Source organism: Sciurus carolinensis (assembly GCF_902686445.1).
Source record: "Sciurus carolinensis chromosome 19 unlocalized genomic scaffold, mSciCar1.2 SUPER_34, whole genome shotgun sequence".
Taxonomy (NCBI): Eukaryota; Metazoa; Chordata; class Mammalia; order Rodentia; family Sciuridae; genus Sciurus; species Sciurus carolinensis.
The window spans coordinates 604,611-887,069 of NW_025920112.1; the positions used below are offsets into that span (position 1 = coordinate 604,611).

General features: G+C 42.0%; 4 protein-coding genes, 1 long non-coding RNA gene and 4 pseudogenes across 5 annotated transcripts; 2 read left to right on the forward strand and 7 right to left on the reverse strand.

Moving 5' to 3' along the window:
• The first annotated feature begins 1,959 nt into the window (after positions 1-1,959).
• On the forward strand, positions 1,960-9,244 carry LOC124973453 (SWI/SNF-related matrix-associated actin-dependent regulator of chromatin subfamily B member 1-like; annotated as a pseudogene).
• Positions 9,245-24,356: 15,112 nt separating this feature from the next.
• LOC124973554 (uncharacterized) lies at positions 24,357-35,873 on the reverse strand. The gene is made up of 4 exons (XR_007106682.1): positions 35,748-35,873; positions 35,169-35,334; positions 33,243-33,381; positions 24,357-25,575 (listed from the first exon to the last, which is right to left on the reverse strand). It is a non-coding gene; the product is annotated as an uncharacterized LOC124973554 (long non-coding RNA).
• Positions 35,874-41,158: 5,285 nt separating this feature from the next.
• LOC124973424 (protein FAM91A1-like) lies at positions 41,159-43,680 on the forward strand. The gene is given in 4 exon segments (XM_047537365.1): positions 41,159-41,847; positions 41,850-41,962; positions 41,964-43,083; positions 43,086-43,680. Coding segments are annotated over 4 exon segments (2,286 nt in total). The 5' UTR covers positions 41,159-41,231; the 3' UTR covers positions 43,523-43,680.
• Positions 43,681-54,707: 11,027 nt separating this feature from the next.
• LOC124973409 (zinc finger protein 709-like) lies at positions 54,708-142,341 on the reverse strand. Its single transcript, XM_047537348.1, has 5 exons — positions 142,309-142,341; positions 64,849-64,975; positions 64,520-64,580; positions 61,807-63,887; positions 54,708-58,364 (listed from the first exon to the last, which is right to left on the reverse strand). The coding sequence occupies exons 1-5, from the start codon at positions 142,336-142,338 to the stop codon at positions 58,297-58,299; spliced, it is 2,367 nt and encodes a 788-aa protein (XP_047393304.1). The 5' UTR covers positions 142,339-142,341; the 3' UTR covers positions 54,708-58,296.
• LOC124973415 (peptidyl-prolyl cis-trans isomerase A-like) lies at positions 100,540-101,140 on the reverse strand (annotated as a pseudogene).
• Positions 122,272-142,447, reverse strand: LOC124973410 (zinc finger protein 14-like; annotated as a pseudogene).
• Positions 142,448-148,255: 5,808 nt separating this feature from the next.
• On the reverse strand, positions 148,256-233,121 carry LOC124973413 (zinc finger protein 878-like). Its single transcript, XM_047537355.1, has 5 exons — positions 233,046-233,121; positions 175,509-175,647; positions 154,810-154,936; positions 154,484-154,544; positions 148,256-153,925 (listed from the first exon to the last, which is right to left on the reverse strand). The coding sequence occupies exons 2-5, from the start codon at positions 175,536-175,538 to the stop codon at positions 152,443-152,445; spliced, it is 1,701 nt and encodes a 566-aa protein (XP_047393311.1). The 5' UTR covers positions 175,539-175,647; positions 233,046-233,121; the 3' UTR covers positions 148,256-152,442.
• LOC124973407 (zinc finger protein 14-like) lies at positions 219,348-233,184 on the reverse strand. The gene is made up of 5 exons (XM_047537346.1): positions 233,046-233,184; positions 230,466-230,600; positions 222,967-223,093; positions 222,646-222,706; positions 219,348-222,105 (listed from the first exon to the last, which is right to left on the reverse strand). The coding sequence occupies exons 2-5, from the start codon at positions 230,493-230,495 to the stop codon at positions 219,423-219,425; spliced, it is 2,901 nt and encodes a 966-aa protein (XP_047393302.1). The 5' UTR covers positions 230,496-230,600; positions 233,046-233,184; the 3' UTR covers positions 219,348-219,422.
• A 29,391-nt stretch (positions 233,185-262,575) lies between these two features.
• LOC124973416 (peptidyl-prolyl cis-trans isomerase A-like) lies at positions 262,576-263,179 on the reverse strand (annotated as a pseudogene).
• Between the last annotated feature and the right edge of the window lie 19,280 nt (positions 263,180-282,459).

A 282,459-nucleotide genomic window follows, 5' to 3' on the forward strand; every position in this document is an offset into this window, starting at 1 on the left:
TACCAATGGGGTGGAAGGAATTGGAAAATATTCTAATCAGGGATCATAAAGGAACCAGTGGAAACCAATGGGGGAGGAGAAGGCCCCACCGCTCAGGACATAAGTCCCTAATTCCTTATTTTTGTAGGTCATCTGGTTTTAAATGAGATAAAAACTCATAGTGCTGGTTCTATAAGAAGAAAATGGCTCCCCTTTGAGAAAACCATTCACTATCCTTAGACATGTTTTGTATCATATCATATCAAGACCACAAGGCATCCATCTTTGGGGCATGAGGTAAGGAAACAACCATGAAAAAATCTTCTACTAAAATCCACCTAACTTTGGACTGGGGTGTAGCTCAGTGGCAGAGCACTTGTCTGGCATGTGTGAGGTACTGGGTTTGTTCCTTGGCACCACATAAAAATAAAACAATTAAATAAAAATATTGTGTCCATCTACAATTAACAATAAAGGAAAAAAAAAATCTACCTAACTGTGTTCTGTCCAGACGTGCCTCCAAATCCTTTTAAACTTACACCAGGTTGTTGTGTTCTTCACTACTTTAGAAAATCATAAGTTGTCAATGCACCTCAATTTTTGGTATCTCAGGGATATTCTTTTATAAGGAAGCTAACTTCTTGAATACCCTGAGAACATATTAGAATGTATCCCTTTAGGGGCTCACCAAGCACCCTGAAATGTCCTCATCAGGGACCAGGGTGCTCATACCACTGATAACTTGTGGAGGGTAGGAAGAAGCCAGTTTTAGTGCTGCCGTCTGTATTGCAGGGGTGCCTGGCCACCTGTCGATGGACAGTGTGGGACAGAATAGAGTCTGATCCTGGTGGGGACTCATAGGACACCCCATGATCCGTATGGAACAGACCTAAAGTTCAGTCCCAGGGAGGACTCAGAACACACCGAGGCTCACTGGAAGGGTACTGCAGGCCTGAAACCCAAGTGGTGCAGGAGGCCCAGGCAGGAGGATTTTAGGTTTGAGGTGACCTGGGCAACTTTGTGCGACCTGTCTCAAAATGAAGAGTAGACAGAGCTGGGGGAAAGCTTCACACACACACCCACTCGGTTCAGGAAGGCCTGCTCTTCGTTCTTGTTTTCACGGTGACTCAAGAAATCCCTCAAAGCACACGAGTTACAAGACTATGGGTAATATCATGTCTAGTCAAGATTTAAAGGTGGAAGACTTAAAGAAATAAAAAGAAATTGGTTTTTATTCTGTTGTAGCACAACTTGGTCTCCGTATAAATTAGGGAATGAGGAAATGTGGCCAAGAAATGGGACCCTAAATATTTCAGTTTATCTTATTGTAGAAGGGGTGGGAAAATGGACAGACACCTGTCTGATATTTTCTTTATGTGGTCTTACAAGTTTCTCGAGAGCTGTGATCTGAAGGAGTTGTCCACGGCCAACCCTACCCTCCAGTGCTCTTTCCTGTCTGCTGCTCACTACTTCACCTGACAGCCACCTCACCTTAATGGGCATCTGCAGCCCTCCTGCCCTGTTCTCCGGAGGCTGACACCTGGCAGGCCAGCGCTGCACCTCAGTGTCCTCTGTCTGTGGTGCCCGTGCCCATGCCCACACATGTGCTCTGCGTCTGCCCATGCGCGCACGTGTGCTCTGCGTCTGCCCATGCGCGCATGGTGTGCTCTGCGTCTGCCCATGCGCCCACGTGTGCTCTGCGTCTGCCCATGCGTGCACGTGTGCTCTGCATCTGCAGGAGCACTGTCTGCACTGCACCAAGGGGGCTTGAGGATGAGAGTTCTCCTACATTAAAAAAAGAAATAAGACTGGGGCTGTAGCTCAGATGGTGGGATTCTTTCATGAACAAGACCCTGGGTTCAATGCCCAGCACCACAAAAGAAAAAAAAGAAAAGGAAAAAAGGAAACATAATCCCAGCCCCACACCAGCCTATCTGATCCTTAACATCCTGGTTCTGGCTATGTGCCTCCAGCACTCCAATGGGGCTGATGGTACTGAGCAAAACATCAGGCAAAAGTCCGTCAAGTTCCAGCTGGAGGATGACCACAAATTCTACATGATCAGCTACAGTTCTCTGTACAAGAGATACCCTTCACTCTGAAGGCAACTAGCCACTGTGGAAGAGAGGAAGAAAACAGCCAGGCATGGTGGTGCTCCCCTGTAATCCCAGCAGCTCAGAAGGCTGAGGCAGGAGTATTGTCTGTTCAAAACCAGCCTCAGCAACAGGGAGGCTCTAAGCAACTCAATGAAACCCTGTCTCTGAATAAAATACAAAATAGGACTGTGGATGTGGCTCAGTGGTCAAGTGCTCCTGAGTTCAATCCCTGGTATCCCTAAAAAAAAAGAGGAAGAAAATCATTGCATCTCACATGATCATGGATATACCATTCTGTCCACCAGTGAGACTTAAAAGCCTCAGATGTGGAGAAGATCCTGGATGGTGATGATGAGAAGTACAAGGCTGTGTCAATCAGCACAGAGCCCCACCAACCTCCGGGAACAGAAGGCCAAGAGGAACAGCCACTGGGTACACACCCTGCCCAACATCCCCCTTCATCTGGAGGCTGTGCCACTTTCCACCAACATCAAAAGGCCCCACATGGGTTGGGAGAAGAAGAGAACTTTTCTCCTTTGCTTTGATGATCATGACCTAGCTGCAATCTGTCACAATGTATCTGAGGTAATGCTGCCTGTAAGCACAAAAGGACAGAAAGCAGACCTCAACGAACTCAGAGAAGCCTTTATTCCCATCAAGGACTTGGGTGCCCTCAGGTTCACTTTCTGGATGGGAAAATGGCCCTCAGCTACAGAGGGGATGTTGGTTTTATAGGGTACAATGACATAATCATTGAAGGCAGATATGTGCAGCTTTGACCATCAGGCGCTAGTTGAACAGGTTAAAACTTTAACTTAGGAGAGTAGTTGTAAAAAGGTTGAAACTCATTGTTGTCTGGGAAGATAAGAGTCCAGACCCTGAGGGATGAGTACTCAAATCTTGCCCCTTGTTATTTAGGACTAATTTGCCATGGGGGAAGGTCAAGGTTTAGGGCCCAGCATTCAGTATTAACCTCTTTCCCCCAGGGTCCATTGTTACCAGACAGAAATGCTCTAGGAGAGGTTTAATGTTTGATCAACTTCCTCTCCCCCTTCCGAGTCATACCATCCTTCCATTTTTCTTGGGAAGCCATCTTATAGGAACAGTATTTTCAATGATCCTTCAGTTCCCATCCGCTGGACATGGAGATAGATGGGCATGAGGTATGGGATGCTTTTCCTTGCAACATGAATGAGAAACTTATGGCCCCTAATATGTTTTCAGAAATCCTTTGTGATGACCTGGATTTGAACCCACTAGCATTTGTACAGACCATCAGAGAGCAGATCAAGTCCTACCTCACGCACTGCATATAATATAATATAAAGCTGCTCCCTTGCCCTTTACACTAGTCATTTTTCCGCCTCCCAACTTCTAGTCAATCTGAGCATCCTAAATAGCTAATGGTTCATCAGCCAACTTGCAAGTATCCTTCTCTGTTATTGGTCCCCTGTTAACCTGCAGAATTCAACTGCTTAAAAATGTCTCCCCTGCCACTCTCTCTCTCTCCTCCTCGCTTTCATGCACTGTCCTCTATTTCATTCTTTTGTGCTCTCTCTCTCTCTCTTCCTCTAGTTTTTCTCTTTTACCCTGCAGGGAGACACTCTGTTTGCTTAATAAACCCTCTTATGTGAGTTCCCGTGTCCAGAGTGGTTTCTGGGTTCTTACATTGCTGCTGTGACTCAGATGGGCTCTTCCACTGTCTCTTAAGCAAGTGGAACCCCATCTGAAGCCCCACTGCCCCCCAGACACGGCCTCACCTTCCATTAGCCCAGATGCTCTGCTCTGCATTCATCAGCAAACTTCAGATTGGTGAGTTCCCTAGGCAGCTTCCCCTAGGCCAACTTAAACTCTCCTCTGCCGACCTGAGAAGTGATCATTGAGTGTCCAGGGCCCTCCAGGCAGCTGAGGGGTGGGGGTACCCATAGCCATGACTTTTATAGTTATGGCTGGCACCCTTAGTCTTATCTGCTGGATGGGTTCCTGATTTTATGGTGGAGATTCTCTCTCAGGTTTGAGGCTCCTCTTCTCTCTCTCTCTCTTTCTCTCTGTCTCAAAAATCCTGATGTCAGGTCCTCAACTCTCTTGGCTTTTGCCTGGCACACAGACTGATGCTTGTGTGATGACCCCTTCTCTGTGCTGCCTTCTCATTTCCAGGCGACTACTCTGCCCTCGGGACCACTGGCCACTAACTTGGGTGTATCAGTCTCCACCATGGGATCTGGGTTCTCCATTCCAGCAGATTCACCCCTGGGATGTCTATTAGACAACTTTAGAACCCTTCACCTGACCCCTGGCTTAAAGCCATCAAAATTTAATGATATTTGGCTACAGTACCTTTTCAATAATCAATCCAAAATGGCCACATAATGGCACACAGCTTCTGTGAGCAACAGGTAGATGGAAAGGGAATCCTTATCTTCAACTCTCTTCTCTCTTGCACTTCTTTACTCTTCCTGCAAACTCAAAACACCTCCTTTTGGCTTCTTCTTCCCCTCTTAATCCCTCCTCCTCCTCCAACATCAACTCAGGTAACAAACCACCCCAATACCAGTCCACTGTGAAAGAGGCCCCTCCAGCCCCTTCTTCTCCATCTCCTTTACCCCATTCTGTTTATGCTTCCATTCCCCTGCCCAGCCTACCTAGTCCTCCTGCCATGAGGTCCCGCATACATATTCTAGTCCCCCCTATGGGAAGTGGCCAGTGTGGAGGGAGTAACCAGCCCAACAGTCAGTGGCATGTCCCAGTAAGGAGTGTGATACAGCAGCCCCATTCCTCAGAAGTAGTGGAAGATAATATTTCACAATTTTCTGCATCCAAACCTGAATTGATTACTAACCAGGAAAAAGGGTTAAATGCACTAGGCATCAAGTTTCTGCTAGAACCCCTTATCTCAGCTCCTTTCAGATCTCAGTCAAGGCTTACATTGAAATGTGAATGGAGAAAGCCAGAAGGTACAGTGGGAGACCAGTCTCAAACCCAAGAAAAAAAAAGTGTCCATTTTAAATTTCTCCTGGGCTGCAACACAGAACACTCTATCTCTCCCTCTCACCCCTTATCTCTGCCCTTCTTCTTCTCACTCTCTCATGATATAATTAATGGCCATAATCATTTTTCTTGTAGGACTTTTGTTTTTCTTAAATGCTATGCTTTGTGAACTCATAATTTTGATCCTACATACCTAGGTTAATAATTTTGATCATTTCTTTTTATCCAACTCGAGTTATTTTTGAACATCTGCTACATTGCAATGGAGATAAACATTACAAGGCCTTTGCTTTTGTGTTATGTGTTGTCTGTCTATGTGCAACTAAATATAAACATGCATAAAATTAAAATTTAAAAACATGGATCCAAATATTTTTAATTCACATAATTTAAAAAGATTCAATTTATGGGGCTGGGTTGTAGTTCAGTGGTAGAGTGCCTGCCTAGGTGAGAAGCACTGGGTTCAATCCTCAGCACCACATAAAAATAAAATAAAGGTAAAAATATTCAATTTAAATTGGGTAAACTAATAGAAGTAAAATGTCTTTAAAATTATCTCACAAGTCTCCAGGTCGTCAAACTAATAGAATATTGATGTTATAAAACATCTAACATCAATTTTTCTAGAACTTTTCTTCAACAGGAAAGACAGCAAATACTGTTGGTACACTTGTCTGATATCTTGGTATTTTTTTACAATAAGATTAGTGAATTAGAGTTGACATGTATTGGATTACTCAAATGTGTTTGTTAGAGACATTTGATTAATTTACAAATTTAAAATGCTAATTATCAAATAACATTGAGTATTCTCAAGTCCTTAAATTCCATGGAGTAACATACTTAAATATTACTGGTGTTTTCACAGGTTTGTAAAATATACTCTTAATATGTCTGTTAAGTTCTATTCTTCAGAACAACTAGTCTTAAAAATTGGGGTTTATACAATTATGGTTAAACAACAACTCTTAAAGTATTGTACTATGTTACAGAGTCTAAATTTTTCTTTAAAAACTAAATTTGGTAATAATTGTGGAATGTTCATTCTTTGTATATTAAATGTGTTCATATTTTCCAGGTATTCAAGCCTTTAAAGCAGAAAATGTATCAAACTGCTATTCTCCAAATTAAACTTGTCTGTAATGGTAATTTTAAACTGATAAGAAGAGAAAATGTTATTGGGGATTTAATTCTATCATTTAATGTCCTATTATAAGACCTGTCATCAATAGGGTATATGTAAAATTTGTTATTTTTTACACTGAGATAAAAAAAAATTTAAATGTAAATGTATTTCTAAAAGTTAGTGAGAGCCTGATTTATTTAAAGATTAACATCATGAAACGTGAAAGCATTTTGCCACTTTGCCACACAAAAGGAAAGTTAAAAGCTCTCTCAGCCTTTCTTTCATTCATGTTTTAGATACAATGTTAAATTGTGTTAACTAATGTTCACATAGACTCAGGAATCAATATATGTAAATTTCATAAAATGATATTTAAAAAGGAGTGAAGATCAACATCAGAATTAGAACACTTCACTTAAGATTTGTAAAGAGCCACGCCTTACCTGAGAAAAGGCTCTGCCTCCCCTCCCACCTTACTGCATGTTAGAGTGGCTCCAAAATAAGCCAGACTCTACCTTCTTTAAAGTTATATTCAAAAGATTAGTTCTTGTTGTAAAACTACTGTGATCTCAAATGGGATATAATGTAGAGCTCAGCGAAAAATTCAAGACAGCTATTATACAAGCTGAATATATTTTTACCCTTGCTAATTTCATTTTGTAAAAATGTTACCTGTTTTGCAGAGGTACTGCTTCAAGAACACAGAACCTAAGTAACTTGTGATAATAAACCATCATCTACAGAACAGATAGTATATAATGGTAACTTCCAGTCCTAATAAATACTCCAGTTAAATAAAAGAGTAAATAACTGTAAAGTTGTAGACATTGAAGTTAAAGCCCAGCACTCTTACTTTATAATTGGTGAGACTGGCCTACTGGATGGTTAAGATCAAACTTAGAGATTGAAATTAAATACAGAGGCCAAGAAAAACCAGTATCTTTCCCTCGAAGTCAGCCTGAACCAGGGAACAAGAGGACTTCCCTAAGGAGCTTTGCAACTCTGGGTCACACGACCTCCTGATCAGGGAGGTTGATGAGACCACTAGAGGATAAAAAGCCAATCAGTGCACCTGCTGCAGAGGAGGGTCATTGGAAAAGGGAGACATCCCTGGTGCTTCCAGGGGAAGCCACCTCATTGAGGAGACCCTGCCTAACAGATGGCACTAATGGAGCTAAGAAGATGCTCTCAAGTTCCCCATGAGTGATCCCTGTAGAAACTCAGTTGACTTTTTAATGAAGCAGGAATAGGTAAATTTGAACAGCTTGATCCTAGACACCTAGAAAAACAGTAAAACCAAAATATAATCATTCTTGGGCATTTAAAAAAAACAATAGTTAAATGTAACTTAAAATATACACTTGTGTTAGCCCCCTAGAATAAAGACTGGAAGCTACAAAAGAGAGATTCTTAGGCAAATGTGCATGAAAACTATCAAGAGAAGCTGCCAGAGTCAGAAGTTTTTAGTCAGTTTAAGGCCTACAGACACAAGTAGGCTTAATCTATGTTTGCTAGTAACAGAAATATAGAGATCTCTACTAAATGTTGTGTTTACATTCCTGATAACCTGGACAATATTAAAATTCCCAAATAAAGGCCTTGTCCTCTACAGCCTTTGTTAGGCCTTGTTATGGGAACAACTTCTCAGTTCTTCCATTCTCTGGTGAGAGATTATTGACTTCTGTCATCTTCATGATATTCATTGACATGTTCCAGATTCTGCAACATTTATATTATATCATCTCATTTCAGTACTCATGTCTTTTGTTCTTCTCTCATAGAAGCACCCATCCCCAGATGCCTTTACAACCTGCTCTTCCCCAACCAGACTTCTACCATGGACCCTTCGATCGATCTGATTTCTAAAAAGTGAACTCCAAACTGTTTGCCCCACACTGCCCCCTTCCAGCTTGAAGAAGCCAGAGCGGTCGTCACTCCCTTTCCCTACAGCACTAAGGAGTTCCTAAAACTAGAGGAGGTATGAAGCCAGAATTGGGGACAGGCAGTTAGTGTAGAAATAGGGGAATCAGTCAAATTGAAGAAATGAAGTCCATGAAAGCCATCTGCCTCTGGAAGTCTGGAAGTTGGAGACTGCCCCTGGGAGAATGGACTTTTTACATCTCACTTGCAAAACCAGGACTAGTCACGTTGGCAGGAAGGAGAGATAAGGGGGAAAGCACTGGAGAACGTAAGATCTTACAAAAACAGAAATGGGGGAATATAATATAATAAAAAGTTGCTCCCCCACCCTTTACACTGCAGTCATGCAGTCATTTTCCCAACTTCTTGTCAATCTGTCACCCTAGCTAACTATTGGTTCATCAGTCAGCTTGCAAGTATCCTTTGTTACTGGTCCCCTGTTAACCTGTGGAATTCAACCGTTTAAGGATAGCTCCCCCACCATTTTTTTTTTAATGATCTCTCTCTCCTCCTTGCTTTCATGCTCTCTCCTCCTGGCTTTTCATTCTCTATCTTATGCTCTCTCTCTCTCTCTCTCTCTCTCTCCCTCTCTCTCTCTCTCTCTCTGTCTCTCTTCCTCTCATTTTCTCTCTTACCCTGCAGGGAAACACTCTGTTTGCTTAATAAACTCTCTTATGTGAGTTCCTGTGTCTGGAGTGCTTTCTGGGTTCTTACATTACCTCTTGGAGGACCAATGGGACCACTGTGTCATCATCAAGCTGAATGTACATGTGGGAAAATCTCCTTGGTGAACATGTCACAGCAGGAAAACTCACCCAAGAAGTTTGCACATCATCACATGCATCATAAGGGGACAACTGAGCTGGCATCAGAAGACTATGCCTCCAGTGAGAACCCGTGACCCACAGAAGAGATTGCTATCCAGAATACGGGTGATGAAGACCAGTGGTGCCTGCTGCTGGAGACCCTGACTGATGCTGAGAAGGAAGAGATCTGAGACCAGGTCAGGAACACTGGGCAGATGAGATGTCTTGCCAATTCTGCCCAAGCTCGTAACCAGCCAATTGACGCTTGGCTACCACAGGCATCTCAGATGACTGGACTGCCTCTTCTTCCTCTCCTGGCAAGGAGATAATACAGTGCCATCTCGAGAGATGGGGGAGGGGTAAACTGCAGAGGTGGGGTCTCCAGGTTACCCTCCCCCAGCACATGGTCCATTTGCCTAGCCCTAGTCCTGTTCCCCAACACCCTCCCACAGTGTCTGGGGTCAGGAGGAAACTTCTTTCTGAGTTGTTTTGTTTTCACATATGAGTCCCAGGCAGGGCTAGAAGCATTTTTTAAATAAAAGGCAATAGGTTAAAAAAAGAAAGAAGGAAAGAAGGAAAAGCACCATAGGACCAACGTCTTTTAGTTCATTTAAATAAATCTTTAACAAATAAGTTAATTTAAATTTGTTGACTAACTAACATAGAGGCTTAAAAATTATCTTGTTATTGCCCAAGTTGTTAACCCTTTGGGATTGTACTTTTCTCTCTCATTTGTTGAAAATACAATGCCCATTGCTTTTAGAGTTTTTATTTAACAAAAATAATAAAATATTAATATGATTGATAACTTCTTTGCCAGTGGTGATCTAAAAAGTTATTAAAATTGATAAATTGGGCAATCATAAAAGGAATAAACATTTATTAATATGGTAAAACATGCAAGTTGCTTATAAGTTAAAACACTAAAACATCAATTGCTAATAATAAAATCAAGTACCTTTGACCTCTTAAGTCTGTAAGAAGACAATATACAAGGATCTATAAAATATTATCATGAATAACAATTTTAAGGTTTTTTTCTTCCTGGACCTTCAATAACTATGAATTACTGAATCAACAAACATATATAATTTTATAAACAAGGAAAGCATAAAGTTCCAAACTCTGTTTTGATAAAGAACTACAAAGACCATAAATATTGCATTAAGAAATAATTTATCTAAATACAAAATTTTACAAGGAATATTTCAAAATATGAATGTTAAAATTTTAAGACAAAAAGAAACCCAAGAAAGAAAAGGAGATTTTTTAAAAGTTATACATATCAGGAAGTACATAGGTAAGGAAAGTTATGAAGAAAAAGATCATACTTTTAGATGAGAAGGAACATTATATGGAAAGATTTTGGTATGAAAATAAAGTAACTGGTGTATTCTAATAAAGGAAAAGGACAAAATGAGAAGATTTAAGTAATTGACAGAGGATATAAGTCACAGAAGATGTGTGATTCAGGTGGCTATAACTAAAAATGATTATTTAAAGGGTATTCTAAAGCAAAATTCAGTACAGTGGAATAAAACCACAATGCAATTCTCTATACATAAAACATGAGATTTCCTGCTCTTAGTGACATTTACAGAAAACTGGCTTAAGGAAAAAAAGATTTTGTGTTTTACCTAGGTGATCTTTGTCGGGATTACTTTTAAAAGACTGAGGACTAGCAAATATCAGATTAGCTCAAGAGCCTGTTTTACCTCATTTGAATGACTACTTCATGACTCTTGTTAATCTGGACAGTCATTATTTTGGGTTGCTGGAAAGTATTTATCATCTTTGGAGTCACAGGAGAGGGAGGGAGGGCTCTGGCTCCAGCTCTGACTCCAGTGCTCTCCTTGGAGGAACCCTTCTCTGCTGCTGGCACTGGCTCTAGAGCTGCCCCTGGGGCTACTGTACATATTGGGGTGTGGCTTGGGCTGCAGCTGACCCTGAGATTGCAACTGGTTATAGAGCCAAATTTGGGAATGCTTCTTGCTCTGAGTGGGAGCCAGAAGGGAGATATGAAAGGTTCACCAACACTGGTCTCTCTCCTGTCCTTTCCAGGCACAGAAAATATCCACAACAGCACCCCAGACTGTCTGAGACTGCAGTGCACCTTGTCATTCATGTCTGCCTCTGTGGTCTGGTTGTTCAGCTGATCAGGAAGCACACATGAATCTCCAGTTCTGCACTAGGAAAGTTGACATGCAGGCAGTTGAATGACAAAGCAGAGGGGATGATAGAACTCTGCAGTGCATCTGTAATGCCAGGGGCCACAGATGGAAGAGATGGGACAGGGGACAGCCAATTCCACAGGAGACTTGGATTTCTGGCCTCTTCTACATCTTCACAGGACACTATTGTGGTCTGGGTTCCTTTGCCTGCCATGTCCTGTCCAGGCAGCAGACCAGAGTTCATCCAGTCCCTGTGTAGCACATCTCTTTCTGGGCAGACTACTCATCAAAACCCCAGTTCTGGGACCTGAGGTGCTGTGGGTGGGACGGGTTGATGTGGAATGGAGGAGAAGGAGAAGAGGTGAGAACTGAATATGCTGAGGATAGGACCCTCAATTACCATCTTTGCTGCAGCCTCCCCACTCCTGTGAAGGGGATCAGGTACCTCATCCATAATATTTGACCTGTTTCCTATGACAGGTGTGATCCCTTGACTTTATCCCTCTATAGGAATTTTAAGATCACCAGATTCAGGATTCTGTGAATCTCTGCCCAGTCACATTCCACATAAAACTCCCATGCTTTGTGAGGACACAAGAACCTCCCTCTGGACCTAAAGTCCACCCACTTCTTAGCTGGTCCTAGTTTGTTACCCGGATCAATATTTGGGAGAAAGCATCTGTAGTTACTGGAGGCCATGAGGGCATCACACCTAATTTTCTATAGACATGATATATTGTGAGGTCCAGTCCAAATTGGTGGTTCTTCAACTTGAAGTTGGTGTTTTACTCATTGAATGGTGTCAATTACTAGATTTCATAAAGCAAGTGTTTAATATGTGTGTTGAATGATGAACCAGAAAAAGAAGATGAACTAGTGCCTCAGAGAGTTGGGACACAGCAAGAGAACATTTTGTCCTGTTGGGTGTCCCCTTCAAAGTCAGTTGGAAAAGGGACAGTCTCTAGAATATGCATGTCTGGTAACCAGAGTTGATTCCTTCAAAACACCATTACCTGGGCTGCTTGCATCAACACAGCCTACCTGACAAGTCCTTTGGTCTTAGGACTTCTAATCTTTCTGCCCCATGTCATATCCTTCATAAAAATTATACAAATATAAACTTTTCAGAACCGTGAGATTCTTGAATGTTGCCAGGAACCCTAATTTGAGAAAAGATGGTCCAGAATTTTTGTACCTTTTCTGTGACCCTAACCAAACCATGGTAACCTTAATTTTTTTTAAAGTTGTAAATGAATGAACTACTTTTATTTATTTTTTTAATGTGTGGCTGAGAATTGAATCCAATGCCTTACACATGTTAGGCAAGAGCTCTACCACTCATGTTTACATTTTATAAAAAACATACATTTCTCAGTTATTGATCCTAAGAGTTCTGGAATCTCATGTTTCACCAGAGCCTCATGTGTTATGAAAGACCTGGTAGAAGATACCTTATTTTCAGGGAATCAGAATAGAGTGAGTTTGCAATGGAGAAATAAGACCATCATTTAGTGATCATGTGACACCATTGAACTAATCCATTCAAGTATTCAAATTTATTCAGAATGAAACTAAATTATGTATTGTAGCCCATCTTTATCACGGTGAGTGGGCTAATTTTAGATTCAGGTACCCACACAGCTGGACAGCAGGACTCCAGTCCCATGCTCTCCAGGGTGTTTGGGGAGGTTCCTAACTCAAACAAAATCCTGAATCTTTGTAGATCCTTCTGCATCTGCTACAGTCCCTAGGGAATTTAGCTAGAATAATGGGTGAACTTCCCCTTCATAAGGTTTCTGTCTCTTCTTGTTATTTACCTTCTTCGCCTCTCTGATCCCATCTTTATTGTCCCCATCTAGAAATCAGTATATGTGTGTGTGCTTTCCCATGCAGATGTGTAGAAGAAAATGGCCCCATGTGGCTAGGGGATGGGCAGGGCCCCAATATGTTAGGGACTACCATTTCAAAGTCAAGCCTGATGAGGTGTGTGGCACACTACATAGTACTCTGGACTCTGTCCACCTCCTATCATCTGGACCAGTCTCTTTCTATACCTGGGCCTCAATTTCTCAATTGTGAAATGAGCAGCTGGATGTGAATCAGCCTAAGCCAGTGGGTGTTCAGTGAGAATAAGGACCTGATCCCTGTTGATATGGGTGTGGGCCAGGATTTCATGTGCATGGTTTTAGGGGGTTTCCACGACTAATGCAAGCAATATGATCCATGGGCAATCTGGTCTTTTTCTGGAACAGACATTATTGAACAATGGACCTTCTAGCAACCCCATCTAAATCTTCCTCCTATTAACAAGAAAGGAAAAATAATAAGAAAAATATAAGAATTCCCAGGGAGAAAAGGACAAAATTTAGACAAACACTTCATGAAAAGATAATCAGTGGCCAAAGATTACATATTTAAAGGCATCAGTAAAATAAAAATTCAAATGAGGATTGGATGCCACTGTACAATGTTTAAAATCCACTGAAAACTTTAAATGCTGTGAGGATACAGAGCAAGGAGAACTCACATGCACACCTGTGTGCATACTACCACAACCATCTTCACAACTCCTTGGCAGTGAGTCCTAGAGATGGACATCTACACCATGCACCAATGGTTCCACTCAGCTGTATAACCAACAGAAATAGCTCCACATGTTCCTCATGCAAAAGAAATCTCACAACAACATTATTGGCACTTCTCCAAACAGGAAACAACTAAAGCATGCATAAATAGAAAAGGGTAAATAAAATGGATGTCTTTATTTTTTTATTCATTGTACACAAATGGGATACAACTTTTCATTTCTCTGGTTGTATAAAGTGGGTGTCTTTAAATGGGATACTATACTGAAATGACAGAAACAATAAAAAATAACCTTTTAAAAAATAAATCACTTTAAAACTATTTTGCATGATTCCATTCAAATTGTTTAACAAAGCTCAAAAAAGAATTAGAGAATGTGTTACCTTTGGGAAACACAGGGCAGAAACTTGTGATGGGAAAAGCAGCAGGACTCCTGGGGGTTTAATGAGGTTCTTCTTTTTGTGGGTACTTATTACTGGGTGTCTTTCCTTTTATTAGTGATCTACACATGGTGACCATACTTTCAGGTATGTAAGCTCTGGTCTAACACAAATTCAATAGCTTGGGTCCAGAGGATTTTTGCTGTTGCTCTTGTTATTACTAAGGCTATTAGGCAAGGAAATTTGTCCAAGTCTGGAATTTCATGGTCTACATTCATATTCATATGGTTTTCCCCACATTCTCCCAGAGATAATGGTCACTTTCCTAACTCTGAACCTCAGTTTCTCCATTATTACAACAGGTTAGTCCTTCCTTTGTTCTCATACATATCACAGAGATAAAACCTTCTCAAATATCATCCCTCTGGTAGGTCTCTGGTAGAAGACAGAAAATGACAAGAGGCACAGAACAACAAGGTTTTTTCAAGATGAAGGGTAAGAGACCACCAGAGATGATGCTGATGTGCAAGAATGTACAAACGCCTTCCATTTATGACCTTGTGCCTCTTACCATCTGTAAACATGTTAATCTCTTGCTGGTTAGTTATCCAGTCATGGCCTTGTCCACTTGGGAGGACAATACAAATAACATCCAGAAGTCAAACACAAAGTTTTTCATGTTGCTATTCACCTGTACATCTGTTCAGATTCCTAGAATGAAGACACACTGGCTGAGGTTGGAGGTGTAGTTGTTTTTTTCAATATGACCACTGGATATTCCTTCACCCACTTTATCAGGAAGGTGGAAAACATACCCATGAGGTAGGCAGGACTACTCTCTATGTGCAGGCATCCTGCTGAGTGTGAGTGACCTCTGTCAAAATTCATGTCCTTGTACCTGAGCAGGGCTGGGATCTGGCAGGTTGCTCTCATAGAGCTACTATGTACATTAAAAGTTCACATGATTTAGTGATCATGTGACACCATTGAACTAATCCAATCATATGTTTCATATACATACTTAGATTCTCAGATCACACAAGAAACACATGACTTTCATAGAAAAACTGGAAAACAAATGGGACACTTGTTTGTGATATAAACTATCAATATAAAATATAAAAATGGGAGTTTCCATAGATACCAATTTTATTCAAGTGTAGATTATAATTGCAAATGGAACAATTTATATAGAAAATTATGATCACATTTAAGGAGAGCTTTGCAAAACCAAAACCAGAAAGATAACTTAAGTTGCTTAGAAGTGGTAATCTTGATTACGAACATAAATAACAATGGTGGTATCTATCCAGGGTTTTGCAGGCAAATGATGGGTAATCCCCCCCACATGTCGTCTTTTATGTAATTGAAATGGCCTACCTGAAGACAAAATGTTCCCCCAAAATTCATGTGCTAAAGACTTGGTACCCAATGTTGAAGATGTGGAAAGTAATGGAGACTTTAGAAGGTGCCAGATTGCAGGAGGTGGGCCACTAGGGATGTGAGCTGGAAGGATACATCTGGTAACGGGCCCATTCCTCTTTCTACCTCTGCTTTCCAGCTGCCATGAGATAGCCAGCTATGCTGAACTCTTCCACCATGATATTCTGTCACCTTAGGTCCAAAGCAATGGAGCCAACCAATAAAGAACTGAAACTTCTAAAATTGTGAACCAAAATAAATTGTTCCTCCCTTAAGATGATTTTCTCATGTATTTTGTCAAAGGAATAAAAATCTTGTTACCATACAAAGAGAAGTGGAACATCTGATGTCTTTACCAGAGTTTTTACACTTGTCTTTTTGAACACTCAAAGACTTTGTTTTTCTGTAGTATTCTTCCTTTCTTGTCATTGAAGGTAATTGGGAATAAAGAATGATCTGTCACTTTAAAAAAAATTCAAATGTAACAAATAAAAGATTTACCAATTTTAAATTGTGAGCCTTCTCTCCAGTATGCATTCTTCATTGTTTAGGACTAAATGGACTACTGAAGGCTTTACCACACTATTTTCATTCTACTGGCTTCTCTCCAATATCAATTTGTTCGTATGTCTAATGTAACTGGAACAAGGCTTTCCTGCATTGTTTATATTCATAGGGCTTCTCTCCAGTATGAGTTCCTTCATGTGTGTGAAGGTGTATGGAACTCAAGAATTTACCAGTGTTTACATTCATGGAACTTCTCTCCAGTGAGTTTGTTCACATCTGTGAAGATGAGTGCCCCTTTACTACAGTCATTACATTCATAGGGATTCTCTGCAGAATGAGTTCATGAACACATTTCAAGATAAGTGGAACAAATAAAGGCCTTACCACATTGCTTAGTCGTACAACTTCAGTTCATCAAGTCCATTGATGTGGTGTAGGTGATAGGTGAAAGAAGTTCACGGAGCCACAGTCCAAAACAAATCACGGGAGAAGTTCCGCTTTATTCTGAAAATACATGCTCTTTTATAGAGCTGGGGAAGAGCTAATAGTTCAGGGAGAGAGGCAGGGTGGCAGTTGATTGGATGGGGCCCTATTGCTGAGGTCCTGGGACGGGGTGGCAAGGACTGGTTTGCTGCAGGGAAGAAGTTATGAGGGTAAAATCAGGAAGAGAAGCTCAGCCAACACCATGTTGGCACCTGGGGGGGTGACCTTATATTCCTCCCTTTCTTGTTTTATATTGGAAGGTGGTGTTTAGTCTGGCTACTTTCTGCTGGATGGGGGTGGAGTCAGGGACAGGGTGGGGGAATCGGGAGGAACATGGTCAAGACCCATAACAAGGCCAAAAAAGGGAAGATCTGTTGGTGACTAAAGTCACAAAATGTTCCTTGTAGCCAGAGGTCCTGCATCGCTTTATTCCATTCCTCCAGGTGGTGGATGGGTGGAATTAGACAGGCGTCCTGATGGAGGGCCACTAGGAAGGAGGCCCATAGGTTGGTTACAGCTCCCTCAACAGGTAATGAGGTGTTCCCAAGAGGAGGCGCTGAGCTCATCTGTTGCCAGTAGCTGATAATTCCTGAGAAGAAGCTGGTTAAAACCCTGGTTAGAGATTTTACCCACTTGGTTCTGGAGGAACTTAATGATACACGGTAGAAAGAGACAGGCGAGAAAAACTATGGATAATGGTCCTAGAATGGGCCATACCCATGTTAGAAGGGGAGACTGGAACCACAAGGAGAATGGGGAATGGGCGGGGGGTCTTTGTAGGTCTGCTGCCAAATTATGTAATTTGACGATATTTTGTTCCACCAGGCCAGATTCATTAATATAATAGCAACATTGTTCTTGAAGAAATACACAGGTTCCCCCCTTTTTCAGCCATAAGGAGGTCCAGAACTCGGTGATTCTGGAGAGTCATCTGGGCCAAGGAGGTTACCTGCTTTTTCAGGGAGGCAAGGCAGGAGGCAGTAGAGGAGAGAGTTCTTTCCAGCTGGGTGTTGATATCCTCAACGGCCCATAAGGAGTGGGCAAGAGCACCTCCTGATAGACCCATCCCAGCAAGGGGAGTGGTCAATGAAACACCAACCAGTATGGGTAGGAAAGCCACACGCTTAGCACGTGAGGGTGGGGACATAAGGAACTGAAGTTCTGAGCTGCTGTAAAGGGTTAACTGTGGAACAATTGTAACAAGGACACAAATTTCTTAAAGAGGACATTTTGTGAGGCTTCCGTTACACCAAAAGAAATGTCCAGGTTGGGCATAAGTAGTATTGTTAAGAGTGATGTTAATGGCACAGGCCATGGAAGGAGCAGCTTGGGTTTGGGTTCCGTAGATGCAGGTTCGGGGAGGTGAGTGGGAGGTGATGTCCTCAGGTTCCCACAAGGGGATGTGAGAAAAATGTTTTATGGAAGACTCCTGAGAAGGAAATGTGTAGCTTGTAGCTTTTAGGGGAACCGCAGCTAGCAGAGGTCAGTTTAGAGAAGTGCAAAGAAAACAATTGGCAGGGCTAATAGTTGGAAAGATGCAATTGAGGAGGCAGGCCAGTGGTGTCTGTTAGTATCTGAAGCCAGGAGTAAAATGAGCCAGAGGAGGAGGAGGAATTTTGTTAGGCCTGCATGATGATTTTTTCTGAATGCTTGATGTCAGAGGATACCTGAGACACCTGGGTGCCTATGGAGACATATTCCCAAGATATGTGGAGGGATCCACAGGGAGTGCGAGAATATCCATTACAGTAAATGGAAGCAGTTACTCCCGAAGCCCACCGAGGATCCCATGAGTCCTTGAAGTTGAGACTGTAGGTGTGGGCATTGCTAACATAGGAAAAGATGCCTATGTTCAGATGCCTGAAAAGGCATCATGAACCCTGCAAGACCAATATGGGCAGCCTCCATAGGTATCAGGTCACTATCTGCTTTAATCTCGGGCTTGATCATATAAAAAGCAAAGATAGGGGTGGGTAGCCTGTTGAAATAGCTTGGTGGTCAGGGGAAATGAGATATGAATAATGCCAGAGCAACCCATCAGGGGACAGTCGGCTGTTGCTGCCAGAGGTGGTCTTGGTGTTCTTTTCTGTGTATGTTTGCCTCATCTTAAATCTCCACATGAAAGGTGTGGAGGTTATTAAGGGGGCATAAGGAGAAGGGGTAGGAAGATAGGGGTTAGGGCTGGACTAACATAGATTATGTTCAGGAATTGGCTCAAGAAGGGAGACATGGGAAAAATGAAGCTTTAAGGGGTTATGAGGAGAGGTAGAACAAGAGTATTTTGTTTGAGGTCCACAGGAAGGTGTTGCCGAAGACTCCAGGTGAGTTTCTTCAGGGCCCGGGGAACTGGAGACTGGCTTTAGCTTGGAAATATGAATCCATGGAGTAAGCCGATTGTTAGGGAGGGCCAGCTTGGCAGCTGTCGGAGTACACAAGATCACCAAAGTTGGGCCCTCCCATTTTGGTTTGAGGGGGGTCTTTCCCTCCCGGGGGACAATAGTACACAAACTAACCAGGTGTTAGAGGGAGGGAGTTCTGGGAGAGGTCAGGGTCAGGGAGAAGCCAGTCTTGGTGCTTCCATAATTCAGTTCGGAGGTGGAAGAGAAGTTGTAGGGCATAGTTCTTGGGATGGGGCCGGGCTTTTGGTGAGATGCCAGGGGGAAGAAGAGGGTGGCCATACATAATCTCAAAGGGAGAAAGGAGTGAGGGTTTCTTTGGCAGAGCTTGCAGGCGGAGAAGGGCCAGAGGAAGTAGCTTCACCCAATCCATACTTAATTCCATGGTGAGCTTTGTAAGGATATCTTTGAGAGTTTGGTTTGTTCTTTCAACTTTCCCTGATGCTTGTGGGCAATAAGGACAATGGAAATGCCAAGTAAAGGACAGAATCTGAGTGAGAGACTGGGTGATCTGTGAGGTGAACTCTGGGCCATTGTTGGACTGGATCAAGATAAGCATTCCAAATCGAGGAATGATTTGAGTCATCAGAATGGAGGCTACTGTAGAGGCTCTTTTGTTGGATGTGAGAAAGGCCTCGACCCAGCCAGAGAAGGTGTCTACTAGGACCAGCAGATATTTTATATGTTTAACCCTGGGCATGTTGGTAAAGTCAATTTGCCAGTCTGCCACATGGGTGTGCCCGTGGGCTTGGTGAGAGGGAAAAGGTTTGGGCTGCAAGGGTGTGTTGGTGTTGGTTCACTGGCAGATGCGACATGTCAAGGATTTGTTGTTGCAAGAGGGCTTTGTTGTCCACAGAGAGGGAGAAGAAAGATTGGAGGAAGGTTGCCAGGCTTTGGGGGCTAGAGTGGAACAGAGAATGAAGGAACTGAAAAAGGTGCTTATAGTCTTCCTTGTGCATATCGCCGGAGGGGGTGAGCATGAGCACAGTGGAGGGGTCCATGGTTTTGAGGGCAGCTGCCCGAGCTGCTTGGTCAGCCCTAGAGTTTCCGACTGTGATGGGAGAAGAGTCAGATTGATGTGCCTTGCAATGAGTGACTCCAAGCCTGGAGGGCAACTGTGCAGCCCTGAGTAGGTGAGAAATAAGTTTGGAATTGGTAACAGAAGTGCCCTTGGATGTTAGTAGTCCTCTTTCCTTCCATATGGCAGCACAGGACAGCAAAGTGTGAAGAACATATTTAGAATCTGTGTAGAGGGATGGAGCTTTCCCTGCTACCAATTTGCAGGCTTGAATAGCTGCCAGAAGTTTGGCCTGTTGGTTAGTAGTGTTTGGTGGGAGAGAGTTGGCTTCTATTGTTGAATGGGAGACGACAGCGTATCCCACTCTCCGTGTACCATCGTGCATGAATGAAATACCATCCGTAAACCAAATAAGGTTGGGATGTGGCAAAGGGCCTTTGGAGATTGAAGTGGGACAGGGTAAAAAGGTTTCTAAGGTTTCTGTACAACTGTGTATGGGGAAATCAGCCAGGGGAGGGGAGGTCGGGAGCAGAGAGGCAAGGTTTAATGGAGGGCAAGGTTTAAAGAATACTGCCAGATTCTGGAGAAAAGATGCAAGTAAGGAAAGCACCCTAGAGGGGGGAAGTAGGTTAGCAGATCCTTCAGGTGATGTGGCGAAAGAATGGTAAAAGGGGATCCAAAGGTAAGCTTATGATCTTCCTTCTGGAAGACCTGGCTGGCAGCTAGGGCTTGCAGGCAAGGTGCCCACCCTCTAATGGTGGGATCTATCTGTTTAGAAAGATAGGATACTGGAGCAAAAGTGGGGCCATACTCTTGTCCTAAGACCCCCAAACCTTGGCCTCCCTTTTCATGAACATACAAGAGAAATGGTTTGGATAAATTAGGCAAGTGAAGGGCCGGAGCTCGAAGGAGCACTTGTTTGAGCATCTGAAAAGGCCGTCCAGCGGTTGAAAGTAGTGACTTGTTCTGGGGGCCCTTTGCCATATCATACAATGGTCTAGCTAGGAGGGAAAATTTTGGAATCCATGCCCTGAAGTATCTTGCCAGTCCTAAAAAAGATAAAATTTCGGTCTTGGGTTTTGGGATGGAAAGAGAGTTAATGAGGTATTTCCTGTCAGTGGTAATAGTCTTTTTTCTGTGCGAAATGAGGAACCCAAGGTAGGTGATGTGGGTGTAGAGATTTGCACCTTTTGGGGAGAGGCCTGATACCTCTTTTGGGCTAGGTGATTGAGTAAGTTGATGGTGTCAATGTTGGAGATTTCAGCTGAAGAGCTACAAAGGAGGAGATCATCTACATATTGAAGGAGGGTGGAGTTGGGGCAGGCTGAGTGGAAGCCTTCCAGGTCCACTGCCAAAACCCGCCCAAAGTTATGGGGACTGTCCCTAAAACCCTGAGGACAGTCCATGTGAGAATGTTGAGAATGCCTGGTTTTGGGGTCAGTACAGGTGAATGCAAAAATGTCTTGGGATTTGGGTGCAAGGGGAATAGAGAAAAAGGCATCTTTTAAATTGATAACAGAGAAATGGGTAGAGGTGGCCAGGATCTGGGAAAGAAGAATGTATGGGTTAGGGACCAGGGGGTGGGTAGGAATAACAGAGAAATTAATGAGGCGAAGGTCTTGTACCAACGGGTAGATAGGTTTCTTAACCACTAATATGGGGGTGTTATGGGGAGAATGGGTAGACCGAAGGTATTTTTTAGTTATAAGATCATGTATGATAGGCTGGAGGCCAAGTAGGGCAGCAGTGGACAAGGGATACTGGGATTGACTAGGAAACTGGTTGGGATCTTTAAGGCGAATGCGGATGGGAGGGCAATCGACCGTGGAGGGGCTTTGGGTGTCCCATATGATAGGATTGACGAGGTGAGTTGGGACAGAAAAGTGGTTGTGCAGATGGCCCTCTAGTGGCCCAGCACAGTCAGAGCAAAAGGGAATTGTGGGATCGCCTGTCGGGAGGGTCATTAGGCAGTGTGGAGTGGGGAAGACGGTGGCTATATTGAGATGGTGGTTTTGAGGATTGAGAGGATATCCCTACCAAGAAGTGGCACTGGGCACTGGAGCATGACAAGGAAGGAATGTGAGAATGGGAAATTTTCTATGGTGCATGTAAGGGGAGGGGTCTTTAGTGGAAGTATAGATTTTCCTCCTACTCCGACAATAGAAGAGGATGATGGCATTGTGTGTCCCCAAAACTCCCTCAAGACTGAAAATGTGGCTACAGTATCTAAGAGGAAATTAATACGGCACCCATTCACATGAATTTCCACCCTGGGTTCCTGCCTGTCAACAGTGATGGCCGGGGAGGAGGACCCAAGGCCCCGTCAGTCATTGTGTGCCAGGCCCAGGAGGTCAGCATTAGGGTTCCTGGCTGCAGCTCCCCTTCGGGAGGTGGGACAGTCTGATCCCCAGTGACCCATTTGTTGGTATTTTGGGCAAGGGGTAATAGGGGTCCTTGGGGTGGGACATGCTTTCGCCCAGTGGCCTTCTTTCCACATTTGAAGCAGGCACCTGGAGGATTTTTACTTTGTGGATGATGTTGGCACCGTGTTTGGGGGGTCCCTTGAAGGACCTGAGCAAGAATCTGAAACTTACTATGCTCTGCCTTTTCATATCTCTGGTATTTGTGGCATTCAGCTTCCTCATCACGGTTATGGAAGACCTTGAAAGCCATAGCCAGAATTTTGGTCTGAGGTGTTGCAGACCCTTGTTCAAGTTTTTTTTTAATTTTGCCTTAATGTCAGGGTAAATTTGAAAATAAGTCATAAGGATGTGTCTACCATCAGGGGTCTTGGGATCTAAGTTGGTATATTGTTGGAGAGCCTTAGTGAGACGATCTAAAAATTCAGAAGGGGTTTCATCTTTTTTCCACATTATTTCCTGGATTTTTTGGAAATTAACTGCCTTACTGGCGGCCTTCTTAAGGCCAGCAACTATGCAGGCAGCAAACTGATTTCTCAGCTGCACTCCAGCTGTGGTGTTATAGTCCCAGTCTGGGTCCTGTTCAGGAACCGCATGGGGGCCAGTGGGATGTTTAGGGTTAACATGATGGGTGTCATCTGTATGGGCTTGGGCTAATTCCCATACCCACCTACATTCTTCAGGAAGAAGGGTATTGGCTAGAAGCATGTAGATGTCATGGTGGGTGAGATTGTAAGCCTGGAGGACCCACTGGAATTCCTGAACATATGTAGTGGGATTAGTCATGAAAGAGCCCAATCTCTTCTCAAGCTGGGTGAGATCAGTCATGGAAAATGGAAATGAACCCGAATAACCCCTTCAAGTCCAGCGACCTCTCGAAGGGATGCCAGGACATGGGAATGGGTGGTTTGGGAGTGTGACCTAGTGGCTGGAGGGCTGAAGAAGTTAGGAGCAAGGGAGGGTGATGGTGAAGAGGACTCAGGAGAGGATGGTGAAGGAGAGGAAGGGACAGGGGGAGGTGGGCAGTAGGGGGTGGTTCGCCTGCAGGATTGAAAGAGGAGGTGGCAGGCTGGGCAGTAGGGGAGGGTTTGCAGGTGAGGAGAACCTGATGAGGTCTGCAGGAAGAATAGAGATTGGGGTGAGAATGGAGGAGGGTAAAGTCTTCAACATAGGGTATCTCCTTCCACTTTTTCGAGCGCTGGCAGTAATTGAAAAGATCCTGGAGAATTTGGGGGTCAAGGGAGCCTTCGGGAGGCCACTGACTAAGATTGTCTAACAGGTACGAAGGGCAATCTTGGGTGCAAAATTTAATGAGGGTTTTAGGTTTAATATCTGGAGCGAGTGAGAGATGAGCCAAGTTAGAGAGTAGGCATTTTAAGGGAGAGTCATTTAGGAGGGAAGAAGAGGCCCCCATTGCTTACAGCAGAGAGGAAGTGAGGGAGATGAGAGGCAGAGGAGGGGAAGGAGAGAGAGATCAATCTCCGGACCAGCGGAAGTGAGTGGATAACTCATTCAGGCATCCCCAATGAGCAAAACCATTCACGGGACTCGATAGAGTCGGTGGCAAGGGAAAAGTCAGGTCGTCACCCAAGATTTTCCCTGCTGGGGTGAAATGCCGGAGGTCACAGAGTACCTAGCGCTAGGCTTTTGCCAGTCGGTGTGGAAGAGGAGAGGAGAGAAAGATGGAGAGAAGAGGAAGGGGTCTGTTGTTCCCTCCTGCCTGACTGAGGGAGGAAAAAGGCACCTAGGAGTCCACCATGGTCACGAAGGCCGAGGTGGGGTGCAATCTCCCCCCTATAACCAGACGTTGGGGTTTGCCTGACTATCACAAAGTCCTGTGGTAGTCTGATTAAGGGTGGTTGCCTCTCAAAGGGTAACTCACCTAACAGTTGGCCGGTGATGGTTGCAGGGTAGCCAGCACTTGAGAAGGCGGACGAGGGCAAGAAACTTTGGCTGGGAGGATGGAGGGGGTCCTCAATTGATGAGGGATCCCCCTCCTGGGTTTTAGCACCAATGAAAGAAGGCACGGAGCCACAGTCCAAAGCAAATCACGGGAGAAGTTCCACTTTACTCTGAAAATACATGCTCTTTTATAGGGCTGGGGAAGAGCTAATAGTTCAGGGAGAGAGGCAGGGTAGCAGTTGATTGGACAGGGCCCTATTTCCGAGGTACTGGGATGAGGTGGCAAGGACTGATTTGCTGCAGGGAAGAAGTTATGAGGGTAAAATCAGGAAGAGAAGCTCAGCCAGCGCCATGTTGGCACCTGGGGGAGGGGGTGACCTTATAATAGGACCTCATGAGGATACTACCAAGCTGTTTATACTCATTGGTCCTCTCCCTAGTTTGAGTTCATTTATGTAGTCCGAAGAAAGTGGACCAAGTTAAGGTTTTAACACGTTGTTCATATCCTTAGGGTTCTTCTCCATTATGTTCTCCTTCATGTCTGTGAAGGAGACCAGAACTAGTTAAGACTTTCCCACATTGTTTACCCTGATAGGGTTTCTCACCAGTATGAGTTAACCCATGTTATCTAGTGGAACTGAAAACACCAAAGCCTTTCCCATATTGTTTATATTCATAGTACTCATAGCAGTATGACTTTGTTCATGTTGTCAAATGATTTGAATTGAAGGGTATCCCACATTATTTACCTTCATAGCACTTCACTCTAGTATGACTTTAATCATGTATATGAAGATAAGAAGAACTAGTGAGGGCTTTACCACATTGTATACATTCATAGGATCTCTCCTATGAGCTTTTTAAAAATGTATTTGAAGGTAATTAAACCTAGTGAAGGCTTTAGCACATGGGTTACATTCATAGGTTTTCTCTTCACCATGAGGTTATGAAAGTATAAAGCACCAATAAAAAAAAGATGAAAGAGATCCAAGATGGTGGACTAGAGGGAGGCTGCATTCCTTGTACTCTGTAACTTTGTAACTCGGGTTCCAAGCAGTGGAAAATCTGTCTGTGAGGCAGTCTTTGCTCCTCATGGATCCCCTGCTGTTTACCCCATTTGTCCACCTTAATCACCTGCAGTCTGCCAGCATATTGACTACTTTATAAGTGCAGATGACTCATTGACTGCTGTCTATCATCCACCATTTGCCTGTTTGCCTGCCTCTTGCCTGTCCATCACCTGCCTTTCACCTACCCATCACTCACCACCTGAGGTCCACCTGCCAATTGTTTTCCAGTAGACTGCAGACTGCCCGAAGACCACCAGCAGATCACCAGCTGCCTTCTTTTGCCTGAAAATCCACAGTCACAGTACCTGCAGGTTTGGTTACATGTTGTTGCTAACATTTTGGGACAACAGCCCGCACCTGCAGGAACCCTGGCCCAAATAACTGCACCCTGCCTCCGGTACCCTCCAGCATGACTGACTGTACCCCACATGGACTCAGTTCCCATGCCCCGCACTGCAGCTCCCCATTTGCCAACATGTTTGGAAGTCAGTGCAGCCATCTTGGATTATGCTGGAATAGCTAATGGAGTGGGATATCCCAACTGCAAGCAAAGTCAACAATCTGCAGTCAAGGGAGAACTGAACCGATTAAGCAAGGCATAAGTGGCTTCAAGAATATCGTAAGTGGCAGGGTCTATCTCAGAAGGTCTGTGTCTAGGTAATGCTAGTGGGTGATATAAGAGACTAGGACGCAGTTCCTCCTACATCCGTTGAATTTTCTCATGGACTTGTTTGGCTCTATTAGAATCTTGGGGGCCTCCTCCGTCAGATACATGTAGGGGGGCTGTAGTAGACCAGCAAACTGTTTGCCCTAATAAGTCTGCAGGACATGAGGCAACACTTAATTTTTTGTATGTTGATTTTTATACTTGATAATCTAATTGAGCTTACTGTCTGTAGTAGCTGTTAATAAAATATCTTGAATCTTCAAAAGGAAAAAAAAAAGTAATTATAGTTGTACATGAGTCAGCTACCAGAATATTTAGTGCAGCATATTTATAGAATAATAAATTGGAAACCCAAATGGACCAATAGGTAACTGGCCAAATAGTATTCTAATACCACTACAAAGCAGTTTACTATGGAATCATTAAAATTATATAGTATAAGAATATTTAATATAAAACATGATTGTTGAAAGGGAAAAGCAAGTTACAAAATACTGTAAGTTTGAACCTATATATGTAAAAGAGAAAAAACTGCATGTGTGCATTTGTATGCATTTGTGTGTGTAACTTGTAAATTGAATAAAGATGACACATTCAACAAAAAGATGAAAAAAGAAAAAAAAACTAATTCTGGTGTCATAGTGCAATGACATTAGGGCCAATTTATTCCTAAAATACTCCTTTTCCATATTTTGAATTCATGTAAAGAAAAAAAGCTCCTAGGTGCATTGTCTTTGATTATGAATGAAACATTAACCTTACCAATAGAAGTCAGGTTTTAAGGACTTGGTGAAGCTCACAGCCACATCCTCAAAGACCAGTGAATTCTAAAAAATCCCACAAAAATGTATTGCATGCCAGAAGAGGACTAAAAACACAAGGACAGTATTCTCAACATGTGAGATATTCTCATGTTTCTATGATCTCCAAATATTTAGTCCATGATTTGGTCATCAAAATCTGTACTCTCTGTCTGCACCCAGTTCTTCAAACAGAGTCATTCCAATAAAAGAAATGAACTATCTAGAAAAGCATCAGCATAGTAAAAACACCCTTCTCATTGTTGAGTCCAGGGATTAAGGTATGCTCCTACAACACTCCTAAGGTCTCTGTAGGGTACTTATCTAACACAGGTTAATAATGAAGTACTACTACCTCATGTGCAGATGATAGCTAATATTAGTCCTCCTGACAGTACCTATCCTTAGAAATGCCTGATGACAAAGTCATATTTTAGCTGGTAGGAAAGCTAAGGATTGGGAGGAATCACACCAAACTATTTACACTGAGTCATAGTGCTTAAAGGTGTAGGTAAACATGGTACTCACTGAATGCTTACTCTTTTTCAGAAATCTTAGTATTTTGTCCTACTCTAATATTAGAACTTCAAGGATTAAAGTCCCCACCCCTCAATAAAAAAGAACTCTCTGTGCAAATTCTAAGCATTTCCGTAGTACACATTTCATTCATGTGATCACAATGTGGTAAATGGGGACTGAGCTCATCCTGTGTGACTAAACCAAGACAACAAGTAGAATTTGTAGGTGCTTCAGTCCAGATCAAATTTAACCAACTAATAATCAAGAACAATTATCAATAAATAATTTGATAACATCTTCCAATTAATATCAACATACAATGGGAAAAGTGTCAAATACCTTTTCTGATATTACACAAACAGAGTTCGTGGTCATCAACAGAAAGTACCTGTCCCAGCTCAATAAGAAGAAATGTGTAACACCTATCCATATGTTCTAGACAGCAGCAGACTGCTGGCTTACATAATATATAGTCGTGTGCCACATAGCAATGTTTTGGTCAAAGACATTTTTGGTTAATAATGGGCTACATACACATAGTTATCAGAAGTAAAGGAAATACTATTGTGTTTGTAGAGATGGCTGTACAAACCAACTGAATGCATGACCACCTTTGGTATCTTGTAAATAAAATGCTGGGCAGGGCTGTAGCCTAAGAAGCACCAATACCACAGAGCCTACGCATGTAATAGGCTATTCCTTCCAGGACTGTGTAAATACACTATGGGGTTTGTGTAATAGTAAAGCAGTCTAAAAATACATTTTGAGAATGCTTAAGTGACACCTGACTTCAAATAAAGAACCCTAAAATTATATTATAAGCATAGTATAGTCAGGGAGATAAAGAGATACACCAAGAGAAAAGAAAAATTTCAGAAGCTTAAAATTTATATGGAAAGTTGAATAATGACATAAAAGGTATTATAGAGAAGTAGAAACATTCACATGCAGTTTAAGAGATGTGTCAAGACAAATTGGCATCTAATTAAAAAATGCATAATGTCCCTCAATTCCAGAGACAAATATTAATTCACTATAGAGTCTGATGTGAAATATAAAACTAAAACAGTTTCATAAGTTTGCAGAGAATTTTTTTTCTAGAGGAATAGAAAAGCATTTTTACATAAGAACAGTAAACAATAGTGAAGACTAAGAAATTCAAATATACTAAAATTAGGGGAATTAAAAAATAAAAATGAGTGGAGGAGAAGCCTGCAATACACAGGACATCAGAGAGCCAGGGCACTCTGATGAATAAATGCACAACTGAAATGGAAAATACCCTGGATGTGTAACAGAAGGGGAAAACCATGTAAAAAATATTTAGAAATTATCCATGAGGTCTTACAAAACAAAACTAGGAAATACTTTTAAAGGCAGACCCTGACCTCACAATACATGCTTTCATGAAATCCCTGAGGACCAAAGTCCTGAAGGAAGAATAAAACTCAACAATTTGTACAAGAAAATACAGACCACAAGTCCAATATCAGACTTGATCATGACACCAGAGGGAACAGGGAAAGATCTACCTGTGAATTACTGCACTTCACAGTCAATTCAGCACTACCAGAAAATCTGTAAAAAGTCTCTCACTACTTTGCCTAAGTCAGAAGACAACTGGTGTAGAAAACAGTAGGAAATGCTTAAATATATTCTAAGAAAACAAAACACTGTATCTGCCTAGGTGTTTAGACAAAAAAAAAAAAAAAATTCACAATGTGAAGTGTGAGAAAAAAGGTACAATAAAAATTACTCTCAGAAATGGGAATATTTGGGCTGAGCATGGTGGTGCACAGCTCTACTCTCAGTGATGTGGGAAGCTGATATACAAGAATCACAAGTTCAAAGCCAGCCTTAGAATTTAATGATGCCCTAAGCAACATAGCAAGTACCTGTCCCTAAAAAGTAAAACAGCTTGGGATGTGGCTTACTGATTAAGCACTGCCAGGATCAATTCCTTTAATTAAAAAAAAAAAAAAAAAAAAAATTAGAGAATTCAGTTGGGCACAGTGGCACATGGCTCAAATAGTAAGGATTTAGAAGGCTGATGTGAGAGGACTGCATGTTGGAGTCTACCTTGGGCCACATAGCAAGAACCTGGCTCATAATAGAAAACTGAAAAAAAAATAATAATAAAAAGCCCTGGGATATACCTCAGTCATGAGCACCCCTGGATTCAATCCCTACTAGACATAAAAGGAGAAATGAGTATTCATGAGCACCCAGGTGTACCAGAGAACTGAGAAACCCCAGGAAAACCAGGAGAAAGCCCTTTGGAGAGGACCAACAGTTGCATGCTCAGCACTGGCTGCTCTCCAGGCTCAGTTCTGCAGAGAATAGGATGAAGCAAAGTTTCAAACAACACGACCATGTGTTAAAGCAGCAGCCCCAGCACAACTACCCCCAAAATCTAGAGGAGCTGAGCTCTCACTGTTGCTTCTGTTCTTTCCAGATATTTCCTCAAAGAACAAAGTAAAAACTCTAGCTCAACACAGCTAAGAGAGACCCACTGAGTACACTGAACACCTAAACTACTCTCTCCAAAATTATTTAAGGAGAACCTACACCTGACACTGCCATAGAATTAAAGACATCAATGAAACTGTGATCAGAAAATCAATAGAGAATAAAAATCAAAAGCAGGTTCTTCATGGGGCTGGGGATATAGCTCAGTTGGTAGAGTGCTTGCCTCACAATCATAAGGCCCTGGGTCAATTCCCAGCATGCAAAACAAAACAAAACAAAAAAAACCCAAAACAGGTTCTTCATGGACATGCTTGTAACAGATACACCACAGCTCAGTTAAGAAAAAAGGCACAAAACTTAATACAAAGGAAAGACACCATTATTGATGGAACCCTACAGGAATGTTATGATAATGTCTGACCACAATTTGAGAACCCAGATGAACTGGACCAACTCCTTGAGACATACAATCGAGCACAACTCATACACAAGGAGGAACACACAACGTGAACAGGCTCATGAAGTGATAATAACCATTAACAAAGGACAGGCATGGCCCAGTGGTGTCCTGGTGGATTCTGCACCACACTAGGAGGAAAAGAAAACTCTCCTTAATCTCCTCTAAAGAGAAGTAGGTATCACATCCAATTCATTCCTCCAGGCGTAGCCTGTGTGACATGCTGTGATGTCAACAGTTTCTGGCAGCCAAGCCAGGGAACCTGACTGGACCACAGAAGGCTGGATTCAGCACCCTGACTAAATGGGAAATAATCAGCAATGAAAAGAGGAGAAATGAATTGCATGCAGTTTGATCAAATTAGGGGGAAGCATCTTGATTGTTCCTCTGCTTCATTTCTTAAATTCTGTTAAATTCAAGACCAGGACTGTTTGGATAAGGAACTTCAGAAAACTTCTAAGAGTGGAAATAGTAGACAAATATCTAACAGTAGGCAAAATGTCCAGGAGTCTCCAAAAGCTTGTTAGAGAACACTGTCAGGTAATATTTCAGACTGAAGGTCTACATAAACCTCAAAATTCACAAGGTATAAAGTGAACTCCCAGTGAGATGGCATTAGGAGGGAGAATCATGGAGGGAACTGGAATAAGAAGAGATACTGAAAGATGCTCATGAATTATTAATAATCTGATGAAAACCTCTTCTGTTCAGATGAGTTGTCATCTAATAACAATTCCCATGATACTAAATCAATTGAGAAACAACTGACCATATTTTGAAATTTGTAGCAAATGCCATGTTTGTCCCATAAAATTTAATGTTAATCTTCCATGTTCAAGAAATGGGAAGCAAAACAGAGTTATCCACTGTTCTTTATTATACAAAAGAAACAATATTCTTATCAATCCTTGGAGTTCAAACTTACCTATCATACCTGTTGTGGGTACATAATCATCTTCTGTCATGATGATTTGGCTAATTCTTTTCACGAGGAGCATTCTGGAACTTAGCACATGGTGTGATGGGTTGACATATTTGACTCCACGGAAACATTAGAGGCTAGTCTGTATGAGAAATGACTACACAGACTCTATTTTATCCTGAGACTCCGTGTCATGTGGGAAATGCTTTTACCATGTGAATGCCCCACCTCTGTACCCATCAAGAGTTGCTTAGCATACCATGTATGGCAACAAAATGGCAATCTTATGTCATGTAAAATTCTTCTTTTTGATTCCTATTTTTCTTAGACACTGTACCATGGTCAATAGCAATTGTCCAGATGTTAATAACCATTCTTTAACTTGTACCCGACCAAGGTTGTTTTGACCCACTTCCCCTGTTGCTTATGATTTTAGATCCCATGAGGTTAGTTTGTAATTTTGAATCACAGCAACAGACACTTATGATTGATGAACTGACTTATGGTATAAAAATCCCTGCAGCCCTATGGTCAGGGTTGTTCTCCCAATACCATTTTGGGGCATTGTGTGAGACAGTCATTCAGCTGGCTAATAAAGACTCTGGAGATTGGGACTTCTCAGTGGTGACTGATCTGTTCTTAAAATTGTGCCACACAACAATGTAACTCCATTTGAAATCAAATTTTACAAATGGGAGGTCTCAGAAACTTTCTACTCAACTTCAGAGGAATCAAAAAGGTAATAAGAATTGTTATCAAATGGAAAAAAAAAAATACTAGGTATTTTTTTTTGAATTGTTTCTTTTTACCTCTTTGGAATATTTTGCCTTGCTAAGCTCTGAATAAACACATTTCACATTTCAGGAAATCTGGGTCTCAAAGAAGTGAGCAGATCATTTCAGAGTGAGAAAAACAGAAAGGATTGGTGCTGAGGGAGGACAGACATGTCTGGTTCCAGGGTCAGGGAAGGTCCCTGCCAGCTGGGCCTCCTCCCACCTGGTCCTGCTCACTGAAATACTCCCTGGCCGCCCTCCCAGGAGACCTGCACCAGGACTCCATCTGTGAGGCTTTTCAGGTTTGCACAGCACTGCACTGGGTGGGTGGTTCCCATGCTCTGGAGAGTTCTTGCTCCTTGACAACTGTGAGAGATGCAAGGGCCACGAATCACTGCTGACCTGGCCCTCAGCACCAGCATCCACAGGCTGGCTACCATCTGTCTCCGTGGAATGGACACAGGGCATGGGGAAGACCATGTCCCAAGGAGGCTGCTGTCTAGATGAGGCCTGTTCTAGGAGATTCCTCAGCCCCACAAACTCCAGCTGCTCCTCTAAGCGGGTGCACCCCAAACCTCAGGCTCTCTGCTTGGAGGAACCGACCCAGGGCCTGAAATTGCTTGCTCTTTTAAGGACATAGGGCTATCTGTGGTCACCATGTGGCAGCACAAAGAAAGGACAGTGGCTGAGAACATAGAACCCTGTAAAATGTCCAAACTTATTCTGATGAGGCATCTATGCCTGGGAAATTAACGGAAGAGAAGAACAAATAGTTTTAACACTGGCATTCCAGGCAACTGCTCTCTATTTTCACCACAAGGCAAATTCACAAACAAAAAAACAAATCTTTGATGCTGTGCCCACGTAATGCAGTGTGAGGAGCAAAGAGTTGAAATGCTGTAAAGTGAAGGGGGAATCAAAGTCTGAAAATGTCAATAAAGAATTGGAATTTTACGGATTACTGACAGCACTAGCAGGGGCTAGGCTAGGAAAGCTAGGTGGCTCCTGGAGAGGAGGAGGGACAGGGACCCCTCAACCAGCATGCTCCACACAGGAGCCCACACCTCAGTCAGGAGACCCTGAGGCCCTTTGCTTTCACTGCACACTCAGAGCCTCGGGCAGGGGTCCAGCTGTGCACAGAGGGCTCTGCCAAAGTGGCTGCAGAACAGGCAGCAAACTCGGAACCACCCTGGACCAGTCCACACCAAGGCCTGAAGGCATCAGGGCTGAGGTGGAGCAGCATCTGACTCAGCTCTGGGTGGGCCCACTCTGGAGCTGACAGAGGGAGGCCAGAGTCCAGCCACCCCTGCTCCCACCAGTTCTAACCAGCCCACCTCCCCCAGGAGTCCTGGCCCCACCACTCACCATTTCCTGCATTCTGGGGAGTCCAGACATCCTTCCTGGGGATCTCACAGCACCTGCAGCTCACAGGGAGACAGTCTCAGCCAGAGCCACGGGGGCCTCACACAGCAGAGGAGACACAGTCCTGGAGATGGATTCTGAGCTGACAGGGTGAGAGATCAAGGCCTGTGACTGTGGAAGGCCACCCCCTCCCACCAGCTGCCTGCTGACTGGCCAGGGCTGCACAAGACCCCTCTCTCACCCCAGCCCACACATGCACACTGTGGGGTCTGAGTGACAGGGGATGAATCAGACTCCTGGATAAGTGAGGGCAGAAGGACAGGTTCTTGGCAAAGGCCCTTTCATCAGAATTTCCTACCTTTGGGACCTGCCCCATCAAGGGACATTTCTACTAAGGCACTTAAGCCATTTCTCAAGTAGGACCTGTTTTCTTCCTCCTCTCAGGAGGCTCTTTCTGCATCTTTGGCCTGAACAAAGTCACAAGGATGTGTGAGGAATTACAAACTCAGTGTCCAGGGCAGCCAACCCTGATCTCAGAGAAGGTGGGGGCCAGGTCAGGCCAGATTAGAAGGGAGGAAAATAAGCATCCATCACTTAGAACGAGGTCAGGGTTACATGACCAAGGCCAGCTCACACTTTAAATGTGTCAACTCATTTTGAGCCAAGAATATAAAAAGACAACAAAGAAATACAAAAATTAAATGCATGAAAAATGAATTATATAGAAATAGATGATATTTAGGAAGAAAGAAAAGCAAACACTTGAACCATCTCAGGCAAGGAGCCCACTTTACCCACAGTTCAGAAAGAAAACCCACTTACAGAGGGTTAAACATTCCCAAGTTGGGAGCCAGACCTTGACTTTTGAAAAGCAGCCACAGGAGGGCTGAGTCCCCAGTGGCCAGGAGGGGACACCTAAGGATTTACCTCTGGGAGCCCAACATGTCCCCTGTTCTATAGATTTTCTTATATAAGATGACAAAGAAACCCCAAAGGAAGAGACTGGTAAACCCTTGTCTACTCCATCAAATTGCAACAGGGTATCAAGAAGCCTGCCCTACTCAGGGGAAATGTCTGTAGTCTCACAAAGGAAAATGAATTCACATGCAGGTATGTTGAAAGAAAAAGAAATAACCTGACAAATGAATTAAATATGAGAAAATGAACACTTTTTTGATCAACAGAGAACTGTACAGTAAACTGCTCATGCAGATGGTATTCAGTGAAAAGCAACATGTAGCCACATGGAAGTAAAGAGAACAGAAGTGTGTAGGGGATGAACACACATGGATGCACAGGCAGAGCTCATGCATATATGACAATGGAATTTACTAGTAACTTGAAATAATCCACACACTATAACCTTATACCAATTTTCCAATGTGTACAGAACTTCTGAAGTATGTGCACTTGGAGACCAAACTGAAAAAGAGAATGAATTGTCAAGAACATAAACATTAAACTGGAAACCACCAGTTCCTGAAGCAGAAAGAGGGGAGGGAACTGGGAGAACCACAGTCTCAGACAGCAAACCCAGTCTAAGGTACTGAGGCAGAGGAACCACCACACGCGTCACAGCACCAACAGTGACAGAGGACTAATGCAGCACTAAGTTAGTGAAAACTCAGTAAGACAGAAGCAAGGAACATTCTGCCTCCTCACAGATGGTGAAAGACAAGGAATGAGAAAAAGAAGTGGCACCGCGCTCACCTGCAGGCACAGGTAGGGCAGAGCAGGGAGAGAGGGCGGCCTGCCCAGGGCCCATTCCCCTCTATTTGGACGGGACGTGCACAGGTGTTGATTCTCACTAAACTGAGCACTGGAACTATTTCAGGAACTCCCTCTCCTTTACATCTCACTACTCTGTCCACGTAAATGTCAACCAAGAACACAAAAATCTTACATTCAGTCAAGGAATGAAATACTTACGTGCTTGGGGACAAACTGGAACTGAATGGCAGCAGATCTGATGGAGGACACAGGACCCAGCTCAGAGAAGCAGCCTGTCACCGCAGTTCACCAGGAACCCCCGCTTGGTGGCGGAGCACACTCCCAAACTGGGGACCACTCTTAGTGCACGCAGCCCAGGTGGCTCCTGCTAGGCAAGGAGAGGACCTCAGCAACTGGGTGTTGGTTCTGGAAGGTCACTTGCTCTCCTCTCCCCATAGTGGAGGGTTCCCTCCTGCAGGACCTCAGTTCTCACTAGCACCCAGCACCCGCCAGCAGGCACAGGAAGGTCCTCGCCTGTGAGGCCACGCTGTGCAGCCGAGGTCGGGGACCCCGCTCAGCCCACCCCCGGGACCAAGGAACAGGGCCCAGGGCCACCCTCCAGCGGGGACTCCGCCGCCCTAGGCAGCCGCTCTCGGGGACCCCGTCCAGCCCACCCCCGGGACCAGGGGACAGGCCCCAGGGCCACCGCAGCCGGACTCGGCCACGCTCTGCAGCTCACACGCCGAGTCTCCACGGCAGATGCTGACCGGGTTCCCCCAGCACAGGCCGCACACGCACCTTGCTTCCTCCGGGGTGACCCGCCGTCCTCCCGAGGGACCTCCGGGGCTCGCGGGGCGCACAGGCTGCGCAGAGTCAGCGGAGATGCCCGAGCACAGGACGCCCGGCCCGGAGGAAGGAGCTGAGCGCTGAGCAAGAACAGCGCGCGAGACCGCGAAAGCCCGCCCCGCTCCTCCGTCCGCGCGCCTGATTGGACAGCTCCGCCCCAGCGCCCTGACCGACGCCTCCAGGCACCGCCCCAGCCCCGAGTGACAGCTAATGCCACCCAATCCCTGGCTGAAGTCGGCAGAGTGACAGGCGCTTGCCCCGCCCTCTGCAGCAGGACTCCCTGCCCGGGGGGACCTGACCCTGGCGGGAAGGGTTTGTATTTCTCCTGGTGTAGAAGGCGGTGTCTGAATGGGAGCCACAGACGCCAGCGCCGCGTGGAAACGAACGTGTGGTCAGATCGAAAGCAATATGAGAATATATTAAAATTTCAGATTGCATGACCTGCTGACCTGTGTTCTTTTGAGTGGAGGACCTGAGTTTTGAAAAGGCCATGTAAAGTCGCAATAAAATATGCATGTTTTAAGTAGCTTTAAATTTCCTGAAAGTCAAATAAAAGCATTTAAATAACAGGTAAAATACCTCAGGTATAGTTCAGTGGTAGAGTGATATCTACTAAAAGCAAGGCCCTGCGTTTCATCCCCAGAAAAAAACAAAACAAAACAAAACGAAAAACATGATTCAAACTAGAAAGAAACAGGTGAAATTAGATGTGATTCCCTTAATGCAATGTATGTAAAACACCATTGTTTTACTATGCAATCAGCCCAATGAGGTATTACTATTAATTAAGTACTCGTCCTTTGGTACTACTTCTTCAAAATTTTACTGTATTACAATATTTAGACAGAGCAGTGCTGACCATCCACACTCCATGTCCTCAGGAGCCCAACCTACTTTTTGTGGTTGTCACAGGACAGGTGCATGTCTGGGGTTTGTGAACACCCTGATATCTGTCAGCAGAAAAGGACTGAAACACCCACCCGTTTCATGCTCCAATAAAGGCGTATCCTTTCTGAAGAATATGGAGAATAAGTCTAAGTACATTTCCCCGAATCCTCAGTCCCCACCTCCACTCATCTGACTGAAAATAAAGTTATTTTCATTTAAAGGCCCAGATTCGGTCAGAGTGAAGGAACACAAAAGAAACTGGCACCTGACCCCCCCCACCATAATGGTCAGCTGACCCAATATAGTAAACTCCTGGGAAATTACCTATTCACATTGCTAAGACACTCTTATGGATCTAAGGGACCCCAAAATAATACGTTCCAGAAATTACCCTCTTGTACCCACCCTAAAAGATGTCTATATAACCGAGACCCTGCGTTTTCATTCCCCAAAAATTAACCACACCAGAGTCAAACTATTTTGTATTTTATTCAGAGACAGGGTCTCACTGTCTTCCCTCTTGCCTCGCTTTTCCTGAGGCTGGCTGTGAATTGGAGACCCTCCTGTGTCAGACTCCAAAGCCACTGGGATTACAGCCGCAGCCGCTCCACCAGACTTTAAAATCTTTTGTATTTGATCATTTTATTCATGAGACATATTTTAGAATGTTAAGAAAAATGCTTCTAATAGACTACGTTGTCTCTTTCATTTCTTTTGTTTACATATTTGGTAACAAAACGAGGACATTGCTTAAGCTTTTATTTTCTCAAATTGTATGTTTTAAAATTAATTTTGTTTTATTTTCGTTCCATTTTCATTAGTACATTGTGATTATACATAATATCAGGGTTCATTTTATTCTTTTATCTGTTTGCTAACAGAGTTTGAGTCTATGCACATTACCACTGAGCCTTACACACACCCCTTTTTATTTTTTATTTTGAGACGGTCTCACTAAGTTGTTCAGGACCTTGCTATGTTGCTGAGGCTTCTCTCAAACTTGCGTCCTCCTGCATCAGCCTCCCAGGTTGCTAGGATTACAGGTGCACCCCCGTCCCTGGCAAACATTGGGGTTTATTTCTTACATAACATGCCAGCGTGAGGGTAATTTGCTCCACTTCAGTCCCAGTAACTCCCCTTTCTCCTACTCTCTTCCTGTGTCCTTTACTCTGCTGGGCTTTTTTATTCAGTTATCTTTTTTTCAATCGATGCTTTATCGATAAACGCAGTGAATTGTGGAAGTCACGGTGATGCACTGTGCGTGCCCGTCGCATGGTTTGTTCACTTTGATTCCACTGTTCCCTCTTCCCGTTCCTCCTCCCTTCCCCTCAGTCTCCTTTCTGTGCTGCACTGATCTCTCTTCCCTTTTCGTGGGATCCCTCCTACACCAGTTTCTTTTCTTCTTCTTCTTCATCTTTTAAGGTAAAATAATATAGAATTTAATGTCAAATTCTTAAGAGCACATGAAAAATATGACAAAACCATGTAAAACCATGTACATGGTCAAGAGGGAGGGTGAGAGGCAGAAAAAGACAAATTGAATGGCACTATGAGGAACACTGAAAATATCTGAATAAATCCTGTGTGTATAAACCCTTGATTATGAGCTTTTCCATCTCTTTCATTCTGGTCCATCTGACATGAACAATACCTCATTGTTGTTTTTTCCGGGATTATATTTTCTGTTGAACATCTTTAAAAATATTCGTTATTCTTATTTCTCATTTTGTGAATGACTTTTCCATAACCTTTGTCCAAAATTGTTTTTTAATCTTTATTTTAAAACTTTCACTTATGAATTTAATGTATTGGTTTTCCTTGAAGGGCTCTTTTCTTTATTAATTTTTTTTATTTTTACAGACTGCATTTTGATTCATTTTACACAAATGGAGTACAACTTCTCACTTCTATGATTATACACAATGTAGATTCACATCATTCATGTAATCATACATATACATAGGGTAACACTGTTTCATTCGACTATCTTTCTGTCCCCCACCCCATTTCCTTTACACCATCCAAAGTTCCTTTATTCGTTCTTCCCCTCAATTACCCCCGCTCTTTATATATCATCATCCACTTAACAGAGAAAACATTTGACCTTTGGTTTTTTGGACTTCACCTATTTCACTTAGCATGATGTTTTCCAAATTCATCCATTTACCAGCAAATGCCATGATTTTATTTTTCTTTATAGCTGAGTAATAATTCATTCTGTATATATACCACAGTTTCTTTATCCATTCGTCAATTGAAGGGCATCTAGGTTGGTTCCACAATCTAGCTATTGTGAATTGAGCTGCTATAACATTGATGTGGCTGTATCTCTGTAGTATGCTGATTTTAAGTCCTTTGGGTGTAAACCAAGGAGTGGGATAACTGGGTCAAATGGTGGGTCCATTCCAAGTTTTCTGAGGAATCTCCACACTGCTTTCCAGAGTGGCTGCACTAATTTGCAACCCCACCAGCAATGTATGAGTGTACCTTTTTCCCCACATCCTCTCCAACACCTATTGTTGCTTGTATTCTTGATAATCGCCATTCTAATTGGGGTGAGATGGAATCTCAGTGTAGTTTTGATTTGCATTTCTCTTATTACTAAAGATGTTGAACATTTTTTCATATTTTTGTTGATCACCTATTTATCTTCTGTGAAGTGTCTGCCTAGTTTCTAAACCCATTTATTGATTGGGTTCTTTGTATTTTGGGTGTAAAATTTTTAAATTGTCTATAAACTTTGGAGATGAGTACACTCTCTGAAGTGTGTGTGGAAAAGATTTTCTTCCACTCTGTAGGCTCTCTTTTCACATTATTAATTGTTTCCTTTGCTGAGAAAAACTTTTTGATTTGAATCTGTCCCACTTATTGATTCTTGCATTTATTTCTTGTGCTATGGGGGTAGTATTAAAGAAGTCTGATCATAAACCACTGTGATGGAGATTGGGGCCTATTTTTTCTCCTATTTGGTGAAGGGTCTCAGGTCTAATTCCTAGATCCTTGATCCATTTTGAGTTGAGTTTTGTACAGGGCAAGAGATAGGGGTTTAATTTCACTTTACTGCATATGGATTTCCAGTTTTGCCAGCACCATTTGTTGAAGAGGCTATCTTTTCTCCATTGTAAGTTTTTGGCACCTTTGTATTAGATAAATGTACTTATGTGGGTTTGTCTCCATGTCTTCTATCCTGCACCATTGGTCTACCTGTCTATTTTGGTGCCAATACCATGCCGTTTTGTTACTGTTGCTCTATAGTAGAGTTTGAATTCTGGTACTGTGGTACCTCCTGCATCACTTTTTCTCCCCAGGATTTCTTTGGCTTTTCTGGGTCTCTTGTTCTTCCAGATGAATTTCATGATTCCTTTTTCTATTTCTATGAGAAATGTCATTGGGATTTTAATTGGAATTGTGTTAAATCTGTGTAGTACCTTTGGAAGTATGGCCATTTTGGTAATATTAATTCTGCCTATCCAAGAACATGGGAGATCTTTCCATCTTCTAAGGTCTTCTTCAATTTTGTTCTTCAATGTTCTGTAGGTTTCATTGTAGAGATCTTTCACCTCTTTTTGGTTAGATTGATTTTCCAAGTTTTTTTTTTTTTGAGGTTATTGTGAACGGAATTGTTTTCCTCATTTCTGTTTCAGATGTCCCATTGCTGGTGAATAAAAATGCTTTACATTTATGCATGTTCATTTTATATCCTGCTACTTTGCTGAATTTATTTATGAGGTCTAGAAATGTTCTGGTGGAGGTTTTGGATCCTCTAAGTATAGAATCATGTCATCAGCAAAGACTGACAGTTTGAGTTCCTCTTTTACTGTTTGCATTCCTTTAATTTCATTAGTCTAATTCCTCTGGCTAGTATTTCAAGAATGATGTTGAACAGAAGTGGTGAAAGAGGGCGTCCCTGTCCAGTTCCTTTTTTTTTTTTTTTTTTTTTTTTTTTTTTTTTTGCGGTGCTGGGGATTTGAACCCAGGGCCTTGTGCTTATGAGGCAAGCACTCTACCAACTGAGCTATATCCCCAGCCCCCAGTTCCATTTTTTAAAGGGAATGCTTTCGGTTTTTCTCCACTAAGAATGATGTTGGGGTAGCAGCGAGGCGCTCCAGCTACCAATCGCTGCCGCCGCTGTTGTGCCCCGTGGCCGGGCCGCGCTGAGCTGTCGGGAGGCCTGACCATGGGGCAGCCCGGGCCTTCCGCAGTGTGAGGCGCGGAGCCTCCCGCGGGCTCCCCTGACAGGCCCGGGACCCGCAGGCGGGAGGCGTCGTTTCAGCCGCGGCCGCGGCCACCGCCGCCGGCTCGGGCTCGGCTCCTGCTCGGGCATCACGAACATAGACGTGGAGTTCCACATCCAGCACAACTACCCCTGGACCAAGTTGCCAGCCAACGTGAGACAGAGTCTTGGAAATTCAGAGAGAATATGAAAAGCAGGTTGTCCTGTACAGTATTCGCAATCAGCTACCATACAGAAATAACTTAGTTAAACGTGTCAAAAAAGATGAACGCAAGTACTATGAGGAGCTGCTGAAGTACAGTAGAGATCATCTCATGCTGTATCCTTACCATTTATCAGATATTATGGTGAAGGGTCTACAGATAACACCATTTTCATACTACACTGGAATTATGGAGGACATTATAAACAGTGAGAAAAGTTATGATTCATTGCCCAATTTTACTGCTGCCGACTGTCTGAGGCTTCTTGGCATAGGAAGAAACCAGTATATTGATCTTATGAATCAGTGTAGATCATCAAAAAAAATTTTTCAGAAGGAAAACGGCCCGGGATCTTCTGCCCATAAAGCCAGTAGAAATCACCATAGAGGCATGGTGGGTGGTACAGTCTGGATATATCACAGAAGAAGACTCAAGATATGCACTTTGCCTGAGAAATGCGCTATTGATAAGATCATCGATTCAGGCCCTCAACTCTCTGGATCACTAGATTACAATGTAGTACATAGTTTATATAACAAAGGATTTATTTATCTGGATGTACCAATATCTGATGACAGTTGTATAGCAGTTCCTCCTCTTGAAGGTTTTGTAATGAATCGAGTGCAGGGTGATTATTTTGAAACTCTACTGTATAAAATATTTGTTTCAATAGATGAGCACACTAATGTTGCAGAGCTTGCCAATGTCCTTGAGATAGACTTATCTCTGGTAAGAATGCTGTTTCAATGTATTGCCGATTGGGCTTTGCCTATAAGAAGGGACAAGTAATAAATTTGGATCAACTTCATTCATCATGGAAGAATGTTCCATCCGTAAACAGATTTAAAGAGTACTTTAGATCCACAGAAGATGCTTTTATCATGGGATGGTGGGGAAAGTCGGAGTCCTGTTCAAGAAGCTTCTTCAGCTACTGACACTGATACAAATAGCCAAGAAGATCCAGCTGATACAGGTAGTATAAGCAGTTTGAGTCTGTCTACGGGATATACAAAGCGTATTGCCTTCCTTTTTGATTCAATTCTTACTGCCTTTTTAATGATGGGAAATCTTTCACCAAACTTGAAAAGTCATGCAGTCACGATGTTTGAAGTAGGCAAACTCTCAGATGAGTCTCTGGACAGCTTTCTTATAGAACTAGAAAAGGTTCAGAGCACTGGTGAAGGAGAAGCACAGAGATATTTTGATCATGCACTTACTCTGAGAAACACAATACTGTTTCTGCGACATAATAAAGATCTAGTTGCACATACTGCTCAGCCAGACCAACCCAATTATGGTTTTCCCTTGGATCTCTTATGCTGTGAAAGCCTCCTTGGTTTGGACCCTGCCACTTACAGCAGAGTTTTAAACAAAAATTATACCCTGCTTGTTTCCATGGCTCCTCTCACCAATGAAATCCGGCCCATCAGCAGCTGTACCCCTCAGCATATTGGACCAGCTATCCCAGAGGTCAGTTCTATCTGGTTTAAACTGTACATTTACTTTGTCACTGGACAAGGACCACCATCTCTATTACTGTCCAAAGGTACAAGACTTCGAAAACTGCCAGATATATTCCAGGGTTATGATCAATTACTTATAACGTCTTGGGGTCACGATCCTGGGGTAGTTCCTACATCAAATGTACTCACCATGTTGAATGATGCTTTAACACATTCTGTGGTTTTAATTCAGGGACATGGTTTGCATGGGATAGGAGAAACTGTCCATATACCATTTCCATTTGATGAAACAGAACTGCAAGGAGAATTTACTTGTGTCAATATGGGCGTTCATAAAGCATTACAAATATTAAGGAACAAAATGGACTTGCAGCATTTCTGTGGATATATCACCATGTTGAATTCTTTTAGCCAACTTGCAAGTAGAAAACTCAGTGATGCTTCTGATGAGAGAGGAGAACCTGATTTGGCTTCTGGCTCAGATGTAAATGGGAGTACAGAGTCTTTGAAATGGTTATTGAGGAAGCAACTATGGATTCAGCAGTGAAACAAAACTCTGGTGCCACAACAGAAGCAGATTGGGTTCCTCTTGAGTTGTGCTTTGGAATTCCACTGTTCAGTTCTGAATTAAACCGCAAAGTTTGTAGGAAGATTGCCACACATGGTCTCTGTAGAAAAGAAAGCCTTCAAAATCTTTTGCATTCCAGTAGAAAACTCTCTCTACAAGTACTTAACTTTGTTCACTCATTCCAGGAAGGTGCTTCAACACTGGATATCCACACAGAGCCCAGTTTTTCAAGTCTGCTTTCACAGTCATCCTATGTGGATATGGGAGTTCCACTGCCTGCAAAAAACTTAATATTTAAAGATGGCATCTTATCAGAATGGAGTGGACGGTCACCTTCCTCACTTCTTATTGCTAATCTTCATTTGCAGTAATTTGATTACACTATTTGTTGCTCACACTTCCTGCCTTTTTTCTTTCTTACTGTTAGCTTTATAGTGTCAGCCACTAAAAAGCATCCTGCTGCTACAGTGCAATTCTTGCTTAACTGATATTAAAACTGGGGAACATGTTCATGTTTTCTGACATGTTGTTCATTATGCACATCTTATTGTAACAAAGTGCTTTTTAGCAGCCGGCACTGTATTTTTTACCTTGAGACAATCTGCAATTCTTTTATAATACTAATAATATACTTTATAGGCTTTATAATGACTGTTATGTTTATAAGCAATCACTATGAATATTGCAATGGTAATTTTATATGTTAGTTTATCAGACATAAATCTTGTTTAATTTTATATTTTGTTACCTATACTTTAGGGGATTAAGGGAAGAGACAGAACTTTTCCTCTAAAAAGGCTTCTTGGTACTTAAAGTAGTGAAACTGTAAAACAGTAAACATCTGGTATTGAGAGGTGATATGATGGGGCATTTAGAATTCCTGTGGATGTCTGTAAATTATGTATATCAATTGGACATTGTTGAAGGTATGTAAGCAGAAGCTATGTATAACTTAACCTTGATTCATAAGGTCTTAGGCTATGACTCTTCATTGACATCTCATGAGAAGCTTTGGAAAACATTCTATTTTTAAACAGTGTTTATATATGGACTTCTGTTGTCATTCACCTTGGGCTTTATATTTTCATAGAGTCTTTCTGGAAAAATAGAATTTATTTTCCACTCATAGCTGAGACTGCTACATGTTTTCACCCTGATTTGTTTGTTTTGTTTTGTAGCTTTACCAATGAATTTTTTTAGAAATTGAATTTGATGTTTTCAAACCAAGGATTGTGAGTTTAGATTAGAAGTACACACGAGAAGCTTTAAGACTATGTCTTTGGATCAAAACACTTCAGTGATAAACCTATTGTGAAGGCATATTCTTAAGCAATTTGGATTTTTAAATTTCTGTTAATAGTTTTGGAGGAAATGATAAGGAAAATTGAATAATTTCAAAGTGTTTCTTGAGTCATTGATTCTTTAGCATCTCAAATGTTAATTAGAATAATTGGAATCACTTTTTAAAGACTTTTCAAGTTACCTTCCTTGGGAAGTTTGTGCAGTGTTAGAGTTTAGCTTAGGCTTCTCTTATAGGATAATGCTTTGCTAGTTTAAAACTGTAACCAAACTAACTGGTTAAGCAGCATATATCTAAAACACTTACAAAGTTAGAAAATTTGGGAATGTCATAACCAAACATTTTTGCTGGTGATTTTTGTTATTTATAGAACTGATACTTGTGTATTTAACATACTTCTGGAAATATATGCCTTTCTTAAAATTGTTAACCATGCATTTAATACCATGGCCTATCTATAGAGTTGAATATTTTGGACCAGATTACCTATCGCATAGTCCTGCTGTGTTTGGGGTAAATACGGTAATGTTTAATTTTCTACTTTGTTTTCTAGAAGGTGGGAACCACGTCTGTGTTTTGTGCGTCTATAAAAGGAAAACTACATACTAATATTAAAATAATTTCTTTTGACTGTGAATCACTCATTTATTTTTCCAGTAATTGATATTGTACATTCCTAGTGCTGTTAGTTATATATGTATGTATGTATGTATGTATGTAACTTTTACAGTTTCAACTGAAAGTTGTATTTCTTTTGATCAGGGCTCTTTAATCTCATTTTAATGTGCTTTGTTTGAATTAACTATAGTTATTTTATTTATTTTTGTGTTAACCATCTAAGCCAACTGTAATGACATGCACACTAATAAAGAATTGAACATTTGTAAAAAAAAAAAAAAAAGAATGATGTTGGTCATGGGCTTAACATAAATAGCCTGTACAATGTTGAGGTATGTTCCTACAATCCCTATTTTTTATAGTGTTTTGATCATGAAGGGGTGTTGTATTTTGTCAAACGCATGTTCTGCATCAATTGAAATAACCATATGATTCTTATCCATAAGTCTATTGATATGATGGATTACATTTATTGATTTATGTATGTTGAAGCAACCTTGCATTCCTGGGATGAACTCCACTTAATCGTGCTGCACTATCTTTATAATATGTTTTTGGATGTGGTTTGCCAGGATTTTGTTAAGGATTTTTGTACGTATATTCATCAAGGATATTGGTCTAAAATTTTCTTTTCTTGATATGTCTTTGTCTGGTTTGGGTATGAGGGTGATATTAACTTTATAGAATGAGTTTGGTAGGGTTCCCTCCTTTTCTATTTCCTGGAATACTTTGAGAAGTATTGAAATGTGTACTTCTTTGAAGGTCTTGTAGAACTTGGCTGAGAATACATCTGGTCATGGACATTTCTTGGTAGACTTTTGATGGCTTCTTCTATTTCATTGCTTGATATTGATGTATTTAAATTGTGTATGTCCTTCTGGTTCAGTTTGAGAGGATCATGTCTCTAGAAATTTGTCAATGTCTTTGGTATTTTCTATTTTGTTGGAATATAGATTTTCAAAGTAGCTTCTCATTATGTTAAGTATCTCAGTGGTGTCTGTTGTGATACTTCCTTTTTCATCATGAATTTTAATAATTTGAGTTTTCTCTCTCCTTCTCCTGTTAGTTTGGCTAAGAGCTGGTCTATTTTGTTTACTTTTTCAAATAACCAACTTTTTATTTTGTCAATTTTTTTAATTGTTTCTTTTGTTTCAATTTCATTGAGTTCAGCTCTGGTTTTAATTATTTCCTGTCTTCTACTACTTTGTGTGTTGTTCTGTTCTTTTTCTAGGACTTTGAGCTGTAATATTAGGTCATTTAGTTGTTGACTTTTTATTCTTTTCTTGACTGTGCTCCATGCAATGAATTTTCCATTTAGTACTGCTTTCATAGTGTTCCAGAGATTTTGATATGTTGTATCATCATTCTCATTTACATCTAAGAATATATTTATCTCTTTCCTGATGTTTTCTGTTACCCATGCTTCATTCGATATCATATTATTTAGTCTCCAGGTGTTGGAGTAATTTCTTTTTATTTTGTCATTGATTTCTATTTTCATTCCATTATGATCTGATAGAACACAAGATAGTATCTCTATTATTTTTGCATTAACTCAGGGCTGCTTTGTGGCTTATCATATAGTCTATTTTAGAGAGTTCCTTGTGCTGCTGAGAAGAAAGTGTATTCACTCTTTGATGGATGCAATATTCTATATATGTCTGTTAAGTCTAAGCTATTGATTGTGTTATTGAGTTTTATGGTTTCTTTGTTTAGTTTCTGTTTGGAAGATCTATCCACTGATGACAGCAGTGTGTTAAAGTCACGCACAATTACTGTGCTGTGGTCTATTTGATTCCTGGAATAGAGAAGGATTTGTTTGATGTACATGGATGCACTCTTGTTTGGGGCATGAATATTTGCAATCATTATATCTTTCTGATTTATGGTTCCCTTAAGCAGTATGAAATGTCCTTCTTTATCCGTTCTGACTAACTTTGACTTGAAGTCCACTTTATCTGAAATAAGGATGGAAACCCCTGCTTTTTTACTGAGTCCATGTGCATTGGAGGTTTTTCCCATCTTTTCCCCTTTGGTCTGTGGATATCATTATCTATGAGATGAGTCTCTTTAAGGCAGCATATTGTTGGGTCTTTCTTTTAATCCAATCTGCCAGTCTATATCTTCTGATTGATGAGTTTAAGCCATTAACATTCAGGGCTATTATTCCTTTGCTGACCTACATTGTTGTTTTTCATTTCCTCCTCTTGGAATATTTTGTTGAGAACATTCTGTAGTGCAGGCTTTCTATTTGTAAATTCTTTGAACTTTTGTTTATCATGGAAGGATTTTATTTTGTCTTCAAATCTGAAGGTTAGCTTTGCTGGGTATAGGATTCTTGGTTGTCCACCATGTTCTTTCAGGGCTTGAAATTTGTTGCTCCAGGTCCTTCCTTCTAGTTTTCAGAGTCTGGGCTGACATATATGCTGATATTCATATTTGTTTCCCCCTATATGTAATATGATGCTTTTCTCTCACGGCCTTCAAAATCCTATTTTTATTGTGTATGTTAGACATTTTTATTATAATAAAAATGCCTTGGTGTGGATCTGTTGTGATTTTGTGCATTTGGTGTTCTGTAAGCATCTAGTATTTCATTTTCCATTTCATTCTTCAAGCTTGGGAAATTTTCTGATATTATTTCATTGTATAGGTTGTTCATTCCTCTGTGCCTTCCTGAATCCGGATAATTCCTAAATTTGGTCTTTTCATGATGTCCCATAGTTTGTGGAGTATCTGTCCATGATTTCTTACCATCTTATCTGTTTGGGGAACTTTATTTTCAAGATTAAATATTTTGTTTTCATTGTCATTGGTGATGCTTTCCATTGAGTTTTTTTTTTATTTGGTTTATTGTTTCAATCATTTCAAGGATTTTTTTGTTTGTTTGTTTGTTTTGGAGAAGCTCTTTTTGTTGAAAAGATCTTTTACTTCCTGCCATTGCTTTTTCAACTATTCATTGGAGTAATCATTCAACGCCTGCATTTGCTCTGTTACCTCATCCTCTGCTTCAAAAATCATTTAAATTATGTATATTCTGAACTCCTTTTCTGACATTTCTTCTAGCATGTTGTCACTCAATTCTATTAATACAGAATCTAGGTTTGTTTGGATAATTTTCTTTCCTTGTTTTTTCATGTTGTTTATGTATCTTCCCCTCTATCAGTGCAGATCTGAGGTATTTCATTTTCCCCCATATAGGCTTATAGTGACCCTATGTTTCTAAATAATTTTCTTTAATGGGGAGATCAATATTAGCAGTTCCCAGTACAGACAATATGCAACCCTAAGCCAAATAACCTCTATGAGGATGTTAACAATATTGTCATAATAAACAGAATGAGTTTAATTATTATCTACAGTATAATAAATAGATTTGCAATAAGATCTGCACTTTCTAATGTAGGACAATGAGGAAAGGAAGGGGTGTATGCTGTAGCTGTTAATGGGATAAGGAAAAAATATACAGAAGTTCTAGATTGTAGAAAGAGTGAAAGTATAATCAAAAGATGTTGGCTGTTAGTCTGCAAAGAGGGAGAGACTCTAAGGGAACAGGTAAACACAAGGAAAACAGAGCCAGAAAAGTAAAGAAATTAAACTTAACCTTTTTAATCAATCAGAAAAAAAAAAATTCCAACAGTGATATAGTATTCAAACTTCCCAGGCTTCAGCAGCCTGATGTATGTGAGGTACATGATAATGAACTTCCAGTCTCCAGTAGGTGTCTCAGGATGATATTTGCTCCACCTAAAGATGGGAGATACAGCTTCCAGGATCATCAAAGATGGCCGCTCTGGCTTCCAAATGTGTTGGCAAATGGGGAGCTGCAGCTTGGGGTGTTGGAATGGTTGACTGGAGGTCCTGGAGGCAGAGTTCAGTTGGTAGGGCAGGGGTCCTGGAGGTGGGGTGTGGTTGGTCAGGTTGTGGGATTATGGAGTCAGGAAGCAGTCAGTCTGGGGGCCCTGAACAGTGAGCGGACAGTCAGGCTGAGGGGTCTTGGAGACCCGGCTCAGTCAGCCTGGCCAGAAGCCCTACAGGTCCTGGATGTTGTCTCAAAATAGTGGCCGCCACATGTAACCAAGTATGCAGGTACTGTGACAGTGAACTTCCAGGCAACAGCAAGCAGCTGTCGTTCTGCTGTGGTCTGCGGTCAGTCTTCTGGGTACCAGTGTATGATTGGCAGGTGGACCTCAGGCAGTGGGTGATGAGTAGGCAAAAGGCAGGTGATGGGCAGGCAAGAAGCAGGCAAATGGTGGATGACAAGCACCAGTCAGTGAGCAATGTATGCTCAAAAGTAGTGGATATGCTGGCAGACTGCAGGTGATTGAGGTAGACCAAATGGGAGTACACAGCAAGGGATCGATAAGTAGCAAACACTGCCTCACCAAGAAAGAGATATTCTCTGCTTGAAACCCGAGTTATAGAGTGACAACAAATGCAGCTTCCCTCTAGTCTGCCATCTTGGATCTCTACAGTTTTCCTTTTTTTGCCAGCAGTCATAACTCAAACTGCCTTCTGCTCATTCACAATCCATCATTATACTTTGAGATTTTTATTCTACCACACAACATCCTTGTAACAACACTGTCATGGTCAATTTCAATTGTCCTTACCACACACACTCAGCTTGAAATTCCTTTACACCTCTCCTACTTACTGCTTCCTTGTTGCTTTGATTTTTACATCCACACTATGAACAATCCTGAATGTGCTACTTTTTTCTAACAAGTGATACTTTCATGCTTTTAACAATAGTTTCTCATCAAAAACATGACTTTATTATTCAATTTATATTGAAACTCATATATACCAATTAGGTAAGTCAGCACACTTATTTGTAGTGAAATCAAAGAAATTGGCAAAAGTTAAAGGGGTTGCCTTAAAACAAAAATGTAAAAAGTCTTCTTCCATAAATTCTAGAACCATATGCTCCACTTTTTAACATGGAAGAGGACACATGTAATAATATATAAGAATATATGCTCAAATTTAAATAGCCAGAATGGGTAAATTCCAACCTTATAATAGTTAAATGTTCAGTATTTAACTCAGACATAGCTGCACTGAGTTTCCATTACTTTTTGTAACAATTTTCAGACCACAGATCACACTCATTATCTACCTTATTGTTACCTGTTGTATTTAGATGACACAAAAACAGTGAGATTAAACAAAAACAGCGTTTGCTCCCTGTTTCTCTCCCTTTTTATTCTCTTGCTGCTGCCACGATGTTGGCTTCCCCACTGTTTATCCACCATGATGTTGTAAGTGACCTCAGACCACACAACAGAGCCACCCAATTATGAACAGAACCCTGTGATCATCTTTCCTCCCCTAAGTTGATTTCTCACATGTTCTGCATCAGCAATGGAAGTCTGAGTAACATGGAGAATTGGAACACTGGAATCCTGTATACTATTTATCTTGCATAGGGTTTTTTGTTTTTTTTTTAACCCTTGTGAACCTTTTTTGTGTCTTTCAAAGGAGTTGGAAAACTAAAAGCTTTCCCACTTTCCTCACATTCACAAGTCACTTCTACAATATGAGTTCATTCATGCACAGAAAGGACAATGAAGGGGGTTTGTTTTCCCCACTGAGTGAAATTCTTTGAAGGCAACAGAGTACACTCAATGATTTCATATACGTACATATATATATGTATTTTTTTCTTTCATCAATTCAACTTTTCAACAAGTCCTTTCATGTATTTGAAGGTGACACAATATTAGATGATTTGTCATTTTTTTGCATTCAATGGGTTTTTCTCCAGTAGAACTACTTTCATATTTCAAAGGGAACTGCAGTAATGGATGACATTTGCATTTTTTTTTATTAACAGGGCTTCACTGAAGTTAAGACTTTTTTGATGTTTCAGAATGTAACTGCAACAAGTGAAGGCTTTCCCACATTGTTTACACTCACAGGGCTTCTTTCCACTATGCATTCTTTCATGTCAGTGAGGTAAGCAGACCTAGTGAAGACTTTACCACGTTTCTTACATTCAAAGGTTTTCTCTTCAGTGTGATGTATGTATTGCAGGGTTTTCAGGCCAGTCAATGTACAGAGGAGTGATGTACTCAAGTGGAGCAAACTCCTTAATACAGTAAGGTCTTCTGTTTGAATGTCTTAGAAATGCTCTGCAAATCCTACATACTTGAGGCCTGGAGACATTATCTTGTTATAATAAAATTTGGTACTAGTGGACTCTGACAAGCAAGCAGGTTATATGATCTACACATGCACAAAGCTAAATGCACTAAGTAACCTAATGTAACTTGATATGACCCTGGAATGGATAATAAAGTAAACTGTGTTTCCTAAAGGAGCCGCTTCTTGCTGTTCGTCATCCTGTGTGCTTGCCTCTTTATTGGTGTCCCCTTACCTTTTTCAGCTGGACCCCAATTAACCTTTACAGCTGATGCCTGAACAGGGACACTTCTGGATGTGTTGACAAAATGGGATATCTTACAGCCTGGATCAGGCTTTGACATGTGTCTCTCCTTGACTGGTACCTGTCGCGTTCCCTCTGCCCGCAGAGAGAGACACAACACACCGGTTGTTCATCAGAGCTCTTTATTGTTCTTCTTCTGCCCCTGCTGCTTTTTCCTATGTCTCCTTTACAAGAAAGTTACAGTCATATTTATATGAATCATGAGCCAATCAGGTTACAGAGCATGTGGGGAGAGCAAGATAACTATATAATACAATCAGAGCAACTGGCTCAGTGCTGGGGCAGAGAGCAAGATAACTATATAATACAATAGGGGAATCAAGAGAGCACGCAGCGAGCATGAGTCACCTCGTCCAATCAGAGCAACCCATTTTGGCACTGGCTCAGTGCCGGGGCAACTTCCTTAAGCAGCGTCAGCCGTTTGTTGCAAACACAGCTGACACTGCCCAAGGAAGCCGCCCCGGCTCAGCACCACATTGAAGTCCTTGATGTTGCAAGCCAGGTTGCCCCGGCTCAGTGCCAGGCTGAAGTCCTTGATGTTGCAAACCAGGTTGCCCCAGCTCAGTGCCAGGGCTGCTTTGTAGAAGTCCTTGAAAGCCAGGCTAGGATGGGGTCTGCAGTACCCCGACAGTACCGATCACACTGATAAGCTATTGGGAATTTCCTGTCTGACGCTCAATGTTGTCATTGTACTGATGCTTCATATGACTAAACATACTGTAACTAATGCTGATCTTGCTGCTTTGCTGTCTAAAATAAATTCTTGCTGTCCATGGTATCTGGAGGGTGGGTCCTTAACACCCAAAGATTGGGAAGGTATAGGTAAAAAATTGCATGAGGAGCTGAGGGCTCCTACCTGTGTTACATGCTTGGTAATTGTGTCAAGATGCTATCTCAAAAATAGACTTGACAGAGTCACAAACTTCTCTGGTAGTCGCTAAGACTGAAGCTTTTCCTCAGCCCTCTCCTTACATTCCTACTCCTCCCCCTCTTCCTTTTTCTCCCACAGTCCAGGCTCATTTATCTAAATGTCTCAGGCAGGCAGCTACAGAGCGAGAGCCTCATAACTTGGCTGTCTGCCCCATTAGATTAAACAATGCTAATCAGCCAAAATATGAACAATTGACTCTTGCTGTGTATGAAGAATTGAGAAGGACAGTGTTGGAGAGAGGAATTAATAGTAATTTCACTCTTCATATGATAGAGGGGCTGGGAATGTCTTATGCCTTGTTTCTCAGTGATTGGAAAGCATTGGTGAAAATGGCTACTTCTGCTCAACATACAGTATTTTTACAAGAATACTCTGATTTAGCCCATGTTCACACTGAGAATAATGCTCAGGGAAATGTTAATATTGATTATGACAGTTTATTTGGCATGGGTTGAAGAAGGACATTACAACAAGTTCATTTGAGCACAGACACCATTGTACATATATAGAACCTAACTCTGTAAAGCATGGAGAAGGATCCCTGACACTTGGGATTCCTCCAAATCCTTTGCTGTATTTAGACAAGCCTCAGGGGAGCCTTTCATTAATTTTGTTAACCAACCTACTAAAGCTATTGAAAGACAAGTAGACAGTTTGGAAGCTACCAATAATCTGACCAAACAACTAGAAGTAATGAAATCTATTTACTATAAAGTGGATTCTACACTTTCTGATTTAATAAAGGCATGTCAGAAGGTTGGAATGGAAACTCATAAAGTGGCTTTATTGACTGCTGCTTTAAAGCTCCCTGAGAAACTTCATTACAATTATAAAAACACCTGGCCATCTTCAAAAGGATTGTAAAATGAGAAAAAAGGGCCACACATATGGCCTAATCAGACCTGTCCAATCTGTCATAAAAGATTTCATTGGGCTAATCAATGCAGAGCTAAAACAGACATGTCAGGAAACTCAATTAATGGTCACCTCTCCATCCAGGGTCAAAGGAGGAACTCTTTTTACCTACACACACAGATATCTCCTTCACAAATGTTTCCAATTCCAACAAAAGCTCCTCCCACAAATCCTATGATGCCACTAGAGGGAGCATGAAGATGTCTCCCTGGGGAAGTTTGTAAAATTGTTACCCAAATTCAAGGGCCTCTACGCAAAGGTACCTTTGGTTTAATTTTGCCCCACTTCCACAGTGGTAGAAAAGAAAATTTGTAATTCCTGGAGTATTGATTCTGATTATACTAGTAAAATATACATTCAAGTGTGGTCTCGTATACCCTTAAATCTCCCCAAAGGATTCTCCATAGTTCAATTAATTGTCATTCCTTATATTACTGCCCAACAACCCCTAAATGAAAGAGGGAATGCAGGGCTTGTTTCCATTATTATTCCAGCATATTTATCTATTACTGAATATAAACCAAAGTTATCCCTTTGTTTAAATGAACTGTCAATCACAGGGTTATTGGACACCAGTGCTCATGTTACAGTTACACCCCTCTTGATGTGGTCTTGTGCATAGCCCTTACAAAGGGTCACACTGGTTTGGGACATAGGAAATAATAATAAACATGTGTCTAAGAGCTCTTTTTGGTTGCAATACTCCACCCCTTCTAACCCATGGCAAGTTATTACTCGTATTCAATCAGACATTATGGCAGTTACCTTTCCTATATGGGGCAGAGACAGCTTGCACAAGTTTCAAATGTCTATGGAGTTGCCTTTTTTTATAGGGGCCTCTGAGGATTTGGCCACCTAGCCATTAAAATGGAAGCTCACCAGTCCTATCTGGTTAGAACATGGTCATTTTCTTAGAAAAATGTGGCAGCTGCAGAGACACTCATTCCAGAAGAGTTACAACTGGGACACATTGAACCTTCTACCAGTCCATGGAATATGCCCCTTTTTATCATAAAGAAATCAGGAAAATGGAGATTGTACAAGATTTAAGGGAAATAAACAAATACAACCCTATGGGTCCACTTCAATGTAGATTGCCTGCTGCATCTATTTCCTACCACTCTGACACTTGACACGGTTTGTTGGAATAAAGAATCCAACACTTGACATGGTTCTGTTGAAAGTTCATCCTCCTTCTTGGGGGCCATAGGCATGGCATGTCTCCATGTGCAGTTGCTTTTAATACTTATAATTAATATATCCATAGATTCAGATTATAGAGAATACTGGGGAGATTTCATGGTGCTGGGACAGAAAATAGCAAAGTTTAATATTAATACTTAGATGAAATTACAAATAAGCAATTATGATTTGCTCAAATTTGTAAGGAGCCTGTGATTTCTTTTAGTATAAAAATTCTCTAAAAGTTATATACAAGTATATGAGAGTGAATTCCTCTGAGATTTGATGTGGTGTTTGGTCTTCATTACTTCTTAGTGTTTATGATTAAGTTTAAGGTAATTTTCCCCATTTAATAAAAAAATAGGCTAATCCTAAGTACAATTCGCATTCTTCCCATGTCTAGTTCTATAAAGATCAAAATAGAGTTTAAGTCCGCCACTGAGTCCATGAAATAGAATATTAACTATAAGCTGATTCATCTATTCTCTCTTAGTAATAACAAAAACTTTCCACTATTAATAACTAACATTAGAGTTCTTGGAAAGGGTATCTTCTATAAAAACTTAATGATGTATTCTTTCAGGGAAATTAAAACTAAATGGAGCATGGTGCCCTCTACCTTGCTGGGAGAAAAATTTGCCTTCACAGATCCTGTTTTCAATCATCATTAGCCTGCTGATAGATATCAATGGAAAGTTCTTCCTCAAAGTATGTTAAATAACTCCAGATTATGTCAACATTTTGTAGATAATGCTCTTCAGCCTTTCTGACAATTATTCCCACATATTCTTGTTTATCATTATATGGACGATATTTTAATTGCTGGGCCAAACTTATAGAAGATACTTTAACTAAATTGCAACACATTCTATTACAATCTAGCCTCCATGTGACCATAAAAAAATTCAATGACAACTCCCTATTAACTATTTAGGATGTAAGATACTACGACGTTATTCCATTCCTCATATTCCAAAATTGACTCTTCCTTCCAAATTTTCCTTAAACACAGCAATTTTTAGGACATTTAAATTGGGCCTGACCTTATATTTCTTTAACTACTGATACGCTGTCACTTTTTGCAGCTGTTGAAAAACCAACATAATCCCACCAGTTTTTTGCAAGTTAACTTCCACACTGCCAGCAGCTCTTCAGCATGTTAACGAAACATTACCTACAGTTCTAAGAATCCCAACACTTCATGTTCTTTTATCTCTAATAATCTTTACTGGAAAGCCTTATGCCTCTGCTGCAATTGTTGCCATTTGTAATCAAGACTTGTATACAACAGAGTGCATATATTCTCCTCAATTTTCAGGAAGAAATATTCTCTCTTATGCTCAATTAATCTCAGATAGTTGCAATCATATTTTATCTCTTACTGGACAGATATTCATGTACTTTATCTTACTTATGGAAAGATTGTACATTAACAGTAGTTACAATTTTCTTCATATTATCAAGCTGTTTTAACTTTTACCTCCTAATGCTTTCCATGCACCTCTGGATGAACACTTCCCCTTATTGTGTCAAGTCTCTCATGCTCCATCTTCTAAAATCTACTACATTCTACTTTCCAATGGGATTACTGTGTATACTGATGGAGGAAAACAATGGGTTATGGTATCTATATTCACTGATATAAAACTGGACTGATTATTACACATTGCCTCAAGCTTCTCCTCAGCAAGCTGAATTAGCTGCAATTATTTTGGCTCTCTGTAAGTTTCCCACTGCCTTAAACATCATTACAGATTCTCCATGTATAGCCGAACTGATGCATCATATATTTCCTCTGCAATTGTCACCTCATTTGTCCTCTAATTTGTTATCCCTGTTCATCACTCTTCAATTTCTTTACAGGATTGTACAGTTCCAATATTTCTTGCTCATATCTATAGCCACACAGATTCCTGGACCACTTCACTCAGGGAAATACTTGTGCTGATGCTGCTATAAAAATCACTTTTTTCTCTCAGTCACACATTTTCTTTCATCAAAATGCTCACTCTTTAATAAAAACCTTTTCTATTTCCTTTCAACAGACCCATTTCATCATTAATAATTGTTCTCATTGTCCTCCCTTTTGTTCCCCTACTTGGGAAAATATAAACCCTTGAAGTGTACATTCTAATGCACTCTTGCAGAAGAATGTAACTCATTTTCCTCATTCCACCTCTATTCTTTTTTATGTTACCATACATACATCCTTGAGCCTTATATGGCCAGTGCACATTGTTTGTTCACAATAAATACTCAATGTACAATATGAAGTACACATCACTGGTTCTCTGCCTTGGACAGACACATTACACCTAAGGAACCACTAACAAAGATTTATGTAAAATACTGAGTTCCACAAAATTCAATATGGTGGGACCCTGTACCTTTGATTACATGGGGGAAAGGATATTCTGCTGTTCTTACTCCTACAGGTCCTGTCTGGATTCCTGCCCAGAGTCTGAGACCCATTAATCAACATTAGTTCCCATCAAGGACTTCACAATCAATTCCAAAATTCCATTTGATACTGGATGAAGAGGACCTTGATTCAGAGAAGGACTCTCCAACAAGAACAAGAGGCCCAAGGAAACCCTGGAGTTCTAATACTCTGGTGACTTCAGGGAATAGTTTCACAACATCTGCTCAACAATTACTAGTTAGTGTAGATGAATTTAAAATGCACCCTGGAAAATTTGGTTACAGCTTTGTTTACCAAACTTACCCAAAATTCCACAATGATTTTGGCTACTAAGGTTATTCCTCTATTGGTAGTGTTGGAAATTAATTCTACTGAAATTTGTATCTGTCATACCATGCTTGATATTAGAGCTCTTGATTATCTGCTGCAATTACATCATAAGGGATGCCAGGAATTTCATATGTGGTTGTTTCAATTTAACTGATAGTAGTAACCCCATTCAAAAAGAATTGGATCTTAAAGACATCAGAAAAAAGGTGCAAGAAGATGACAGAGGTTGGGATTTATTAGATTGGTTAACCTCATGGCTACTATATTTTACATGGATCAAACAGCTTTACAGTGGAGGATGTTTCTTGATACTTGCCTTATTATGCTCTGCATGTTTTTGCCAATGTCTCCCTTGCTTTCTCCCTCCACCTTCCTTACACAGAAGTTATGTTCATTCAAAAGACATACAAAACAAAAAGAAGAGAGGTAGGGAGTTCAGGCCAGTCAATGTACAGAGGAGTGATGCTCTCAAGCTGAGAAAACTCCAAACAATAGACCCCATGTTTCAATGGCTCTGCAACTCCTCTGGTCTTCAGGCCTGGAGATGTTGTAAGACCATTTGGTACTAGTGGACTCTGAGAATCACATTATGTGATATGCAAATGCTCAAAGCTAACTACACTATGTAACCTAACGTAACTTGATATGATCCTGAAATAGATAATAAAAGAACAAGGAAGTCATCCTATGTGCCTGCCTCTTTATTGCTCTCCCCTTCATCTTTATAACTGGACCCCAATTAACATTCACAATGCATCTGAAGGCAATCTGAACTACTGAAGGCCATCTCACATTTATATCTGTGAGGTTTGTCTCTAGTATGACAGAGTTCACTTATATGAAGGCAAGTAGAAATAGTTACTGAAGACTTTAGCATATTCTTCACATTCAGTTTCTCCAGTACAAGCAATTGTGTGCATATTAAGTTGAGCAAAATTAGTGAATGCTGTTCCACATTTCTTACAGTCAAAGCCCTTCTCTCCAGTTTGAGTTTCTTCATGTGTGTGAAGGCTTTGCAACATTGCTTACACTCATAAGGCTTCTCACCAGTAGACTATTCATGCCTGTGAAGATAATCAGAAATAGTGAAGGATTTACCACATCGTTAACAACCATCATTTCTCCCCAGTATAAATTTGTCCATGTAAGTCAAGGTAACTGGACTGAGTGCAGGCTTTGCCACATTGCTTACATTTATAAGGCTTCTCTCCAATATGAATTGATTTATGTCTGTCAAGGCAAGAAGGAAAAATGGAGGCTTTCCAACGTCGTTGACATCGTAAAGCTTCTCATCAGTATGAATTCGTACATGTATTTGAAGATGACTGGAACAAGGCTTTTTCAATTGTTTACATTCACAGGGCTTGTTTTTATCAGCTATTTTGCTGCTATGAGTAAATGACCCAACTAGCAAAATTGTAGAGGTAGAAAAAGATGACTTAAGGGCTCATGACTTCAAAGGTCTTAATCCATAGACAGCAGGCTCTATTTCTCAGGGCTTGAGGGGATGCAGAACATATGGCAGAAGAGTGTGCCAGAGAGAAGCAGCTCACACCAGGATCAAAAAGCAGAGAGAGGTCTCCACTGGTTAAACACAAATATATACCCAAAGCCACATCCTACAAATTCAGTTAAAGTGGAGAGTGGTGACAGAGGACAGGATGACAGAGGGTGGGAGAGCAGTGGCCAAGATGATGGGTCTCTGATGACCTCATGGCTGTGGATGCTCAGTGCCTGGGAATGTTTCTGCGCCACGGCACAGGATGCTTAGCTGATGTGGCAACGCCCTGCATGAGGAGGTGTTGTGCAAGACTCCTATCAACTCTGACATTGATTGCAGGCACATAGCTCCTGAAAATAGAGAAATTCTTATGCTGGACAGCTACAGTGTTCCAAGAGTTCTGCTTCTGTTTCTACCCACGTAACACTAACTTTAAACAATGAACTTCCTTGAAAGCTACACAAAGCTTCCAACATTGCACTTTACAACAGTGGAAAAGCTATATAGATGTACAAGTTGATGCAACTTCCCTGAATACAAATAAGGCTTGTACACTCTTTAATCTGCTTTTGAGACATATATAAAGATTTCTGGCATAACTCTTTAGAGCTGCTTCTCCATCAAAAGTAGCATGCCACCTGCTTTAAAATCTACATTTGTGAGTCTTTTTTTTTTTTTTTTTTTTTTCTAATCCCCCATTGCCCCTCACCTGACCCACAGGTTTTGTGGTGCTGGACCCCAGAAGTTGCCATTTATTTAATCACTATCAGGGGATTAATTCACTTGTTGGGTTAAGATTCTCACAACAAAATCATTTCTCCTCTGAACCTTCTGGCTTTGCTCACATATGAAGATTTGGTGGACACCTCACATGCAACCTGTAACATTGCAACACTGGCCCCCAAAAAGCCCACAACCATCTCCAATGAAAGTACATTTTTGTCCATTTTCAAGACTGCCCACAAGTTCAACTCCAAAGTCTCCTCAGACTCAGTTCAAACTCACATTATAAGCTCCTGTAAAAATCAAAAGCTATTTACAACTAATTTATAAAAATACACAACAAACATTTTAATTTACAAAAATAGGAGCATAGAAAGAAGGGATAGGACCATAGGTAAACCAAAATTCAGCTGGGCAAACAGGTCCTGAAGCTCAATGTCCGGCACCAGGGGTACGTGGCATTGCGATGTGCTCTTCAAAGGGCTCATGGAGCTTCACCATTGTGCCTTGTTGGTTTCAGCTAAATGGTCTTTCTGTTGAGTTGTCTATGCTCAGTTCCTGCAGCTTTCCTAGGACGACGTCCCACAATTACAGGTACTTTTTTTTTAATCTCCAGGGTCTCCACTGCATCATCAGCTTCCTCATCAAATATGCACACCTTGCCTTGTCAGGGAGTGCCCAAAGGGACTCTAACCCTGCTGCACCTTGCCTTGCCTACCCAGTCTTCCCTTGAAATCATCATGGAAACTTCCATGGCGCCCTAACTCTAGCATTCTGCATTCCGGCAGAGAAAGCAGCACATGGTTGACACCAAGGTCTGTCACCATCTCAAGCATCCCCAGCATCTCAAGCATCCCCAGCTTCCAGGGATCCTGGCTGCAACAGCCTTTGAGTGTCTGACTGACCAAGTTGAAAAAACTTCCGAGGCTCCCTTGTGTAAGAAGGGTGCCCCACCAGTCTCTTCTCTAGAGAATTTTCACTGTTACCCCCTTGAAATTTATGAGAATGGTGTGGTTTTGCCAGCGCCTGAGAGGCCCTCAGGCCATCTTTCTTTTTGTCTCTGGTCAAAGTATTTAGCATTTCTTTAGTGGCAGTAAAGTCTTTAACAACTGCAACTTCCTTCCCTCCAGTTTTACTCTTTAAGTTCATGTTTTCCAAATCTTTCTGCTATGTTCTGCTTTCTGCTCCTGATTAGGACAATAAATATGGCTAAAAGTTGCCAGCAAAAATCCATGCCAGTGCCTGAATGCTATACTGCCTAGAAATTTCTTGTGCCAGATAAAGAAGTCCATCACTTTTAAAATGTTCAGAAGATACAAGGACACAGGTAAAATGCACACAATTTCTTCACAGAACATAACAGGAATGGTCTCTAGTCCAATTACCAATGGTGTCCTCCTTTTCCTCTAAACCCTCTCAATTCCTGTCTTCACTGTCCACAGTCCTATATGCATTCTGGTCTTCTGAGCTCTCACCAGTATCGGCCATGAAGCTCCCCAGACAAACTAAACGATTTCCAGCTTGTACTGCTAAACATCTCAAAATTCCTCCAATTCCAAAATGTGCCAAATGCTTAAGAACCACACGTTCACATTAGTTACACCAAGGACCCTACTCTCAAGACCAATGTGTATTTTACTGAACTTTCTCACTCTTGTGTCTAAAAGAGTCATCAAGTACAATTGTAGAAGAGGGAGAGTTTATTTAAGATCTCCATCCATAGAAAGCAGGCTCCATTCTTTGGGCATGTGAGGTGAGGTACAATATCATGGTGGAAGAATGTGACAAAGGAAAACAGCTCACATCATGGACAGGAAGCAGAGTGAGAGGTCTCCAATGGTGAAACAGATATATGCCAAAGTCATGTCCCTAATTTCAACCATCTCCAGTACTCCCTAACACTTCAGTTACCAGTTAATTCCTATAAGGAGATTATTTCACTGATTTGGTTTTAAGACTCTCAAGACCCAATTGTTCCTCATTTGATCCTTTTTGCATTATTTTACAATTAAGCTTTTGGAGGATACCTGAAATACAAACCGTACCAGAGCTCTCTAGCTCACTTAAGTATTTCAAGGTAAGAGGAAGTATTGAAAGTGTTCCACACTGCTTACATTCATACGGTTTCTCCCCAGTATGAGTCCACTTATGTATCTGAAGGTAAGAGGAAATAGTAAAGACTTTCCCAAATTGTTTCCATTCTCAGGGCTTCTCTCTTGTACAAGTTTGCTTATGTAAGTGAAAGAGTCTGGACAGAGTGAAGATTTAACCACACTGCTTACCTTCACAGATTTTCTCTCCAGTATGAGTTTGTTTATGTATTTTAAGGTAAGAGGAAGCAGTGAAGGCTTTTCCACATTGTTTACATTCATAGGGCTTCTTTCCAGTATGAGTACATACATGTGAGAGAAGTTGAATGGATTGAGTGAATGCTTTGCCACACTGCTTACATTCATAGGGCTTCTCTCCAGTGTGAGTTCGATTATGTATTTGAAGGCTGGATGAAGTAGTGAAGGCTTTTCCACATTGTTTGCATTCATAGGGCTTCTCTCCTGTATGAGTTCGTTTATGTATTTTAAGGTAAGAGGACATAGTGAAGGCTTTCCCACATTGTTTACATTCATAGGGCTTCTTTCTTGTATGAGTTCTTTCATGTGAATGAAGGTGACTGGATGAAGTAAAGGATTTCCCACAGTCCTTACATTCATAGGGCTTCTCTCCTGTATGAGTTCGCTTATGTATTTGAAGGTAAGAGGAAGTAGTGAAGGCTTTCCCACATTGTTTACATTCATAGGGTTTCTTTCCTGTATGGGTTTGCTCATGTGAGTGAAGCTGAATGGACTGAGTGAAGGCTTTTCCACACTGCTTACATTCATAGGGCTTTTCTCCTGTATGAGTTCGATTATGTATTTGAAGGTTAGATGAAGTAGTGAAGGCTTTTCCACATTTTTCACATTCATAGGGCTTCTCTCCAGTATGAATTCGTTTATGTATTTGAAGGTAAGAGGACCTAGTGAAGGCTTTCCCACATTGTTTACATTCATAGGGCTTCTTTCCTGTATGAGTTCTTTCGTGTGAATGAAGATCACTGGTTGAAGCAAAGGCTTTCCCACATTGTTCACATTCATAGGGCTTCTCTCCAGTATGACTTCGTTTGTGTACTTGAAGGTAAAAGGAAGCAGTAAAGGCTTTTCCACATTGCTTACATTTATAGGGCTTCTCTCCAGTATGTGATCGTTCATGTATTTGAAGATAAGAGGAACTACAGAAGGCTTTTCCACATTGCTTACATTCATAGGGCTTCTTTCCAGTATGAGTATGTTCATGTGAGAGAAGTTGAATAGACTGAGTGAAAGCTTTGCCACACTGCTTACATTCATATGGTTTCTCTCCAGTGTGAGTTCGATTATGTATTTGAAGGCTGGATGAAGTAGTGAAAACTTTTCCACATTGTTTACATTCATAGGGTTTCTCTCCTGTATGAGTTCGTTTATGTATTTTAAGGTAGGAGGACCTAGTGAAGGCTTTCCCACATTGTTTACATTCATAGGGCTTCTTTCCTGTATGGGTTCTTTCATGTGAGTGAAGGTGACTGGATGAAGTAAAGGATTTCCCACAGTCCTTACATTCATAGGGCTTCTCTCCTGTATGAGTTCGCTTATGTATTTGAAGGTAAGAAGAAGTAGTGAAGGCTTTTCCACACTGTTTACATTCATAGGGTTTCTTTCCTGTATGAGTTTGTTCATGTGAGTTAAGCTGAATGGACTGAGTGAAGGTTTTTCCACACTGCTTACATTCATAGGGCTTCTCTCCAGTGTGAGTTCGATTATGTATTTGAAGGTTAGATGAAGTAGTGAAGGCTTTTCCACATTGTTTACATTCATAGGGCTTCTCTCCAGTATGAGTTCGTTTATGTATTTGAAGGTAAGAGGAAGTAGTGAAGGCTTTTCCACATTGTTCACATTGATAGAGCTTCTTTCTTGTATGAGTTTGTTCATGTAATTGAAGGTTAGCAGAACTAATGAAGGGTTTCCTACGTTGTTTCCTTCTATTAGAGGTCTCTCCGGTATGAGTTTGTACATGTTTTTGAAAGTAATTTGAACCAGAGAAGCCTTTCCCAAGTTCCTTACATTCACAAGGATTCTCCCCAGTATGAGATGCTCCATATTCTTGAAAACACCTGGAACTCAACTCTCTTCCCCATGTCAAACATTCATAAGGTCCATTTACAGTGTGCTCTGATGCTTGTCTTTGAACACTTATGAGAGGAATGATGGATTTGCTGTTCTGTTTAAGTTCATATGGCTTCCCTTCACTCTCCTTAATCTCATATGCTGTGTTTGCAGAGTGAGATATTATGTGCCTGTTAAAAAAAAAAAATTGATAAATGAAGATCTACCCACACACACTGCTTTCACATGGACTTTCTAGCAGGAATGCCCTTTACAACTGGATATGGACTCTCACTGAACATTTTTCCAGAGTACCTTTTTAAAATTTTACAGAGTCTATCATATGACTTCTGTAAAAAAAAAAAAAAAAATTACAAGCACAATTTATGGTTGGCTAATTGTATTTTTGCATTTATTAAAAGGCATCTGAATTACACTATAACCACGGTCAAGGAAACTACTGGTTTTCTGTCATGTCTAAACTGTTTGAAAGACAATATCATGATCACTTTGCAACAATGCTTCTCCATAGCTAGTACAAAAACAGTGCTATCATAAATGCACATTATTACTACTGTCAAAAATCAAGAATTTTAAATATATGAAACATGTATCTTACGCTATCATAAATGCACGTTATTACTACTGTCAAAAATCAATAATTTTAAATATATGAAACGTATCTTACATTAAAGTTTATATCTGGTGAATAAAGAATAAACATAATTCACATGATGTTTGTTTTCTTTGCTTATTTGTAAAATTATAAAATAGGCTAGAATTACCTCAAGGCACTCTGTTTACTCTTACAATTACAAATTACCTTACATCTCTTCCAGGATTTGTGTTCTGATCTTCCACGTTATGGACCTCCCATCTGGTTCCTAAAATGTAGACCCAGGACAGTAATTATGAATCATCATGATTTCAGAAAGAATTATGGGATTTATAATTTGGAAAACTAAAATGCAACAATAAAAAAGATGAAAAAAGGAGGGAAAAAATGAATTCTGGTATTTATGTAGCACATTGCAATGACATTAGGCCCAGTTCATTCCACAAAATACTGCCTTTTCACATTCCAAATTCATGAGGGAAAAAAATACTTCCTGGTTCTCTGTATTTGATTACGGAATGAAACATCATCCTTACCTATAGAAGCCAGATTTCTAAGGACTTCCTGCATCACATCTCTGTAGAGATTCTTCTGGGAAGGATCCAGCAAAGCCCACTCTTCCTTAGTGAAGTTCACAGTCACATCCTCAAAGGCCACTGAGTTCTAAAATGTCCCACAAAAAGGAAGAGCATGCCAGGAGAGACTGACAACATGAGGGCTGCATTCTCAACATGTGAGATGTTCTCATGTTTCTGTGATTTCCAAATATTTAGTCCATGATTTGATCATCAAAACTTGTACTCTTAGGGATGGGGATATATCTCAGCAGATAGGGCATTTGCCTTGTAAGCACAAGGCTGTGGGTTCAATTCCTACAACCACACACACACACACACACACACACAAAAAAAAAAAAAAAAAAAAAAAAAAAACTTCTACTCTGAATTAGTCAGACAGGAGAAAGAAATTAAAGGGATATGAAAAGGAAAAGAAGAACTCAAATTATCAATATTCACTGATGCCATGAGTCTACGTTTAGAAGATCAAAATATTTCACCAGAAAATTTCTAGAACTCACAAATCAATTCAGCAAAGCAGAAGGATATAAAAAATATACAAAAATCAACTGCATTTCTATATGTAAGTGATGAACCCACTGCAAGAGATTAGGTGAAAAACCACATTCACGGCCTCTACAATAAGATACTTGGGAATCGATCCGACAAAAGAGGTGAAAGTCCTGTACAATGAAAACTACAGAATATTAAAGAAAGAAATTGAAGAAGACCTTGGAAGAAAAGAAGTTCTTCAATGCTCTTAGACAAATTAATGTTGTCAAATTGGCCATACTACCAAGAGCATTATACAGATTCAATGCAATTCCTACTAAAATCCCAATGACATTTTTCATAGAAAAAGAAAAACCAATCATGAAATTCATGTGGAAAAATAAGACCCAAAATACTCAATCATTAGAAGAATGAAGCAGAACACATCACAACATTACACATTATACTGCAGAGCAATAGTGAAAGAACTGGCATGATACTGGAACAAAAATAGACATGTAGACCAAAGGTACAAAATAGAAGGCAAAGAGAAACAACAAAATAACCATGGTTATCTCACACTAAGCAAAGGTGCCAAAAATACACCTTGGAAAAAACATAGCTTATTCTAAAAATGGTGCTGTGAAAACTGGAAATCTATATGTAAAAAAATGACATTAAATCTCTGTCTCTCACAGTGCCTGAAACCCAACTCAAAAGTGGATCAAAGAATAAGGCACTAAAACAGAGACCTTGCGCCTAAAAAATGAAAAGGCAGGCCCAAATCTTCATCATGTTGGCTTAGGACCTGACTTCCCTAACAAGACCTCTAGAGTGGAAGAAGCAAAATTAAGAATCAATAAATGGGATGAAATCAAACTAAGAAGCTTCTTCTCAGCAAAGAAAACAATCAATGACAAGGGAGAGGCTACAAGTGGGAGAAAATCTTGATCACATGACCTTCAGATAGAGCACACATCTCCAGGATATATAAAGAACTCAAAATATTTAACAAAAAAGCAAATAATCCAATCAATAAAAAGGTCAAACAACTGAGCAGACACTTCACAGAAGATATATATTTGAACAACAAATATATGAAAAAATGTTCATCAACTCCTGCAATAAGAGAAATGCAAATCAATACTACTGTAAAATTTCATCTCACTCCAGTCAGAATGGCAATTATCAAGAGTACAAGCAACAAAAAGTGTTGGTGAGTATGTGGGGGAAAAGGTGCACTCATATATTGTTGTTGAAACTGCAGATTGGTGCAACCACTTTGCAAAGCTGTATGGAGATCCTTTGGAAAACTTGGAATGGAGCCACCATTTGACCCAGCTATGTCACTCCTTGGTTTATACCCAAAGGACTGACAATCAGCATACTACAGTGATGCAGCCACATGAATGTTTACACCAGCTCAATTCACAATAGCTAAACTATGGAACCAACATAGATGCCCTTCAACAGATGAATGAATAAAGAAAATATGGTACATACACACAATGGAATATTACTCAGTCTTAGAAAAGAATGAAGTTATGGCATTTGAAGGTAAAATAGAGAATATCTTGCTAAGTCAATTAAGCCAATCCCAAAAAACTAAAGGTCAAATGTTTTCTCTGATAAGAGGATGCTGATCCATAGTAGGGCATAGGTAGGAGAGAATAAAGGAAATGTGGATTATGCAGAGAAAAGTGAAGGGAAAAGTGGGGTGCTGGGGATGGGAAGGATGGAATGAGACATACACATGTATGAAAAATTAAAAAAAAAAAAAAAAGATTTCCTGGTTTAAAGTTGCTATAGATACTATGATGTATCTCTTGGGGAAACGTGAATGAATAGTACGTGAGATTTTCCTATACTATTTGTACAACATTGTATAAATCTGTAATTATTTCAAAATAAAATTAAAAAAAAAAAGAAAGAGAAAAAAACTTGTTTTCTTTGGTGCACTCACTTCCTAAAACAGAAGCATGAGACTGGAACTATGGAGAAAAGCATCAGAAGAGTAAAAACACCCTTTCACTGTTGAGTCCAGGAAGTACGGAGTGCTCCTAGGTTACCCTTAATGTCTTTGTAGGCTGCATATCTAATACATGGAATCATAAAGCCATACTACCTAATGTGCAGAAGAGAGCTAATATTAGTTATTCTGACAGTATATATACTTAGAAATCCCTGAAGACAAAGTTGAACATGCCAATAGGGGGAGCTAAGTATTTGAGAGGGATCCCACAAAATTAAGCATTTTCACTGACTCATAGTGATTGAGGGTATATGGAAATAAAATGGTATTTACTGAACATTTGTTTTACTTTGGAAATTCTATTCTTTTATTCCACTCTTAATGTTAGAACCCAAAGGATCAAAAGTACCCCAATGTCTAAGAAAAAATTTTAAAAAAAGAAAGAAAAAAGAAAAAGAAAAAGAACCCTCTGAGTAAAGAGTCTAAGAGCTTGTATAAACAACAATTCGTTGATGTGGTCATGACATGGTAACTGGGGATTGAGTTCATCCTGTGTGACTACACCAAGAAAACAAGTAGAATGGGTAAGTGCTTCACTTTGGATCAAATTTAACCAACTAGTAAGCAAGAACAATCATCTAGAAACAATTTCATGATATCTTCCAATTACTATCAACATACAATGTGATACATGTCAAATACCCAATTAATAAACAGAATTACAATCATCGACAAAAAGTACATGTCCAAGTCCAATAAGAATTAAGAAATGTGTAACACCTATCATATTCTAGACAGCAGACTGTTGGATTATCCAATGTACAGTCATGTACCATAGAACAATGTTTTTCTCAAAGACACTTCTGATTAACAATGGGCTACACATACATGGTTATTCACAGTAAAGGAATTATTAATGTGTAGGTAGGGATGGCTGTACACACAAACCTAACACATGACCACTTTGGTATCTTGCAAAGTAAATGCTGTGCACGGTTATAGTCTAGGAAGCACTGGTGCCAGAGAGCCAAGCTATATAATACGCTATTCATTCTAGGATTGGCTAAATACACTATGGAGTTTGTGTAATGGGGAGCAAGCCTAAAAGTGCATGATCAGAGGGCTTAAGTGACTGAGACTATAAATAAAGAACTTTTATATTATCCTACTGGATACAGCATAGTATTACCAAGGAGATGAACAAAGATACAACAAGAAAAATTTTAGTGGCTTGAAATTCATATGGAAAATTGAATAATGACATAAAAGGTATTGTAGGAAAGTAGGAACATTCATATGCAATATAAAAGATGAGTCATGACAAACAGGTATCTAATTGAAAAAAAGGCATCATTTCCCTCAATTCCAGGGACAAATATTAATTCATTATAGATTTGTGAAATACAAAACTAAAACAGTTTCAGAAGTTTGCAGAGAAATTTTTTCTAAGGGAATAGAAAAGCACTTTTACATAAGAGCAGTAAGCAATACTGAAGAATAACAAATTCAAATATATTAAAATTAGGGAAAGTAAAAGATGAAAACAAGTTGGAGGAGAAGCCTGCAATACATAGGACATCACAGGGCCAGGGTAGAGAGTGAGATGAATAAATGCATAACTGAAATGGAAAATAGCCAGGACATGAAACAGAGGGTGAAAGTGGCATTAACTTGTTTAGAAACTATCTGTCAAGTCTTCAACAACAAAATTACAAAATACTTCTGAAAGAAATGATATATGTAAAGATAGTTGGTATTTGTGAGGATAAGGAATTATCCAAATTAACCATGGTCAGTTCAATCACTTTCCAATTGTGAAAGTGGGGAGGGTCCCAGGGACTGAACTCAGGGGCACTCAGCCACTGAGTCACATCCCTAGCCCTATTTTGTATTTTATTTAGAGACAGGGTCTCACTGAGTGGCTTGGAGCCTCGCTTTTGCCAATGTTGCCTTTGAACTCTGGATCCTCAGCCTCAGCATCCTGAGACACTGGGATTATAGGTATGTGCCACCATGCTCACAACCAATGACATTTCTCCACAAAAATAAAAAGTATCATTCTAATGTTCACATGGAATCACAAGGACACAAAAATGGAAGAAAAAAACAATGTGAAAAGCATCATATTTCCTGATTTCAAAACCTGCTCAACATACAGTAACAGAGACAGTGTAGCTCTGGTTAAAGGCAGACACGTACAGCAGTGGAGGAAAATGGGGGCCCAGGACAAGGCTGACCCAGAGAAGGAAAGGATGTGCCACAAGGGGCCAGAGTCACTCCAGGGGAACCAGTCCTCTGGGGAATGAATGGCTGGCAAACTTGCTGTTCATATCAACACCTGAAGTCAGAGCCTCACCTCACAGCACACGTGCACAGGAAATCCATGGGGACCAAAGTCCTGAAGTAAGATGTAAACCTCACTGTTAGGGTGACTGGATGGGGGCAGGGCATCAAGCAGCCTGCACATGCCCGAGGGAGCAACCAATCAGAAGCTGACAAATGACCACAGCCAATCCCAGGAGGACAAGGAGTCCTTGAGCATCTCCTCCCCCAACCTGGGTTAGAAAAACCCAGCCTCATTGGGGCCATGTGCACCTTCTCAGGTCCAGCACCCTGGTGGACTGGCGAGCCCAAGAGCAGTCTTGAAATAAAGTTTCTTTTTGATGCACATCTGCCCTGTCTGTTCTCCAGTTACCATCAACTGATCAGGTTACCCTAGTCTGCTCCTACACTCACCGATTCTTAGGACAAAATGCAGACAGAAGTCTCACAAGATGGATTTGGGAATGGTTTCCGAAATATGATACCATCTTCAAGATTAAGGAGAAAAAACAAACATGATTTGACCAAAAACTGTTTTCAGTCCTGTTCTGCAGCAATGAGTCTGGAACTGAAGGACACCAGCTAAGTGAAATAAGCCAGGCACAGAGACACGCCATGTGCTCTCACTCACATGGGAGCTGCAAGCTGACTTCACAGTAAGTACAGAGTAGTTACCAGAGGTGAGGAAGACAGGGGAGGGAGGAGAAGATGGGACCAGGGAAGGAGGCTGGGCATCAGGGACCAGAATGCACTCAGCAGGAGCCAGCAGGACTGCCCTCCAGCACAGCAGGGGGACCACAGTGCACTGCATGTCACTGTACTATTCATAATGAAGCTGGGGGAGCAGTCCACAGACACCAGGAAAGGACAAATGTTAGGAGACGGAAGTGTGGGTGGCCTGATCTGATCAAAAAGCACTGGGACGGGTGTGCAGCTAGCTCACTGCACCTCATATGCATGCAAAATTTAACAGTGAATCCACATGAAAAAGTGAAAACTTTGTCCTTTGTGGGACACCATCAGCAGAATGAATGGAACCCCAGAGAACTGTAGAAAATACCTGGCTATCAGGTTTCTGGAGAGGTGGTGATACCTGGAAAAAAGATCTTCATATTCCAAAGCAACCTACACTATCATGAATTCTTAGACTCCAAATTTACCTACCTGTATTTTGTGGAAATGTAGCACTTCTGTGCACCAACAATGACAGATTTATTTTTCTCTTTTCACTTCGAGCATTCTTGAACTTAGCACACAAAAATTCGTTTGAAATCTGTTTTCTTTAAAAAGGTAAGGTTTCGGAAATGTTCAACACATGCTCACGAGTCAGAAAGAAGACAACTCGAACAAAATGGAAAAAAAAGACGAACTAGGTACTTTTTTGAAATACACTTCTTTTCACTCTTTTAGAATGTTTACTTTGTTCATCTCTGAATAAATAAACTTCACTTTTGTGGAACCCTGGGTCTCAAATAAATGAGTAGCTCATTTCAGGTGAGAAACACAGAAAGCTGGTGCTGAGGGAGCACAGACAATTCAGGATTAAGGGCCAGGGAAGGCCCCTGCCAGCTGGGCCTCCTCCCACCTGGTCCTGCTCACTGAAATACTCCCTGGCCGCCCTCCCAGGAGACCTGCACCAGGACTCCAGTCTGTGAGGCTTTTCAGGTTTGCACAGCACTGCACTGGGCTGGGTGGTTCTCATGCTCTGGAGAGTTCTTGCTCCCTGACAACTGTGAGAGATGCAAGGGGCAGGAATCACTGCTGACCTGGCCCTCAGCACCAGCATCCACAGGTTGCTGCCCACCTTTCTCCATGAAGGGGAACAGGGCTTGGGGGAGACCATGTCCCAAGGAGGTCGCTGTCTAGATGAGGCTTGTTCCAGGAGATTCTCAGCCCTGGGGCCTCCAGCTGCTCCCCTGGCAGGCTGCACCCCACACCTCAGGCTGTCCTCTAGAAGGAGCTGACCCAGGGCCTGAAATTCCCTGCAACCTGCAAAACAAAGAGCAGCCTTGGGCAGCTTGTGGCAGCCCCAGGGAAGGACAGTGACTGAAGACACAGGACCCTGTGGGGTGTGCAATGGACACCTGTGCACAAGTTGTTCTGATGAGGTGTCTACCTGGGGAAGGTAAAGGAAGAGAAGCACAAAGAGCAGTAACAGTAGAGTTCCAGGTGACTGCTCTCTGCTTTCCCATCGTGGCAAATTCATGAACAGGCAATCAATCTTTGATGCTCTGCCCACTTGAATTCAGTATGAGGCTAAGGGGTTGGTAATGCTGGAAACTGAAGGGGAAATCAGAGTCTGGAAATGTGAACAGCTGGAATTTTGAGGATCAACTGAGAGCCTGGCAGCGGTTAGGTGGGGAAAGTAAGGTGGTATCCCGGAGAAGGAAGGAAAGGGACCCCTCAGTCAGCATCCTCCACCCAGGAGCCCACACCTCAGTCAGGAGCCCCTGAGGCCCTCTGCCTTCACTGCACACTCAGAGCCTCGGGCAGGGGTCCAGCGGTGCACAGAGGGCTCTGCCAAAGTGGCTGCAGACCAGGCACCACACTGGGAACCACCCTGGACCAGCCCACACCAAGGCCTGAAGGCAGCAGGGCTGAGCTGGAGCAGCATCTGACTCAGCTCTGGGTGGGCCAACTCCGGAGCTGACAGAGGGAGGCCAGAGTCCAGCCACCCCTGCTCCCACCAGTCCTAACCAGCCCACCTCCCCCAGGAGTCCTGGCCCCACCACTCACCATTTCCTGCCTTCTGGGAAGTTCAGACATCCTTCCTGGGGATCTCACAGCACCTGCAGCTCACAGGGAGACAGTCTCAGCCAGAGCCACTGGGGCCTCACACAGCAGAGGAGACACAGTCCTGGAGATGGATTCTGAGCTGCACAGGTTGAGAGATCAAGGCCTGTGACTGTGGAAGGCCACCCTCTCCCACCAGCTGCCTGCTGACTGCCCAGGGCTCCACAAGACCCCTCTCTCACCCCAGCCCATACATGCACACTGTGGGGCCATGAGTGACAGGGGATGGATCAGACTCCTGGATAAGTGAGGGCAGATGGACAAGTTGTTGGCAAAAGCCCACATCAGGCAGGGTTTCTTCCCTGCAAGGGGACCTGCCCCACCATGGGGATGTTTCCACTCAGGTAGATTTAAGCCCTTTCCCAAGTAGTTCCTGTCGTCCTCCTGCTCTGGGGAGACTCTTCCTGCATCTTTTGCTTAGACACAGAGTCACAAGCAAGTGTGAAGAATTACACACTCAGTGTCCAAGGCTGTTGATCCCGACCTCAAAGATGGCTGGGGCCAGGTCAGGCCAGACTGGAGAGGAGGGAGACAGGCAGCTTTCACTTAGGAAGAGTTGGGGCTGCATGGCCAAGGCCTCCTCACACTGTAACTCTCTCAACTCACTTCCAGCCAAGAAAATTAAGAGATAACAAGGAAACACAATTATTAAATGCACGAAAAACTAACTATATGGCACTAAAAGAGATTTTAAAAGAATGCAAAGCAAACAATTGAAGTAACTCAGGAAAGAAGATTGCTTCACCCCCAGTTCATAGGAAAACACAATCCCAAGTTGGAAGCCAGATTCTGACTAATGAAATGCAGCCCCAGGAGGGCTGAGTCTACAGTGGCCAAGAGGGGACACACAAGGATTTACATCTGAGAGTCCAACATGTCCTACATAAGAGGATAAAGAAAGTCCAAAGAAAAGACGGATAAACACAAGTTTACTCCATCAAACTGCAACAGGGTGCAAGAAGGCTGCCCTACCTCGGGGGAAATGTCTGCAGTCCCACAAAGGAAATAAATTCACCTGCAGGTATGTTGAAAGAAAAAGAAATAACTTCACAAATGAATTAAACAAGAGAAAATGCCTGACCTCCGTTTCAAAAAACAGAACTGCACAGAAGACTGCTCATGCAAATGGTATTCAGAGAAAAGCAACATGTAGCCACTTGAAAGTAAAGAGGATAGACGTGTGCAGGGCATGAACACACATGGATGAACAGGAAGAACTCATCCACACACTACACTGGAATTTAGCAGTAATCTGAATTCATCCATAATCTATAACCTGACAAAGATCCGCCAATGTGAAAACACTGCACATGTGGGGACCAATTAAAAAAAAAAAAAAAAAAAGAATGAAATTGTCAAGAACATAAATGAGAAAGCTATCAAGTTCCTGAGGCAGGAACAGGTGGGGGAACTTGGAGACCCACAGCCTCAACAGCAAACCCAGTCTAAGGTACTGAGGCAGAGGAACCACCTTACACGTCACAGCACCACAGTGACAGAGGACTAATGCAGCACTAAGTTAGTGAAAACTCAGTAAGACAGAAGCAAGGAACATTCTGCCTCCTCACACTTGGTGAAAGACAAGGAATGAGAGAAAGAAGTGGCACTGCGCTCACCTGCAGGCACAGGTAGGGCAGAGCAGGGAGAGAGGGCGGCCTGCCCAGGGCCCATTCCCCTCTATTTGGACGGGAGGTGCCCAGGTGTTCAGATACTCACTAAAGTGAGCACTGAAACTATTTCAGGAACTCTCTCCTCTTCACATCTCACTACCCTGTCCACGTAAACGTCAACCAAGAACACAGAAATCTTACATTCAGTCAAGGAATGAAATACTTACGTGCTTGGGGACAAACTGGAACTGAATGGCAGCAGATCTGATGGAGGACACAGGACCCAGCTCAGGGAAGCAGCCTGTCACCGCAGTTCACCAGGAACCCCCGCTTGGTGGCGGAGCACACTCCCAACCTGCACGCAGCCCAGGTGGCTCCTGCTAGGCAAGGAGGGGACCTCAGCAGCTGGGCGTTGGTTCTGGAAGGTCACTTGCTCTCCTCTCTCCAGAGTGGAGGGTTCCTTCCTGCAGGACCTCAGTTCTCACTAGCACCCAGCACCCGCCAGCAGGCACAGGAAGGTCCTTGCCTGTGAGGCCACGCTGAGCACCGAAGCCGGGGACCCGCGCCCAGCCCACCCCGCGGGACCAGGGGACAGGCCCCAGGGCCACCCTCCAGCGGGGACTCCGCCGCCCTAGGCAGCCGCCCTCGGGGACCCCGCCCAGCCCACCCCCGGGACCTGGGGACAGGCCCCAGGGACACCCTCCAGCTGGGACTCCGCCGCCCTAGGTAGCCGTCCTCGGGGACCCCGTCCAGCCCACCCCCGGGACCAGGGGACAGGCCCCAGGGCCACCGCAGCCGGACTCGGCCACGCTCCGCAGCTCACACGCCGGGTCCGCACGGCAGGTGCTGACCGGGTCCCCCCAGCCCAGGCCGCACACGCACCTTGCTTCCTCCGGGGTGACCCGCCGTCCTCCCGAGGGACCTCCGGGGCGCGTGGGGCGCACAGGTTGCGCAGACGCAGCGGAGATGCCCGAGCACAGGACGCCCGGCCCGGAGGAAGGAGCTGAGCGCTGAGCAAGGAAAGAGCGCGAGACCGCGGAAGCCCGCCCCGCCCCTCCGTCCGCGCCTGATTGGACAGCTCCGCCCCAGCGCCCTGACGGACGCATCCAGGCACCGCCCCAGCCCCGAGCGACAGCTAATGCCACCCAATCCCTGGCTGAAGTCAGCAGAGTGACAGGCGCTTGACCCCGCCCTCTGCAGCAGGACTCCCTGCCCGCGGGGACCTGACCCTGGCGGGAAAGGTTCTTATTTCTCCTGGTGTAGAAGGCGGTGCCTGAATGGGAGCCACAGACGCCAGCGCCGCGTGGAAACGAACGTGCTGTTCAGATCGGAAGCAATATGAGAATACATTAAAATTTCAATTTGCATAAACTCCTCACCTGTGTTCTTTTGAGTGGAGGACCTCAGTTTTGAAAAGGCCATGTTCAATTGCAATAAAATATGCATGCTTTAATAGCTTTAAATTTCCTGAAAACCACATAAAAGCATTTAAAGAATTGGTACAATACCTCGGGTATAGCTCAGTGGTAGAGTATTATCTGCCAAAAGCAAGGCCCTGCGTTCCATCCCCAGCAAAAACCAATGATTCAAAAAACCAGAAAGGAACTCACAGGTGAAATTGGTTGTGATTTCCTTAATGCAATGTATTTAAAATACCATTGTTTTACTACGAAATCAGCACAATGAGGTATTATTATTAATTAAGTACTCCTCCTTACGGTACTACTTCTTCAAAATTTTACTGTATTACAATCTTTAGGTAGAGCAGTGCTGACCATCCACACTCCATGTCCTCAGGAGTAGGAACCTACTTTTTGTTGGGTTTGAATTCCTTAGAAGTTTTTACATATGCTTCCCATACAATCTCATTAGTTTCTCTTTGTTGTTCCTTCTGCAAACATCCACTTAGATACTGAATACAAATAGTAAACTCAGACACTCTGGTCTTATCATTCCCTGAGATATAAAGCACCCAGGTTTTACCTTCCATCATGCTGTCATCTGAAGTTTTCCATAGATGCCTTTCAGCATGTCTTAGAAGCCCTCCTGTAATTCAGGGGTGCTAAAGGTTTTATCATGGATGAGCATTGGATTTAGCTAAACTTAATCTTGTCAAATTCGCTTTCATATTTTATTACCTTATGATAATGTGTTATATTGCTTTTGTTCTCTAAATCACATTTGTGCTCATGAGACAATTTTGCTTGGTTTCCAGTAATTGTTATATCTTGCTACATTCAACCTGTCTTTGTTTTTGAAGCTATGTGTCTACACTTATAAGAGGTACAGGCTGATGGTTTTCTTTAAGAGAGGTTATTGTCTGTTCCCTGGTAACAGTTTATGCATATGATACATAGGTAAGTTTTCTCTTCCATTTACAAGATATCCTTTATTGAATGTCACATTGTTTTGGGGATTTACAATATCATGAAATACAATGCCATCACCTTATAATATCGCTAACTCAATCTTAATAACCATGCATTACTTCACATGCCTATTTCTGTGGTGAGAACACTGAAGTCTACTCTCTGGGTGCTTTTCAATAAAAATTGCATCCTTATCACCTGTCATCACCACATTTTACAAAGGATCTTTTGCATTTCCCCCAACTAAATGAAGTTTTGTGCACTTTGAACAACATCTCCCTAAACTCCACCGTAGAACCTGATAATCACTAATTTACCATCTGCTGTGTTTTGGAGTTCACCTTGAAGCACTTGTACTAATTTTGTTCCAACTATGGTAAAATTCACTGGGGGCTGGGCATTTATGAGAACATTTTAAATGAATGTCTTTGTGACAGTTCCTTGCACACGGTCTGTTTCTTTGCATATAGACTTGTTAATATATTCTACATTCCCTTGTGTCTACTTTCATCCCTTGCCTATCTGGTGATGTATTTATGAGCTGTATTCCACTTTTCTAGACCTCTGTGGCAGTTGAGAAAGGACAATGTGGTTGAAAGAGAGTTTGGGTAGTCCATGCCTGATGTCTCAGGGTCTTCTGTGGTGGGATCATCTCCTGTACTTGATACTCATTTTTATTGTGTGAGTTAAATGAGGTGTAGAATACAAATTAGGGTTTTGAGTTTCAATTCCTGGTGATCAGGAATGCTGAGCACCTGTTAGTCATTTTATGTCTTCTTTTAAAATATCTGTACAGGTTCTGATCCATGTCAAATCAGATTAATAGATTTTTTCTTTTTTCTATTGACTTGCATGAGTTCCATGTACACATAGAAACAGTACTGTAATGAGACATGTGGTTAATAAACATTTTTTTTCACCAGCTTATTCCTTTGTTGTTCAGAATGATTTAATGTATTCACTCTTTTGTTTTGTTTTTATTCCCTTTGTTCTTGGTGTCCTATCCAAACACATAATGGTTAAGACCCACACCAAAAGCTATTCTACTATATTTTTTCCTATTTTCATGTTAAATCACAGGGAATAGTACCTTACACCTCTTAAGATGTTCATCACAAAAAAGTGTTATCAAAATTTGGCCAGAATATGGAGAAAAGGGAATTGTGGTGGAGATGACATTTGGTACAGACATCATTGAGAAGACTGTGCAGGTTCCTCAGAGGAAAGAAAGATAGAGGTAATTATGACTGCACAACCTGTCCTCCAGCTGTGCACACACAGGACATGAGATCAGCACTTGTGGGCACATCTGCATTCCAATATTCATTTCCGCTTCACTACCAGTAGCAAATATGAAGAAACAAGCTAAATATACAGTGAAGGAAGACTGAATTAAAGAAAGGTAGGAGGTGTGTCTGTGTGAGTTTTGAAAAGAAGATGCTTTGTCATTGTGTGCATTGAACTAAAAAACTGATACTAAACGAAAAAGGAAGACAAAAAGGAAAATAATCACATAAACTCTGTTACATACTGAGTCTAATTCACAAGACAAATATGAAGAGAAAAAGGGAAACTGTCATCAGTAAAGCTTGTTTTAGGCTGGGTAGACTGAGAGGTACTGAGCAGCTGTGGGAGGGAGTGCCAGGGGAGTAGGTCAGCTACGGCCCTCTCACGTCTGTATAAAAGCATCCTATTGTGCCAGGAATAAACATAATTTTATTTGTTGGTGGAATAAAGAAACAAAAATATAAAACAACTTCTCATTTTTAAAGATATTTGAACTACATTTAAGAAACAACGTAATGTCCTGGGGACTGAAATATTTGCATGTGCCAAAATTTGTTTTCAATAGTCATTAATTTGACCAGTTTCAACTTCAGAATTCCTTGTGCTTTAATTAATTAAGACTGATGGTAGCCCATCAAGAGAATGTGCAAGTCAGGCAAGGTGGCGGACACCTCCAACCCCAGCAGCTGGAGATGAAAAGGCAGGAGGATTGCAAGTCCAAACCAGCCTCAGCAACTTAGTGAGGCCCTAGACAGCCATGTAATACACTAAATAAAATATTTCAAAAGGGCTGGGTATGTGGCTCTGTGGTTAAGCACCCCTGGAGTCAATCCCCAGTGCCCCCCCCCAAAAAAAAAAGCAAAAGAGAGAGAGAGAATGTGCAAGAACTGTAAAGAACTGTGGAGATGATCAAAGCACCAATGTGGAATCTCCCCACTGCTGTGGTTTGGATAGGTTTGGGTGCTGAATAAGCCTTCAGCTACTGAAATTTAATTTCCATGGTGAAGTATTAAAAGGGTAGAAATTCCTTATGGCTCTGGGGCTTAGGGGTGGAAACGTAGGAAATAATTAGGGCAGCCATGATTGTTTCATGGTGGCCTGTATGAATAGGCAGAGAGAGACAACACACACACACACACATACACACACACACTCACACACACACTCACTCACACTCCCCGTTTGTGGTCATATTTGTGTGCTGTGAGCAAGAAGGGCATCACCAGGTGCAAGTTCTCAAATCTCTGCAACTCAGAGCTACATGAGCCTTTTTCTTTGTGAAGTCAACTTGCTTCAGATACGTTGTTTCAGTGATGAGAAGCGGACTAATTAGGAACTTGGCAATGACAGTGAGATCATTACTATTGATACTCTGAAAATGTTTACGCATCTTTGGAACTTGTGACTGGGCAGGAAGGAAAAGCTAGAACAACCACAGAATGCTGAAAATAGCCATTATGGGTTGTTCTGCTCAATAGGAGGAGACGGCAGGACTGGAAAAGAGCCAAACTGCATCAGAGTGACTGGGTTGTGCCAAATCAAAAGCCCAGGGGTGTATTTTCAGAATACAGTATTTAGCTTTAAATGTAAAATGATGGGATGTGGGTAAGGCAGCTGGAGGGAGAGCAGGGTGGAAAGTTACAGGTAAGTTATGGCAGTGTGAAAATTTGCAGCTCGTTGGCAAACAGGAGGTGAGAAGGAAGCCACCTACCACCACCTGACCAAGAGGTAACTGTGTACATGCCAAAAGGCACTCAATCCAGGGGACTTTCCCACCACAAGAGCACAAAGGGATGTGGGGACTACTAAAGATACATTTTTTTAAATAACCCAATAGGAGACAGTAAAAGCTAGGAGGCCTTTCAGTAAGACTGTGCTCCCCGTAGCACTTGGCCAATGAGGAACTGGGTGAGGGATCTTGCAATGCAGGAGATAAAACACTGGTTGTACCCGATCTGGAGTTCCCTGACCACCAGGCACCCAGTCTTGCAAGACCGTCATCAAAATAATGTCTTTTTTGCTGTCTCTTGTGTCTTTTAACCCATTCTTTAGACTTGGACAGGTGAGTGTTTCTCACAATTAGCTATGAATCCACTACTGTCCCTCACATTGCCATTGTGGATTCAGAAATCTAGCAACAAAACATTTGATAAGAATTTTCTGTGGTTATATTCTCTTATAATTGCAAGACACCAGTTTTGCCTTATTCCTCTCATAAAATCATTTTCTTTCCAGTGCCAGATAAGTTGGGCCACTGGTTGAATTCTAAGCAGAAAGCAGTCACTCCTGAGGGTTCTCCATCTGCAGCAAAATGGTCTCCCCTGCTGGCTTCTCCAAATCTCAGCCTGATAAGTGGTCCTCACAGATTTTTCAGGCTGGCAGGCTTTCAGGACATCTCGAGAGGAAAGCAGGAACAGTTTCAGATTGTGTGAGCTGGCCGGTGAGCTCTGCTTCATATAGAGATGTGGGTGTGTCCCTGACATCCCCAAAGGGCCTCTGGGAACACAGCACCCACCTCCTGACAACAGCAGGCAGGCTCAGGAGTGCTCCAGGCAGACAGTGCTCTCCAGAGCACAGGTGAAGGACCCGTCAACCTGCCAGGGTGGACATGGGGTCAAACCATTAGAAACACTTCACCTGTGCAGGTGTGTGGTGGTCATGAATCAGGTACTACGAAAACTGAGAGCGCAGTCCTCCCCTGTGGGTTCACTGTGGCTTCTGTGTGTGCCCCAGAGACCAAGTCCTGTATTCGAAGGAGCCCAGTGACTAGCCTGTGCCCTGAGCCTGCTAATCTGAGATGACATCCACCATTCCCTCTCTGAATGGCAGGATTTTATATTTGCCATGTTCAGTGTGAGAGAAAGTGCCGAGCCTCACTTGCAGACATGTTTTTGAGATCGCTGAACATGTGCATGGTGTTTTACATGGAAAGAACTCAGAAAAACTCTCAGCTTTCTTTCTTAGACCATTAGAAACAATGACGGGTGGAGAGCTGAGTCCCTGAGCTTCTTTTCTCAAAGGAATTAGAAAGCTGAGCTTCTGCTGCCTGTGTGGTGCCTGCTCCCATCCCAGGCTTTGCTTGCTGGCCACAGGTCCTCCTGTGTCATTCCCAGCACCAAGAATCACACCGTCTCTCTTACAACACAGTTGCATATGTGCAGAATGTTATGCACACACTGATTTCTGGATGGGAATAACAGAAATGAAAATTATCACAAGTTTAATAACAAGAAGAGGAGAGAAGTGACTGGGGCCAACCAAGCAAGAGGAACTCAATGAATTGTTCCAGTTACATTCCCTAGGACTGTAGCTGTTGCAGGAGGACCCACAACATTCACAACATTCAGCTTGGATTAGGACCCTGTCCACAACACCCTGGAGAGGGCAGTACTGGGGTCCTGATTTCTACCTCTGTGGTAGCTTGAAACTAAGATAGCCCCTGTTGTAAACAGGGTCTAGAGAGGACAACATTCAGCTTCCTACTGTATAAATCAGGGTGCTTGGTGTGGGTCACTCATGGGTTTCATATGATAACCAAGTGGTGGCCTTCTTTCTACACTGAGCACCTACTGGGCTCCCCTTACCCTTAAAAACACATCTTACACTCTAGACACCCTTTAGAACAAATGAGACTCTGATAAGACATGAGATTACCAAAACTCTTCCAGCATCAAAAGCTCTGAGAAATAAATGTCTATTTTTTTAATAAAACATGTAATCAGTGGTACTTTGTTATAAAGCCAACGTGAACCTGAGACAAAGTGATATCTCAGCATTTTATTTTGCTGTTGAGAAGTGAGTCACTAACCATGTAGGGTCATGAACCATCGTAGAAGCTGCCTACCACACAGGTTTCAATGAGACACATGGTTCCAATTCCAAATCTAGGGGATTTGCTGGAAATACTATTGCCAGAGTATGACAGTGACTAAATTTTTTTCAGTTTCAACCTTTATCTTACCTGATGCAGAATGGAAAGTAAAGCACAACAGAGAATTAAATTTTCCATGTTTACATGATTGGAACCTGGGTAAATAGTATCCCATGCTGCCTTCTACTGCATCTTGAAATTCTTTGTCCCTAACTCTGTAAATTGTCCACCAGTGGCAATACACTATGAGTTTTATTACTTGTATCCCATACACACTTGAGGTCTCTAGGAAGTCAGTGACAGTGTTATCCACTTTGTACACACTGGAAGAAGTTGAAAGACATGTTTCATCTAAATTTACAGAAATTTAAGAGAGTTGGGGGGGAAATAAATTCTGAACACCCCATGATCAGTTAAATCAAGGACACTTGCGACGTTCAGGACAGCCCAGAGTGCTGAAAGGAAGTCTGCATTTGCATAATATTTTAAAGGATGTATCAGGAGAACAGGATGAGAAGTCATAATCAAAAGAGCTGTGTGGAGTAGGTCATGTTGATGGAAGTGACACAGGAAATGGATTTTTGAGGAACTCAACTCACGTATTTGGTGAGTGACTCCAAGAGGACTTAGATCACTGATAGCCAAGCATTCACATCCTAGAAATGGTCCCTATTCCAGCTCACTTGAAAGGGAACACCCAGGAGACTAAAATGTTTTCTTGCTGTATGTCAACTTTCAGAAGCTCTAGTAGAAAACAGGCCCAGCGTTACATGCATTAACTCGGACCTCATATTAGATGTTCTCAACCACATATCAGGAGGCCTTCACGGGTAACACAGGGCAGGCCCATGCAAGGTCAGTCCTAAATCTGTTCCCATGTGGGCAGTCCACACCTATAAGTGGGGAAATGAGATGGGACCGCCTGGACAGGAGCCCTGGTGAGTTTGTCTCATTGGCATGGCTGGCAGGATGGGAAGGAGAGTGTTGAGGACCAGCTTGGTTTACTCAGGTGTCAATCCTGGGACTTCATTCTGTCATCTGGTGTCCTACATGGCTGGACTCCATGCAGTTGCTCGTCTGTGCCTGTTTTGGGATAATAATTTTAATGAGGGCTTCCTCTGGGGGACCAGGCAGGCAGGGCACTGGAGCCTGTTGGATGAGCATCCTCTGCAGAGTTCCTTGAAGGTTAGTGAAGAGCCATTTGAAGATTTGCCTGCTTGAACAAAAATTAAGAGCACTACACCACCAATATGACCAGTGCTGATCTGGGATGAGATTGGCACAGATGGTCTCCACAGGAAGTGTAATATAATATAAAGCTGCTCCCCTGCCCTTTACACTGCAGTCATTTCCCTGCCTTCCAACTTCTTGTCAGTCTGTGAACATCCTAGCTAGCTATTGTTTCATCAGTTTGCAAGTATCCTTCTCCATTATTGGTGAATTGACTGCTTAAGGATACTTCTCTGCCATTTTCTCTCTCTTCTCCTCATATTCATGCTCTCTCTCTCCTACTCACTTCCTTTTACTCCCCTCCTAGCTTTTCTCACTCTCTCTTGCATATGCTATCTCTCTCTCTTTTCCTCTCATTTTCTCTCTTACCCTGTAGAGAGACACTCTGTTTGCTTAGTAAACCCTCTTATGTCAATTCCAGTGTCCAGAGTGTTTTTTGGGTTCTTACATTGGTGCTGTGACTCAGATGGGCTCTTCCACTGTCTCTTAAGCAAGTAGAACCCCATCTGATGCCCCAGTGCCCCCGGACACAGCCTCACATTCCATTAACCTGGACGCTCTGCTCTGCATTCATCACCAGACTTCAGATTGGTGAATTCTCTAGTCGGGTTCCCCTAGGCCGACTTAAATACTGCTCTGTCAACCTGAGAGGTGACCATTGAGTATCTGGGGCCCTCCAGGAGGCTGAGGATGGGGGGTACCCCCAGTCATGACTTTATAGTTACGGCTGGCCCCCTTAATTGGTCTCATCTGCCGGGTGGGTTCCTGATTTTATGGTGGAGATTCTTTCAGGGTTGAGGTGCCTCTTCACACTCACACTCACTCTCATAAACCCTGATGTCAGGTCCTCAACCCTCATGGCTTTTGCTCGGCCCACACTGATGTTTGGGTGATGACCCCATCATTGTGCTGCCTTCTCATCTCCAGTCTGTTAATCGGTGGCCTTGGGATGCTGGCGCACAGACTCAGCTGTATCAGTCTCCACCATGGGATCTGGGTCCTCCATTCTGGCAGATTCACCCCTGGGATTAGACAACTTTAGAACCCTTTGCCTGACCCCTGGCTTAAAACCATCAAATAATCAATCCAAAATGGCCACGTAATGGCACACAGCTTCTGTGAGCAAGCGGGCAGATGGAAAGGGATTCCTTATCTTCAAGTCTTTTTTTTTCTTACGCTTCTTTGTTCTTCTTGCAAACTTGAACGCTTCCTTTTGGCTTCTTCTTCCCCTCTTAATCCCTCCTCCTCTCCAACTTTGACTCAGCTAACAAACCACCCCGATACCAGTCCACTGTGACAGAGGCCCCTCCGGTCCCTGCTTCTCCATCTCCTTTACCCCATTCTGTCTCTGCTTCCATTCCCCTGCCCAGCCTACCTAGTCCTCCTGCCACGAGGTCCCGCATACGTATTCTAGTCCCCACTATGGGAAGTGGCCGGTGTGGAGGGAGTAACCAGCCCAACAGTCAGTGGCATGTCCCAGTAAGGAGTGTGATACAGCAGCCCCATTCCTCACAAGTAGTGGGAGATAATGTTTCACAATTTTCTGCATCCAAACCTGAATTGATTACTAACCAGGAAAAAGGGTTAAAATGTCCTAGGCATCAAGTTTCTGCTAGAACCTGTTATCTCAGCTCCTTTCAGATCTCAGTCAAGGCTTACATTGAAATGTAAATGGCAGAAGCCAGAAGGCACAGTGGGAGACCAGACTCAAAGCCAAGGAAAAAAAGTGTCCATTTAAAATTTCTCCTGGACTGCAATCCAGAACATTCTCTCCCTCTCACCCTTCTCTCTGCCCTTCTCTTTCTCATTCTCTCATGCTATAATTAATGGCCATTACCATTTTTCTTCTAGGACTCTTGATTTTCTTAAATGCTGTATTTTTGAGCTCACAATTTTGATCCTACATACCTAGGTTAATGATTTTTGATCAGTTATTTATCCAACTCTAGAGTTATTTTTGAAATCTATTACATTGTAATGGAGATAAACATTACAAGGTTTTTGCTTTTGTGTTAAGTATAAGCATGCATAAAATTAAAATTTCAAAAAATGGATCCAAATACTTTTAATTCACATGATTTAAAAGACTTCAATTTAAATTGGGTAAACTAATAGAAGTAAAATGTCTTTAAAATTAACCCACAAATCTCTAGGTGGCCAAACTAATAAAATGTTGATGTTATAAAATGTCTAACATCAATTTTTCTAGGACTTTTCTTCAACAGGGAAGAGATAGCAAATACTGTTGGTACACTTGTCTGATATCTTGTTCTTTTTTTTTTTTTGCAGTGCCGGGGATTGAACCCAGGGCTTTGTGCTTGCAAGGCAAGCACTCTACCAACTGAGCTATCTCCCCAGCCCCTTGTTCTTTTTTTTTTTTACAATAAGATGAGTGAATTTAAGTTGACGTGTATTACTCAAATGTGTTTGTTAGAGACAACTGATTAATTTACAAAGTTTTTAAATAACATCGAGTACTCTCAACTCCTTAAATTCCATGGAGTAACATACTTAAACATTATTGGTGCTTTCATAGGTTTGTAAAATTTACTCTTAATATGTCTGTTAAGCTCTTTTCTTTAGAACAACTAGTCTTAAAAATTGGGGTTTATACAATCATGGTTAAACAACAACTCTTACAGTATTGTACTATGTTACAGAGTCTAAATTTTTCTTTAAAAACTAAATTTGGTAATAATGGTGGAATGGTCATTCTTTGTATATTAAATGTGTTCATATTTTCCAGGTATACAAGCCTTTAAAGTGGAAAATGTATCAAGCTGCTATTCTCCAAATTAAACTTGTCTGTAATGGTAATTTCAAACTTATAAGAGTAATGTTATTGGGGATTTATTTCTATCATTTAATGTTCTATTATAAGACCTGTCATCAATAGGGTATATGTAAAATTTGTTACTTTTTACACTGAGATAAAAAATTTAAATGTAAATGTATTTCTAAAAGTTAGTGAGAGCCCGATTTGTTTAAAGGTTATTATTGTGAAACATGAAAGCATTTTGCCACTTTGCCACACAAAAGGAAAGTTAAAAGCTCTTTCAGCCTTTCTTTATTTCATGTTTTAGATAAAATGATGTTAACTAATGTTCATACAGACTCAGGAATTAATATATGTAAACTTCTTAAAATGACATTTAAGAAAGGAGTACAGATCAACAACAGAATTAGAACACTTCACTTAAGATTTGTAAAGAGCCATGCCTTACCCGAGATAAGGCTCCGCCTCCCCTCCCACCTTACTGCATGTTAGAATGGCTCCAAAATAAGCCAGATTTTAACTCATTTAAAGTTGTGTTCAAAAGTTTGATGTTTGTTGTAAAGATTACTGTGATCTCAAACACAGGATATAATAAATAACTGAGCCAAAATTTAAGATAGCTATTGCACAAACTAAATGTTTTGCTGTTGGTGATTCCATTTTGTATTTTCCTTGTAAACTGTTGCCTGATTAATATTTTGCAGAAGTACTGCTTCAAGAGCAAACACCATAAATTAACTTGAAACTCTAAGCCATCACCTATTGGACAGATAATGTAGACCCCAATTAGATAAAAGGGGGTTAAAAAAAAACTGCAAAGTCAGAGACCTTGAAATTAAAGTCCAGTACTCTTACTTTATGACTGATGAGACTGGCTTACTGGATGGTTAATATCAAACTTAGAGATTGAGATTAAATACAGAGGCCAAGAAAAACCAGTATCTTGCCCTCAAAATCAGCCTGAACCCAGAGAACAAGAGGACTTCTCTAAGGATCTTTGAAACTCTGGGTCACACGACCTCCCGATTAGGGAGGTTAATGAGACCACTAGAGAATAAAAAGCCAATCAGTGCACCTGCTGCAGAGGAGGGTCACTGGAAAAGGGAGACATCCCTGATGCTTTAAAGGGAAGCCACCTCATTGAGGAGACCCTGCCTAACAAATGGCACTAAGGAGTTAAGAAGTTGCTCTCAAGTTCCCCATGAGTGACCCCTGTGGGAACTCAGCAGACTCTTTAACAAGACAGGAACAGGTCAATTTGACCAGCTTGATCTTAGACACCTAGCAAAACAGTTAAAACCAAAATATAAAGACTGGAAGCTACAAAAGAGAGAGTCTTAGGCAAACGTACCTGATAACTATCAAGAGAAACTGCCAGAGTCAGAAGTTTTTAGTCAGTTTAAGGCATACAGACACAAGTAGGCTTAATCTGTGTTTGCTATTATTTCTACTAAATGTTGTATTCACATTCCTGATAACCTAGACAATGTTAAATTTCCCAAATAAGGTCTTGTCCTCTCCGCCTTTGCTAGGCCTTGTTATGGGAATATCTCACTTATTTCACCCCCTGGTGAGGGATTATTGACTTCTGTCATCTTCATGATATGCATTGGCATGTTCCAGATTCTGCAACATTTATCTTGTACTCATTTCAGTACTCATGTCTTTTGTTTTTCTCTCATAGAAGCACCCATCCTCAGATGTCTTTACAACCTGCTCTTCCCAACCAGTCTTCTACCATGACCCCCTCAATTTACCTGATTTCTAAAAAGGGAACTTCAAACTGCTTGCCCCATGCTGCCCCCTTTCAGCTCGAAGAAGTCAGAGTGGTCATCTACCCCCTTTTCCTACAGCAGAAAGGAGTTCCTAAAACTAGAGGGAGGAATTGTAAGGAAAAATGCAGCTCAGCTTGGGACTCCCGGCGATTCCAGCCCCTCCCGCAGAACTGCCGCTGCGCACCACTGTCTCAGTTGCGGCTCGACAATAGCTCCCAGAAAAATCCACGATGGACACAAGGCCTCATGCAAGAGACTTCATTATGTGAAGGACTAGCACGTCCGCTCCAGGGCAAAAAGAAAGAAAAAGAGAAAGATGGCGTGAACGCTTCTCCCAGATATTGGAATCTCCCAGGCTCGAAGGAATCAATAGTGGAGGAGAATACTTGCAAGCTGACTGGTGAACCAAGAGCTAGCTAGCATGTTAGGACATAACATGGGAAGCAGGAAATGGCTGTAGCATAGGCCGGAAATTTCTGTAACGTAAGAGGCAGGTGGAACACAGATTGATAAGTGGTTGGGAGGTGGTGTATCAGCTTTCTATTACATTCCTCCATATTTGATTTTATAAAAAAATCTTTTTGGGTACATGGACGAAGGTCAGTCTTCTGTAATTGCTTCCTGCTGAGTGTGGACATAGAGCTGATTCAGGGGAGAGATATTGTCATGGCAGGAAGGAGTTGGGGACTCCATAGTTCCTCTGGGGGCACACCTCTAGCCAGGCTCTGATTTCTGTAAGATCCTGATATTCCTGTAATACAAGCTTATTAGTTGACATGGAAGTAGCACTCCTCCTATATAAAAAGACAGAGGGCTCCCCTTTTTCAGCTGGCATTCTATTGGAAAAAATTTAGTGGTTAGGAAAATTACAAACAGGACTCCAGTCTTCATGGCTGGGCATGGTTGTCTGGTGTTTCATGATCTTCAATCTGAGCCAAAGGGTCCCACAGGAGTGGCTGAGTATTGGTTGGAATAAGTCTGTGGATTAAGAGCTGGAGAGGGGTTAGCGTTTGACCAGAGATGAGAGCTGTCTCGGAAAACCTGTGGGAGAACTGTCCAGGTCATCTAAGAAGAAACTCAAGTGAAAGGGTCAGTCCAAGTAAAAGCAAAGAGATCCTGTGAATCAGGGTGAAGTGGGAAAGTAAAAAATGCATCCTTTAAATCTAGCACTGAAAAGTATGTGGTGGAAGAAGGGATAGAGGAAAGCAGGGTGTAAGGATTGGATACAATGGGAAAGATGGGGACCACTGCTGAGTTAATGATGTGGAGGTCTTGTACTAAACGGTAAGATCCATTAGGCTTCCTAATAGCTAGGATGGGAGTGTTATAAGGTGAGTTGGCAGGGCGCAGGAAGCCTTTCTGCCTTAAATCCTGGATGATTGGTTGAAGTCCTACAAGGCTCCTTTGGGGAAGGGGATATTGGGCCTCTGAGCTGTAAGGAGAGGAATAGCAGAGGAGTCTTGGCTGAGGCGCATGGTGGGTGAGAAGGAAATAGAGGCAACCAATTTGGTTAGGATGTCCCTTTCCAGAAGGGGATTGGGACATGAAGGAATTATCAAAAAGGAATGAGTAAAACCAATTTGTTCTATATGGCAGCTTATTGGAGAGGTTTGTAAGGGATTATATGGTTTTCCCTCTACCTCAACGATAGAGGATTGGGCAGGGGAAGTGGGTCCCCAAAACTCATGCAGCACTGAGAAGGTGGCTCCAGTGTCTATAAGGAAAGGGATCTGCCTGCCTGCCACCGTAAGGGTCACCTGGGGCTCCTGAGCAGTGATGGTCACTGGATGCAGAAGTCCCGGGCCCCTTCAGTCATCCATTGCCAATCCCAGCAAGTTGCTGGAGGGAGGGGGCGAGGATGACCTGGGACTTCTCTGAGCCCCAGGGCAATCCATTGCCCAATGTCCCAGTTGGTGGCATTTTGGACAAGGACTTGGGGGCTGCTGGGGGTTGGGGCAGGCTCGTGCCCAGTGGCCCTCTTGCCTGCACTTGAGGCATAGGCTTGGAGGTCTTCTGGGACCTTGGGCGCCCCTAGCGGTGGACAGTTGGGCAGGTCTAGCTGGTTGAAGGGCTTTGGCCAGCATTTGGTAGTTTTTTTTTTTTTTTTTTCTTCCCTTCTGTTATAAACCTTGAATGCCACTGCTAGGACCTCTGGCTGTGGAGTAAGGGGCCCCCTATCCAACTGCCTCAATTTAACCTTTATGTTAGGGTAACTTTGGGAAAAGTAATAAGTCATAAGTAGCTGCCATTCCTCCAGAGTCTCAGAATCCTGGTTAGTATACCTGAGCATGGCCTCTGTGAGGCGACTTAGAAATGCTGATGGATTTTCAGTTCTGTCCTGTATTACTTACTGAAGTTTGTCATAGTTAATGGGTTTAATGGCGGCTTTTTTTTTTTTTCTTTTTATTGTAAACAAATGGGATACATGTTGTTTCTCTATTTGTACATGGCGTAAAGGCATACCATTTGTGTAATCATAAATTTACATAGGGTAATGTTGTTTGATTCATTCTGCCATTTTTTCCCTTCCCCCCTCCCCTCCCACCCTTCCCCTCCATCTATACAGTCCTTCCTTCCTCCATTCCTGCCCCCCTCCCTAAACCCAACTCCAACCCCAACACTAACCCTTCCCACTCCCATTATGTGTCATCATCCACTTATTAGCGATATCATTCTTCCTTTGGTTTTTTGAGATTGGCTTATCTCACTTAGCATGATATTCTCCAGTTTCATCCATTTGCCTGCAAATGCCATAATTTTATCATTCTTTATGGCTGAGTAATATTCCATTGTATATATATACCACATTTTCTTTATCCATTCATCAATTGAAGGACATCTAGGTTGGTTCCACAATCTGGCTATTGTGAACTGAGCAGCTATGAACATTGATGTGGCTGTATCTCTGTAATATGCTGATTTTAAGTCCTTTGGGTATAGGCCAAGGAGTGGGATAGCTGGGTCAAATGGTGTTTCCATTCCAAGTTTTCTAAGGAATCTCCACACTGCTTTCCAGAGTGGCTGCACTAATTTGCAGCCCCACCAGCAATGTAAGAGTGTACCTTTCTCCCCACATCCTCGCCAACACCTGTTGTTGGTTGTATTCTTGATAATTGCCATTCTAATTGGGGTGAGATGGAATCTTAGGGTGGTTTTGATTTGCATTTCTCTTATTACTAGAGATATTGAACATTTTTCCATATGTTTGTTGATTGCTTGTACATCTTCTTCTGTGAAGTGTCTATTCATTTCCTTAGCCCATTTGTCAATTGGATTATTTACATTCTTGGTGTAGAGTTTTTTGAGTTCTTTATAGATTCTGGAGATTAGCGCTCTATCTGAAATATGATTGGCAAAGATTTTCTCCCACTCTGTAGGCTCTTTCTTTGCATTGCTGATAGTTTCCTTTGCTGAGAGAAAGCTTTTTAGTTTGAATCTATCCCAGTTATTAATTCTTGCTTTTATTTCTTGTGCTATGGGTGTCCTGTTGAGGAAGTCTGGTCCTAAGCCGACATGTTGAAGCTCTGGACCTACTTTTTCTTCTATAAGATGCAAGGTCTCTGGTCTGATTCCGAGATCCTTAATCCATTTTGAGTTTAGTTTTGTGCACGGTGAGAGATATGGGTTTAGTTTCATTCTGTTGCATATGGATTTCCAATTCTCCCAGCACCATTTGTTGAAGAGGCTATCTTTTCTCCATTGCATATTTTTGGCCTCTTTGTCTAGTATGAGAAAATTGTATTTATTTGGGTTTGTGTCCGTGTCCTCTATTCTGTACCATTGATCCACCTTTCTATTTTGGTACCAATACCATGCCGTTTTTGTTACTATTGCTTTGTAGTAGAGTTGAAGATCTGGTATTGCGATACCCCCTGCTTCACTCTTTCTGCCAAGGATTGCTTTAGCTATTCTGGGTTTTTTATTCTTCCAGATGAATTTCATAATTTCTTGCTCTATTTCTGTAAGGTACATCATTGGGATTTTAATTGGAATTGCATTGAATCTGTATAGCACTTTTGGTAGTATGGCCATTTTGACAATATTAATTCTTCCTATCCAAGAACATGGGAGATCTTTCCATCTTCTAAGGTTTTCTTGAATTTCTTTCTTTAGTGTTCTGTAGTTCTCATTGTAGAGGTCTTTCAACTCTTTTGTGAGATTGATTCCCAAATACTTTATTTTTTTCGAAGCTATTGTGAATGGGGTAGTTTTCCTAATTTCTCTTTCTGAAGATTCATCGCTTATATATAAAAATGCCTTCGATTTATGTGCATTGATCTTATATCCCGCTACTTTACTGAATTCACTTATGAGATTAATGGCGGCTTTTTGTAGACCTGCAAGGATGCAGGTTTGAAATGCATCCTGCCGCAGACACCCAGCCTCGGTGTTATAGTTCCATAGGGTTCCCTATCTGGTACTGCTTCAGCCCAAATGGGGTGGGCTGGGGTTGATTGATGAGTCTCATCTGCATAATTGCATGTCTGTTCCCAAACTCTCCTGCATTCCTCAGGGGTTAGGGTGTTGGACATGATCATGTAAATGTCATGTCAGGTAAGGTTATAAGACTGGGTAAGGTACTGAAATTCCTTAATGAAGTTTGCAGGGTTGGAGGTGAAGGAGCCTAGCTGCTTCTCTATTTGGGACAGATCAGACAGTAAAAAAGGAACATGGCTCTGATTACTCCCTCCATGCCAGCCACCTCCTGTAAAGGAGCTAGAACATGTGCACAAGACCGCGTGGTGGGAGCACTTGGTGGGCTGAATGGAGGAGCAGAAGGAGAAATGGAATGAGGTGAAGGAGAGGAATGAACAGGGGGTTTCTGCAGCAGGAGGCCTGTAAGGGAATGATTCATCAGCTGGATCAAACTCAGAAGAGAAGGAAGGGTTAAAAGGGGGAGGAGAAGCCAGGGGAACGTGTTCAGGTTTTTGAGGAAAGCAAAGATTAGGTTTAGCATGAAAGAAAGGAAAAACACGAAGGGGAAAAGTCTCTTTCCATTCACCAGGTTGCCCACATTTGTATTTAATTATACCTCGTATAATTATACATATAATTATACCTGGTATAATGCTAGAATTTAAGGTGTCATAAATAGACCATTCTGATTTACTACTTAAAGGACAGGTTGACTCTAATTCAGGGAACAGGTGAAGGTGTTTGAGATTGTTTAATAAACATCTCAAGGGCGAGTTTGCTGTGGTGGAAGTCCTAGATCCCATGTTGAAGACTGAGAAACACCTAAGTTAGTGATTGAGGCATCCCACGACCACGTGTTAGGTAAATATGAGAAGGTAGTGCAAAGATGCGGTCGTCACACACACCCATGCCTACCAGGCAATAGAGCTGAGAGTGTTTGAGGACCTGATCAGGATTTCAAGCCCAAAGAGCCAAGAAACAAATGAGCCTCAAACCCTGAGAGAGAATCTCCACCGTAAAATCAGGAATCCACCCGGCAAATAAGACCAACTATGGGGACCAAACGTAACTTTGAAAGTTGTGACTGGGGGTACCCCCACACCTCAGCAGCCTCGAGAGCCCCGGATATTCAATGGCTGCTTCTCAGGTCAGCAGAGGTGTGTTTAAGTGGTCTAGGGGACTGGCCTAAGGGGAACTCACCAATTAAGAGTCTGGTGTTGCATGCAGAAAACTGGGCATCTGGGTAAATGGAAGGTGAGGTGAGCCTGTGTCCGCGGGCACTGGGGCATTGAATGGGGTTCCGCTTGCTTAGTCAGCAGAAGGACCCATCCCGAGTCCACAGCACCAAATGTAAGGAAAAATGCAGCTCATCTCGGGACTCCCGGCGGTTCCAGCCCCTCCCGCAGAACTGTCGCTGTGCACGACCGTCTCAGTTGAGGCTCGACAATAGCTGCCAGAAAGATCCACGGTGGACACAAGGCCTCACGCAAGAGACTTTATTATGCAGACGACTAGCACATCCGCTCAGGGGCAAAAAGAAAGGGAAAGAGAAAGATGGCGTGAACACTTCTCCCAGATATTGGAACCCCCCCCCGGCTGGAAGGAACCAATAGCGGAAGAGAATACTTGCAAGCTGACTGGTGGACCAATAGCTAGCTAGCATGTTAGGACGTAATGTGGGAAGCAGGAAATGGCTGTAACATAGACCGGAAATTCCTGTAACGTCAGAGGCGGGTGGAGCACAGATAGACAAGTGGTTGGGAGATGGGGTATCAGCTTTGTATTACAGGAATGAAACCAGAATTGGGGAGAGGCAGTTAGTGTAGAAATAGGGGATCAGTCAAATAAAGGAAATGAAGTCCATGAAAGCCATCTGCCTCTTTAAGTTGGACACTGCCCCTGGACAGAGAATGGACTTTTTACATCTCACCTGCAAAACCAGGCCTAGTCACGGAGGCAGGAAGGAGAGATAAGGGGGGAAAGAACTGGAAAACAAAAGATCTTCTTATAAAAACAGAAATGGGGGAATGAAATATAATAAAAAGCTGCTCCCCACCCTTTATGCTGCAGTTATTTCCCCGCCTCCCAAATTCTTGTCAGTCTGTGAACAACCTAGCTAGCTATTGGTTCATCAGTCAGCTTGCAAGTATCCTTCTCCATTATTGGTCCCATTAGCCCAGGGAATTTGACTGCTTAAGGATACCCCTGTACCATTTTCTCTCTCTTCTTCTCTTCACATTCATGCTCTCTCTCCTACTCACTTTCTTTTTGTCTCCTCCTTGCTTTTTACACTGTCTCTTGTGTGTGCGCTCTCTCTTTTCCTCTCATTTTCTCTCTCACCCTGCAGGGATACACTCTGTTTGCTCAATAAACCCTCTTATATCAGTTCCCATGTCTGGAGTGGTTTCTGGGTTTTTGCAAGAAGGAGCTGGAGACACCAGGGTGGGCCCAGGATGCAATTCACATTTGAGCAGTGCCCACGCTCTGTCTCGGGCTTCACTTCTAGAGATGCGAAGTTTGCTCCCACAGATTACCCCACAGTGGAGTCAGGTGTGTAGCTCCACATCACGAGCTTACACTGATAGCAGAGCATTTCTGCGCCATTTCTCTTTCTCTAGGCCCGGAGTACCACGCATTTTGCCTCCACGTTTATTGTTTTAGATTTCCGCCCACACTCCTCCTTAGCAGTCCTCGCCACTGCCTTCCAGAGCAGTCTACAAAATGTACAAGCCACCGGTCTCACCTCAGATGTTTTTACACAAAGGGGAGTTGGGGCAATAAAACAGACAGACACAAACAAGCAATCAGCGACGAACCACTGCACACGGTTTTTGGCTGGCACTACATTAGCTGTCACTCAATCCCCAGGCGGTGCCTGGGGCCTGTCCATCAGCGGTGTTGGGGTGGAACTGTCCAATCAGGAGCTCAGACGGAGGAGCAGGGCGGCCTCCTGCCACGTCCATGGGCTTTCCTTTCACACCCTCCACTCCTTCCTTTCCTAGCTCCACATCCAATGCTCTGGAGACTCTGATGGATCTGCACAGCCTACTTACCCCGAGAGCTTGGGTGCCAGAAGGTCCCATGGGAGGTCGGAGGATCACTTCTGAGGCCAAAAACGGTGAGCATGTGGCCAGCTTCTGCCATGGGGGCCCGGTGTGCGGGTGAGCTGCGGAGCAAGGCCCTGTGTGTCCCCACTGGCCGGTGACACTGGGCTGCTGATACCTGGTCCCGAGGGTGGGCTGGGTGGTGGGTCCCGCGGTCAGTTAGGAGTGTGTGGACCAGCTCCCAGGGCAGGTGGCCCTGGTGCCTATCACCTTGGCCCACGTGGTGGACTGGGCTGCGACACCTGGCATCAGGTGCCTGCCTGCTGCTGACCTCCCTGGGTCATCTCTGGGCAGCTCCTGCTTCCTGAGGCTCTCAGTCTGTGTGAGTCAGGAGGGCGTCAGGGAATCTGGACTCCGGGTGGTATCCGAGTGTGACAGTTGGCCCAATCGCCCCGTCTGTCCCTCCTTCCTTCCAGAAGCCACCTGCGCACCCCACAGCCAGCTTCCCATTCTGCAGGAAGCGGGGTTTGGGATCCATTTTCCATTTGGAAGGCTTGCTCCTTGTCGGCTGGCAGCAGACCCCTAAAATTCCAGCTCCCTCTGCCTTCCCCCATGCCAGCTGCAGCCTCGCACTATCAACTGTCCCTTGCGCAGGCTGCACTCAAGTGGCAGAGTTTTCACTGTCGTGTTTCACTGAGTAGTGCCCAACCCCACTTTTAAATTCTGGGTGAACGTTTCCCAGGTGTGGAAAGCAGAGAGGAATGACCTGGAACCTGCTTTTGAGAAGTACTCATGGGGTCAGGGGTTGTGGCTCAGTGGTAGAGCACTTACCTGGCACATGTGTGAAGCCCTGGGTTGGAGTCCCAGCACTGCGTATAAATAAATTAAATAAAGGTCCATTAACAACTATGTATATATATGTATATAAAGGAGTACTTATGCCTCTCTTTGCTTCCCTAAGCACAAATTCCTAATGAATGTCTTTGGGCACATGTGTCCTTTGGCCACTTTACAGGATCCTCTGTCCCCTGCCACTGTCCTGTCCTTTCTGGGACTGTCACAGTTGTCTCCAGTTGCCCTCTGCCTTGTAGGGTGCAGGGAATTTCAGGCCCTAGGTCAGCCTCTCCTTGAGGACAGCCTGAGATGTGGGTGCAGCCTCTCAAGGAGGCAGCTGGAGGCTGGCTCTGAGGAATCTCCTGGCACAGGCCTCATCAAGACAGCTCCCTCCTTGGGACATGGTCTCCCCCAAGCCCTGTTCCTATTCCTTGAAGACATGTTGGTCAGGAAGTGGGATGCTGGTATTGAGGGGCCAGATCCAAAATGATTCCTGCCCTCTGGATTCCCTCAGAATTGTGAAAGGTAAAAAGGTATCCCCAGGGGCAGGGAAAACTGACCCCAGCATGGTGGTGCCAAAACCTTACCGCTGTTTGGCCAGCCCAAGGAGGATAAAATGCCCTGAGCTTGAGGCTGACATAGCTGTGTCCAGTCAGGGATGCCCTTCCCTGGGCTTGCTGCCTTGGAAAGACTGGTTCATTTATTTTAGCTTCAGTTTTTCACCAACTATAACATGTCCTTTATTAATAGATCTTAAAGTTTAGAAAATATTTCTAAAAGGCAAGATAGAAATATAAATCAGGTTGTCACAGGAGAAGGAGAAGCTGAAACTCCAAACCTTGGTACTTTTGTTCTGTTGAAAGAAAATTTAATATACAGAGGTTTTCAAGATGGCGGACTAGAGGGCGGCTGCATTTCATGTTGCTCCAGGACGCAGGATTCAAAAGAGGAGATAGTGAGAGACTTGGGACAACTCAAAGCCGCCAGGTGAGTCTCTCCCATTGGGGAGGTGTCCTACATGGGGCGGTAGCCCTGGAACACAGGGACCTTTGTGAAGTAGAGTTGCTCGGCGAGATGCCTCTCTCCCCACTGGAGTGGTAAACACGGACAACTGGGATCATCGTAGAGGAGGCAGCTCAGCACAGCGCTTGGAGTCGGAGCAACAACTGGAGCTCCAGGCAGCTGCCTGAGGAGGAGCTGTGTGGTGAGCTATTTGGACTCAGAGTGATCGCTTCTGAACACCGGGGAGGGGGTTGCCCGGAGGAAGAGGAGAAGCGTGGCGGGTCGCTTGGTCTAGGAGTGTCTGCATCAGAGCCACAGGCGGTTGCCAGAGGAGGAGGCGAGTGGTGAGTTGTTTGGACTCAAAGCGACTGCTCCTGAACACCGGTGGCCTGCCTGGAGGAGGAGCGTGGTGGGTCGCTTGGTCTCTGAGCAACCACTCCTGAACACCTGGGGGGTACCCCCCGAGGAGGAGGAGGAACAGGGCAGGTCACGTGGACTCGGAGTGACTGCCTAGGGCTACGGGCGGTTGGCGGGAGGAGGAGACTCGAAGTGAGTTGCTTGGACTCCTAGTGACTGTGTCGGAACACTGGGCGGCTGTCCGGAGGAAGAGGTGTGTGGCGGGTCTCTGGGTCTCAGGGCTATTGTACGGGGCTCCAGGTGGTGGCTCAGAGGAGGGGCTGCATAGCCAGGTGATTAGGTGCAGAGCAGGGTCCCAGGACCGGCTTCTTGGTGGAAGAGTCGCACAGAGACAAGCCTAGGGGCGGAGCGAAGTTTCGAGGACTGCGGGCAGATTTTCTGAGGAGAGGAAGCCTAAGGGGTCTCGTCTGTGAAGGGTGGGGCTCCCAGGCCCAGGAGGTAGGTCCGGACCCCTGGGAACGTTGCAGAGGAAAACAGCCCAGCCCAGGTGGTAGTTGTAGATTGAGGGGAACCTCTAGGAGGGGAACTGACCAGCGAGACCTTCCCACTGGGTGAGTCTTCCCTACCGGGTGAGGTTTTCCCAGAAGGACAGTAAAACCAGAGACACAGGCTGAAACAGGCCTTGCCTCAGCCCGCAGCCTAGTTCCCCTTTGGATGACCATTGGTCAACAAGTGGAGGCAGCTCTGCCCACTATCAGGGAATATACCCCACCTGAGGGTCACCAACCCTAGAGAGGCAGCTTCCTTGTGGAGCACCGCATTATCAACTTCCTCCAAGACTGCAGGCTACTGTAGGATAAAAAGGGATATACTAGCAATCTTCAGGGACATTATAAGTCAATAGAGGAAGTCTGCAATATCTTAATGACCCACTGATTCCTGAATAATATGAGAAAACAAGAGAACAATATGTCCCAAACAAATCTACATGTTACATCAATAAAATCCAATGACAGCATAGCAGAAGAAATGACAGAAAGGGAGTTCAGAATGTACATGATTAAAATGATCAGAGAAGCAAATGATGAGATGGAAGAGCAAATGCAGGCACTGAATGATGAGATGAAAGAGCAAATGCAGGCATTGAATGATAGCACCAATCAACAGTTAAAAGAGCAAATACGGGAAGCAAAAGATCACTTCAATAAAGAGTTAGAGATATTGAAAAAAACAAACAGAAATCCTTGAAATGAAGGAAACAATAAACCAAATTAAGAACTCCATAGAAAGCATAACCAATAGGATAGAACAGCTGGAAGACAGAACCTCAGATATCGAAGACAAAATATTTAACCTTGAAAACAAAGTTGAACAAACAGAGAATATGGTAAGAAATCATGAACAGAATCTCCAAGAACTGTGGGATATCATGAAAAGCCCAAATTTGAGAATTATTGGGATTGAGAAAGGCTTAGAGAAACAAACCAAAGGAATGAACAATCTATTCAATGAAATAATATCAGAAAATTTCCCAAATCTGAAGAATGAAATGGAAAATCAAGATCAAGAGGCTTATAGGACTCCAAATACACAAAATTACAACAGACCCACACCAAGGCACATTATAATGAAAATACCTAACATACAACCGTTCACTCAACCGTTCTCCTGCCTATGGGACTTGAGATCTTCCATCTTTATGTTCTGCTGTCATTGACAGTTCCATTCTTGTTTTGTCCACGATGGCTGAGGGTTCACAGATTGTGTACAGGTAGGAAAAGCACTGTCTGGTTGTAGCTTGTGAAAGTATTAAGATGACCAGGAGATGACCGACTGTGAGAACACAGGTTATAGGTTAAAGGATTGTCCAAATGTGACAGATATTTTTCACACTTTGCTTGTTTCCTTGCTCGCTCTGGAAGTTGGATTGTGTTTCCTTTCTGTGGAACAAGACATAACCACATGACTCTCTCTGACCAATGAAACGAGAATGGCATATGTCACATTTAGATGAATGGCATATGGCACATTAAGATTAATGGTATATGGCACATTTAGATGAATGGTTAGAGACAGTACAGAAGTATGTGCTCTGCCCCCATTTTAAAAAAAAATTTAGTTGTAGATGGACACAATATCTTTATTGTTTTTATTTTTATATGGTGCTGAGGATCAAACCCAGTGCCTCACATGTGCAAAGCAAGCATTATTCCACTGAGCCACAGCCACAGCCCTCTTTTTTTTTATTTGTTCTTTTGAGTTACACATAACAGTAGAATATATTTTCACCTATTATACATACATGGATACAGCTTCCCATTCTTCTGGTTGTACATGATGGGGAATTACATTGGTTGTGTACTCACATATGAACATGGAGAGTAATGTCCAATTCATTCTCCTATCTTTGCTATTCCAATTTCTCCTCCCTCCCTTCATTCCCCTTTGTCTAATCAGAAGTACTTCTATTCTTCCCTACCTCCCCCAACTCCTTCATCATGTGTCAGCATCCACTGTGTGAAGACATAATTTTAATTAATTCCAATTTTTCAGTTTTCTCATTCATGGATCATGGTTTTGCTGTTTCATATGAAACTTCATTGCCAAACCCATGTTTCTTTAGAATTTTTTCTGCTACTTTTGAGAAGTTATAAATTTTTAAATTACTTTCAATATGGAGGCCTTTTGGTTTTGTGTCTTTGGTGTTGGGGATTAACCCGGTCTTCAATATACTAAGCATGCGCTCTGCCAGAGCTCCAACTAAAGGTGTGCCTTTTCCTTCCAGATGTGTGAATCATAGTTGACTTAATGTTGTGAAACTTGTAATGTCAGTGTGTAATTCAGTTCTTTGCCTGTTAATACCAGGGTATTACAGAACACTTATTGGAAAGGCCAGAATTTTTGCATTGAATTTCCTTTCCTGCTTCATCAAAGATCAGTTGACTATATTTGTGTGAGTTTATTTCTGTGTTTTCTTTTCCGTCTTGTAGGTCTTTTCATCTATTCCTTGTCACTGATCACACTATCCTGTAGCTTTATAGTAAGTCTTGAATTCTTATTATGTCCATTCTGTGAATGTAGCTTTCATTTGTGTGAACTGGTTTTTTTTGCCTTGGCTTATCGGTTTTAGAACCACTTTTCATTACCAGCCACATGACTTACTAAAAACTTTATTGAAATTTTATTCAGCCTGTAATTGAAATTTGAGAGAACTGACTTCTTGGCAAGAGTGACATACTCCACCCATGAACATGAAGTATGGCTCCACTGATCATATTGTCTATGATTCTGTCATTAGGACTTTTTAAATTTTGTCATGGAAAGTTAGTCAGGTTTGTAAAAGAGTATTTCTTTTTTCTCTTTTTAAAAATTTTTATAGTTTGCCTTAGTAATGGTGTTTCTTTTTAATTTAATTAATTTTTTGTCATTTACCTTCTATTCATAATCATAAACTTAACTCTGCCATCCAGCTAGACTTGGGAGGGAAATAAGGAAAATATGGAATCCAAAGGACTGCAATGAGAGCACAAAGATTATGGGATACTGGGAGCAGATGGGTGCCAGGGAGCTCTTCTGAGCTGCAGAAGGAATGGTCTGGTGGCTAAGATAGACACAAGTCAGACGTACGAGAGTCGTCCACACTCAGCAATGGTGGTCTTCTTGCTGGTGTTACCTTCCTGGACCAGAGCGCTGCAGGGCTTCCGCGATGTTCATCCCCTTCTTCACCTTCCCAGAGACCACGTGCTTGCCACCAACCACTCAGTCTCAGCAGCACTTTTCATCTGAAAAGCAGGGAACCATCTGTGTTTGGCCCAGCACTTGCCATAGGCAAGATGCCAGGACCTGTGTGCCTCAGGATGAAGTTCTCATCATCAAACTTCTCTCCACAGATGGACTTGCCACTAGTGCCATTATGGCGAGTGAAGTCACCACCCTGACACATAAACCTGGAATAATTCTGTGAAAGCAGGAACCCTTATAACCAAATCCTTTCTCTCCAGGACTCAGAGCAAGAAAATTTTCTGCTGCCTTTGGAATTTTGTCTGCAAACAATGTGAAGGAGATGCCACCCAAGGGCTCTTCTCACAGGTGAAGTTGAAGAACGTGGTGGGGTTGACCATGGTTGACAGAGAATGACCACAGGGGAGAGTGGTGTCTTGAAAGCCTCATGTTTTTTTTTTTTTGTTGTTGTTGTTGTTCTTGTTGTTCTTTAATTCATTGTACCCAAATGGGGTACAACTTTCATTTATCTGCTTGTACATGAAGGAGAGACACACCGTTTGTGTAATCATACATGTACATAGGGTAATGATGTTTGCCTCAATCCGTTATCTTCCTCCAGTCCCTCGTTTCCTTCCTTACAACCCATCCATTCTTCCTCCATTCCTCCCTTCTCCTTTCCCCCCATTATATATCATCATCCACTTATCAGACAAATCACGTTTTTAATTTTAAATTAAATTCTTCATTGCTGTTACACAGGAAAATAATTAACTTGTACATTTTATGTTTATTCATCAACATTATTATAATCTCATTTGTTTCTTGATTCTTTGGAATTCTTTACTTAATCATGTTGTCTTGAATAAACACATTTTATTATGAAATTTCAGTTCCATTTAAAATTTTCTTGACATATGCTTTTTCTATATTAGCCATTTTATTTTTATTTCTTTATTTATTTGAAGGAGGACTAAGCACAGAAGTGCCTTAGAAGAGAACCACATCACCAGCACTTTTTATTGTTTCTTTTTAGACAGGGTCTAAGTAAGTTTGTGAGGCTGGCATTGAACCTGCAACGCTCCTGCCTCAGACTCCTGAGCCCCTGGGATTATAGGCATGTGGAATAAACTGTTTTATCTATATTGGTATGATCGTATGATTTCTGCTTTTTATTAAAATGTTTCTCATTTTTAAAGACTGCATTTTGATTCATTGTACATAAATGAGGTACAACTTTTTATTTCTATGGTTGTACACAATGTAGATTCACGCCATTCATGTAATCATACATACACATAGAGTAATACTGTCTATTTTATTCTACTATCTTTCTGTCCTCCGCCCCCTTCCACCCCATTTTCCTCTACACCATCTGAAGTTTCTTCATTCTGCTCTTCCCTCTGCCACCCCACCTCGTTATATATTGTCATGCACTTATCAGAGAAAACATTGACCTTTGTTTTTATGGGCTTGGCCTATTTCGCTTAGCATGATAGTTCCAACTTCATGCATTTACCAGCAAATGCCATAGTTTTATTTTTCTATATGACTGAGTAATATTCCATTGTGTATATATACTGCAGTCTCTTTATCCATTCATCAATTGAAGGGCATCTATGTTGGTTCCACAATCTAGCCATTGTGAATTGAACTGCTATGAATACTGATATTCTACAGCATCACTGTAGTATGCTGATTTTAAGTCCTTTGGGTATAAACCCAGGAGTGGGTTAGCAGGGTCAAATGGTGGGTCCATTCCAAGTTTTCTGAGGAATCTCCATACTGCTTTCCAGAGTGGCTGTATCAATTTGCACCTCCACCAGCAATGTATGAGTGTTTCTTTTTTCCCACAACCACACCAACACTTATTATTGCTTGTGTTCTTGATAATAGCCTTTCTAATTGGAATTAGATGAAATCTTAGCCTGGTTTTAGTTTGCATTTCTCTAATTACTAGGGTTGATGAGCACTTTTTCATGTATTTGTTGATTACTTGTACATCATTTTCTGTGAAGTGTCTGCCCATTTCCTTAGCCCATTTATTGTTTGGGTGCTTTGTATTTTGGGTGTAAATGTTTTCAAGATCTTTATAAACTTTGGAGATGAATGCTCTGTCTGAAGTATGTGTGGAAAAGATTTTCTCCCATTCTGTAGGCTCTCTTTTCACATTATTGATTGTTTCTTGTGCTGAGAAAAAAAACATTTTAGTTTGATTCTATCCCATTTATTGATTCTTACTTTTATTTCTTATGGTATGCGGGTCTCGTTAAGGAGGTCTGGTCCTAAGACAACATGATGAAGATTTGGGTCTTCTATTTCTTCTATTTGGTGAAGGGTCTCAGGTCTAAATCCTAGATCCTTGATCCATTGTGAGTTGTGTTTTGTGCAGGGTAAGATATAGCGTTTTAATTTTATTTTACTGCATATGGATTTCCAGCACCATTTGTTGAAGAGGCTATCTTTTCTCCATTGTAAGTTTTTGACACCTTTGTCTAGTATGACATAAATATACTTATGTGGGTATGTCTTTGTGTCATCTATCTTGTACCATTGGTATACCTATTTGGTGCCAATAGCATGCCGTTTTTGTTACTCTTGCTCTATAGTAGAGTTTTAGGTCTAGTACTGTGATACCTCCTGCATCCACTTTTCCTGCCCAGGATTGCTTTTGCTATTCTGGGTCTTTTATTCTTCCAGATGAATTTCATGATTCCTTTTTCTGTTTCTATGAGACATGTTATTGAGATTTTAATTGGAATTTCATTAAATCTGTATAGCACCTTGGGAAGTATGGCCATTTTGATAATATTAATTCTGCTTGTCCAAGAACATGGAAGATATTTCCATCTTCTAAGGTCTTCTTTAAAGTTTTCTTTAATATTTTGTAGTTTTCATTGTAGAGATCTTTCACCTCTTTGGTTATATTGATTACCAAGAATTTTTTTTTTTGAGGCTATTGCAAATGGAGTTGTTTTCCTCATTTCCCTTTCAGAAGGTTCATTACTTATATAAAAAATGCTTTAGATTTATACATGTTGATTTTACATCCTGGTTTTTTTTTTTTTTTTTTTTTTTTTTTTTTTTTTTTTTGTGGTGCTGGGGATCGAACCCAGGGCCTTGTGCATGCAAAGAAAGCACTCTACCAACTGAGCTATCTCCCCAGCCCACATCCTGTTATTTTTCTGAATTCATTTATTAGGTCTAGAAGTTTTCTGGATGAGTTTTCTGAATGCCCTAAATAAAAATCATGTCATCTGCAAAGAGTGGTAGCTTGAGTTCCTCTTTTCCTATTCGTATTCCTTTAATTTCTTTAGTCTGTCTAATTGCTCTGGCTAGTATTCCAAGGAAGATTTTGAATAGAAGTGGTGAAAGAGGGCATCCCTGTCTTGTTCCAGTTTTTAAAGGGAATGCTTTCAGTTTTTCTCCATTAAAAATGATGTAGGCCTTGGGCTTAGCATAAAAAAGTTTTTACAATGTTGAGGTATGTACCGCCTTTCCCTACTTTCTCTAGTGTTTTGAAGCATGAAGGGATGTTGTATTTTTGTCGAACAATTTCTCTGCATCAATTGAAATAACCATATGATTCTTATCCTTAAGGCTATTGATAACAAAGATTACATTTATTGATTTACAGATGTTGAACCAACCTTGCATTCCTGAGATGAACCCCACTTGATTGTGGTGCACTATCTTTTTTTTTTTTTAATTATTGTACACAAATGGGATACATGTTGTTTCTCTATTTGTACATGGCGTAAAGGCATACCATTTGTGTAATCATAAATTTACATAGGGTAATGTTGTTTGATTCATTCTGCTATTTTTTCCCTTCCCCCCCACCCCTCCAACCCCTCTTTTCCCTCTATACAGCCCTTCCTTCCTCCATTCCTGCCCCCCTCCCTAACCCTAACTCTAACCCTAACACTAACCCCTCCCACCTCCCATTATGTGTCTTCATCCACTTATTAGCGATATCATTCATCCTTTGGTTTTTTGAGATTGGCTTATCTCACTTAGCATGATATTCTCCAGTTTCATCCATTTGCCTGCAAATGCCATAATTTTATCATTCTTTATGGCTGAGTAATATTCCATTGTATATATATATATACCACAGTATCTTTATCCATTCATCAATTGAAGGACATCTAGGTTGGTTCCACAATCTGGCTATTGTGAACTGAGCAGCTATGAACATTGATGTGGCTGTATCTGCACTATCTTTTTAATGTGTTTTTGAATACGGTTTCCCAGGATTTTGTTAAGGATTTTTGTGTCTATATTCATCCAAGATATTGGTCTCAATTTTTCTTTTCTTGATGTGTCTTTGTCTGGTTTGGAAATGAAGGTGATATTAGCTTCATAGAATCAGTTTAGTAGGGTTCCCTCCTTTCTATTTCCTGGAATACTTTGAGGAGTTTTGGAGTGAGTTCTTCTTTGGAGGTCTTTTAGAACTCGGCTAAGAATCTGTCTGGCCCTGTGCTTTTCTTGATTTGTAGGCTTTTGATGGCTTCTTCTATTTCATTGCTTGATATTGATCTGTTTAAATTGTGTATGTTCTTCTGGTTCAGTTTGGGAGGATCATATGTCTCTAGAAATTTGTCACTATCTTTGGTATTTTCTATTTTGTTGGAATATAGATTTTCAAAGTAGCTTTCATTATGTTATGTATTTCAGTGGTGTCTGTTATGATATTTCCTTTTTCATCATGAATTTTAATAATTTGAGTTTTCCCTCTCCTGTTTGTTAGTGTGGCTAAGTGTTGGTCTATTTGTTTACTTTCTCAAAGAATAAATTTTTTGTTTTGTCAATTTTTTGAATTGTTTCTTTTGTTTCAATTTCATTGATTTCTCTCTGATTTTAATTATTTTCTATCTTCTACTACTTCAGCTGTTATTCTGTTCTTCTTTTTCCAGGACTTTGAGGTGTAATGTTAGGTCATTTAGTGGTTGACTTTTATTCTTTTCTTGAATGTGCTCCATGCAATGAATTTTCCTCTTAGTACTGTTTTCATAGTGTCTCAGATTTTGATATGTTGTATCGTCATTCTCATTTACATCTAAGAATATTTTTATCTCTTCCTGATGTTTTCTGTTATCCATGCTTCATTCAAAAGCATATTATTTAGTCTCCAGGTGTTGAAGTTATTTCTGTTTTTTTGTCATTGATTTCTAATTTCATTGCATTATGATCTGATAGAAAGCAAGGTAGTTATTATCTCTATTTTTTTGCACTTATTAAGGACTCCTTTGTGGTGTAACATATGGTCTATTTTTGAGAAGGTTCCATGTGCTGCTGAGAAGAAAGTAAATTTGCTAGTTAATGGATGGAATATTTTATATATGTCTGTTAAGTCTAAGTTATTGCTTGTGTTATTGAGTTCTATGCTTTCTTTGTTTAGTTTCTGTTTGGAGGGTCCATCCAGTGGTGACAGCGGGGTGTTAAAGTCACCCAGAATTATTATGCTGTGCTCTGTTTGATTCCTGGCATTGAGCAAGATGTGTTTGATGTACGTGGATGCACTGGTGTTTGATGCATATTTATGATTGTTATGTTTTTGTGATATATGGTTCCTTTAATCAGTATGAAATGTCCTTCTTTATCCCTTCTGACTAACTTTGGCTTGAAGTTCACTTTATCTAAGATGAGGATGGAAACACCCATTGTTTTTACTGAATCTGTGTGCATGGTAGGTTTTTTTTCCCATCCTTTCACCTTTAGTCTGTGGATGTCCTTATCTATGAGATGAGTCTATTGAAAGCAGCATATTGTTGGATCTTTCTTTTGAAGCCGATCTGCCAGTCTATGTCTTCTTATTGATGAATTTAGGCTATTAATGTTCAGAATTATTATGGAGATAAGATTTGTATTCTGTTGGGGGCTATGCCGTATGGACTAGGCCAAAATGGCACCTGGCAGTTAGCCAGAAGTTGTTTTGGTCACATTATCAGTGAGGATGTTGATTAACATAAGCACACCCAGGTGATTTGTCATTGGCCATATTCAATAAAGTCCATGCACACAATGCGTGCGTAGGTGTTCCTGAGTGCTCCTAATTGTGCCTGCTTGGACATCTGGCTCTGCGCCTAATCTTCGCACAATTGGCGTCAGCCCTACCCTTCGCCCCCTGGAGGGGATGGTTCCCTGAATCTACAATAAACTGTTCTGAATTCAGAAGCTTCTCTATTCATTTGTCTCCAGCGCCAAATTGACTCCGCTGGACGGCGTCAAGTAGTGGCCTGCACAGGGAACTACAGGGACCTCTGCATCTGGGAACCTCTGCATCCGGGAAACTACGGAGATCTCTACATTCGTACGGGGAATTCTGAGTTCATCTAACTTAAACGGTGAGTAGCGAAGTAAGCTGCAGCCCCTGTCTCTAAGGCAGCTAGATGCTCAAGATAGCTGGCCAGGTAGTGAAGTGCAAAAGTGCGTGTATTTTGTGTTGTTCATGTGTTTGTCAAATTGAAGAGTCTTGCTCTAAGTAGCAAGGTAAGCTGAGACCCTGTCTCTGGGGCAGTTAACCCCTGTCCCTGGGGCAGTTAGGTACTCAGGTAAGCTGAGACCCTGTCTCTGGGGCAGTTAACCCCTGTCCCTAGGGCAGTTAGGTACTCAGGTAAGCTGAGGCCCTCTCTTTTAAGTCAGTTAGGCACTCAGGATAGCTGGCCAGTTGATGAAATATAAAGGAGCTCTGGAGTGTGTGTATTTAGTGTTGTTTGTGTGTTTGTACTATTGTTAGTGTGGTCTTTGTCCTGTATGAAATTTATTTATTAGTAAGGGATGGGTTCGGAAATATCATGAAATCAGTCTGAAGGGATAATTCAAAAAGGAGCCATGGGAAGTGTACTACAGGAAGGAGAACAAGTGCTAGAAGAGATTGAGGAGGAAGGAGATACTGAGGAGGAACTAGAAGATAGGCGAGTTAATGTTGCAGAACGGCTAGAAGGCAGGAAAGACCATGAGATAACTACCCCCTCAGCTCCCCCTTCTGATAAAAGGTGGGAGGACCCGACATTTTGTGGGCACTCTTGTCGGCCTTGTTGTGGTGGAGTCCCAAGTGATACTGGGGATTGCTGGGACCCTGAGGAAGGCCCATTAAGACTGTCCTGCCCAGTCTTGGCAGACAGTCAGGGGCAGCGATTTCATCAGGCCCTAGAATTTAAAACTGTAAAAAATCTTAAAGAGGCAGTCACTACTTATGGGCCCTAGGCTCCATTTACTGTGAGTATGGTGGAATCCATCGCAACACTTAATCTGACTCCTAGTGATTGGGCGAGTATGTGTCGAGCAGTTTTGCATGGTGGCCAATATTTAATGTGGAAAGTAACCAATCAGGAGTTCTGTGCAGAGATGGCTCGTAGAAATGCAGCTGCAGGTTTCCATCAACGAAACCTGGATATGTTGCTGGGACAAGGACCATACACTGAACAGCAGCAGATGACGTATGATCCAGCGGTCTATCTTCAGATAGCTGCTGCCGCTGTTAGAGTGTGGAAAACATTACAAGGTCATGGGGACTTGCAAGGGCAATTATCCAAGGTTATATAGGGCTCAAATGAACCATATGCAGACTTTGTAGACCATCTGTTACAAACAGCAGGCAGAGTGGGGATTCAGAACAAGCAATGTCTTTAATAAAAAAGTTAGCATATGAACAAGCTAATAAATGGTGCAGGGAAGCAATTAGGCCATGGAAAAATAAGGATCTCAATACCTATTTAAAAATATGCAGAGATATTAATGAGTCAGCTATACAGGGTCAAGTACTAGCAGCTGCTGTCACCCAAGGAGTAGCACAAGCTATGAGGGCCAAACCCAAAAGCTGTTTTTCATGTGGACAGCCAGGACATTTTAAAAGGGACTGTCCAAACCCAAGGCATAGTACATACAAAAAAATACCCAGAGTATGTCCAAAATGTAAAAGAGAAAAACATTGGGCAAGTGAATGTAAATTTGCAATTGACATTGGAGGAAAACCACTCCCAAAAAATGAGATGAGGGGCCCTCGAACTCGGGCCCCACAAATATTTGGAGCCCTGAAGGAAGGACAACCAGCGGTGGATCCCATCAGAATGATCCCTCAAACCCATTACCCAGTAATTCCCTCATCAGACATACAACAGGAAGCGCATGATTGGATCTCTGTGCTGCCGCCAGGGCAGTACTAACTCCAGAAATGGGGGTTCAATTAATGCCTACGGGTATATATGGAGCTCTTAAATCAGGGACAGTAGGTTTACTATTAGGGCGCAGTTCTGCTGCCCTAAGAGGACTACATATAACACCAGGAATAATTGATCCAGATTATGAGGGAGAGATAAAAATAATGGTCAGTTCCCCAAAAGGTTTTTCTGTTATAAATCAGGGGGATAAAATAGCACAAATGCTGGTGATACCCAGTGAACATGACAAATATTTAGCAAAAAAGAATAAAAGAAATAAATCGGGGTTTGGATCCACGGGGGAATCTATGACCATGCTTGCTTTAGATCTAAACACTTGCCCCATGTATACTATAAGAATAAATGACAAGAAAATTAATGGGTTATTAGACACTGGAGCTGATCTTAGTATCATAACATTGACCCAATGGCCAAGAGACTGGCTTCTTCGAAAGGCTGACCAGACCTTACGAGGTTTGGGAGTTGCCTCAAACCCACCCCGGAGTGCACATTTGTTGAAATGGACAGATACAGAAGGAAATTATGGTACTTTCCAACCCTATGTCTTGAGAGATTTACCCATTAATTTATGGGGGAGAGAAATATTAAGACAATTACAGATCAAATTGACTAATGAACATATGCATATTAACCCGATAGCTTGTAATATCATGGTGAACCAGGGATTCATACCTGGAAGGGGACTGGGAGCACATTCACAGGGAATAACTGAACCCATCCAAGTTATGAGAAGAAGTAATAAAGAGGGACTGGGCTTTCAGAGGGGGCCACTGAGCCAATAAAAATTACATGGAAATCACAAAAGGCTGTTTGGATACCTCAGGGCCCCTCAAAACTCAAAAGTTACAAGCAGCCCGGGAGTTAGTAAGACAACAACTGGCCTTAGGCCATCTACAACCTTCTACGTCTCCTTTCAATACACCTATCTTAATAATTAAAAAGAAATCAGGAAAGTGGAGACTCCTCCAAGATCTTAGAGCAATTAATAGTCAAATGGTAATAATGGGAACAGCTCAATCCAGCGTCCCTCAATTGTCTGCTCTTCCGAAGGATTGGAGAATTATAGTTTTAGACATAAAAGATTGCTTCTTTTCTATACCACTTCATAAGGAGGATACCTGCAGATTTGCTTTTACTGTACCAGCTACTAACCACGAAGGACCTGATCAAAGATATGAATGGACAGTATTGCCGCAAGGCATGCTCAATAGCCCCACTATGTGTCAGATCTATGTAGACAAAGCTTTACAGCCTATTAGAAAATCTGATAAAGACCTAAAGACCTATCATTATATGAAGAATGTCTTATTAGCTCATCCTGATCAAGACAAACTTTTCAGAGTATATGATGCGCTGGTCATAAATCTTCTTCCATTTGGATTGGAGATAGCAAAGGATAAATTGCAGAGTTCTTGCCCCAATACCTACCTTGGTGCCATTATTGACAAAACCTCAATACGACCTCAAAAGGTTACCTTTAGGATGGATAGATTAAAAACATTAAACGATTTCCAGAAACTTTTGGGAGATATAAACTGAATAAGACCATATTTAAAATTAACAACCGAAGACCTTGGACCACTATTTGATACTCTTAAGGGAAGTGGTGATCCCGCCTCACCCCGGGAAATTACCACAGAAGCTAGAAAAGCACTGTGTAAGGTAGAAGATGCCATTACTAAGGCACATTTAGATCGGGTTGATATAACTAAGCCTATATTACTGATAATCATAGCCACCATAGGAAGTCCTACAGGAGTGTTCTGGCAACAAGGACCTACTTATTGGGTCCATCTTCACTATAGCCAAAAGATAACTCTAGTGAGTTATCCAAAATTAGTGGGAAAGTTAATAAAAAAAGGCAATAACTAATGCTAAAGGAATTTTTGGCATTGTTCCAAAAAACATTATCACTCCTTATAAACCAGAAGCTATAATTGAGCTCACACAAGAATCAGAAGTATGGGCTACCATTATATGTAATTATAATCCAAATTTTAATAGCCACTACCCCGGGGAACCAATGATCCAAATGTTCGTCAGACACCCATTCATATTTCCTAAGGTCACTAGAAAAGATCCCATACCAAATGTTATAACTTGCTTTTCTGATGGGTCCAGTAATGGAACAGCTGCTACAGTCACGCCAACACAGACATTTACTTTTCTTTATCCTTCACAGTCTGCCCAGAAGATAGAGCTTCTAGCCATTTGTCAAATTTTCCAAATGTTCCCAAATCAGCCATTTGATCTGTTCTCTGACAGCAAATATATAGTCAATGCACTAAATATTATAGAAATTGTACCAAAAATATCCTCGGCATCTACCATTTGTTCCTCATTATCTACAATTCAAAAGTTAATTTGGGACCATAAGGAACCATTTTTTGTTGGACATATAAGGGCTCATACCGGGTTACCAGGACCTCTCAGTATGGGTAACGCTTTAGCAGACTTAGCTACTAGAGAGGTACATATTTTTTCCAGGTTCTTAGAAGCAGAAAGTTTTCATAAAAGATTCCATGTTAACACTAACACTCTTCAAAAACGTTTTAGATGAACTAAGGAACAAGCTAGAACTATTGTCAAAAATTGTCAACATTGTGTCACTTATCTCCCAGTACCTCAAAATGGTGTTAACCCCAGAGGATTACAAACCAACCATATATGGCAAATGGATGTTACTCATATCCCAGAATTTGGAAAGATTAGATACATGCATGTGTCCATAGATACTTATTCAGGATTTATTATGGCCTCCTTGCACTCAGGTGAAGAAACAAAAGATATTATAAATCACTGCTTATAAACCTTTTCTATTCTGGGCATTCCAAAAACAATAAAAACAGACAATGGTCCAGGCTATACATCCTTAACCTTTAAACAGTTTTGTTCTACATTTGGTATATATCATGTCACAGGTATTCCTTATAACCCCCAGGGACAAAGAATTATAGAAAGAGCTCATCTAACCATTAAGACCTTATTAATAAAACAAAAAGGGGGAATAGGGGAGTCATATCCACCTAAGAACAGATTATCTATAGCCCTTTTTACCTTAAATTTTTTGAATCTGGATGGATCAGGAAAATCAGCAGCGGATCGACATGCTGCAGTTGACACTGACATAAAGCCACAAGCTTTATGGAAAGATGTTGTAACAGGAGAATGGAAAGGACCTTCCCCGGTCTTGATTTGGGGAAGAGGGCATGTGTGTGTATTTCCACAGGAAGAGAAAACGCCAATTTGGATTCCAGAAAGGCTACTCCGAGCAGTTAAGATGGTTCATCAAGATGCAGCCGAACCCTCTGGGTATCCTGCTGCTGCTGCTGATGGTGGTAAGTTTCGTCCAGGGTGAATAGTTGTGGACAATAGTCAGGGTATTGCCTTGACTGGATCTAGTCTCTCAAAGTGGTGCAGTCTTTCCTCAGTTCTTTTCCACTAATGAACCTATTGGTCAAGGTACCCTTAGGTACACACCACCATTGGACTCCAAGTTTACCCTGAATTTATCACTAGAGAATGCATTATGCCTTGCCTTTGGCAGTGGTACACCTTGTGTGCAGTTGATTGATCATACTTTGGCAGATATTACCTTAAATAAAAAAAAACAACTCCAATACAAATGTCACCGGTTACATGCTCAAAGCTATTAATAATATCCATTTGGTCCTTATGCGGGCCTAAGGCATGTATGGATGTAAGCCCCCTGGCTTTTGTAAAGGGAGGGTCTATGGGTAGGGGAGAGAGCACTAATCGAAGGGTTAATGGAGTTAATACTGAAATATATAGAGAGAGTGAAGCAATTACTTTTTCATATACTCCATGTGCCTAGCTGTCCCTTTCCTTTTGTGACTTTTAATGAGAACTTCTCTAGGCAGTTATTTTCGCAGATCGCACAACAATGGACGGATGGATTTGACCAGCTGGTGACAGGGCTTCAATGGCAGATCCTTGCCATGAATGCCACTAAGGTGTAAGTCAAACTGAGAGGGTTTATCACGGGAACTTTAGATAGACTAATACAATTTGGCACCAAATTTGGGGGACTCTTAAGTCCCACACTAATAAGCTTGGGTATGCTTGTGGATTCTGTTCTACATTTACAAACGCCTCAAAGCCAGTCAACAGATTCATAATGTGATCATAAAATAGGCCATGGCCGCCCTTGAAGCAGGATAATCTCCCAGTATATGGCTTAGTATGCTGGATCGGTAGTCAAAGACGGGTAAGATTCATGGGGAGTTCATACCAACCTAAGACAGGAAATGAGAGCTAGAGCCTCATTGTCCAATGACAGGTACTCTAGCAGTGCAGATCTGAGGTATTGCACTTTCCCCCCTATGGGCTTATAGTGATACTATGTTTCCAAATCCTTTTATTTAAGGGGAAGATCAATATTAGCCGTGTCTGGTACATACAATATGCAATCCTAAACCAAATAGCCTCTATGAGGATGTTAATATATTGTCATAACAGAATGAGTTTATTATCTCCAGTATAACAAATAGATTTGCAATAAGATCTGCAGCTTCTAATGTAGGACAATGAGGAAGGGAATGGGGTGTATGATGTAGGTGTTAATGGGATAAGGAAAAGATATATAGACGTTCTAAATTGTAGACAGAGTGAAAGTATAATCAAAAGATGTTGGCTGTTAGCCTATGGAAATGGAGAAAGACTCTAACGGAACAGGTAAACACAAGGAAAACAGAGCCAGAAAAGTAAAGAAATAAAAACTTAATTTTGTTAATAAGAAAAAAAATTCCAACAGTCATATAGTATTCAAACCTTTCAGTGTTCAGCAGCCTGATGTAGGAGAGGTACCTGACAATGAACTTCCAGTCTCCAGTAGGTGTCTCAGGATGATATTTGCTCCACCTAAAGATGGGAGATACAGCTTCCAGGATCATCAAAGATGGCCACTCTGGCTTCCAAATGTGTTGGCAAATGGGGAGCTGCAGCTTGGGGTGTTAGAATGGTTGACTGGAGGTCCTGGAGGCAGAGTTTAGTTGGTTGGGCAGGGGTCCTGGAGGTGGGGTGTGGTTGGTCAGGTTGTGGAATTATGGAGTCAGGAAGCAGTCAGTCTGGGGGCTCTGGAGGCAGTGAGTGAACAGTCGGACTGAGGGGTCTTGGAGACTGGGATCAGTCAGTCCTGCCAGAGGCCCTACAGGTCCTGGATGTTGTCTCAAAATAGTGGCTGCCACATGTAATCAAGTATGCAGGTACTGTGACAGTGAACTTCCAGGCAACAGCAAGCAGCTCTCGTTCTGCTGTGGTCTGCGGTCAGTCTTCTGAGTACCAGTGTATGATTGGCAGGTGGACCTCGGGCAGTGGGTGATGAGTAGGCGAAAGGCAGGTGATGGGCAGGCAAGAAGCAGGCAAATGGTAGATGACAAGCACCAGTCAGTGAGCAATGTATGCTCAAAAGTAGTGGATATGCTGGCAGACTGCAGGTGATTGAAGTAGACCAAATGGGGGTACACAGCAAGGGATCGATAAGTAGCAAACACTGCCTCACCGAGAAAGAGATATCCTCTGCTTGAAACCCGAGTTATGGAGCGACAACAAATGCAGCTTCCCTCTAGTCTGCCATCTTGGATCTCTACAGTTTTCCTTTTTTGCCAGCAGTCATGATTCAAACTGCCTTCTGCTCATTCACAATTCATCATTACACTTTGAGATTTTTATTCTACCACACAACATCCTTGTAACAACACTGTCATGGTCAATTTCAAATGTCCTTACTACACACACTCAGCTTGAAATTCCTTTACACCTCTCCTACTTACTGCTTCCCTGTTGCTTTGATTTTTACATCCACACTATGAACAATCCTGAATGTGTTACTTTTTTCTAACAAGTGATACTTTCATGCTTTTAACAATAGTTTCTCATCAAAAGCATGACTTTATTATACAATTTATATTGAAATCATATATACCAATTAGGAAAGTCAGCACACTTATTTGTAGTGAAATCAAAGAAATTGGCAAAAGTTAAAGGGTTTTCCTTAAAACAAAAATGTAAAAAGTCTTCTTCCATAAATTCTAGAACCATATGCTCCACTTTTTAACATGGAAGAGGACACATGTAATAATATATAAGAATATATGTTCAAATTTAAATAGCCAGAATGGGTAAATTCCAACCTTATAATAGTTAAACGTTCAGTATTTAACTCAGACATAGCTGCATTGAGTTTCCATTACTTTTTGTAACAATTTTCAGACCACAGATCACACTCATATCTACCTAACTTATTGTTACCTATTGTACTTAGGTGACACAAAAACAGTGAGATTAAACAAAAACAGCCATAGGTGTCTGTTTGCTGGCCTATTTCTTTTCCTTTTTATCCTCTTGCTGCTGCCATGATGTGGGCTGCCCTGCTGTTTATCCACCATGATGTTGTAAGTGACCTCAGAGCACACAACAGAGCCACCCAATTATGAACAGAACCCTGTGAGCAACTTTCCTCCACTAAGTTGATTTCTCACATTTTCTGCATCAGCAATGGAAGTCTGAGTAACATGGAGAACTGGAACACTGGAATCCAGTATACTATTTATCTTGCATAGGTTTTTTTTTTTTTTTAACCCTTGTGAACCTTTTTTGTATCTTTCAAAGGAGTTGGAAAACTAAAAGCTTTCCCACATTCCTCAAATTCACAAGTCGCTTCTCCAATATGAGTTCATTCATGCACAGAAAGGACAATGAAACCACACATTCAGGGGTTTGTTTTCCCCACTGAGTGAAATTCTTTGAAGGCAACAGAGTACACTCAATGATTTCATATACATAAATATATATATGTATTTTTTTCTTTCATCAATTCAACTTTTCAACAAGTCCTTTCATGTATTTGAAGGTGACACAATATTAGATGATTTGTCATTTTTTTTTGCATTCAATGGGTTTTTCTCCAGTAGAACTACTTTCATATTTCAAAGGGAACTGCAGTAATGGATGACATTTGCATTATTTTTTATTAACAGGGCTTCACTGAAGTTAAGACTTTTTTGATGTTTCAGAATGTAACTGTAAGAAGTGAAGGCTTTCCCACATTGTTTACACTCACAGGGCTTCTCTCCACTATGCATTCTTTCATGTCAGTGAGGTAAGCAGACCTAGTGAAGACTTTACCACGTTTCTTACATTCAAAGGTTTTCTCTTCAGTGTGATGTATGTATTGCAGGGATTTCAGGCCAGTCAATATACAGAGGAGTGATGTACTCAAGTGGAGCAAACTCCTTAATACAATAAGGTCTTCTGTTTGAATGTCTTAGAAATGCTCTGCAAATCCTACATACTTGAGGCCTGGAGACATTATCTTGTTATAATAACATTTGGTACTAGTGGACTCTGACAAGCAAGCAGGTTATATGATCTACACATGCACAAAGCTAAATGCACTAAGTAACCTAATGTAACTTGATATGACCCTGGAATGGATAATAAACTAAACTGTCTTTCCTAAGGGAGCCGCTTCTTGCTGTTCGTCATCCTGTGTGCTTGCCTCTTTATTGGTGTCCCCTTAACCTTTTTCAGCTGGACCCCAATTAACCTTTACAGCTGATGCCTGAACAGGGACACTTCTGGATGTGTTGACAAAATGGGATATCTTACAGCCTGGATCAGGCTTTGACATGTGTCTCTCCTTGACTGGTACCGATCCCACTGATAAGTTATGGGGAATTTCCTGTCTGACACTCAATGTTGCCATTGGACTGATGCTTCTTAAGGCTAAACATAATGTAACTAATGCCGATCTTGCTGCTTTGCCTAAAATAAATTCTTGCTGTCCATGGTATCTGGTGGGTGGGTTCTTAAGACCCCAAAATTGGGAAGGTGTAGGTAAAAAATTGCATGAGGAGCTGAGGGCTCCTACCTGTGTTACATGCTTGGTAATTGTGTCAAGATGCTATCTCAAAAATAGACTTGACAGAGTCACAAACTTCTCTGGTAGTCTCTAAGACTGAAGCTTTTCCTCAGCCCTCTCCTTACATTCCTACTCCTCCCCCTCTTCCTTTTTCTCCCACAGTCCAGGCTCATTTATCTAAATGTCTCAGGCAGGCAGCTACAGAGCGAGAGCCTCATAACTTGGTTGTCTGCCCCATTAGATTAAACAATGCTAATCAGCCAAAATATGAACAATTGACTTTTGCTGTGTATGAAGAATTGAGAAGGACAGTGATGGAGAGTGGAATTAATAGTAATTTCACTCTTCATATGATAGAGGGGCTGAGACTGTCTTATGTCTTGTTTCTCAGTGATTGGAAAGCATTGGTGAAAATGGTTACTTCTTTTTACATACAGTATTTTTACATACAGTAAATATATACATACAGTACATACAGTGTTTTTACAAGAATGCTCTGATTTAGCCCATGTTCACACTGAGAATAATGCTCAGGGAAATGTTAATATTGATTATGACAGTTTATTTGGTGCGGGTTGAAGAGGGATATTACAACTACAAGCTCATTTGCACACAGCAACTGCTGTACATATATAGAACCTAAGTCTGTAAAGCATGGAGAAGCATTCCAGACACTTGGGATCCCTCCAAATCCTTTGTTGTAAATAGACAAGCCTCGGGGGAGCCTTTCATTGATTTTGTTAACCAATTGACTAAAGCTATTGAAAGACAAGTGGACAATTTGGAGGCTACCAATAATCTGACCAAACAACTGGAAGTAATGAAATCTATTTACCATAAAGTGGGTACTACACTTTCTGATTTAATAAAGGCATGTCAGAAGGTTGGAACTGAAACTCATAAAATGGCTTTACTGAAAGCTGCTTTAAAGTTCCCTGAAAAACTTTGTTACAATTGTAACAAACCTGGCCATCTTCAAAAGGACTGTAAGATTAAAAAAAAAAAAAAGGGGGGGGGGTCACGAAAATGGCCCACTCAGACACGTCCAATCTGTCATAAAGGATTTCATTGGGCTAATCAGTGCAGGTCTAAAACAGACATGTCAGGAAACTCAATTAATGGTCACCTCTCCACCCAGGGCCAAAGGAGGAGGAACTCTTTACCTACAGAAATACATGTCTTTTTCACAAATGTCTCCAACTCCAACAAAAGCTCCTCCCACAAATCCTATGCTACCACTAGAGGGAGCACAGAAATAGATTTATGACTTCTGAAGATGCTCAAAGATGTCTCCCTGGGGAAGTTTGTAAAATTGTTACCCAAATTCAAGGACCTCTACCCAAAAGTATCTTTGGTTTAATTTTGCCCCGCTTCCACAGTAGAAAAGGAAAATTTGTAATTCCTGGAGTATTGATTCTGATTATACTGGTATGATATACTTTCAAATATGGTTTCATATACCCTTAAATCTCTCCAGAGGATTCTCCATAGTTCAATTAATTGTCATTCCTTATATTACTGCCGAACAAACCCTAAATGAAAGAGGGAATGCAAGGTTTGGTTCCACTATTATTCAAGCATATTTATCTATTACTGAAAATACACCAAAGTTAACCCTTTGTTTAAATGAGCAGTCAATCACAGGGTTGCTGGACACCAGTGCTCATGTTACAGTCACACCCCTCTCGATGTGGCCTCGTCCATGGCCCTTACAAAGGGCCAGAATGGTTTGGGACATGAGAGACAATAATAAACATGTGTTTAAGAGCTCTTTTTGGTGTGATAATCCACCCCTTCCAACAAATGGCAAGCTATTATTCGTATTCAATCAGATATTATGGCAGTTACCTTTCCTATATGGGGCAGAGACAGCTTGCACAAGTCTCAAATGTCTATGGAGTTGCCTTTTTTTCATAAGGGCCTGTGAGGATTTGGCCACCTTGCCATTAAAATGGAAGGTCACCAGTCCCGTCTGGGTAGAGCAATGGCCAATTTCTTAGGAAAATGTGGCATCTGCAGAGGTCCTCATTCAAGAACAGTTACAACTGGGACAAACTGAACCTTCAACCACTCCATGGAATATGCTCAATTTTATCATAAAGAAATCAGGAAAATGGAAACTGTTACAAGATTTAAGAGAAACATACATCCCTGTGGGTCCACATCAATGTAGATTGCCTAACAATAATCTAATTCCTCAGGATTTTTCCTTATATGTAATAGACATGACTTCTTTTTTTTCTATTCCTCTCTTTCTTGCTGATAGAGAAGAATTTGCCTTCACATTTCCTCTTTTCAGTCATCAGAAGCTAACTGATAGATATCCATGGAAAGTTCTTCCTCAAGGTACTTCAAATAACTCCACATTCTTTGAATATTTTGTAGATAAGGTCTTCAGTCTTCTTGACAACTATTGCCAAGTTTTCTTGTTTATCATTATATGGATGTTATTTTGATTGCTGGGCCAAAACTTGTAGAAGATACTTTAGCTAAGTTGCAACACATTGTATTACAATCTGGCGTCCATGTGACCACGGAAAAATTCAATGACAACACCCTATTAACTATTTAGGACATAAGATACTCCAACATTATTCCATTCCTCATATTCCAAAATTGCCTCTTCCTTCCAAATTTTCTTATACACAGAAATTTTTAGGACATTTAAATTGGGCCGACCTTATAGTTTTTAACTACTGATATGCTGTCACTTTTTGCATCTGTTGAAAAAGCCAACATAATCCCACCACTTTTTTCCAGTTAACTCCTGCACTGACTGCAGCTCTTCAGAGTGTTAATGAAACATTATCTACAGTTCTTAGACTCCGAAAACTCGATGTTCTTTTATCTCTAATAATCTTTACTGGAAAGCCTTTTGGCTGTGCTGCAATTGTTGCCACTTGTAATCAAGACTTGTATACAATAGAGTGCATATATTCTCAATTTTCAGGAAGAAATGTTCTCCCTTATGCTCAATTAATCTCAGATGGTTGCAATCATATTTTATCTCTTACTGGACAGATATTCATGTACTTTATCTTACTTATGGAAACACTTTACATTTACAGTATTTACAATTTTCTTCATATTATCAAGCTGTCTTAATTTTTACCTACTAATGCTTTCCATGCACCACCGGATTAACACCTTTCCTTATTGTGTCAAGTCTATCATGCTCCATCTTCTAAAATCTTCTACATTCTACTTTCCAATGTGATTACAGTCTACAGTGATGGAGGAAAACAATGCGTTATGGTATCTATATTCACTGATATAAAACTGGACTGATTATTACAGATTGCCTCAAGCTTCTCCTCAGTGAACTGAACTAGCAGCAATTATTTTGGCTCTCTGTAAGTTTCCCACTGCCTTAAACATCATTACAGATTCTCCGTGTATAGCCAAACTGATGCATCATATATTTCCTCTGCAATTGTCACCTCATTTGGCCTCTAATTTGTTATTCCTGTTCATCACTCTTCAATCTCTTTACAGGATTTTACAGTTCCAGTATTTCTTGCTCATATCTATAGCCACACAGATTCCTGGACCACTTCACTCAGGGAAATACTTGTGCTGATGCTGCTATAAAATCACTTTATTCTCTATTCTCAGATGCCGTGGAATCACACATTTTCTTTCATTGAAATGCTCACGTTTTAATGAAAACCATTTCTATTTCCGTACAACAGACCTGTTTCATCGTTAAATTGCTCTCATTGCCCTCCCTTTTGTTCCCCTACTTGGGAAAATATAAACCCTTGAAGATCACATTCTAATGCACTCTTGCAGAAGAATGTAACTGATTTTCCTCACTTCCACCTCTATTCTTTTTTACGTTACCACACATATCCTCGAGCCTTATATGGCCAATGCACATCATTTGTTCACAATAAATGCTCTTAATGTACAATATGAAGATAATACACATCGCTGGTCCTCTGCCTTGGACAGAAACATTACACCTAAGGAACCACTACCAAAGATTTACATAAAATACTGAGTTCCACAAGATCCAATATGGTGAGAACCTGTACATTTGATTACATGGGGGAAGGGATATTCTGCTGTTCTCACTCCTACAGGTCCTGTCTGTATTCCTGTCCAGGGTCGGAGACCCATAAATCAACATTAGTTTCCATCAAGGCCTTCACAATCCAATTCCCAAATTCCATTTGATACTGGATGAAGAGGACCTTGATTCAAAGAAGGACTTTCCAAGAAGAACAAGAGGCCCAAGGGAACCATGGTGTTTTAATCCTCTAGTGACTTCAGGGGATATAAATAGTTTCACACCATCTGCTCAACAATTACTAGTGTAGATGAGTTTAAAATGCACCCTGGAAAATTTGGTTACAGTTTTGTTTACCAAACTTACACAAAATTCCACAATATTGGGTATTATTGTTATTACTCTGTTGGTACTGCTGCTGTACTTAGGGGTAATTGTTAATTCTACTGCAATTTGTATCTGTCATACTATCCTTCATATTAGAGCTATTGATTATCTGCTGCTCTTAAATCATAAGAGATGCAAGGAATTTCATAATATGTGGTTGTTTCAATTTAACTGATAGTAGTAACCCCATTCAAAAGGAATTGGATCATCTTAAAGACATCAGAAAAAAGGTGCAACAAGGTGATGGACGTTGGGATTTATTAGATTAGTGAACCTGATTTCTACTAAATATTACACGGATCAAACAGCTTTACAGTGGAGAATGTTTCTTGATATCATGCTGATTGTTTTTGCCAACATCTGCCTTGCTCTCTCCCTCCACCTTCCTTATACAGAAGTTCTGTTCATTCAAAAGACATACAAAACAAAAGGAAGAGATGTAGGGAGTTCAGGCCAGTCAATGTACAGAGGAGTGATGCTGTCAAGTTGAGAAAACTTTTCAGAACAATCGATCCCCTGTTTGAATGGCTTAGAAATGCTCTGCAACTCCTCTGTTCTTCAGGCCTGGAGATGTTATCTTATAGGACCACTTGGTAAAAGTGGACTGTGAGAAGCATGTTATGTGATATGCACATGCACAAAGCTAACTGTACTATGTAACCTAATTAACTTGATATGATCCTGAAATAGATAATAAAAGCACAGGGAAGCAATCTGTGTGCTTGCCTCTTTATTGCTCTCCCCTTCACCATTATACCTGGACCCCAATTAACTTTCACAATGCATTTGAAGGCAATTTGAACTAGTGAAGGCCATCTCACATTTATATCTGTGAGGTTTCTCTCTAGAATGACAAAATTCATTCATATGAAGGTAAGTAGAATTAGTTACTGAAGTCTGTAGCATATTCTTCACATTTAGTTTCTCTCCAGTATGAGCAATTTTGTGCCTATTACAGTGAGCAAAATTAGTGAATGCTGTCCCACATTTCTTACATTCAAAGCGCTTCTCTCCAGTTTGAGTTTCTTCATGTGTGTGAAGGCTTTGCAACATTGCTTACACTCATAAGGCTTCTCACCAGTAGGAGACTATTCATGCCTGTGAAGATAATCAGAAATAGTGAAGGATTTACCTCATTGTTAACAGCTATCATTTCTCCCCAGTATAAATTTGTCCATGTAAGTCAAGGTAACTGGACTGAGTGAAGGCTTTGCCACATTGCTTACATTTATAAGGCTTCTCTACAATATGAATTGATTTATGTCTGTCAAGGCAAGAAGGAAAAATGAAGGCTCTCCAACATCGTTGACATCTGTAAGGCTTCTCATCAGTGTGAATTTATATATGTATTTGAAGATGACTTTTTCAATTGTTTACATTCATAGGCTTGTTTTTATCAGCTATTTTGCTGCTGTGACTAAATGACCCAACCAGCAAAATTGTAGAGGTAAAAAAAGATGACTTAAGGGCTCATGACTTCAAAGGTCTTAATCCATAGACAGCAGGCTCTATTTCTCAGGGCTTGAGGTGAGGCAGAACATATGGCAGGAGAGTGTGCCAGAGAGAAGCAGCTCACACTAGGATCAGGAAGCAGAGAGAGGTCTCCACTGGCTAAACACAAATATATACCCAAAGCCACATCCCCAATTCTCACTCCTCCAGCCACACCCTACAAGTTCAGTTAATGTGGAGAGCAGTGACAGAGGATAGGATGACAGAGGATGGGACAGCAGTGGATAAGACTACGGGTCTCTGATGACCTCATGGCTGTGGATACTCAGTGCCTGGGAATGTTCCTGTGACACGGCACAGGATGCTTAGCTGATGTGGCAAAGTCCTGCATGAGGAGGTGTTGTGCAAGACTCCTATCAACTCTGGCATTGATTGCAGGCACACAACTCCTGAAAATAGATAAATGCTTATGCTGGACAGCGACAGTGTTCCAAGAGTTCTGCTTCTGTTTCTACCCACGTAACAGTAACTTTAAACAATGAACTTCCTTGAAAGCTACACAAACCTTCCAACATTGCACTTTACAACAGTGGAAAAGCTACACAGATGTACAAGTTGATGCAACTTCCCTGAATACAAATAAGGCTTGCACAGTCTTTAACCTGCTTTTGAGACATACATAAAGATTTCTGGCATAATTCTTTAGAGCTGCTTCTCCATCAAAAGTAGCACGCCACCTGCTTTAAAATCTACATTTGTGAGTCTTTTTTTCTAATCCCCAATTGCCCCTCACCTGACCCACAGGTTTGGCAGTGTTGAACGCCAGAAGTTGCCACTGATCAAATCCCTATCAGGGGATTAATTCACTCATTGGGTAAAGACTGTCTCAACAAAATCAATTATCCTTTGAACCTTCTTGCATTGGATTAAATATGAGAATGGGGGGGACACCTCACATGCAAACTGTAACTTTCCGACCCTGGCCCCCAAAAGCACACAAAACTCTCCAAAGCAAAGGACATTTTCCCATTTCCAAGACTGCCCAGAAGTCCAATTCCAAAGTCTCTTCTCAGACGCAGTTCAAACTCACCCTATAAGCTACTTTAAAAATGAAAGGCTATTTACAACTAATTTGTAAAATTACACAACATTTTGTAATACAAAGCTGCTTCCCTGCCCTTTCCAGTGCAGCCATTTTCCCGCCGCCCAACCACTTCACAGTCTGTGAACATCCTAGCTAGCTGTTGGTTCATCAGTCAGCTTGGAAATATCCTTTCCTGCTATTGGTTCCCTGTAAGCCTGGCAGAATTCAACTGTTTAAGGTAGCTACCCCACCATCTTTTCTCATGCTTTCTCTCTCCTACTCACTTTCTTTCTCCTCCTCACTTTTCACACACTTTCTTGTACGTGCCCTTTCTCTTTTCCTCTCATTTTCTCTCTTACCCTGCAGGGAGACACTCTGTTTGCTTAATAAACCCTCTTATGTGAGTTCCCATGTCTGGAGTGGTTTCTGGTTTTTACATTGGTGCCATGACTGGGATGGGCTCTCCCACTGTCTCTTAAGCAAGTGGAAACCCATCTGATGCCCCAGTGCCCCCTGGACACAGCCTCACCTTCCATTTTGCCCAGACGCTCTCTCTGCATCCATCACCAGACTTCAGACTGGTGAGTCCTCTAGGCAGGTTCCCTAGGCCGATTTATCTGGGACCCTCAAGGCGGCTGAGGGGTTTGGATACCCCCCCCATGATGACTGGCCCCCTTAGTCAGTCTTATCTCCTGGGTGGGTTCCTGATTTTAAGGTGGAGATTCTCTCTGAGGGTTAAGGCTTGTCTTAACGCTCACAGTCAAAAACCCTGATATCAGGTTCTCAACCCTCTCAGCTTTTGCCCAGCACACAGACTGATGCTTATGTGATGACACCATCTCTGTGCTGCCTCCTCAACTCCACCCAACTACTCTGTGGCCTCTGGATGCCGGGTCACAGACTTGGCTTTATCTGTCTCCACCATGGGATCTGGGTCCTCCATTTCAGCAGATTCAACCCTTTGCCTGACTCCCGGCTTATATTTGGCCACAGTACCCTTAGATAATCAATCCAAAATGGCCACATATGCCTTAGCCACAGACTCGGCTGCATCAGTCTCCACCATGGGATCTGGGTCCTCCATTTCAGCAGATTCAACCCTTCACCTGACTCCTGGCTTATATTTGGCCACAGTACCCTTTAGATAATCAACCCAAAATGGCCACGTATAACCTGGCCACAGACTCAGCTGTATCAGTCTCCACCATGGGATCTGGGTCCTCCATTCTGGCAGATTGAACCCTGGGAATCTTTCTCCCGACCCCCGGCTTAATGTCATCAAAATTCGTTTGTGTAATGGCACACAGCTTCCATGAGCAAGTGGGCAGATGAAAAGGGATTCCTTATCAAGTCTCTTCTTTCTTGCACTTCTTTGCTCTTCCTGCAGGCTTGATCACCTCTGGTTCCTTCTCCATCTCTTTTACCCCATTCTGTTTCTACTGCTATTCCCCAGCCCAACCCACCTAGTACTCCTGCCACAAGGTACCACATACGCAGGTGTGGAGGGAGTAACCAGCTCAACAGTAAGTGGCATGTCCCAATAGTATGATATAGCAGCCCCATTCCTCACAAGTAGTGGGAGATTGTTTCACAATTTTCTGCATCCAAACCTGAATTGAAAATGCCCTAGGCATCAAGTTTCTGCTAGAACCTGTTAGCTCCTTTCAGATGTCAGTCAAGGCTTACATTGAAATGTAAACGGAGAAAGACAGAACTCAGTGGGAGACCACTCTCAAAACCAAGGAAAAAAAAAGTGTCCATTTTAAATTTCTCCTGGGATGCAACACAACACTTCATCTCTCTTCTCTTTTCCCTTCTCCTTCTTGCCATTCTCCTTCTCCCTGTCTCATGCTATAATTAATGGCCATTATCATTTTTCTTCTATGACTTTTCTTTTCTTAAATGCTATATTTAAGCTCACAATTTTGATCCTACATACCTAGATTAATGATGTTTGATCAGTTCTTTTTATCCAACTCTAGAGTTATTTTTTGAACATCTGTTACATTGCAATGGAGATAAACACTACAAGACCTTTACTTTTGTGTTAAATATAAGCACGCATAAAATTGAAAATTAAAAAAATGGATCAAAATACTTTTAATTCAAGTGATCTAAATTGGGTAAACTAATAAGGGCAAAATGTCTTTAAAATTAACTCACAAGTCTCTAGGTGGTCAAACTAATAAAATGTTCAAGCTTATAAAATGTTTAACATCAATTTTTCTAGGACTTTTCTTCAACAGGAAAGAGACGGCAAATACTGTTGGTACACCTGTCTGATATGTTTTTTTAAACTTGTCTGACATCTTGGGTTTTTTTAATAATAAGATGAGTGAATTAAAGATGACATGTATGGGATTACTCAAACATGTCTGTTAGAGACATCTGATCCATTTACAAAGTTATTCCATGGAGTAACATACTTAAACATTATTCTTTGTATGTTAAATGTGTTCATAATTTCCAGGTATACAAGCCTTTAAAGCAGAAAATTTATGAAGCTGCTATTCTCCAAATTAAACTTGTCTGTAATGGTAATTTTAAACTCATCATTTAATGTTCTATTATAGGACCTGTCATCAATAGGGTATATGTAAAATTTGTTACTTTTTAAACTGAGATAAAAAAATTAACGTAAATGTATTTCTAAAAGTTATTGAGAGCCCGATTTGTTTAAAGGTTAATATCACAAAACAGGAAAGCATTTTACCACACAGAAGGAAATTTAAAAGCTCTCTCAATCTTTCTTTAATTCATGTTTTAGATATAATGTTAAATTGTTTTAACTAATGTTCATACTCAGGAGTCAATATATGTAAACTTCTTAAAATGACATTTAAGAAAGTGTAATGCGCAGTAGCAAAAATGGGACAACAGTGATTGAGATTGGGGTCTTTGACCTCATGACTGTGGCATGCCTGGTGCCTGGGAGTGCTCCTGTGCAGGGTCAAAAGATGCCTAACTGCTGTGGCAGTACCCTCCCTGGGGTGGCTCTATGTAGGAGTCCTATCAGCTCTGACATTGATCTCAGACACATAGCTCTTGGGCAGAAAGTAATTCTTTTGCTAGATAACCAGTGTTTCACCAGCTCCCTTCTCTGGTTTCTGCCCACCTTACAGTAACTTTGGACAGTGGATTTCCTTGAGAGATACACAGAGCTCCTAACATTGCACTTCATAGCTCTGGGAAAAAAAAAAAGTTACACTAATGTCCTAGTCTCTGTAACTTTCCTGAAAACAAAGAATAATGCTTACATACATATATAGATTGCTGACATAACTCTTTAGATCTGCATTTCCATCACAGAACAGAGCTCCATCTGATCTCAGCTGATTCTTCAAAATCTGTGTTTATAAACCTTTATTTTCTAATACTCCTCTGAACTCACTGAACTTGAGAATTTGGTCGTGCTGGTCATGGCAAAAGAGGAAAAAAAATAGTTTCACGATTAGAACTTTTCTACCAAAGATTTGTGAAAAGCCCCACCTTACCTGAGATAAGGTTCTGCCTCACAACACTCCTGCATGTTAGAATGGCTCCAAAGTAAGCCATACTAACACATTTAATGTTGGGTTCAAAAGTTTGATGTTTGTTGTAAAGATTACTGTGATCTCAAACACGGGATATAGTGAATAACTGAGCCAAAATTCAAGATAGTTATGGCACAAACTCAATGTTTTACTGTTGGTGATTCATTTGTATTTCCTTTGTGAACTCTTAATTGTTGCCTGATCAATATTTTGCAGAGTACTGCTTCAAGAGCAAATACCGTAAATTAACTTGAAATAGTAAGCCATCAACTATAGAACAGATAATGTAAACTGCAATTAGATCAAAGGGGGGTAAATAACAGTAAGGTCATAGACATTGAAATTAAAGCCCAGCACTCTTACTTTATGCCTGGTGAGACTGACTTGCTGGATGGTTAAGGTCAAACTTAGACATTGAGATTAAATACAGAGGTCAAGAAAAACCAGTATCTTGCCCTCAAAGTCAGCCTGAAACCAGGGAACAAGAGGACTTCTCAAAGGATCTTTGAAACTCTGGGTCACACGACATCCTGGTGTGAGGCCACTAGAGGATGAAAACCCAATCAGTACACCTGCTGCAGAGGAGGGTCAAGGAAAAAGAGAGACATCCCTGATGCTTTAAAGGGAAGCCACCTCATTGAGGAGACCCTGCCTAATGGACAACACTAAAAGCTAAAGCTCTCAAGTTCTCTGAGTGAACCCTGTGGGAACTCAGCTGACTCTTTAACAGACAGGAACAGGTCACTTTGACCAGCTTGATCTTAAACACCTAGCAAAACAGTTAAAACCAAATATAGCCATTCCTGAGCATTTAAAAGAAATAATAGTTCAATGTAACATAAGATGTACACTTGTGTTAGCCCATTAGAATAAAGACTAAAAGCTACAAAAGAGACATTCTTAGGCAAATGTGCCTTATAACTATCAAGAGAAACTGCCAGAGCCAGAAGTTCTTAGTCAGTTTAAGGCCTACAGACACAGGTAGGCTTAATCTGTTTGTTATTATCTCTACTAAATGTTGTATTTACAATCCTGATAACCTAGACAATGTTAAAATTCCCAAATAAAAGCCTTGTCCTCTCCGCCTTTGCTAGGTCTTGTTATGGGAACAACATCTCAGTTCTTCCACCCTCTGGTGAGGAATTATTGACTTGTCATCTTCATGATATTCATTGGCATGTTCCAGATTCTGCAACATTTATCTTGTACTAAACTCATTTCAGTACTCATGTCTTTTTGTTCTTCTCTCATAGAAGCACCCATCCTCAGATGCCTTTACATCCTGCTCTTCCCAATGAGAATTCTACCATGCACCCCTCAATTAACCCAAATTTTAAAAGGAAACACCAAACTGCTTGCCCCATGCTGTCCCCTTGCAGCTCAAAGAAGCCAGATCGGTCATTGCCCCCCTTTCCATACAGCAGTAAAGGAGTTCCTAAAATTAAGAGTGGTGAATGAAGCCAGAATTGGGGACAGGCAGTTAGTATAGAAATAGGGGATCAGTCAATCGAGGAAATGAAGTCCATAAAAACCATCTGCCTCTGGAAGTCTGGAAGCTGAAGACTGCCCCTGGGAGAATGGACTTTTTACATCTCACCTGCAAAACCAGCCTTAGTCATTTAGGAAGGAAGGAGAGAGAAGTCGGGAAAGAACTGGAGAACAAAAGATTTTCTTATAAAAACAGACACAGGGGAATGTAATACAAAGCTGCTCCCCTGCCATTTCTGTTGCATCACAACCGTCAGTCTGAAAGCTGCTCTCCTTGCGTTTGCATCACAACCTAGTTTGTCAGTCTGAAAGCTGCTCTCCCTTCCCTTTCTGATGCAGCCATTTTCCCCACCTCCCAACCACTTGTCAATTTGTGAACATCCCAGCTAGCTATTGGTTTATCATTCAGCTTGCAAGTATCCTTCCCCGTTATTGGTTCCCTGTTAGTCCGGTGGAATTCAATAACTTAAGGGTAGCTACCCCACCATCTTTTCTCATGCTTTCTCTCCTACTTTCTTTCTCCTCCTCACGTTTCTCTTTCTTGTGCACACCCTTTCTCTTTTCCTCTCATTTCCTCTCTTACCCTGCAGGACACACTGTTTGCTTAATAAACTCCCTTATGTATTTCCCATGTCTGGCGTGGTTTTCGTGGGTTTTCTTACACCTTTTAATTTACAAAAACAGGTGTATAGAAAGAAGGGATAGGACCATAGGTAAAACAAAATCCAACTAGGCAAACAGGTCCTGTAGTTCCATGTCTAGCACCAGGGGCATGTGACATTGTGATGTTCTCTTCAAAGGGCTTATGCAGCTATGCCATGGTGGTTTGATTGGTTGCATCTGAATGGTCTTTCTGTTGAGTTGTCTGTGCTCAGTTCCTGCAGCTTTCCTAGGACGATGTACCACATTACTGGTATTTTTTAATCTCCAGGGTCTCCAAAACTTCTCCAGCTTCCTTATCAAATATGCACACCTTACCTTGTCAGGGAGTGCCCAAAGGGACTCTAACCCTGCTGCATGTTGCCTGTTCTATCTTGCCTTACTTTCATATCTTCACAGAAACACCTTATGTCCAGCATCCTGCATTCCTGTAGAGAGAACAGCACATGGTTGACACCAAGGTCTGTCACCATCTCAAGCAGAAGCCCAGCTTCCAGGGATCCTGGCTGCAGCAGGCTCTGAGTGCCTGTGTGGCTGACCAAGTTGAAAAAACTTCCGAGGCCCCCTTGTGTAAGAAGGGTGCCCCACTGGTCTCTTCTCTAGAGAATTTTCATGGTTACTCCCTTGAAATTCATGAGAATCGTGTGGTTTTGTCAGATCCTGAGATGCCCTCAGGTCATCTTTCTTGATGTCTCTGGTCAAAGTATTTAGAACTTCTTTAGTAGCAGTAAAGTCTTTAACAACTGCAGCTTCCTTACCTCCAATTTTACTCTTCAAGTCTATGTTTTCCAAATCTTTCTGCTATGCTCTGCTTTCTGCTCCTGATTAGGACAATAAATCTGGCTAAAGCTTGCCAGCAAAATCCACGTCAGTGGCTAAATGCTATACTGCATAGAAATTTCTTGTGCCATATAAAGAAGTCCATCCCATTTAAAATGTCTCAGAAAGTACAAGGACACAGGTAAAATGCACACAACTTCTTTGCCAAATGTAACAAATGGCCTCTAGTCATAAGTAATGGTGTCCTCCTTTTCCTGTAAACACTGTTGATTCCTGTCTTCCCTGTCCAGTCTTATATGCATTCTGGTCTTTTGAGCTCTCACCAGTATCGGCCATTAAGCTCCCCCGACAAACTAAGCCATTTCCAGCTTGTACTGCTAAACATCTCAAAATTCTTCAAATTCCAAAATGCTCTAAATGCTTATGAACCACATGATCATGTTAGTCACACCAATGACCCAACTCTCAGGACCAACGTATATTTTACTGAACTTTCTCACTCTTGTGTCTAAAAGAGTCATCAAGTACAATTGTAGACGAGGGAGAGTTTATTTTAGGTCTCCATCCATAGAAAGCATGCTCCATTGTTTGGGCACTTTTGTTGAGGCACAATATCATGGTGGAAGCATGTGACAAAGGATAGAAGCTCACATCATGGACACGAAGCAGACTGAGGGCTCCAATTGCCAAACACATATATACAAAGTCATACCCATAATTCCCACCATCTCCAATCACTACCTGCCTCTTCAATTACCAGTTAATTTCTATAAGGAGATTAATTCACTGATGTGGTTAAGACTCTCAAGACCAAATTGTTCCTCATTTGATCCTTTTTGCATCATTTTACACTTAAACTTTTGGGGGACACCTGAAATACAAACCATACATGAGCTTCTCACTAGCGCACTTAAGTATTTCAAGGTAAGAGGAAGTATTGAAAGTGTTCCACACTGCTTACATTCATACAACTTCACCCCAGTATGAGTCCACTTATGTATCTGAAGGTAAGAGCAAATAGTGAAGGTTTTCCCAAATTGTTTCCATTCACAGCGCTTCTCTATTATACAACTTTGTTTATGTAAGTGAAGGAGTCTGGACAGAGTGAAGATTTAACCACACTGCTTACCTTCATAGATTTTCTCTCCAGTATGAGTTTGTTTGTATTTTAAGGTAAGAGGAAGCAGTGAATGCTTTTCCACATCGCTCACATCCATAGGGCTTCTCTCCAGTGTGAGTTCGATTATGTATTTGAAGGCTGGACGGAATAGTGAAGGCTTTTCCACATTGTTTATATTCATAGGACTTCTCTCCTGTATGAGTTCGATAATGTTTTTGAAGTGTGGTCAAAGTAATAAAGACTTTTCCACATTGTTTACATTCATAGGGTTTGTCTCCTATATGAGTTCATTTATGTATTTGAAGGTAAGAGGACCTAGAGAAGGCTTTCCCACTTTGTTTACATTCATAGGGCTTCTTTCCTGTGTGAATTTGCTCATGAGAGTAAAGATGAATGGGCTGAGTGAAGGCTTTTCCACGCTGTTTACATTCATAGAGCTTTTCCCCTGTGTGAGTTTGATTATGTTTTTGAAGGTGAGATGAAGTAGTGAAGGTTTTTGCACATTTTTTCATTCATAGGGCTTCTTTCCTGTATGAGTTCATTTATGAATTTTAAGGGAAGAGGAAGTAGTGAAGGCTTTTCCACATTGTTTGCATTCATAGGGCTTCTCTCCTGTATGAGTTCGTTCATGTGAGTGAAGGTCACTTGTGGAAGCAGAGGCTCTCCCACATTGTTCACATTCATAGGGCCTCTCTCCAGTATGACTTCGTTTATGTATTTGAAGGTAAAATGCAGTAGTAAAGGCTTTTTCACATTGATTACATTTATAGGGCTTCTCTCCACTATGTGATTGTTTGTGTATTTGAAGAGAAGAGGAACTAAAGAAGGCTTTTCCACATTGTTTACATTCATAGGGCTTCTTTCCTGTGTGAATTTGCTCATGAAAGTGAAGATGAACGGGTTGAGTGAAGGCTTTTCCGCACTGCTTACATTCATCGGGCTTTTCTCCTGTATGAGTTCGATTATGTTTTTGAAGTTGAGACGAAGTAGTGAAGGCTTTTGAACATTGTTCACATTCGTAGGGCTTCTCCCCTGTATGAGTTCGTTTATGAATTTTAAGGGAAGAAGACGTAGTGAAGGCTTTCCCACATTGTTCACATTCATAGGGCCTCTCTCCAGTATGACTTCGTTTATGTATTCGAAGGTAAGAGGAAGTAGTAAAGGCTTTTTCACATTGATTACATTTATAGGGCTTCTCTCCATTATGTAATTGTTTGTGTATTTGAAGAGAAGAGGAACTAAAGAAGGCTTTTCCACATTGTTTACATTCATAGGGCTTCTCTCCTGTATGAGTTCGTTTATGTATTTTAAGGTAAGAGGAATTATTGAAGGCTTTCCCACATTGTTTACATTCATAGGGCTTCTTTCCTGTGTGAATTTGTTCATGAGAGTGAAGATGAGCGGGCTGAGTGAAAGCTTTTCCACACTGCTTACATTCATAGGGCTTTTCTCCTGTGTGAGTTCGACTATGTTTTTGAAGTTGAGATGAAGTAGTGAAGGCTTTTGCACACTGTTCACATTCATAGGGCTTCTCCCCTGTATGAGTTCGTTTATGAATTTTAAGGGAAAAGGATCTAGTGAAGGCATTCCCTCATTGTTTACATTCATAGGGCTTCTTTCCTGTATGAGTTCTTTCATGTGAGTGAAGGTCACTTGTGGAAGCAAAGGCTTTCCCACATTGTTCACATTCATAGGGCCTCTCTCCAGTATGACTTTGTTTATGCATATGAAGGTAAAATGAAGTAGTAAAGGCTTTTTCACATTGATTACATTTATAGGGTTTCTCTCCAGTATGTGATTGTTTATGTATTTGAAGAGAAGAGGAACTACAGAATGCTTTCCCACATTGTTTACATTCATAGGGTTTCTTTCCTGTATGAGATCTTTCATGTGAGTGAACGTGCCGAGATGAAGTGAAGGTTTCCTCACAGTCCTTACATTCATAGGGTTTCTCTCCAGTATGAGTTCGTTTATGTATTTGAACGTAAGAGGACCTAGCGAAGGCTTTCCCACATTGTTTACATTCATAGGGCTTCTTTCCTGTATGAGTTCTTTCATGTGATTTAAGTTGAGTGGAGTGAGTGAAGGCTTTTCCACACTGCTTACATTCATAGGGTTTCTCTCCAGTATGAGTTCGATTATGTATTTGAAGGTTATATGAAGTAGTGAAGGCTTTCCCACATTGTTTACATTCATAGAGCTTCTTTCCTGTATGAGTTTGTTCATGTAATTGAAGGTTAGGAGAGCTAATGAAGGTATTCCTACATTGTTTCCATCTATTAGCTATCTCTGCAGTATGAGTTTGTATACATTTTTGAAAGTAATTTGAACCAGAGAAGTCTTTTCCAAGTTTCTTATATCCACATGGATTTTCCCTAATATGACACCCTCCATATTCTTGAAAACACCTGGAACTCAACTCTCTTCCCCATGTCAAACATCCATAAGGTCCATTTACAGTATGATCTGATGCTTGTCTTTGAACACTTAGGAGAGGAATGAAGAATTTACTGTTCTGTTTAAGTTTATTTGGCTTCCCTCCACTCTCCTGATTCTCATATGGTTTGTTTGCAGAGTGAGATATAATGTGCCTGTTAAAGAAAAATTGATAAATGAAGATCTGCCCACACATACTGTTTTCACATGGACTTTCTAGCAGGAATGTCCTTTTAAGACTGGACTTGGAACATCACTGAACATTTTTCCAGAGTACCTTTATAAATTTTCACAGACACTATCACATGACTTCTATAAAAAAAAAAAAAAAATTACAAGGACAATTTATGGTTGGCTCATTACACTTTGGCATTTAGTAAAAGGCATTAGAATTACACTATAACCAAGGTCAATGAAACTACTGGTTTTCTGTCCTGTCTAAACTGAAAGATAATATCATGATCACTTTGCAATAATGCTTCTCCACAGCCACTACAAAAACAGTGCTATCATAAATGCACTTTGTTAGTACTATCAAAAATCAATTATTTTAAATACATGAAACATGTATCTTACATTAAAATTTATATCTGGTGAAAAAAGAATAAACGTAATTCACATCATGTTTGTTTTCTTTGCTTATTTGTAAAATTATAAAACAGGCTAGAATTACTTCAAGGCACTATGTTTACTCTAACAACTACAAATTACCTTATATCTCTCCCGGGATTTGTGTTCTGATCTTCAACGTTATAGACCTCCCATATGGCTCCTAAAATGTAGACCCAGGACAGTAATTATAAAACATCATTATTTCAGAAAGAATTATGGGATTTATAATTTGAACAACTATAATACAACAATAAAGAACATGAACAAATGTGGTAAAAAACAATTCTGGTATTTATTCAGTACACTGCAATGACATTAGGCCCAGTTCATTCCACAAAATACTGCCCTTTCACATTCCAAATTCATGAGAGAGAAAAAATACTCCCCAGTGCTCTGTATTTGATTATGTAATGAAACATGATCCTTACCTACAGAAGCCAGATTTCTAAGGACTTCCTGCATCACATCTCTGTAGAGATTCTTCTGGGAAGGATCCAGCAAAGCCCACTCTTCCTTAGTGAAGTTCACAGTCACATCATCAAAGGCCACTGAGTTCTAAAATGTCCCACAAAAATGTAGTGCATGCCAGGAGAGAGTGATGACATGAGGGTTGTATTCTCAATGTAGGAGATGTTCTCATGTTTCTGTGATTTCCAAATATTTAGCCCATGATTTAGTCATCAAAACTTGTACTTTTAGGATTGGGGATATAGCTCAGTTCATAGAGTGTTTGCTTTGCAAGCACAAAGCCATGGGTTCAATCCTCAGAACCAAAAACAAACAAAAAAAAAAACAAAAAACAAAAAAAAAAAAACAAAAACAAACTTGTGCTCTGAACCAGAGCAATAGACCAGTGAAAAAAATTGAAGGGATACGAATATGAAAAGAAGAACTCAAACTATTACTATTTCTCATGCCATGAGTCTAAATTTAGAAAACCAAAAAATCCCACCAAAAATTTCTAGAACTCCCAAATGAATTCAGCAAAGCAGCAGAATATTAAAAAGTACACAAATCAACTGCATTTCTACACATAAGTGATGAACACACTGCAAGAGTAAATGGTTGAAAAACCTCATTCACGATAGCCTCAACAATAAAATACTTGGGAATCAATCCAAAAAAAGAGGTGAAAGACCTGTACAATGAAAACTACACAACACTCAAGAAAGAAATTGATGACCTTGGAAGAAAAGAAGATTTTCAATGCTCTTAGACAGACTTAATATTGTCAAAATGGCCATATTATCAAGAGTGTAATACAGATTCAATGCAATTCCTACTAAAATCCAAGTGGCAATTTTCATAGAAAAAGAAAAACCAATCATGAAATACATGTGCAAAAATAAGAGACTCAGAATACTCAAGGCAAGCGTTAGAAGAATGAAGCAGGACACATCACAACATTACACATTATACTACAGAGCAATAGTAACAGAACTGGCATGATACTGGAACAAAAATAGACATGTAGACCAAAGGTACAAAATAAAAGACACACAGAAAATTCCACATAAATAAAATTGTCACCAAAATAGTCATGTAGAACAAAGGTACAAAATAAGAGGGCAAGGAGATAAACTAAAAAACCACAGTTATCTCACACTAAGCAAAGGTGGCAAAAATACACTTTGGAAAAAACATAGCTTATTCTAAAAATGGTGCTGTGAAAACTGGAAATCTATATGTAAAAAAAATGACATTAAACCTCTGTCTCTCACAGTGCCCAAAACCCAACTCAAAAGTGGATTGAAGACTAAGGCACTAAAACAGAGACCTTGTGCCTAAAAAATGAAAAGGCAGGCCCAAATCTTCATCATGTTGGCTTAGGACCTGACTTCCCTAACAAGACCTCTAGAGTGGAAAAGTAAAATTAAGAATCAATAAATAGGGTGAAATCAAACTAAGAAGCTTCTTCTCAGCAAAGAAAACAATCAATGAGAAGGGACAGCCTACAGAATGGGAGAAAATCTTGATCACATGACCTTCAGATAGAGCACACATCTCCAGGATATATAAAGAACTCAAAATATTTAACAAAAAAGCAAATAATCCAATCAATAAAAGGGTAAGACACTTCACAGACGATATACATTTGAACAAAAAACATGAAAAAATGTTCATCATCTGTTGCAATAAGAGAAATGCAAATGAATACTACTGTAAAATTTCATCTCACTCCACTCAGAATACTTAACAAGAGTACAAGCAGAGCTGAAGTAATAGCTCCTTTTGAACAGCGCTCACCTAGCATGCCCAAGAACTGTGGTTCAAATCACCGGCCGCTCAAAGGAGAAAAAGAAAAAAAAAAAAACTACAAAGTTCTTTGGGCTGGGGATATAGCTCAGTTGGTAGAGTGCTTGCCTCACAAGCACAAGACCCTGGGCTCAAATCCCCAGCACCAAAAAAAAAAGAAAAAAAGAAAAAAGAAAAAAAAAGAAGAGTACAAGCAACAAGACGTTGGTGAGGATGTGGGGGAAAAGGTGCACTCATACATTGTTGTTGAAACTGCAGATTAGTGCAACCACTTTGTGAACCTGTATGGAGATCTCTTGGAAAACTTGGAATGGAGCCACCATTTGACCCAGCTATGCCACTCCTTGATTTATACCCAAAGGACTTACAATCAGCATACTACAGTGATGCAGCTACATCAATGTTTACAGCAGCTCAATTCACAAGAGCTAAACTATGGAACCAACGTAGATGTCCTTCTAAAGATAGTGTGATGTATCTCTTGGGGAAATGTGAATGAATAGTACATGAGATTTTCCTACATTATTTGCATGACTTTGTGTAAATCTGTAATTATTTCAAAATAAAATTTTAAAAAAGGAGAAAAAAAACTTATATTCTTTGTGTACACTCACTAAAACAGAGGCATAAGATTGGAATTATCAAGAAAAGCATCAGAAAATAAAAACACCCTTCTCACTGTTGAGTCCAGGAAGGAAGGAGTGCTGCCAGGTTACCCTTAATGTCTTTGTAGGGTGCATATTTAATACATGGAATCATGAAGCCAGATACTACCTAATGTGCAGAAGAGAGCTAATATTAGTTTTCCTGACAGTACCTTTTCTTAGAAATCCCTCAAGACAAAGTTGAACATGCCAATAGGGAGAGCTAAGTTTTTGGGAGGGATTCCACCAAACAAAGCATTTTTCACTGACTCATACTGATTGACAGTATATGGAAAAAAAATACTATTTACTGACCATTTGTTTTACTTTGGAAATCCTATTACTTTATTCCACTCTTACCTTAGAACTTAAAGGATCAAAGCACGCCCATGTCAAAGAAAAAAAAAAATAGAAAAAAAAAGGAACAAAAAGAAAGAAAACTCTCTGAATAAAGAGTCTAAGAGCTTACTAGTAGTAGACATTTCACTGATGTGGTCACAACAATGGTAACTGGCGATTGAGTTCATCCTGTGTGACCACATCAAAAAAACAAGTAGAATGGGTAGGTGCTTCACTCTGGATCAAATTCAACCAACTAGTACATAAGTTGGAACCATCAAGAAACAATTTGATGACATATTCCAATGAATATCAACATACAATGGGATATGTGGCAAATACTTTTTCTGACAATTAACAAACAGAATTACAGTCATCCACAAAAAGTACATGTCCAAGTCCAATAAGAATTAAGAAATGTGTAACACCTATCATATTCTAGACAGCAGACTGTTGGATTATCCAATGTACAGTCATGTACCATAGAACAATGTTTTTCTCAAAGACACTTTTGATTAACAATGGGCTACACATACATGGTTATCCATAGAAAAGGAATTATTAATGTGTAGGTAGGGATGGCTGTACAGACAACCTAACACATGACCTCTTTGGTATCTTGCAAAGTAAATGCTGTGCACGGTTATAGTCTAGGAAGCACTGGTGCCAGAGAGCCAAGCTATATAATACGCTATTCATTCTAGGATTGGCTAAATACACTATGGAGTTTGTGTAATGGGGAGCAAGCCTAAAAGTGCATGATCAGAGGGCTTAAGTGACTGAGACTATAAATAAAGAACTTTTATATTATCCTACTGGATACAGCATAGTATTACCAAGGAGATGAACAAAGAGATACAACAAGAAAAATTTTAGTGGCTTGAAATTCATATGGAAAATTAAATAATGACATAAAAGGTATTGTAGGAAAGTAGGAACATTCATATGCAATATAAAAGATGAGTCATGACAAACAGGTATCTAATTGAAAAAAAGGCATCATTTCCCTCAATTCCAGGGACAAATATTAATTCATTATAGATTTGTGAAATACAAAACTAAAACAGTTTCAGAAGTTTGCAGAGAAATTTTTTCTAAGGGAATAGAAAAGCACTTTTACATAAGAGCAGTAAGCAGTACTGAAGAATAACAAATTCAAATATATTAAAATTAGGGAAAGTAAAAGATGAAAACAAGTTGGAGGAGAAGCCTGCAATACATGGGACATCACAGAGCCAGGGTAGAGAGTGAGATGAATAAATGCATAACTGAAATGGAAAATAGCCAGGACATGAAACAGAGGGTGAAAGTGGCATTAACTTGTTTAGAAACGATCTGTCAAGTCTTCAACAACAAAATTACAAAATTCTTCTGAAAGAAATGATATATGTAAAGATAGTTGGTATTTGTGAGGATAAGGAATTATCCAAATTAACCATGGTCAGTTCAATCACTTTCCAATTGTGAAAGTGGGGAGGGTCCCAGGGATTGAACTCAGGGGCACTCCGTCACTGAGTCACATCCCTAGCCCTATTTTGTATTTTATTTAGAGACAGGGTCTCACTGAGTGGCTTGGAGCCTCGCTTTTGCCAATGTTGCCTTTGAACTCTGGATCCTCAGCCTCAGCATCCTGAGACACTGGGATTATAGGTATGTGCCACCATGCTCACAACCAATGACATTTCTCCACAAAAATAAAAAGTATCATTCTAATGTTCACATGGAATCACAAGGACTCAAAAATGGAAGAAAAAAAACGTGAAATGCATCATATTTCCTGATTTCAAAACCTGCTCATAATAGAGTAACAGAAACAGTTTAACTCTGGTTAAAGGCAGACACGTACAGCAGTGGAGGAGAATGGGGGCCCAGGACAATGGTGACCCAGAGAAGGAAAGGATGTGCCACAAGGGGTCAGGGTCACTCCAGGGGAACCAGACCTCTGGGGAATGAATGGCTGGCAAACTTGCTGTTCATATCGACACCTGAAGTCAGAGCCTCACCTCACAGCACATGTGCACAGGAAATGCATGGGGACCAAAGTCCTGAAGTAAGATGTAAACCTCACTGTTAGGGTGACTGGATGGGGGCAGGGCATCAAGCAGCCTGCACATGCCCAAGGGAGCAACCAATCAGAAGCTGACAAATGACCACAGCCAATCTCAGGAGGACAAGGAGTCCTTGAGCTTCCCCTCCCCCAACCTGGGTTAGAAAAACCCAGTCTCATTGGGGCCATGTGCACCTTCTCAGGTCCAGCACCCTGGTGGACTGGCGAGCCCAAGAGCTGTCCTGAAATAGTTTCTTTTTGAGGCACATCTGCCTGTCTCTTCTCCAGTTACCATTGACTGATCAGGTTACCCTAGTCTGCTCCTACACTCACCGATTCATAGGACAAAATGCAGACAGAAGTCTCACAAGGCGGATTTGGGAATGGTTTCCGAAATATGATACCATCTTCAAGATTAAGGAGAATATACAAACATGATTTGACCAAAATCTGTTTTCAGTTCTGATGTCTGCAGCAATGAGTCTGGAACTGAAGGATATCAATTAAGTGAAATAAGCCAGGCACAGACACGTCTTGTGCTCTCACTCACATGGGAGCTGCAAGCTGACTTCACAGTAAGTACAGAGTAGTTACCAGAGGTGAGGAAGACAGGGGAGGGAGGAGAAGATGGGATGGGGAGGAGGCTGGGCATCAGGGACCAGAATGCACTCAGCAGGAGCCAGCAGGACTGCCCTCCAGCACAGCAGGGGGACCACAGTGCACTGCATGTCACTGTACTATTCATAGTGAAGCTGGGGGAGCAGTGCACAGACACCAGGAAAGGATAAATGTTAGGAGACGGAAGTGCGGGCTGCCTGATCTGATCAAAAAGCACTGGGACGGGTGTGCAGCTAGCTCACTGCACCTCATCTGCATGTGAAATTTAACAGTGAATCAACACCAAAAAGTGAAAACTCTGTCCTTCGTGGGACACCATCAGCAGAGTGCATGGAACCCCAGAGAACTGTAGAAAATACCTGGCCGGCAGGTTTCTGGATAGGGGGTGATACCTGGAAAGAAGATCTTCCAAAGCAACCTACACTGTCATGAATTCTTGGACTCCAAATTTACCTACCACGTATTTTATGAAAATGTAGCACTTCTACGCACCAACAATGACAGATTTATTTTTCTCTTTACACTAGGAGCATTGTTCAAGCGAGCACACAAAAATTCATTTGAAATCAATTTTTTAAAAACATGAGGTTTCAGAAATATTCTACACATGCTCAGGTGAATCAGAAAGATGAGAACTCAAATCAAATGGAAAAAAAAAGGCAAATGAGGTACTTTTCTGAAATCTACTTCTTTTTACTCTTTTAGAATATTTTACTTTGCTCATGTCTGAATAAATATATTTCACATTTGAGAAAACCTGGTCTCAAATAAATAAGCAGCACATTTCAGATGAGAAACACAAAGGACTGGTGCTGAGGGAGCACAGACATGTCAGGATCCAGGGCCAGAGAAAGTCCCTGCCAGCTGGGCCTCCTCCCACCTGGTCCTGCTCACTGAAATACTCCATGGCCGCCCTCCCACGAGACCTGCACCAGGACTCCATCTGTGAAGCTTTTCAGGTTTGCACAGCACTGCACTGGGGTGGGTGGTTCTTATGCTCTGGAGAGTTCTTGCTCCTTGACAACTGTGAGAGATGCAAGGGGCAGGAATCACTGCTGACCTGGCCCCTCAGAACCAGCATCCACAGGCTGCTGCCCACCTTTCTCCATGAAGGGGAACAGGGCCTGGGGGAGACCATGTGCCAAGGAGGCAGCTATCTAGATGAGGCCTGTTCCAGGAGATTCTCAGCCCTGGGGCCTCCAGCTGCTCCCCTGGCAGGCTGCACCCCAAACCTCAGGCTGTCCTCTAGAAGGAGCTGACCCAGGGCTGAAATTGCCTGCACCCTGCAGGACAAAGAGCAGCCTTGGGCAGCTTGTGGCAGCCCCAGGGAAGGACAGTGCCTGAGGACACAGGACCCTGTGGCGTGTGCAATGGACACCTGTGCACAAGTTGTTCTGATGAGGTGTCTGTGCCTGGGGAAGGTAAAGGAAGAGAAGCACAAAGAGTTATAACAGTAGAGTTCCAGGTGACTGCTCTCTGCTTTCCCATCATGGCAAATTCAAGAACAGACAATCAATCGTTCATGCTCTGCCCAGTTGAATGCACTGTGAGGCTAAGAGGTTGGTAATGCTGGAAACTGAAGGGGAAATCAGAATCTGGAAATGTGAACAGCTGGAATTTTGAGGATCAACTGAGAGCCTGGCAGCGGTTAGGTGGGGAAAGTAAGGTGGTATCCCGGAGAAGGAAGGAAAGGGACCCCTCAGTCAGCATCCTCCACCCAGGAGCCCACACCTCAGTCAGGAGACCCTGAGGCCCTCTGCCTTCACTACACACTCAGAGCCTCGGGCAGGGGTCCAGCTGTGCACAGAGAGCTCTGCCAAAGTGGCTGCAGAACAGGCAGCACACTGGGAACCACCCTGGACCAGCCCACACAAAGGCCTGAAGGCAGCAGGGCTGAGCTGGAGCAGCATCTGACTCAGCTCTGGGTGGGCCAACTCCGGAGCTGACAGAGGGAGGCCAGAGTCCAGCCACCCTTGGCTCCCACCAGTTCTAACCAGCCCACCTCCCCCAGGAGTCCTGGCCCCACCACTCACCATTTCCTGCCTTCTGGGGAGTCCAGACATCCTTCCTGGGGATCTCACAGCACCTGCAGCTCACAGGGAGACAGTCTCAGCCAGAGCCACTGGGGCCTCACACAGCAGAGGAGACACAGTCCTGGAGATGGATTCTGAGCTGCACAGGGTGAGAGATCAAGGACTGTGACTGTGGAAGGCCACCCCCTCCCACTAGTTGCCTGCTGATTGGCCAGAGCTCCACAAGACCCCTCTCTCACCCCAGCCCACACATGCACACTGTGGGGTCTGAGTGACAGGGGATGGATCAGACTCCTGGATAAGTGAGGGCAGAAGGACAGGTTCTTAGCAAAAGCCCATATCAGGCAGGGTTTCTTCCCTGCAAGGGGACCTGTCCCACCATGGGGATATTTCCAGTCAGGCAGATTTAAGCACTTTCCCAAGTAGTTCCTGTCACCTTCCTGCTCTCAGGAGACTCTTCCTGCATCTTCTGCTTAGACAAAGGGTCACAAGTATGTGTGAGGAATTAGACACCTGGTCTCCAAGGCAGTTGATCCCAATCTCAGAGAAGGTGGGATCCAGGTCAGGTCAGACTGGAAAGGAGGGAGACAGGCAGCTTTCACTTGGGAAGAGGCTGCGGCTGCATGGCCAAGGTCTCCTCACACTTTACCTCTCAGTCAACTAATTTCCAGGCAAGAAAATAAAAAGACAACAATACAATTATTGAATGCTTTACATGGGAATAAAAGGAAATAAACAGAAAGAAGAGCAAACATTTGAACCACATCAGGTAAGGAGCCTGATTCACCCACAGAATGAAAACTGCTGGTGGATCACACCTGTAATCCTCATGGTTTGGGAGGCTGAGACAGCAGGATCACAAGTCCAAAGACAGCCTCAGCACAAGGGAGTGAGACCCTCTCTCTGAATAATAAAAATTAGGGCTGGGGATGTGGCTTAGTGGTAGTGTGCCGCTAAGCTCAAAACCTGGAAAAAGAAAAAAGAGAAAAGAAAAGAAAATGCACTCGTAGAGAGATGAACACATTCCCAAAGTTGGGAGACTGACTCTGACTGATGAAATACAGCCCCAGGAAGACTTAGTCCTTGGTGACCAGGAAGGGACACCTGGATTTACCTCTGGGAGCCCAACATGTACCTGTCCTGTAGGTTTTCTTAATAAGAAGATAAAGAACATTCAAAGGAATAGAATGATAAACTCAAGACAACTAAGAATCAGGCCACTCCATCAAACTGCAACAGGGTGCAGAGAAAGCTGCCCCACCTCAGGGTAAACGTCTGCCATCTTACAATAGAAAATGAATTCATGTGCAGGTATGTGAAACAAGAAATAACCTCACAAATGAATTAAACATGAGAAAATGAACACCATTTCCATGAAAATGGAACTAAACAGGAAACTCCTCATGCAAATGGTATTCAGTGAAAAGCACCCTGTAGTCACATGGAGGTAAAGAAGATAGACGTATGCAGGGCATGAACACACATGGATGAACAGGCAGAGCTCATCCACACACTGCACTGGAATTTGCCAGTAATCTGAATTCATCCATAATCTATACCCTGACAAAGATCTGCCAATGTGAAAACACTTATGAAATATGCACACTTGGGTACTATTTGAAAAAAAAAAAAATGAATGAAATTTCAAGAACTTAAAAAACCAGAGAGCTGTCAGGTTCCTGAAACAGGAACAGGTGAGGGAACTGGGAGACCCACAGTCTCAGACAGCAAACCCAGTCTAAGGTACCCAGGCAGAGGAACCACGTTACACGACACAGCACCACAGCGACAGAGGACTAATGCAGCATTAAGTTAGTGAAAACTCAGTAAGACAGAAGCAAGGAACATTCTGCCTCCTCACAGATGGTGAAAACAAGGAATGAGAGAAAGAAGTGGCACCGCGCTCACCTGCAGGCACAGGTAGGGCAGAGCAGGGAGAGAGGGCGGCCTGCCCAGGGCCCATTCCCCTCTATTTGGATGGGACAGATATTTAGATTCTCACTAAACTGAGCACTGAAACTATTTCAGGAACTCCCTCCTCTTCACATCTCACTACTCTGTCCACGAAAACGTCAACCAAGAACACAAAAATCTTACATTCAGTCAAGGAATGAAATACTTACGTGCTTGGGGACAAACTGGAACTGAATGGCAGCAGATCTGATGGAGGACACAGGACCCAGCTCAGGGAAGCAGCCTGTCACCGCAGTTCACCAGGAACCCCAGCTTGGTGGAGGAGCACACTCCCAAGCTGGGGACCACTCTTAGGGCATGCAGCCCAGGTGGCTCCTCCTAGGCAAGGAGGGGACCTCAGCAGCTGGGCGTTGGTTCTGGAAGGTCACTTGCTCTCCTCTCCCCAGATTGGAGGGTTCCCTCCTGCAGGACCTCAGTTCTCACTAGCACCCAGCACCCCGCAGCAGGCACAGGAAGGTCCTCGCCTGTGAGGCCACGCTGAGCAGCCGAGGCCGGGGACCCACGACCAGCCCACCCATCGGGACCAGGAGACAAGCACCAGGGCCACCGCAGCCGGACCGGCCACGCTTCCCAGCTCACTCGCCGGGTCCCCAGTCCCCACGGCAGGTGTTGACCGGGTCCCCCCAGCCCCGGCCGCACACGCACCTTGCTTCCTCCGGGGTGACCCGCCGTCCTCCTGAGGGACCTCCGGGGCTCGCGGGGCCCACAGGCTGGGCAAAGTCAGCGGAGACAACCGAGCACAGGACGCCTGGCCCGGAGGAAGGAGCTGAGCGCTGAGCAAGGAAAGCGCGCGAGACCGCGGAAGCCCGCCCCGCCCCTCCGTCCGCGCGCCTGATTGGACAGCTCCGCCCCAGCGCCTTGACGGACGCCTCCAGGCACCGCCCCAGCCCCGAGTGACAGCTAATGCCACCCAATCCCTGGCTGAAGTCGGCAGAGTGACAGGCGCTTGCCCCGCTCTCTGCTGCAGGGCTCCCTGCCCACTGGGACCTGACCCTGGCGGGAAGGGTTTGTATTTCTCCTGGTGTAGAAGGCGGTGTCTGAATGGGAGCCGCAGAGGCCAGCGCTGTGCAGAAAGGAACGTGCGGTCAGATCGGAAGCAACATGAGAATACATTAAAATTTCAGATTGCATGACCTGCTGACCTGTGTTCTTTTGACTGGAGGGCCTGAGTTTTGAAAAGGCCATGTTCAATCCCAATGAAATGTACTTCTTTTAAATAGCTTTAAATTTTCTAAAAGTTACATAACAGCCTTTAAAGAACTGGTAAAATACCTCAGGTATAGCTCAGTGGTAGAGTGTGTATCTACCAAAAGTAAGGCCCTGAGTTCCATCCCCAGCAAAAACCAATGATTCAAAAAACCAGAAAGAAACTCAGGTGAAATTGGATGTGATTCCCTTAATGCAATGTATGCAAACTACCATTGCATTACTATGCAATCAGCACAACCAGTATGAATTAAGTACTCGTCCTTATGGTACTACTTCTTCAAAATTTTACTGTATTACAATCTTTAGGCAGACCAGTGCTGACCATCCACACTCCATGTCCTCAGGAGCCCAACCTACTTTTTCTGGCTGTCACAGGACAGGTGCATGTCTGGGGTTTGTGAACCCCCTGACAACTGTGAGCAGAAAAAGACTGAAACACCCACTTGTTTCATGCTCCAATAAAGGTGCTTCACTTCTAGATGGAGAATAAGTCTAAGTACTTTTCCCTCTATCCTCAGTCCCCACCGCCACTCATCTGGCTGAAAATAAAGTTATTTTCATTTAAAGGCCCATATTCGGTCAGAGCGAAGGAACACAAAAGAAACTGGCACCTGACCCACCACCATAATGGTCAGCTGACCCCAATACAGTAAACACCTGGGAAATTCCCTACTCACATTGCTAAGCCACTCTAATGGATTTAATGGACCCCAAAATAAAGCGTGCCAGAAATTACCCTCCAGTCCCACCCTAGATGAAGCCTATATAAGCAAGACACTGCCTTTTCATTCCCTGAAAAGTAGCCACAACAGAGATTCAACCTATGGATTCCACCACTGTCTACTGAATAAACAAAAGCTTGCTGATCAGAGGTCTGCTCATACTGCCTGCCTTCATCATGTGTGCATCATTTGTGCTATTATCTTCCCTGCCAGTAGTTCTCCTGCTCTCCAAGGAACACAGAATCAGAGCCCCAGGAGAGAACTGGAGCTGCATGCAAAATATCTCCACAGGTTGACCACAGCTTCCCAGCTGCTCCTTGGTGGTGGCCCAACCCCTCCCAGAGGTCACACAGCAAAAATGGAGAGGGGAACCTCAAGTCTTCAGCTGTGTCTCCCGTTGACCTGTGTGGGTCAGATGTGCAGGGAGTAGATTAAAAGAATACTTTCTCTGTTGTTTGATCTTGACTCTAATCTTCAGGCGGTGGCTGATTCCTCTTCCCATGTGTGCAGTACACGAGACTATCAATCACATGTATAGATCTTCTCATGCATGTCTCTATGACTCAACACCTTCTAATAGGACATGCATCCTTAAACAGGGGAAGATGAAATCAGTGCCTTTGGGCTTCCTGTTGTTGACCAGGTAACTCCTAGAGACCATGTTGAATCTTGGCCTCCCATCTGCACTGGGTCCATGTGTCAGGTAGCTATGACTGCAGAACAAATCACTCCACAACTTACCAGTTCATGTTTGGGCTGGTCAGCAATCTGGGCATAGTGGGGTCCACTCAGGCAAGTGTCCTACATGTAGACCAGGCAGCTCTGCTTTTGGGGGACAACTGGCTATAGATTGGGGCACCTGGGTTCTCCTCCCCATGGTATCTCCTACTCCATCAGCAAACATAGTCTTGCCTCTCATGGAGATGGAGGTTCTGGTAAGACGACAAGAAGCACTCAAGACCTTTTGATCCAAGATGCAGAAGGAGGCTGTCACATTCATTGTGTTCTCTTGGATGCAGTAAAGAAGGAAAATGAATCTTAACAGCATTGAATATTGTTCTACTTGAATATTAGCTACCTTTCCATTTACTTACATCTTCTTGGATACTTTCAGCTTTCTGTAGTACCTCTCTGGTAGACAGGACTTAAATTTCTGTTGTAAAATTCATTTCTATATATTCTTTCCTTCACTTTGGAATAGAATTTCTTTCATTTTCATTTTGAGATTGTTCGTTTTCAGTGTGAAAATCTTTTGTTTCTCTGTGTATTTGTCTTGTCATCTGCACTTTGCTGAGCTAAATGTGTCTAGTGTTGTGTGTGCTTATGTGGGTGTGAACTCCTTAGAAATTTTTACACATGCTTCCAATACAATCTCTTTAGTTTCTCTTTGTTGTTCAATATGCAAACATCCACTTAGATACTGATTACAAATAGTAAACTCAGACACCCTGGTCTTATCATTCCCTGAGATATAAAGCACCCAGGTTTTACCTTCCATCATGCTGTCATCTGAAGTTTTCCATAGATGCCTTTCAGCATGTCTTAGAAGCCCTCCTGTAATTCAGGGGTGCTAAAGGTTTTATCATGGAGGAGTATTGGATTTAGCTAAACTTAATCTTGTCAAATTTGCTTTCATACTTTATGGCCTTATGATATGTGTTATATTGCTTTTGTTCTCTAAATCACATTTGTGCTCATGAGACAATTTGCTTGGTTTCCAGTAATTGTTATACCTTGATACATTCAACCTGTCTTTGTGTTTGAAGGTACGTGTCTACACTTATAAGAGATAAAGGCTGATGGTTTTCTTTAAGAGAGGTTATTGCCTGTTATCCGGGTAACAGTTTATGCATATGATACATAGGTAAGTTTTCTCTTCCTTTTAAAAGATAACCTTTATTGAGTGTCACATTGTTGTTTGGGATTTACAATATCATGAAACACAATGCCATCACATTATAATATTGCTAACTCAATCTTATTAAACATGCATTACTTCACATGCTTATTTCTGTTAAACATGCATTACTTCACATGCTTATTTCTGTGGTGAGAACACTAAAGTCTTCTCTCTGGGTGATTTTCAATAAAAATTGCATCCTTATCACCTGCCATCACCACATTTTACAAAGGATCTTTTACATTTCCCCCAACTAAATGAAATTTTGTGCACTTTGAACAACATCTCCCTAAACTCCACCGTACAACCGGATAATCAGTATTTTACCATCTGCTGTGTTTTGGAGTTCACCTTGAAGCACTTGTACTAATTTTGTTCCAACTATGGTAAAATTCACTGGGGGCTGGGGATTTATGAGAACATTTTAAATGAACGTCTTTGTGACAGTTCCTTGCACACGGTCTGTTTCTTTGCATATAGACTTGTTAATATATTCTACATTCCCTTGTGTCTACTTTCATCCCTTGCCTATCTGGTGATGTATTTATGAGCTGTATTCCACTTTTCTAGACCTCTGTGGCAGTAGAGAAAGGACAATGAGGTTGAAAGAGAGTTTGGGCAGCCCATGCCTGATGTCTCAGTGTCTTCTGTGGTGGGATGGAGAAGATCATCTCCTGTACTTGATACTCATTTTTATTGTGTGAGTTAAATGAGGTGTAGAATACAAATTAGGGTTTTGAGTGTCAATTCTTGCTGGTCAGGAATGCTGAGCACCTGTTAGTCATTTTATCTCTTCTTCTAGAAACATCTGTTCAGGTCCTGGCCCATGTCAAATCAGGTTAATAGATATTTTTCTTTTTTCTATTGACTTGCATGAGTTCCATGTACACATAGAAACAATACTATAATGAGATATGTGGTTAATAAATATTTGTTTTTATTTCACCAGCTTATTCCTTTGTTGTGCAGAATAATGTACTCACTCATTTGTTTTTATTCCCTTTTTCCTGGTGTCCTTTCCAAACAAATAATTGTTGAGACCTACACCAAAAGCTATTCTATTATACTTTTTCCTAGTTTCATGTTAAATCACAGGAATAGTACCTTAACACTTTTAAGATGGTCTTCTTTGAAAAAATTTCTATTCAGGTTTTGGCCCATGTCAAATCAGGTTATTAGATTCTCTCAAATCAAGTCAAACAAGTTCCATGTATACATATTTTCTCAAAATTTATGTGAAATCTTTATTTCACCCATTTATATTTTTGTTATATGGAATCATTTCATTAAATATATTCATTTATTTTTCATTGTATTCCTTGTGTTCTTCGTGTCCTGTCCAGAGAAACTATGAGTAAGACAAATGCCAAGAGCTTTTCAACTTTGTTTTTCTCTAGGAGTTTTATTTTTATGTTGTCGCAGTCACCTCACACCCCTTAAGATGGTCATTATGAAAAAGTGGTGCCAAAAATTGGCCAGAATATGGAGAAAAGAGAACATGTTTGAAATGGTGGTGGAGATATCAATTGAGACAGACATCATGGGAAAGACTGTGCAGGTTCCTCAAAGGAAATGAAGATAGAGGTAATTATGACTCCACAGCCCGTCCTCCAGGTATACACAGAAAGGAAATGAAATCAGCCCTTGTCAGCATATCTGCATTCCAAGATTCACTTCCGCTTCACCAGCAGCCGCCAATATGTAGAAATAAGCTAAACGTACAATCAGGAAGATGGGATTAACAAAACTGAGTAGGCCTGTCTGTGAATTTTCTTTAGCTTTTGAGAAGAACATGATGTCATTTGGGATGATGCGGATGAAATGTTAATACCTATGTGCTAAGTGAAATAAGCCAGTCCAAGAAAAGCATTGCATAAACTCTCTTATGCATGCAGTCTAAATTAGAAATGCAAACTTGTTTTCTGATGCTACACTTTGATTCTCTTCTGTCTGTTCTCCTAGTGAGTTTTCTGTATTCAGAATGATAGTTCTCATTCTTCTGTTACCAATGTAGGAAAGAAGTATTTCAGTAGGACTGGTTTAGTGGTGCTCGATTCCCTCAGCTTCTGCACGTCTGGGAGATGGCTGATCACCCTTGCTCTTTATTCAGGTGTTTGTTTCGGTGGTACTGGGTTGAACCCAGGGTTTCTATCACTGAGTAGCCTCACTGACCTTGTTGTTTTGCTCTGCGGGCATCACTAAGTTCTTGAGACTAGCATGAAACCAGTGATCGTCCTGCATCGGTCTCCCCAGTGGGTAAGGTCACAGTTGTAGGCCACCATGGCTTTGGAGAGATAACTTTACAGTGTACAGTATTCTTGGTTGCCAGTTATTTTCTTTCACTATTTTCCATAGATCATCACCTTCTCTCCCGGCTTGTAAGGTTCCTGTGGGGAAATCTGCTCTAAGTCTAATGGCAATTCTGTTATAAGTCATTACACATTTGTCTCTTGCTCTTTTAGAATTATTATTCTTGTACTTCTTGCATTTTGCTGTAATGTGCCTGCATAAAGGTCTGTTTTGGTGCTTTTTCCATCTCGATACTCTTACCTCTTTGGAAACTTGGGTTGTTTTTGGCTATTATTTCATAAGGTATATTTTCAATGATACTCCCTTTTCCTTCAACTTCTGGGATTTTGAGAATGTGAACATTGGTTCACATATTATTATCCACAAGCCTACTAGACTTTCATTTATTTTAATTGCTTGTTTGGTTGGTTATTTGGTCTGACTGGGTAAATTAAAAAGACATCTCTTTAAGTTCAGAAGTTCTTTCATCTGCTCGTTAAATCTTTGGTGCAAACGTTCTATTAATTTGTTTTTAATGGTTCACAGTTGCAAATTTCTCATTGCTGCTTTTTTGATATATTTTTTCATTGTTGATAGACTTTGATTTTATTCATTTATTTCTATGTAGTGCTAAGAATTGAACCAAGTTTCTTACACATGCTGGGCAAGAAAAACAGAGCCACAATCCCAGCCCCTGATAGGTTCTGTTTTGTGACTTCTATGTCTTTGGGGAATTTTCCATTCATAGCCCGAATTTCTTTTACCCATTACTTCTTATCATTCGTGTATATTTGCTGACATCTTACTGATGATCAATCACCATTGTAAATTCTTTCTCGGGTTTTTCACAGCTGTCCCTCAAGTGCAGATCTATTCCTGGGGAGGCATTTTCCTCATTGAAGGTGCCATGTTTCCACTCTTGATTCTGTGTCCAGTCACTGATATCTGCACCTCTGGTAAATTGCATGGAGTGGATTTTGTAGGAAGGATTTTTTATGTAGATGAACTATAGGATGTTAGTTGTACAGGTGCTTTGAATTTGGCTACAGGGAGCTAAAAAATAGTCTGGGTGATTCATTTTTTATTCAAAGTCCACATTGTGTGAGTGCCTTGATATTCTGACTACAGTTTGTAAAGGTAGTTACCCAACTTTTCAGTGAATGTAAGCATACAAAGTTGCGTGTCCTCTGGCTCCAGGGCCAGTCCCTGATGGCACGGAAGCTTTTGGTGGCAACTGCCACCATCTTGGAAACATCCCAAGACAAGAGCCCACGCAGGACTAGGGTTTTTGGCACCAGCACCTCAGGTCTGAAGTCTGTGGGCTGTGGAGACCATGGCTGTGCTTCTGATGATTGTGCAAGTTGTGTTTGGAAGGTTGGCACTGGAATCCGTGCCCCTGGAGGTGGGAGGTGTGTACAGGGGCAGCTCCATAGGTCCCATGGATTTTGAATAGGTGGTACAGAGGCTGGTGGATTGAGATCCGCAATCCTGAACATGCAGAATGTGGCTGAAAAAGCCTTCAGTTCATGTGAGTCCCACTCAGGTCAGAAACCATCCTTTGGCATTGGTAGTTACAATCCTAGGGTTACATGACAGAGTCAAGCTGGAGTGATGTCAAGGCTAGTTTCAGGAAGAGCACCAGCAGCCCCAAGGTCATTGGCTGGGTCTGTAACACAAAGGCTTTACCATATTGTTTACATTTATCAGAAGTCTCTCCAGTATGAGTTCATTCTTGTACATGAACAGAAGCAGAACTAGTGAAGGCTTTACCACACCATGTGCATACACAGCATTCTTCTCCAGTATAAACATTTGTGTGTACACAAAGTCCACAGGAACAAGTCTTTCCCACATTGTTTACAATCACAAGGTTTTTCCCCAGTATGAGTTTTTTCATGTATTTGAAAATAAGCCAAATTTGTGAAGGATTTACAATATTTACCCTCATAGGGCCTTTCTCCACGCTGATATTGTGCATGTATTTGAAGAAAAAGAAAAAAAAATAATGTTTTACCACAGTTATTTATATTCGTAAGGTTTCTATGCAGTGTGAATCTGTTCGTGCACATGCAGATAAGGAGGACCACTAAAAATTTTACCACATGGTTGACATACAAAGGGATTATCCCCAGTATGAGATTTTTCATGGGAGTGAAGGTTACTGGATGAAGCAAAGGCTTTCCCACATTGTTTACATTCATAGGGCTTCTCTCCAGTATGAGTTTTTTCATGGGGGTGAAGGTTACCGGATGAAGCAAAGGCTTTCCCACATTGTTTACATTCATAGGGTTTCTCTCCAGTGTGAGTTCTTTCATGGATTTTAAGGCAACCAGAACTACTGAAGGCTTTCCCACATTGTCTGCATTCATACGGCTTCTCTCCAGTATGAGTTCTATCATGTATTTTAAGACAAGTAGAACTACTGAAGGCTTTCCCACATTGTTTGCATTCATAGGGTTTCTCTCCAGTATGAGTTCTATCATGTATTTTAAGGCAAGTAGAACTACTGAAGGCTTTTCCACATTGTTTACATTCATAGGGTTTCTCTCCAGTATGAGTTCTTTCATGTATTCTAAGGCAAGTAGAACTACTGAAGGCTTTCCCACAGTGTTTACATTCATAGGGTTTCTCTCCAGTATGAGTTCGTTTATGTATTTGAAGGTAAGAGGACATAGTGAAGGCTTTCCCACATTGTTTACATTGATAGGGCTTCTCTCCTGTATGAGTTCGTTCATGTATTCGAAGGTAAGAGAAACTACCAAGAGATTTTCCACATTGTTTGCATTCATAGGGCTTCTTTCCTGTATGAGTTCGTTCATGTGTGTGAAGCTGACTGGACTGAGTGAAGGCTTTGCCACACTGTTTACAGTCATAGGGTTTCTCTCCAGTATGAGTTCGCTCATGTATTTGAAGGGAAGAGGAAGTAGTGAAGGCTTTTCCACATTGTTTACATTCATAGGGCTTCTCTCCCGTATGAGTTCGTTTATGTATTTGAAGGTAAGAGGAAGTACTGAAGGCTTTTCCACATTGTTTGCATTCATAGGGCTTGTCTCCTGTATGAGTTCGTTCATGTATTTGAAGGGAAGAGGAAGTAGTGAAGGCTTTTCCACATTGTTTACATCTATGAGGTTTCTCCACATTATGAGTTTGCTCATGTACTTTAAGGTCAGCCAAACTAATAAAACCTTCCCAACAATGCTTACATCTGCAAGCTGTCTCTCCAGAATGAGAAACATGAATGTAATGGAAGTCATTTGAACTAGTAAAGGACTTCCCACCTTGCTTACATCCATATAACTTCTCTCTAGTATAAGAGTCTTGATATTTTTCAAAACACCTGGAAGAACTGAACTCTTCTCCACATGTCAAACATCCATATGATCCATTTACGGTGTACACTGACACTTTTCTTTGAACATTTGAGAGAGACATGAAGGATTTTCTGTTCCGTTTAAATTCATATGGCTTACCTCCACACTCCTCATTCTCAAGTGGTTTGTTTGCAGAGTGAGATATGATGGGCCTGTTAAGTAAAGAAAGATATATGAAGATTGCTGCACAAACTACTTTCACATGAACTTTCTAGCAGGGATGTCCCCTTAAGAGTAAAATTTGGAATCTCACTGAAAGGTTTTCTGCAATGAGTACATTTTTTAATTTTTCCAGCACCTACCATATGACTTCTGTTAAAAAAAATTACATGGACAATATATGATTACCTCATTAATATTCTGAAGTTTATTCATAGGCATTGGATTAACACTATTACCAAATTCAGGTAATATACTAGTTTTCTGTCATGTCTATAATGTTTGAAAGTCAATGCCAGGATTAGTTCACAACACAGCTTCTCCATAGGTACTACTAAAACAGTAGTACCAGAAAGGCAGTTAAATAGCACTGTCAAAAATTCAATTATATTAGAACCACTAAACATCTATCTCACATTAAAGTTCAGATTTGGTAAAAGCAGAATAACTATAATTCGTACCATGCTTGTTTTATTTGCTTGTTTGTAAAATTACAAGACATGCTAGAATTCCCTCAAGGCACTCTGTTTCCTCTCATGAGTACAAATTACCTGAGATCTCTTCTGGGATTTGTATTCTGATCTTCAAAGTTCTGGTTCTCCCATTTGTCTCCTAAAATATAGACCCAGAACAGTCATTATGAATCATCATCACTTCAGAATGAATGGGATTGACAATGTGGACAATGGTAATGCAACAATAAAAATTATGTAAACAAGGGGATAAAAAAGAATTATGGTGTTTATGCTGCTCAGTATGACATTAGACTGAATTTATTTCCCAAAGTACTCCCTTTACACATTTGAAATCAATGAGGAAAAAATAAAAACCTCCCAGGTGCTCTGCATTTGATTATATAATGAAACATCATCCTTACCTATAGAAGCCAGGTTCCTAAGGACTTCCTGCATCACATCTCTGTGAAGATTCTTCTGGGAAGGATCCAGCAAAGCCCATTCCTCCTGGGTGAAGTTCACGGCCACATCCTCAAAGACCACTGAGTTCTAAAAAGTCCCACAAAAATGTAGGGCAGGCCAGGAGAAACTGGCAACATGAGGGCTCTGTTTTCAACATGTGAGATGTTCTCACAATTCTTTGTTCTCCAAATATTTATTTCATTATTTGGTGATTTAGCTTTGTACTCTCTCTCTGCACTCACTTCCCCAAACAAGCATTCTAACATAAGACTTAAAACTATCCAGAAAAGCATCATTAGAGGAAAAACGCCCTTCTTGTTTTAGAGTTCGTGGAGTAAAGTTTGCTTATAGGTCACCCCTAACATCTTTGCAGGCTGCATGTCTACTACATGGAATAATGAAGCCCTAATATCTCCTTTGCAGAAGAGAGTGAATATTAGTTCTTCTGACAGTATCTATCCTTAAAAATCCCTGATGACAAAGTGGTACTCTAGCTGGTAGGGGGAGCTAAAAATTTGGGAGGGATCCTGAAGTGTTATGGAACATAATATTCATGCATGATAGCCCATGAAGAGAAATGGAGAGAGGTGCAGCTTGGGAGGAGGGAGAGAAAACTAGCCAAGGATTAACCTCCTAGCAGACCCTTTCCTGATAAGGATGGGCCCTGGGGGAAAGGAACAGATACTGAAAGCTTGGTCCTATAACCCAGACGTTACCCCATGGAAAATTAGTCCTAACCTATAAAACCAAAATCCCCTCTGTAACTGAGGGCCACTTTTGCATCAGATGCCAAAGTCTGTGAATGAATAAAGGCTTCTCTGAATCCACTGAGGTCTGCATCCCATCCTTTTGAGTTTACAGATCCAACACCAAACTAAGCATTTACACTGACTCACAGTGCTTGAAGTGTGGGTAAGCAACACAGTATTTACTAAATGTTTGCTTTCCTACAGAAATTCTGTTATTTAGTTCTTTTACATTAGAACCTCAAATATCAAAGTTCCCTCACCCATCAAAAAAAAAAAAAAAAAAAAAAGGCCATCTTCTGAGTGAGCAAAGCGTCTAGGAACTTCCCCATTAGAAAACATTTCATTCAGGTGATCACAGCATGGTAATTGGGGATTGAACTCACCCTGTGTGACTACACCAAGAGAACAAGTACAATTGGTAGGTACTTCACTCCTGATCAAATTTAACCAACTAGTAAACAAGAACTGTGATCAATAAACAATTTGATAATTTCTTCCAATTAATATCAAAATACAATTGGATAAGTGTCGGATACCTTTTCTGGCATTTAAAAACCATCCCCAGTCATCAACAGAAAGTCCTTTTACAAGTCCAATAGGAAGAAGAAATGTGTAACACCTATTAAGGTCCTAGACAGCAGCAGACTGTGGGCTTATCCAATACACAGTCCTGTGCCATATAACAATGTTTTACTCAAAAACAATTTGGTTCATAATGGGTTACACATATGGTGATCAGTAATAAAGAGTTACTATCAGGTTTGTGGGGATGGTGGGACAACCCAACCTAATGCATGATCACCTTCGGTGTCTTGTAAAGGAAATGCTGTGCAGGGCTCTGGCCTGGGAAACATCGTCACCATAGAGTCTAGATATGTAATAGGGGACTCATTCGAGCATTGTGTAAATACACTATGGTGCTTGTACAATGGGGAGGCAACCTAAAAATTAAGTTCCACAATGTTTACATGATCTGTGACTGTAATTAACCAACTTTTAAATTATACAACTGGACACATGTAAGATTAGCTGAGAGATACACCAAGAGATGAACCAAAAAAAAAAAGGGAATTTTCAGTGGTTTGAAATTCATATAAAAAATTGACTAATGACATGAAAATTGTTGTAGAGGAGTGGAACATTACATAAAATTTTAAACATATGTCAAGACAAACTGCTATCCAATTGAAAAATGGATATTATCTCCCTCAATTTGTGGACAAATAATTCATTACACATTGTGATATGAAATACAAACTAAAACATTTTCAGGAATATTGTTCTAGAGATATATGAAAAACAATTTTACATAGAGTAAGCAATAATGAAGAAGAATGAGAAATTCAAATATATTAAATTTATAGGAATTAAAAGCTGAAAGAAAGTGGAGGAGAAACCTGGAATACATGCAACATCAGTGAGTCACAATATCAGACCTTAAACTACACTCCAGAGGAACAGTACAAAGATGGAATGGATATGGCACCAAAATAGACCTGTAGACCAGGAGTACAAAAAGGAAGACACAGAGAAAACCCACATAAATACAGTTACATCATACTAAACAAAGGTGCCAAAAACATACAATGGAGAAAACTAATGGTGCTGGAAAAACTGGAAATCCATATGTAGCAAAATGAAATTAAACTGCTATCTCTCACTCTGCACCAAACTCACCTCAAAGTAGATCAAAGACTAGAACAGAGACCCCGTTCCTAAGAGAAGAAAAAGTAGACCCAAACCTTCACCATGTCATCTTAGGACATGACTTCCTTAACAGGAACCCTAAAGCACAAGAAGTAAAATTAAGAATCAATAAATGGGATGATTTCAAACTAAAAAGTTTCCTCTCAGCAAAGGAAATAATCAGTAACATGAAGAGAGAGTATACAGAGTGAGAGAAAATCTTTACCACAAGCACTTCACATAGAGCACCAATCTCCAGGATATATAAAGAACTCAAAGAACATCAAAAAAAAAAAAAGGTAACTCAATCAATATGTGGGCTAAGCCACTCAACAGACACTTCACAGAAGATGAAATATAATGGATTGATGAACATATGAAAAAGTGTTCATCACCTCCAGCAATTAGAGAAATACAAATCAAAACTGCTATAAAAGTCCATCTAACTCCAGTCAGACTGGAAATTACCAAGAATTCAAGCAATAACAGGTGTTGGTGAGGATGTGGGGAAAAAGGTACACTCACACATTGTTGGTGGAACTGCAGATTGGTGCACCATTATGGAAAGCAGTATGGAGATTCCTAAGAAAACTTGGAATGGAAGCACCATTGACCAAGTTGACCCGCTTCTTGCTTTATACTGAAAGGACTAAAAGTCAGCATAACACAGTGACACAGCCACATCAATATTTATAGCAGCTCACATCACAATAGCTAAACTATGGAACCAACCTAGATGCTCCTGAAGAGATGAATGGATAAATAAAATGAGGTGCAAATACACAATAGAACATTACTCAGACTTAAAGAAGAGTGAAGTTATGACATTTGCAGGTAAATGGATAGAACTAGAAAATATCATGCTAAGTGAAATAAGCCAATCTCAAAAAACCAAAGGCTAAATGTTTCCTCTGATAAGCAGATGCTGATCCACAGTGGGGAATGGGTAGGGAAGAATGAAGGAACTTTGGATTGAACAGAGGGGAGTGAGTGGAGGAACGGGGCCAGTGGCAAGGGGAAGGATGGCAGGCTGGGACTGACATTAATACCTTGTATGCATGTATGATTACACTCCTGGTGCGACACAGTCCCATGTGTAGAATAAGAAGTTGTGCTCCATTTCTGTAAATGTGTCAAAATGCACTCTACTGTCATGTACAACTAATCAGAACAAATAAAACAGGTTAAAAATTTTAAAAAACAAAATTACAGAGCACAAGTCTCACAATCTTGGAATTCGGAATGGTTTATGGGATGTTATATCATCCACGTGATTCATGAAAGAACAGTAGATGAGCATGATTTCACCAAAAACAGCTTTCAGTCCTGTCATCTGCAGCAATGAGTCTGGAACTGAAGGACAGCAGCTAAGAGAAATAAGCCAGGCACAGAGACACGCCATGTGCACTCACGCACATGGGAGCTGCAATTTGATTACACAGTACTCACGAGAGGTAAGGAAGAGAGGGAAAGGAGTAAATGGTGTGGCATCAGGGACCAGAATGCGCACAGGAGGAGTCAGCAGGACTACCTTCCAGCACAGGAGGAGGACCACAGTGCAAAGTATGTCACTGTGCATTTCAAATGAAGCTGGGGAAGTGGTCCACAGACACCAAGAAAGGACAAATATTAGGAGAAGGCAGAACATATTCTGTGATCTGATCAAGGCCCACTGGGACAGGTATGTAGCTAGCTCACTGCACCTCATCAGTATGTGAAATTTAAATGTGAATGAACACCAAAAAATGAAAACTTTGTCCTTTGTGGACAACATAAGCAGAGTGAAATGGAACCCCCAAAAACTGCAGAAAATACTTGTGCATCAGGCTTCTGGAGAGGTGATGATACCTGGAAAGAATGAAGATAAAGCAGCTGACCAAGTTCAATGAGTTGCCAGGTGCAGGGGCCCACACCTGAAATCCTAGTGGTTTGGGAGGCTGAGACAATAGGATCACAAGTTCAAACCAGTCTCACCAAAAACAACACCCTAAGTAACTCAGTGAGACCAATCTCTAAATAAAATATAAAAGAGGGATGGGAATGTGGCTCAGTGGTCAAGTGTCCTGAGTTCAATCCCTAGTACCCACCCCTCTCCAAAAAAAAAAAGGCTCAACCCATCTTCACAACATAAACACCCACACACTTGGAAAAGAAGGAAAAACCCTGAGAAGCCACAGGGATCTACAAAACCCGAGGCTATGCTGCAGGACCAAAGGCTGTCCCCATGACAACAAAAAAAAGCCAAGGATGCCTGCTCCCACCACCTCTAGACAGCACAGCAAGAGGGTGCTACCAGGGAAACCAGAGAGACAGTCATGGTGTTCAGAACCCAGGGCAAACTCACACAGCCCCAGACACTGAGGAAAAGTCAAGGACTTTGCCAAGCAGACACAGGTGGGTGCAGGAAACACAGACTCAGACTCACTCACCTGCAGAGCCAGCAGCCACAGGCACCAAGATGGGAGGAGGTAGCGCAGCCTCTGCACCTTCACCCCCTCTCCCCACCAATAGCGACCACCTCACATGGTGCACATTTGACTTGAATTTCTGGCTTCCTGCTCCCTAGAGTTACTGCAAGTGGACAGGGCATTTGATGGGGTTTCTCACGGCTGCACCTACCCTTCTCCACAGCAGGATCAACTCCTGGGAAGTCATGGGCTCAAACAGATATGAATATACACAGGTCTCACACACCTCCTCACAGGCCGAGGACCACTCGACTTTCACAGGCTGAAGTGATCAACCCCACCTCCTACGTCACAGCAGTGGGTCCTGAACCCCAAGGCATTTCCAAAAGTTAGGGTAAACCGCATGGGTTCACAATATAGGTCTATGCGAAATCCTGCACTGCGACATTTACAGCTGCAGTACTCACGATATTTAAAACCTGGAAACTCCCAAGAGGATGATTTTTTCCCAAGGTCAGCAGTGAAAAAATCAATATACAACAATAATAATCAATTAATAATCAAGAATAACCTTCTGTACACCTGATATACTGAAAGGAAATTAACGGAAAAGTTCATTTACAATGGTACATCAGAAATACAGAAAAAATAAAATAATACATAATAAGCATAAAATATACACATAATAAATAACATAATAGAAAATTATAAAATTTATTTTCTAAACTGCTATCCTTGTTGGAAAAAATCCAAAGATCCAAATAAATGAAAAACCATCCCATGCTCATGAACGAAAAGCTTAACGTTATTGAGGTAGTGATACTCCCAAATGAATCTACACATTCTACTTATTGCCAATCAGAACTGTAGGTGATGAGTTCTTTGTAGAAATTGAAAACATCAGTCAGGCATGGAGGGGCAAGACAGTAATGCAAGCAGTTCCAGAGGCTGAGGCAGGAGGATTGCAAGTTCAAAGCCAGTCTCAGCAAAAACAAGGCTCTAAGCAATCCAGTGACACCCTGTCTCTAAAGAAAATACAAAATAGGACTGGGGATATGGCTCAGTGGTCGAGTGCCTCTTGGTTCTATCCCCAGGAACACCCAAAAAATTGAAATCATCACAGGACATTGGAAATGACCCCAAATAGCACACAATGATGAAAAAGTCAATAGCAGTTTGACTAGCACCTCATGAGTGCAAAACCTGCTTCAAGCAACAGTAACCAGGGTGTAGTGACGGCATCAGGAGTGCCATGTGGATGAGAAATCACAACAGCTCAGGGAGCAAGAGGGCAGCAAAGTCAGTGCGAGCTGCTTCACACAGAAACACAGAAATCCAAGAACCACTGCGACTCTGCAACAGTCTCAAATATCACACAACTGCATGACACAGCTCCCGTGAAACTTGGTTGGCAGCCTCTCGGCAGGATTCACCTGTCCTGCTGCACACCCTGAGACTCAGCACTAAAGTACAGGCAGCACCCTGAGTGCCCATGTGAAATCCACCTGCTGCAGGGACCCCATCACACCACAGTTCACAGTTCACAATATCCAGGTATTGAACCAGCCCAGGTGCCCATCGACCGATGAAAGGATAAAGAAAATGTGGTGTATACGCACAATGGAATTTTACACGGTCATAAAGAATGAACTTTTGTCATGGGCTTGAAAATGGGTGAACCTGGATGACAACAGCCTGAGTGAAATAAGTGAGAGTCAGAGAATCAGATGTTGGACATCTCAACCCATATGTGGGAGGTACAGCAACATAAAGAAGAAACTGGGAGATCCAAGATGGCAGACTAGAGGGAGGCTGCATTCCTGTCACTCCGTAACTCGGAGTTCAAGCAGAGTATATCTGTTTCTCTGTGAGATAGTGTTTGCTGCTTATCGATCCCCTGCTGTTTACCCGATTTGTTCACTGTGAGCGCCTGCAGTCTGCCAGCACATCAACTACTTTCTGAGTATAGATTGCTCACTGACTGGTGCCTATCACTTGCCATTTGCCTGCCTCTTGCCTGCCCATCACCTGCATTTCACTGACCCATCACCCACCAACTGAGGTCCACCTATGGATGGTCCGCCAGTAGCCAGCAGACTGACCACACACCGGCAGTGGATCACCAGATGCCTGCTGTTGCCTGGAAGTCCACTGTCTCAGAACTTACAGGTTTGGTTACATATGGCTGCCACCATTTTGAGACAACAGCCAGGACCTGTACGACCCCAGGTGGACTGACCTAGCCCCAGCTCCGGGACCCGTAAACCAAACCAATTACACCTCGCATGCAGAATCCCTGCCTGACCAACTGCACCCCACCTCTGAGACCCTCAGCTGACCATGCCCATGCTATGAGCTGCAGCTCCCCATTGGCCAACATATTTGGAAGCCACAGTGGCCATCTTGGATTACCCTGGAAGTGGAAGCTCCCATCTTTAGGTGGGGTAAATCCCATCTTGAGATGCCTGCTGAAGACTGGAAGTTCACTGCCAGGTTCCTCTCATACATCAGCCTACTGAAGACTGGGAGGTATATGACTGTTAAAGTGTAGATTTTTTGTTCTTTGTTTTCTTCTTCCTTTTTGAAAAATTTTAAGTTTTTATTTCTTTACTTTGATTGCTCTATTTTTCTTTTGTTTACCTGTTTCCTCAGAGTCTCTTTCTCCCTTTTCTCATGCTCACAACCAACTTATTTTGATTATACTTTCACTCCTTCTACAATCTAGAACTTCTATATACTCTTTTCTTATCCCATTAACAGCTAAATCCTACACCCCTCCGCATCCTCTTTGTCCTCCATTAGAAACTACAGACCTTATTGGAAATCCATTTGTTATACTGAAGATAATAATTAAACTCATTCTGTTTATTATGACAATATTGTTAATGGCTTCATATGGGCTATTTGGTTTAGGGCTGCATATTGTCTGTACCTGGCACTGCTGATATTGACCTCCCCATTAAAGAAAAGGTTTCAGAAACCTACAGGGTCGCTATAAGCTTCTAGGGGGGAAAATGCAATACTCCAGATCTGCACTGCAAGAGGGGAAGATACATGAAGAACATGAAAAAACAAGAAAAGAAAATGATACAAACAAACCCAGATTCTATTCTAGTAGAATCCAGTGACAGTATGTTAGAAAAAATGTCAGAAATGGAGTTCAGAATATATATAATTAAAATGATTCATGAAGCAAAGGATGAGATAGCAGAGCAAATGAAGGCAATGAATGATTACAACAATAAAGACTTGAAAGACCAACTGTAGGAAACAAAAGACCATTTCAACAAAGAGATACAGATTCTCAAAAAACAAAAACAAAACAATACAAACAAACAAACAAACAAAAAAAGAGGAGAAATCCTTGAAATGAAGGAAACAATAAACCAAATAAAAATCTCAATGGAAAGCACCACCAGCAGACTAGATCATTTGGAAGACAGAACCTTAGACAATGAAGAAAAAATATTTAATCTTGAAAACAAAGTTGCCCAAATACAGAAGATGGTAAGAAATCAAGAATGGAACCTTCAAGAACTATGGGACATCATGAAAAGACCAAATTTAAGAATTATTGGGATTGAGGAAGGCACAGAGATACAAACCAAAGGAATGAACAACCTATTCAATGAAATAATATAGAAAAGTGCCCAAAGATGAAGAATAAAATGAAAAATACGAGAGGCTTACAGAACACCAAGTGCACAAAATTGCAAAAGATCCACACCAAGGCATATTACAATGAAAATGCCTAACACACAAAATAAAGATAGAATTTTGAAGGCTGTGAGAGAAAAGCATCAGATTAGATATAGAGGGAAACCAATACAGATATCAAAAGATTTCTTAGTCCAGACCCTAAAAGATAGAAGGCCCTGGAACAACATATTTCAAGCTGTGAAAGAACATGGCTATTCACCAAGAATCCTATAACCAGAAAAACTAACCTTCAGATTTGAAGATGAAATGAAAACCTTCCATGATTAAAAAAAAAAAGAAAAAGAATTTACAAATAGAAAGTCTATACTACAGAACATTCTCAGCAAAATATTCCAAGAGGAGGAAATGAAAAACAACAATGTAAGGCAGCAAAGGGAGGAACTACCCTGAAGGAAAAGTCAATCAAAGGAGAAACCAAGTCAAATTAAAACCAAAAACAAGAAAAGGAAGAACAGAACAACACACAAAGTAGTAGAAGACAGAAAATAATTGAAATCAGAGCTGAAATCAATAAAATTGAAATAAAAGAAACAATTCCAAAAATTGACAAAACAAAAAGTTGGTTCTTTGAAAAGTAAACAAAATAGACAAACCCTTAGTCACACTAACAAAGAGAAAGAGAGAGAAAACTCAAATTACTAAAATTCAAGATGAAAAAGGAAGTATCACGGCAGACACCACTTAACTATATAACATAATGAAAAGTTACTTTGAAAATCTATGTTCCTGTAAGGGATCCCACGGAAACCACGCCGGACACGGGAAATCACATAAGGGAATGTATTAAGCAAACAGAGTGTCTCCCTGCAGGGTAAGAGAGAAAATGAGAGGAAAAGAGAAAGGAAAGAGAAAGGGCATGTGCTACAGAGAGTGGAAAGCGAGGAGGAGGAAAAGCAAGTGTATAGGAGAGAAAAGCAAGAGAGAGAGGAAAGATGGCGGTCGAATTCCGCAGGGCTAACAGGGGACCAATAACAAAGAAGGATACTGGCAAGCTGACTGATGAACCAATAGCTAGATAGGATGTTCACAGATTGACAAGTGGTTGGGAGGCGGGGAAAATGGCTGCATCGGAAAGGGCGGGGGAACAGCTTTTATACATTACATTCCCCTGTTTTTGTTTTTATAAGAAAATCTTTCGCTCTCCAATTCTTTCCAAAGTCTTCTCTCTCCTTCCTGCCTAAGTGACTGGGGCTGGTTTTACAGGTGAGATGTAAAAAGTCCATTCTCCTTCCAGACTTCCAAAGCAGATGGTTTTCATGGACTTCATTTCCTCGATTTGACTGATCCCCTATTTCTACATTAACTGCCTGTCCCCAGTTCTGGCTTCATTCACCCTTCTAATTTTAGGAATTCCTTTGCTGTAGGGAAAGGGGGTCGATGACCACTCTGGCTTCTTCCAGCTGAAAGGGGGCAGCATGGGGCAAGCAGTTTGGAGTTCCCTTTTTAGAAATCGGGTCAATTGAGTGGTCCAAGGTAGAAGTCCGGGTGGGGAAGAGCACGTTGTAAAGGCATGTGGGGACGGATGCTTCTATGAGAGAAGAACAAAGAGACATGAGTACTAAAATGAGATGATACAATATAAATGTTGCAGAATCTGGACCATGCTAATGCACATCATAAAGATGACAGAAGTCAATAATTCCTCACCAGGGGGTGGAAGAACTGAGAAGTTGTTCCCATAACAAGGCCTAGCAAAGGCTGGAGAGGACAAGGCCTTTATTTGGGAACTTTAACATTGTCCAGGTTATCAGGAATGTAAACACAACATTTAGTAGATCTCTATACTTCTGTTACTAGCAAACATAGATTAAGCCTACCTGTGTCTGTAGGCTTTAAACTGACTAAAACTTCTGACTCTGGCAGTTTCTCTTGATAGTTATCAGGCACATTGGCCTAAGAATCTCTCTCTTGTAGCTTTTAGTCTTTATTCTAGTGGGTTAATACAAGTGTACATCTTAAGTTACATTTAACTATTATTTCTTTTAAATGCCTAAGAATGGCTATGTTTTGGTTTTAACTGTTTTGCTAGGTGTTTAAGATCAAGTTGGTCAAAGTGACCTGTTCCTGTCTGTTAAAGAGTCAGCTGAGTTCCCACAGGGGTCACTCATAGAGAACTTAAGACCAGCTTCTTAGCTCCATTAGTGCCATTGGTTAGGCAGGGTCTCCTCGATGAGGTGACTTCCCTTGGAAGCACCAGGGATGTCTCCCTTTTTCCTTGGCCCTCCTCTGCAGCAGGTGCACTGACTGGCTTTTCCTCTAGTGGCCTCATGAATCTCCTTGGTCAGGAGGTTGTGTGACCCAGAGTTCCAAACCTCCTTAGAGAAGTCCTCTTGTTCCCTGGGTTCAGGCTCACTTTGAGGGCAAGACCCAAATAAGGACTTTTCTTGACCTCTTTATTTAATCTTAATCTCCAAGTTTGATCTTAACCATCAAGCAAGTCAGTCTCACCAGTCATAAAGTAAGAGTACTGGGCTTTAGCTTCAGTGTCTATAACTTTACAGTTATTTACCCCTTTTTATCTAATTGGGGTCTACATTATCTGTCCTATAGGTGATGGCTTTTCAAGTTAATCTATGGTGTACTTCTGCAAAATATCAGGCAACAGTTAGAGTTTACGAGGAAATAAAAAATGGAATCACCAACAGTAAAGCATTCAGCTTGTGCAATACCTATCTTGAATTTTGGCTGAGTTATTCATTATATCCCCTGGTTGAGATAACAGTGATCTTTACCACAAACATCAAACTTCTGAACACAACTTTAAATGAGTTAAAGTCTGGCTTACTTTGGAGCCATTCTGACGTGCAGTAGGGTTGTGAGGCAGAGTCTTATCTCAGGTAAGGCGGGGCTTTTCACAAATCTTAGGTAAAATGTTCTGAAGCTAATTTTTCCTCTTTTGCCATGACCAGCATGACCAAATTCTCAAGTTCAATGAGGGGCAAAGGAGTATTAGAACATAAAGGGTTATAAACACAGATTTTGAAGAATAAGCTGAGATCAGATGGAGCTCTGTTCTCTGATGGAAATGCACATCTAAAGAGTTATGTCAGCAATCTCTATATTTGTGCAATGTTAGGTTCCAAAGGTACTGTAAGGTGGGCAGGAACCAGAGAAGGGAGCTGATGAAACACTGGTTATCTAGCAAAAGAATTCCTCCCTGCCCAAGAGCTGTGTGCCTGAGATCAATGTACTGCCACAGCAGTTAGGCATCTTGTGCCCCTGCACAGGAACACTCCCAAGCACCAGGCATGCCACAGTCATGAGGTCATCAGAGACCCCAATCCCAGTCACAGTCGTCCCATTTTTTGCTACTGCACATTACACTTTCTTAAATGTCATTTTAAGAAGTTACATATATTGACTCCTGAGTCTATATGAACGTTAGTTAACATAATTTAACATTATATCTAAAACATGAATTAAAGAAAGGCTGAGTTTTTAAGTTTCCTCTTGTGTGGCAAAGTGGTAAAATGCTTTCATGCTTAACCTTTAAACAAATCAGGCTCTCAATAACTTTTAGAAATACATTTAACAAATTTTATATATACCCTATTGAAGACAGGTCCTATAATAGAACATTAAATGATAGGTTTACCATTACAGACAAGTTTAATTTGGACAATAGCAGCTTGATAAATTTTCTGCTTTAAAGACTTGTATACCTGGAAAATATGAACACATTTAATATACAAAGAATAATGTTTTTAAGTATGTTACTCCATGGAATAACTTTGTAAATTAATTAGATTTTTCTAACAAACACATTTGAGTAATCCCATACATGTCAACTCTAATTCATTCATCTTATTGTAAAAAAAAAAAACAAGATATCAGACAAGTGTACAAACAGTATTTGCCGTCTCTTTCCTGTTGAAGAAAAGTCCTAGAAAAATTGATGGTAGACATTTTATAAACATCAACATTTTATTAGTGTGACCACATAGAGACTTGTGAGTTAATTTTAAAGACATTTTACTTCTATTAGTTTACCCAATTTAAATTGAAACTTTTTAAATCACATGAATTAAAAATATTTGGATCCATTCCTAAAATTTTAATTTTTATGTGCGATGATATTTAACACAAAAGCAAAGGCTTTGTATTGCTTATCTCCATTGCAATGTAACAGATGTTCAAAAATAATTCTAGAGTTGGATAAAAAGAACTGATCAAAAATTATTAACATAGGAATGTAGGATCAAAATTGTGAGCTCAAAAATGTAGCATCTAAGAAAAATAAGAGTCCTAGAAGAAAAATGAAAATGGTCATTAATTATTGCATGAGAAAATGAGAAGGAGAGAAAAGGTGAAAGGGAGAAACGTATTCTGAGTTGTAGCCCAGGAGAAACTTAAAATGGACACTTTTTTCCGTTGGGTTTGAGACTGGTCTCCTGCTGCCCCTTCCTACATTTACATTTCAATGTAAGCCTTGACTGAGATCTGAATCAGAAAGGGGCTAAAATATTCTAGCAGAAACTTGATGCTAAGGTCCTTTTAACCCTTTTTCCTGGTTAGTAATCAATTTAGGTTTGGACACAGAAAATTGTCAAACAATTATCTCCCACTACTTGTGGGGAATGGGACTGCTTATATTATATGGGGGAGCAGAGGAAGACGGAGAAGCAGGGTCTGGAGGCGCTTGAACCTACAGAAAGAGCCAAGAAGCAAGAAAGAAGAGACTGGAAGATAAGGAATCCCTTTCCATCTGCCCGCTCGCTCACGGAAGCTGTGTGCCATTACACAAACTGATTATGATGGCTTTAAGTACAGGGGGTGGGGAGAAGGGTTCCCAGGGTTGAATCTACCAGATTGGAGGACCCAGATTCCATGGTGGGGACTGATACAGCCGAGTCTGTGGCCAGGGCGTCCTGAGGGCAGAGTACTGGGCTGGAGATGAGGGGCAGCACAGTGATTGTGTCGTCACACAAGCACCAATGTGTGTGCCACGCAAAAGCCTAGAAGGGTTTGAGGACCTGATATCAGGGTTTTCGAGTACGAGTGCGTGAGTGTGAGATGAGCCTCAAACCTGAGAATCTCCAACATAAAATCAGGAATCCACCCAGCAGATAATACGGACTATGGGGGCCTGCTGTAACTATAAAAGTTGTGGTTGGGGGCACCTCCCCACCCCTCAGCCGCCTCGAGGGTCCTGGATAAATCGGCCTAGGGGAAGCAGCCTAAAGGACTCACCAACCTGAAGTCCGGTGATGAATGCAGAGCAGAATGTCCAGTCAGAATGGAAGATGGGGCTGTGTCCGGGGGCACTGGGGCATCGGATGGGGTTCCACTCAGATAAGAGACAGTGGAAGATCCCATCCCAAGTCATGGCACCAATGTAAGGGATCCCACAGAAACCACGCCGGACACGGGAAATCACATAAGGGAATGTATTAAGTAAACAGAGTGTCTCCCTGCAGGGTAAGAGAGAAAACGAGAGGAAAAGAGAAAGGAAAGAGAAAGGGCACGCGCTAGGGAGAGTGGAAAGCGAGGAGGAGGAAAAGCAAGTGTGTAGGAGAGAAAGCAAGAGAGGAAAGATGGTGGTTGAATTCCGCCTGGCCAACAGGGGACCAATAATGGAGAAGAATACTTGCAAGCTGGCTGATGAACCAATAGCTAGCTAGGATGTTCACAGACTGACAAGTGGTTGGGAGGCGGGGAAAATGGCTGCATTGGAAAGGGCGGGGGAACAGCTTTTATACATTACCGGTCCAACAAAACAGAAAATACCAATGACAGTGACAAATTTCTAGGGATATATGACTTCCCACACTGAACAGGAAGAACATACACAATTTAAACAGAACCATACGAACCAATGAAATACAAGAAGCCATCAAAAGCCTACCAAGAAAAGTTCAGGACCAGACAGATTCTCAGCCAAGTTCTACAAGACCTTCAAAGAAGAACTCATTCCAATATTTCTCAAAGTATTCCAGGAACCCTTCCAAACTCATTCTATGAAGCTAATATCACCCTCATACCAAAACCAAAGACACGTTGAGGAAATAAAATTTTAGACCAATATCCTTGATGAATATAGATGCAAAAATCCTGAACAATATCCTGGCAAACCACATATTAAGAATATAGTGCAACACAATCATGTGGGCTTCATCCAGGGAATGCAAGGTTATTTCAATATACATAAATCAATAAACATGATCCATCATACCAATAGACTTATGGATAAGAACCATATGGTTATTTCGATTGATGCAGAACATTCATTCGACAAAATACAACATCCCTTCATGATCAAAACAGTAGAAAAAATAGGGATAGAAGGAAGATACCTCCACATTTTAAAGGCTATTTATGCTAAACCCACAACCAACATTATTCTTAATGGAGAAACACTGAAAGCACTCCCTTTAAAAATTGGAACTGGACAGGGATGCCCTCTTTCACCACTTCTATTCAAGATCGTTCTTGAAATACTAGCCAAAGCAATTAGACTAATGAAATTAAAGGGATATAAACAGAAAAAGAGGAACTCAAACTGTCAATCTTTGCTGATGACATGATTCTATACTTAGAGGATCCAAAACATCCACCAGAACATTTCTAGACCTCATAAATGAATTCAGCAAAGTAGCAGGATATAAAATGAGCATGCGTAAATGTAAAGCATTTTTATTCATACGCGATGAAACATCTGAAACGGAAATGAGGAAAACAACTCCGTTCCCAATAGCCTTAAAAGAAAAAAAACAACTTGGGAATCAATCTAACCAAAAAGAGGTGAAAGATCTCTATAGTGAAAACTACAGAACACTGAAGAACAAAATTGAAGAAGACCTTAGAAGATGGAAAGATCTCCCAAGTTCTTGGATAGGCAGAATTAATATTACCAAAATGGCCATACTTCCAAAGGCACTACAGATTTAACGCAATTCCAATTAAAATCCCAATGACATTTCTCACAGAAATAGAAAAAGGAATCATGAAATTCGTCTGGAAGAAACAAGAGACCCAGAAGAGCCAAAGGAATCCTGGGCAGAAAAAGTGATGCAGGAGGTACCACAGTACCAGACCTCAAACTCTACTATAGAGCAACAGTAACAAAACGGCATGGTACTGGCACCAAAATAGACAGGTAGACCAATGGTAGAGGATAGAAGACAAGGAGACAAACCCACATAAGTACAATAACCTCATACTAGACAAAGGTGCCAAAAACTTACAATGGAGAAAAGATAGCCTCTTCAACAAATGGTGCTGGCAAAACTGGAAAACCACATGCAGTAAAATGAAATTAAACCTGTGTCTCTCACCTGTAGATGTTCAGAGATGGGTTTGCTGAGGGTAAGGACAAACCATGCCTACCCTACTTAGCCTTACCCAGCGCGCTTACCCAGGCATCGGAGATCGAGCTCTGAAGGCACGGATCTAATTTTATTTAGGGTTGCACAGGACATATACAGGCACATTATCCAATCAGGTTAACATGCTTGTTAAAGTACAACAGAGTCAGCCTATAGGTGAACTCAAGGCTCCAGGTAGTGTAAAGAAACCAAGTATGTGTAAGCCATTCTGCCCAGCAACAGGTCTGAGACAAAGGGCTGGGGGAATGGCAAGCTCCAGCACACAGCATGAGGCAACGCAGCGCGGGCAAGCTCACATCACAGCTTTCCCTGATGCATGACAAAACAAGGCCTCCCCTCAGCTCAGACTCAGCCTCAGCAATTGCAAAGACCTTCGTTCCATGGAGAGTCTTTACCATTACCTCAGTTTCTCTGTTCAGACTCTTTGTCTTACTCAGACCGTGGTGTCAGCGACTGCTGTCAGAGAAGCTTGAGGAATGTTCCCTACACTCACCCTGCACAGAACTCAACTCAAAATGGATCAAAATGGATCAAGGATCTAGGAATTAGGGCACAGACCCTTCACCAAATAGAAGACAAAGTAGGCCCAAATCTCCATCACAGTGGTTTATGACCAGACTTCTTTAATACTACCCCCAAAGCACAAGAAATAAATGCAAGAATCATATGTGGGACAGATTCAAACTGAAAAGCTTTTTCTCAGCAAAGGAAACAATCAATAATGTGAAAAGAGAGTCTACAGGATGGGAGAAAATCTTTTCCACACACACTTCAGAGAGTGCACTCATCTCCAAAGTTTATAAAGTACTTAAAAACTTACACCCAAAATACAAAGAACCCAATCAATAAACGGGCTAAGGAACTAGGCAGACACTTCAGAGAAAAAGATAAACAGGTGATCAACAAATATATGAAGAAGTGCTCATCATCCCTAGTAATTAGAGAAATGCAAATTAAAACCACCCTAAGATTCCATTTAATTCCAATTAGAATGGCTATAATCAAGAATACAAGCAATAGTAAGTGTTGGCGTGGATGTGGGGAAAAAGGCACACTCATACATTGCTGGTGGAGTTGCAAATTGGTGCAGCCACTCTGGAAAGCAGTGTGGAGATTCCTCAGAAAACTTGCAATGGACTCACCATTTGATCCAGCTATCCCATTCCTCAGTTTACACCCAAAGATTTAAAATCAGCATACTACAGTGATCCAGCCACATCAATATTCATAGCAGCTCAATTCACAATAGCTAGATTGTGGAACCTACCTAGATGCCCCTCAACTGACGAATGGATAAAGAAACTGTGGTATATAAACAGAATGGATTATTACTCAGTTATAAAGAAGAAAAAAAATCATGAAATTTGCTGGAGAAATGGATGAATTTGGAAAACATTATGCTAAGTGAAATAGGTAAAGTCCAAAAAACCAAAGGTCAAATGTTTTCTCTGATAAGTGGATGATGATATATAAAGAGCGGGGGTAGTGGGGGGAAGAGACGAATGAAGGAACTTTGGATGGTGCAAAGGAAAATGGGATGGGACGGGGGTGGGGGATGGAAATATAGTCGAATGAAACAGTGTTACCCTATGTATATGTATGATTACATGAATGGTGTGAATCTACATTGTATACAACCATAGAAGTGAGAAGTTGTACCCCACTTGTGTACAATGAATCAAGATGCAGTCTGTAAAAATAAAAAAAAATTAATAAAGAAAAGAGCCCTACAAGGAAAACCAATACATGAAATTCATAAGTGAAAGTTTTAAAATAAAGGTTAAAATACAATTTTGGACAAAGATTATGAAAACGTTATTCACAAAATGAGAAATAAGAAAAACAAATATTTTTAAAGATGTTCAACAACAAATATAATCTGGTAAAAAACCAACAATGAGGTATTGTTCATGTCAGATGGGCCAGGATGAAAGAGATGGAAAAGCTCATAATCAAGGGTTTATGCACACAGGATTTATTCAGATATTTTCAGTGTTCCTCATAGTGCCATTCAATTTGTCTTATTCTGCCTCTCACCCTCCCTCTTGGCCATGAACAAAATCTCCTGTTCTGTAGTAATGTTTTTGATCATGAAGTTTTACATGGTTTTGTCATATTTCTTTCATGTGCTTTTAAGAATTTGACATTAAATTATATATTATTTTACCTTCAAAGAAGAAGAAGAAGAACAAGAAGAAAAGAAACTGGTGGAGGGATCCCACGAAAAGGGAAGAGAGATCAGTGCAGCAGAGAAGGGAGACTGAGGGGAAGGGAGGAGGAACGGGAAGAGGGAACAGTGGAATCAAAGTGAACAAACCATGCGACGTGCAGGCACCATTGCATCACCGTGACTTCCACAATCACGTTTATCTAGAAAGCATCGGTCGAGAAAAAGATAACTGAAAAAGAAAGCCCAGCAGAGTAAAGGACACAGGCAGAGAGTAGGAGAAAGGGGAGTTACTGGAATTGAAGGGGAGCAAATTACCCCAACGCTGGCATGTTATGTAAAAAATGAACCCCAATGTTCGTCAGGGACGGGGGTGAACCTGTAATCCTAGCAACCTGGGAGGCTGAGGCAGGAGGATGCAAGTTTGAGAGAAGCCTCAGCAACATAGCAAGGTCCTGAACAACTTAGTGAGACCATCTCAAAATAAAAAATAAAAAGGGGTGAGTGTAAGGCTCAGTGGTAAAGTGCATAGACTCAAACTCTGTTAGCAAACAGATAAAAGAATAAAATGAACCCCAATATTATGTATAATCACAATGTACTAATAAAAATGGAAAGAAAATGAAACAGAAAAATTTTAAAAACATACAATTTGAGAAAATAAAAGCTTAAGAAATGTCCTCATTTTGATACGAAACATGTAAACAAAGGAAATGAAAGAGACGACATAGTCTATTAGAAGCATTTTTCCTCACATTCTAAAATAGGTCTCATGAATAAAATGATCAAATGCAAAAGATTTGGATGGGGGAGGGAGAAAAAAATAACAGAATGAATCAAAAACTATCACCCTAGGAAATGTATGATTACACAAATGGTATGCCTCTACTTCATGTACAAACAGAGAAACAAGATGTATACCATTTATTTACAATAAAAATGAATTTAAAAAAAAGAAAAAAAGTACAAAAGATTTTAAAGTCAGGTGGAGTGGCACATGGCTGTAATCCCAGTGGCTATGGAGTCTGACACAGGAGGGTCTCGAATTCAAGGCCAGCCTCAGGAAAAGCGAGGCAAGAGGGAAGTCAGTGAGACCCTGTCTCTGAAGAAAATATAAAATAGGGCTGGGGATGAGGCTCAGTGGTCAAGTGCTGCTGAGTTCGATCCCCAGTCAAAAAAAAAAAAAGAGAATTTAAAAATATGGAATATTTAAACTTGTTCAGTTATGAATAAATAAATTTCACATTTCACGAAAACTTGGGACTCAAATGAGTGAGCAGATCATTTCAAAATGAGTAACACAAAGGGCTGGTGCTGAGGGAGCACAGACATGTCAGGATCAAGGGCCAGGGAAGGCCACTGCCAGCTGGGCCTCCTCCCACCTGGTCCTGCTCACTGAAATACTCCCTGGCCGCCCTCCCAGGAGACCTGCACCAGGACTCCATCTGTGAGGCTTTTCAGGTTTGCACAGCACTGCACTGGGTGGGTGGCTCTCATGCTCTGGAGAGTTCTTGCTCCTTGACAACTGTGAGAGATGCGAGGGGCAGGAATCACTGCTGACCTGGCCCCTCAGCACCAGCATCCACAGGCTGCTGCCCACCTGTCTCCAAGGAAGGGGAACAGGGCTTGGGGAAGACCACGTCCCAAGGAGGCTGCTGTCTAGATAAGGCCTGTTCCAGGTGGTTCCTCAGCACCAGGGCCTCCAGCTGCTACCCTGGCAGGTTGCACCCCAACATTAGGTTGTTTCCTATGAGAATTTGACCCCAAGCCTGAAATTGCCTGCACCCTGTAGAACACAGGCCAGTTGTGGGCACCTTGGGGCAGCCCCAGTGTAGGACGAGACAGTGGCTAAAGACACAGGATCCTGTGAAGAGTCCAGAGGAAACTCCTACCCAAAGATATTAAGGTGTCTGTGCCTGGGGAAGGTAAAAGTAGATAGGCCCAAGCATTTTAAGAGAAGTTCCAGGTGAGTGTTCTCTGTTTTCACCACATGGAAAATTCACAGATAAAAAACAAATCTTTTAAAAAGTATCATCCATTATTCACTTAAAAACATGATAATTAAATATTGTGCCCAGTTGACTGTAGTGACGGGAACACAGTTGATAGTGCTGTGAACTGGAGGGGGAGTTAGATTCAGGAATGTGGGAGAGAGGTGCATGATTAGGGGTTTACTGCCAGCCCTAGGATGGGCAAGGCTGGGAAAGGAAAAGGAAATTGAGACCCTGTTTCCCAAAAATGCCAAAGAAGGGGTGGGGCAGATGAATGATGGTGACCCCTAGACCAATAACCTTCCACACAGGAACCCTATCTCCAAGTCAATATTCCCTGAAAAGGATCTGCCTTCACTGCATGCTGAGAGACTAGGACCGCAGATTATGATGTGGAGAGACAGTTTTGCCAAAGTGGCTGCAGACCATGGACCACCCAGAACCAGTCCACACCAAGGCCTGAAGGCAGCAGGGCTGAGCTGGAGCAGCATCTGACTCAGGTCTGGATGGGCCGACTCTGGAGCTGACAGAGGGAGGCCAGAGTCCAGCCACCCCTGCTCCCACCAGTTCTACCCAGCCCACCTCCCCCAGGAGTCCCGGCCCCACCACTCACCATTTCCTGCCTTCTGGGGAGTCCAGACATCCTTCCTGGGGATCTCACAGCACCTGCAGCTCACAGGGAGACAGTCTCAGTCAGAGCCACTGGGGCCTCACACAGCAGAGGAGACACAGTCCTGGAGATGGTTTCTGAGCTGCACAGGGTGAGACATCAAGGCCTGTGACTGTGGAAGGCCACCCCCTCCCACCAGCTGCCTGCTGACTGCCCAGGGCTCCACAAGACCCCTCTCTCACCCCAGCCCACACATGCACCCTTCGCGCCCCTGAGTGACAGGAGATGGATCACACTCCTGGATACATGAGGGCAGGGGTACAAAGTTCTTTTTAGGCAGGGTTTCCTCCCTGCAAGGGGGCCTGCCCCACCAAGGGGACATTTCCACACCCGCAGCCCACAACACATCAGGCAGATACCCAAGGAGGAACCCACTGTTCTGAGACCTACAGAAAAAGTCAAATCCTCAAGATATGAACAGTACACACTCTATCAATAAACACTGATCATCACCGAAGAACTAGCAGGGAAACCATACCACAAAATCCACACAGAAATATTGAAATACTAGACATTTTTGAAAGAGAAGACTGTCCTAAAAAGATGACAAGTAAGAGAGAAATAGAAATCCATCCCAACAGATGCATAAAACCCAACTCAGGAATACAAGAAATGTAAAAAACAACAACAACAACAACAACAACAACAAAAAACAGGGTAAATCCCGCCATGGTGTACACCAGTAATCCCAGGGCCTGGGGAAGCTGAGACCATAGGACCACAAATTTAAAGTCAGCCTCAGCAAGTCAGCAAGAACATGAAAAATAACATGAAAATAAAATTAAAAATTAAAGGGACTGGGGGTAGCCAGCACAGTGGTCCATGCCTATAGTCCCAGGGTCTGGTGGCTGACACAGGAGGATTGAGGCCAAAGTCAGCTGAAAAGTGAGGCCCTAAGCTACTCACTGACACCGTCTCCAAATAAAATACAAAACAGGACTGGGGATATGGCTAAGTCGTCAAGTGTCCCTGAGTTCAGTCCCCAGTACCACGCCCCAAAAAAAGGACTGGGGGTGTGGCTCAGTGGTTGAGTCCCCTTGGTGCAATCCACAATAGAAAGAAAAATATGAAAAAGGTGCATACAATTTCTTATGTCTTATCATAATGAAGTGAAATTAGAATTCAACACCAAAACAACAGAAAGTTTACACGTAGTTCACAGCTATGAATGCCTACATAAGAAAGCCAAACAGTTCCCAAATGAATAACCTAATGATGCAGCTCAAGACCCTCAAAAAAAAAAAAAAAACAATTCCAAAACTAGTAGAAGGAAACAATATGAGGTTTGAAATCAATGACATAGAGGAAAAAAATATGCAGGATCAATGAAACAAAGAATTGGTTCTTTGAAAAGCAAAACAAGATTCATGAGCCCTTAGCCAAACTAATCAAAAGAAGAGAGAAGACCCAAATTAACAAATCCAGAGATGAAAAAGGAGAAATAACCACGGACATCACAGACATTCAGGATCTTTATGGACTATTTTGAAAACTTACGGTCTAATGAATTGGAAAAACAAGAATAAATGGACACATTTCTAGACACATATGCATCATGGTGAGTAAAAAGGACATATAAAACCTAAACAGATTTAAACTCCAAAATGACATAGAGGCTATAATAAAAAAAAAAATCTTCCAATATAGAAAAGCCCAGGACCAGATGGATTCTCAGTTGAATTCTACCAGACCTTTAAAGAACAAATACAAACACTCCTCAAATTATTCTGTGAAACAGAACAGAAAGGGATGGAACACTTCCAAATTCATTCTATGAAGCTAGTATCACCCTCATACAAAAATCAGATTAAGGCTACATTGGGGAAACAAAATTATACCAATATATCTGATGAACCCAGATAAAAATCCATTAAAAAACAGTAATAAATTATAGTCAACATAATAAGATTGTGCACCATGATCAAGTTGGTTTTATCCCAGGGTAGCAAGGATGTTTTAACAAATACAAATCAGTAAAAGTAATTCACCACAGGAATACAATTAGAAGAAAAACACTCATGTAGTCATCTCAATATATGCAGAGGAAGCCTTTGACATAACTAAGCAACCATTCATGACAAAAACACTGAAGAAACTGGGGACAGAAAAACCTCTCAACATCATAAAGTCTATATACAAAAAACTGAAATCCACCATCACAGTGAATGGAGAAACACTGAAAGCATTCCCTCTACGATCAGGAATTAAGATGTCCACTCTCCTCTCACACTCTTATTCAATATGGTACTAGAAATTCTAGCCAGAGCAATTATGCAATAGAAGGAAATAAAAGGAACAAAAGTACCAAAGGAAAATGTCAAATTGTCACTGTTTGTAAGTGATATGATCCTAACTTAGAAGATCCACACAGCTCCATCAGAAGATTGCTGGCAATAATAAACACATTCAGTGAAGTAGCAGATCACAAAATGAACATACAAAAATCAATGGCTTTCCTACACATCAATAATGAATATGCAAAGAGAGAAAAACAATCAGGAAAACAGACCTATTCGCAAAGGCCCCTCCCAAACAAAACAGAACAAAAAAACCATGAATAAATGTAACCAAGAAAGGAAAAGATCTCTATGATGAAAATCATGAAACACTGAAGAAAGACAATATGGAACAGTTTTGAATTTGAGGAAGACACAGGAAGATGGAATGACCTCCCATGTTTATGGATAGGTATAATTAATAATGTTAAAATGGCCATACTACCAAAAGCACTATACAGGTTCAATGCAATGCCCATCGAAATATTGAATATTTTAGCAGAACTGCATGGTACCGGCACAAATAAAAAAATAAAATCACAGGTTCATCTGCGGATCATCCAACAGGAACCAGCAGACTGACCGCAGACCACCAGTGGAGCACCAGCTGCCTGCTGTTGCCTGGAAGTTCACTATCACAGTACCTGCAGGTTTGGTTACATGTGGCTGCTGCAATTTTGAGACAACAGCCAGGACCTGTAGGACCCCTGACTGGGCTGACTGAGCCCGGTCTCCAGGACCCCTCTGCCCGACCAACCACTCCCTTCCTCCGAGGACCTCAGACTAACTGACTGCTCCCCACTGCTAGGACCCCCAGACTGACTGACTGTGCCCTACCACCAGGACCCCCTACTGAATGACTGCACCCTGCCTCCAGGATCCCGCAACCAGACCGACCATACCCCACCTCCAGGACCCATGGCCAACCAACTGCACCCCGCCTCTAGGACCTCTAGCCGACCACGCCCACACCCCTAGCTGCAGCTCCCCATTGACCAACACATTTGGAAGCCAGAGTGGCCATCTTGGATAATCCTGGAAGCCATATCCTCCATCTTTAGGTGGGGCAAATCCCATCCTGAGATGCCTGCTGGAGACAGGAAGCTCATTGTAAGGTACCTCTCCTACATCAGCCTACTGAAGACTGGGAGGTTGGAATACTATATGATAGTTATAGTGTAGATTTTTTTTTTCTCCTTATTGAAAAATTTTTAAGTTTTTATTTCTTTACTTTTCTGGCTCTCTTTTCCTTTTGCTTACCTGTTCCCTCAGAGTCTCTTTCTCCCTTTTTCCATGCTAACAACCAACTTCTTGTGATTATACTCTCACTCTTTCTATGATCTAGAACTTCTGTATATTCTTTTCTTATCCCATTAACAGCTATATCCTACACCCCTCCCCATCCTCATTGTCCTCCCTTAGAAACTGCAGACCTTATTGCAAATCTATTTGTTATACTGAAGATAAGAATTGAACTCATTCCTTTATTATGACAATATTGTTAATGTCCTCATAGGGGTTATTTGGTTTAGGGTTGCATATTGTCTGAACTGGGCACTGCTAATATTGATCTCTCCCTTAAAGAAAAGGTATTGGAAACCTATAGGGTCACTATAAGACCATAGGGGGGAAACTACAATACCCCAGATCTGCACTGCTAGAGGGGAAGATATGTGAAGAACATGAAAAAACAAGGGAAGAAAATAATCCAAACAGACCTAGATTCTATATTAATAGAATCCAGTGACAGTATGGTAGAAATGTCAGGAAAAAAAACAAAAACAAAAACAAAAACAAAAACAAAAACACATAGACCAATAGGACAGAAAACACAGAGACAAACCCACTTAGATACAGTCATCTGATCCTTGACAAAGATGCTAACACCATACACTGGAGAAAAGACAGTCTCTTTAATCAGTGGTGCTAGGGAAACTGGTTAGCCATAGGGAGAAGAATGGGACTGGACCCTTATCTCTCATCCTGCAAAAGTATCAATTGCAAAAGGATCAAAGACCTGGGAATCAGTCCAGAAGTTATGCAATTCCTAGAGGAAAATGTAGGCTCCAGGGCACAGGGTAGCAGTGGCCATGTCGGGGAGCACCAGGCAATGAGGATAGGCAATGCCAAGACAGACAGGGCAGCAGCTGAGGACAGAGTATCCTGCACAGTTTCCAAAGGGAAAACTCTGCTCAGACACTGATGCAGTGTTTGTGCCTAAAGAAGATAAAGAGGGGCACAAGGATTTAAAAAACAATTAAGATTCCCTTCATAGTTTTGTCTTCCTTTCTTTTGTTAGAAATACTGGACTTTCCCAAGGAATCAGATAAGCACTTGGAAATAGCTGGGCAAGGTAAACATTACTTCTGCAGAAGGGCTACTGAACAGTCTGGTAAGCAAGCATATCTGGACAGGCAGAAGTCCACCTATTTTTATCCTGAATGCGGCACTGTCCCTTGCTCTGACTGGAGGAGCTTGGTTCATGATCCACACGATTGGTTAATTTAAAATTGGGAGGCAAAGGGAAGGGCTACAGTTACAACAGGATCTCTTCGCACACTAAGCACTATGGCTAAAGACAGAGGACCGAGGAGAATTATATCTGGGGTTGTGAACATGTCCAAGCCCTGCATTCCTGCCCACATGGGGACACAGCACGTACTTGTTGGGGAGCTTACCATGGCTCACTTTAACCAGAAAGTATTATAACTGAAATTGACTCCAACTCTCCATATACTGTAAAATCTAAGTTTTAGGTCCCAGTAAACATGTGCTTTGATATGTATTAGTAAACTCACCAGAATACAGGTTTACGTTTCTTTTCTTCTTTTTCTTTTTTTTCTTTTTGGTGGCACTGGGGATTGAACCTGGCACTTTGAGCATGCTAGACAAGTACTCTACACTAAGCAACCACCCAGCTCTACAGGTATAACTCTGACAGCTTCCTTCCTTCCTTCCTTTCCTTTCCTTCCTTTCCTTCCTTCCTTCCTTCCTTCCTTCCCTTCCTTCCTTCCTTCCTCCTTCCTTCCTTCCTTCCTTTCCTTCCTTCCTTTCCTTTCCTTTCCTTTCCTTTCCTTTTCCTTCCTTCCTTTCCTTCCTTCCTTCCTTCCTTCCTTCCTTTCCTTTCCTTTCCTTTCCTTCCTTCCTTCCTTTTCCTTCCTTCCTTCCTTTCCTTCCTTCCTTCCTTCCTTTCCTTTCCTTCCTTCCTTCCTTCTTTCCTTCCTTCCTTCCTTCTTTCCTTCCTTCCTTTCTTTCCTTCCTTCCTTCCTTTCCTTCCTTCCTTCCTTCCTTCCTTTCCTTCCTTCCTTCCTTCCTTTCCTTCCTTTCCTTCCTTCCTTCCTTCCTTTCCTTCCCTCCTTCCTTTCCTTTCCTTCCTTCCTTCCTTTCCTTTCCTTCCTTCCTTCCTTTCCTTTCCTTCCTTCCTTCTTTCTTTCCTTCCTTTCCTTCCTTCCTTTTCTTCCTTTCCTTCCTTCCTTCCTTCCTTTCCTTCCTTCCTTCCTTCCTTTCTTCCTTTCCTTCCTTCCTTCCTTCCTTTCCTTCCTTCCTTCCTTCCTTTCCTTCCTTCCTTCCTTCCTCCCTTCGTTCCTTCCTAAGTACTTTTAAATTTGACTTCCAGGTCATTCTTGTATTTCCCTCATGGGAAAAGTTCATCCACACTTCATTTTTTTTTTCTTTTTTTTTTTTTTTGGGTGCTAGGAATCGAACCCAGGGCTTTGTGCTTGCAAGGCAAGCACTCTACCGACTGAGCTCACCCACACTTCAAACAGGAAGTTCACCCACACTTCAAACAGAGGAGGACTCTACCAGTGCACATGCTCCACGATCCTTCAAGTCCAAATGGCAACACATTTTATTCAAAGCCAGTTTTGACGGAAAATACAAGTGTTTGTTATCTATTTTTCTTCTTCAGACAACTCAAGTGGAAGAAAAAACTTATATAAGAGAAAGGGCAGCAAAGTGAGGAAGAATATGCAACTTCCACGTGCAGACTGACGTCCCTGAGCCAGACAGACCCCAAGTCAGTGACTCCCTGCAGCTGCAGGAGGAGCCATGCCCTCTCAGCCCCAAGAGCGGTTCACAGGCAGGAGTCACCTGGAGGATGCAGGACTCACCCTCAATTTCAGCTCCTGCAGGAACTGGTATCTTAGGGGTTTGCCCCCAGCCCTAAGGAGCCACTCAATGAACGAACACTGGGTTTGAGACCCTGCTTCCTGCTCTTTTGGAAGAGTGTGAACATGTAAATTCACTGCTCCTGGGAGAACAGAGGGACAGGGACTCCACATGCCACTGCTGCTTCACACAGAAGCCCCACTGAGCTCAGACTGGCAGACGCCTTCCTGGCAAGCTGCACACTCTGGGTGACCTGGGCTGCAGGAGCTGGCCCAGGGCCTGCACTGCACTGCACCCTGCAGGACAGGGCAGCTGCAGGTACCTTGGGCAGCTCCAGCACCGCTGACACCCACCCCCCAAGGCAGGCCAGAGGCTGAGGACGCATCGCCCTGTCAAGGTCCCAAAGGGACCCCTCACCCAAAGACATTGGTGAGGCTTGTGTCGACGCACGATCAGGGACCAGAAGCGCAATCCCATTTCTTCCTCTCAGTACAGGATCCATTTCATGCTTCACCACAGCCCTTCCAACTCTGTCCCTGTGGCATTTGAAAAACTGACATATGTTTTCCGCCTCTCTTTTCCCTCTCCTGCTCCTTGACCTTGGGGAAGCAAGATTACCCTTCTGCCCACCCGAGGCCAAGTAACTGTCCTTGACAACACACAACACAGGTCTTCAGGGACAGTGACAGAAGAACTAAGAAACAGCCCTCTCCAGCTCTGCAAGTGAGTCATGACCCCTGACAGGCCACCCCTGGAAGGTCGCCTTTGAACCACCTCTTTGAAAGTCCTCTCTTCCCCCAAAGGGCAGAATCGCAGCCTCTGGAACAGGAGTGCCCTGTGTTATTCCTTTGACAGCAAAGCAGCAAACTTTCTCCTTTGTCTCAAAACCATGCCCTCGTTACCAGATTGGCCTTGGGGACAAGCAGGATCAGTTTTTGGTAGCACACTGGCACCCACCGGCGCCCAACAAGGGGTCCAAAGCGGCCCCTACTCCAGCCGCAGCAGGTTTCTGGGGCAGGTCTGGTAGCTGGGCAGCCCCTCCATGCTGAGGATGCAAGGTGGCTCTGAGGCAGGAGAGGGGCGAGTCTGCCTCGGGCTGAACAGAGGAGCTCTTCCTGCAAGTAAAGGGAGGGACTGAGGGGCTGTCCCAGCACTGGCTGAGGCTCCCTTTGCTGAGGGAACACCCGCCTTCTCTCCCTGAACTGCATGGGTTGCTGCATCAAGTGGTCAACTTTGAGAGAAAGGACACTGAACAGACTGGGCCATCTCGCAGACCCCACTGGTGTGCAACCCCACACCCTTGATGCCACATATCTGATCCCCCTTCATGACAACTGTGGTGCTGCTGGTGTAGGGGTCATGGCTAAGTGGGAGTAGGAAACAGGGACTCTCCCCCAGCGGGTCTCTTTCAAAGGCTCCCATCTGCTGGCCATGAATTCGGGGAACCCCACTCATTGTCTGCTTTTGATTCTGTCTGTATGAACCATTTTAAAACACGGGCAATTCTGTGTTGATCCTACTGGGAGTCTCGGGAACGATCTTGGCTGAAAAGGTAATCCATAGGTATAAAACGAAGAAAAAGATGTTTACTATGACAGTCTAGCTTTGAACGTCTGTCTGTCTCTAGGGAAGACAAAGAACGAGACTCACTTCTGAATTATCAGGAAATCCTACAGCTGGGTGGGTCTGTCAGGTGATGAAAGTGGAAGAGATCTGTATGAGCAGGTATTTATGCAGTTGCACAAGGAGGACTCTGAACAGGCAGAAGCTAATTTGATGGTGTGAAAAGACGCTGCCTCTGGTGAGCAAGGACAGTGGGACACCAGGGAGACCTCAGTCCTCTCCACCCAGCGGGCCGTCCCAGCACTGCTTCTCACTGCAGCCCAAGGCAACCTCTGATCACCCCACTGTGGGTCAGGGACTGCAGCCCTGGCTAAAGCCCAGGAAAGCTGCCTGGGCTGTAGAGAAATGGGCGAGGAGGACCTGGCCTCTGCCCTGCATCCCAGTCCCTTTTGCCTATGGTGGGGATGGGGGTGGTCTGCAGAGGCTGCTGGCCCAGAAGGATGTGGCAGTGGATTCCAGCACTGCTAGATTATGACCCCAGGACAGGAACGGTCTCGCCTTTGAAGGTGGGAGAAGACTCCATTTGGCCAGGGGACACCCATCACTGGGGCAAAGCAACTCTTGCTATGACAATTGCCTATCAACCAAATTCAGGGGGAGGACTGGCAGGATAAAGAACTGCATGTAGAAAAGAGGAAAAAGAAACAGCTTCGGCTCAAAAGCAGATAGATGGCTAAAATACAGAAAACCTCCTGGGCTCTGTACAAAACCAGCAGCTATGAAAATGGAGCGGAGCCCTGCAGGCTGCTATGCCCCACTGAAAATGCTAGAGGCCCTGGGCTGTGGGTACGCTGCAGCTCCACTACAAGAGCAGGGCCAAGCTCATTCAGAGACCAAGAGGAGATACCTGTCTGGCTCGCACTGGAGACAAAGCCCCTCAGGCCTGAGACCAAACCAGCCTGGCCTGCTCCCCACCTTGCGTGTCCTGAGCCAGATGCTCAGCTCTTTCTCTGGCCAGTGGACCCTTGTGCTCAGCCTTGCCTACTGCCCACAGAGTTCAGGTACAAGGGCCCCTTCGACTCCCCATGTAAGCAGGCATCTTCCTCTTGGCTCTGCTGGTTTCTGCAGACAGAGGTCCCCAACAATCTCTTTATGTTCAATGTGACCTTCATTGGACAGAGTACCCTGGACATAAGAAGGAAGCTTCAGCAGATGGGAGAGGGGGATGGCCAACTGACACAAAGCCCTCACAGCTGGCTGACAGTGCCTTTAGTGGATGCCTGGGAGGAACAGAAACTGAAGCCAGCAATGCTTTGTTGGCAGACCCTGCAAATGACTCTGCCGTGTTTGGGTCCCTGATGCCGAAACCCTTGTATGAGGCTGAAGTGGAAAAGAAACAGAAGCTTGGAGCACAGAATGTCAGGTGCCTCTGAGAAGTTAAAACACAGCCCTGGGACAGGCCCTGCCCTCGGCCAGCCTGACTCACAGCTCTGTCAGATGAGTGTGAAACAAGGTCCATTCTTGCAGTTCTCAGACACCGGGAGACACGCCTTGCAGTTCTCAGACACCGGGAGACACGCTGGCTAGGAGCCCAGCTGCCAAAACAGCTGGACCCCACGCACAAGGCCGATTACTGCCTGCTGGAGCAAAGGCCAGCCTGTCGGAGAATCCAGATGCCAACCACACATCAGTCCGGACACCTCAGCCTGAACGGGAACAATGCAAACACTTCTGTACTGAGAAGGAGAAGAAATGGGCCAAATTAGGGGTTTTGACTTCTGGGGTAGAACTGCCTGGTGAAGACCAAGTTGCCATGGGCTCCTCCTCCTGCCTGCAACAGGGGACTGGGCCCTGGAGGAGCACCTGCCTGAGTGCTCACCTTGGAAGGGGAGGCTACTGACCTTCAGCAAGCCCCACCTGCCAGGGCCATGCCACCAACCAACTCTTGAGCAAGCGAGTCGAGCTCTGCCTTGTGCACCCAAAACAGTGCCAAGACCAAAGGGCAGCCCATGTAAAGGGCAGGAGACGCAGAAAAGCCCAGGCTTCTGATGACTGACAGGTACAGTCTGCAGGAAACCCAAACGTCTGTTGAACTGGTAGACACCTTCTCTAGGTGGGTCAAGGTGGACCCTGCCAGGACAGAGAAGGTTCTGGAAATGTCTAGAGTCCTCCTGAAGGAACTGATCCCAAGATGCAGAATGCCCTCCTCAAAGGAAGTGACAACGGACAATGTCTCATGGCAGGAGTGACCCAACAAGAGAACACAGCTTTGGACAGCCAGAGGAGGTCACACGTATCCTGTAGATCCCAATCTACAGGGAAAACACAGAAGGTGAATCACACCTTGAAAAAGACTGTGGCAAACAAATGCCAAGGACCCACCTGCAATGGGAGGCGGTGTTGCCAACTTTGCTCGATTTAAATCCAGCCTAGAAGCAGTATGTCAGCGACCCTGCTGCTACCCTGGGAGGGGGAAGGGTGGGCTTGGCAAAGGGACACCAAGGACATTCTGTCAAAGGTTAACTGGTGTACTGAGGGCATTTCCTCCAGGTCCCCATGAGGAGGAGGCACCTCTTCACCTGCTCCAGGGAAACTCCCAAAGAGAAAAATGACATTCCATTCCAAGACCCCACTTGTCACCAGCTTCAGCAGGAAGTAGCTTACAGATGTCCTCGCCCACTTCTCCACAGAAATGGGAGGTAGACATTGACAGTGGGAAATGTAAGGGGACTCCATTTCACGCTGTGAACATAACCCTGTAGCTTATTTCAAGCCTGACATGGGTTTTTCCCCTTCCCTCCTTACCCCCTCCCCCTCCCTAACCCTGGGAAGGGGGACTGGCATTCCCGTCCTAGCGTCCTAGAACTGCTCAGCTGCCCTTAAGCTCACACACCACTGCACAGAAGTGCTTCAGACTTGGCACAGCACCCGCAGAGCTAAGCAGCAGCCTCTCCCAGGGCACCCCTGGACTGCAGCCCCTGGGACGGGGGTCCCCTGTCTCTCCTCTGCTGGGAAAGCCATAAATCTTCTTTTCCCTTTTATCTGAAAACTGTGTCTTCCTTATTGGGTTGGCAGTGGGACAAGGCCTGAGGTTTCTGTACCACTCTGTCTGTATGCTGCCTGGACACATGCATACAATATTAATGAAGTGCTAGCACAGGAGGGAAAAATGAATGCAACTGCCAACAGAAGAAACGAACTTGAACAACTCAAGTCCCATAAGCAGGGGAACAGCTGAGCGCAAGTCCAGGGCTCGGCTCCACAGCACTCCCCTCTACAGATGCCAGCTGCAAGGCAGGAGGGCCAGCCACCCTGCTGAGGGCAAAGAGCTACAAACAGGGACTCCCATTGTCCCTCCTCATGTTCAGTGAGTTCATTTGAGCCAAGCACATCACTGATGTTCACTTTGCTCTAAAGGATGCAACTTAGGATTGGCCAATGAAAAAGAAACTGCCAAAGGGAATCCTGGGAAAGATCTATGATGAAGAAACCCCTCCTCTGCATTCTGCTGGAGCAGAGCCTGCACAGAGACCCCTTCCCATTAGGACTCAGGAGATGCTCCCTTTTCACCAAGGGCAGACACACCCTGATCCTGAAATGCCTCCTCTTTGTTCCCTCATAAGCAATTAGCTCAACACACTTCTCTTCAGGGATCAGAACAAATACTTGTTAATCAAACTTGCCTCCAGTTTCTCTCCCTCCTCCAGGACCCTGAACTCTGACCCACTGGCCCCTGGAGCCAGCACAGGACCCCTCTTCCTGCCCCCTCCTGAGAACAGGCTGACTTCTGGAGAAACACTCTGACCTGGGATCTGACCCTGCCCCTCCTTGCTGCCTCCCCTCCAGCTTCTTCCTAACCCTGCCTGCCCTCCCTGGGGAGCAGCCCTGTTCTGCAGGAGCTGTGGGTGCCTGCAGAGCTCACCTGGGATTCCCGCCGAGTGCACTACTCCTTCAGAACAGGGGCGCTTCTTGCCCAAATCCACACTTGCTTCATTGCACACTCTGGGGACCGCCCTGGACAACATCAACTGCACCCTCAGGAAGGGCATCCCTTAGCCTTCCCATCCTGTCCCCCACCACAACTGCCTGAGGACCCCAGCTCTCCAGAGGTCTGGAGCTTCTCAGCCTAAAGGGCTCCTTCCAGGGTTGGTGTGAGCAGCCTGGGCCTCTGCAGGGAGGCTGCCCAGACAGCTCTGACTGGACCTTCAATGGCCTCCTCTTGCAGGATCTAGTCTGGTCTTAGATTGCAGTCAGAGATCAAAGATCTCTTCTTCGAAATCAAATATGAATCAGAAGACACTTAGTGTTTAAGGAACCCATTAAAATCACTCAAATGGGCTCAGCTGGTGGAGTGCTTGCCTCACATGCACAAGGCCCTGTATTCAATCCCTGGTAACACCAAAAAAAAAAAAGTCACTCGAACTCAGTGTTTATGTTTATAGGAGAAAAATTTTACGACCCTTACATTTAACACTTCAGTAGGAAAATCAAAATTATCTACCTTGTTTAGAAAAAAAACATGTTATTTAGTTACTATTTCTGAGATAACATTTGGTAATCAATCATCACAAGTGACTACCTGGGAGTTGTTCAGTTCCTGGCAATAGAATCAGTGTTAAACATTCACTGCAGTTGACAGAATATAGAGCACAGCCATCCACTGTTAAAACCCTGCAAAATATAGGCCCTTGGGGCTGGGGACATAGCTCGCTTGGTAGAGTGCTTGCCTAGTATGCACAAGGCCCTGGGTTCAATACCCAGTACCAAAAAACAAACAAACAAAAAAGAAAAAAGAACAAAGCAGGCTCTTATGTTTTGGCAAATCTTTGCAATAAAGAAACCAAGTTATGTACCGTGCTTTGTTCTAGGAATGCATTCATTTCTGCAGCACACTGTTTCCAGGTAGCATTCCCAAGCAAACCCTGAAATTCTGTTTTAAATTAGCAACACCCCCACCACCACAGGTGGGAGAACACATCTGAGAAACTCAGTAAACTTACTCTGGGGAAGAAAAACTGTAGGTAAGAATCTTTAACTAATGGAATAAAAGACTAAATGTTTGGTTTTTTTTTGTTGTTGTTTTTGTTTTTTAACCCTGACTTACCCCTCAATCTTGCCCTTTAGGAATATGTTCTAATCTTTCAGCTCTACTAATAATCATATTTTGCAATCAATGAAAAACTGAAGCTAAAATAAGGGATCAAGTCTTTCCAAGACAACTAACCCAGGGAGGGGCAGCACCACTGGACACTGACGTGTCAGACTTGAGCTTCAGGTCAGGCATCTGTCACCAGGAACATCCTCCCACCCCTCCTGCTGCTCAAGAGCTTAGCAGGGTTTTGCTGCACCTTGCTGAGGTCAGTTTTCCCTGCTCTTCATGAAGACTGTTCTTCCTTCCCAACTCTGAGAGAATCCAGAGGGCATGGTCCCTCTACACCAGCATCTCATCCTGACCTTGGTACCACCAGCTGCTCCCCTGAGAGGCTGCAGCCACACCTCAGGAAGAGGTCTCCCAGGGCCTCTAGGAGGAGCTGACCCAGGGTCTGAAATTCAGGGCAGCTGTGGGCCCTTGTTGCAGCCCCAGGAAAGGACAGCACAGTGGCTGAGGACAGGGGACCCTGGCAAGTTGCCCAGAGACACTGCACAGATGTTGTACCTGAGCAAGATAAAGAGAGACAAAAGTACTTTGAAAACTCAACTTGCAATTCATTTCTCTGCTTTCCACTCATAGGAAAAAAACAACACAAAACAAGCATACAATTCAAATTAAGTGGCATCCAGTATGCAATGAAACTACAAACATTAAAACACTGTCACTCCAATACAGCCTTGGGAACAAATAGCTGACAGTGTGCCCTGACGGGTTCTGAGAGACGCTCACCAGTGCAAACCCAAAGAATGGTCTGTGACGTGCACTAGAGCAGGAAGCCAAGCTTTTGCAAGATGTGGCACCTGCACAGTTGTGACAATCAGCATTTCATCCCTAGGGCGGAAGGTCCCTCCCCCAGTTCCTCATCAGCTGAGCACTTCAGGTGGAAGGTCTTCTCTGAATGTCCCCTAGCGTTTACTGTCTCCTATTGTGTTAAAGAAGTACACCTTTGCTTGTCCCCCTCCCTCTGTTCTCCTGTGGCAGGAAAGTCTTCTTGGGGAGAATATATCTAGGCACAGACACAGTTCTCAGTTCTTTACCTAGTTACTATTTCTAAACAGAAAGATCTCCACTTCTGTGGGTCTGGACACTCCCTCCCCACCTGTTTGTCAAGGGCTGTGCAGGTGGAGCACTCTGATCTGCCCGTCCACAGGCTGTGGTGCAGCTGAGTGTCCACTGCTTGTGACCTTCTGCTCTGCTCTTTCTCCTCAGGCTGCCTTCTCACATCCAATTTTACACTGAAGGCTAAATACTATATTCTGAAAATGAACCCCCAGACGTTCTATTTCCCAGAGGATGCAGTTGGCACCTGGGAATGTTGGGAGAGAACTGGTATTTTTGCTGCCAGCCATGGAAGAAGTGAGGCTCCAGAATGGAAGATATATTTGAGACCCTGCTTCCTGCACATTTTGCATGTGTGCCTGTGGTGAGCGCAGGTTACTCCTGGCAAGTGGGGCCCCCCTGGGCAGCACTGTCACACTCAGGGCACACCCGGGATCCCCTGACACTCTCCTGTGCTTGTGGTAAGTCAGAATGGAAAGGGGGCAGCTTAAGAGCTGACAGGCTGTGGTTTTGCACGCTGACACAGGCAGCTCCGCGTACTGACAATGAGCCTCAGGGCCTGGCAGGACCCTCAGCAGCAGAAGCAGGAAACAAGTAACTGGGACGGAAGAATCCCGTTAGGCTTAGTGCAGTAGGAGCCCCGACGCTGTGTGCGCCCTGTCCCAGGTTGTCCACAGCCTGCACCCACACAGGAGCGGAGAACGCACCCTCCAATGGAACTGCACCAACCCCCCGCCTCCAGGCCCCGAACTACCTTATGATGGAAGGGAGAGGCCTTTCCTGCCTTCGGGGCTCAGGCTTCGGGGAATGCGCCCAGGACCCCGGCACCACTCGAGCGCTCTTCCAGACTTCGGTGTCCGCGCCCTCAGGTCCCGCTACACCGCACACTGTGCGCGGGCTGCAGGAGCGCCCGGGACGACCTAGGGAGGTCGCCAGAGGCGGGGGACAGGACGCCAGGGACTAGCCCGCGGGCTCCGGGTGACAGGCCCAGGGCCACCCGCTATCCTCGGGGACCCGCGCCCAGCCCACCCCGCGGGTCCAGGGGAAGGTCCCAGGGCCACCCGCAGCCGACCTCGCGGACCCGCGCCCAGCCCACCCCCGGGACCAGGACACAGGGCCCAGCGGGGACCCCGCCCAGCCCACCCCCGGGACCAGGGGACAGGCCCCAGGGCCACCCTCCAGCGGGGATTCGGCCACGCCCCGCAGCTCACACGCACCCCGGGTCCCACCAGCCCTGGTCGCACACGCACCATTTTTGGACTCCAGAGTGACACAGCGACCTCCCGAAGTCCCTCACGGGGCTGGGAGGCGGGGAAGACTGCGCAGGGTCACCAGGGACTCCACAGCAGAGGACGCCGGGCCGCGGAGGAAGGAGCTGCGTGGGTGGAGAAGAAAAGCCCGCGAGACCGCGGAAGCCCGCCCCGCCCCTCCGTCCGCGCGCCTGATTGGACCGCTCCGCCCCAGCGCCCTGACGGACGCCTCCAGGCACCGCCCCAGCCCCGAGCGACAGCTAATGCCACCCAATCCCTGGCTGAAGTCGGCAGAGCGACAGGCGCTTGCCCCGCCCTCTGCAGCAGGACTCCCTGCCCGCGGGGACCTGACCCTGGTGGGAAGGGTTTGTATTTCTCCTGGTGTAGAAGGTGGTGTCTGAATGGGAGCCACAGAGGCCAGCGCCGCGTGGAAACGAACGTGCGGCCAGATCAGAAGTGTCAGAACCAGAACGTCCGCTGAGCGTTCTCAGAAGGCAGTGCCCGCTTTCAGTGTCAAATGACGGACGTGGAAAGGCAGCTGCAGGGAGAGCAGGGTGGAGAGTCACGGGAGGTAAGGCGAGTGTGGAGGTCGCACCTGAGGGACGGTGAGAGGGAAGCCCCACCGCCGTGGAGGGAGAACTAGACCAGGCAGTGGGACCAGGCCCTGGGGCGCTGGCCCATTCAACCTCACCTGGAGGCTGACCGCAGACAGCGAGGAGCGCCATCAAGGCCCAGTTCACAGAGAAGACCCTGAGGCTCCCCGAGGGGACACCTTCGACTCAACACACGTCACACAGGAGTGAACCTTAGGAACGGGTCTCAGTAAGGAGTGAGCCTTGCTTATTCGGGGCTTATAGTAATTTAGTGATTAAGTAATGTGTGATATTGGTGTTTTTAGAGTTAAAATAACTATAATACTTGTGTGATTAGCATCAAATAAAAGCCAATTGATTTTGAACCAAATTTATTCTCATCGACTCCTCCTTGCCGCTCCTGACAGTTTCTCTTCCTCTCCTCCTGCTCCTCCCTAATCTCTTCCTCTCCCTAATCTCAGGCGAAACATGATGTCCTTTCTTCCCCATCCTGGGCAGATTTGTAAGTCCTTGAGCATACATTCACCATGGGAAGGAAGTCATCCAGACTTGGGGATGGCACCAGAAGATCTCAGAAATGACTGTCTCCCAAATCAACAAGTGAATTACAATTCCAGGCAGAGAATATGTGCAATGTAACCTTTGAATCACCTTTTTAAAAGCTCTGTCTTCCTGCTGATGGGAAAAATCAGCCTTTGGGATAGGAGGTCCCTGTGCTTCTCCTTTGCTAGCAAACCAATACACCTTTTTGCTTTTTCTCAAAACCAGGGCCTTGTTATTGGATCGGCACTGGAGACAAGGACTGAGCTTTCAGCAACACCTAACCAACAGAGATAAACTACCTAATAGCCAAAATGCACTCCAACTGAGATAGGGATTTGGAATAAGATAGATACACGAAATCTTAAGGGAAACACCCGAAAGCCCATTGAAATGCAGAATGAAGCCACAGAGATGCAAACTTTGCAAACTTTGGCCCTTGTCCTTGGTCTTTGCAAAATGAGGAAACTACACAAGGGCAGGGAAACTGGCAGGAAATCGTGCAGCTCCACCCTGGACCCCCCTCCAGTCTAGCCCCTCATCCAGCCCTTCTGTACATAGTGGACCCTCATCTCACTCAGGGTCATTTCTGGACACAGCCTGCATTCTTCCTTTAATGTGTATCTGCCTTCCTAAATAAACCTCAGTCTATGCCTTGCTCTGGATCCTGCTGAAATTGTTTCATTTTATATACCAAGGACCCCAATGATGTTGAGTTCCCCTCTCTTCTGGGACTCCTCAGACCCTTCTCTTGTGACAAATCCAGGGGCCTTTCCCACCACAAGAGAACCAAAATGGAAGGTGGGAGTGAATGCAGATGGGAGTTAAGGAAGGACTAAAGCCCAGGCTGAAGGAAGCAACCAGCAGCCTTGATACTCTGTCAGTGCCTGTTGGGCAGATTTGGATCAATGCTCAATGTACCAGTGCTGCCCTTCACGCTCTGCATGCAGCCCTGGCTGCTCTGCACTGTGACTTACCTTATAAATAGCACGTTCCTTTCTCTTCCTCTCTCCCTGCTCTTCCCTGCTCTCTCCCTCTCCCTAATCTCAGGGGAAACAGGATCTCCTTTCTTCCCCATCCAGGGCAGAGGTCCCTGTCCTCCAGCACACACCACCACAGGGACCTGGTCATTCAGACCTTGGGGATGGCAGCAGAAGGTGTCAGAAATGACCACCTCTCACTTTAACAAGTGAGTTAGAACTCCAGACAGAAAACACATGCAGTGTAGCCTTTGAGTCACCTGGTTGGCTGATAGGCAGAATCACAGCCTCTGGGACAGGAGTTCCCTGTGTCTCCTTTGATAGGAAAGCAATAAACCTTCGTTTTCCTTTTCTCAAAACTGTGTCCTTGTTACTGGATTGGCATGGAGGACAGGGACCAAACTTTTGGCAACAATATCCCAAATAATATAGCCCCTGATATAGCAAACCAAAAGGGGTTTTGCTACTGTTTGTCCCCCTCCTGCTTCTTAGGAGTTCTCTCTTCTTGTGTTAGCACAAAAGACCAGGCAGGATGCAAACCTCAGGCCTCATCTCAGCTCTTGATTCAGGCGGATGAAATGGGGCCCGTGGGCCCACTCTCCTCGTGGAAAATGAGCCACTGAACAAAGAAAGGGTCTGGGCTTATAGAGGTTATTTTGAGGGCTGGTCTAGGGAACGTGTATCAGTTTGCTTGGGCAGTCAGGAATGTGGGCCTTCTTGGTCACGGTCTGCAGTCAGCACCTGAAGAGGATTTCCTGTGGAGGAGATCATGCCTTCTTGAGACTGTTTCCTTTAAGGGCGATAAAATGCCTCCTCTCTGTAAGTGCAAAAGGATGGGAAGCAGACCTGGATGGATTCAGAGAAGCCTTTATTCTGGACTTTGAGGACTCAGCCGCCATTGAGATCCACTTTCCGGTGGGAAATGGCCCACAGTTACAGAGGGGATTTTGGTTTTATAGGGTACAGTGAGGATGATGTAGTCATTGGAAACCCCAAGTGCAGTTTTGACCACAGAGTTTTGACCGGTGGGGGCTAGTTGTACAGGTTTAAACCGGATCCCAGGAGAAAAGTACTCAAATCTTGACCATTGTCATTCAGGGCTAATTTGCCCTGCGGAAAGGTCAAGGTTTATGGTTCCATATCCTGCATCTGCCCCTTTCTTTTAGGTCCCATTCTTAACTGGAATGCCCTGGGAGAGGTTTAATGCTTGGGCAATTTCCCCCTCCTTTCTCCTGAGCCACGCCATCTCTCCATTTTTCTTGGGGGAGCGCTCTTGTATGAATGTCATTTTCCATAACCCTCACTCTGTACCTACAACCAGAATCTGGAAAACATTTGTCTTGGGAGATGAAAGCTGTTAATGCATGGCCTTTGTGATACAAAGCTGCTCTCCCCGCCCTTTCAGTTGTATCACAACCTAGCTGTCAGTCTGAAAGCTGCTCTCCCCGCCCTTTCCGTTACAGCCATTTTCCCCGCCTCCCAACTATTGTCAGTCTGTGAACATCCTAGCTAGCTATTGGTTCATCAGTCAGCTTGCAAGTATCCTCCTCCGTTATTGGTCCCCTGTTAGCCCAGCGGGATTCTTAAAGACAGCTTCACTGCCATCTTCTCTTTCTTGCTTTTCTCTCTCCCTGACTTGCTTTCTTTCTCTTCCTCACTTTCCACTCTCTCTAGCGTGCGCCCTTTCTCTTTCCCTTTCTCTGTTCCTCTCATTTTCTCTCTTACCCTGCAGGGAGTCACTTTGTTTGCTTAATAAACTCCCTCATGTGATTTCCCGTGTCCGGCTTGGTTTTCGTGGGATCTCTTACAGCCTTCATCTTGTAACAGAAAGAAAGCTTGGTCCTTGTCCCCAGTGCCATTTCATGTCAATTTAATAATAAGTACTCGGTTTGCAGAAAAAGGAAAAAGTTATATTGCTTTGCTAGCAAAGGAGAAACAGTGGACTCCTGTCCCTCAGGCTGTGATTGTGTCCATCAGGAGGGACAGGGGATGTGAAAGGAGCTCTTCATGGGCTACATTCCAGGTGTGCCCTGACTGGGGGTCCCAGGGTCCCTGGATGCTACGTTAGGTTTCACTCGTTAATTTGGAAGATATTCACCTCCAAGATCCTCTGGCAGACATCTCCTTCCTGTGGAGTGCAGATAGCTCAAGGTAATCTAGTTTTTCCACCCCCAGGATAGGGAGTGGGAGAGGCAGAAGTGGAAAAGAAAAACACATCTCTTTAAAAATAAACCCTTATTCAAATAGCCTTTATTCAGAGCTATATTTGTCAGATCAGGATTTAAGCAGTTACATAGGAGAAAGCAAAACAACTGGCAACCCACTGCAAACGCGGAGAGCGGAGCATCAGGCAGCCCCACTCACCAAAGAACAACCAATCAGACGCAGGCAGATAAACCTTAGTGGCATCTTGCAACCGCCTGTCAATCAATGGAGTCCCCAGACATTCCCAGGGGGACTCTAAACCCTCAAGCCTTCCCCCACCTATTCTGGCCTATAAAGACCCTGGGCAGCCTGGGCCACATGCAATTTTCTCCGGCTTTCCGCCCTGACCTGGAGGGCTGGGAATTTCAGTGGAGAGCCAAAATCCAATAAAGCTTTGCTTTGGTTGCTTTTGTCCAACTTTTGTTTGGCCACCAGCCTTCGAACTTAATATTCAAAAGGTGAAGTAGCCCACGGTTACATTCTCAAGTAAATAAATCCTACTGTTTGCTCTTCCCTTTCCTTGTTGTCCATGGATTTCATTCTTCATATTTGGGAGGCAAAAACCCAGAAAGAAATTGGTGAAGCGAGGAATCTAGTCTGATCTCAAAACCCCAGCACAAATGAGCCAATAAGGAACAGGGAGGGATCTCACACACTAGGGGATCTCCCACACTAGCCCAACATTGGACTCTGGTTGTGCCCAATCTCTTCTTGGCCCCGTCTTACAAGACTCATTTAAGCAAAGGCTTGTTTTGGCTGTACCCTGTGTCCATTACTTCAGCTTGGAGAGATGAGCGTGTTTCTCACAGAAACAATGTGAGAATTACTGTGAAATCTGAAACTGAAACCTTCATGACTTCTGTTCTTTTCTTCTTCTTCTTTTTTCTTTTTTCTTTTTGGACTGGGGATGGAATTCAGGGGCACTTAAGCACTGAGTCACATGCCCATCCCTATTTTGTAGTTTATTTACAGACAGGTCCTCACTGAGTTGCTTTAATGTCTCACTTTTGCTAAGGCTGTCTTTGAACTCCCAATCCTCATAACTCAACCGCCTGAGTCACTGGGATTAGTGGCATATGCCAATGCACCGGCATGATTGTGATTTCTTTAACACAATACATGCAAAATATTATTGTTTTAATATGCAATCAATACAGTAAGGTAGATTACTATTAATTATTTATCTTTTGGGTACTGAAGGCAAAGTTTTGAGATGAGACTGGATTCCCTGCTTTGAAAATTTTCTCATGAGTTCTTGTGTTACATTTTTTTCAGTTATTTTTTTTATTAAAATCTTTTTTTTTAATTTTTAGACTGCATTTTAATTCATTGTACACAAATGGGGTAGACTTTTAATTTCTGTGGTTGTACACAATGTAGATTCACACCTTCATGTAATCATACATATACATAGGGTAACACTGTCTGCTTCATTCTACTATCTTTCTGTCCTCCACCCACTTCCACCCCATTTTCCTCTTCACCATTCAAAGTTCCTTCATTCTTCTCTTCCCCCCGCCACTCCCCTTCATTATATATCACCATCCACTTATAAGAGAAAACATTAGTCCTTTAGTTTTCTGGGCTTGGCCTATTGCACTTAGCATAATATTTTCCAACTTTATCCATTTACCAGCAAATACCATAATTTTATTCTTCTTTATGGCTGAGTAATATTCCATTGTGTATATATACCACAGTTTTTTTATCCATTCATCAACTCAAGGGCATTGAGGTTGGTTCCACAATCTAGCTATTGTGAATTCAGCTACTATGAACATTGATGTGGCTGCATCACTGTAGTATGTGATTTTAAGTCCTTTTGTATAAATCAAGGAGTGGTATAGCTGGGTCAAAGGGTGGGTCCGTTGCCAGTTTTATGAGGAATCTCCGTACTGCTTTACAGAGTGACTGCACCAATTTGCAACTCCACCAGCAATATATGAGTGTGCCTTTTTCTCCACATCCACACCAACACTTATTATTGCTTGTGTTCTTGAAAACATCCACTCTAATTAGACTTAGATGAAATCTTAGGGTGGTTTAATTTGCATTTCTCTAATTACTAGTGATGATGAGCACTTTTTCATATATTCGTTGATCACCTGTACATCTTCTGTGAAGTGTCTGCCCATTTCCTTAGCCCATTTATTGATTGGGTTCTTTGTATTTTGGGTGTAAAGTTTTTTAAGTTCTTTATGAACTTTGGAGATGAGTGCTCTGTCTTAAGTGTGTGCACAAAAGATTTTCTCCCATTCTGTCAGTTCTCCTTTCACATTATTTACTTGTTTCCTGTGCTGAGAAAAAGAGTTTTAGTTTGAATCTATCCCATTTATTGATTCTTGCTTTTATTTCTTGTGCTATGGGGGTCTAGCTAAGGAATTCTTGTACTAAGCCAATGAGATGGAGATCCAGGACTACTTTTTCTTCTATTTGTTGAAGGGTCTCAGGTCTAATTCCTAGATCCTTGATCCATTTTGAGTTGAGTTTTGTACAAGGTGAGAGATAGGGATTTAGTTTCATTTTACTGCATATGGATTTCCAGTTTTGCCAGCACCATTTGATAAAGAGGCTATCTTTTCTCCATTGTAAGTTTTTGGCACCTTTGTCTAGTATGAGGTTACTGTACTTATGTAGGTATGTCTCTGTGTCTTCCATCCTGTACCATTGTTCTACCTATCTATTTTGGTGCCAATACCATGCTGTTTTTGTTACTATTGCTCTTTAGTAGAGTTAAGGTCTGCTATTGTGATACCTCCTGCATCACTCATCCTGCCCAGGATTGCTTTGGCTATTCTGGATCTTTTGTGCTTCCAGATGAATTTCATGATTGTTTTTTCTGTTTCTATGAGAAATGTCATAGGGATTTTAATTGGAATTGTGTTAAATCTGTATAGAGCCTTTGGTAGTATGGCCATTTTGATAATATTAATTCTGCATATCCAAGAACATGGGAGATCTTTCCATCTTCTAAGGTCTTCTTCAATTTCTTTCTTTATTATTTCGTAGTTTTTGGTGCAGAAATTTTTAACCTCTTTGGTTAGATTGATTCCCAAGTATTTTATTTTTTTATTTTGAGGCTATTGTGAACAGAGATGTTTTCCTCATTTCCCTTTCAAATGTTTCATTGCTTATGTATAAAAATGCTTTAGAATTATGTGTGTTGATTTTATATCGTGTTATTTTGCTGAATTCATTTTATGAGGTCTAGAAGATCTCTGGAGAAGTTTTCTGAATGCTGTAAATAGAGAATTATGTCATCAGCAAATGGTGATAACTTGAGTTCCTCTTTTCCTATTTGTATCCCTTTAATTTCTTTAGTCTGTCTAATTGCCCTGGCCAGCATTTGAAAAGCAATGTTGAATAGAAGTGGTGAAAAAGGCCATTCCTGTCTTGTTCCAGTTTTTTAAAGGAATGCTTTCAGTTTTTCTCCGTTAAGAATGATGTTGGAGGACTGGGGATATAGCTCAGTTGGCAGAGAGCATGCCTATCAAGCACAAGGCCCTGGGTTCAATCCCCAGTCCCACAGGAAAAAAAAAAAAAAAAAAAAAAGAATGATGTTGGCCATGGGCTTAGCATAAATAGCCTTTACAATGTTGAGATATGTTCCTACTATCCTATTTTTTCTAGTGTTTTGAACATGAAGGGGTGTTCTATTTTGTATTTTGCTTTTTCTGCATCAATTGATGTAACCATATGATTCATATCCTTAAGTCTATTGATATGATGGGTTACATTTATTGATTTACAGATATTGAACCACCTTTGCATTCCCAGGATGAACCTCACTTGATCTTGGTGCACTATCTTTTTAATATGTTTTGGGATGTGGTTTCCCAGGATTTTTTAAAAAGATTTTTGCATCTATATTCATCAAGGATATTGGTCTAAAATTTTCTTTCCTTGATATGTCTTTGTCTGGTTTGGGTATGAGGGTGATATTAGCTTCATAGAATGAGTTTGGAAGGGTTTTCTCCTGTTCTATTTCCCGGAATACTTTGAGAAGTTTGGGAATGAGTTCTTCTTTGAAGGTCTTCCAGAACTCGGCTGAGAATCCATTTGGTCCTGGGCTTTTCTTGATTTGTAGGCTTTTGATGCCTTCTTCTATTTCATTGCTTGATATTAATCTCTTTTAATTGTGTATGTCCTCCAGGTCCAGGTTGGGAGGATCATATGTCTCTAGAAATTTGTTGATGTCTTTGATATTTTCTATTTTGTAACAATATAGACTTTCAAACTAACTTCTCATTATGTTATGTATTTCAGTGGAGTCTGTCATGATATTTCCCTTTTCATTATGAATTTTAGTAATTTGAGTTTTCTCTCTTTTCTTTGTTAGTGTGGCTAAGGGTTTGTATATTTTGTTTCTTTTTTCAAAAACCTGACATTTTGTTTTGTCAATTTTTTGAATTGTTTTGTTTCAATTTCATTGATTTCAGCTATGATTTTAATTATTTCCTGTCATCTACTACTTTGGGTGTCATTCTATTCTTCTTTTCTAGGGCTTTGAATTGTAATGTTAGGTCATTTAGTTGTTGACTTTTATACTCTTCTGGAATGTGCTCCATGCAATGAATTGTCTTTTTAATACTGCTTTCATAGTGTCCCAGAGATTCTGATATATTGTATCATCATTCTCATTTACCTCTAAGAATTTTTTAATCTCTTCTCTGATGTTTTCTGTTACCCATGCTTCACTCAATAGCATATTATTTAGTCTCTAGGTGTTGGAGTAATTTCTTTTTTATGTTGTCATTGACTTATAATTTAATTCCATTATGATCTGATAGAACACAAGGTAGTGTCTCTATTTTTTTTTCATTTACTAAGGACTGCTTTCTGGCATAACATATGGTCTACTTTAGAGAAGGTTCCATGTGCTGCTGAGAAGAAAGTGTATTCACTCTTTGTTGGATGGAATATTTTATATATGTCCGTTAAGTCTAAGTTATTGATTGTGTTATTGAATTTCATAGTTTCTCTGTTTAGTTTTGATTTGGAAGATCTGTCTAGTGGCAACAGCGGTGTGTTAAAATCTACCAGAATTATTGTGCTGTGGTCTTTTTGATTCCTGGCATTGAAAAGGATTTGTTTGATGAACATGGATGCACATTTGTTTCAGGCATAAATATTTACAATTATCATGTCTTCCTGATTTATGGTTCCCTTAATCAATATGAAATGTCCTTCTTTATCCCTTCTGACTAACTTTGATTTGAAGTTTAATTTATCTGAAATAAGGATGGAAACACCTGTTTTTTACTGAGTCTGTGTGCATGGTAGGTTTTTTTCTCATCCTTTAGTCTGTGGATGTCCTCATCTGTGAGATGAGTCTCCTGAAGGCAGCATATTGTTGGGTCTCTCTTTTTAATTCAATTGGCCAGTCTATGTCTTCTGATTGATGAATTGAGGTCATTAACGCTCAGGGTTATTACTGAGATATGATTTATATTCCCAGTCATTTGGACATATTTTTGGTTTTTAACTTGACTTGGTTTCTCCTTTGATTGGTTTTTTCTTTAAGGTATTTCTGCCCTTTGCTGACCTACATTGTTGTTTTTTATTTCCTCCTCTTGGAATATTTTCTTGAGAATATTCTGTAGCACAGTCTATTTGTAAATTCTTTTAACTTTTGTTTATCATGGAAGGATTCTATTTTGTCTTCAAACTGAAGGTTAGTTTTGCTGGGTATAAGATTCTTGGTTGGCAACCATGTTCATTCAGGGCTTGAAATATGTTGTTCCAGGCCCTTCTAGTTTTTACAGTCTGGACTTAGAAATCTGCTGATATTTGTATTCATTTCCCCCTATATGTAATCTGATGTTTCTCCTTTGCAGCCTTCAAAATTCTATCTTTATTTTGAATATTAGGCATTTTCATTATAATGTGCCTTGGTGTGGATCTGTTGAGATTTTGTGCATTTGGTGTTCTGTAAGCCTCTTGTATTTCATTTTCCATTTCATTCTTCAGGTTTGAGAAATTCTCTGATATTATTTCATTGAATAGGTTGTTCATTCCTTTGGTTTGTATCTCTGTGCCTGCCTCAATCCCATTAATTCTTAAATTTGGTCTTTTCATAATGTCCCATAGTTCTTGGAGGTTCTGTTCATGATTTCTTACCATTTTCTCTGTTTGATCAACTTTATTTTCAGGATTAAATATTTTGTCTTCATTGTCTGAGGTTCTGCCTTCCAAGTGGTCTAGTCTTTTGGTGGTGCTTTCCATTGAGTTTTTTATTTGGTTTATTGTCTCCTTCATTTCAAGGATTTCCACTTTTTATTTTTTGAGAATCTCTCTTTGTTGAAATGATCTTTTCTTCCTGCAGTTGCTATTTCAACTGCTTATTATTGTGATTATTCATTGCCTGCATTTGCTTTTATCTCATTCTTTGCTCATGAATCATTTAAATTATGTATATTCTGAACTCCTTTTCTGACATTTCATCTATCACACTGTCACTGGATTCTATTAATATAGAATCTAAGTTTGTTTGCATCATTTTCTTCCCTTCTTTTTCATGTTGTTCATGTACCTTCCACTCTAGCAGTGCAGATCGGGGGTACTGCAGTTTCCCCTCTATAGGCATATAATGACCCTGCAGGTTTCCAAAATCTTTTCATTAACGGGGAGATCAATATTAGTAGTGCCCAATATAGACAATATGCTGCCCTAAACCAAATAGTCCCTATGAGGCTGTTAAAAATATTGTCATAATAAGCAGAATGAATTTAAATATTACCTGCAGTATAACAAATAGATTTGCAATAAGGTCTGCAGTTTCTAATGGAGGACACAGAGGATGGGAAGGGGTGTAGAATGTAGCTGTTAATGGGATAAGAAAAGAATATACAAAAGCTCTAGATTGTAGAAAGAGTGAGAGTGTACTCAAAAGAAGTTGGCTGTTAGCCTGTGAAAAGTGAGAAAAACTCTAAGGTAACAGGTAAACAAAAGGAAAATAGAGTCAGAAAAGTAAAGAAATAAAAATGTAAAATTTTTCAATAAGGAGAAAAAAAAAAACAGCCATGTAGTATTCAAACTCCCCAGTCTTCAATAGCCTGATGTATAAGAGGTACCTGACAATGAACTTTCAGTATTCAGCAGGTGTCTCAGGATGATATTTACCCCATCTAAAGATGGGAGCTACAGTTTCCAGGATTATCCAAGATGGCCACTCTGGCATCCAAACATGCTGCCAAATAGGGAGCTTCAGCACAGGGTGTGGGCATGGTTGGCTGGAGGTTCTGGAGGCTGGGAGCAGTTGGTTGGGCAGGGGTCCTGGTAGTATGGTGTAGTTAGTCCATCTGGGGATCCCGGAGGCATTGAGTAGTCAGTCAGCCTGAGAGCAATGGAGGCAGGGAGTGATTAGTCAAGCTGAGGGGTCCTGGAGATGGGACTCAGTTGACCAGAGGTCCTACAGGTCCTGGCTATTGTCTCAAAATGATGGCAGTCACATGTAACCAAATCTGCAGGTACCATGACAGTTAACTTCCAGGCAACAGCAAGCAGCTGTCATTCTGCTGTGGTCTGCGGTAAGTCTTCTGGTTTCCAGGATACGATCAGCAGGTGGACCTCTGGCCGTGGGTGATGGGTAGGTGAAAGGCAGGCGATGGGCAGGCAAAAAGCAGGCAAATGGTGGATGATAAGCACCAGTAAGTGAGCAATCTACACACAAATAGTAGTGGATATGCTGCAGACTGCAGGTGATTGCAGCAGACAAATGGGGAGAACAGCAGGGGATGGATAAGCAGCAAACACTGCCTCAGAGAGAAACAGATATCCTCTGCTTGAAACTCCACTTATGGAGTAACAAAGAATGCAGCTTCCCTCTGGTCCACCAAGTTGGATCTCTACAATTTTCTTCTTATGGCAGCAGTGTTGACTCATACTGCCTTCTGCTCATTCACAGTCCATCATTGTACTTTGAGACTTTATTCTACAACACAACATCCTCATAACAACACTGTCATCATTAATTTCAATAGTCCTTACCACAAACAATCATCTTGAGATTCCTTTACACCTCTCCTACTTACTGCTTCCCTGCTGCTTTTTTGATTTTTATATCCATACTATGAACAATCCCGAATGTGTTATTTTTTAACAAGTCTTACTTTCATGCTTTTAACAATAGCTTCTTATCAAAATCATGTCTTTATTATAAGAATATGTATTGAAACTCATATATACCAATTAGAAAAGTCAGCACATTTATTCGTAGTGAAAATCAAGGAAATTGGCAAAAGTTAAAGGGTTTGCCTTAAAACAAAAACGTAAAGTCTTATTACATAATTCTAGAACCATATACTCCCTTTTCACGCTTTTTAACATGAAAGAGGACACATGTAATAATAGATAAGAATATATGTTTTTACAAATTTAAATAGCCAGAATGGGTAAATTCCGACCTCATGATAGTTAAATGTTCAGTATTTTAACTCAGACATAGCTGCACTGAGTTTCCATTACTTATTGTAACAATTATCAGACCACAGATCACATTCATATCTACCTAATTTATTGTTACCTGTTGTACTTAGATGACATGAAAACAGAGAGATTAAAGAAAAACAGCCATCAGGTGTCTGTTTGCTCCCTGTTTCTCTCCCTTTTTATTCTCTTGCTACTGCCATGACATGGGCCGCTCTGCTCTGTTTATCCACCATGATGTTGTAAGTGACCTCAGACCACACAACAGAGCCACCGATTATAAACAGAACCCTGTGCTCATCTTTCCTCCCCTAAGTTGATTTCTCATGTGTTCTGCATCAGCAATGGAAGACTGAGTAACATGGAGAATTGGAACACTGATATCCTATATACTATTTATCTTGCATAGTTTTTTTTTTTTTTTTTACCTTTGTGAACTTTTTTTTGTCTTTCAAAGAAGTTGGACAACTGGAAGCTTTCCCACATTCCTCACATTCACAAGTCACTTCTCCAATATGAGTACATTCATGCACAGAAAGGAAAATAAACCACACATTCAGGGGGTTTGTTTTCCCCACTGAGTGAAATGCTTTGAAGTCAACAGAATACTCTCAAATATTTCATACACATACATACATATACATGTGTTTTTTTCTTTCTTTCACTCAATTTTTCAACATGTCCTCTCTTGTATTTGAAGGTGACACAATATTAGATAATTTCTCACTTTTTTGCATTGAATGGACTTTTCCCTAATAGAACTACTTTCAGATTTCAAAGGGAACTGCTAGAATGGATGGCATTTTGCCTATTCTTCATTAACAGGACTTTAGTGAAGTATGACCTTTTTGATGTTTCAGAATGTAACTGTAACAAGTGAAGGCTTTCCCACATTGTTTACACTCACAGGGCTTCTCTCCACTATGCATTCTTTCATGTCAGTGAGGTAAGCAGACCTAATGAAGACTTTACCACATTTCTTACATTCAAAGGTTTTCTCTTCAGTATGATTTATGTATTGTACAGATTTCAGACCAGTCAGTGTACGGAGGAGTAGAGCAAACTCCTTAGTACAATAAGGCCTTCTGTTTAAATGGCTTAGAAATGTTCTGCAAATTCTCTGTTCTTGAGGCCTGAAGACATTGTTATAATAACATTTGGTACTAGTGGACTCTGAGAAGCAAGCAGGGTATATGATCTACAAATGCACAAAGCTAATTGCACTAAGTAACCTAATGTAACTTGATATGACCCTGGAATGGATAATAGTAAACTGTATTTCCTAAGGGAGCCACTTCTTGCTCTTCATCATCCTGTGTGCTTGCCTCTTTATTGGTGTCCCCTTAACTTTTTCAGCTGGACCCCAATTAACCTTTACAGCTGATGCCCGAACAGGGACACTTCTGGACATGTAGACAGAAGGGAATAGCTTATAGCCTGAAACAGGGTTTAACATGCATCTCTCATTGACTGGTACCGATCCCACTGGTAAGCTATGGGGAATTTCCTTTCTGACGCTCAACTTTTCATTGGGCTGATGCTTCATATGGCTAAACATACTGTAATTAATACTGATCTTGCTTCTTTGCTGTCTAAAATAAATTCTAGCTGGCCGTCATATCTGGAGGGTGGGTCCCTAAGACCCAAATATTGGGAAGGTATAGGTAAAAAATTGCATGAGGAGCTGAGGGCTCCTACCTGTGTTACATGCTTGGTAATTGTGTCAAGATGCTATCTCAAAAATACCCTTGACAGAGCCACAAACTTCTCCAGTAGTCTCTAAGACTGAAGCTGTTTCTCAGGTCTCTCCTTAGGTTCCTACTCCTCCCCCTCTTCCTTTTCCTCCCACAGTCCAGACTCGTTTATCTAAATGTCTCAGGCAGGCAGCTACAGAGGGAGAACCTCATTACCTTGGCTGTCTGCCCCATTAGATTAAATAATGCTAATCAGCCAAAATATGAACAATTGACTTTTGCTATGTTTAAAGAATTGAGGACAGTGTTGGAGAGTGGAATTAATAGTAATTTCACTCTTCATATGATAGAGGGGCTGTGAATGAGTTATGCCTTGGTTCCAATGAGTGGAAGTCATTGGTGAAAATGGTTACTTCTGCTCAAAATACAGTGTTTTTACAAGAATACTCTGATTTAGCCCATGTTCACGCTGAGAATAATGCTCAGGGAAACGTTAATATTGACTATGATGGTTCGTTTGTTGTGGGTCGAAGAGGGACATTACAACAACAAGCTCATTTGCGCACAGCCACCATAGTGCATACATAGAACCTAATTCTGTAAAGCATGGAGAAGGATCCCTGACACTTGGGATCCCTCCAAATCCTTTGGTGTAATTAGAAAAGCCTTGGGGGAGCCTTTCATTGATTTTGTTAACCAACTGACTAAAGCTATTGAAAGACAAGTGGACAATAATCTGACCAAACAACTGGAAGTAATGAAATCTATTTACCATAAAGTGGGTACTACACTTTCTGATTTAATAAAGGCATGTCAGAAGGTTGGAACTGAAACTCATAAAGTGGCTTTACTGAAAGCTGCTTTAAAGCTCCCTGAAAAACTTCGTTATAATTGTAAAGAACCTGGCCATCTTCAAAAGGACTGTAAGTTAAAATAAAGGACCACAAAAATGGCCCACTCAGATATGTCCAATCTGTGATAAAGGATTTCATTGGGCAAATCAATGCAGATCTAAAACAGACATGACAGGAAACTCAATTAAGGGTCACCTCTCTACCCAGGGCCAAAGGAGGAGGAACTCTTTTTACCTACAGACACAGATGTCTTCTTCACAAATGTTTCCAATTCCAACAAAAGCTCCTCCCACAAATCCTATGCTGCCACTAGAGGGAGCACAGAAATAGATTTATGACTTCTGAAGATGCTCAAAGATGTCTCCCTGGGGAAGTTTGTAAAATTGTTACCCAAATTCAAGGACCTCTACCCAATGGTACCTTTGGTTTAACTTTGCCCTGCTTCCACAGTGGTAGAAAAGGAAAAAATTTAATTCCTGAAGTGACTGATTCTGATTTTACTGGTAAAATATACATTCAAGTGTGGTCTCATATACCCTTAAATCTCCCCAAAGGATTCTGCATAGTTCAATTAATTGTCATTCCTTATATTACTGCCCAACAACCCCTAAATGAAAGAGGGAATGCAGGGTTTGGTTCCACTATTATTCAAGCATATTTATCTATTACTGAATATAAACCAAAGTTAACCCTTTGTTTAAATGAGCAGTCAATCACAGGGTTGTTGGACACCAGTGCTCATATTAGTCACACCCCTCTCGATGTGGCCTTGTGCATGGCCTTTATAAAGGGCCAGAACGGTTTGGGACATAGGAGACAATAATAAACATATTTAAGAGCTCTTTTTGGTTGCAATACTCCACCTCTTCCAACCCATGGTAAGTTATTACTCGTATTCAAGACATTATGGCAGTTACCTTTCCTGTATGGGGCGGAGACATCTTGCACAAGTCTCAAATGTCTATGGAGTTGCCTTTTTTATAGGAGCCTCTGAGGATTTGACCACCTTGCCATTAAAATGGAAGGTCACCAGTCTTGTCTAGGTAGAGCAATGACCATTGTCTTAGGAAAATGTGGCATCTGCAGAAGCCCTCATTCAAGAACAGTTACAACTGGGACACACTGAACCTTCTACCACTCCATGGAATATGCCCATTTTTATCATAAAGATCAGGAAAATGGAGTTTGTTACAAGATTTAAGAGAAATAAACATATACAACCCTATGGGTCCACATTAATGTAGATTGCCTTACCCTAATCTCATTCCTCAGGATTTTTCCTTATATGTAATAGACATGACTTTTTTTTTTCCTATTCCTCTCTTTCCTGAGCAAAATTTGCCTTCACAGTTCCTGTTTTCAATCATCATAAGCCTGCTGATAGATATCCATGGAAAGTTCTTCCTCAAGGTACATTCCACAAGGTACATTACACATTCTGTGAATATTTTGTAGATAAGGTCTTCAGTCTTTCTGACAATTATTGCCAAGTATTCTTGTTTATCAATATAAGGACGTTATTTTGATTGCTGGGCCAAAACTTACAGAAGATACTTTAGCTAAATTGCAACACGTTCTACTATAATGTGGCCTTCATGTTACCACAGAAAAATTCAATGACAACTCCCTATTAACTATTTAGGACATAGGATACTCCAACATCATTGCATTCCTCATATTCCAAAATGGACTCTTACTTCCAAATTTACCTTATACACAATTTTTTAGGACAATTAAATTGGGCCCGACCTTATATTTCTTTAACTACTGATATGCTGTCACTTATTGCAGCTGTTGAAAAAACAACATAATCCCACCAGTTTTTCCATTTAACTCCTGCACTGACTGCAGCTCTTCAGAGTGTTAATGAAACATTATCTACAGTTCTTAGACTCCCAACACTCAATGTTTTTTTATCTCTAATAATCTTTCCTAGAAAGCATTAGGTCTTTGCTGCAATTGTTGCCATTTGTACTCAAGACTTGTATATAATAGAGTGCATATATTCTCAATTTTCAGGAAGAAATGTTCTCCCTTATGCTCAATTAATCTCAGATGGCTGCAATCATATTTTATCTCTTACTGGAACATATATTCATGTACTTTATCTTACTTATGGAAACACTTTACATTTAAGGTATTTACAATTTTCTTCATATTATCAAGCTGTCTTAATTTTTACCTTCTAATGCTTTCCATGCACCTCTGGATGAACACTTCCCCTTATTGTGTCAAGTCTCTCATGCTCCATCTTCTAAAATCTACTACATTCCACTTTCCAATGGGATTACTGTGTATACTGATGGAGGAAAACAAATGGATATGGTATCTATATTCAAAGATAAAAAACTGGACTGATTATTACACATTGCCTCAAGCTTCTCCTCAGTGAACTGAATTAGCTGCAATTATTTTGGCTCTCTGTAAGTTTCCCACCACCTTAAACATCACTATAGATTCTCCATGTATAGCCAAACTGATGCCTCATATTTCCTCTGTAATTGTCATCTCATTTGGACTCCAATTTGTTATCCCTGTTTATCACTCTTCAATCTCTTTACAGGATTGTACAGCTCCAGTATTTCTTGCTCATATCTATAGCCACACAGATTCCTAGACCACTCATTCAGGGAAATACTCATGCTGACGCTGCTATAAAATCAGTTTATTCTCTCTTCAGATGCCATGGAATCACACATTTTCTTTCATTGAAGTGGTCACTCTTTAATGAAAACCTTTTCTATTTCCATTCAACAGAACCGTTTCATCATTAATTGTTCTCATTGTCCTCCCTTTTGTACCTGAACTTGGGAAAATATAAGCCATTAATTTATGTACTTGAAGATCACATTCTAATTCACTCTGGCAGAAGGATGTAACTCATTTTCCTCATTCCCTCTATTCCTCATTTCCTCTATTCTTTTTCACATGTTACCATACATACATCCTTAAGCCTTATATGGCCAGTGCACATCATTTGTTCACAATAAATGCTCTTAATGTACAATATGAAGATAATATACATCACTGGTCCTCTGCCTTGGACAGACACATTACCCCTAAGGAACCACTAACCAAAGGTTTATATAAAGTACTGAGTTCCACAAGATATAATATGGTGGAACTCTGTACCTTTGATTACATGGGGGAAGGGATATTCTGCTGTTCTTACTCCTATAGGTCCTATCTGGATTCCTGCTCAGGATCTGAGACCCATCAATCAACGTTAGTTCCCATCAAGGACTTCACAATTCAATTCCCAAATTCCATTTGATACTGGATGAAAAGCACCTTGGTTCAAAGAAGGATTCTCCAACAAAACAAGAGGCCCAAGGGAACCCTGGTCTTCTAATCCTCTAGTGACTTCAGGGGATATAAAGAGTTTCACAGCATCTGCTCAACAATTACTAACGTAGATCAATTTAAATGTACCCTCGAGAATTTGGTTACAGTTTTGTTTACCAAACTTACCCCAAATTCCACAATTTTGGCTATTACGGTTATTCCTCTGTTGGTAGTGCGGCCATACTGAGGGGAATTTGTTAATTCTACTGAAGCTTGTATCTGTCATACTATCCTTGATATTAGAGCTATTGATTATCTGTTGCTTTTACATCATAAGATATGCCAGGAATTTCATAATATGTGGTTGTTTCAATTTAACTGATAGTAGTAATCCCATTCAAATGGAAGTGGGTCATCTTAAAAGACATCAGAAAAAAGGTCCAACAACATGATGGATGTTGGGAGTTATTAGATTAGTTAACCTCATGGCTACTAAATTTTACACAGATCAAACAGCTTTACAATGGAGGATGTTTCTTGACACTTGCCTCATTACGCTCTGATTGTTTTTGCCAACATCTGCCTTGCTTTCTCCCTCCATCTTCCTTACACAGAAGTTATGTTCATTCAAAAGCCCATACAACACAAAAAGAAGAGATGTAGGGAGTTCAGGCCAGTCAACGTGCAGAGGAGTGATGCTCTCAAGTTGAGAAAACTCAGAACAATAGACCCCCTGTTTCAATAGCTTAGAAATGTTCTGCAACTCCTCTGTTCTTCAGGTCTGGAGATGTTATCTTATAAGACCACTTGGTACCAGTGGACTTTGAGAAGCATGTTATGTGATATGCACATTCACAAAGCTAACTGCACTACATTACCTAAAGTAACTTGATATGATCCTGAAATAGATAATAAAAGCACATGGAAGCCATCCTGTGTGCTTGCCTCTTTATTGCTCTCCCCTTCACATTTATACCTGGACCCCAATTAACTTTCACAATGTATTTGAAGGTAATTTGAACCAGTGAAGGCTGTCTCACATTTACATCTGTGAGGCTTCTGAGATAGTTCTTTTATATGAAGGTAAGTAGAATTAGTTACTGAAGTCTTCAGCACATTCTTCACATTCAGTTTCTCTCCAGTATGAACTATTTTGTGCATATTAAGTTGAGCAAAATTAGTGAATGCTGTCCCACATTTCTTACATTCAAAGCACTTCTCTCCACTGTCAGTTAGTTCATGTGTGTGAAGGTGACTGGACCTAGTGAAAGCTTTGGAACATTGCTTACACTCATAAGGCTTCTCTCCAGTAGGAGATTGTTCATGCCTGTGAAGATAATCAGAAATAGTGAAGGATTTAAAGCATTGTTAACAGCCATTTTTTTTCTCCCCATTATGATTTTCTCCATGTAAGTCTAGGTAACCGAACTGAGTGAAGGCTTTGCCACATTGCTTACATTTATAAGGCTTCTCTCCAATATGAATTGATATGTCAGAAGAGTGTGCCAGACAGAAGCAGCTCACACCAGTATCAGGATGCAGAGAGAGGTCTCTACTGGCTAAACACAAACATATATCCAAAGCCATATCCCCAATTCTCACTCCTCCAGTCATGCCCTACAAATTCAGTTAAAGTGGAGAACAGTGACAGAGGATAGGATGAGAGAGGACGGGAGAGCAGTGACTAAGATTAGGGTTCTCTGATGACCTCATGGCTGTGGCATGCCTGGGAATGTTCCTGTGCAACAGCACAGGATGCTTAGCTGCTGTGGAAATGCCCTGCATGAGGAGGCTCTGTGTAAGAGTCCTATCAATTCTGATATTGACTGCAGGCACATAGCTCCAGGGAATAGAGAAATTCTCATGGTGGACAACCACAGTGTTCCAACAGCTCTGCTTCTGTTCCCAACCACTTAACAGTAACTTAAAACAATGAACTTTATTGAAAGCTACACACCGCTTCCAACATTGCACTTTACAACTGTGGAAAAGCTACATAGATGTCCTAGTTTCTGCAACATTGCTGAATACAAATAATAAGGCTTGCACAGTCTTTAACCTGATTTTGAGACATACATAAATAAAGATTGCTGGCATAACTCCTTAGAGCTACTTCTCCATCAAAAGTAGCACTCCACCTGCTTTAAAATCTACACTTGTGAATCTCTTTTTCTTCTTTTTTTTTTTTTTTTTTTTTTTTTTTTTTTGCAGTGCTGGGGATTGAACCCAGTGCCTTGTGCTTATATGGCAAGCACTGTACCAACTGAGCTATACCCCATCCCATGAGTCTTTATTTTTCTAATCACCCATTGCCGCTCACCAGAACTACAGATTTGCCTGTGTTGGACCCCAGAAGTTGCCACTCATTTAATCCCTATCAGGGGATTAATACACTCGTTCGGTAAAGACTCTCACAAAATTATTACTCCTCTGAACCTTCCTGCATTGGCTCATATATGAGGATGTGGGGGACACATCACATGCACACTGTAACATTCTGACACTGGCCCCCAAAAGCCCACAACCACCTCCAGTACAAGCGACATTTTGTCCATTTCCAAGACTGCCCAGGAGTTCAACTCCAAAGGCTCCACTCAGACTTATTTCAAACTCAGATTATAAGCTCATATAAAAATCAAAAGCTATTTACAATGAATTTATGCAAATACACAATAAACATTTCAATTTATAAAAATAGGGGCATAGAAAGAAGGGATAATACCATAGGTAAACCAAAATTCAGCTGGGCAAACAGGTCTTAGCTCCATGCCTGGCACAAGGGGCACATTATAATATAATATAAAGTGGCTCCCCTGCCATTTACGCTGCAGTCATTTCCCTGCCTCCCAACTACTTGTTAGTCTGTGAACATCCTAGTTAGCTATTGGTTCATCAGTAGGCTTGAAAGTATCCTTCTCCTTATTGGTCCTGATAACCCAAGGAATTTGACTGCTTAAGGATAGCTCCCCACCATTTTCTCTCTCTCTTCTCCTCACTTTCATGCTTTCTCTCCAACTCACTTTCTTTCTCTCTTCTCCTCGCTTTTCACATGCTTTCTTGCATGGACTCTCTTTTCCTCTCATTTTCTCTCTTATCTTTCAGGGAGACACTCTGTTTGCTTAATAAGCCCTCTTATGTGAATTCCCGTGTCCGGAGTGGTTTCGTGGGTTCTTAGATTGGTGCAGTGACTTCAATGGGCTCTTCCACTGCCTCTTAGGCAAATGGAACACCATCTGAGGCCCCAATGCCCCCCAGACACAGCCTCGCCTTTCATTTGCCAGGATGCTCTGCTCTGCATTCATTACCAGACTTCAGAGTGGTGAGTTCCCTAAGCAGGTGGCCCTACGGCAATGTAAACACTCCTCTGCCAACCTGAGAAGCAACGGTTGAGTATCCGGGACCCTCGAGGTGGCTGAGGGGTGGGGTACCTCCAGCCACGACTTTTATAGTTACGGCTGACCCCCTTAATTGGTCTTATCTCCCAGGTGGGTTCCTGATTTTATGGTGGAGATTCTCTCTCAGGGTTGACGACCCTTTTCACACTCGCACTCACTCTCGAAAACCCTGACATCAGGTCCTTAACCCTCTTGGCTTTGGCCTGGCCCACATTGATGCTTGGGTGACAACCCCATCATTGTGCTGCCTTCTCGTCTCCAGCCTACTAATCTGTGGCCTCGGGATGCCGGGGCACAGACATGGCTGTATCAGTCTCCACCATGGGATCTGGGTCCTCCATTCTGGCAGATTTACCCCTGGGATGTCTACTAGACAACTTTAAAACCCTTCACCTGACCCACAGCTAAAAGCCATCAAAATTCGTTTGTGTACACTTTAGTCAATCCAAAATGGCCACGTAATGGCACACAGCTTCTGTGAGCGAGTGGGCAGATGGAAAGGGATTCCTTATCTTCAAGTCTTTTCTTTCTTGCACTCCTTTGCTTTTCCTGCAAACTTGAATGCCTCCGGTCCCTGCTTCTCCATCTCCTTTACCCCATTCTGTTTCTGCTTCTGTTCCCCTGCCCAGCCCACCTAGTCCTCCTGCCACAAGATCCCACATACATATTCTAGTCCTCTCTATGGGAGGTGACTGGTGTGGAGGGAGTAATCAGCCCAATAGTTAGTGGCATGTCCCAGTAAGGAGTATGATATAGCAGCCCCATTCCTCACAAGTAGTGGGAGATAATATTTCACAATTTTCTGCATCCAAACCTGAATTGATTACTAACCAGGAAAAAGGGTTCAAATACCCTAGGTATCAAGTTTCTGCTAGAACCTGTTAGCTACTTTCAGATCTCAGTCAAGGCTTATATTGAAATGTAAATGGGGGAAGCCAGAAGGCGCAGTGGGAGATCAGTATCAAAGTCAAGAAAAGAAAAAAAAAAAAAAAAAGTCTCCACTTTAAATTTCTCCTGGGCTGCAACACAAAACACTATCTCTCCCTTTCACCTCTTCACTCTGCCCTTCTCCTTCTCACTCTCTCATTGCTATAATTAATGGCCATTATCATTTTTCTTCTAGGACTCATGTTTTTCTTAAATGCTATATTTTTGAGCTCACAATTTTGATCCTACATACCTAGGTTAATGATTTTTGATCAGTTCTTTTTATCCACTCTAGAGTTATGTTCGAACTTCTGTTACATTGCAATAGAGATAAACATTACAAGGCCTTTATTGTGTTAAATATAAGCATGCGTAAAATTACAATTTAAAAAAATGGATCCAAATACTTCTAATTCACGTGATTTAAAAAGGTTCAATTTAAATTGGGTAAACTAATAGAAGTAAAATGTCTTTAAAATTAACTCACAAATCTCTAGGTGGTCAAACTAATAAAATGTTGATGTTTATAAAATGTCTAACATCAATTTTTCTAGGACTTTTCAACAGAAAAGAGATGGCAAATACTGTTGGTGCACTTGTCTATTAGAGTTGAAATGTATGGGATTACTCAAATGTGTTTGATAGACATCTGATTAATTTACAAAGTTAAAATGCTAATTATTAAATAACATCGAGTATTCTCAACTCGTTAAATTCCATGGAGTAACACTTAAATATTATTGGTGTTTTCATAGGTTGGTAAAATTTACTCTTAATATGTCTGTTAAGTTCTAAATGTATTCATATTTTCCAGGTATACAAGCCTTTAAAGCAGAAAATTTATCAAGCTGCTAGTCTCCAAATTAAACTTGTGTGCATTGGTAATTTAAACTTATAAGAAGAGTAAATGTTATTGGGGATTTATTTCTACCATTTAATGTTCTATTATGGGACCTGTCATCAATAGGGTATATGTAAAATTTGTTACTTTTTTACACTGAGATAAAAAAGTTAATGTATTTCTAAAAAGTTAGTGAGAGTCTGATTTGTTTAAAGGTTAATATCGTGAAAATGAAAGCATTTTGCCATTTTGCCACACAAAAGGAAAGTTAAAAGCTCTTTCAGCCTTTCTTTAATTCATGTTTTAGATAAAATGTAAAATTGTGTTAACTAATGTTCATATAGACTCAGGAATCAATATATGTAAACTTTTTAAAATGACATTTAAAGAGTACAGATCAACATCAGAATTAGAACACTTAAGATTTGTAAAGAGTCATGCCTTACCTGAGATAAGGCTCTGACTCACTTCCCACCCTGCTGCATGTAAGAAGGGCTCCAAAGTAAGCCAGATTTTAACTCATTTAAAGTTGTGTTCAAAAGTTTGACGCTTGCTGTAAAGATTACTGTGATCTCAAACAGGGGATATAATGAATAACTCAGCCAAAATTCAAGATAGCAATTGCACAATATCAATGTTTTACTATTGGTGTTTCCATTTTGTATTTTCCTTGTAAATGCTAACTGTTGCCTGATTAATATTTTGCAGAAGTACTGCTTCAAGTGCAAACACCGTAAATTAATGTGAAATAGTAAGGCATCACCTATAGGACAGAAAATGTAGACCCCAATTAGATAAAAGGAGATAAATACCTGTAAAGTCATAGCCATTGAATTAATGCCCAGCTCTCTTACTTTATGACTGGTGAGATTGACTTGCTGGTTGGATAAGATCAAACTTAGAGATTGAGATTAAGTACAGAGGCCAAGAAAAGCCAGTATTTGGGTCTTGCCCTCAGTCAGCCTGAATCCAGCAAACAAGAGGAACTTTCTAAGGAGCTTTGCAACTCTGGGTCACGTGACCTCCCGATCAGGGAGACTGATGAGCTCACTAGAAGATGAAAAGCCACTCAGTGCACCTGCTGCAGAGGAGGGTCATGGAAAAGGGAGACATCCCTGATGCTTCCAAGGGAAGTCACCTCATTGAGGAGACCCTGCCTAAGAGGCAGCACTAACGGAGCTAAGAGGTACTAAGGAGGTAAGAAGTTGCCTGTAAGTTCTCTATGAGTGACCCCTGTGGGAACTCAGCTGAGTCTTTTAACAGACAAGAACAGGTCACTTTGACCAGCTTCATCTTAGACACCTAGCAAAACAGTTAAAACCAAAACATAGCCATTCTTGGGCATTTAAAAGAAATAATAATTAAATGTAACTAAAGATGTACACTTGTGTTAACCCACTAGAATAAAGACTAAAAGTTACAAAAGAGAGATTCTTAGGCAAATGTGCCTGATAACTATCAAGAGAAACTAACAGAGTCAGAAGATTTCAGTCAGTTTAAGGTCTACAGACACAGGTAGGCTTAATCTGTTTGCTAGTAACAGAAATATAGAGATCTCTACTAAATGTTGTGTTTACATTCCTGATAACCTGGACAATGTTAAAGTTCTCAAATAAAGGTCTTGTCCTCTCCAGCCTTCGTTAGGCCTTGTTAGGGGAACAACTTCTCAGTTCTTCCACCCCTGGTGAGGAATTATTGACTTCTGTCATCTTTATGATATGCATTGGCATGTTCCAGATTCTGCAACATTTATATTATATCATCTCATTTCAGTACTCATGTCTTTTTGTTCTTCTCTCATAAAAGCACCCATCCCCAGATGCCTTTAAAACCTGCTCTTCCCCAGCCAGACTTCTACCATGGACCCCTCAATTGACCGGATTTCTAAAAAGGAAACTCCAAACTGCTTGCCCCACAAAGCCCCCTGCTAGCTTGAAAAACACAGAGTGGTCATCGTCCCCCTTTCCCTACAGCAGCCAGAACTGGGGAGAGGCAGTTAGTGTAGAAATAGGGGATAAGTCAAATCAAGGAAATGAAGTCCATGAAAGCCATCTGCCTCTGGAAGTCTGAAAGTTGAAGACTGCCCCTGGGAGAATGGACTTTTTACATCTCATCTGCAAAACCAGGCCTAGTCATGGAGGCAGGAAGGAGAGATGAGGGGGAAAGAACTGGAAAACAAAAGATCTTCTTATAAAAATAGAAATGGGGGAATGTAATATAATATAAAACTGCTCCCCCGCCCTTTATGCTGCAGTCATTTCCCTACCTCCCAATTACTTGTCAGTCTGTGAACATCCTAGCTAGCTATTGGTTCATCAGTCAGCTTGCAATTAGCCTTCTCCATTATTGGTCCCATTAACCTGCAGAATTTGACTGCTTAAGGACAGCTCCCCGCCATTTTCTCTCTTCTCCTCACTTTCATGCTTTCTCTTTCCTACTCTCTCTCTCCTCCTCGCTTTTACACTCTCTCTTGCATGTGCTCCCTCTCTTTTCCTCTCATTTTCAATCTTACCCTGCAGGGAGACACTCTGTTTGCTTAATAAGTCCTCTTATGCGAGTGCCTGTGTCCAGAGTGGTTTCATGGGTTCTTACACACAAGGTATTGTGATGTTCTCTTCAAAAGACTTCTGCAGCCACCAACGTGGTCTTCTTGGTTGCAGCTGAAGGATCTTTGTGTTGTCTGTCCTCAGTTCCTGCAGCTTTCTTAGGACGATGTTGCACATTACTGTTATTTTTTAATCTCCAGGTTCTCCACTACATGAACTTCCTCCTAAAATATGCACACCTTGCCTTGTCAGGGAGTGCCCAAAGAGACTCTGACCCTGCTGCACCTTGCCTGGCTTACTTGGCCTTCCCTTGAAATCTTCATGGAAACTCCATGGCCCCCTAACTCTAACATTCTGCACTCCTGCAGAGAGAGCAGCACATGGCTGTCACCATCTCAAACAGTAGCCCAGCCTACAGGGATCCTGGCTGCAGCAGCCTGACTGGGTGGCTGAGCATGTTGAAAAAACTTCCTAGGCCCCCTTGTGTAAGAAAGGTGCCCCACCAGTCTCTTCTCTAGAGAATTTTCACTGTTATTCCCTTGAAATTCATGAGAATGGTGTGGTTTTGCCAGCTCCTGAGATGCCCTCAGGCCATCTTTCTTTTCGTCTCTGGTCAAAGTATTTAGCATTTCTTTAGTGGCCATAAAGACTTTTTTAACAAATGCAACATCCTTACCTCCAGTTTTACTCTTCAAGTAGATGTTTTCCAAATCTTTCTCCTAGCTCTGCTTTCTGCTCTTGATTAGAATAAATTTGGCTAAAAGTTGCCAGCAAAATCCATGCCAGTACCTGAATGCTATGCTGCCTAGAAATTGTGCCACAGAAAGAAGTCCATCAGTTTTAAAATGTCTCAGAAATACAAGGACACAGGTAAAATGCAACTTCTCAGCAGAATATAACAGGAACGGTCTCTAGTCCAATTACCAACGGTGTCCTCCTTTTACTCTAAACACTCTTGATTCATTTTTACTGTCTGCAGCCCTATATGCATTCTGGTCTTCTGAGCTCTCACCATTATTGGCCATTAAGCTCCCCATACAAACTAAACCATTTCCAGCTTGCACTGCTAAACATCTCAGAATTCCTCTAATTCCAAAATGCTCCAAATGCTTACAAACCACATGATCACGTTACTCACACCAAGGACCCAAATCTCAATGCCAATGTATATTTTACTGAGCTTTTTCACTGTTGTGTCTAAAAGAGTCAGCAGGGGAGATAGCTCAGCAGGTAGAGTGCTTGCCTTGCACGCTCAAGGCCCTGAGTTCGATCCCCAGTACCGCAATAAAATAAAATAAAAGAGTCAAGTACAATTGTAGAAGAGGGAGAGTTTATTTAAGACCTCCATCCATAGAAAGCAGGCTCCATTCTTCGGGCGCTTGAGGTGAGGCACAGTATCATTGTGCAAGAATGTGACAAAGGAAAGCAGCTCACATCATGAACAGGAAGCAGAGTGAGAGTTCTCCAATGGCCGAACACATATATGCCCGTAATTCCCACCATCTCCAGTCACTCCCTACCACTTCAGTCATCAGTTAATTCCTATAAGGAGATCAATTCACTGATTTGGTTAAGACTCTCAAGACCCAATCATTCCTCATCTGATCCTTGTTGCATTATTTTACACTTAAACTTTTGGGGGACACCTCAATACAAACCGTAACAGAGCTTCTCTCTAGCTCACTTAAGTATTTCAAGGTAAGAGCAAGTATCAAAGGTGTTCCACACTGCTTACATTCCAGGGCTTCTCCCCAGTATGAGTCCACTTATGTATCTGAAGGTAAGAGGAAATAGAGAAGGCTTTCCCAAATTGTTTCCATTCACATGGCTTCTCTCTTGTACAAGTTTGTTTATTTAAGTGAAGGAGTCTGGACTGAGTACAGCTTTAACCACACTGCTTACCTTCACAGATTTTCTCTCCAGTATGAGTTTGTTTATGTATTTTAAGGTAAGAGGAAGCAGTGAAGGCTTTTCCACACTGCTTACATTCTCCAGTGTGAATTTTCCACACTGCTTCTCTCCAGTGTGAATTCAATTATGTATTTGAAGGCTGGATGAAGTAGTGAAGCCTTTTCCACACTGTTTACATTCATAGTGCTTCTCTCCTGTATGAGTTTGTTTATGTCTTTTAAGGTTAGAGGACCTATTGAAGGCTTTCCCTCATTGTTTACATTCATAGGGCTTCTTTCCTGTATGAGTTTTTTCATGTGAGTGAAGGTGACTAGAGGAAGCAAAGGATTTCCTACACTGCTTACATTCATAGGGCTTTTCACCAGTATGAATTCGTTTATGTACCTGAAGGTAAGAGGAAGTAGTGAAGGCTTTCCCACATTGTTTACATTCATAGGGCTTCCTTCCTGTATGAGTTTTTTCATGTGAGTGAAGGTGACTAGAGGAAGCAAAGGATTTCCTACACTGCTTACATTCATAGGGCTTTTCACCAGTATGAATTCGTTTATGTACCTGAAGGTAAGAGGAAGTAGTGAAGGCTTTTCCACATTGTTTACATTCATAGGGTTTCTTTCCTGTGTGAATTCGCTCATGTAAGTGAAGCTGAACGGACTGAGTGAAAGCTTTTCCACATTGTTTACATTCATAGGGCTTTTCTCCTGTATGAGTTCGTTTATGTATTTGAAGGGAAGAGGACCTAGTGAAGGCTTTCCCACATTTTTCACATTCATAGGGCTTCTCTCCAGTATGAATTTGTTTATGTATTTGAAGGGAAAAGGACCTAGTGAAGGCTTTCCCACATTGTTTACATTCATAGGGCTTCTTTCCTGTGGAATGAGTTCTTTCATGTGAGTGAAGGTCACTGGTTGAAGCAAAGCCTTTCCCACATTGTTCGCATTTGTACGGTTTCTCTCCAGTATGAGTTCGTTTGTGCACTTGAAGGTAAACAGAAGCAGTAAAGGCTTTTCCACACTGCTTACATTTATAGGGCTTCTCTCCAGTATGTGAGCGTTCATGTATTTGAAGATAAGAGGAACTACAGAAGTCTTTCCCACATTGTTTACATTCATAGCGCTTCTTTCCTTTATGAGTTCTTTCATGTGAGCGAAGGTGACTGGATGAAGTAAAGGCTTTCCCACAGTCCTTACATTCATAGGGCTTCTCTCCAGTATGAATTCGTTTATGTACTTGAAGGTAAAAGGAAGTAGTAAAGGCTTTTTCACATTGCTTACATTTATAGGGCTTCTCTCCAATATGTGATCGTTCATGTATTTGAAGAGAAGAGGAACTACAGAAGGCTTTTCCACATTGTTTACATTCATAGGGCTTCTTTCCTGTATGAGTTCTTTTATGTGAGTGAAGGTTACTGGATGAAGTAAAGGATTTCCCACAGTCCTTACATTCATAGGGTTTCTCTCCAGTATGAGTTCGATTATGTATTTGAAGGTAAGAGGAAGTAGTGAAGGCTTTTCCACATTGTTTACATTCATAGGGCTTCTTTCCTGTATGAGTTCTTTTATGTGAGTGAAGGTGACTGGATGAAGTAAAGGATTTCCCACAGTCCTTACATTCATAGGGTTTCTCTCCAGTATGAGTTCGTTTATGTATTTGAAGGTAAAAGGACCTAGTGAAGGCTTTTCCACATTGTTTACATTCATAGGGTTTCTTTCCTGTGTGAATTTGCTCATGTGAGTGAAGTCGAATGGACCGAGTGAAAGCTTTTCCACACTGCTTACATTCATAGGGCTTTTCTCCTGTATGAGTTCGTTTATGTATTTGAAGGGAATAGGAAGCAGTGAATGCTTTTCCACATTGTTTACATTCATAGGGCTTCTCTCCAGTATGAATTCGTTTATGTATTTGAAGGTAAAAGGACCTAGTGAAGGCTTTCCCACATTGTTCGCATTTGTACGGTTTCTCTCCAGTATGAGTTCGTTTGTGCACTTGAAGGTAAAAAGAAGCAGTAAAGGCTTTTCCACACTGCTTACATTTATAGGGCTTCTCTCCAGTATGTGAGCGTTCATGTATTTGAAGATAAGAGGAACTACAGAAGGCTTTCCCACATTGTTTACATTCATAGCGCTTCTTTCCTGTATGAGTTCTTTCATGTGAGCGAAGGTGACTGGATGTAGTAAAGGCTTTCCCACAGTCCTTACATTCATAGGGCTTCTCTCCAGTATGAATTCGTTTATGTACTTGAAGGTAAAAGGAAGTAGTAAAGGCTTTTTCACATTGCTTACATTCATAGGGTTTCTCTCCAGTATGTGATCGTTCATGTATTTGAAGAGAAGAGGAACTACAGAAGGCTTTTCCACATTGTTTACATTCATAGGGCTTCTTTCCTGTGTGAGTTCTTTTATGTGAGTGAAGGTTACTGGATGAAGTAAAGGATTTCCCACAGTCCTTACATTCATAGGGTTTCTCTCCAGTATGAGTTCGATTATGTATTTGAAGGTAAGAGGAAGTAGTGAAGGCTTTTCCACATTGTTCACATTGATAGAGCTTCTTTGCTGTATGAGTTTGTTCTTGTAATTGAAGGTTAGCAGAACTAATGAAGGCTTTCCTACATTGTTTCCATCTGTTAGCCATCTCTGCAGTATGAGTTTGTATATGTTTTTGAAAGTAATTTGAACCAGAGAAGACTTTTCCAAGTTCCTTACATTCACATGGATTCTCCCCAGTATGAGATCCTCCATATTCTTGAAAACACCTGGAACTCAACTCTCTTCCCCATGTCAAATATCCATAAGGTCTATTTACAGTGTGCTCTGATGCTTGTCTTTGAATGCTTATGAGAGGAATGATGGATTTGTTGTACTGTTTAAGTTCATATGGCTTCCCTCCACTCTCCTGCTTCTCATATGCTTTGTTTGCAGAGTGAGATATAATGTGCCTGTTAAAGTAAAATTGATAAATGATAATCTGCCCACACATGCTGCTTTCACATGAACTTTCTAGCAGGAATGTCCTTTTCAGACTGGACTTGGAATCTCACTGAACAATTTTCCGAGTAACTTTTTAAATTTTTATGGAGCCTATCATATGACTTCTATTAAAAAAAAAAAAAATACAAGCACAATTTATGCTTGGCCAATTACACTTTTGCATTTATTAAAAGGCATTGGAATTACACTATAACCAAAGTCAAGAAAACTACTGGTTTTCTGTCATGTCTAAACTGTTTGAAAGACAATATCATGATCACATTGCAACAATGTTTCTCCATAGCTACTTACAAAAACATGGTTCCATAAATGCACTTTGTTAGTACTATCAAAAATCAATTATCTTAAAAACATGAAACATGTATCTTAAAGTTTGTATCTGGTGAAAAAAGAAAAACAAAATTCACATCATGTTTGTTTTCATTGGTTGTTTGTAAAATTATATAACAGGCTAAAAGGCACTCTGTTTACTCATAACTATAAATTACCTTACATCTCTCCTGGGATTTGTGTTCTGATCTTCAACGTTATGGACCTCCCATCTGGCTCCTAAAATGTAGACCCGGACAGTAAATATAAATCATCATTGTTTCAGAAAGAATTATGGGATTTATAATTTGGACAACCAAAATGCAACAAAGATGATAAAAGCGGTGGGGGGAAAGAATTCCGGTATTTATGAAGCACAGTGCAATGACATTAGGCCCATTTCATTCCACAGTACTGCTTTTTCACATTCCAAATTCATGAGAGAAAAAAATACTCCCCGCTGCTGTGTATTTGATTTTGTAATGAAACATCATCCTTACCTAGAGAAGCCAGATTTCTAAGGACTTCCTGCATCACATCTCTGTAGAGATTCTTCTGGGAAGGATCCAGCAAAGTCCACTCTTCCTTAGTGAAGTTCACAGCCACATCCTCAAAGGCCACTGAGTTCTAAAATGTCCCACAAAAATGTAGTGAATCCCAGGAGAGAGTGACAACATGAAGGCCATATTCTCAACATGTGAGATGTTCTCATGTTTCCGTGATCTTCAAATATTTAGTCCATGATTTGGACATCAAAACTTGTACTTTTAGTGCTGGGGATAGAGATCAGTTGGTAGAGCATTTGCCTTGCAAGCACAAGGCCCTCGGTTCAATCCCCACAACCACACAAACATACACACACACAAAAAAAACTTGGACTCTGAACCAGAGCAATCAGACAGGTGAAAGAAATTAACAGGATATGAACAAGAAAAGAAGAACTCAAACTATTACTATTTGCTCATGCCATGAGCCTACATTTAGAAGATCAAAAAATTCCACCAGAAAACTTCTAGAACTCACAAATGAATTCAGCAATGCAGCACCATGTAAAAAAATACACAAATCAACTGCATTTCTATACATAAGTGATAAACCCACTGCAAGAGAAATTAGATGAAAAACCACATTCACAATAGCATCAACAATAAGATACTTGGGAATCGATCCAACCAAAGAGGTGAAAGACCTGTACAATGAAAATTACAGAACACTAAAACAATAAATTGAAGAAGACCTTGGGAGAAAAAAGATCTTCAATGTTCTTAGACAGACAAAATCAATACTGGCAAAATGGCCATACTACGAAGCGCTTTACACAGATTAAAGGCAATTCCTACTAAAATGCCAATGACATTTTTCATAGAAAACGAAAAACCAATCATGAAATTCACGTGGAAAAATAAGAGACCCAAGACTCAAGGCAATCCTTAGAAGAATGAAGCAGAACACATCACATTACAAATTATACTACAGAGCGATAGTAACAAAACTGGCATGATACTGGCACCCAAATAGACATATAGAACAAAGGTACAAAATAGAAGGCAAAAAGACAAACCAAAATAAGCACGGTTATCTCATACTACGCAAAGGTGCCAAAAATACACTTTGGAAAAAACATAGCCTATTCTACAAATGGTGCTGAGAAAACTATAAATCTAAAAAAATTGTAAAAACATGAAGTTAACCTCTATCACCATGCCCGAAACTCAACTCAAAAGTGGATCAAAGACTAAGGCACTAAAACAGAGACCTGATGCCTTAAAAAACAAAAAAGCAGGCCCAAATCTTCATCATGTTGGCTTAGGACCTGACTTCCCTAACAAGACCTCTAGAGTACAAGTAAAATTAAGAAATCAATAAATGGGATAAAATCAAACTAAGAAGCTTCTTCTCAGCAAAGAAAACAATCAATGACAAGGGAGAGGCTACAGAATGGGAGAAAATCTTTACCACATGACCTTCAGATAGAGCACACATCTCCAGAATATACAAAGAATTCAAAAAACTTTAAAAAAAAAAAAAAAGGCAAATAATCCAATCAATAAAAGGGCTAAGGAACTGAGCAGACACTTCACAGAAGATATACATTTGAACAACAAATATATGAAAAAATGTTCATCTCTTGCAATTAGAGAAATGCAAATAAAAACTACTGTAAGATTTCATCTCACTCCAGTCAGAATGGCAATAATCCAGAATACAAGTTACAAGAAGTGTTGAGGAGGATGTGGGGTAAAAGGTAAACTCATACATTGTTGTTGAAACTGCAGATTAGTGCAACCACTTTGGAAAGTTGTACGGAGATCTCTTGGAAAACTTGGAATGCAGCCACCATTTGACCCAGCTATGCCACTCCTTGGTTTATACCCAAAGGACTTACAATCAGCATACTACAGTGATGCAGCCACATCAATGTTTACAGCAGCTCAATTCACAAGAGCTAAACTATGGAACCAACGCAGATGCCCTTCAACAGATGAAGGAATAAAGAAAATATGGTACATACACACAATGGAATATTTCTTAGTCTTAAAAAAGAATGAAGTTATGGCACTTGCAGGTAAACTAGAGAATACCATGCTAAGTGAAAAAACTAACCATGCTAACCCAAAAAACTAAAGGCCGAATGTTTTCTCTGATAATGGGATGCTGACTCATAGTAGGGGGTGGGTAGGGGAGAATAAAGGAAATTTGGATTATACAGAGGGAAGTGAGCGGAGAGGTTGGGTGCTAGGGATGGGAAGGAAGGAATGACATAGACATACAAATGTATGAAAATTTTAAAAAGATTTCCTGGTTTAAAGTTGCTGTAGTTACCATGATGTATCTCTTGAGGAAACGAGAAAGAATAGTACATGAGATTTTCCTATATCATTTGCACAATTATGTGTAAATCTGTAATTATTTCGAAATAAAATTTATTTTCTTTCTTTTTCTTTTTTTTTTTTTTTTTGCAGTACTGGGGCTCAAACCCAGGGCCTCATGCTTGCAAGGCAAGCACTCTACCGACTGAGCTATCTCCCCAGCCCTCAAAGTAAAATTTAAAAAAAAAAGAAAGAGAAAAAAAAGCTTGTTTTCTTTGCTGCACTCACTTCTTAAAACAGAGGCATAAGATTGGAACTATGGAGAAAAGCATCAGAAGATTAAAAACACTGTTCCCACTGTTCAGTCCAGGAAGTAAGGAGTGCTCCCGGGTTACCGTTATTGTCTTTGTAGGGTGAATATCTAATACGTGGAAAGAAAGAAAAAGAAAAAGAAAAAGAACCCACTGAGTAAAGAGTCTAAGAGGTTGCCTAGTAAAAATTTCCAATGAAATTGGAAAATGGTTGTGGTCACAACATAGTAACTGGGGATTGAGTTCAATCCTGTGTGACTACATCAAGAGAACAAGTAGAATTGGTATGCCTCACTCCGGATCAAATTCAACCAAGTAGTACACTAAGTTGGAACCATCAAGAAACAATTTGATGATATCTTCCAATTACTATCAACATACAATGGGATATGTGGCAAATACCCTTTCTGACAATTAACAAACAGAATTACAGTCATCAACAAAAAATACTTGTCCAAGTCCAATAAAAATTAAGAAATGTATAACACCTATCATATTCTAGACAGCAGACTGTTGACTTATCCAATATACACTCGTGTACCACAGAACAATGTTTTGCTCAAAACACTTTTGATTAACAATGGGCTACACATACACAGTTATCCATTGTAAAGGAATTACTGTGCTGATAGGGATGGTAAAATAGACAAACCTAATACATGACCACTTTGGTATTTTGCAAAGTAAATGCTGTGCAGGGCTATAGTGTAGGAAGCACTGAAGACAGACAGCCTAGGTATATAATATGCTATTCCTTCTAGGACTGGCTAAATACACTATGGTGTTTGTGTGATGGGGAGGAAGCCTAAAAATGCATGTCCAGAGGGCTTAAGTGACCGAGACTATAAATAAAGAACTTTTATATTATCTTACTGGACACAGCATAGTATTACCACGGAGATGAACAAAGAGATACAAGAAAAATTTTAGAGGCTTGAAATATATATGGAAAATTGAATAATGACACAAAAGGTATTGTAGATAAATAGAGACATTTATATGCAAATGTCATATATATATATTTTATCTTTATATAAAAGATGAGTCATGACAAACAGGTATCTAATTGAAAAAATGCATCATTTCCCTCAATTCCAGGGAAAACATTAATTCATTATAGTTTCTCATGTGAAATACAAAACTAAAACAGTTTCAGAAGTTTGCAGGGAATTTTTTTTCTGGAGGAATAGGAAAGCATTTTGACGTAACAATAGTAAGCAATAATAAAGAATAACAAATTCAAATATATTAAAATTAGGGGAAAAAAAGATGAAAACGAGTGGAGGAGAAGCCTGCAATACATGGGACATCAGAGAGACAGGGCAAAGGGTGAGATGAATAAACATACAACTAATATCGAAAATAGCCAGAACATGGACAGAGGCTGACAGCTGCACTAACACGTTTAGAAACTATCAGCCAAGTCTTGTCTTTTTTTTTTTTTTTTTTTTTTTTTTTTTTGCGGTGCTGGGGATCGAACCCAGGATCTTAGGCTTGCAAGGCAAGCACTCTACCAACTGAGCTATCTCCCCAGCCCTCAGCCAGCTCTTCAAAAACAAAATTACAAAATTCTTCTGAAAGAAATGATACATGCAAAGATAACTGGTATTTGTGAGCATAAGGAATTATCCAAATTAACCATGGTCAGTTCAATCACTTTCCAATTGTGAAAGTGGGGAGGGTCCCAGGGATTGAACTCAGGGGCACTCCGTCACTGAGTCACATCCCTAGCCCTATTTTGTATTTTATTTAGAGACAGGGTCTCACTGAGAGGCTTGGAGCCTCACTTTTGCCAATGTTGCCTTTGAACTCTGGATCCTCAGCCTCAGCATCCTGAGACACTGGGATTATAGGTATGTGCCACCATGCTCACAACCAATGACATTTCTCCACAAAAATAAGAAGTATCATTCTAATGTTCACATGGAATCACAAGGACTCAAAAATGGAAGGAAAAAAACAATGTGAAAAGCATCACATTTCCTGATTTCAAAACCTGCTCAACATACAGTAACAGAGACAGTGTAGCTCTGGTTAAAGGCAGACACGTACAGCAGTGGAGGAGAATGGGGGCCCAGGACAAGGCTGACCCAGAGAAGGAAAGGATGTGCCACAAGGGGCCAGGGTCACTCCAGGGGAACCAGACCTCTGGGGAATGAATGGCTAGCAAACTTGCTGTTCATATCAACACCTGAAGTCAGAGCCTCACCTCACAGCACACGTGCACAGGAAATCCATGGGGACCAAAGTCCTGAAGTAAGATGTAAACCTCACTGTTAGGGTGACTGGATGGGGGCAGGGCATCAAGCAGCCTGCACATGCCCGAGGGAGCAACCAATCAGAAGCTGACAAATGACCACAGCCAATCCCAGGAGGACAAGGAGTCCTTGAGCTTCCCCTCCCCCAACCTGGGTTATAAAAACCCAGCCTCATTGGGGCATGTGCACCTTCTCAGGTCCAGCACCTGGTGGACCATGAGGCCAAGAGCCGTCCTGAAATATTTTGATGCACATCTGGCCTGTCTGTTCTCCAGTTACCATTGACTGATCAGGTTACCCCTGTCTGTTCCTACACTCAACAATTCTTAGGACAAAATGCAGACACAAGTCTCACAAGACGGACTTGGGAATGGTTTGGAGTATGATACCATCTTCAAGATTAAGGAGAATAAACAAACATGATTATACCAAAAACCGTTTTCAGTCCTGTTCTGCAGCAATGAGTCTGGAAGTGAAGGACACCAGCTAAGTGAAATAAGCCAGGCACAGAGACACCATGTGCTCTCACTCACATGGGAGCTGCAAGCTGACTTCACAGTAAGTACAGAGTAGTAACCAGAGGTGAGGAAGACAGGGGAGGGAGAAGATGGGATGGGGAGGAGGCTGGACATCAGGGACCAGAATGCACTCAGCAGGAGCCAGCAGGACTGCCCTCCAGCACAGCAGGGGGACCACAGTGCACTGCATGTCACTGTACTATTCATAATGAAGCTGGGGGAGCAGAGCACAGACACCAGGAAAGGACAAACGTTAGGAGATGGAATGGCAGATGTCCTGATCTGATCAGACGCACTGGGACAGGTGTGCAGCTAGCTCACTGTACCTCATCAGTATGTGAATTTAACAGTGAATCAACACCAAAGAGTGAAAACTTTGTCCTTCGTGGGACACCATCAGCAGAGTGCATGGAACCCCAGAGAACTGTAGAAAATACCAGGCCGTCAGGTTTCTAGAGAGGTGGTGATACCTGGAAAGAAGATCTTCATAGTCCAAAGCAACCTACATTGTCATGAATTCTTGGACTCCAAATTTACCTACCACGTATTTTGTGGAAATGTACCACTTCTATGCACCAACAATGACAGATTTATTTTTCTCTTTTCACTAGGAGCATTGTTCAAGCGAGCACACAAAAATTCATTTGAAATCAATTTTTTAAAAACATGAGGTTTCAGAAATATTCTACACATGCTCAGATGAATCAGAAAGATGAGAACTCAAATCAAATGGAAAAAAAAGGCAAATGAGGTACTTTTCTGAAATCTACTTCTTTTTACGCTTTTAGAATATTTTACTTTGCTCATGTGTGAATAAATATACTTCACATTTGAGAAAACCTGGTCTCAAATAAATAAGCAGCACATTTCAGATGAGAAACACAAAGGACTGGTGCTGAGGGAGCACAGACATGTCAGGATCCAGGGCCAGGGAAGGCCACTGCCAGCTGGGCCTCCTCCCACCTGGTCCTGCTCACTGAAATACTCCATGGCCGCCCTCCCAGGAGACCTGCACCAGGACTCCATCTGTGAGGCTTTTCAGGTTTGCACAGCACTGCACGGGCTGGGTGGCTCTCATGCTCTGGAGAGTTCTTGCTCCTTGACAACATGAGAGATGCAAGGGGCAGGAATCAATGCTGACCTGGCCCCTCAGCACCAGCATCCACAGGCTGCTGCCCACCTTTCTCCATGAAGGGGAACAGGGCTCAGGGGAGACCATGTCCCAAGGAGGCAGCTGTCTAGATGAGGCCTGTTCCAGGAGGTTCCTCAGCACCAGGGCCTCCAGCTGTTTCCCTGGCAGGCTGCACCCCAAACCTCAGGCTGTCCTCCACAAGGAACTAACCCAGGGCCTGAAATTGCCTGCACCCTGCAGGACAAAGAGTAGCCTTGGGCAGCTTGTGGCAGCCCCAGGGAAGGACAGTGCCTGAGGACACAGGATCCTGTGGGGTGTGCAATAGACACCTGTGCACAAGTTGTTCTGATGAGGTGTCTGTGCCTGGGGAAGGTAAAGGAAGAGAAGCACAAAGAGCAGTAACAGTAGAGTTCCAGGTGACTGCTCTCTGCTTTCCCATCATGGCAAATTCATGAACAAACAATCAATCTTTGATGCTCTGCCCAGTTGAATGTGGTGTGAGACTAATGCTGGGAGCCGAAGAGGAAGTCAGAATCTAGAAATGTGAACAGCTGAAATTTTAAGGATCAACTGACATCCTAGCAGGGCTAGGTGAGGAAGCAAGGTGACTCCTGGGAGGAGGAGGGACAGGGACCCCTCAGTCAGCATCCTCCACCCAGGAGCTCACACCTCAGTCAGGAGACCCTGAGGCCCTCTGCCTTCACTGCACACTCAGAGCCTCGGGCAGGGGTCCAGCTGTGCACAGAGGGCTCTGCCAAAGTGGCTGCAGACCAGGCACCACACTGGGAACCACCCTGGACCAGCCCACACCAAGGCCTGAAGGCAGCAGGGCTGAGCTGGAGCAGCATCTGACTCAGTTCTGGATGGGCCAACTCCGGAGCTGACAGAGGGAGGCCAGAGTCTAGCCACCCCTGGCTCCCACCAGTCCTAACCAGCCCACCTCCCCCAGGAGTCTTGCCCTACCACTCACCATTTCCTGCTTTCTGGGGAGTCCAGACATCCTTCCTGGGGATCTCACAGCACCTGCAGCTCACAGGGACAGTCTCAGCCAGAGCCCCGGGGGCCTCACACAGCAGAGGACACAGTCCTGGAGATGGATTCTGAGCTGCACAGGGTGAGAGATCAAGGCCTGTGACTGTGGAAGGCCACCCCCTCCCACCAGCTGTCTGCTGACTGGCTAGGGCTGCACAAGACCCCTCTCACCCCAGCTGACACATGCACACTGTGGGGCCATGAGTGACAGGGGATGGATCAGACTCCTGGATAAGTGAGGGCAGAAGGACAGGTTCTTGGCAAAAGCCCTTTTGATCAGAACTTCCTCCCTCCAAGGGGACCTGCTCCATCAGGGGAACATTTCCAGTCAGGCAGTTAAGACCTTTCTCAAGTAGGCCCTGTCGTCTTCTCCTCTCAGGAGCCTCTTCCTGCATCTTCTGCCTGAGCACAGAGTCATAAGCAAGTGTGAGGAATTACACACTCAGGGTCCAAGGCAGCAGATCCCGACCTCAGAGAAGGTGGGATCCAGGTCAGGCCAGACTGGAGAGGAGGGACACAGGCAGCTTTCACTTGGGAAGAGCCTGGGGCTGCATGGCCAAGGCCTCCTCACACTGTAACTCTCTCAACTCACTTCCAAGAAAATGAAAAGACAACAAGGGAACACCATTATTAAATGCACGAAAAACTAACTGAATGGCATTAAAGGAGATTTAAAAAGAACGCAAAGCAAACACTTGAAGTAGCTCAGGAAAGGAGACTGCTTCACCCCCAGTTCATAGGAAAACACATTCACAGTTGGGGGTTAGACACTGACTGATGAAAGGCAGCCCCAGGAAGGCTGAGTCCCCAGTGGCCAGGAGGGAACATCCAAGGATTTACCTCTGGGAGTTCAGCATGTCCTCCGTTCTATAGGTTTTCTTATGTAAGAAGATAAAGTCCAAAGGAAGAGACTGAAAAACCCAAGTTTACTCCATCAAACTGCAACAGGGTGCAGAGAAAGCTTCCCTATTCAGGGGAAATGTATTCAGTCCCACAAAAGAAATGAATTCACATGTAGGTATGCTGAAAAAGAAATAACCTCATAAATGAATTAAACATGAGAAAAAGAGTGAACTCCTTTTCAATAAACAACTGCACAGAAAACTGCTCATGCAAATGGTATTTAGTGAAAAGCATCCTGTAGCCACATGGAAGTAAAGAAGATAGAATAGACGTGTGTAGGGGATGAACACACAAGGATGAACAGGCAGAGCTCATCCACACACTGCACTGGAATTTGCCAGTAATCTGAATTCATTCAAAATCTATAACCTGACAAAGATCTGCCAATGTGAAAACACTCATGAAGTGTGGGCACTTGGGGAAGAACTAAAAAAAAAAAAAAAAAAATGAAATTGTCCAGAACATAAAAAACCAGAAGACTGTCAGGTTCCTGAAGCAGGAACAGGTGGGAGAACTGGAGACCCACAGCCTGAGACAGCAAACCCAGTCTAAGGTACTGAGGCCCAGGAACCACCAAACAGGTCACAGCACCACAGTGACAGAGGACTAATGCAGCACTAAGTTAGTGAAAACTCAATAAGACAGAAGTAAGGAACATTCTGCCTCCTCACAGATGGTGAAAGACACGGAATGAAAGAAAGAAGTGGCACTGTGCTCACCTGCAGGCACAGGTAGGGCAGAGCAGGGAGAGAGGGCGGCCTGCCCAGGGCCCATTCCCCTCTATTTGGACGGGACGTGCACAGGTGTTCAGATTCTCACTAAAGTGAGCACTGAAACTATTTCAGGAACTCCCTCCTCTTCACATCTCACTACTCTGTCCACATAAACGTCAACCAAGAACACAAAAATCTTACATTCAGTCAAGGAATGAAATACATGCTTGGGGACAAACTGGAACTGAATGGCAGCAGATCTGATGGAGGACACAGGACCCAGCTCAGAGAAGCAGCCTGTCACCGCTGTTCACCAGGAACCCCCGCTTGGTGGCTGAGCACACTCCCAACCTTGGGGACCACTCTCAGTGCACGCAGCCCAGGTGGCTCCTGCTAGGCAAGGAGGGGACCTCAGCAGCTGGGCGTTGGTTCTGGAAGGTCACTTGCTCTCCTCTCCCCAGAGTGGAGGGTTCCTTCCTGCAGGACCTCAGTTCTCACTAGCACCCAGCACCCGCCAGCAGGCACAGGAAGGTCCTCGCCTGTGAGGCCACGCTGAGCAGCCCAGGCCGGGGACCCGAGCCCAGCCCACCCCGCGGGACCAGGAGACAGGCCCCAGGGCCACCCTCCAGCGGGGACTCCGCTGCCTTAGGCAGCCGCCCTCGGGGACCCGCGACCAGCCCACTCCCGGGACCAGGGGACAGGTCCCAGGGCCACCCTCCAGCGGGGACTCCGCCGCCCTAGGCAGCCGCCCTCGGGGACCCCGTCCAGCCCACCCCACCCCCGGGACCAGGGGACAGGCCCCAGGGCCACCGCAGCCGGACTCGGCCACGCTCCGCAGCTCACACGCCGGGTCCCCACGGCAGGTGCTGGCCCGGTCCCCCCAACCCCGGCCGCACACGCACCTTGCTTCCTCCGGGGTGACCCGCCGTCCTCCCGAGGGACCTCCGGGGCTCGCGGGGCGCACAGGCTGCGCAGAGTCAGCGGAGACGCCCGAGCACAGGACGCCCGACCGGTAGGAAGGAGCTGAGCGCTGAGCAAGGAAAGCGCGCGAGACCGCGGAAGCCCGCCCCGCCTCTCTGTCCGCAACTGATTGGACAGCTCCGCCCCAGCGCCCTGACGGACGCCTCCAGGCACCGCCCCAGCCCCGAGCGACAGCTAATGCCACCCAATCCCTGGCTGAAGTCGGCAGAGCGACAGGCGCTTGCCCCGCCCTCTGCTGCAGGGCTCCCTGCCCACTGGGACCTGACTCTGGCGGGAAGGGTTTGTATTTCTCCTGGTGTAGAAAGCGGTGTCTGAATGGGAGCCACAGACGCCAGCGCCGCGTGGAAACAAACGTGCTGTTCAGATCCGAAGCAATATGAGAATACATTAAAATTTCAGATTGCATGACCTGCTGACCTGTGTTCTTTTGAGTGGAGGGCCTGAGTTTTGAAAAGCATAATCGCAATGAAATGTGCATCTTTTAAGTAGCTTTAAATTTCCTGAAAGTAACTTAAGAAGTATTTAAACAACAGGTAAAATACCTCAGGTACACTTCAGTGGTAAAATATTATCTACCAAAAGCAAGGCCCTGCATTCCATCCCCAGCAAAAACCAATGATTAAAAAAACCAAAAAGAAACTCACAGGTGAAATTGGATGTGATTCCCTTAATGCAATGTATGTAAAATACCATTGTTTTACTACGCAATCAGCCCAATGAGGTATTACTATAATAAAGTACTCGTCCTTTGGTACTACTTCTTCAAAATTTTACTGTATTACAATCTTTCTGTAGAGCAGTGCTGACCAGGCACACTCCATGTGCTCAGGAGCCCAACTTACTCCTTGTGGCTCTCACTTGACTCGTGCATCTTTTTTGTGACCCACCTGTCCGCATATCTATCAACAGAAATTAGTGAAACACCCAACCTGTTTTATGCTCCAATAAAGAAACATCCTTTCTGAAGAATATGTAGAATAAGTTTAAATACATTTCACCCTATCCTCAGTCCCACCCCCACTTATCTGGGCAAATTGAAGTTATTTTCATTTAAAGGCCCAGATTCAGAGTGAAGGAACACAAAAGAAACTGGCACCTGACCCCCCACCATAATGGTCAGCTGACCCCAATACAGTAAGCTCCTGGGAAATTCCCTACTCACATTGCTAAGCCACTCTAATGGATCTAATGGACCCCAAAACAATGAGTGTCAGGAATTACCCTCCAGTCCCACCCTAGATGAAGCCTATATAAGCAAGACACTGCCTTTTCATTCCCTGAAAAGTAGCCACAACAGAGATTCAACCTATGGATTCCACCACTGTCTACTGAATAAACAAAAGCTTGCTGATCAGAGGTCTGCTCACACTGCCTGCCTTCATCATGTGTGCATCATTTGTGCTATTATCTTCCCTGCCAGTAGTTCTCCTGCTCTCCAAGGAACACAGAATCAGAGCCCCAGGAGAGAACTGGAGCTGCATGCAAAATATCTCCAAAGGTTGACCACAGCTTCCCAGCTGCTCCTTGGTGGTGGCCCAACCCCTCCCAGAGGTCACGCAGCAAAGGAAAAAAAAAAAAGAGAGGGAAACCCGAAGTCTTCAGCTGTGTCCCCAGTTGACCTCCATGGTTTAGATGTGCAGGGAGTAGATTAAAAGAATACTTTCTCTGTTGTTTGATCTTGACTCTAATCTTCAGGCAGTGGCTGATTCCTCTTCCCATGTGTGCAGTACACGTGACTATCAATCACATGTATAGATCTTCTCATGCATGTCTCTATGACTCAACACCTTCTAATAGGACATGCATCCTTAAACAGGGGAAGATGAAATCAGGGCTTCCTGTTGTTGACCAGGTAACTCCTAGAGACCATGTTGAATCTTGGCCTCCCATCTGCACTGGGTCCATGTGTCAGGTAGCTATGACTGCAGAACAAATCACTCCACAACTTACCAGTTCATGATTGGGCTGGTCAGCAATCTGGGCATAGTGGGGTCCACTCAGGCAAGTGTCCTACATGTAGACCAGGCAGCTCTGCTTTTGGGGGACAACTGGCTATAGATTGGGGCACCTGGGTTCTCCTCCCCATGGTATCTCCTACTCCATCAGCAAACATAGTCTTGCCTCTCATGGAGATGGAGGTTCTGGTAAGACGACAAGAAGCACTCAAGACCTTTTGATCCAAGATGCAGAAGGAGACACTGTCACATTCATTGTGTTCTCTTGGATGCAGTAAGGAAGGAAAATGAATCTTAACAGCATTGAGTATTGTACTTGAATATTAGCTACCTTTCCATTTACTTACATCTTCTTGGATTACATTCAACTTTCTGTCTTGCCTCTCTGGTGGACAGGACTTAAACTTCTGTTGTAAAATTCATTTCTATGTATTCTCTCCTACACTTTGGAGTAGAACTGCTTTCATTTTCATTTTGAGATTGTTCGTTTTCAGGGTGAAAATCTTTTGTTTCTGTGTGTGTTTGTCTTGTCATCTGTACTTTGCTGAGCTAAATGTGTCTAGTGTTGTGTGTGCTTATGTGGGTTTGAATTCCTTAGAAATTTTTACACATGCTTCCAATACAATCTCATTAGTTTCTCTTTGTTGTTCAATATGCAAACATCCACTTAGATACTGATTACAAATAGTAAACTCAGACAACCTGGTCTTATCAATCCCTGAGATATAAAGCACCCAGGTTTTACCTTCCATCATGCTGTCATCTGAAGTTTTCCATAGATGCCTTTCAGCATGTCTTAGAAGCCCTCCTGTAATTCAGGGGTGTTAAAGGTTTTATCATTGAGGAGCATTGGATTTAGCTAAGCTTAATCTGTGTCAAATTCACTTTCATATTTTGTGACATTATGATAATGTGTTATATTGCTTTTGTTCTCTAAATCATATTTGTGCTCATGAGACAATTTTGCTTAGTTTCCAGTAATTGTTATACCTTGCCACATTCAACCTGTCTTTGTGTTTGAAGGTACGTGTCTACACTTATAAGAGATAAAGGCTGATGGTTTTCTTTAAGAGAGGTTATTGCCTGTTATCCGGGTAACAGTTTATGCATAGGATACACAGGTAAGTTTTCTCTTCCATTTAAAAGATAACCTTTACTCAGTGTCACATTGTTGTTTGGGATTTACAATATCATGAAATACAATGCCATCACATTATAATATTGCTAACTCAATCTTATTAACCATGCATTACTTCACATGCTTATTTTTGTGGTGAGAACACTGAAGTCTACTCTCTGGGTGATTTTCAATAAAAATTGCATCCTTATCACCTGTCATCACCACATTTTACAAAGGATCTTTTGCATTTCCCCCAACTAAATGAAATTTTTTGCACTTTGAACAACATCTCCCTAAACTCCACCCCAACCTGTGATAATAACTATTTTACCATCTGCTCTGTTTTGGAGTTCACCTTGAAGCACTTGTACTAATTTTGTTCCAATTATGGTAAAATTCACTGGGGGCTGGGCATTTATGAGAACATTTTAAATGAATGTCTTTGTGACAGTTCCTTGCACACGGTCTGTTTCTTTGCATATAGACTTGTTAATATATTCTACATTCTCTTGTGTCTAATTTCATCCCTTGCCCATCTAGTGATGTATTTATGAGCTGTATTCCACTTTTCTATACCTCTGTGTGTCGCGTCCCCTCTGCCCGCAGAGAGAGACACGGCAAACGTCTGAAGCTTTGGAAGTTTATTGTGCACAGTTTCTTTCCTACGCTTCTCTTACCCCTAGCTTCTGCGCACTCTCAGCTTCCCTTTTCCCAGCTCCTTCCACTCCCGCGTACTCCCTTCTTCCAGCTCCGCTCCAACTGCTGCTGCTGCGGCCGCCGTCGCCGTCGCCGTCGCCGTCGCCGCCGCCGGTTCTTCCGCTTCTTCCGTCCCTTCCTCAGCTTCTGCCCCTACTCTCCCACCCACCAGGCTTATATACACTTCAGTCAATCAGGGGAGAGTACACGAGATAAACGCGGACAGCTGCAGGCGCAGGATGGGTACACGAGGGGGCATGCTCTAGTCACATCGTTAACTAGCCAATCATTGGAATTCGCTGGTTGTTTACTGTATAGCTGGCCGCTTTTGGCTCAGCGTCAGGCGCCATCTTGACCATGTCTAAGGCCGGGGGCTCTAGGAACCCCGACATCTGTGGCAGTTGAGAAAGGACAATGTGGTTCAAAGAGGGTTTGGGTAGTCCATGCCTGATGTCTCAGGGTCTTCTGTGGTGGAATGGAGAAGATCATCTCCTGTACTTGATACTCATTTTTATTGTGTGAGTTAAATGAGGTGTAGAATACAAATTAGGGTTTTGAGTGTCAATTCTTGCTGGTCAGGAATGCTGAGCACCTGTTAGCCATTTTATGTCTTCTTCTGAAAATATCTGTTCAGGTCCTGGCCCATGTCAAATGAGGTTAATAGATATTTTCTTTTTTCTACTGACTTGCATGTGTTCCATGTACATGTAGAAACAGTACCATAATGAGATATGTGGTTAATAAATATTTGGGTTTTTTTTCACCAGCTTATTCCTTTGTTGTGCAGAATGATTTAATGTATACACTCACTTGTTTTGTTTTTATTCCCTTTGTTCTTGGTGTCCTATCCAAACACATAATGGTTAAGACCCACACCAAAAGCTATTCTACTATTTTTTTTCCTAGTTTCATGTTAAATCACAGGGAATAGTACCCCTTAAGATGTTCATTACAAAAATGTGTTATCAAAGTTTGGCCAGAATATGGAGAGAAGGGATCACACGTAAAATGGTGGTGGAGATGACATTTGGTACAGGCATCATGGAGAAGACTGTGCAGGTTCCTCAGAGGAAAGAAAGATAGAGGTAATTATGACTCTACAGCCCGAACTCCAGCTGTGCACACACAGGACATGAGATCAGCACTTATGGGCCCATCTGCATTCCAATATTCATTTCCACTTCAGTACCAGTAGCAAATACATAGAAACAAGCTAAATGTACAATGAAGGAAGACTGGATTAAAGAAAGGCAGTGTGTCTGTGTGAATTTTAGAAAGAAGATGCTTTGTCACTGTGTGCATTGAACTAAAAAATGATTCTAAATGAAAAAAGGAAGACAAAAAGGAAAATAATCACATAAACTCTGTTACATACTGAGTCTAATTCACAAGACAAATATGAAGAGAAAAAGGGAAGCTTGTTTTAGGCTGGGTAGACTGAGAGGTACTGAGCAGCCGTGGGAGGGAGTGCCAGGGGAGTAGGTCAGCTACGGCCCTCTCACGTTTGTATAAAAGCATCCTGTTGTGCCAGGATAGACATAATTTTATTTGATGCTGAAAAAAATGAAACAAAAATGAAAAAACAACTTCTCATTTTTAAAGATATTTGAACCACATTTAAGAAACAAGGTAATGTCCGGGGGACTGAAAAGTTTGCATGTGCCAAAATTTGCTTTCAATAGTCAAATTTGACTAGGTCAGACTTCAAAATTTCTTGTGCCTTAATAAATTAAAAGACAGATGGTAACCTGTCAAGAAAATGTACAAGTCAGGCAAGGTGGCAGACACCTCCAACCCCAGCAGCTGGAGAGGCTAAGGCAGGAGGATCACAAGTTCAAAGCATCCTTAGACAGCCAAGTAACACACTAAATAAAATATTTCAAAAGGACTGGGTATGTACCTCAGTGGTCAAGGACCCCTGGAGTCAATCCCCAGTACAAAAAAAAAAAAAAAAAAAAAAAGAAAGAAAGAAAAAAAGAAAAGAAAAGCAAAAGAGAGAGAGAATGTGCAAGAACTGCGAAGAACTGTCGAGAGGATCAAAGCACCAATGTGGAATCTCCCCCCTGCTGTGGTTTGGATAGGTTTGGGTGCTGAATAAGCCTTCAGCTACTGAAATTTAATTTCCATGGTGAAGTATTAAGAGGGTGGAAATTCCTTAAGGCTCTGGGGCTTAGGGGTGGAAACGAAGGAAATAATTAGGGCTCTATAAGGTGATTACAGTGGAGCAGCCATGATTGTTTCATGGTGGCCTGTATGAATAGGCAGAGAGAGACAACACACACACACACACTCACACTCCCCGTTTGTGGTCATATTTGTGTGCTGTGAGCAAGAAGGGCATCACCAGGTGCAAGTTCTCAAATCTCTGCAACTCAGAGCTACATGAGTCATTTTCTTCTTAAAGTCAACTTGCTTCAGATACTTTGTTTCAGTGATGAGAAGCGGACTAATTAGGAACTTGGCAATGACAGTGAGATCATTACTATTGATACTCTGAAAATGTTTACACATCTTTGGAACTTGTGACTGGGCAGGAAGGAAAAGCTAGAACAACCACAGAATAGCTGAAAATAGCCATTATGGGTTGTTCCGCTCAATAGGAGGAGACGGCAGGACTGGAAAAGAGCTAAAGTGCATCAGAGTGACTGGATTGTGCCAAATCAAAAGCCCAGGGGTGTATTTTCAGAATACAGTATTTAGCTTTAAATGTAAAATGATGGGATGTGGGTAAGGCAGCTGGAGGGAGAGCAGGGTGGAAAGTTACAGGTAAGTTATGGCAGTGTGAAAATTTGCAGCTCGTTGGCAAACAGGAGGTGAGAAGGAAGCCACCTACCACCACCTGACCAAGAGATAACTGTGTACATGCCAAAAGGCACTCAATCCAGGGGACTTTCCCACCACAAGAGCACAAAGGGATGTGGGGACTACTAAAGATACATTTCATTAAGTAACCCAATAGGAGACAGTAAAAACTAGGAGGCCTTTCAGTAAGACTGTGCTCCCCATAGCACTTGGCCAATGAGGAACTGGGTGAGGGATCTTGCAATGCAGGAGATAAAACACTGGTTGTACCCGATCTGGAGTTTCCTGACCACCAGGCACCCAGTCTTGCAAGACCGTCATCAAAATAATGTCTTTTTTGCTGTCTCTTGTGTCTTTTAACCCATTCTTTGGACTTGGACAGGTGAGTGTTTCTCACAATTAGCTATGAATCCACTACTGTCCCTCACATTGCCATTGTGGATTCAGAAATCTAGCAACAAAACATTTGATAAGAATTCTCTGTGGTTATATTCTCTTATAATTGCAAGACACCAGTTTTGACTTATTCCTCTCATAAAATCATTTTCTGTGGAGCATCAGATAAGTTGGGCCACTGGTTGAATTCTAAGCAGAAAGCAGTCACTCCTGAGGGTCATGTGATCTCCACCTGCAGCAAAACGGTCTCCCCTGCTGGCATCTCCAAATCTCAGCCTGAAAAGTGGTCCCCACAGATTTTTCAGGCTGGCAGGCTTTCAGGACCTCTTTAGAGGAAAGCAGGGACAGCTTCAGGTTGTCGGAGCTGGCTGGTGAGCTCTGCTTCATATAGAGATGTGGGTGGGTGCATGCCTGCCATCCCCAGAGGCCTGTGGGAACACAGCACCCGCCTCCTGACAACAGCAGGCAGGCTCAGGAGTGCTCCAGGCAGACAGTGCTCTCCAGAGCACAGGCGAAGGACCCATCAACATGCCAGTGTGGACATGGGGTCAAATCATTAGAAACACTTCACCTGTGCAGGTGTGTGGTGGTCATGAATCAGGTACTATGAAAACTGAGAGTGCAGTCCTCCCCTGTGGGTTCACTGTGGCTTCTGTGTGTGCCCCAGAGACCAAGCCCTGTATTTGGAGGAGCCCAGTGACTACCCTTGCCCTGAGCCTGCTAATCTGAGGTGGCCTCCCATTCCCTCTCTGAATGGCAGCATTTAGCATTTCATATTTGCCACGTTCAGTGTGAGAGAAAGTGCCGAGGCTCACTTGCAGCCATGTCTTTGAGATCGCTGAATGTGCACCGTGTCTTACATGCAGAGAACTCAGAAAAACTCTCAGCTTCTTTTCTGAGTGATGGGTGGAGAGCTGAGTCCCTGAGCTTCTTTTCTCAAAGGGATTAGAAAGTTGAGCTTCTGGGAATCATCGGAGGTTTCAAGATGGCGGACTAGAGGGCGGCTGCATTTCACGTTGCTCCAGGATGCAAGATTCAAAAGAGGAGATAGAGACTTGGGACCAACTCAAAGCCGCCGGGCGAGTCTCTCCCTTTGGGGAGGCATCCCGGATGGGGCAGTAGCCCCAGAATGCAGGGAACTTTGTGAAGTAGAGTATCTCGGCGAGACGCCCCTCCCCCCGCTGGAGCGGTAAACACAAACAACTGGGATCATCGTAGAGGAGGGGGCTCAGCACAGCGCTTGGACTTGGAGCAACCACTGGGACTCCGAGCGGCTGCCTGAGGAGGAGCCGCGTGGTGAGCTGTTTGGACTCAGAACGAGTGCTCCTGAACACCGGGAGGTTGCCCGGAGGAAGAGGAGGAGCGTGGTGGGTTGATTAACCTATGAGTGACTGCATCGGAGCCTCGGGCGGTTGCCAGGGGAGGAGCTGTGTGGCGAGCTATTTGAACTCGGAGCGACCACTCCAGAACACTGGTGGCCTGCCTGGAGGAGAAGCACGGTGGGTCGCTTGGTCTGGGAGTGACTGCTTCAGAGCTATGGGCGGTTGCCAGGGGAGGAGCTGCGTGGCGAGCTGTTTGAACTCGGAGCAACCACTCCAGAACACCGGTGGCCTGCCTGGAGGAGGAGCGCGGTGGGTCGCTTAGTTTGGGAGTGACTGTGTCGGAGCTACAGGCGGTTGCCAGAGGAGGAGCTGCATGGCGAGCTGTTTGAACTCAGAGCAACCACTTCTGAACACCGGAGGGTTGCCCGAAGGAGGAGGAGAGGCTCGGCGGGTCGCTTGGTCTGGGAGTGACTGCATCGGAGCTATGGGCGGTTGCCAGAGGAGGAGGCGAGTGGTGAGTTGATTGGACTGAAGGAGACCGCTCCTGAACACCGGTGGCCTGCCTGGAGGAGGAGCGCAGTGGGTCACTTGGTCTCGGAGCCACCGCTCCTGAACACCCGGGGGGCTACCCCGAGGAGGAGGAGGAGGAACAGGGTGGGTCACTTGAACTTGCAGTGACTGCCTAGGGCTATGGGCGGTTGGTGGGAGGAGGAGACACGAAGTGAGTTGCTTGGACTCCTAGTGACTGTGTCGGAAACCGGGAGGCTGTCCGGAGGAGGAGGTGTGTGGCGGGTCTCTGGGTATCGGTGCTATTGTACGGGGCTCCAGGTGGCGGCTCAGAGGAGGGGCCACATAGCCAGGCGATTGGGTGCAGAGTAGGGTCCCAGGACCAAGGGGGCTTCTTGCTGGAAGAGCCCCACAGAGACACGCCTAGGGGCGGAGCGAAGTTTCCAGTACTGCGGGCAGATTCTCTGAGGAGAGGCAGCCTAAGGAGACTTGTCTGTGAAGGGTGAGGCTCCCAGGCCCAGGAGGTAGGTCCGGGCCCCTGGGAACGTTGCAGAGGAAGACAGCCCAGCCTAGGCAGTAGTTGTAGATTGAGGGGAACCTATAGGAGGGGAATTGACCAGCGAGACGTACCCACCGAGTGAGTCTTCCCTGCTGGGTGAGGTTTTCCCACAGGGACGGTAAAACCAGAGACACGGGCACAAACAGGCATTGCCTCAGCCTGCAGCCTAGTTCCCCGATGGTTGACCATTGGTCAACAAGTGGAAGCACCTCTGCCCACTAGTAGGGAATATACCCCACCTGAGGGTCACCACCCCTAGAGAGGCAGCTTCTTCGTGGAGCTCCGCATTATCAACTTCCTCCAAGACTTCAGGCTACTGAAGGATAAGAGGGGATATACTAGCAATCTTCAGGGACATTATAAGTCAATAGAGGAAATCTGCAATATCTTAATGACCCACTGATTCCTGAACAATATGAGAAAACAAGGGAAGAAAATGCCCCAAACAAATCTAGATGTTACATCAATAAAATCCAACGACAGCATGGCAGAAGAAATGACAGAAAGGGAGTTCAGAATGTACATAATTAAAATGATTAGGGAAGCAAACGATGAGATGAAAGAGCAAATGCAGGCATTGAATGATCACACCAATCGACAGTTAACAGAGCAAATTCAGGAAGCAAAAGATCATTTCAATAAACAGTTAGAGATATTGAAAAAAAACCAAACAGAAATCCTTGAAATGAAGGAAAAAATAAACCAAATTAAGAACTCCATAGAAAGCATAACCAATAGGATAGAACACCTGGAAGATAGAACTTCAGATATTGAAGACAAAATATTTAACCTCGCAAACAAAGTTGAACAAACAGAGAAGATGGTAAGAAATCATGAACAGAATCTGCAAGAACTATGGGATATCATAAAAGGCCAAATTTGAGAATTATTGGGATTGAGGAAGGCTTAGAGAAACAAACCAAGGGAATGAACAATCTATTCAATGAAATAATATCAGAAAATTTCCCAAATCTGAAGAATGAAATGGAAAATCAAGTCCAAGAGGCTTATAGGACTCCAAATACACAAAATTACAACAGACCCACACTAAGGCACATTATAATGAAAATACCAAACATACAAAATAAAGACAGAATTTTAAAGGCTGTGAGAGAAAAGAACCAAATTACATTCAGGGGGAAACCAATACGGATATCAGCAGATTTTTCAATCCAGACCCTAAAAGCTAGAAGGGCCTGGAACAATATTTTTCAAGCTCTGAAAGAAAATGGATGCCAACCAAGAATCTTATACCCAGTAAAACTTACCTTCAAATTTGATGATGAAATAAAATCATTCCATGAAAAACAAAAGCTAAAATAATTTACAAAAAGAAAGTCAGCATTAAAGAACATTCTCAGCAAAATATTTCATGAGGAAGAGATAAAAAACAAAGAAGCAAATCAACAAAAGGAGGAATTATCCTAAAGGAACTGTCAAATAAAGAAGGAACCAAGATGTGTCAAAAAATAAATAAATAAATAAATAAAATTTTAAATATGAACCAAATGACCGGGAATACAAATCATATCTCAATAATAACCCTGAATGTTAATGGCCTGAATTCATCAATCAAAAGACATAGACTGGCAGATTGGATTAAAAAGAAAGATCCAACAATATGTTGCCTGCAAGAGACTCACCTCATAGAAAGAGATACCCATAGACTAAAGGTGAAAGGATGGGGAAAAACATACCATGCACATGGACTCAGCAAAAAAGCTGGAGTATCCATCCTCATTTCAGATAATGTGGTCTTCAAGCCAAAGTTACTCAGAAGGGATAAAGAAGGACATTTCATACTGCTTAAGGGAAGCATAAATCAGCAAGATATAACAATCATAAACATCTATGCCCCAAATAGTGGCTCATCCATGTATGTTAAACAAATCCTTCTCAATTTTAGAATCCAAATAGACCATAACACCATAATACTAGGTGATTTTAACACGCCTCTTTCACCACTGGACAGATCTTCCAAACAAAAATTGAACAAAGAAACCATAGATCTCAATAACACAATCGATAATTCAGACTTAATAGACATTTATAGAATATAGCATCCAACCAAGAGTGAATACACTTTCTTCTCAGCAGCACATGGATCCTTCTCTGAAATAGACCATATATTATGCCACAAAGCTAATGTCAGCAAATACAAGAAGATAGAGACACTACCTTGTATTCTATCAGATCATAATGGATTGAAGTTAGAAATAAAAGAAAGAGTAAAAAACAGAAACTACTCCAACACCTGGAGATTAAACAGTATGCTATTATATGAAGAATGGATAACAGAAGATATTAGGAAGGAAATTTAAAAATTCTTAGAGGTAAATGAGAACAAAGAAACATCATATCAAAATCTCTGGGACACTCTGAAAGCAGTACTTAGAGGAAGATTTATTTCATGGAGCGCATTTAATAAAAGGAGTAAAACTCAAAAAATAAATGACCTAACACTACAGCTCAAAGCCCTAGAAAATGAAGAACAAACCAACACCAAAAGTAGTAGAAGACAGGAAATAGTTAAACTCAGAGCTGAAATCAATGAAATTGAAACAAAAGAAAGAATACCAAAAATTGACAAAATAAATAGTTGGTTTTTTCGAAAAAATAAACAAAATTGATAAACCTTTAGCCACACTAACAAAGAGAAGATGAGAGAAAACTCATATCACTAAAATTCGGAATGAACAAGGAAATATCACAACAGACACGACTGAAATACAAAACATAATCAGAAGCTATTTTGAAAATCTATACTCCAACAAGATAGAAAATTTTGAAGACATCAACAGGTTTCTAGAGACATATGAATTGCCTAAACTGAACGAGGAGGACATACACAATTTAAATAGACCAATTTCAAGTAATGAAATAGAAGAAGTCATCAAAAGCCTACCAACAAAGAAAAGTCCAGGACCAGATGGGTTCTCAGCTGAGTTCTACAAAACCTTTAAAGAAGAGCTCATTCCAATACTCCTCAAAGTATTCCATAAAATAGAAGAGGAGGGAACCCTCCCAAACTCATTCTATGAAGCCAATATTACCCTGATACCTAAACCAGACAGAGACACATCGAGGAAAGAAAATTTCAGACCAATATCCTTAATGAACATCGACGAAAAAATTCTGAACAAAATTTTAGCAAATCGCATACAAAAACATATTAAAAAGATAGTGCACCATGATCAAGTGGGTTTCATCCCAGGGATACAAGGTTGGTTCAACATCAGGAAATCAATAAATGCAATTCACCAAATCAATAGACTTAAAGTCAAGAATCACATGATTATTTCTATAGATGCAGAAAAAGCATTTGATAAAATACAGCACCCCTTCATGCTCAAAACACTAGAAAAAATAAGGATTGTGGGAACATTCCTTAACATTGTAAAGGCCATCTACGCTAAGCCCATGGCTAATATCATTCTAAATGGTGAAAAACTGAAAGCATTCCCTCCAAATACTGGAACAAGGCAGGGATGCCCTCTTTCACCACTTCTATTCAATATCGTCCTTGAAACTCTAGCCAGAGCAATTAGACAGACCAAAGAAATTAAAGGGATACGAATAGGAAAAGAAGAACTCAAACTATCCCTATTTGCTGATGATATGATTGTATACTTAGAGGCACCAGGAAATTCCACCAGAAAACTTTTAGATCTCATTAGTGAATTCAGTAAAGTAGCGGGATATAAGATCAATGCACATAAATCTAAGGCATTTTTATACATAAGCAATGAATCTTCAGAAAGAGAAATTAGGAAAATTACGCCATTCACAATAGCTTTGAAAAAAATAAAATACTTGGGAATCAATCTCACAAAAGAGGTGAAAGACCTCTACAATGAGAACTACAGAACACTAAAGAAAGAAATTAAAGAAAAACTTAGAAGATGGAAAGATCTCCCATGTTCCTGGATAGGAAGAATTAATATTGTCAAAATGGCCATACTACCAAAAGTGCTATACAGATTCAATGCAATTCCAATTAAAATCCCAATGATGTACCTTACAGAAATAGAGCAAGAAATTATGAAATTCATCTGGAAGAATAAAAAACCCAGAATAGCTAAAGCAATCCTTGGCAGAAAGAGTGAAGCAGGGGGTATCGCAATACCAGATCTTCAACTCTACTACAAAGCAATAGTAACAAAAACGGCATGGTATTGGTACCAAAATAGAAAGGTGGATCAATGGTACAGAATAGAGGACACGGACACAAACCCAAATAAATACAATTTTCTCATACTAGACAAAGGGGCCAAAAATATGGAATGGAGAAAAGATAGCCTCTTCAACAAATGGTGCTGGGAAAATTGGAAATCCATATGCAACAGAATGAAACTAAACCCATATCTCTCACCATGCACAAAACTAAACTCAAAATGGATTAAGGACCTTGGAATCAGACCAGAGACCCTGCATCTTATAGAAGAAAAAGTAGGTCCAGAGCTTCAACATGTCGGCTTAGGACCAGACTTCCTCAACAGGACTCCCATAGGCACAAGAAATAAAAGCAAGAATTAATAACTGGATAGATTCAGACTAAAAAGCTTTCTCTCAGCAAAGGAAACTATCAGCAATGCGAAGAAAGAGCCTACAGAAAGAGTGGGAGAAAATCTTTGCCAATCATACTTCAGATAGAGCACTAATCTCCAGAATCTATAAAGAACTCAAAAAACTCTACACCAAGAATGCAAATAATCCAATCAACAAATGGGCTAAGGAAATGCAATAGACACTTCACAGAAGAAGATCTACAAGCAATCAACAAACATATGGAAAAATGTTCAACATCTCTAGTAATAAGAGAAATGCAAATCAAAACCACCCTAAGATTCCATCTCACCCCAATTAGAATGGTGATTATCAAGAATACAAGCAACAACAGGTGTTGGCGAGGATGTGGGGAGAAAGGTACACTCATACATTGCTGGTGGGGCTGCAAATTAGTGCAGCCACTCTGGAAAGCAGTGTTGAGACTCCTTAGAAAACTTGGAATGGAACCACCATTTGACCCAGCTATCCCACTCCTTGGCCTATACCCAAAGGACTTAAAATCAGCATATTACAGAGATACGGCCACATCAATGTTCATGGCTGCTCAGTTCACAATAGCCAGATTGTGGAACCAACCTAGATGTCCTTCAATTGATGAATGGATAAAGAAAATGTGGTATATATACAATGGAATATTACTCAGCCATAAAGAATGATAAAATTATGGCATTTGCAGGCAAATGGATGAAACTGGAGAATATCATGCTAAGTGAGATAAGCCAATCTCAAAAAACCAAAGGAAGAATGATATCGCTAATAAGTGGATGATGACACATAATGGGGGGTGGGAGGGGTTAGTGTTAGGGTTAGAGTTAGGTTTAGGGAGGGGGGCAAGAATGGAGGAAGGAAGGACTGTATAGAGGAAAAAGAGGGGTGGGAGGGGTTGGGGGGAAGGGAAAAAAATAACAGAATGAATCAAACAACATTACCCTATGTAAATTTATGATTACACAAATGGTATTCCTTTTCGCCATGTACAAACAGAGAAACAACATGTATCCCATTTGTTTACAATAATTAAAAAAAAAAAAGTTGAGCTTCTGCTGCCTTTTGCCTCCAAGTTTATTGTTTTAGATTTCCGCCCGCATTCCTCCCTAGCACTCCTCGCCACTGCCTTCCAGAGCAGTCTACAAAATGTACAAGCCACCGGTCTCACCTCAGATGTTTTTACACAAAGGGGAGTTGGGGCAATAAAACAGACACACACAAACAAGCAATCAGCGTCAAACCACTGCACATGGTTTTCGGCTGGCATTACATTAGCTGTCACTCAATCCCCAGGCGGTGCCTGAGGCCTGTCCATCAGCGGTGCTGTGGTGGAACTGTCCAATCAGGAGTGCAGATGGAGGGGCAGGGCGGGCTCCTGCCACATCCCCGGGCTTTCCTTTAATACCCGCTCCCTCCTTCCTTTCCAAGTGCTCTGGAGATTCTGATGGATCTGCACAGCCTACTTACCCCGAGAGCTTGGGTGCCAGGAGGTCCCACGGGAGGATGGAGGGTCACTCCGGAGGCCAAAAACTGTGAGCATTGGGCCAGCTCCTGCCGTGGGGGCCCGGCGTGCGGGTGAGCTGCGGAGCGAGGCCCTGTGTGTCCCCACTGGCCGGTGGCCCTGGGCCGCTGACTCCTGGTCCCGGGGGTGGACTGGGCGGCGGGTCCCGAGGTCAGCTGGGAGCGTGTGGACCAGCTCTCTCTGGCAGGTGGCCCTGGTGCCTATCACCTTGGCCCACGTAGTGAACTGGGCTGCGACCCCTGGCGTCAGGTGCCTGCCTGGTGCTGACCTCCCTGGGTCATCTCTGGGTAGCTCCTGTGTCCCGAGGCTCTCAGTCTGTGTGAGTCAGGAGGGCATCAGGGAATCTGGACTCCGGTGGAATAGGAGTGTGACAGTTGGCCCAATCGTCCCGTCTGTCCCTCCTTCCTTAGAGACGCCACCTGCGCACCCCACAGCCAGCTTCCCATTGTGCAGGAAGCGGGGTTTGGAATCCATTTTCCATTTGGAACACTCACTCCTGGTCGGCTGGCAGCAGAGCCCTAAAATTCCAGCTCCCTCCCGCCTTCCCCCATGCCAGCTGCAGCCTCACACTATCACCAACTGTCCCTTCCGCAGGCTGCACTCAAGTGGCAGAGTTTTCACTGTCGTGTTTCACTGAGTAGTGCTCAACCCCACTTTTTAAATTCTGGGTGAACGTTTCCCAGGTGTGGAAAGCAGAGAGGAATGACCTGGAACCTGCTTTTGAGAAGTACTTATGGGGGCAGGGGTTGTGGCTCAGTGGTAGAGCACTTACCTGGCACGTGTGTGAAGCCCTGGGTTGGAGTCTCAGCACTGCGTATAAATAAATTAAATAAAGGTCCATTAACAACTATGTATATATATAAAGGAGTACTTATGCCTCTCTTTGTCTTCCCTAAGAAGAGATTCCTCATGAATGTCTTTGGGCACATGTGTCCTTTGGCCAATTTACAGGATCCTCTGTCCCCAGCCACTGACCTGTCCTTTCTGGGGCTGTCACACTTGTCTCCAGTTGCCCTCTGCCTTGTAGGGTGCAGGGAATTTCAGGCCCTAGGTCAGCCTCTCCTAGAGGTCAGCCTGAGATGTGGGTGCAGCCTCTCAAGGAGGCAGCTGGAGGCTGGGTCTGAAGAATCTCCTGGCACAGGCCTCATCAAGAAAGCTCCTTCCTTGGGACATGGTCTCCCCCAAGCCCTGTTCCTATTCCTTGAAGACATGTTGGTCAGGAAGTGGGATGCTGGTATTGAGGGGCCAGATCCAAAATGATTCCTGCCCTCTGGATTCCCTCAGAATTGTGAAAGGTGAAAAGGTATCCACAGGGGCAGGGAAAACTGACCCCAGCATGGTGGTGCCAAAACCTTACAGCTGTTTGGCCAGCCCAAGCAGGATAAAATGCCCTGAGCTTGGGGTTTTCAACATGGCCGACTAGAGGGCGGCTGCATTTCACGCTGCTCCAGGACGCAGGATTCAAAAGAGGAGATAGTGAGAGACTTGGGACCAACTCAAAGCCGCCGGGTGAGTTTCTCCCATTGGGGAGGCATCCCGGATGGGGCGGTAGCCCTGGAATGCAGGGAACTTTGTGAAGTAGAGTTGCTCGGCGAGACGCCCCTCTCCCCCACTAGAGCGGTAAACACGGACAACTGGGATCATCGTAGAGGAGGGGGCTCAGCACAGCGCTTGGACTTGGAGCAACCACTGGGGCTCCGGGCGGCTGCCTGAGGAGGAGGGGCGTGGCGAGCTGTTTGGACTCAGAGCGATCGCTTCTGAACACCGGGGGTTGCCCGGAGGAAGAGGAGAAGTGCAGCGGGTCGCTTGGCCTAGGAGTGACTGCATCAGAGCTACAGGCAGTTGCCAGAAGAGGAGCTGCATGGCGAGCTGTCTGGACTCACAACGACCACTTCTGAACACCAGGAGGTTGCCCGGAGGAAGAGGAGATGTGCGGCGGGTCGCTTGGTCTAAGAGTGAATGCATCAGAGCCACAGGCGGTTGCCAGAGGAGGAGGCGAGTGGTGAGTTGTTTGGACTCAAAGTGACCGCTCCTGAACACCGGTGGCCTGCCTGGAGGAGGAGCATGGTGGGTCGCTTGGTCTCCAAGCGACCACTCCTGAACACCCGGGGGGTACCCCCCGAGGAGGAGGAGGAACAGGGCGGGTCACGTGGACTCGGAGTGACTGCCTAGGGCTACGGGCAGGATGGCAGGAGGAGGAGACTCGAAGTGAGTTGCTTGGACTCCTAGTGAATGCGTCAGTAACCGGGCGGCTGTCCAGAGGAAGAGGTGTGTGACGGGTCTCTGGGTCTCGGAGCTATTGTATGGGGCTCTAGGTGGCGGCTCAGAGGAGGGGCCGCATAGCCAGGCAATTAGGTGCAGAGGAGGGTCCCAGGACCTAGGCGGCTTCTTGGTGGAAGAGCTGCAAAGAGACACACCTAGGGGCGGAGCAAAGTTTCCAGGACTGCAGGCAGATTCTCTGAGGAGAGGCAGCCTAAGGAGACTCGTCTGCGAAGGGTGAGGCTCCCAGGCCCAGGAGGTAGGTCCGGGCCCCTGGGAATGTTGCAGAGGAAGACAGGCCAGCCCAGGCGGTAGTTGTAGATTGAGGGGAACCTATAGGAGGGGAACTGAGCAGCGAGACCTCCCCACCAGGTGAGTCTTCCCTGCCGGGTGAGGTTTTCCCACAAGGACAGTAAAACCAGAGACACAGGCACAAACAGGCCTTGCCTCAGCCCGCAGCCTAGTTCCCCGATGGATGACCATTGGTCAACAAGTGGAAGCACCTCTGCCCACTATCAGGGAATATACCCCACCTGAGGGTCACTAACCCTAGAGAGGCAGCTTCCTTGTGGAGCATTATCAACTTCCTCCAAGACTGCAGGCTACTGCAGGATAAGGATATACTGAAGGATAAGAGGGGATATACTAGCAATCTTCAGGGACATTATAAGTCAATAGAGGAAATCTGCAATATCTTAATGACCCACTGATACCTGAACAATATGAGAAAACAAGGGAAGAAAATGCCCCAAACAAATCTAGATGTTACATCAATAAAATCCAACAACAGCGTGGCAGAAGAAATGACAGAAAGGAAGTTCAGAAGGTACATAATTAAAATGATCAGAGAAGCAAATGATGAGATGAAAGAGCAAATGCAGGCATTGAATGATAGCACCAATCAACAGTTAAAAGAGCAAATACGGGAAGCAAAAGATCACTTCAATAAAGAGTTAGAGATATTGAAAAAAAAAAACAAACAGAAATCCTTGAAATGAAGGAAACAATAAACCAAATTAAGAACTCCATAGAAAGCATAACCAATAGGATAGAACACCTGGAAGACAGAACTTCAGATATTGAAGACAAAATATTTAACCTTGAAAACAAAGTTGAACAAACAGAGAAGATGGTAAGAAATCATGAACAGAATCTGCAAGAACTATGGGATATCATGAAAAGGCCAAATTTGAGAATTATTGGGATTGAGGAAGGCTTAGAGAAACAAACCAAGGGAATGAACAATCTATTCAATGAAATAATATCAGAAAATTTCCCAAATCTGAAGAATGAAATGGAAAATCAAGATCAAGAGGCTTATAGGACTCCAAATACACAAAATTACATCAGACCCACACCAAGGCACATTATAATGAAAATACCTAACATACAAAATAAAGACAGAATTTTAAAGACTGTGAGAGAAAAGAACCAAATTACATTCAGGGGGAAACCAATACGGATATCAGCAGATTTTTCAATCCAGACCCTAAAAGCTAGAAGGGCCTGGAACAACATTTTTCAAGCTCTGAAAGAAAATGGATACCAGCCAAGAATCTTATACCCAGCAAAACTTACCTTCAAATTTGATGATGAAATGAAATCATTCCATGATAAACAAATGCTAAAAGAATTTACAAAAAGAAAGCCAGCATCACAGAACATTCTCAGCAAAATATTCCATGAGAAAGAGAGAAAAAATAGAGAAGCAAATCAACAAAGGGAGGAATTATCCTAAAGGAACTGTCAAATAAAGGAGGAACCAAGGTGTGTCAAAAAAATAATTAAATAAATAAATAAAATTTAAAAAATGAACCAAATGACCAGGAATACAAATCATATCTCAATAATAACCCTGAATGTTAACGGCCTGAATTCATCAATCAAAAGACATAGACTGGCAGATTGGATTAAAAAGAAAGATCCAACAATATGTTGCCTGCAAGAGACTCACCTCATAGAAAGAGATACCCATAGACTAAAGGTGAAAGGATGGGGAAAAACATACCATGCACATGGACTCAGCAAAAAAGCTGGAGTATCCATCCTCATTTCAGATAATGTGGACTTCAAGCCAAAGTTACTCAGAAGGGATAAAGAAGGACATTTCATACTGCTTAAGGGAAGCATAAATCAGCAAGATATAACAATCATAAACATCTATGCCCCAAATAGTGGCTCATCCATGTATGTCAAACAAATCCTTCTCAATTTTAGAAACCAAATAGACCATAACACAATAATACTAGGTGATTTTAACACGCCTCTCTCACCACTGGACAGATCTTCCAAACAAAAATTGAACAAAGAAACCATAGATCTCAATAACACAATCAATAATTTAGACTTAACACACATTTATAGAATATACCATCCAACCAAGAGTGAATACACTTTCTTCTCAGCAGCACATGGATCCATCTCTAAAATCAACCATATATTATGCCACAAAGCTAATGTTAGCAAATACAAGAAGATAGAGACACTACCTTGTATTCTATCAGATCATAATGGATTGAAGTTAGAAATAAATGAAAGAGTAAAAAACAGAAACTACTCCAACACCTGGAGATTAAACAATATGCTATTATATGATGAATGGATAACAGAAGGTATTAGGAAGGAAATAAAAAAATTCTTAGAGGTAAATGAGAACAAGAAACATCATATCAAAATCTCTGGGACACTATGAAAGCAGTACTTAGTGGAAAATTTATTTCATGGAGCGCATTTAATAAAAGAAGTAAAACTCAACAAATAAACGACCTACACTACAGCTCAAAGCCCTAGAAAAAGAAGAACAGACCAACACCAAAAGTAGTAGAAGACAGGAAATAGTTAAACTCAGAGCTGAAATCAACGAAATTGAAACAAAAGAAACAATACAAAAAATTGACAAATAGTTGGTTCTTCGAAAAAATAAACAAAATTGATAAACCTTTAGCCACACTAACACAGAGAAGAGGAGAGTAAAACCCAAATCACTAAAATTCGGAATGAACAAGGAAATATCACAACAGACACGACTGAAATACAAAACATAATCAGAAGCTATTTTGAAAATCTATACTCCAACAAGATAGAAAATTTTGAAGACATCAACAGGTTTCTAGAGACATATGAATTGCCTAAACTGAACGAGGAGGACATACACAATTTAAATAGACCAATTTCAAGTAATGAAATAGAAGAAGTCATCAAAAGCCTACCAACAAAGAAAAGTCCAGGACCAGATGGGTTCTCAGCTGAGTTCTACAAAACCTTTAAAGAAGAGCTCATTCCAATACTCCTCAAAGTATTCCATAAAATAGAAGAGGAGGGAACCCTCCCAAACTCATTCTATGAAGCCAATATTACCCTGATACCTAAACCAGACAGAGACACATCGAGGAAAGAAAATTTCAGACCAATATCCTTAATGAACATCGATGAAAAAATTCTGAACAAAATTTTAGCAAATCGCATACAAAAACATATTAAAAAGATAGTGCACCATGATCAAGTGGGTTTCATCCCAGGGATGCAAGGTTGGTTCAACATCAGGAAATCAATAAATGTAATTCACCATATCAATAGACTTAAAGTCAAGAATCACATGATTATTTCAATAGATGCAGAAAAAGCATTTGATAAAATACAGCACCCCTTCTTGCTCAAAACACTAGAAAAAATAGGGATAGTGGGAACATTCCTTAACATTGTAAAGGCCATCTATGCTAAGCCCATAGCTAATATCATTCTAAATGGTGAAAAACTGAAAGCATTCCCCCTAAAAACTGGAACAAGGCAGGGATGCCCTCTTTCACCACTTCTTTTCAATATAGTCCTTGAAACTCTAGCCAGAGCAATTAGACAGACCAAAGAAATTAAAGGGATCCGAATAGGAAAAGAAGAACTCAAACTATCCCTATTTGCTGATGATATGATTATATACATAGAGGAACCAGGAAATTCCACCAGAAAACTTTTAGATCTCATAAGTGAATTCAGTAAAGTAGCGAGATATAAGATCAATGCACATAAATCTAAGGCATTTTTATACATAAGTGATGAATCTGATGTAGCATTAGGAAAACTACCCCATTCACAATAGCCTCGAAAAAAATAAAATACTTGGGAATCAATCTCACAAAAGAGGTGAAAGACCTCTACAATGAGAACTACAGAACACTAAAGAAAGAAATTAAAGAAAAACTTAGAAGATGGAAAGATCTCCCATGTTCTTGGATAGGAAGAATTAATATTGTCAAAATGGCCATACTACCAAAAGTGCTATACAGATTCAATGCAATTCCAATTAAAATCCCAATGATGTACCTTACAGAAAGAAATTATGAAATTCATCTGGAAGAATAAGAAACCCAGAATAGCTAATGTAATCCTTGGCAGAAAGAGTGAAGCAGGGGGTATCGCAATACCAGATCTTCAACTCTACTACAAAGCAATAGTAACAAAAACGGCATGGTATTGGTACCAAAATAGAAAGGTGGATCAATGGTACAGAATAGAGGACACGGACACAAACCTGAATAAATACAATGTTCTCATACTAGACAAAGGGGCCAAAAATATGCAATGAAGAAAAGATAGCCTCTTCAACAAATGGTGCTGGGAAAATTGGAAATCCATATGCAACAGAATGAAACTAAACCCATATCTCTCACCATGCACGAAACTAAACTCAAAATGGATTAAGAACCTCAGAATCAGACCAGAGACCTTGCATCTTATAGAAGAAAAAGTAGGTCCAGAGCTTCAACATATCGGCTTAGGACCAGACTTCCTCAACAGGACTCCCATGGCACAAGAAATAAAAGCAAGAATCAATAACTGGGAAAGATTCAAACTAAAAAGCTTTCTCTCAGCAAAGGAAACTATCAGCATTGCAAAGAAAGAGCCTACAGAGTGGGAGAAAATCTTTGCCAATCATACTTCAGATAGAGCACTAATCTCCAGAATCTATAAAGAACTCAAAAAACTCTACACCAAGAATGCAAATAATCCAATCAACAAATGGGCTAAGGAAATCAATAGACACTTCACAGAAGTAGATGTACAAGCAATCAACAAACATATGGAAAAATGTTCAACATCTCTAGTAATAAGAGAAATGCAAATCAAAACCACTCTAAGATTCCATCTCACCCCAATTAGAATGGCGATTATCAAGAATACAAGCAACAACAGGTGTTGGCGAGGATGTGGGAGAAAGGTACACTCATACATTGCTGGTGGGGCTGCAAACTAGTGCAGCCACTCTGGAAAGCAGTGTTGAGACTCCTTAGAAAACTTGGAATGGAACCACCATTTGACCCAGCTATCCCACTCCTTGGCATATACCCAAAGGATTTAAAATCAGCATATTACAGAGATACGGCCACATCAATGTTCATGGCTGCTCAGTTCACAATAGCCAGATTGTGGAACCAACCTAGATGTCCTTCAATTGATGAATGGATAAAGAAAATGTGGTATATATATACAATGGAATATTACTCAGCCATAAAGAATGATAAAATTTTGGCATTTGCAGCAAATGATGAAATTGGAGAATATCATCCTAAGTGAGATAAGCCAATCTCAAAAAACCAAAGGACGAGTGATCTCGCTAATAAGTGGATGATGACACATAATGGGGTGTGGGAGGGGTTAGTGTTAGGGTTAGAGTTAGGGTTAGGGAGGGAGGCAAGAATGGAGGAAGGAAGGACTGTATAGAGGGAAAAGAGGGGTGGGAGGGGTGGGAGGGGTGGGAGGGAAGGGAAAAAATAACAGAATGAATCAAACAACATTACCCTATGTAAATTTATGATTACACAAATGGTATGCCTTTACGCCATGTACAAACAGAGAAACAACATGTATCCCATTTGTTTACAATAAAAAAAAAATGCCCTGAGCTTGAGGCTGACATAGCTTTGTCCAGTCAGGGATGCCATTCCCTGGGCTTGCTGCCTTGGAAAGACTGGTTCATTTATTTTAGCTTCAGTTTTTCACCAATTATAACATATCCTTTATTAATAGATCTTAAAGTTTAGAAAATATTTCTAAAGGGCAAGATAGAAATACAAATCAGGTTGTCACAGGAGAAGGAGGAGCTGAAACTCCAAACCTTGGTGCTTTTTTTCTCTTGAAAGAAAATTTAACATATATATGTGTATATTTGGTACTGGGGATTTAATCCAGGGGTGCCTTTCCACTGAATTATATCCCCAGACTTTTCAAACTTTTTTCTTTTGAGACAGGATCTTGCTAAGCAGCTGAGGGCCTTTCTGAGGTACTGAGTCTTGTTTTGAACTGCTGATCCTCGTGTGTCATCCTACCGAGTAGCTGGTATTACAGGCCTGCCCCCCTGTAACGGGTTAGTTAAAAAATTTTATGTACCTTTTTTTCTCCTCTGCAGGGTGAAGCACTGTGTTTATCAGGTATGTTGTTTTATGGAGTGTGGGGGGTGGAAGAAATCCAGGGCTTTGCTTTGGGAATGCTACCTGGGGAAAAAAAAATAGGGAAGATCTTGTTCCTGTACAGTTGCAGAAAGTGAGTACATTTCCCCAGTACACTGTGGTAAATGAATTGATTCATGACAAAGATTCACCAAGACATCAGTTCCTGTATTTGGCAGGATTTTGGGAGTGGATGGGTCTGTTCTGTAGCCTGTGAACTGCAGGTGACTGTTTAATACTGATTCAACTGATGAGAACTAGGCAATTCTTAATTGTAGTCACCTGTGATAGCTGATTGCCAAATATGTTTCTTGAATATAGCAATTCCATAGCATGTTTACTCTCTGAAAAAGAACACCTTGATTTTACTGTAGAAGCATTAATATTAAGTGTCTTAAAAATTTTTCTCCTGTACACATAAACTGTGGTTTTGAGTGATTTACCGGGTCCTTTAAACACCAAGTCTCTTCTGTTTCAAACCTTGACTGAGAAGCAGAGATCTTGATCCACATGACTGTAATCCAAGGCCAGACTTGATCCTGCAAAAGGAGGCCATTGAAGGTCCAGTCAGAGCTTTCTGGGCAGCCTCCCTGCAGAGGCCCAGGCTGCTCACACCAACCCTGGAAGGAGCCCTTTAGGCTGAGACGCTCCAGAGCTCTGGAGAGCTGGGGTCCTCAGGCAGATGTGGTGGGGGACAGGATGGGAAGGCTAAGGGATGCCCGTCCTGAGGGTGCAGTTGGTGTTGTCCAGGGCTGTCCCCAGAGTGTGCAATGAAGCAAGTGTGGATTTGGACAAGAAGCGCCCCTGTTCTGAAGGAGTAGTGCAGTCAGGGAAGAGAACCCCAGGTGAGCTCTGCAGGCACCCACAGCTCCTGCAGAACAGGGCTGCTCCCCAGGGAGGGCAGGCAGGGTTAGGAAGAAGCTGGAGGGGAGGCAGCAAGGAGGGGCAGGGTCAGATCCCAGGTCAGAGTGTTTCTCCAGAAGTCAGCCTGTTCTCAGGAGGGGGCAGGAAGAGGGGTCCTGTGCTGGCTCCAGGGGCCAGTGGGTCAGAGTTCAGGGTCCTGGAGGAGGGAGAGGAAACTGGAGGCAAGTTTGATTAACAAGTATTTGTTCTGATCCCTGAAGAGAAGTGTGTTGAGCTAATTGCTTATGAGGGAAAAAAGAGGAGGCATTTCAGGATCAGGGTGTGTCTGCCCTGGTGAAAAGGGAGCATCTCCTGAGTCCTAATGGGAAGGGGTCTCTGTGCAGGCTCTGCTCCAGCAGAATGCAGAGGAGGGGTTTCTTCATCATAGATCTTTCCCAGGATTCCCTTTGGCAGTTTCTTTTTCATTGGCCAATCCTAAGTTGCATCCTTTAGAGCAAAGTGAACATCAGTGATGTGCTTGGCTCAAATGAATTCACTGAACCTGAGGAGGGGGCAATGGGAGTCCCTGTTTGTAACTCTTTGCCCTCAGCAGGGTGGCTGGCCCTCCTGCCTTGCAGCTGGCACCTGTAGAGGGGAATGCTGTGGAGCTGAGCCCTGGACTTGGGTTTGTGCTGACTCTGGTGCTGTCAGCTGACCTGCTGAACCAAGAGTAGTTTTGAGAATGGATTGGTGCTGAGCAAACTCACACGGTAGGTGTCTGAAGTGGTTTCAGGAAAAAGGCCTCACAGGAGAGGACCTTCCTGTGCCTGCTGGTGGGTGCTGGGTGCTAGTGAGAACTGAGGTCCTGCAGGAGGGAACTCTCCACTCTGGGGAGAGGAGAGCAAGTGACCTTCCAGAACCAACGCCCAGCTGCTGAGGTCCCCTCCTTGCCTAGCAGGAGCCACCTGGGCTGTGTGCACTGAGAGTGGTCCCCAAGGGTGGGAGTGTGCTCAGCCACCAAGCTGGGGTTCCTGGTGAACAGCGGTGACAGGCTGCTTCCCTGAGCTGGGTCCTGGGTCCTCCATCAACTCTTGCTGCCCTACAATTCCTGTTTGTCCCCAAATATGTAAGAATATTCCTTGATTGGAGTGTAAGATTATTATTTTCATTGGTTGAAAATTTGAGTGGATTGAGTGATGTGTATGAAAAAGTAGAGAATATTCTTGAAATATATACATTTTTAATTTTATGAAGTTTCAGCAGTAGGAATCTCAGGGCTGGGGAGGTAGTTCAGTGATAGATCAGTTGCCTACCATGGGTGAGTGTCCCGAGTGGCAAGGAGTCAATGAGAATAAATTTGGTCCAGATCAATTGGCTTTTATTTGATGCTAATCACACAATTATTATAGTTATTATAACTCTAATCACACCAATATCACACATTACTAAATCACTATATTAGAATACTATAAGCCCCGAGTAAGGAAAACTCACTCCTAAGACCCATCCCTAAGGTCCACTCTTATGCCACGTGTCTTGAGTCGAAGGGCAGTGACTTTTCGAGATCAGTCAAGGAGACATCTCAGATCTCACTGGGGAACTCCCTCCAGCCAGAGTCCTGATTGGCGAGGACGGTTGGAAGGTGAAGGAGGACAGCGAGGTCACTGCACGCAGGCTGTGCAGAGACGTCTTCAGCGGGACGCACTGGGGCAGCTCCACTGTGTGACAAAGGCGAGGCAACTCCGAGGTCACCTCCACAGGAACATCTCAGTCTAGTCTGAATGAAGGATGTTTCCACAGGCCAACACCAGCAAGTCAGGGAGTCTCCTCCAGGCTTGGTGCAGCATGGACATCGGTGTCACATGGAGACTGAGGCTAGGCTCAGTCATGCGTCGTTAAATCCTATTTATCAGACTGCCAGCCGGTCGTGGTTAGGAGGAGTCAGTCCCATGTCTGTCTTACTTGGGGCAATGTCAGTCTTATGTTGGGGTAACATTGCATAATTACATCGTCACAGCACACAGCACTCAAGATATTTTATAAATTATGTTTTACAGAATACACAACACACAAAATGTCACACATGACATTTGCTCCTTACAGTGAGGGCCTTGATTCCATCCTCAGCCTCAGGTAAACAATGGAGGTGGTGTTCGCAATAATGGTGAGAACAATGAGAAGTGCAGGCTAAGCGCTCAGGCCCTGGACTCTCCATCCACACAGAGGATGACAACCCTCAGACCTGGGACAGTTCTGCCATGTCTGCCTTGGCTACCTCGTGCCCAGGTTTGGGCCATGTCCCCGTCCTTCCCTCTTTCTGATTACTTGTTCTCCTGTCAGGAAGCAGAAGTCCTCTTGGGTTCATTTCTGGAGCTCTTGGTGCCGTGATGCTCCTGCTGATAGGCCACCGTCATGCTGGACAGCATTTTGTGTGTAAATTCTTTTCCCACATTTGCTGCTCACCTTCTGTTCCTTGAGGCTGTGGTCACCCATTCACTCAACCGTTCTCCTGCCTATGGGACTTGAGATCGTCCATGTTTATGTTCTGCTGTCATTGACAGTTCCATTCTTGTTTTGTCCACGATGGCTGATGGTTCACGGATTGTGTACAGGTAGGAAAAGCACTGTCTGGTTGTAGCTTGTGAAAGTATTAAGATGACCAGGAGATGACCGACTGTGAGAACACAGGTTATAGGTTGAAGGATTGTCCAAATGTGACAGATATTTTTCACACTTTGCTTGTTTCCTTTCTTGCTATGGAAGTTGGATTGTGTTTCCTTTCTGTGGAACAAGACATAACCACATGACTCTCTCTGACCAATGAAACGAGAATGGCATATGTCACATTTAGATGAATGGCATATGGCACATTAAGCTTAATGGTATATGGCACATTTAGATGAATGGTTAGAGACAGTACAGAAGTATGTGCTCTGCCCCCATTTTTAAAAAAAATTTAGTTGTAGATGGACACAATATCTTTATTGTTTTTAATTTTATGTGGTGTTGAGGATCAAACCCAGTGCCTCACATGTGCAAAGCAAGCATTATACCACTGAGCCACAGCCACAGCCCTCTTTTTTTTTGTTTGTTCTTTTGAGTTACACATAACAGTAGAATACATTTTCACCTATTATACATACATGGATACAGCTTCCCATTCTTCTGGTTGTACATGATGGGGAATTACATTGGTTGTGTACTCACATATGAACATGGAGAGTAATGTCCAATTCATTCTCCTATCTTTGCTATTCCAATTTCTCCTCCCTCCCTTCATTCCCCTTTGTCTAATCAAAATTACTTCTAGGGCTGGGGATATAGCTCAGTTGGTAGAGTGCTTGCCTTGTAAGCATAAGGCCCTGGGTTCGATCCCCAGCAACGCAAAAAAAAAAAAGAAAAAAAGAAAAGTACTTCTATTCTTCCCTACCTCCCCCAACTCCTTCATCATGTGTTAGCATCCACTGTGTGAAGACATAATTTTAATTAATTCCAATTTTTCAGTTTTCTCATTCATGGATCATGGTTTTGCTGTTTCATATGAAACTTCATTGCCAAACCCATGTTTCTTTAGAATTTTTTCTGCTACTTTTGAGAAGTTATAAATTTTTAAATTACTTTCAATATGGAGGCCTTTTGGTTTTGTGTCTTTGGTGTTGGGGATTAACCCAGGTCTTCAATATACTAAGCATGTGCTCTGCCAGAGCTCCAACTAAAGGTGTGACTTTTCCTTCCAGTTGTGTGAATCATAGTTGACTTAATGTTGTGAAACTTGTAATGTCAGTGTGTAATTCAGTTCTTTGCTTGTTAATACCAGGGTATTACAGAACACTTATTGGAAATGCCAGAATTTTTGCATTGAATTTCCTTTCCTGCTTCATCAAAGATCAGTTGACTATATTTGTGTGAGTTTATTTCTGTGTTTTCTTTTCCATCTTGTAGGTCTTTTCATCTATTCCTTGTCACTGATCACACTATCCTGTAGCTTTATAGTAAGTCTTGAAATCTTATTATGTCCATTCTGTGAATGTAGCTTTCATTTGTGTGAACTGTTTTTTTTTGCCTTGGCTTATCGGTTTTAGAACCACTTTTCATTACCAGCCACATGACTTACTAAAAACTTTATTGAGATTTTATTCAGCCTGTAATTCAAATTTGAGAGAACTGACTTCTTGGCAAGAGTGACATACTCCACCCATGAACATGAAGTATGGCTCCACTGATCATATTGTCTATGATTCTGTCATTAGGACTTTCTAAATTTTGTCATGGAAAGTTAGTCAGGTTTGTAAAAGAGTATTTCTTTTTTCTCTTTTTAAAAATTTTTATAGTTTGCCTTAGTAAAGGTGTTTCTTTTTAATTTAATTAATTTTTTTGTCATTTACCTTCTATTCATAATCATAAACTTAACTCTGCCATCCAGCTAGACTTGGGAGGGAAATAAGGAAAATATGGAATCCAAAGGACTGCAGTGAGAGCACAAAGATTATGGGATATTGGGAGCAGATGGGTGCCAGGGAGCTCTTCTGAGCTGCAGAAGGAATGGTCTGGTGGCTAAGATAGACACAAGTCAGACGTACGAGAGTCGTCCACACTCAGCAATGGTGGTCTTCTTGCTGGTGTTACCTTCCTGGACCAGAGCGCTGCAGGGCTTCCGCGATGTTCATCCCCTTCTTCACCTTCCCAGAGACCACGTGCTTGCCACCAACCACTCAGTCTCAGCAGTGCTTTTCATCTGAAAAGCAGGGAACCATTTGTGTTTGGCCCAGCATTTGCCATAGGCAAGATGCCAGGGCCTGTGTGCCTCAGGATGAAGTTCTCATCATCAAACTTCTCTCCACAGATGGACTTGCCACCAGTGCCATTATGGCAAGTGGAGTCACCACCCTGACACATAAACCTGGAATAATTCTGTGAAAGCAGGAACCCTTATAACCAAATCCTTTCTCTCCAGGACTCAGAGCAAGAAAATTTTCTGCTGCCTTTGGAATTTTGCCTGCAAACAACTTGAAGGAGATGCCACCCAAGGGCTCTTCTCACAGGTGAAGTTGAAGAACGTGGTGGGGTTGACCATGGTTAACAGAGAATGACTGACCACAGGTGAGAGTGGTGTCTTGAAAGCCTCAAGTTTTTTTTTTTTGTTGTTGTTCTTTAATTCATTGTACCCAAATGGGGTACAACTTTCATTTATCTGCTTGTACATGAAGGAGAGACACACCGTTTGTGTAATCATACATGTACATAGGGTAATGATGTTTGCTCAATCCGTTATCTTCCTCCAATCCCTCGTTTCCTTCCTTACAACCCATCCATTCTTCCTCCATTCCTCCCTTCTCCTTTCCCCCCATTATATATCATCATCTACTTATCAGACAAATCATGTTTTTAATTTTAAATTAAATTCTTCATTGCTGATACACAGGAAAATAATTAACTTGTACATTTTATGTTTATTCATCAACATTATTATAATCTCATTTGTTTCTTGATTCTTTGGAATTCTTTACTTAATCATGTTGTCTTGAATAAACACATTTTATTATGAAATTTCAGTTCCATTTAAAATTTTCTTGACATATGCTTTTTCTATATTAGCCATTTTATTTTTATTTCTTTATTTATTTGAAGGAGGACTAAGCACAGAAGTGCTTTAGAAGAGAACCACATCACGAGCACTTTTTATTGTTTCTTTTTAGACAGGGTCTAAGTAAGTTTCTGAGGCTGGCATTGAACCTACAACCCTCCTGCCTCAGACTCCTGAGCCCCTGGGATTATAGGCATGTGGAACAAACTGTTTTATCTATATTGGTATGATCGTATGATTTCTGCTTTTTATTAAAATGTTTCTCATTTTTACAGACTGCATTTTGATTCATTGTACACAAATGAGGTACAACTTTTTATTTCTATGGTTGTACACAATGTAGATTCACGCCATTCATGTAATCATACATACACATACAGTAATACTGTCTATTTTATTCTACTGTCTTTCTGTCCTCCACCCCCTTCCACCCCATTTTCCTCTATGCCATCTGAAGTTTCTTCATTCTGCTCTTCCCTCGGCCACCCCACCTCGTTATATATTGTCATGCATTTATCAGAGAAAACATTGACCTTTGTTTTTATGGGCTTGGCCTATTTCACTTAGCATATTTCCAACTTCATGCATTTACCAGCAAATGCCATAGTTTTATTTTTCTATATGGCTGAGTAATATTCCATTGTGTATATATACTGCAGTTTCTTTATCCATTCATCAATTGAAGGGCATCTATGTTGGTTCCACAATCTAGCCATTGTGAATTGAACTGCTATGAATACTGATATTCTACAGCATCACTGTAGTATGCTGATTTTAAGTCCTTTGGGTATAAACCCAGGAGTGGGTTAGCAGGGTCAAATGGTGGGTCCATTCCAAGTTTTCTGAGGAATCTCCATACTGCTTTCCAGAGTGACTGTACCAATTTGCAACTCCACCAGCAATGTATGAGTGTTTCTTTTTTCCCACAACCACACCAACACTTATTATTGCTTGTGTTCTTGATAATAGCCTTTCTAATTGGAATTAGATGAAATCTTAGCCTGGTTTTAGTTTGCATTTCTCTAATTACTAGGGTGGATGAGCACTTTTTCATGTATTTGTTGATTACTTGTACATCATTTTCTGTGAAGTGTCTGCCCATTTCCTTAGCCCATTTATTGTTTGGGTGCTTTGTATTTTGGGTGTAAATGTTTTCAAGATCTTTATAAACTTTGGAGATGAATGCTCTGTCTGAAGTATGTGTGGAAAAGATTTTCTCCCACTCTGTAGGCTCTCTTTTCACATTATTGATTGTTTCTTGTGCTGAGAAAAAAACATTTTAGTTTGGTTCTATCCCATTTATTGATTCTTACTTTTATTTCTTATGGTATGGGGGGTCTCGTTAAGGAGGTCTGGTCCTAAGCCAATGTGATGAAGATTTGGGTCTTCTATTTCTTCTATTTGGTGAAGGGTCTCAGGTCTAATTCCTAGATCCTTGATCCATTGTGAGTTGTGTTTTGTGCAGGGTAAGATATAGCGTTTTAATTTTATTTTACTGCATATGGATTTCCAGTTTTGCCAGCACCATTTGTTGAAGAGGCTATCTTTTCTCCATTGTAAGTTTTTGACACCTTTGTCTAGTATGACATAAATATACTTATGTGGGTATGTCTTTGTGTCACCTATCCTGTACCATTGGTATACCTATTTGGTGCCAATAGCATGCCGTTTTTGTTACTCTTGCTCTATAGTAGAGTTTTAGGTCTAGTATTGTGATACCTCCTGCTTCACTCTTCCAGCCCAGGATTGCTTTTGCTATTCTGGGTCTTTTATTCTTCTAGATGAATTTCATGATTCCCTTTTCTGTTTCTATGAGAAATGTTATTGAGATTTTAATTGGAATTTCATTAAATCTGTATAGCACCTTGGGAAGTATGGCCATTTTGATAATATTAATTCTGCTTGTCCAAGAACATGGAAGATATTTCCATCTTCTAAGTTCTTCTTTAAAGTTTTCTTTAATATTTTGTAGTTTTCATTGTAGAGATCTTTCACCTCTTTGGTTAGATTGATTACCAAGAATTTTATTTTATTTTATTTTTTTTGAGGCTATTGCAAACGGAGTTGTTTTCCTCATTTCCCTTTCAGAAGGTTCATTACTTATATAAAAAAATGCTTTAGATTTATACATGTTGATTTTATATCCTGTTATTTTGCTGAATTCATTTATTAGGTCTAGAAGTTTTCTGGATGAGTTTTCTGAATGCCCTAAATAAAAATCATGTCATCTGCAAAGAGTGGTAGCTTGAGTTCCTCTTTTCCTATTCGTATTCCTTTAATTTCTTTAGTCTGTCTAATTGCTCTGGCTAGTATTTCAAGGAAGATTTTGAATAGAAGTGGTGAAAGAGGGCATCCCTGTCTTGTTCCAGTTTTTAAAGGGAATGCTTTCAGTTTTTCTCTATTAAAAATGATGTAGGCCTTGGGCTTAGCATAAAAAAGTTTTTACAATGTTGAGGTATGTACCTCCTTTCCCTACTTTCTCTAGTGTTTTGAGCATGAAGGGGTGTTGTATTTTTGTCGAACAATTTCTCTGCATCAATTGAAATAACCATATGATTCTTATCCTTAAGTCTATTGATAACAAGGATTACACTTATTGATTTACAGATGTTGAACCAACCTTGCATTCCTGAGATGAACCCCACTTGATTGTGGTGCACTATCTTTTTAATATGTTTTTGGATACGGTTTCCCAGGATTTTGTTAAGGATTTTTGTGTCTATATTCATCCAAGATATTGGTCTAAATTTTTCTTTTCTTGATGTGTCTTTGTCTGGTTTGGGTATGAAGGTGATATTAGCTTCATAGAATGAGTTTAGTAGGGTTCCCTCCTTTCTATTTCCTGGAATACTTTGAGGAGTTTTGGAGTGAGTTCTTCTTTGAAGGTCTTGTAGAACTCGGCTAAGAATCTGTCTGGCCCTGTGCTTTTCTTGATTTGTAAGCTTTTGATGGCTTCTTCTGTTTCATTGCTTGATATTGATCTGTTTAAATTGTGTATGTTCTTCTGGTTCATTTTGGGAGGATCATATGTCTCTAGAAATTTGTCACTTTCTTTGGTATTTTCTATTTTGTTAGAATATAGATTTTCAAAGTAGTTTCTCATTATGTTATGTATTTCAGTGGTGTCTGTTATGATATTTCCTTTTTCATCATGAATTTTAGTAATTTGAGTTTTCCCTCTCCTGTTTGTTAGTGTGGCTAAGTGTTGGTCTATTTTGTTTACTTTCTCAAAGAATAAATTTTTGTTTTGTCAATTTTTTGAATTGTTTCTTTTATTTCAATTTCATTGATTTCATTCTGATTTTAATTATTTTCTATCTTCTACTACTTCAGCTGTTATACTGTTCTTCTTTTTCTAGGGCTTTGAGGTGTAATGTTAGGTAATTTAGTGGTTGACTTTTCTTCTTTTCTTGAATGTGCTCCATGCAATGAATTTTCCTCTTAGTACTGTTTTCATAGTATCTCAGATTTTGATATGATGTATCATCACTCTCATTTATGTCTAAGAATATTTTTATCTCTTCCCTGATGTTTTCTGTTATCCATGCTTCATTCAATAGCATATTATTTAGTCTCCAGGTGTTGAAGTTATTTCTGTTTTTTTGTCATTGATTTCTAATTTCATTGCATTATGATCTGATAGAAAGCAAGGTAGTTATTATCTCTATTTTTTTGCACTTATTAAGGACTCCTTTGTGGTGTAACATATGGTCTATTTTTGAGAAGGTTCCATGTGTTGCTGAGAAGAAAGTAAATTTGCTAGTTGATGGATGGAATATTCTATATATGTCTGTTAAGTCTAAGTTATTGCTTGTGTTATTGAGTTCTATGCTTTCTTTGTTTAGTTTCTGTTTGAAGGGTCCATTCAGTGGTGACAGCGGTGTGTTAAAGTCACCCAGATTTATTATGCTGTGCTCTGTTTGATTCCTGGCATCGAGAAAGATGTGTTTGATGTACGTGGATGCACTGGTGTTTGACGCATATTTATGATTGTTATGTTTTTGTGATATATGGTTCCTTTAATCAGTATGAAATGTCCTTCTTTATCCCTTCAGACTAACTTTGGCTTGAAGTTCACTTTATCTAAGATAAGGATGGAAACACCCATTGTTTTTACTGAATCTGTGTGCATGGTAGGCTTTTTTTCCCATCCTTTCACCTTTAGTCTGTGGATGTCCTTATCTATAAGATGAGTCTATTGAAAGCAGCATATTGTTGGATCTTTCTTTTGAAGCCAATCTGCCAGTCTATGTCTTCTTATTGATGAATTTAGGCTATTTATGTTCAGAATTATTATGGAGATAAGATTTGTATTCTGTTGGGGGCTATGCCATACGGGCTATGCCGTATGGACTAGGCCAAGATGACACCTGGCAGTTAGCCAGAAGTTGTTTTGGTCACATTATCAGTGAGGATGTTGATTAACATAAGCACACCCAGGTGATTTGTCATTGGCCATATTCAATTAAGTCCACACACACAATGTGTGCGTAGGTGTTACTGAGTGTGCCTAATTGTGCCTGCTCAGACATCTGGCTCTGCACCTAATCTTCGCACAATTGGCGTCAGCCCTACCCTTCGCCCCCTGGAGGGGATGGTTCCCTGAATCTACAATAAACCATTCTGAATTCAGAAGCTTTGCTATTCATTTGTCTCCAGCGCCAAATTGACTCTGCTGGACGGCGTCAAGTGGTGGCCCGCACAGGGAACTACAGGGACCTCTGCGTCCGGGAACCTCTGCGTCCAGGAAACTATGGAGAACTCTGCATTCGTACGGGGAATTCTGAGTTCGTCTAACTTAAACGGTGAGTAGCGAAGTAAGCTGCAGCCCCTGTCTCTAAGGCAGCTAGATGCTCAAGACAGCTGGCCAGGTAATGAAGTGCAAAAGTGCGAGTATTTTGTGTTGTTTGTGTGTTTGTCAAATTCAAGAGTCTTGCTCTAAGTAGCGAGTTAAGCTGAGACCCTGTCTCTGGGACAGTTAACCCCTGTCCCTGGGGCAGTTAGGTTCTCAGGTAAGCTGAGACCTGTCTCTGGGGCAGTTAACTCCTGTCCCTGGGGCAGTTAGGTACTCAGGTAAGCTGAGACCCTGTCTCTGGGGCAGTTAACCCCTGTCCCTGGGGCAGTTAGGTACTCAGGTAAGCTGAGGACCCTGTCTCTGGGGCAGTTAACCCCTGTCCCTGGGGCAGTTAGGTACTCAGGTAAGCTGAGGACCCTGTCTCTGGGGCAGTTAACTCCTGTCCCTGGGGCAGTTAGGTACTCAGGTAAGCTGAGACCCTGTCTCTGGGGCAGTTAACCCCTGTCCCTGGGGCAGTTAGGTACTCAGGTAAGCTGAGACCCTGTCTCTGGGCAGTTAACTCCTGTCCCTGGGGCAGTTAGGTACTCAGGTAAGCTGAGACCCTGTCTCTGGGACAGTTAACCCCTGTCCCTGGGGCAGTTAGGTACTCAGGTAAGCTGAGACCCTGTCTTTAGGGCAGTTAACCCCTGTCCCTAGGGCAGTTAGGTACTCGGGTAAGCTGAGACCCTCTCTTTTAAGTCAGTTAGGCACTCAGGATAGCTGGCCAGGTGATGAAATATAAAGGAGCTCTGGAGTGCGTGTATTTAGTGTTGTTTGTGTGTTTGTACTATTGTTAGTGTGGTCTTGTCCTGTATCAAATTTATTTATTAGTAAGGGATGGGTTCGAAAATATCACAAAATCAGTCTGAAGGGATAATTCAAAAAGGAGGCATGGGAAGTGTACTACAGGAAGGAAAAGAAGTGCTAGAAGAGACTGAGGAGGAAGGAGATACTGAGGAGGAACTAGAAGATAGGCGAGTTAATGTTGCAGAATGGCTAGAAGGCAGGAAAGACCATGAGATAACTACCCCCTCAGCTCCCCCTTCTGATAAAAGGTGGGAGGACCCAACATTTTGTGGGCACTCTTGTTGGCCTTGTTGTGGTGGAGTCCCAAGTGATACCGGGGATCGCTGGGACCCTGAGGAAGGCCCATTAAGACTGTCCTGCCCAGTCTTGGCAGACAGTCAGGGGCAGCGATTTCATCAGACCCTAGAATTTAAAATAGTAAAAAATCTTAAAGAGGCAGTCGCTACTTATGGGCCCCAGGCTCCATTTACTGTGAGTATGGTGGAATATCCATCGCAACACTTAATCTGACTCCTAGTGATTGGGCGAGTATGTGTCGAGCAGTTTTGCATGGTGGACAATATTTAATGTGGAAAGTAACCAACTAGGAGCTCTGTGCAGAGGCGGCTCGTAGAAATGCAGCTGCAGGTTTCCATTAATGAAACCTGGATATGTTGCTGGGACAAGGACCATACACTGAACAGCAGCAGATGACGTATGATCCACTGGTCTATCTTCAGATAGCTGCTGCCACTGTTAGAGTGTGGAAAATGTTACAAGGTCATGGGGACTTGCAAGGGCAATTATCCAAGGTTATACAGGGCTCAAATGAACCCTATTCAGACTTTGTAGACTGTCTGTTACAAACAGCAGGCAGAGTGGGGATTCAGAACAAGCAATGCCTTTAATAAAACAGCATATGAACAAGTTAATAAATGGTGCAGGGAAGCAATTAGGCAATGGAAAAATAAGGATCTCAATACCTATTTAAAAATATGCAGAGATATTAATGAGTCAGCTATACAGGATCAAGTACTAGCAGCTGCTGTCACCCAAGGAGTAGCTCAAGCTATGAGGGCCAAGCCCAAAAGCTGTTTTTCATGTGGAGGGCCAGGACATTTTAAAAGGGACTGCCAAACCCAAGGCATAGTACATACAAAAAAATACCTGGAATATATCCAAAATGTAAAAGAGGAAAACATTGGGCAAGGGAATGTAAATTTGCAATTGACATTGAAGGAAAACCACTCCCAAAAAATGAGATGAGGGGCCCTTGGGCTTGGGACCCACAAATATTTGGAGCCCTGAAGGAAGGACAACCAGAGGTGGATCCCATCAGAATGATCCCTCGAACCCATTATCCATTAATTCCCTCATCAGACATACAACAGGAAGTGCATGATTGGACCTCTGTGCTGCCGCCAGGGTAGTACTAACTCCAGAAATGGGGGTTCAATTAATGCCTACAGGTATCTATGGAGCTCTTAAATCGGGGACAGTAGGTTTGCTATTAGGGCACAGTTCTGCTGCCCTAAGAGGACTCCATATAACACCAGGAGTAATTGATCCAGATTATGAGGGAGAGATAAAAATAATGGTCAGTTCCCCAAAAGGTATTTCTGTTATAAATCAGGGGGATAAAATAGCACAAATACTGGTGATACCCAGTGAACATGACAAAGATTTAGCAAAAAAGAATAAAAGAAATAAATCGGGGTTTGGATCCACGGGGGAACCTATGACCATGCTTCCTTAGTTCTAAACACTCACCCAATGTATACTATAAGAATAAATGACAAGAAAATTAATGGGTTACTAGACACTGGAGCTGATCTTAGTATCATAACATTGACCCAATGTCCAAGAGATTGGTTGACCAGACCTTACCAGGTTTGGGGGTTGCCTCAAACCCACCCCAGAGTGCACATTTGTTGAAATGGACAGATACAGAAGGAAATTATGGTACTTTCCAATCCTATTTCTTGAGAGATTTACCTGTTAATTTATGGGGGAGAGACATATTAAGACAATTACAGATCAATTGACTAATGAACATATGCATATTAACCCGATAGCTTGTAATATCATGGTGAACCAGGGATTCATTCCTGGAAGGGGACTGGGAGCACATTCACAGAGAATAACTGAACCCATCCAAGCTATAAGGAGAAGTAATAAAGAGGGACTGGGTTTTCAGAGGGGGCCACTGAGTCAATAAAAATTACATGGAAATCACAAAAGTCTGTTTGGATACCTCAGTGGCTCCTCAATGCTCAAAAGTTACAAGCAGCCCGGGAGTTAGTAAGACAACAACTGGCCTTAGGCCATCTACAACCTTCTACGTCTCCTTTCAATACACCTATCTTTATAATTAAAAAGAAATCAGGAAAGTGACGACTCCTCCAAGATCTTAGAGCAATTAATAGTCAAATGGTAATAATGGGGACAGCTCAATCCAGCTTCCCTCAATTGTCTGCTCTTCCGAAGGATTGGAGAATTATAGTTTTAGACATAAAAGATTGCTTCTTTTCTATACCACTTCATAAGAAGGATAACTGCAGATTTGCTTTTACTGTACCAGCTACTAACCACGAAGGACCTGATCAAAGATATGAATGGACAGTATTGCCAAAAGGCATGGCCAATAGCCCCACTATGTGTCAGATCTATGTAGACAAAGTTTACAGCCTATTAGAAAATCTGATAAAGACCTAAAGACCTATCATTATATGAAGAATGTCTTATTAGCTCATCCTGATCAAGACAAACTTTTCAGAGTATATGATGCGCTGGTCATAAATCTTCTTCAATTTGGATTGGAGATAGCAGAGGATAAATTGCAGAGTTCTTGCCCCAATACCTACCTTGGTGCCATTATTGACAAAACCTCAATACGACCTCAAAAGGTTACCTTTAGGATGGATAGATTAAAAACATTAAATGATTTCCAGAAACTTTTGGGAGATATAAACTGGGTAAGACCATATTTAAAATTAACAACTGAAGACCTTGGACCATTATTTGATACTCTTAAGGGAAGTGGTGATCCTGCCTCGCCCCAGGAAATTACCACAGAAGCTAGAAAAGCATTGTGTAAGGTAGAAGATGCCATTACTAAGGCACATTTAGATCAGGTAGATATACCTAAGCCTATATTACTGATAATCATAGCCACCATAGGAAGTCCTACAGGAGTGTTCTGGCAACAAGGACCTACTTATGGGGTCCATCTTCACTATAGCCAAAAGATAACTCTAGTGAGTTATCCAGAATTAGTGGGAAAGTTAATAAAAAAAGGCAATAACTAATGCTATAGGAATTTTTGGCATTGTTTCAAAAAACATTATCACTCCTTTTAAACCGGAAACTGTAATTGAGCTCACACAAGAATCAGAAGTATGGGCTACCATTATATGTAATTATAATCCAAATTTTAATAGCCACTACCCCGGGGAACCAATGATCCAAATGTTCATCAGACACCCATTCATATTTCCTAAGGTCACTAGAAAAGATCCCATACCAAATGTTATAACCTGCTTTTCTGATGGGTCCAGTAATGGAACAGCTGCTATAGTCAGGCCAACACAGACATTTACTTTTCTTTATCCTTCACAGTCTGCCCAGAAGATAGAGCTTCTAGCCATCTGTCAAATTTTCCAAATGTTCCCAAATCAGCCATTTAATCTGTTTTCTAACAGCGAATATATAGTCAATGCTCTAAATATTATAGAAATTGTACCAAAAATATCCTCAGCATCTACCATTCATTCCTCATTATCTACAATTCGAAAGTTAATTTGGGACCTTTGGGACCTTAAGGAGCCATTTTTTGTTGGACATATTAGGGCCCATACCAGGTTACCAGTATGGGTAACAGTTTAGCAGACTTAGCTACTAGAGAGGTACATATTTTTTCCACATTCTTAGAAGCAGAAAATTTTCATAAAAACTTCCATGTTAACACTAACACTCTTCAAAAATGTTTTAGATTAACTAAGGAACAAGCTAGAACTATTGCCAAAAATTGTCAACATTGTGTCACTTAGCTCCCAGTACCTCAAAATGGTGTTAACCCTAGAGGGTTACAAGCCAACCATATATGGCAAATAGATGTTACTCATATCCCAGAATTTGGAAAGATTAGATACATGCATGTGTCCATAGATACTTATTCTGGATTTATTATGACCTCCTTGCAATCAGGTGAAGAAACAAAAGATATTATAAATCACTGCTTATATACCTTTTCTATTCTGGGCATTCCAAAAACAATAAAAACAGACAATGGTCCAGGCTATACATCCTTAATCTTTAAACAGTTATGTTCTACATTTGGTATATATCATGTCACAGGTATTCCTTATAACCCCCAGGGACAAAGAATTATAGAAAGAGCTCATCTAACCATTAAGACTTTATTAATAAAACAAAAAGGGGGAATAGGGGAGTCATATCCACCTAAGAACAGATTATCTATAGCCCTTTTTATCTTAATTTTTTTGAATCTGGATGGATCAGGAAAATCAGCAGTGGATCCACATGCTGCAGTTGACACTGACATAAAGCCACAAGCTTTATGGAAAGATGTTGTAACAGGAGAATGGAAAGGGCCTTCCCCGGTCTTGATTTGGGGAAGAGGGCTTGTGTGTGTATTTCCACAGGAAAATAAAATGCCAATTTGGATTCCAGAAAGGCTAGTCCAAGCAGATAAGACAGTTCGTCAAGATGCAGCTGAGCCCTCTGGGTATCCTGCTGCTGCTGCTGACAATGGTAAGTTTCGTCCAGGGTGAATAGTTCTGGACAATAGTCAGGGTATTGCCTTGACTGGATCTAGTCTCTCAAAGTGGTGCAGTCTTTCCTCAGTTCTTTTCCACTAATGAACCTACTGGTGAAGCTACCCTTAGGTACACACCACCATTGGACTCCAAGTTTACCCTGAATTTATCACTAGAGAATGCATTATGCCTCGGCTTTGGCAGTGGCAAACCTTGTGTGCAGTTGATCGATCGTACTTTGGCAGATATTACCTTAAATAAAGAAAACAACTCCAATACAAATGTCACCAGTTACATGCCCAAAGCTATTAATAATATCCATTTGGTCCTTATGCAGGCCTAAGGCATGTATGGATGTAAGCCCCCTGCCTTTTGTAAAGGGAGGGTCTATGGGTAGGGGAGAGTGCGCTAATCAAAGGGTTAATGGCGTTAATACTGAAATGTATATAGAGAGTGAAGCAATTACTTTTTCATATACTCCATGTGCCTAGCTCTCCCTTTCCTTTTGTGACTTTTAATGAGAACTTCTCTAGACAGTTATTTTCATAGATCCCACAACAATGGACAGATGGATTTGACCAGCTGGTGATCCTTGCCATGAATGCCACTAAGGTGTAAGTCAAACCGAGAGGGCTTATCACGGGAACATTAGATAGACTAATACAATTTGGCACCAAATTTGGGGGACTCTTAAGTCCCACACTAATAAGCTTGGGTATGCTTGTGTTGATTCTGTTCTACATTTACAAATGCCTCAAAGCCAGTCAACAGACTCATAATGTGATCATAAAATAGGCCATGGCTGCCCTTGAAGCCGGACAATCTCCCAGTATATGGCTTAGTATGCTGGATCGGTAGTCAAAGACGGGTAAGATTCATGGGGAGCTCATACCAACCTAAGACAGGAAATGAGGGCTACAGCCTCATTGTCCAATGACGGGTAAGAATGTTGCTCTGCCGTGGACGACCTAAGACAGGTACAATCCTTGCCAGCTTCCTTTTCATTTCATATAAGGAAGGGGGAGATGTTGGGGGCTATGTCATACGGACTACGCCAAGATGGCGCCTGGCAGTTAGCCAGAAGTTGTTTTGGTCACATTGGCAGTGAGGAGGTTGATTAACATAAGCACACCCAGGTGATTTTTCATTGGCCATATTCAATTAAGTCCACGCACACAATGCGTGCATAGGTATTCCCAAATGCTCCTAATTGTGCCTGATTGGACATCTGGCTAACCCTAACCCTCACCCTTTCCTGACCTCATTGTTATTTTTCATTTCCTCCTACTGGAACATTTTGTTGAGATTATTCTGTAGTGCACTGCAGTGCAGACTTTCTATTTGTAAATTCTTTGAACTCATGTTTATAATGGAAGGATTTTATTTTGTCTTTAAATCTGAAGGTTAGCTTTGCTGGGTATAGGATTCTTGGTTGGCAACCATGATCTTTCAGGGCTTAAAATATGTTGTTCCAGGCCCTTCTAGTTTTTAGAGTCTGGGATAAGATATATGCTGATATTCATATTTGTTTCCCCTTATATATAATCTGATGCTTTTCTCTCGCAGCCTTCAAAATCCTATCTTTATTTTGTATGTTAGGCATTTTCATTATAATGTGCTTTGGTGTGGATCTGTTGAATTTTGTGCATTTGGTGTTCTGTAAGCCTCTTGTATTTGATTTTCCATTTCATTCTTCAGGCTTGGGAAATTTTCTGATATTATTTCATTGGACAGTTTGTTTATTCCTTTGGTTTGTATCTCTATGTCTTCCTGAATTTGGATAATTCCTTAATTTGGTCTTCTCCTTATGTCCCATAGTTCATGAGTATCTGTCCCTGATTTCTTACCATCTTCTCTGTCTGGGGAACTTTATTTTCCACATTAAATATTTTGTCTTCATTGCCTGAGGTTCTGTCTTCCAAGTAATCTAGTCTGTTGGTGATGCTTTCCATTGAGATTTTTATTTGGTTTATTGCTTCCTTCATTTCAAGGATTTTTGTTTGTTTGTTTGTTTTGTTTGTTTTTGAGAATCTCTCTTTGTGGAAATGATCTTTTTTTCCTGCAGTTGCTCTTTCAACTACTTATTGGAGTGATCATTCATTGCCTGCATTTGCTCTCTTATTTCATCCTTTGCTTTACAAACATTTAAATTATACATATTCTGAACTACTTTCCTGACATTTCTTCTACCATAGTGTCACTGGATTGTATTAATATATAATCCAGTTTTGTTTGGATAATTTTCTTTCCTTGTTTGTTCATGTTGTTCATGTATCTTTCCCTCTAGCAGTGCAGATCTGAGGTATTGCACTTTCCCTCCTATGGGCTTATAGTGACACTATATGTTTCCAAATCCTTTTATTTAAGGGGAAGATCAATATTAGCCATGTCTAGTACATACAATATGCAACCCTAAACCAAATAGCCTCTATGAGGATGTTAATAATATTGTCATAATAACAGAATGAGTTTATTATCTCCAGTATAACAAATAGATTTGCAATAAGATCTGCAACTTCTAATGTAGGACAATGAGGAAGGGAATGGGGTGTATGATGTAGGTGTTAATGGGATAAGGAAAAGATATATAGACTTTCTAGATTGTAGACAGAGTGAAAGTATAATCAAAAGATGTTGGCTGTTAACCTATGGAAATGGGGAAAGACTCTAACGGAACAGGTAAACACAAGGAAAACAGAGCCAGAAAAGTAAAGAAATAAAAACTTAATTTTGTTAATAAGAAAAAAAATTCCAACAGTCATATAGTATTCAAACCTTTCAGTCTTCAGCAGCCTGATGTAGGAGAGGTATCTGACAATGAACTTCCAGTCTCCAGTAGGTGTCTCAGGATATTTGCTCCACCTAAAGATGGGAGATACAGCTTCCAGGATCATCAAAGATGGCCACTCTGGCTTCCAAATGTGTTGGCAAATGGGGAGCTGCAGCTCGGGGTGTTGGAATGGTTGACTGGAGGTCCTGGAGGCAGAGTTCAGTTGGTTGAGCAGAGGTCCTGGAGGTGGGGTGTGGTTGGTCAGGTTGTGGGATTATGGAGTCAGGAAGCAGTCAGTCTGGGGGCCCTGGAGGCAGTGAGTGAACAGTCGGACTGAGGGGTCTTGGAGACTGGGATCAGTCAGTCCCACCAGAGGCCCTACAGGTCCTGGATGTTGTCTCAAAATAGTGACTGCCACATGTAATCAAGTATGCAGGTACTGTGACAGTGAACTTCCAGGCAACAGGAAGCAGCTGTCGTTCTGCTGTGGTCTGCGGTCAGTCTTCTGGCTATCAGTGTATGATTGGCAGGTGGACCTCAGGCAGTGGGTGATGAGTAGGCAAAAGGCAGGTGATGGGCAGGCAAGAAGCAGGCAAATGGTGGATGGCAAGCACCAGTCAGTGAGCAATGTATGCTCAAAAGTAGTGGATATGCTGGCAGACTGCAGGTGATTGAAGTAGACCAAATGGGGGTACAGAGCAAGGGATCGATAAGTAGCAAACACTGCCTCACGGAGAAAGAGATATCCTCTGCTTGAAACCCGAGTTATGGAGTGACAACAAATGCAGCTTCCCTCTAGTCTGCCATCTTGGATCTCTACAGTTTTCCTTTTTTGCCAGCAGTCATGACTCAAACTGCCTTCTGCTCATTCACAATCCATCATTATACTTTGAGATTTTTATTCTACCACACAACATCCTTGTAACAACACTGTCATGGTCAATTTCAATTGTCCTTACTACACACACTCAGCTTGAAATTCCTTTACACCTCTCCTACTTACTGCTTCCCTGTTGCTTTGATTTTTACATCCACACTATGAACAATCCTGAATGTGCTACTTTTTTCTAACAAGTGATACTTTCATGCTTTTAACAATAGTTTCTCATCAAAAGCATGACTTTATTATACAATTTATATTGAAACTCATATATACCAATTAGGAAAGTCAGCACACTTATTTGTAGTGAAATCAAGGAAATTGGCAAAAGTTAAAGGGTTTGCCTTAAAACAAAAATGTAAAAAGTCTTCTTCCATAAATTCTAGAACCATATGCTCCACTTTTTAACATGGAAGAGGACACATGTAATAATATATAAGAATATATGTTCAAATTTAAATAGCCAGAATGGGTAAATTCCAACCTTATAATAGTTAAACATTCAGTATTCAACTCAGACATAGATGCATTGAGTTTCCATTACTTTTTGTAACAATTTTCAGACCACAGATCACACTCATATCTACCTAACTTATTGTTACCTATTGTACTTATGTGACACAAAAACAGTGAGATTAAACAAAAACAGCCATAGGTGTCTGTTTGCTGGCCTATTTCTCTTCCTTTTTATGCTGCTGCCATGATGTGGGCTGCCCTGCTGTTTATCCACCATGATGTTGTAAGTGACCTCAGACCACACAACAGAGCCACCCAATTATGAAGAGAACCTTGTGATCATCTTTCCTCCCCTAAGTTGATTTCTCACGTTTTCTGCATCAGCAATGGAAGTCTGAGTAACATGGAGAACTGGAACACTGGAATCCTGTATACTATTTATCTTGCATAGGTTTTTTTTTTTTTTTTTCCCTTGTGAACCTTTTTTGTGTCTTTCAAAGAAGTTGGAAAACTAAAAGCTTTCCCACATTCCTCACATTCACAAGTCACTTCTCCAATATGAGTTCATTCATGCACAGAAAGGACAATGAAGGGGGTTTGTTTTCCCCACTGAGTGAAATTCTTTGAAGGCAACAGAGTACACTCAATGATTTCATATACATAAATATATATATGTATTTATTTCTTTCATCAGTTCAACTTCTCAACAAGTCCTTTCATGTATTTGAAGGTGACACAATATTAGATGATTTGTCATTTTTTTGCATTCAATGGGTTTTTCTCCAGTAGAACTACTTTCATATTTCAAAGGGAACTGCAGTAATGGATGACATTTGCATTTTTTTTTTTTTTATTAACAAGGGCTTCACTCAAGTTAAGACTTTTTTGATGTTTCAGAATGTAACTGTAACAAGTGAAGGCTTTCCCACATTGTTTACACTCACAGGTTATCTCTCCACTATGCATTCTTTCATGTCATTGAGGTAAGCAGACCTAGTGAAGACTTTACCACGTTTCTTATATTCAAAGGTTTTTCTCCTCAGTGTGATGTATGTATTGCAGGGATTTCAGGCCAGTCAATGTACAGAGGAGTGATGTACTCAAGTGGAGCAAACTCCTTAATACAATAAGGTCTTCTGTTTGAATGTCTTAGAAATGCTCTGCAAATCCTATGAGAGGCCTGGAGACATTATCTTGTTATAATAACATTTGGTACTAGTGGACTCTGACAAACAAGCAGGTTATATGATCTACACATGCACAAAGCTAAATGCACTAAGTAACCTAATGTAACTTGATATGACCCTGGAATGGATAATAAACTAAACTGTCTTTCCTAAGGGAGTCACTTCTTGCTGTTCGTCATCCTGTGTGCTTGCCTCTTTATTGGTGTCCCCTTACCTTTTTCAGCTGGACCTCAATTAAACTTTACAGCTGATGCCTGAACAGGGACATTTTTGGATGTGTTGACAAAATGGGATATCTTACAGCCTGGATCAGGCTTTGACATGTGTCTCTCCTTGACTGGTACCGATCCCACTGATAAGTTATGGGGAATTTCCTGTCTGACACTCAATGTTGTCATTGGGCTGACGCTTCTTTTGGCTAAACATACTGTAACTAATGCTGGTCTTGCTGCTTTGCTGTCTAAAATAAATTCTTGCTGTCCATGGTATCTGGCGGGTTGGTCTTTAAGACCCAAAGATTGGAAAGGTATAGGTAAAAAATTGCATGAGAAGCTGAGGGCTCCTACCTGTGTTACATGCTTGGTAATTGTGTCAAGATGCTATCTCAAAAATAGACTTGACAGAGTCACAAACTTTTCTAGTAGTTTCTAAGACTGAAGCTTTTTCTCAGCCTTCTCCTTACATTCCTACTCCTTCCCCTCTTCCTTTTTCTCCCACAGTCCAGGCTCATTTATCTAAATGTCTCAGGCAGGCAGCTACAGAGGGAGAACCTCATACCTTTGCTGTCTGCCCCATTAGAACAATGCTAATCAGTCAAATTATGAACAATTGACTTTTGCTGTGTATGAAGAATTGAGAAGGACAGTGTTGGAGAGTGGAATTAATAGTAATTTCACTCTTCATATGATAGAGGGGCTGTGAATGTCTTATGCCTTGTTTCTCAGTGATTGGAAAGCATTGGTGAAAATGGTTACTTCTTTTTACATACAGTATTTTTACATACAGTAAATATATACATACAGTACATACAGTGTTTTTACAAGAATACTCTGATTTAGCCCATGTTCACACTGAGAATAATGCTCAGGGAAATGTTAATATTGGTTATGACAGTTGATTTGGTGTGGGTTGAAGAGGGATATTACAACAACAAGCTCATTTGCACACAGCAACCGTTGTACATATATAGAACCTAAGTCTGTAAAGCATGGAGAAGCATTCCAGACACTTGGAATCCCTCCAAATCCTTTGTTGTAAATAGACAAGCCTTGGGGAGCCTTTCATTGATTTTGTTAATCAACTAACTAAAGCTATTGAAAGACAAGTGGACAATTTGGAGGCTACCAATAATCTGACCAAACAACTGGAAGTAATGAAATCTATTTACCATAAAGTGGGTACTACACTTTCTGATTTAATAAAGGCATGTCAGAAGGTTGGAACTGAAACTCATAAAATGGCTTTACTGAAAGCTGCTTTAAAGTTCCCTGAAAAACTTTGTTACAATTGTAACAAACCTGGCCATCTTCAAAAGGACTGTAAGATTAAAAAAAAAAAAAAAAAAAAAAGGGGGTCTACGAAAATGGCCCACTCAGACACGTCCAATCTGTCATAAAAGATTTCACTGGGCTAATCAGTGCAGATCTAAAACAGACATGTCAGGAAACTCAAATAAGGGTCACCTCTCCACCCAGGGCCAAAAGAGGGGGAACTCTTTTAACCTACAGACACAGATGTCTTCTTCAGAAATGTCTCCAATTCCAACAAAAGCTCCTCCCACAAATCCTATGCTGCCACTAGAAATAGGTTTATTACTTCTGAAGATGCTCAAAGATGTCTCCCTGGGGAAGATTGTAAAATTGTTACCAAATTCATGGACCTGTACCCAAAAGTACCTTTGGTTTAATTTTGCCCCGCTTCCACAGTAGAAAATGAAAATTTGCAATTCCTGGAGTATTGATTCTGATTATACTGGTATGATATACTTTCAAATGTGGTTTCATATACCCTTAAATCTCTCCAGAGGATTCTCCATAGTTCAATTAATTGTCATTCCTTATATTACTGCCGAACAAACCCTAAATGAAAGAGGGAATGCGAGGTTTGGTTCCACTATTATTCAAGCATATTTATCTATTACTGAAAATAAACCAAAGTTAACCCTTTGTTTAAATGAGCAGTCAATCACAGGGTTGCTGGACACCAGTGCTCATGTTACAGTCACACCCCTCTCGATGTGGCCTTGTCCATGGCCCTTACAAAGGGTCAGAATGGTTTGGCACATAAGAGACAAAAATAAACATGTGTTTAAGAGCTCTTTTTGGTGTGATAATCCACCCCTTCCAACACATGGCAAGCTATTATTCGTATTCAATCAGATATTATGGCAGTTACCTTTCCTATATGGGGCAGAGACAGCTTGCATAAGTCTCAAATGTCTATGGAGTTGCCTTTTTTTTATAAGGGCCTGTGATGAGTTGGCCACCTTGCCATTAAAATAGAAGGTCACCAGTCCCATCTGGGTAAAGCAATGGCCAATGTCTTAGGAAAATGTGGCATCTGCAGAGGCCCTCATTCAATAACAGTTACAACTGGGACAAACTAAACCTTCAACCACTCCATGGAATATGCTCAGTTTTATCATAAAGAAATCAGGAAAATGGAGACTGTTACAAGATTTAAGAGAAACATACATCCCTGTGGGTCCACATCAATGTAGATTGCCTAACAATAATCTAATTCCTCAGGATTTTTCCTTATATGTAATAGACATGACTTCTTTTTTTTTCTATTCCTCTCTTTCCTGCTGATAGAGAAAAATTTGCCTTCACATTTCCTCTTTTCAGTCATCAGAAGCCTACTGATAGATATCCATGGAAAGTTCTTCCTCAAGGTACATTAAATAACTCCACATTCTGTGAATATTTTGTAGATAAGGTTTTCAGTCTTCTTGACAATTATTGCCAAGTTTTCTTGTTTATCATTATATGGATGTTATTTTGATTGCTGAGCCAAAACTTGTAGAAGATACTTTAGCTAAATTGCAACACATTGTATTACAATCTGGCATCCATGTGACCAT

What these genes read in the sequence shown, in the direction of transcription:
- LOC124973407 (XM_047537346.1), bottom strand. Translation starts at nt 230,495, where the DNA reads ATGTCTGGACTCCCCAGAAAGCAGGAAATG. An exon ending in TCCCCAGAAAGCAGGAAATG is followed by an intron (nt 223,094 to 230,465) that starts GTGAGTGGTAGG and finishes GGGACATTTTAG; the next exon opens with AACTCAGTGGCCTTTGAGGA. An exon ending in AATCCCAGGAGAGATGTAAG is followed by an intron (nt 222,106 to 222,645) that starts GTAATTTATAGT and finishes TTACTTTAACAG; the next exon opens with GCACATTATATCTCACTCTG.
- LOC124973413 (XM_047537355.1), bottom strand. Translation starts at nt 175,538, where the DNA reads ATGTCTGGACTCCCCAGAAGGCAGGAAATG. An exon ending in TAGGAACCTGGCTTCTATAG is followed by an intron (nt 154,545 to 154,809) that starts GTAAGGATGATG and finishes TCTATATTTTAG; the next exon opens with GAGACAAATGGGAGAACCAG. An exon ending in AATCCCAGAAGAGATCTCAG is followed by an intron (nt 153,926 to 154,483) that starts GTAATTTGTACT and finishes TTTACTTAACAG; the next exon opens with GCCCATCATATCTCACTCTG.
- LOC124973409 (XM_047537348.1), bottom strand. Translation starts at nt 142,338, where the DNA reads ATGTCTGGACTCCCCAGAAGGCAGGAAATG. An exon ending in TCCCCAGAAGGCAGGAAATG is followed by an intron (nt 64,976 to 142,308) that starts GTGAGTGGTGGG and finishes GGGACATTTTAG; the next exon opens with AACTCAGTGGCCTTTGAGGA. An exon ending in TGGAGAGAAAATCTGTGAAG is followed by an intron (nt 58,365 to 61,806) that starts GTAAGCAGTGTG and finishes TTATCTTCACAG; the next exon opens with GCATGAATAGTCTACTGGTG.